The following is a 288,358-nucleotide window of genomic DNA, read 5'->3' as shown; positions in this document are numbered from 1 at the left end:
CACTTGCCCAACATGTACAAGGCCCTGGGTTAAAGCCCCAGCACCAAGGCGGGGGCAGGGAAATAGATATTTTCTATCTTCCATAATCCCTATTGGAGGCTGTGGAACTTTGGAATAGAGATTTATCCTCGGTTGCTTAACCTTTCTTCACTTGGTTGTTTTTGCTTTGTTTTGCTTTGAACTTTAGCTATGAATCTGAAAGAATCCTTAGGTTTGATCCCATGAGCTCATTAATTCCATTTTTGGTTCTCCATTTTATTCAGTTCATCTACTAAATTTTTTAAAAATCATTTTTATCCTATCAAACATGCATATATATGTATACGTATCCATATATACATATATATGAAAGATATATTTATATATTTTGGGGGGTACTGAGAATTGAACTCAGGGGCATTCCACCACTGAGCCATATCCCCAGCCCTTTTTTGTATTTTATTTAGAGACAGGGTCTCACTGAATTGCTTAGCGCCTCGCTTTTGCTGAGGCTGGCTTTGAACTCAAGATCCTTCTGCCTCATCCTTCTATCCCAATGGGATTACAGGCGTGTGCCACCACGCCCTGCTATATTTATATTTTTTTATAGTGGTGTTGGGAATCAAACCATCTACTAAACTTTTAGAAATATAGGTTTAATTTTATCAAATATACATATTTGTAAGATATATCTTTCTTTCTCTCTCTCTCTTTTTTTTTTTTTCTGGTGGCTCTAGGGATCAAACCCAGGGCCTCCCCTATGACAAGCAAGTACTACCTACTGAGCCACATCCTCAGCCCTAACTGACATATATTTTTAAGAGCTAAAAGTCTTGTTGAAAGAAACAGCAGTTATTTTCCCTCCTGGCTGCCTGAGGACCACCATCATGAACACACAGGAACTATTCACACCGGGACATTCAAGACCAACCAACGACTTCAAGGGAAACAAGCAGTCATCAATGCCATTCATCCTGGGAAGGTGATGGTATCTAAGACATAAATTCAGGACACCTACCTGTAATCCCAGGGCCTCAGAAGGCTGAGGCAGAAGGATGGCGAGTTCAAAGCCAGTCCAAAAAAAAAAGAAAAGGCATTCTGGAAAAACTAACCAAAATGCACAAGACCATTCCAGATGTCGTGTTTGTAGTTGGATTCAGAATTCATTTTGGTGGCGGCAATATAACTGACTTGGGCATGATTTAGGATGCCTTGGATTAATTAAAGAAAAATGAATCCAAATGTGAACTTGCAGGACACGAGCTATATGAGAAGAAAAAGACCTCAAGGAACAGTGAAAGGAAGACAAGAATATAATGAGGAAAGTCAGGGGGACTTCAAAGGCCAATGTCAGTGAGGCAGAACGCAGGAGTAAAGATTCCGTGATGACTTTATCTGTGGTGATTGTGTCAATTTTCATGAGAGGCTTGATAAACTGCACATACTTGAAATAGGGAAAGAAAGAAAGAGAGACAGAGATGGGATGGGGGAGGGAGCAGCCTTCCATCTCCTCTCTGCACTGTCTTTCTGCTAGACGCTTAGTGCTGCTTTAGGCACCAAACCATCTGGGGACCATAAAGTGCACTAATCTCTGAGTTTATATAATAGGGCACCCCTATCACATTAGGTTTGCATTAGGCTTGGTAAAATGTTTATTCAAACTTTGTAAAAGAGATTCACGGGGGGGGGGGGGAGAGTCTCCATTTTCAATCTGCTAAATTGTGCATGAGGGAGATATCCTCCACCCTGTCCCCCAGTGGTAGTGGCAGCCCTAACTTCTGTAACCAGCGCCCACCTTCTGCTTTCCCCCGCCTCACACCCACTCACATATGAGCAGATCATTTCCCTGATGGGGGAGAGAGTGCCTCAGCTTGCTTCTCTTCCAGCCTGGACTCCTAAGCCAAGCAAGGCACAGCATGGCGACCAATGAACAACTTGTCTGCTGTTAGCACACCTGTTGTTGCGTGTTCTCTTTTGGCAGTGTGATCATCTTCAAGGACCCCCTTACTGTTGGGGAAAAGGTATTGCCTAATTATCTCACCTCCAGATATTGGATCTCAGAACCTCATGTTTGCCTAATGGACAGATGTAGGGAGCAACATCCCCCAGTCTCATTCCCAGTGTTAATCCACAAACAGCAGAGCGTATGTCCATCAACATATTTGTATAAGTATATTCTACAGGAAATACATCTCTCTTATCTTTTCTGGGGGGAGGGGAAATGCCAGGATTGAACCCAGGGCTTGGTGCATGCTAGGTTACTGTTCTACTCCCCTCTACAGGAAATATATCTAAGAATAAGCAGCAACACTTGCTATTTTTGTTTTTCCTTGCCTCTGAAGAACAATACCTAACACCCCCCATCTCCCCAAAACCCAAAAACCTGTTTTGGTTACCATGAACCACTGCAGATCAACAAAAAGGAAAACCTTATGTGACCACAGGGAGGTTAATCGCTTGCATTTTTTCCATAGTCCAGCATAGTTTGATGATCAAATGACAACATATTTGCAGCTACCCTCAGGAAAGTGCCCACACCACTCCTCACTCCACTCAGAAGCTTGGCAGCAGCCAGAAGGGCTTTCCCCCTTCATAGTTATTGTCTTCTTCTCCTTCCTCTTCTTTTAAAGTGGTGCTGGGATTGGATACAGGGCCTCACACATGCTAGGCTTGCTTTACCATGAACAACACCCCCTGCCCCACATTACTTTTGTAAAAACACCTGCTCTTCAAGCTTGTGCTTTGAGCTGTCCTGCTGCTGTGCTGCTGCTCTCGCACAGCCTCATCAGATCAAACCGTGGCTATGAAAATGAGCTCTGATCATAGGAATAAACATGATCTCATTTGTTTTCACAAATACTCCAAGTGGATATGGGTAGCCCTGCAGTGACTGCAGTTAAGTGAGCTGTCATAAAATAGAGCTACAAATATTCCAGTATGAAAACTGTCATGTTTTAAATGTCTGTTTTTGTAGAGGTGCTTTCTGTGTGAGCTGAGGTTGGGACCACTACTAGGTTCAAGCAAGTCTGGGTAGGTCTGGCATATTGGTGGGAAAGGTCCTTCAGAGGTCTGAGGAGACCATGCAAGAGGGGAAGAAGCCAGCCATGTTGAACTTAATTAAGGAACAAAGACCCAGTAATTGCAGGTTACCCTGTCAAGGGAGAAGAGATATCTCTGAAGAAGGGTCTGAAGAAGAGTTCTGCCAAGGCCTCATGCCTGGGCTGTTAATTCAGAAGACACGGGATGAGGGGCCATGGGGTGATGAAGAAAAGACAAACAGACACACATAGAGAGTAAGAGGTGGGGGCAGGCGGTTCAGCCAACCTGATAGGGGCAGACTGGCACCAGAGTTAGCTCAGCATGTTTATTATATAGGTTTCATCAAAAGGTTATTTGTGGGAAAGTTTCAGCAAAGCAGGCAATCTGAAGGATGCAGGACTGGCGGGACTTTAGAGTCATCTTGTTTCATTCAGAATCCTCTGTCCCTGAGAATTGGTGTCTGAGCTCAAGGCCTTGATTGATAACTCTGGCCTGTGCAGTTTTCTCAGGCCCGTATCACCATAGCAACTGGGCCACCTTGACCTGCAGCTTCGCACAGGCAGCTCCCAGGACAAATGTAGCCATGAGAGAGTAAAAGGCCACCATTGAAATCACCGCTGTCCACAGAGATCCGGAGGTGGGGGAGGAATTTGCCTCAGGACCAGCAGGGTTCTTGGCATACGTGATGGAAAAGAATTTCAGTGTGTGGTAGACAAAGGCATAGACAGAGGGTTACTTAGGAAGTGGACACCCACTCAAGGAAGAATGTGAGCTACCTCGAGAGTGAGAAGCCCCTCCTGTGTTGAGGCCCTAATATTTAGGGAGGGGCCAAACTGGGAGGTGGAGGCAGAGTGGGGTCGCAGAGTCTCACACCCGTTCTTCCTGCACTTGTGCATTCCCCTCATTTTACAGGGATGTGGGCCAACAGCATGTTGCTCAGGAGTTGCAATGGTTCATGGTTGTTTCCTGCATTTTAATGGTTAGTGGGCACTTCCTTTGAGACTCAGTATCTTTCCCTTTATTCCCAAATTCTTATCTCAACCTGGAATCCCAAGAATAGAACTCAGTCTTTGGGAAATAAATCTCAAATACAAGGTGGGATTGAACCAAACCCTATATTATTTCCTTCTGCATCCTAATAGACCCAGGGAGGCCTATTGGAGATGACAGTTAAGTCATGGATTTTAATGTAAATAATGGCACAGTGACTGTTGGCTCTTCTGAATGTGTCAAAGCCAGCACCCCAAATCCATCTACCAAAGAGGCAGTTTTGTTTCCTCGATGGAAACACAATTTTGCTTTAGCTAACCACATGTCCCTGTCATCACTAGAGGATAGAGAAAACAAACTGATGACTCTGGTGGAGACTCCTTCCCCTCTTGCACTGGTGGTAGGTCAAGCAATCCCTAAGCAGCAGAGATTACTGCAACTGTTGGTTCAGTTTATCTCACTTCTATAGATTTAGCCTGTAAGAAGACACAAGCTCAAATAGATTTAGAGAGTTTGTTATAGTGAGATTGGAATTTGGGGATAAAGGGAGAGATACTGAGGCTCAAAGTAAGGGCCCATGAAACCCTGAAATGCAGAAAGCACCCATGAAACAAATCACTGTTCCCAAGCGCCCCATGCCTTCAGCCCATGACCTTGACCCATGCAATGTACACAAGCACAAGGAAAACCAGTGTGAAATTATATAGCTCCACCTGTCGTCCAGTCCCGGTAACTGTCCCCCTGTAAATATTAATACCCCACACCTACAGGTTGTCTCTCGCTCTGAGACAACATTCTCCCTTGAATGTGTATCTACTTTCCAAAACAAACCTCCATCTATGCCTGTGACCAGCAGATGCTGGGATTCTTTTACATCATACATGCCAAGAACCCCACTGGTCTGAGTCAGGTTCCCCCTTCTCTCTTGGAACTTGACTAGACCCTTTTTAGGAGATGGTCCTCCCCAGTGAAGCAGCACCACAGGTAGCATGAGCTTCACTTTGACATAGGTTCCCCCTCACCTCCAAGTCCCATGGGCCAGGTGGAGCCTGGTAGATGCCAGGTGGGTGTACTGGGTATACAGTGGATCTGTCACAGCCAAGGAACCCTGAACCTAGGAAGCCCCTAGCCTTATAAGGGTACTGCTAGCAAATGTTTATCCTCCCAGGTCTTATTAGCTTGGAATGTGAATAAATCCTCCCCAGGAAAAGAAGAGTAGTGTCTCTAGCTTTAATGCCGCAGAGTATCTTTAGGGAGGGTCATCTCCACATCTCTCTGCAGGAAATCACTCTTTATCTTTCCAACGCTCTCTGTTATGCAAGCATCTTTGAACAGAACTCTCAATGCCTTTTGCTCAGGAAAATCACAAGAAAAGTAAAATTCATGGAGAATTATCTGAACAATTACAACATCTTATTATAAATTCTGAAAATGTCAACTTTGATTCACAGCCCAGTAATAAAGATTAGCTTTCTTAAAGACTAACTTTAATATCATGAAAATGTCACTGTAGATCATCATGTCATGCGAAATACAAAAATCCATGAGTAACGTACAAGAATGATGAAGTTTAGTTGACATCTTTCTGGGAATGTTAACTCTGTACTGAGATGTCTTGAGAAGGGCATTGTTGACATTTTGGGCTGGATGAGTGTCATGGGAGACTGCCCTGATGTTGTAGGGTGGTTAGCGGCATCCCTGGCCATCCACTGGATGCCAGTACCACTACCCTCAGTGTGACAAAAATATCTCCAGACATCACCAACAGTGTCCTGGGGGACAAGATCACCTCCCATTGAGAACCTCTGCCCTATGAGATGCTATTCTCATGTAATCATATTTAAAAATAAGTTCTCAAATATTTAAAAACTCAGGGGAAAATCAATGGAATTTGTATAAGATCCTGAAAGGTAAAGAAGATCTAATTCCATGGAGGGTGGTGCTATGTGCATAATTAGAAATCTCAATATTTTAAATATAAAATGTTCCCAAACTGACCTATAAACTCAACACAATGGAAATCATTTCATTAGAAGTTGTGGTATGCATGTGGAAACTGTCAAACTGATCCTCAAACTTTGACTACAATGCAAAAGGCCTCAAATGGTCAAGTCTTTCTTAAAGAAAAAGATCAATAATGGTGGGTGGGAGGGGTTAGTGTTAGGGTTAGAGTTAGGGTTAGGGAGGGGGGCAAGAATGGAGGAAGGAAGGACTGTTTAGAGGGGAAAAAGGGGTGGGAGGGGGGGGAAGGGAAAAAAAATAGAATGAATCAAACAACATTACCCTATGTAAATTTATGATTACACAAATGGTACGCCTTTACTCCATGTACAGAGAAACAACATGTATCCCATTTGTTTACAATAAAAAAAAGAAAAAGATCAGAGCTAGTGACATAAAATGATCAAGACTTAATACTATGGTACTTGAGTCAGTGTGATATTCACACAGATTGACAAACAGTAGAACACAAGATAGAAGGCAGAAACAGACCCTCACCCATAAGGTCACTTGATTTAGGCATAGATGGCAGTACAGAGGGAAAAGAATGGATATGAGGAGGATTCTGAAAAGTGAGACTTAAGGTGGAATAATATATTTACAATATGTGAATTTAAAAGGGCCAATAACAAGCATGCATAAAGAATCCTGTAAATGAAAGAACTGTTGGGCTGAGGGTGTAGCTCAGTGGTGGAGCACTTGCCTGGCATGAGGCCCTGTGTTCCATCCCCAGCATTGCCAAAAACCAAAAACAAGCACAAAACAAAACAAATTCGTAGAGCAAAAACATGGTAAGAAACAGGATATTTACACATTGCCTTATTATGTATTTATTAACTACAAAGAGAAAACAATAGTGCTTCACGGCACCCTCATCAAGTGATCAAAGTTACTCTCCCCGCTGGTAAGAGAGATCCCGTCGTGTTGCTCTGATTTCGTGCGCTGAGATAATGCGAAGTACATTATCTGATTTTAATTTTGAGGGTTTTCTTGAGTCAAATTGAGGGTACGTTACAAAATAACTAGCCAGTACTCTTCCAAAGTATTAAGTCCATGAAAGACAAAGATGACAAAACTGTCTCAGGTTTGTGCAAACCAAAGAGACATACCTGTAAATAGAACATAATCCTGAATTGAATCCTGGTCCAGAAGATACTAGTGAGACCAATGATATTTTAATAAGATCTAAAGATGAGTGCCAATGATAATCTTTTTTTTTTCTACTTATTTTTTTGAGGAGGGTACTGTTGACGCATCCAGGGGCTATATATATGTGTGTGTGTGTATATATATATTATCTTTACCCCTGAACTATATCCCAGACCTTTTTTTTTTTTTTTCTTTTCTTTTTTTTTTTTTTCATCTTATTTTAAGACAAGTCCTCACTAAGTTGCTTAGGTCCTCGCTAAGTTTGCTGAAGCTGACCTCAAACTTGTGATTCTCCTTTCTCAGCCCCCTGAGTTGCTGGGATTACAGGTGTGTGCCACTGTACCTGGCTGATAATTTCTTGATTTCGATAATTAGATGACAATTATGTAAGATATCAAGACAGATGAAGGAAATATGGGATTATTTTGAATTCTTTTTTTCCAATGTCTGAGATTACTTTAAAAGGAAAAGGTGAAGGAAAAATGAAATCTTTGTGAAGTGCCTGTTCAAGTATTTTGCAGGAAACTGGCAAAACTGGATGTCTTTTCCAAGATATACAAATAGCCAAAATGACACATGAAAAAATGTCCAGCTTGGTTAGTCACTAGGGAAATGCCAATTAAAGACCTGGTGAAAAACCATTACTCACACCAGAAAGTCTAAAATGAAAAAGACTAGTGATATCAAATGTCAGATTGGAGGGGCTCCACTCACTGCTGGAGGACTATAAATTGATGCAACCAAACTGGAAAACAGTTTGGTAGCATCCATTGAAGTTGAACAAATGTATAGTCTATGACTCAGCAATGTATATAAAGTTCCTCAAAAGAGTTTTTGTGGCACTGGGGATTGAACACAGGTGCACTGTACTACAGAGCTAGGTCCCCAGCTCTTTTAAATTTTTTTTTTTTTTTTTTAATTTCGAGACAGGTTTTTGCTTAATTGCCAAGACTGGCCTCAAACTTGCCATCTTCCTGCCTTGTCCTCTCAAGTTGCTGGAATTACAGGCATGTCCTCAAATAATATTTTCAACAACTTTATAGCAATGTTATTTGTCATAGCCAATAATTATAAACGATTTGTATGTCCATTAAACCAGGCACAGTGGCATGTACGTGGAGTCCCAGCTACTCAGGAGGCTGAAACAGCAGGACCACTTGAGGCCAGGAGGCAAGACAAGTAAAAAATGAATTCCTAGCTGTATTATTTGTTCCAATAACTGGAAACAATTTATATGTCCACCAGTAATGGAATGAATATATAAATTATGGGATAAGCACACAATAGAAAGTTCTACAGCAAAAGAAATATCAAACTGCAAGTGCACACGACAATATGGATGTCTTTCCCAAACCAAATCTCGGGTAATGGACACTAGGCATAAAACAGTACCTGTTATATAATTCTACTTGTGGAAAATTCAAAAGCAGGTAAAATTCAACTCTGTTTTCAAAGTCAAGATAATGGTTACCTTGGGAGCAAATAGAGAGTTTCTGGGGCTCTGTAACATTCTATTACTTGATCTACGCCCTGATTACGTGGGTACGGTCCCTTCATGCGAATTCATTGAGCTGTGCAAATTCATTGAGCTGTGCACGCTCCCCTACGTGTGTGATGTTTCCATGAAGAGTTCACACGAAAACAAGCCATCCCTTGATAGAAATCAGCACATTTCCTTAATGCGTAATACACACAGCTAGCTCAAACTGACAAGTGGATCCAGCTCTTAGGTCGAAGAATGCTATGATTGGTTCTGAAGGAAAAAATTATTTTCAGAACAAACAATTGATCTTACTGAACCATTTGGATAACTTTCTCAGCTGCAGCCTAACTGCATAGTGAAAGAACATCACAAGAATCAAATCATGAAATGGTGACTAAATATACTTTAGAGAATGTTGTGCTAGTACATGTTGTGGAAGAAAATTCTATCACTAAAATGTTAGGTAAAATGATTGGCTCTTAAAATGTAGTTTCTTTCTTTAAAATAATTGATCACTTGCCGGGCATGGTGGCGCATGCTTGTTATCCACTACTCAGGAGGCTGAGACGGGAGGATCACAAGTTCAAGGCCAGCCTCAGCAGCTTAGGCTCTACACAACTTAGCAAGACTCTTTCAAAATAAAAAAACAGGCCTGGGAATGTGGCACAGTGGTAGAGTACCCCTGAGTTCGATCCCTACTGCATTAACAAAATAAAAAAAGAAATGAAGAAAAGATTATAGACCTTGGAGAAGCATAAATCATAGATAGAATCTGGCAACATTATTAAAGACAAAACAATATTGCTTCAATGTAATTGGTACATTACAATCTGTGTTCAGTCCCCATACCCCACCCCCCGCTGCCAATTGCTTGATTTTAACAATAAAATTTTAAATATAAGGCCGAGTAATGAAGAGTTGTACTGAGCCTGTCATAGTGCACATTATCCTTAAGGGCATGTCTAGTATTGCAGCTTCACCACCGTTTGATCGCCTCTGGGCCTTGAGCTTCTTCAGGTCTTTGGAGGTGAACAAGAAAACGCTCTACCTCCTAACAGATGGGGGTTGCACTGGTGTGTACATTTATTAAAACTCACTGAACTGTACACTTAAAGTTTGTGACTGAATGTATATAAATTATGCCCCAATTTTTAAAAAAAAATGCTAAAATGATGAATAGCTTTTTGTTGCCTGGAGCTGAAGTCATTGAGGGACTCCCCATCATGTGGTCAGTAAGTCCTGGTGGAATTTTCGGGAAGGGTGTCAGATGGGAGCAGGATCCCTGAGGCACGACGTGTTTCTCCTGGGTTCATACATCAGCAGACTGAAGGAGTCAGACACAGAAGAACAGGAGGGAGCTGGACGTGAGCTGGATGGGCTGGGGAACCGTGATTCTAGTTAATGAAGCTGTGTGGCGGGGTGATAGGTATTTCCAAATCGCGTAACAAAAGCGCCGGCATGGACTCACCTCTGGCTACCTCCGAGTCCCAGCCTCCGGGCTCCCCCCGACCCGCGCCCCCACCCTCTTCTCCCAAGTTCACGGTTTAGTTGGGAGAAGTGTTTCCAGTACAGGGGCGAGGTTGCCATCTAGTGGTAAGGGAGGTTACCACGGGGATGAAAGCAGCAGGGGAGAACGAATTTACTAAGAGAGCCTTTTTACAGAACCCAGGTCTCTTGGCAGAAAGTAACTCTCCAACGGTGAATTTCCAGGCTTGGGTTAGTGACCCATTGAAGGACTTGAAAGGAGCTTTTTGAAAAGATGCTTTGAAACTGGAGAGAACTGAGGGAATTCCCTCAAAGTCAATTTCCTCGTGCATTGTGCAATTTGGAAAAGTCGTCTTTCATGTGGGTGGATGAAGCCCCGGGGTGAACAGCTTGGATAATGGAAAACAGATTGTATTTCAGCCTCCCTCCCCTTCCTCTGTCAGGAAATCTTATACAGTGGACAACCTGCACAACCATGTGCTTGCTGCATCAGTACCTTCTGCGGGCACCTCAATTGCCTGCAGCAAACCTCAAGTACCTGGTGTGAGTCAATAGATGCCCCCAGGAAAAGGAAGCAGAGACCGTGGTAACTGGAACAAGAGTCTGGGTTCCTGGCAGCACCACCTCCTGCTCCGTGCCTTAGAAAACACCCTCTCTCTGGTTCAGAAAGCTCATCATTTGTGAAGTCTTCCTTGCTCCATAGTCTGGAGCTTCCTGGTCACTTTGAGAGCACCTTTCTTAGACTTTTTCATGTGATGTTATAATTTCTACACGGATTCAGTTAGCTTCCCCTCTCCCAAGTCAGCTTTGGGTTTGTGGAATTTCTGTACTGTTTGTTTTCTATTTCAACAATATTTGCTTTTCTCCTCATTCTTTCCATCATACTTTCTTTATTTTACTCTATTTTTCTTTTTCAAACGACTTTAGCTGAACTCTGATACATTTTAAGCAACTTTTTCTGTACCAAGGATGAACCTGTGGGCACTTTACCACTGAGATACAGCCCCAGTTTTTATTTATTTATTTAGTTATTTTTGTGCCAGGGATTGAACCCAGGGGCTCTTAACTACTGAGCCCTTTTTAATTTTTTATTTTGGGACAGGGTCTTGCTAAGTTACTTAGGGTCTCACTAAGTTGCTGAGGCTGGCTTTGAACTTGTGATCCTCCTGCCTCAGCCTCTGGAGTTGCTGGGATTGTAGGTGTGAACCACTGTGTCCAGCATTAGGTCATTTTTGTGTGCCTTTTTTTTTTTTTTTTTTTTTTTTTTTTTTTTGGTGCTGGGGATGGAACCCAGGGTCTCACACATGCTAAGCATGTGCTCTGCTACTCAGTTAAGCTGTTTTTATTGCAGCAAAATACATATATAACATAAAATTTACTGTTTTAACAATTTTTGTTTGTTTCTGTGGTACTAGAGATTGAACCCAGAGCTTAGTGCATACTAGGCAAGTGCTGTGCCATTGAGCTACATCCCCAGCTCTATTTTAGCTGTTTAAAGTATACAATTCAATGGGCATTAATTAAATTCACAATGTTGTGTAATTATCATTGCTATGTTCAAAATTTTTCATCACCCCAAACAGAAAATCTATATTCTTCAAGCAGTAAATTCTCATTCCTATCTCTCATTCCTATCACACCCTGCTACTCTATCTACTTTCTGTCTCTATAAATTTGCCTATTATGGATATTTCATATAACTAGAATCATACAATATTTGTCATTTTGTGTTTGGCATACATTCCACCTAGCACATTTTTAAGGTTCATTCATGTTGTAATGTGTTAAAATTTCATTCCTTTTTATGGTTGCATAATATTCCATTGTATGTATATACCACTTTTTGTTCATAGACTCTTAGATTATTTCCACCTTTGGGTCATCATGAATTATAATATTTCCACGAACATTGGCAACTAAGCATGTACTTGAATCTCTGTCTTTAATTTTTGGAGGTACATATAATTACTTTACTTTTTTTTTTTTTTCTTTCTTGAGACAGTGTCTTTATAAGTTACTGAGGTTGGCCATGAACTTGAGATCCTCCTGCCTCAGCCTCCCAAGTCGCTGGAATTGTGGGTCACGGCACCTAATTACTTCTTTACATCACTGCTATTTCCTGTAGACCATGGATCCTTGGAACTTACCTTATTCATTTTTATATCCACAGGCCAAATGCATAGTAGGACCATTAATTTGGTGAATAAATGAGGAATGACACTATCTTACATTTATGAATTACTTTGCAGCTTATAAATCATTGATTGTATACAAGGTCATCAAGATCTTGATTTGATCTTCAAGATGATCAGTGAGGTACTTGGGAAAGTCTGATATTTCCATTTTGTAGAGGAAGCTGGTGAAGGAAAAGAAACCCATGTCAAAGCTGGGACTCAACTCCAAATCTTTCATTTTCTAGTTCAATTCTAATTTTTTCCCCCTCTCTTGCTATTTTTCCTGTTATTTCTGACAAATACGTGGTGGAAATAACCATTCTTACTGAAGACTGACTACAGGAATGCACTAAAGTCTTTCTGTGAAATAGCTGGAGGAGTTTGAGTGGGTGTCTTGATTGGTCATCATTGCTTAGTTTAAAAAAAAATGTTTTTGAGACAGAGTCTTGCTGTTTCCCAGGCTGACCTTGAACTCCTGGGCCTACACAATCCTTCTGCCTCAGCCTTCTGGGGATCCAGGGCTACAGGTGAACTCCATGGTGGCACCTTGCTCAAAATGACCTTTGAACATGACAGATATGCTCACATCCCTGTTCTGTGTGAACCCGCCCCTGGTGTTGCAGTACTCCCAGGATAAAGAACAAAACTGTAACAGGTATTCCCACCCTGAGCCCAGCTCTTGAGTTCTGAGTTCAACCTGTATTGGGACTAGGCAATTAGCTTCCACGAGCAGGTCAGCTGGGACTGAGTAAGAACTAGCTCCTTGACCACCGAAGTGGGAGAGGACAGAGCTGCAGTGACCTGAGGAGTGCCAGCCATTTCTAAGGTGGGCAGCCAGTATTTGATTTGATACCATGGGAAAAGATGGCCCCAGTGTGGCCAGACCTTTTAACTTTCTTGAGAAGCAGCATTCGGGAGAGTTTACATGAAGCCTATATTTTTAACCTTGGTGATGATTTCAAATTTAAAAATGAGTTAGACCAACAATGGTGTGAATCAGAGAAAACGAAATAGGCTGGATGCTACCTACAGAAGACAGGGACCTCAGCTCTCTCCCCGGCCTGTTTTTCCTGGCTCAGCCCAGGTTCTGCTTAACTCTGGCCATGCCAGTCTAGTGCTGCAGTTCTCAGCCCTGGCTGCACAGAGCACCACGGGGGAGCTGGAGGCAAAACCAAAACAGAACAAAGACGTCTAAGCCCCAGCTCTAGGTCCTTGTTACATCTCTCTGGGTGATTTTCATGTGCAGCCAGAGAGTGTAAAATTGCCAAATGGACTTCTTGCCTCCAGCTTTGCCCTCCTCTGTCAGTTTTCTACTCTGCAGCACTAGGAATCTTTTAAAACCCTACATCTGATCAAGTCTGCCCTGCTCAGACTTGATTCCCATGGCGAATCCCTAGTGTTAGGATACATTGCTTTGCATACTTGAAAGGTCCCTCATGCTCTGACCCCTGCTGAGCCCTCCTCCAGCTTCTGGCTAAGCATTCCCAAGCAAAGCTGGAATATGGGCTGGGCTATTGCTCAGTGGTAGAGCACTTGCTAGCATGAGTGAGACCCAGGGTTCCTCCCCAGTACTGCAGAAGAAAAAAGAAAGCATAGCTGATACTCTCTAATGGGCAAAGCTGAATATAACCTGGTGCCTGGCTGACGACTCTCAGGAAGAAAAGAAAAGGTGAGAGGGCACCCACTGAGGGTGGGAATGACATTTGTATTGAACTGTCTCCTCCAGTAGCAGCCTTCATTGGGAACTCTCACCATCTAGGGGATCTTTGCAGATGGGGAATGGGGGGTGGGGTCCTTGCTTGTGTTTTGTCATAGAAGCAAGGTTCTCCTAGGGTCACACAGCAGGAGCTTGACACTGGGGAATGTGATTGATGAGTTCTGTCTTCCCACAGAGGAGTCCCATGGTGAGAGAGGATTCTGGAAGCCAAATAGCTGCAGAACTTTCCAAACCAAACATCTGCTATGAGATGCAGAACATGCTGAGTTATGCCTAACCCAACTATAGACACAAGGCCCTGTGGTTCTCATAAGAGCATTTCTCTAGCCAGATTTTCCACCATTAAAACTACTTTTAATTTCAGTTTCCTTGACTAGCAGGCCCCTGTTAAAACATCTATTCAGAAGGGATCACAAAGGTCGCTTGAGCTAAGTTTCTTAGCTTGCCTGCTGCCTGGTAGGAAGCCAAGCCTTCAGGGCAAGCACTGTAGGGATGCTGACTGATTTAGAGGCTGGGCATTGCCTACGACAAGCAAACAGGACGAGGGACCAGGCCAGGGCATCGTGAGGCCCGAGGAACCTGGTGTTGAGGGAAGGGTCACGGGAATGAGATATCCCACAGAAGAGCAGGATATGAACCCAGGAGGTACTTAAAGACACCCAGGCTATGGCACAATTTTCTCTAGGACTCAGGGTCACTGTCACATCCCTTATCTTGGTCCCTCCCCTAATGTCTTAGGACTCCATAGAAAAAATATTGCCATAGATAGTTTATAGTTCTTAAGCCCTCCATTCTGTAGCACCATTGGTAGTTAGGAATGTTGGGCAGAAGGCTGGATTCACTCACAGTGAAGGGTGGTCAAACCCCACGCAGTGACTTTTCAGTCTATGACAGATCATATATGTGGTGGTGGTCCCAGGAGATTATAACAGAGCAAAAAAATTCCTATCACCTAGTGACATGGTAGCCCCTGTGGAATGTCTCAGTGCAAAACATTTTTGTGATGATGCTGGTGTAAACAAACCTATGTACATACAGTACTATACTTTTTTTTTTTTTTTTTGCAGTGCTGGGGATTGAACCCAGGGCCTTGTCACTCTACCGACTGAGCTACATCCCCAGCCCCAGTACTACATTTTTAATCATGATTTCTTTATTTGGTCATGTTGGGGATGGAACTCAGGGCCTAATGCATGCTAGACAAGTGCTTTACTACTGAGCTACATGCACCTCCAGTCCTTTCGTTTTTTTAGAATGTACACTTTTATGTATACCTGTGTTTATGTAGGTAAATTAAACTCCCCAGAAAATAAAAAGCTGTGCTATGCCAGCAGCAGCCCACCAATCTCATTTACTACGTCTCTTGATGGCAGGGTTTCCTCTTGTGCTTGATTTAATCTCATATTGTAAGGCTTGCCATGACCCCCAAGCATACAAAATCCACGGCTAATGATGCCAGTAAGAGTCCAGGTTGAGTAATTGACCTGGAAATATAATTAAAAGTCGAAAATCTGATAGTTGTTGCTCGCCAGTCAAGCATTCACCAAGGCTATGATCTTGAAGAACAAGAACAAGATGCTGGAAACTGTTGAAGGATCTGCTTCATTGAGGCAACAAGACTGACAGAAATTCTAGAAGAGCCTGTATTGGACATGGAGAAACGACTAATGACCTGGATTGCAGACCAGGTTCCGAAGTATATCACTTTCAGGACCGTGATGTGATGATCCTGCTCAAAGCAAAAATGTTTGTGATATTGAAAGAAGAGGCTGGATCCGACTGGGATGTTGAATTTCCTGCTAGCTCTGGGTGGTTTAGACAATCCAAGAATCGTTATTCATTGCATCATGTGAGAGTGAGTGACGGGTCTGATGGCAGATGTGAGGGCAGGCAAAGAATTTTGGGAAACTCTAGATAAGCTGCTAGTGGAGGAAATGACTGGCCAGAGCAAATCTTCAGTAGGGGATAAAACCTCCCTGTTCTGGAAACGACCCCTAAAAGAACTTTCACTCAGACGAGGCCAAATTAGTGCCAGGTTTCAAGGCTTTTAAGGATAGGATGAAAGTCTTGCTTGGAGGCAGCGTCGCAGGCTTCAAATTGAAACCCTCTGTGATCTGGCACAGCGAGAACCCCAGGCCTTCAAGCACACACCGCCAGTGTTGGATAGGGGCAATGAAAAGTCATGGACGGCCCAGCTCCTTCCAAGATACCCTCCTGAATTGCTGTGCTGGTGGAAGAAAGAAGTACTGGAGAAAATGTGCACGATTGATAAGATTGCTGTTCTTGAAAAAATAAAAAGTGCATGTTACCTCTTGGGTGCTGGACGTTCTCTCTCTTTCTCTCTGGTCATTAACTGTGGGGGCAGCTGTGCTGGGTGGCAGCCCTATGAGGAATGTACTGAGGGAGGTGTCCGGCCCATGGGTACAAGGAATTGAGCCCACCCGTGACCACATGGGGCAGTTTGGAAGCAGGTTCTAGTCAAGTCTTCAGCTAAGTCTGCATCCCGGTCAACAGCTCGACTCCAGCCCTATGACAGACCTGAGTCAGAGCCACCTTTTTAAGTGACTCCTGGGTTCCTGAGGTACAGTGACTGTGAGACAATAGTTGTTTGTTATTTTAAATTATTGAATTTTGGAAGAATCCATTACACAAATGTAGATCACTAATACAGCTATAGATTCCCGCTGCTCATACCCAAAGGTCTAAGCAACTTTTCAATAATAAACATTTCTCAATTTGTTTTCTGCCTCTGACCAATTTCCAGAATCCTGGTTTTTAACAGCTTTTTATCTAGTTGAATACTTGTATTTTGCCAAGAAGATCCATCAACTTCTCTACTCATCCATAACCAGAAATCCCTGAGGTTTGGTTTGCGGTACTAGGGATCAAACCCAGGACCCAGGGCCTTGCACATGCTAGCCAATACTCTACCGCTGAATTACATCCCCAGCACTTTTTATTTTGAGAAAAGATCTTGCTACATTTCCCAGGCTGCCCTGGACCTTGCAATCCTCCTGCCTCAGACACTGAGGTAACTGAGGTAACAGGCCTGTAGTGGCCTGTCTGATTTTTAAGCCATGTATAAACTCAGTTCAGAATAACTTCATGCCAGTCTCCTTGAGTTCATGTAAGTTTTTTTTTTTTTTTTTTCGAAGAAAGCTGTGTGTTTTTGTGGACTTTTTTGTCATTGTTGTTTTTTATTTTTATTTATTGATTTTGAAGTCCTGAGGATTGAACCCAGGGCCTTGTGTATGCTAGGCGAGTGCTCTACCCCTGAGTTACATCCTCCCTAGGCCAAGGCTGTGTTTTTGATTACACTGCCTATGATACAGTCCCTGCCTTTCTGGTCCATACCTTCTGCTCCCCAGATGGCAACATGAACTTCCCCTAGTGTTTGCGGGGAAAGACGTTTTGTACATAGCTTTGTATGTATAAAACCTCTGCCTGGGAAACCCAAAAGTATAAGAATTCACCTTAACTACTTTGTGAAATTCGTGCCACATAGCAGGGCTCCTAAAAAGGAAGCAACTTGAAATGTGTGTTTAATGTGTGAACTCTGAGGAAACACACTGAGTGGCTTGGGTAGAAGGCCTGGGGTAGATGGGCTAAGCCTACGTGACTTCAGGGCTCTTGAAGAAAAACGAACTTTCCAGGCAGAGACATGGAGTTAAAGAGGAAACCGTTGCAACAGAAAGATGCAACAAACAGTGATTCAGAAAAGGACAGGACGTCAGGTATTCCTGGCTCAAGTCGGGTCCCTGGACTCAGAATAAGTCTGGCCAATGCCTCATAAACTGAGGCCTTTGTTGTCCTTATTTATGATACAGGGATGATGATCAAACTGCTTGTGTCAATGAGCTAGGACTGACAATTAAAGAGTGGATGCCAGGGAGGGCTTTGGGAATGTGGGATGAAAGGTACCAGCTGAGAACAAGGGACTGATGGGAGAGTCCCAAGTAGCAGCCTCAGTAGAGGACGGACAGGGCAAAGAGGGCAAAGAAGCAAGCTGTTCAAGATGGGCGGATGCTCTTGCCAGGTGTAGTGGCACATGCCTGTAATCCCAGTTGCTTGGGAGGCCGAGGCAAGGCCAGTCTTAGCAACTTAGGAGACCCTGTCTCAAAATTTAAGAATTTGGGAGGAGCTTAGTGATAGAGGGTCTCTGGGTTCAGTCCCCAGTACCAACACCAAAAAGAGAGAAAAAAAAAAAAAAAAAAAGAAAGAAAGAAAGAAAAGACAGGATGACTATTCTTAAGTAAGCACATTTGCACATTCATATCCAGGGGCTTAAATTTGACATTGTCTATTTTGTAGCCTCCACCCGCCTCCATCCTCAGGAGCTAACCACCTAAATAATGGACCCCGCCCCCCGCCTCCTCCCTATCTCAGATGCTGCTTCTTTGTCTCCCAGCACTTACCTTATTTGTTTAGATGTTTATTATCTGTTTTGTCTTAGCCAGAGTGGAATCCCAAGGGAGCACAGGTTTAATTATATTCTTACCCACACAATGCTTGGTTTGTAGGAGGCATGTGATAAGTAGTTAAATGAATGACTTGGGGAAGAAAAGAAAAACTTAAGCAATCTCTAACTCAGGCATCTTTTTAAAGATTTTTTTGATTATCAACTGGATAACTCCATGTAAATGTCTCATATGTACTTGACTCCATGTAACCAAAATGCAAATCTTTGTTCCAGTCTCCTCCTCTAGCCAAAGAATCAGGAACCATTTTCCACCCTGATCTCTTCTCACCTGGATTCTGTAGCACTTTTAACTGTTCCACCACCCCTGTTCTGTTCTCTCAGGTCCGTTCTCCAGAGCACCTTCTAAACAAAAGTGTGATCATGTCACACCGTTTGGTGGCCCCCATTGTCCTTAGAAAAAGACCAAATGACTTATCACAGAAAAGAAGGTCTTCCCTGGTGTGGCTTTTACCCATCTCTCCAGGCCTTCTGCACATCTCAGCTCTGGTCACTCTGAGCTGCTTGCCATTCCTCAGTCTCAGGCTCTCTTCTCATCTTGCTTTTTTGAGCAAACTCCTTCTTTCCTAGTCTAGCTCATTAATGAAGACTGTTTTGGTCAGCGTTGTATTTCCCAGGTCTTTTAACTTTAAAAGACAGAAACCCAATACAAACTAGCTTGTTAGAAGGGGATGGGTTAACTTGCATAAGAAAAGACTAGGTGGAGCCAGCCTCAGGAATAGCTGGATCCAGGCCCTCAGAGGATGTGGTCAACACCCCCTCTCCACATACACACACACACACACACACACACACATACATGCAACACACTGTGGCTTCTTGTTATGAGGGGGTCTCATTCTCTCTTTTCAGGGAAAACCACAGTCACAGAGAGCTCGAGGCTTACATGTAGTGTGGTTGCCCCAAAGGATTGGGAGTCTTTTCTCTCCAGCCTCAAATTATAAAAATTATGGGAAAACTACTATTTTGACCTGACTGGAGATGCGTACCTATCACGTGTCCCGTGATTGGAGGGATAGAGTTGGTTGGTCAGGCTTTGGACCATGTTTCTTGACTTAGAAAAGGAGAATGGGTTCTTCATTTGTCAGAGAGCAGTTCTTGAATAAAAGAGGGGGTGCCATCTTCAGGAAAAGAGGGTAGACCACAGAAGTCTACGGCAACCATCTTCATACTCCTCCATCCCATTTGTGTTCTCATAGGCACAGAAGGGGACAAAACAAATTTTTGGAGGCAGACATAGATTTCATTTTCTTGGGAAAAAAAAAAATCAGATAGTAACCATGTGACCTTGGGAAAGTTTGAAACCTCTCTGTGCCTCTGCTTTTTCATTTGTACAATCCTTTAGGATTATCGTGAGAAGTAAAATCACAGGCAGAGAATCAGGCACACAGTAGGTGCTGCTATTAACAACGCTTTAAATGCTTAATCAACTTTGCCTTCTCTCCTTCTCAGCCACCAGCCACTTGAGGCAGGGCCTTGCTTTAGGCACAATTAAACTTGGTTATTGGGACTAATGATGTAGCTCAGTGGTAAATTGCTTGCCTAGCATATGTGAAGCCCTGGGTTTGATCCCTAGCACAGCAAAAAAATAAAAATAAGTGAATTTCTATAATAGCAGGCCACAAATATATCGTAGATTGACTTCTATTCCCTAAAACAAGGATACATGCTATAACGACACGCAGATAAGGCAAGTTTTGAGGATGAAGGAGGTGCTCATTTTAATCGTCCCCAGGCGCTTGACTTTACAGCAAGAGTCCATTGTATGAGAAAGTCTTCCCTTTTAAGCTGTCAAAATTCTCTTCACATCTGTTACTTGGTTTCACTACATCACCCTGGAGGAAGGACCTTGTGTTATGTTTCATAAAAATTGACTAGGGATCTGTAAGAAGCAAGGTTAACAAAAAATGGGCAGCAGGGGGCGCTGCAGACACGCCCCAGAATTTCCAAGAAAAGAACCCAGCTGTGGTTCTGAACCTAGAGGGGCAGCAGGTCCAGCTTCCTACCTGTGGATGCTGGTCCCAGGTGCTAGTTATTGATTGGCCTCAGTCTGAAGCATGGTCATCTCACAGGGCACCTCACCACAAATGAGACTTTCATGCAAGTGCTCCCCCATGCCCAGGACCAGGTGGACAACACAAGAAGTTCAGTGGGAGCCTAGCCTGTCTCTCGACTCTGCCTGGGACCCAGGAATTGAAGTGTTGATGTCAGGTAAAACCTGTGGGCACAGGTTTGGCAATAGGTGCAGCAATGGTCGCCCTGTGGCCAGCAGGCTGGTGAACTGGATCCCTAGTCAATTCTGTTCATGAATTTTTCAAGTCTGCTCATCACATCCTGATGCTGGCATTGGGAAGGACTAGAGTGTGATGTGAGGTCTCAGTCACATTCCCTCACAGAAGTCCCATGTCCTCTCTTGCTAGGCTTCCCTCTGCCTTGGCTGCCAGGAATATGTGCTTGAATCCTAAGGACTCTCTAAATCCTGTGGCAGGTATCTTTGGTCCTCTTAGCATTCTTCCTGCCTTCTGGAAACAGTACACTCTCTTCCTTTGGAGAAGGTTCGTTCTCCATTTTGTGAGATTCTGGTGGGGCTGCCAAACAATGTTCTCACCCTGGAGTCCACACTGACCTCAGCCCGGGACCTAACCCGCCACTCGAGCAGGGACGAGCAAGGGCCTGTAGGAAGGCGAAGAGCTTCTGAAAGCAGAAGTCCAGGAATGTGTTCAGAACGCGGGCTCAGCTGTCTTCCAAAGACTGGAGAGATGTCACCCGCCAGTCACTGCCGTCATTGGGAACTCATGGGTCAGAAATGCAGACTAAAGATTATTCCTGCCCCATCATCTGGTGAAGGACACAATTATGGAAAGTAACATTTCTTCTACACAGAATCTCCCTTTCTTCTACTCAAGACAGGTAGTCCGGCCTTTGCATTCCTTCATTAGGTGGCATCTGTGCTGTGGAGTAGAAAACAAAAGCTTCAGACACCCTACCTTCCTTCCTGCCTTTTTTTGTAAAAAGCGACACTCCCCACAGTCCTAAACTCCTGGGAGGAGAAGGGAGAAGGGTGCTGACTTTAGAGAAGAAGCAGAAGCAATGCAGAGGTGGAGGAGCAACTCCAAAAGGGGACAGAAATCTGGGGTCTGTGAACAGCAGGGAGCCTGGGCCCACGTAACCATGTGGGTGTCGATGTAGTTGGAGCTAGCACATAACAGATTGCTGGAACAGAATGTTAAATTTTCAGGAAAATTGCAAACCGGTTGACTGCTTTGGGCTTCTCGAAAGCTGCTCTGGTGGGAATGTTTACACCATGGAAATTGGCACATGCTACTAGTTAGGGTTCTATCCCCTGCACCAATGTTGCTGAACATTTGCCAGCATACCACAGAACATGAGTGACAGGTCACCCAATCTTATCATTCAGAGAAATGGCAGCTTTTCTGGGCAGAATGAGTGACAGGAATGGGAGAAAGGACCAGAAAGTGTGGAAGGCTAAAAGTGTTCCCTATTAGAAAGCAAAGAGGAAGTTCTTTATTGAAATACATGAACATGGAAATAGAGCACACCTCCCCCCAATCCGTTCTTTTTCTTTCTTACCTCATAATCATGCTCATACTGGAGATTTTAGAAAAGAATAGGAGGTGGCAGTAGGATGGCTGGGGCGTCAGACAGTTGGTTCACACCCCAACCCGCCTCTCAGGCTATGTGATGGGGTGTGCCCTGGAGGGGGGCCAGAGTGAGAAAATGCGCATGTGTGTTTGGAGTAGGAGTCAGGCCACTCTGAGGAGCACTTGTTTTCTTTTTTAGTTGTAGACGGACACAATACCTTTATTTTATTTTTCATTTTATGTGGTGCTGAGACTCGAACCTGGTGCCTCACGCGTGGGCAGCAAGCGCTCTACCACTGAGCCAGGATTCCAGCCCTCCCTTAAGGATCTTGATCGATCCCAAAGAGCGCTACCCTTGTCTTTTTTCAGAGCCACAAGCCTGGTCCACAGCATGTGGGTAGGACTTAGGCAGTATCCTGCCAACTCACGAGGATCACAGATCCAGCCGTCCAAAAAGCTGTTGTCTCCACCCTCCAGGCATATCTGAAAACAGAATGCCAGCCTGGAGCTCCTGCCCTTTCCATGGGTCCTTTGGGTCTTCTTTTGAAAAAATGGGTAGATCCATGGCTTTTCTGGATCTCACTTTTCTCATCCATGGAAGAGCAATGACAACACTGAATCATGACCTTTTGTGGATACATATTAAAAGGCCCAGAACTATTAGAAATTTGTTACTGAAAGTTCTTGGAGTTTCCCATTTGGTTCCAATTAGGATCAGGATTGATGGAGCTGCTTGCCTTAGACTGGAAAAAAAAAAAAAAAAAAAATGCCACTATTAGCCTTTTATTTGTTACAAAAACTCAAAGGAAAAGTCCTTGTCCCAGGTCCTAATGGGGCTATATTACCACTATCTTCCTATTCAGCAGTTTACTCTCAGGATGAATAACCTGATAATTTTCTGTTGTTTTTTTTTTTTTCTACAGAATGTCAAGGACCAAGAGTAAACTCTCCTCATTAATGTGTATGAGAGCAGGTGCCAACTTAACCATCTCTTGGTTTACTGGAGTCTCTCTTGATTGTTTTGTTGGAGTGTTGTGTGTGTGTGTGTGTGTGTGTAGGGTGTGCGTGGTCTGTTTAGCATAAGACTCTAGGAACATAGCATAGTCGCACTTGGTGTGTGAGATCCCCCAGGGAAAGAAGACACCAAGAGAATAAAGAGGAAAAAAACTGAAAATAGAAAACACACACACACACACACACACACACACACACACACACACACACACACACTCCCCATGTATATGATCGGAGTTAGTCCTTTTCTCAATTTTCTGCTCTCGTGTTCTGTCTTACTGTAGCAGGGTTTATCCCCTCTCCAGCTCATTTCTCTATGTCTCTCTTCTTTGTGACCTCATTAACTCAACCTCATTAACACTTCCAAACCCAGAAGTCCTGTTCTAGGCACCATCCCCCGCACCCCTCAAGTGCTGTTTCTCTTTCTGAATTCCCCAATCTGTTCTCAAGTTCTACTTCAGGTCAGCTGCCCGAGCCAAAAATAAAAAATTTAAAAAATCTAAGGATCATTCCTTATTTTTAAAATCAGCTTTATTGAGATTTAATGTACATATGGAAAACATGCTCATTTTAAGTGTTCGGTTTTATTTTGACAACTGTGTATAGTTACATGACTATATACCATAGCCATCAAGATAGAGAGCGTTTCTTCCATTCTAAAAAGTTTCCTCATGCCCTTTTGTGATCAAGTTCTTGCCTCTACTCACAATCTGGAAATCACTGATCTATTTTCTTTCCCTATAATTTTGCCTTTTCGAGAATGCCATATAAATAGAATCAGACAATAGGTAGTCTTTTAGGTCTGGCGTCTTTTCTTAGAATATTGCTTTTGAGATTTATCTTTGTCCTTGCACATATCAGTAGCTCATTCATTTAAAAAAAAATTGTTTTTAGTTGTAAACGGACCCCATACCTTTATTTCTATGTAGTGCTAAAGATAGAACCCAGTGCCTCACAGGTGAGAGGCAAGCGCTCCACCACTGAGCTACAACCCCACCCCTAATTCATTTTTATTGCTGAGAAATATTGCATTATATGACATATCATAATTGTTTGTCCATTCAGCAGTTGATGGACATTGACAGGTCATCTTCAGTTTGTGGCTATTGTGAATTAAATGCTATGAATATTCATATGCAGGTCTTTGTATGGGTATGACTTCACTTCTCTTGGGAGTAGACTTTCATTTCATTTCTAGGAGGAGAATCACTGTGCTGCATAGCAGGGATAGTTTACTGTTTTCCAAAGGGGCAATTATTGCTACTGGAGCCACATGCTTGGGTCCAGAACAGTGGTAAGGAGACTGGACCTGGAGGAATTTAAACACAGGCAAGGCTTTTGGGGGCTTCTGCTCTGGCAAGAAGAGAGACCCAGCTCCAGTAGAGAGTGCATGAGCCTGGCTCTCCAAACAAAATAAGGGACCAGTTTTTATTCATGTGTAGGGGTTGCAGGACTGTGTTAGAGTCTAGAAATTTTCTTTGATTTGGGGCACATTTTTAAAAGGTATTTTCTTTTTCCGAGCAAACACTTTGACCTTGAGGCATGGGCAGTCAGCTTGGAGCCCGGGAACTGTACTTGTCTGCTCTTGGTGCTGCCTCCTGCGAAGACGGTCCTGGTGAAGAGAACGAGTCACTGCAAATCCTGAGAAGGCAAGATAACAAGGTGAAGGCCCGGGGGCTTTGCCTTCGGCCCTCTGTGCTGATTCCCCAGAAGTTTTACCCTCTTATCTAGCTTATCCTTGGAGACACTCTGATGAAGGCATACTGGATTTCATGATGCACCTGGGTTTTGAAATCAGTAGGACTCTTTGAGAGTGAAGGGTAGAGAAGAACACATACCATACTTTTAATGGCCGACAGGCTGTGGGTTGGTTAAGGTCCCAAAGGCCTATATGTCCTTCCTCATGGCAGGGGTGGGGTGCTGACTGTCCCAGTATGAGAATCCCGCTGCTCCATATCATCGACAATGCTTTGCATTGTTAGTTTCAAAACTGTTAGCTGTTCTGGTGGACGTGTAGTGTTAAGGGTTAGATGTGAGGTGTCCTCCAAAAGCCCGTGCAAGAAAGTTTAGAGGTGAAATGATTGGGTTATGAGAGCCTTAAGCTAATCAGCACATTAATCCACTCGAATGGATTAACTGGGTGGTAACTGTGGACAGGTAGGGTGTGACTAGAGGAGGTGGGTCACTGGGGCCATGCTTTTGGGTTGATATTTTGTCTCTGGTAAGTGTAGGACTTCCTCCTCCTCCTTCTTCCTCCTCCTCCTCCTCCTCCTCCTCCTTCTTCTTCTTCCTCTTCTTCCTCATCCTCTTCTCTCCTCTCCTCTCCCTTTCCCCTCCCCCCTTGTCCTTCCTCCCCCTCCCTTTTCTCGTCCCCCACCACGCCTCCTCCTTCTCCTCCTCTTCCTCCTCCTCCTCCTTCTCCTCCTCCTGCTCCTCTCTCTCCCTCTGCTTCCTTGTTGGCATGTCCTGAGCTGCTTTCCTCCTTCACACCTTTCCTCCATGATGTTCTGCCTCACCTCCTGCCCAGAGCAATGGAGTCAGCCATGTATGAACTGATACCACTGAAACTGTGAGCCCCCAAATAAACTTTTCCTTCTCTAAGTGTTCTTGTCAGGACTTCTGGTCACACCAGCAAAAAAGCTGACTAAGACACGTAGTATTACCCGATTGCCCTTTTATTTCCCGGGTGACTAATGTTGGGCATATTTTCATGTGCTTATCTGACCTATGGAGATGTTCAGTAAATTGTTCACATTTCTTGCCCATTTAAAATTGTGTGATTTCTCTTTGTATTATTGATTTCTAGAAGTTCTTTATACATTCTGCACAAGAGTACCTTATCAGATGCATATTTTATCTATGGAAATAACCTGATACCGAGAGTCATACACAAGGATTTCCACATAAATATTTACAACAATGAAGCTGAAAACAAGTTCCAATCCAATAAAGGGAAAATCATTCATTTTTGTGATTCACAGGGATATTTTACAGTTGTTTAATGATATTAAAAATACAAAGACATGGAAATCTACTCTTGATAATAACTTTAAGCTGAAAATAAAAATATGTAAAATATTAATGAAGCATTTAAAAGGCCTCAAAGTATATGCTAAAATAATGAGTGATACCATCTAAGTGGTAAGATTATGGCTGATGTTTACATTATCTACATTTTAAAGATTTATACAGGAAGTATATTTTCGTTTAAAAGCAGGTGGGGGTGGAGGTCATTAAAAAATAAATGGTTATAATCAGAAAAATGAGAAATTACACTCCATTTATGTATGATCTATCAAAATGTATAAATGCATTCTACAGTCATGTACAACTAATTAGAACAAATTTTTTAAAAAATTTTAAATAAATAAATGGTTGTAAAGCAGAGTTTGGTTCTTCTCTTGCAAGTTCACCTGGACTGTGGTATGATTTCTAATGCCACTAATGATAGAGTGAGCTGGTTAATTACATAACAGGCCACCCCAAAGCTCTGAGCTGCAATTCCTGCTCTGCCCCTGAACTCCAGGCAGGTTTTCTGCAATGGGATTCCACTGCAAGCTTGCCATGTAGCTTTCTGGCAAACTGCTTCCCAGGTATGTACTCTTAAAATATGCAAAAGTTCTTGATCTCATGTTCAATGACTTGGGAAGATCATCTTTAGAAGTCAGGCATGCTTTTAGTACTCAGAAGAGAGGCACTCCATCTTTCTGCTGGTAGAAAACAATGAGACCAAGGAAAACAGACACAGAAGGCTGGAGGGAAAAAAGTGGGGTCAGTTAAAGAGAAAAACCTCAGTGTGAAGCAAATAGTGGGGCTAAGAAGTGGGAAGATGGAAGTGCAAAGAGGAAATGGAAGAAAGAATAGGAAGTCTAATCAAGCAGGTCAGACACTGGAAAAGTAGAGGGTGTAGATACATTTTGCACCTGTAAAGTCTTATCCTGTGAATAATCTGTGTCTCTTTACTCATTTTCATTTCTAATTCCAAAGTAATTTCTGTTGCCTGCTAATGACAAGTAAGAAAGCAAAGTTATCACTGGGCTTATTGAGAGAAAGGAACTTAAGACACTGAAGATGCCCCGATAGAGATTACGCTCATAAGAAAGCAATTTCCTAAAGCAAAGTCTAGGGTTAGTGATTCAGCTCATATCAGAGGTATTTTTGAACCTGATCAGCTGCTTTAACTAAGACAGGCACATTATATATATATTTGCCAATGAGGACCCATGAAACCAAGAAATAATATTCAGATTATTATTAAAGATCTGTTGTTGTTGTTTTTTTTTCCAAGTTTGGCTGCCCATCAAAATCTAACCAAGATTTGTTCTTTGAAACTTGATATGATGGAAATGCAGAAGGCCAAGAATAACCAACAATCTTGAAGAACAAAGTGTGAGGACTTTCTCTACTAATATATTTAGATGTATCATAAATAATTTTGGCCTGAGGGTAGATAAATTGACCAATGGAATAAAATAGAAACTGTAGAGAGAGATCCATGTGTATATAGATATTTTATTTATCACAAAGGAGGCAGTAAAATATGATCTTTTCAATAAACGGTTCTGGAACAATTGGATAATTAGGGAGAGGGGAAAAACTTGACCCTTCTTCACACCGTACATAAAAATTCATTTTAGGTGTGTTGTAGACTTAAATGTGGAAGGCAAAACAATAAAGCTTCTAGAAGACAATACCAGAGAAGAGCTTCGTGTCTTCAAGATAGGGAAAGACTGCTTAATAAGTACTAATCATAAAAGAAAAGATCAGGGCTGGGGCTGTAGCTCAGCGGTACAGCACTGGCCACTGGGTTCGATCCTCAGCACCACAGAAAAATAAATTAATAAAGATATTTTACAACTAAAAAATATTAAAAAAAATAAAAGATCAATGCACTCAAGTGCATTGAAACTTAAAACTTCATTAAAGATAAGGAAAGACTTCTTAAATATGACACATAAAAAAACTAATTATGTAAAACGATTGGGCTGGGGCTGTAGCTCAGTGGTAAAGTGCTTGCCTAGCATGTGTGAGGTCCCCCTAGCTGGGTTTGATTCTCAGCACCACATATAAATAAATAAATAAAAATAAAGGTAAGCAACAACTAAAAAAATTAAAGACCGACCTATCTGAAATTAATTTACCATTTAAATTTAACATTAAATTAAAAACTTCTACCATTGAAAGATACAGAATATGGAGAAGATGTTTGCAAATTCTACAGCCTACACAGAGCTCAAGGGAATACATAAAGAAATGCTACAAACCAATAAGACAATATAGTTAACCAGAAGGAAAATGGGCAAAAGATTAGAACTTTCTGGGGAAAAAAGGATATCCTATAGACAGTAAATGTATGAATGATATTTAATACTTAATGTCAGGATGCTAATAATGGGGAAAATGACTATAAAAACCATAGCCAGATACCATTAGATATCCAACAGAGTAACCAAAATGAAAAGATGAATACTGTCAAATGCTGGTAAGGATGTGGAAAACTGGAATTTTTTTTTTTTTTTTTTTTTTGTACTAGGGATTTAACACAGAGGCGGTCTACCACTAAGCCACATCCCCAGTCCTTGTTTAAATTTTGAGACAGGGTCTCACTAAGTTGCTCAGGGGCTTGCTAATTTGCTGAGGCTAACCTTGAACTTGCAATCCTCCTGCCTCAGCCTCTGAGTTGCTAGGATTACAAGCATGTGTCACCATGTCCAGCTGGAAAAATTTGATGGTATTTTTATAGTTGAAGTTACAGATAGTTTATGATCCAACATACTGTTCATAGGAAATGTATGCAACAGAAATATGTGCACATGTTTTCTAAGAGACATATACAACAGGAATGTTAACAGTAGCTCTACCTGGAGTTACCTCAAACTGAAAACTCTGCTAAAGTATCAGTAGAAGAATGATAAACAAAGAGTATTACATTCATAAAATAAAATACTATTCAGCAAAGTAAAAGCATAACAACAGCTACACATGATAATTCCAGTGAATCTTAACATACTATTGAGTAGAAGAGGGAAGATACTTAAGCACAAATATTGTATAATTCCATTCACAAAATTTAAATATAGGCAAAAAATATTTGTAGTGTTTAGGCTTCGATGTTTACGAGGTATTATGGTTTAGATAAAAGGTTTTCCCCAAAAGTTCCTGTGTTAATGCAGGAGGTGAAAAGATTAGATCGTGAGAGCTGTAACCTAGTTAGTCCGGCCTAGTCCACCCTAACTGGGTGGTAACTGCAGGCAGGTAGGGCATGTCTGGAGGAGGTGGGTCACTGGGGGCGTGCCTGGGAAGGGTTCATTTTCTCTAGTTCCTTCACCTCTCTGTCTCTGCTTCCTTGCTCACATTAGCCAAGCTTTGCTTCTCTGCAAAGCACTTCCACCATGATGTTCTGCCTCAACTTGGGCCAGAGTAACAGAGTCTGCCAACCATGGATGGAACCTCTGAAACTGTGTCCCCAAGTAAACTTTTCCTCCATTAAGATTTTCTTGTCATGTACTTTGGTCACAGAGATGAAAAGATGACTAACACAGGAGGCAGAACTCTAAAGAAAACCAAGGAATTAATAATCACACAAGTTAAAGTAATAATTGCCTTTGGAAAGAAAAGGAGTGGTAATTCAAAGAATCACTTTTCAGATTTCTGAAGTATTGGTTATTTTGTAATTTTTTTTTTTTTTTTTTGTACCAGGGATTGAACCCAGGGGTACTTAATTGCTGAGCCACACACCCAACACGTTTTTATTTGAGACAGGATCTCAGTAAGCTGTTTAGGACCTCCCTAAATTGCTGAGGCTGGCTTTTAGTTTGCAATCCTCCTTCCTCAGCCTCTGAGCTGCTGGGATTACACATGTGTACCCCTGTGCCCAGTGTGACTTTGTGTTTCTTCACTCAGATGTTACATTGTGAAATGTCATCAAGCTATTTCATACCTTTACTATTTTTGTATTAGACTAGCCCAAGAAGAAATAGAAAAAATTAGATAAACCAATAACCAGAGAAGACCCTAAAATGGTAGCCAAAAATCTTGTTCCTCAAAAGGAAAAGTTCTGATTCTATGATTAGGTATCATCAAACTTTCAAAGATAGCAAATATTTATTTCCTTATGCAACAGTTCCTGTGCTAGTATAATTCTTAGACCAGAACTAAATGATGAAAGCAAAAGAAATTTAAAACACATGCTAGGCTCATTATAAAAAGACATCAGCATTCTAAATAAATTAGCAAATTAAACCTAGAGTAAGTCTCATTAATGGAATAATATTGTGACCAATATTATCTCAGGAACAAAAGAATGTTTCTACACCACAATACCTAGAATGTAATCCACTAGACAAGCAAAATGAAGAAGAATGATATGAACATCAACTTGGTAGTTGCCACAAAAGCATTTTATGTGTCTATCCAAAAAATGGAATATTATACAGCCACAAAAAGGAATGATGTAGCTAGGTGTGGTGGCACACACCTATAATTCCAGTGATTCAGGAGGCTGAGACAGGAGGATCACAAGTTCAAAGCCAGCCTCAGCAACTAAGCAAGGCCCTGAGAAACTTAGACCCTGTTTCAAAATGAAAAATAAAAAAGGGCTGAGGATATGGCTCAACAGTAAAGTACCTCTGAGTTCAATCCCCAGTCTCAAAAACAAAAAAAAAGGAATGATGTACATGTATGACATGTATAAACATTGAAAGTATTATACTAAGCAAAAAAAAAAAAGACACAGAGTATGATTCCACATTGCTATAAAATGTCCATAAATGTCCAGAATAAATAGATCTGTGGATAGTTTTTCCATAGCAGCAAGACCAAAAACACCTCAAATGCATGAGGCTCATTCTAGGAATACATGTACAGTTCAGTATTAGGACTTTCATCACTATGCCACTATGCTAAATAGATCAAGAGAGAAAAACAATGTGATCAGTTTAACAGATGCTAAAATGCTACTCAATGAAACCAAGCATCCATTCCTGACTTCTCACACAAATCAAAATCAAAACAAATTCAGAAATTCTTAGTATTTTGGGAAAAACTAGATGTTTTTTAAAATATTTTTAGTTGTAGATGGACACAGTCCCTTTATTTTATTGACTTATTTTTCTGTGGTGCTGAGGATGGAACCCAGTGCCTCACATGTGCTAGGCAAGCGCTCCACCACTGGGCCACACCCCCAGCCCCAGAGTTTGTTTTCTGCTATTACAAAAAGCCTGGATCATACTTTAATTCCTATTAAAGTAAGGAAGAAGATATTATACTTTAATAATGTTCTAGAAATTCTAACCAATACAATTAAGTAAGAAAATAAATTAATAGGTAAAATTATCTTTCAAAGTAAGGAAAATTTATTAATTACACATTATTTCAAAGAATAACAAGAAACCTGAAGAGAATAGGCCAAGAAAAAAAAATGTCAGGAAATTGGAGGAAACGGCAAAAACAGATATAATATTTTGTAGCTCTTCTCAGAAATTGAGTATATTTCTTCTCTCTTTTATTTTATTTTTATTATTATTATTATTTTTCAGATGTGGTCTCACTGATGCCCAGGTGGACCGTATCCTCATGACCCTCCTGCCTCAGTCTCCGGAGGAGCTGGGATTACAGGTGTGTGTCCTGGCTGGAGTTAGTTCCTTTACACTTTAAGTCTGTGTTCAGCCATGTGACTTTCTTTAGAACAATGGGCTTTAGCAAACATGTCACAAGCAGAGGATTGAAAAGTGTTTGCACATTGTGACTTGCCTCCTTTTATCACTTCTGAGAACTTGGAGCCACTACCTTAAGAATGAGCCTAGGTTAACCTGCTGCCTGGTGACAGAGCTGTGGCCAGGTCCACCCTGTTTTTCCAGCTGACACAGAACCAACCGCCTGACGTATCAGGGAGTTTGTCCTCCTCTGCTAAGGCCAGGTGAAGCATCAGTTTTCAGCCGAAGTAAACTGAGTAGGCCCAGCAGCATTGCCAGTTGACCCACAGACTTGAGAACCCACATGTCTATTGTTTTATCCTGTAGGGGTAGTTTGTTATACAGCAAAAGCTAGCCGAAATGATAAGAGAAATAGTAAAGTGGTCAGTCAGTTACTTTTTACACAATTAGTGCACAAGATAGATAGGTAGAAAATATAATGAAAGTAAAGATCTTATTTAAATAGCAATCCTACCACCAATTTATCTGAAAATAAACTTAACCAGAAAGAGGCAGGGAAGTATATAATATAAAGTTTCTTAAGGGGTATTAATTCTTGTCAAATTTAATCTATAAATTCAATGTGATCCCAATAAAATTTACAAATTTTCTTTTAACATTTTACAAGATAATTTTGTATTCATCTGTAGAAACAAACAAGAAACACAGACAAGAAGAAAATTCGAACAGAAAGATTCTTGGGGAGGGGAGACAGAGTACTTATCTAAATGCATTTTGAAGTTAAAAGAATTTAAAATTGTTTTTTTTTTTTTTTTTTTTTTAGCCTTCTGCAGTGTACACACCTGTAGTCCCAGCTACTCTGGAGGCTGAGGCAGGGAGATCACTTGAGTCCAGGAGTTTGAGACAAGCTTGGGTAACAAGTGAGACCCTCTCTCTAAAAAAGAGAAAAATTAGATAAATCAATGAAATGAAGTAGAGAATTCAGAAGGAGATTTAAATACACAAGAGAAGTTAGTAGAGGACAAGGGTGACATTTCCAGTTCATATGAAGAAAAATGGATGATTCAAAAGTAGTGGCGAGGGGCTGGGGTTGTGGCTCAGAGGCAGAGCGCTTGCCTAGCAGGGTGAGGCTCGGGTTCGATTCCCAGCACCACATAAAAATAAATAAAATAAAGGTCCATCAACAACTAAAAAAATTACTTAAAAATAGTGGTGAGACAATAGCCAGGTTATTTGGGGAAAGAAAAAATCAAGCTGTATCAGTCTACTTTTTTCATCAAAGTAAATTCCAGAAGGAATGTTAAAGTGAATCTACAAAAGGACTAACAATAAGAAAGTCAAACAAAGCGGGGCTTGGTGGTGCACACCTGTAATCCCAGTGGTTCGGGAGGCTGAGGCAGGAGGAGCATGAGTTCAAAGCCAGCCTCAGCAACTTAGCGAGGTCTTAAGCAACTCAGTGAGACCCTGTCTCTGAATTAAATACAGAAACAGCTGGGGATGTGGCTCAGTGGCTGAGCACCCCTGGGTTCAATCCCCAGTACCAAAGAAAGAAAAAAGTCAAATGCGAAAGGCCACATATTCTATGATTCCATTTATATGAAATGTCCTGGGAATCCACAAAAATAGAAAGGACGTCGGTGGGTTCCAGACACAGCTGGAGCAGGGAAATGGGGAGTGACAACTTTATGGGGATGTGATTTCTGTTCGGGTGATGAAAAGGTTAAGATAGCAGTGACAATTACATAGCTGTAAATACACTAAAAGTCAGAGACGTATACTTCATAAGGGTAAGTTTTATGACATGAATTATATTTCAATAACACTCTTATTTAAAAAAAAAAAAAAAATGGAGAGTCAGAAGCTAGAGAATCCAAAGGAAGCTTGGACCAGAGTCAAGTCGTGAGGATGGGCCTGAGTAAGAAGAGAAAGGGCACCAGGAGGTGAGCACTCATGGCCCTAATTATCCACTCTGTCTCTCCCCAGGATCTACAGACTGTGATTTCCTGGACAATAATTTTAAACTTAATGAATGATTTTTGAGTTAAAAAAAAAAAAAAAAAACTATAGTGTAATCTCAGTCACTTAGGAGGCTGAGGCAGGAGGATTGAGGCCAGTCTCGGCAAGGTAGCGAGACCCTGTCTCAAAATTAAAATACAAAAAAAGGACTGGAGATGTAGCTCAGTGGTAGAATGCACCTGGGTTCAATCCCCAGTACTGCCAAAAGAAAAAAGAAAAAAAAAAAAATACCAGAAGAAAAAAAGGATGAATTCATTTTTAATCTAGCAGAAGGGAACCAGAGGGAGGGAAAGGGGTGGAGAGGGGAAGTCCTAGGGAATTAAATTGACCAAATTATGTTATGTGCATGTATAAATATGTCACAATGAATCTCACTATTATGGCTAATTATAATGCACCAATAAAAATTAATTAAAAAAGACATTGCTAAGCACGATCCCAAACCCAGAAGCAATAGAAAATGTTTGATTAATTTGCATAGGTATTAGCAACTTTTAGTATAAAAAATAGTCCATACATGTGATAATAGTATTATAGTTATGTTTTTAAAAGTATTTTTTAGGTTGTTGATGGACCTTAAATTGAGAATCAAACCCAGAGCCTCACACATTCTAGGCAAGTGCTTTACCACTGAGCCACAACCCCAGCCCCATATAGTTATTTATTTTTTTTAATTGCTTTTAGAGATACATACTAAAATACTTGTAGATCATATGTCTGGGAATCTGCTTCGGATAATTTGTGGTGGGGTGGGGAATGGAGCTTGCTAATGGGAACATGAGGTTCTCTCTACTTTTTATATATTTTATTATATATTTTAATATATTTTATATGTTTGATTTTTCCATAATAAAAAAGTGTAAGATAAATAGGAAGAAGAAAAATCTATGTACAGAATAAAAAGATAAATATATTGGGAACGAATGGTAATGATGGTAATCAAGGGTGTCATTCCAGGGCTGGGGATGTCGCTCGGTGGTATAGCACTTGCCTCGCGTGCACAAAGCCCTGGGTTTTATGCCCAAAATGGTTAAAAAATAAAGTGTTGCGGGGTGGGAAGGGAGAATGCGATTTCCTCAATTTATAAAATGTTCATGCAAATCACTAAGAAAAAGATAACTTAAAAGGAAAGGGTGGGTGAATATATCTACTGGTGGAATGATGAAAAAGAAATGAAGTAGTCAGTAAACTTATGAAAAAGTGACCCTGAGGTCTCTGAGTAGTCAGAATCCCAGAAACGGAGAGGAGGACGGTGGTCGCTAGGAGGGGGCAGGCAGAGAATAAGCAGTTAATGTCTCATGGGTACAGAGTTTGTTTGGGATGATGAACAGGGTACTGGAGGTGACGGTGGTGATGATCGCACAATAATATGCACTTAATGCTACTGGACTGTGCACGGCGGCACAGTGCTGCACACCTGTAATCCCAGCTACCCAGAGAGGCTGGGGCAGGAGGATCATGAGTTCAAGTTCAGCCTCTGAGACCCTGTCTCAAATAAAAACTAAAAAGGACTGGGGACATAGCTCAGTGGTAGAGATCCTCGGTTCAATCCCCAATATGGGGGAAAAAAGTTAAATGATCAATTTTATGTGCATTTTGTCGTAATTAAAAGAATAATATATATATATATATATATACACACACATATACCCTTTGATCCAACAACTCTATTACCAAGCATTTAAGTTAGACAAGAAAAAATATTGCAAGTATGTTCATTCCAATTGTCTCCAACAAAAAAAAATTGTCTCCAAAAAAAACCTCAAGCAATTTAAATGCCCAATGATAGTGAATTAGTTGAGCGTGGTGGTGCATGCCTATAATCCCAGCGGCTTGGGAGGCTGAGGCAGGAGGATAACAAGTTCAAAGCCAGCCTCAGCAACTTAGCAAGGCCCTAAGCAACTTAGCAAGATACTGTCTCAAAATAAAAAATAAAAATGGGTTGGGGGTGTGGCTCAGTGGTTAAGCACCCCTACGTTCAATCTCTGGTAACAAAAAAAAAAAAATAAGATAGTGAATTAATTAAATACATCATGGGAAAAACATACAACATACACTCTGCGGATATTTTGAAAACGGGATTGAGCTCTGAGATATATTACTATGTAATTGAGGCAACAGACTGCCACAGTGTTTACTACATGACCCGTGTGTATAAATTTGAAGAGTATGTGTTGTGTGATAAATTACTATTTTATGTAACTAGCACATCCTTCTCTGGGGTGATTCATAAGTTGTTAATGGTGGAAGGAGAAGTAGAGATGGTTATAGTAATATTTCATTTTATACCTTTTGGTAGTGTGTGGACATTTTTTTCTTCATTTGAATATATTTGTCCTTAATTGTTTTAAGTTTAAAAGAAATGTGACATTTTGTATTCAGAGGCTGTAAGCCTGGGCAGATGGTTTACAAGATGTATTTCCATTTGGATGTTCCACTCTACCACCCTTTTAATTTATTTATTTATTTTTCTTTTTTAATTATTAACAGAAATTTATTTTTTTAATTTTTATTTTTACAGACTATTTTGATTCATTGTACACAAATGGGGTACAACTTTTCATTTCTATGGTTGTACATGATGTAGATTCACACCATTCATGTAATCATATATATACATAGGGTAATACTGTCTGTCTCAGTCCACTATCTTTCATACCCCACCCCCTCACACCCCATTTTCCTTTATACCATCCAAAGTTCCTCCATTCTTCTCTCCCCACGCCTGCCACCATCCCCCATGTATCATCATCCACTTATCAGAGAAAACATTCGGCCTTCAGTTTTTTGGGCTTGGCTTATTTTACTTAGCAAGATATTCTTCAGCTCCATCCATTTACCAGCAAATGCCATAATTTTATTCTTCTTTATGGCTGAGTAATATTCCATTGCATATATATAGTACAGTTTCTTTATCCATTCATCAATTGAAGGGCATGTCTGTTGGTTCCACAATCTAGCTATTGTGAATTAAGCAGCTATGAACATTGATGTGGCTGCATCTCTGTAGTATGCTGATTTTAAGTCCTTTGGGTATAGGCCGAGGAGTGGGATAGCTGGGTCAAATGGCATCCCACCCTTTTTAATAGGTCAAATTTCAAAATAATATTGTTGCACATTCTCTCGCCTGTCTCACCCTTTCCTCTGTCCACTTCTCTCCTTCCACTCCCGGCAGGAGCTCCCTTCCCCATCTAAACTTGGCTCCTGAGGCTGTTAAACTCTGCCTTGTGACGTCTTGGAAATGGCCGCTTTCCTTCTGGTGCTACTGAATTCATGAAGGTCACTGTCCTCTACATTTTGGTAGTGCTCCTCGGACCAGGTATGCATCCAGGATGCAGTGACAGTTCAGTGCGTATTCGAAAAATAAATTCTTCTTGGCCACGATGAACTCGCTTGCTTTGAAAGGTTCAGCGCTGCAGTTTCGGGTCCTTTCTACTCGGCATCTTGAACTCTTGTTTCTTCTCGCTCAGAGCTCCCCAGTTCACAGGAGTCGCGAGTGGCAAATCTTACTAGGTGGGTGTCCTCTAATTTTTTTCCTAAGTATATTTTTAGTTGTAGATGAACACAATGACTTCTATTTATTTATTTATTTATTTATTTATTTATTTACATGCGGTGCTGAGAATTGAACCCAGTACCTCACACAGCCAGTCAAGCGCTCTGCCACTGAGCCACCATCCCCTGATTCTTGACATTTTTTCGAGTCAAAAATGACGGGTTTCCGTGTCTTTAGTCCTTTAGTTCTCTTCTGGGGTGAGCAAAGTCGAGCAGAAGAGCCCCAGACCCTGGAGTCAGGAGACTGACACTTGGCCCCACCAACTCACTGAGGACTGCAGCCCCAGGGTGGCCTGGAGGGCGTGAGGATGAACTCTGGACCCCACCCCGTCCCACTGCTGCTGCCTCCTCTTTGTTCAGCTTCCTCTCCTCTGTGACCCTCTGCTGTGGTTTGGATCTGCAATGTCCTCCAAGGAGCCCTGGCTTTTCACCAGGGGACACAAGGTCTCCCCAGGAGAATTTCTTCTTTACTTAGTTGCTTCTGACCAATCGAGAGGAAGTAGGAGCGTCTTATCTCCACACTCAAGATCTGCTCTGTTACGTTGTTTTATCTGTTTATTTATTTATTTATTAAAAGATCCCAGGTCCCAAGCTAGCCTGCGACCCGAGACCCGGCGGGGCAGATGCCACGGTTTTTGACCTTTATTTATTTATTTTGGGGCGGTGCTGGGCAAGAGCTCACCAAAGAGCCACCACCCCACCCTCTGCGTTGTTTTTGAAGACACTTCCACCCCGTTTTCTTTTTCCTCCCTCATTTCCAAAAATAGCAAATAACTTTGTTTGCCCAGATTTTTCACCTGAGTTTGTTTTTCACTTTTGAGAGAAATCGACACGGGTGCTGAGTGCTGAGTGCTGTCTCAGCACCAAAGAAACACTGGTATTCAACCCAGGACAGAGTCAAAGGTTCTCCTTTCCTGCGCGGCCCTTGCAATTCTGTCTTCATCCTCAGCCTGGGAAGAATGGAGGTGGTGTGTGGTGTGAGGATGATACACGGGAAGAGCTCGGAGGTGCCCGGATTTCTGCCTTGAGTGTACTCGTGAAATTGAATGTGAACTTGGATTTGTCTTATCACAGAGTCAGGCTTACCCACAATGATTGTGGCTGCTGCAGCAAAGACACCAGAGACGGCCTAATTTATAAATGATCGAAATGTATTGTCCACAGTTAGGAACCAAGATCAAGGCACTCACAAACTCAAGGTCTCTGATTCATAGGGCGCCTTCCTGCCACATTCTCAAACAGGCATCCGGGGTCTCTTTTACAAGGGTGCCAATCATGTTCACTCCAATCGCTTGGGGACCTGATCACTTCCTAAAGACCCCACCTCTTAACACTATCACATGTGAGTGCTGTGGGGTCGGGGGATGCAGACGTTCAGATGGTAGCAACTGGGGAACAAACGTTTCCACTGTAATCAGATGTCTTTTAGGTAACACATGTGTCACCCGGTGTCCCCAGGTCACATTAGCCAGGGGATTCAAACGAGGTTATAGGATGTGCAGTAACTTCTGGCAGGCCAGCTTCAAGCACTCTTCCCTCAGAAGTCAGAGCTCCATTTAATGCACCCCTAGTGTAATCACAAGATTCTCAAGTTTAAAGCAGCGAACTCATGTTTCCGTGTTGCACTGGGTCCTGCAAAAATTTTCAAAAATTGTTTATTTTTATTTGTTCTTTTTTGTTACACCTGACAGTAAGGTACAATCTGACATATTTAGACAGACAAGGAGTACATCTTATTCTAATTTGGATCCCATTCTTCTGGTTGGACCTCATGAGGAGATTCACTGTGAAGTATTCATATATGTACATAGGAAAGTTATGTCAGATTCATTGCACTGTCTTTCCTGTGTCCATCTCTCCCCCCTTTCCCTTCATTCCCCCTTGTCCAATCTACTGAATTTCTGTTCTTCCCCTTACCCCCTTGTTGTGTATTAGCATTCACATATCAGAGAGAACATTCAACCTTTGTTTAGGGGGATTGGATTTTTTCACTTTGCATAATAATCTCCAGATCCATCCATTTACCAACTAATGTCACAAAGTCACTCTTTTTTATGGCTGAGTAATATTCCATTGTGTATCTATACACATTTTCTTTTTCCATTTATCTGTTGTAGGGCACCTAAGTTGGTTTCCATAGGTTAGCTATTGTAAATGGAGCTTCTATAAACATTGATGTGACTGCATTACTGTAGTATGCTGATTTTAAGTCTTTTGGGTTCATACTGAAGAGTGGGATAATTGGGTCAAATGGTGATTCTATTCCAAGTTTTCTGAGGAATCTTCATACTGCTTTTCAGAGTGGTTGCATCAATTTGCAGTCCCACCAGCAATGTATGAGTGAACACTTTTTCCCACGTCCTCACCAACATTTATTACTTGTATTCTTGATTGTTGATCTTCTGACTGGAATGAGATGAAATCTCAGTGTAGTTCAAGGCCAACCTCCTTCTAAATGGAGAAAAACTGAAAACATTCCCTCTAAAAACTGGAACAAGACAAGGATGCCCTCTTTCACCACTTCTATTCAACATAGTCCTTGAAACTCTAACCAGAGCAATTAGACAAAAGAAAGAAAGGGATAGGAATAGGAAAAGAGGAACTCAAACTATCCCTAGTTGCCGACCACATGATCCTGTATTTAGAAGGGCCCTGCAAATTTCGTTCCCCTTTGCTACTGCCCTTGTTAATCCATCCCCACCATGCCCAGGAGCCTTCTCTCCCAGCCCCAGAGGGAGGTTCCCCAGAAGCTGTGTGCCTGCTTCATTTCCTTTCCTGAACCAACTCCAACACTGTGGTCAGGATGTCTGGTGGCCCCGGGGAAGCTGAGGAAGGGAGCTGTGCTCCCCGGAAGCCCCAGGGCAGATGCCACGCTGCCTGTTGTCACAGAAGTGTCCTCGGGCCCATCCTACCTCCTACCTCCAGGCCCATCTGCTTGTGCCCGGGCATCTCACCATGTTGAGCATAAAACATCTGCATGTGGCCCCTTTCTCCTCTTGTGGACCCTGGAAGTGAGCCTACCCCCTCTGACTCCCCCTCCTCCGCTCACGCTTCTCCAGAGCCTCCCTTCTCCACTCCAGACACCTTCTCCACCTTCTTCCATTTCCCTTTGAAGCCTTTACTGCCCAAGGATGGGCACCTGGAAAATAAGAATTGCTTTCACCAACTCCGTTTCCCAGATCTCCAGCCCCAGAGTGTATGAATGGAGGCAACGGAGGTGGGGGCCTCTCCAGTCAAAGGAAGACGGGAAACTGCGGGAAAACCAATGAAAGAGAACACAAAAAGAAAAAGGAAGGGAGACAGACCTCAGTGGATCAGCGACACTTTATCCAGTCGAGGAAGGGCACATTTTCAGGGGGGAAATGGCAATGGCTACCACCAGGGTCTGAGTCTTCCAGGGTTTAGCAGGGCCAGGTCGAGGGGGGAGCCGATCCTGGAGGGGGGGATTGGGGCAGATAAGGGAGACTGGGACCAACGGATGCTGAGCTCCTTCTTCCCTGAGGGCTTTGTTAAATCTCCATTTCCTTCACTGTGTACCATGCGCTCTGGGAGAGTTCACTAATCACGATTAAGTATGTTGAAAGTACAGGGAAGGAGCCATTTAACTTAACATAACCCAGTGTTTCCCAAAGTAAATTGGGCATTCCATCCTCTCCCCCATCCAACCCCTGGGCTCGTGCCCGCACAGGCGTGTGCACATCAACAGGGTGCAGAGGACCTTCCTGGGTGATGCTCGCCTAGAATACAATAAATAAAATGGATAAACAGATTCTGGACATAGTTGAATATTTCTTTGAGGACTTTGAGGGTACTGGTGTTTATCTTTTGACCTCTGGGCGAATTGAAACTAATCCTTAAAAATATTGTAAAGACATTGATTTAGCCTTATGCAGAACGAGGCACAGAGTAAATACTCTAGACTGATTGAATTACTGAATTTGCAGAAACTTCGGAGGCCTCTGTTTTGTATGCTTTGAGGGACTGGATTAGGTGGCCTCTGAGCTCACTTAATGCACATCTAGGGTCTTTTTTTTGCCAGGCACTGAGCAGGCACTGAGATAGGAGAAATGGACTCCTCCCCCAACAATTCACAATTCAGTAGGAAATAGGCAATTAACAAATAAGTTGGATACTATGTGATATTGTTACAAGAGGTACATACTAAGTGTGATGGAAGTAAAGAGGAGGGAGAAATGAGGAGTTGGGTCTTTAAAAACTGGGTAGGAGTTCTTTGGGATGAGAAGATACAGACAGAGCCCACAGAGGACTAAAGCACTAAAATTTTCCCATCTAAGGACTAAGTTCTTTGACTCTAAATGTTGTGGCAAATTGCATAATGCAAAGTTGTATTTCATAACCCAGAGTCCCATATGTTAGATCTCCTTTACAGTGGTTTCCATGTAAGGCAATATTCTGGACTTTTCTTAAGAGAATTAAGGGTTACTTGATAGTAGTAATGAACCCCACTTCCCTTCAACACAGACGCCAGGAAGTCCAGCCACAGTGGCTGAGCCGTTCTTGTCCTGCTCATGGTTTCTCGGCTGCTTCCTTCTGTTCTTAGAGTACAAGGTCTGGTCAGCTCAGGAGGGTCTCTCCAGATCCTCCTGTCTCAGGCCTGTGCGTGTGTGTGTGTGTGTGTGTGCGCGCGCTGTGTGTGTTGCTTTCCTTCTCTGTCCCCAAGGCAAACTCCCACCTTTACCCAGTGGTGGTGCATCTGTTATTCAGTACCAAGTCAACTCCAGGAAGATGAAGGTACAGGGTGGTTCTCCTGGGCAAAGTGTTGGTAAACTTTGTATTTCTGTTACTCATGTAAGGAATATGAAAATGCAGGAAACTGCCTCCATCCCAGAACGCACACGTAGGGATGGCCTGCCACCACTGTTATTTATTGGTTCAGAATGTTTCCTTCCAATGAGATCCCAGGATAAATTCTGATTATTGCTTTGTTTTATAAATGGTGCTAAAGTACTAAAACATGGTGCTTAATACTAAACTCAAACACGATGCTTAATAAAGCAACTGGTGATACCCTAATATATGTGCTATTTGAGGTCAAGGCCTGGTGTTCCCCAAGAGAAGTGACTCACTAGGAAGCTAAAGCTTTGGCAAGAACAATTTTAAAATAAACTCTTCCGCATGAACTGTCACCTAAAACAGAATAGGGCTTTAAAGGGATGGACAAAAAAAAAAAAAAAAAGGCTAATTTTAGATCCCTGAGAATTTTTTTGAAAAATGTGGGACAGTTACTCAGGCTTGAGAGGGAGCCCTGGGGTAAGGGTGCAGGAAAAAGATAAGCAGAGCAAAGCCACTAAATAGGTGGGAGAGACAAATTGAGGATACATTTTGAAATGTGCTTGAATTATATCTCTGCTAATCATGCTAAAAGTTAATTCCTCAATTTTTATTTGGTTAAATGTCTCCCACATCCAAATTACACTATGTACAGTCCATACAGTGAAGTACTATATAGCTATAAAAAAGAATGAGAAACGTATCAAGTGATCCTTAGAGTATATGATTAGTGAAAACGAAACCAGGTAGGGAAAAAAAAAGTGTCTAAGAAGGAAACATTAAATGGAAATATTGCTACTAATGGTTTTATAATCATAGATTAAGTCACTTTTTTTTTTTTTTTTTTTTTTACTGCAGTACTGGGTTGAACCCCAGGGGACTTGATGTATGCTAGGCAAGCACTCTACCACTAAACTACATCTCCAACGCCACAAATTTTTGTTTTTTTAAGTCACATTTTTGTGGTCAGATGTGGTAGTGCACACCTGTAACCCCTGGTACTTGGGAGGCTGAAGCAGGAGGATCACAAATCTAAGGCCAGCCTGGGCAACTTAGTGAGATCCTGTCTCAAAATAAGAATATAAAAAGGGATGGGTGTGTGGTTCAGTAGCAGACTTGGGAAAGATTTTTAAGATAATCCACCCTCTTCTCTCTTCTGATGCTTGAACCACCTCTTCGCTATCCCTAGAGTTTGTTGCCCATATTCTGCAAGATTACCTTCAGCCCATTCCATTATTGACAGCTTTGCCTGTAAGCAGTTTCTTTCTTACACTAAGTAGAAATTTGTTTCCCTGGATCTGTTTCTACCCAGAGATTACAGCCCTAACTAACCTTTCCTACACCACAGTCCCTCAAGTATTTGAAAACAGGCATTCACCTGTCCTTCTCACCCTTGTTCCAGCCCAAACAGCTCAGAACCTGTTCCCGGTCATCTGGCTGCTCGGCTCCAATCTCAGATCAGTTTCACTTTAAGTTACTGTTCTGGAGTCAAGTGAGCTGGGTGTGGCCTGACAGTTGTAGAGAAAGCAGGACTACCACTTCCCTTGTATTGGTTACCGGATTTCTGGTCACACGATCAGGATGATGGGAGGGAGACTATGCACGCACACTTGCAAGAGCCAATGTTCAATTTTCGAGAATTTCTGGCCTCGGTGTAGATCGGTGATAGGGCGCTTGCTTTGCCTGTGTAAGGCCCTGGTTGCAACTCCAGCACCATCAAAACAAAACAAAACAAACCTCTGAGCCAGTTATTAAATGCAGCCTTAATCGAAAGTCAGACTTCAAAAATGTATAATTAGATATATTAAAAATGAAGGTAATAAATACTTAAAACTCCTCCTTTCCTAATCCACTGCGTTTTATTATCTCTTGAAGTTATCCACACCTGTGGTATCTGTGGGATGGAAAGACCACATGCTACACTGTTGCACATCTCTTCAAATTGCTTTCAGTGACATGGAGGTGGTAGCTTCAAATTGGCTATGATGGGAGTATTTACACTACAGAAATTGGCAAGTGCTATAAATCAAGCCCCAAGCCCCAATCCCCAACCCAGAGTCAGTTACTGAACTTTCAGCCCCACTCCACTGCATACAGTCTGAAAAAATTTGGGGTTTGGGGGGGCAACCACATTATACATCTGACACAAATTGGTCTCAGGCTCTAAGCTACTGCTAAAACGAGTGTGATCTATTCTTACTGATGTATTTAGTTCCTTAAAATCTCACTTTTAAGTTTCATCCTTTTAAATTCAACTCCCTGATTTTCATTCTGTTTTCCAGGTGTTCCTGACACCTCCAACTTGAGGTTACCTATAAATTCGATGAGCACACCTGTATATTTGTTCTTACAGCATTTACAAGGGGCAGATGAAAGACAGAACCCTGTGACTCACCATTATATATTGCTTATAATGGACTGTGCATATAATGCACTGGTTACTAATTCATCCAGGTTGCCAGAATCTGGTTCCTATTTCCCCATCTTGTCTAAAAGAACATCATGAAAAGCTTCAGTAAATGTTTAAACCGATGACAAAATGGTCTAGATGTATGTCCGTTCTCTGCTCTTGGGCTGGTAATGCTGTCAAAAGGAAGAGGAGAGGGCTGGGGTTGTGGCTCAGTGGTGGAGCGCTCGCCTAGCATGTATTAGGCACTGGGTTTGATCCTCAGCACCACATTAAAAAAATAAAATAAAGGTATTGTGTTCATCTACAACTAAAAATACACTTTTTAAAAAAAGAAAGTTAAAAAAAGAGGAGAAAAATCAGCCCTGGTTTGTTCTTAGTGAACCCACCTGGATCCTACCTTACTTCACTTGGTGCCTGAAAATATTCCCTACGTCACCACCCTACAATCTCGCCCCTGAGGTTACAGACAATTATCTACGAAATTTCAGACTTTGCCTTCTTTCTCTTTCTGAAAATCCAAATATTTCATGCCACCAAACTTCTGGTATCCCTTCTAGTCTCAATAATGCTCCAAACATCAATGGTGATTGTTTGGTGACTCCAAAACAATGTTTTCCTAAGACCTTATTCCTTAAAGCTGGGGATTTGATCTCACTTGGAACAGCTGTGAACTCTTGCACATTCTATTACTCCATCTTGGGTTTCCTTTTTTTTTCCAACCAAATTTCATTCCCTTTCTCTATTTCTCCTTGCCCTACTCATTTCACACGGAGGAGAAATGTTTTTGTCCTGAATGTCAGAAGCCAGAGAGAATTGAAGAGCTCTGTTTTCTCTATGTCCACCATTTTCAGTGGCCCCAAACAGCTAATAGCCTTTATTTGATGTTATTCCTCAAACTAGTACAGAACACCCAAATGACGCCCACAACACAATCAGGCAGCCTCAGAATAACTTGAATGTATTTAATGCTTTAGCCTTCTGATACTTACAGCTCTGTCCCATGAAGATTCTGCCAAAGGTTATGGCAACTTGATGGCAGGACAGATTTTTAAAAAAATATATTTTTAGTTGTAGATGAACACAATACTTTTATTTTACTTGTTTGTATATGGTGCTAAGGATGGAACTCTCAAATGTACAAGGCAAGCGCTCCACCACTGAGCTACAGCCCCAGCCCAAGGACAGATATTTTAATAAGAGATTCCTGACTTCCCAGGAGCTGCGATTCTACATACTTGTGTGAATTTGTGTCAAGTTCTTTACCTACTAAAGTGGAGCCTGGTATAGAATAGCCTTTAAATTTTCAATCAACTTAAAGAAGTTTTAATTAATTTTGAGAAATTTTCATCTGAGAAACTGTACGATACTTCTGAGATCACACAATCGCAACCAAGGAGATGCACAAAAAAATCGAAGGACTCAGTATATTTAGGAGGTTTTCTCTTTAATTTTACTAACCTGATCTTCAAACAAAACAACTTCTCGTTACACGGCATTCTTTTAGATGGGACTGTCTAAGTCGCCTTTATGCACGGTTCAGAAAAATGCTAACAATGTTTATCAGTTTTAACCCTGAGGCCTCCAACTAGGAGATAGGAGAACTACCTTTTCCACTTTGTTCTGCCATAACCAGCTGTGCAGTATTGGACGGATCCCTTTGCCTCCTTTGTTCACATTCAAATATTGTTCCTTCCAAGAAAACAGAGCAGTTTAATACCCAGCTATCCTGTCTATGGGTTCTTTGCTATATCCATCTACTGTCTGTAGTACGTGTGTGAATGCACAAGTCTTGTTGGAGGGGTGGGGAAGAAGGGGGCATTGGTAAGGGGAAGAGGAGGAGGGTCTAGATCAGGAGAGGCTGAGAGAAACGAGAAGGCAGCCCACACCATTCCCCCTAGGTTTCTCAAGGGAGGTAGTTTTAAAACAAAACAATGTCAACCTATGAAAACAAGATAATAATAAAGGAGAAAGTAAAGGTTGTTAGCCAAATCCATCTCATAATCATTCTTCCTGTCCCCACAAAGCTATCTGAGCTGAGATCTTATTAGTGGGCCTCCATTTCCAGTAAACATCACTCAGAACAAAAACGGGAAGCTCCCACATGTAGCCACTGGAAAGAGTCCCAGATGCAGGAAGAGGGCTGAGTGACACCATGAGAAAGCCACGCAGTGGGAAGGTTTGCAGAGCAGAACAGCTCACCTAAGAATTCCCACTTGGGGTTTGTATCCGGTATTTAGCAGGCCCGTGTTTCTTAGAAAATATATTTCTTGATAAATGTCTGCACGTTTAATCCAAATGTAGAAATGTGTATACCTCTTGGACATTGTTCAAATGCTAAGGAAAATGTTATTTGTGAATTTCTCTCTGTGTGTAAACATTTAATCAAAACACAAGAAAAAATACAGACAAATACTGTTGCCCCTGTGTATGTGTAAAACTTTTGCTTTAAAAAATAACTTCACTGTTTTAGTACAAAAAAAGATACATGATTATTGCAGATTATCAAAACAAAGCTGAAAAGTACAGAGAAAACTATGAAAATAACCTGAAGTCTCATGACCCAGAAATAAATAATGATGGAACTTTGGTACGAACTCTGGACATTTTCTTACGTGTGGGTTTAATTTTATACAAGCACCTTGTTCTTTATTTGTTGCATTATATTTATTCTTCTTCCTCCATAATTCCACTCATCACTTCGAATGTTATCAAGTTAAGACATATAACGTACCGTTTACAGACGCCGGAGTTTTTCATTTTATTTTGCTGGTTCCATACATGAAGTCAATCCCATATGGATGGAAATATAGGTTGTTGAGAAAGAAATTTTAGGCTTCAAAAGAAATGTTATGTAAAGAATATCAAGTTATGTAAAGTAACTGATTTGCACAAGCATCTGGTTTAGTTGTTCTGATGTAAAAGCTCAAAATAGTGTATGCAAGGAGAGAGGTTTTATACACATGTAAGATGTATCTTCCTGATTATACCAAGCCATTAAATAAAATTAAATGTTTTAAAACTCAAGAATGAATCACAAAGTAAAACTCAATAGATTTGACAACAGAGAAGTGTAAAAATATCATGTAGAAAATTTAAAATCATGAAACAATTTATAAAATAGTTATAGCTGATGGGATAAAGGGTTAGCATATTAATACATAAAGAACTCATAAACAGGGCTGGGGAGATAGCTCAGTCAGTAGAGTGCTTGCCTTGCAAGCACAAGGCCCAGGGTTCGATCCCCAGCACCCCAAAAACAAAACAACAAAAACTCACAAACTAAAAATGATAGTAACTCACAATTTAAAAAGGCAAGTATTTATAAATAATTCAAATGGTTTAAAAATGTAATATAGCTCAATATCATTATTAATCAAAACAGAAATTCAAAAATAGTTTTTTTAACCAATAGTATGAAAGGTTTTAATGTTGAGCTAATATATATCAAATAGTAATAATACTGACTTACCTCAGTACTTAGAAAAAAATAAGTGCCTAATGAATATTACATCTTATTCTTACTCAGTAGTGATAACATATTTCTGTTGAAAGTATAAACTTTGCATTGCTAAAAATATTTATAAAATTATTCTTCCTTCCTTCCTTCCTTCCTTCCTTCCTTCCTTCCTTCCTTCCTTCCTTCCTTCCTTCCTTCCTTTCTTTCTTTCTTTCTTTCTTTCTTTCTTTCTTTCTTTCTTTCTTTCTTTCTCTCTTTCTCTCTTTCTCTCTTTCTCTCTTTCTCTCTTTCTGAGATAGGGTCTCACTATGCTTCCCAGGTTGGACTCAAACTCCTGAGCTCAAGTGATCCTCCTGCCTCAGACTCCTGAGTAGCTAGGACTAGAAATAGGCACATGCACTAGTGCCAGGCAAAATATTTATAATCTTGACCAAGTAATTCTATTTCTAGACCCCTAAACTAACCCAAAATAATAATCTCAAAAGCAGACAAAGTCTTTATACCTAAAGAAGCAAATCACACATTATTTATAACAAAAATTGTAACTGGCCTAAAAGTTATAGGATAAAAAGGTGTAATTTTTTTCCTCACTCCTTTCAAGATCCCTGGCAAATATTCCTATTTAAAAAAAAAAAAGGGCAGGTTAATAAGAGGAAAGCAATTTACTTAACCAAAGTTTTACATGACATACAGTCTTCAGAAATGAAGTCCCAAAGACCTAGGGAAAATTGTATTTTTATGCTTAGGTTCAAAGAAGAGTGAACAGTCCTGCAGAAATCTGATTGGACAAAAGGGTATGATCTAATGGTAATAGACTGGGAGTGAACCTGGCCAGGCCTGTTTGCCCGTATTTTTCTTAGCCTCTCTGTGTCACGTTCCTTCCTCCAGGCATAGGACATGACACCTGTCACATGGATGTCCTCAAGGGAGAAGGAGGAAAAATCACAGTAACATTTCTACATTTATGGCTTTCTTTGGAAGGAGAGGAAGTCTAGTTTCTATGATCTGCCTTGGGGAAGAAGAATTCTAGTTTCTATGACTTCCTGTTGGGGAGAGAGGGAGTAGGACACAAAATTAGAGAGAACTTCTTGTTTCTGAGGCCTTTCCAATCTCCTTCTGCTCTAAGTACTTGGCTTGCCCGCTGGGTGTGCTGTCCTGTGCCAGTAGTCGCAGCCACTCTGGAGAATGAGTTGGGAGGATCGCTCGAGCCCAGGAGTTTGAGCCTAGCCTGGGTAATGAAGCAAGACCCTGCCTCAAAAAACAGCAGACAACAAAGTACTTAGCATGCCACAGTGCCATATTTTGAGGAATCATGCTCTGACAATGTCTAACCATAAAGGATTGATTAAGCAAGTTTTGATGTAGTTATAAGGCAGAATACTCCGGAGACATTTAAAATTTTATTTGTGAAGAATTTTTAATAACATAGTTAAGATATATAATATAAGGGCTGAAAGTATAGCTCAGTGGCAGGGTACTTGCCTAGCATGTGCAGGGTCCCAGAACTAGAGGGGTGGGATATATAATAAATAAATATACATATACATATATATGCATTATATTTATATATTTATTACATCACTATGTAATAAATATGTATATATTTATTATATCTATATATGTATATATTGATATAATATATCTATAATAGATATAATTTATAATTATATATAGATATATAATATATAATATATATAATATATAATTATATATAGATATATAAAATAAAATTATATATAATTATAATTATATATAGATATAATAAAGACTTCTCCATTTCCCATAAATTGTCAAACTGCTTCAGTTAAGTTTAATTTTTAAAAATTCATTCAAATATTAGTTGAGCAGCTAAGGAGCAACAAAAGTGCTTAAAACATGGTTAAAGAGATGAGGGGCTGGGGTTGTGGCAAATCTCAGAGCATTTACCTAGCACGTGTGAGACAATGGGTTTGATTCTAAGCACTGCATATAAATAAATAAAATAAAGGTATTGTGTCCATCTGCAACTAAAAAAAATACTAAAAAAAAAAAACCAGAGATGAGGCACAGGCGCAGTAATGGAAGGCAGTATGTAAGGTTCACTTGTCAGGCAGTCAAAATAAAGTACCTTAGGAAATCAGGGGAGATTGCTCCCAGCCTGGAGTGGGGCGTGGGTGGCAAATCAGGAAAGAGACTTGAGATTAAAGCAGCTGGATTGTTGATGGTACTCAGTGTGGACAGTACTCATCTCTTCTTTTCCTCTCTCTCCATCTTTGGGCTTCACTTACCTGTAGTGCCCAGGGCTGTTCAATGTGCGTTTTCTATACTCGTTTACATTTTTGCTTTAATGTCTTCTACAGCTAGATCTTTTTGGTGTTTTAGGATTCTTGACCTTTTGGTATTGGTATTGATGATCTCAAGTCTTTTCCATCCTGGTTTGATTTTTGATTTTTTGGCTGGAGTAGCTTATGTAAATTTATTTACAGGAGTTTTTCCTTCAGTTTTTTCTTCATCGAAATACTCCTCCTCTTCCTTTCTCTTCCTCCTCATCTTCAGCAGCAACGAGGTTTCTTTTCTTCCATGGAAACTAGCTGTCACTTCCAAAGGAAGATGGCTTTCCAGGTATACTCAAGAGCTGTAGGTCTTCCTCCTCATTATCTTCTGACCCTGCTAAGTGCTGTCCACTAACACACACAGGCTCAGAATCACACTTCAACCTTAAGACCACAGGCTGTGTCATTTCAAAGCCCCTCAGGGAAACCGGTTGGCTATACAGATGTTTAAAAAGTTGCCAGTGTTACTTTAGTTGGACTACCTTCGTTATTTATTGCCTCTCTTTCAACAATGTGCAATTCGTTTTTTTTTTTTTTTTTTTTTTTGGCATAAACCAAAATAACCATTCTTAAAGATAACTGGTGCTCATTTTCATCATTATCTACCTTAAGGTGATAATCTTTGTCAGTCTTTTACTCACTGAAAAGATATTTTTGGGGTCTCAGGGGTTCATGTTCAGTCCATCGAATCTTCCCTGGGGTGATGACATGTACTTAGGTGAGAGAAAAAATAGATGGAAATAAATGACTTCTGCCCCATAGAACAGATGCCCAAGACAGAATCACACCAGGGGTAAATTTAATTTTTAATTTACCTTTGAGGGGAAATTCTTTTATTCACTTGTTTCTGAACCCACTATTCTAGACAATGCATCTTAACATCAATACATTTTATTATTTACATTTGTCACATTTCAAATAACTTTGAGGCAGCAAATATCATTATTACTCAGTAATTGACTTTCTAAAACTTTTTATTGTGGCTAAAATACATATAACATAAAATTCACCATTTTAACCCTTTTTAAGTGTCTAGTTCAGTAGCACTGAGTTCATTCACACTGTGAATCACCACTACTGATCTCTTTCATCTTCTCCAACTCCTGTTAAACCATAACTTCTGGGGCTGGGGAGATAGCTCAGTTGGTACAGTGCTTGCCTTATAAGCACAAGGCACTGGGTTCGATCCCAGCACCCAAAAAAAAAAAAAAAAAAAAAAAATTAACTCCTCCTCCCCGCTCCCCCTTAGCCTCTGGTACCCACCATTCTACCTCCTGCTCTGTGTTAATTTTTGTTGAGTTTAACATTCTAAATTAAGCTCTATATAGTTTGTGTCCTTGGCTGATTTGAAAGAACCAAAGTAAAAAAGTTAGAATGTTTTAAAAATTGAGGTGACATTCACTCATGTACATTAAAATGCAGAGAGATTCATTTAAACTACAGAAATTTTTATTTATCTTTACGTGACTATGTGTGTGAGAGAACTTTGTCAGCATTACTGTGTAGTCACGAGACTCATGTACCACTTTATTTTGAAATCATATTGTCCAAGTAAAATGGAGAATACAAAACTACACGTAGTGAGCCCATTACATAAAAAGAATACCAGCTGGACATGGTGGTGCATGTCTGTGATCTCAGAAACTCAGAAGGCTGAGATTGGAGGATCACAAGTTTAAGGCCAGACTCAGCAGTTTAGTGAGACCTTTAACAACTTAGACCCTGCATCTCAAAATAAAAAAATAAAAAGGACCAGGGATAGCTCTGGTCCCTGGATTCCATTGCTGGTACCAAAAAAAAGAAAAAAAATTGTGTAGAGTTGGACTGTCAAGAAGAAAACAAAATAAAATGCCTTGTTGTACCTAGAGTGGTGCAATATTTGAAATTAGATTTTAAAAAATAATGCTATCATGTTGGAGAACAGACGATGATGATGATAATGATCTTGAGTCAGGAGTTTGCTCTGTTGTCCAGACTGACCTTGAACTCTTGGGCTCAATTGATCTTTTCCTCAGCCTCCCCAGTAACTGGGAGCAACAGATTATTTTTTGTTGTAAAGGAATGGTAGAGAATAGGCATTAAAGTGATGGGTTAATAAATCACAGAGAAAGGGTTGATAGTATCTTATATTTCAGCATTTCTAGAAAATCCTTCATTACGAAAACTTTTCCCCAGCCTAACCAATTTGAATCTTGAAAGCATCTTTTTTTCTTCCCTGGAAACAAACACAGATATCATTGAGTACTTCTGCAGAAAGACTGACCCATAAAATGACCACTATATTTCTATATATTAGGTACATGTTCCTTTGTTAGTTTGCTCGGGAACAAAAGCAAATGTTCGTAGTTTGCTTTTATCAATTCATAATTCTCCACTTAAGTCACAGTATGTTCTCATTGATTACACACAGGGTAAAAATAGAAAACTTCGAGATGGTATCTTTGTCAGTAGCTCAGAGGAGTTTCTGAACAAGAAAGTTTTATATGGGGGGTGGGGGGTGGATACAAGACTTGGGTTTGAAATGTTTAGATGGCAGGAAAAGACAGCAGAATCCATTTCTCCCTGGCCTGGAGTTATTTGAAATGAAACCCAAGTCCTAAAAATTCTGAATACCTGCTCTCAGCCCCTTGCAAACGAGCCAAATTTCCCAGGGCCTGGCAGCTAGAATGCTGGCAGAGGTGGGGGACCTGACAGACCCTGGCAAACACCTCCTCACTAGGCAGCTATTCTCACGTCCTCCCACTCAAGTGCTGATAATGACTGGGATCAAGTCAACAAAGGCATCTCGGACACCTCCTTTGTGCCAGGCATAGTGTTCACTGAGGTCACATAGAAGTGGTAGAGGTGTAAGATACACACTGGGAAGCCAGCTAGGCGTGTGTGGAGGGACCTGCTCTGCGTTCCCCTAAACCCTTTGTCCTAAAGCCCCGCTGGCTACACCATAGCGCTGTGCAGGGCAAGGAACAACAGAGTGGAACAGACTCAGTCCAGTCTCATGTCTCCCCCAGTGCCTGGGTCTGCAGAGAGGCAGAAGCCCAGAGGGACTCTCCTAGCCTAGAGTCCTCTTTGGCACTAGACCCAGGGGCCAAATGAGGGACGTGCAGAAGTCAGTTCCCACTGAGGCAGGCAGCAGGTCAGTACTTTCTCCTTTACTTTTTTTTTTGTTTTTGTCTTTGAATAAAAGTTGATTATGCATACATAACAATTGACTATATAGAAAGAAAAAAATAACACATCAAGTTCCATATATCCTTACCAGTTTCATCAAATTTTTTTTTGATGATTACTTAACTGATTTTAATAATATGACATAAAGCCCCTCAACTTGATATAACAGTTATGCAAAATACATAGATGAATACTGTCTTTTTCAAAAATATAAAATAAATAAACAAGACATGTTAAACTAATGAAAAATTGAAAAAGAGAAAGTCTTCCTTTCCATGTCATTTGAAGAAGGGAAATTATCATTTTAAGCAATATTCAAGTTTATTAAACAAATTTTTAAAAGTATTATAAGATGTTTAACTTTCATCAGCTTCAAGATTTATGTTGTGGACCAATTTTGCATATAACTGAACTTTCAAATCTGCTAACACCCACTGAATTGATTCCACTCCGGATTCTAAGGCATCAATTTCTTCTTGCAAATTTTTCTTTGCTTCCTCTAACATTTCCTGTTTCCTCTTGAGAATGGCTAACAAAAACATCCCCAATTTGATAAGGTATCATTAAGTAGTCATCATCTGCAAGCATGATGTCATCACAGGCATCTTCTAAACTTTGGAGTTGTTTCTTTCTTATTTTTATTTCTTCCTTTAGTTCTGTGATTCTACTTGTATTCCAGGCAAATTTGTTTGTCTTTTGCTGATCTTCAGAAGTAACGTTGACAGCTTCTGCAGCTGCCTTCTATGTGGTGGCCGCCATCTTGGGCCATACCAGTTTCATCAAATCTTAAAAAGCCGTTTCAGATTTTGAAAAAGGAATAAAGTGATATTACTGAGACCACATACTATTCTCACCCAAACCTGTTCGTTTCCTACTTTCTCTCCCTGTGAATAACTGTAATTCTTCTTCCTTCCTTCCTTCCTTCCTTCCTTCCTTTCTTCCTTTCTTTCTTTTTTTTGTACTAGGGATTGAATACAGGAGCATTTTACCACTGAATTACATCCCAGTCCTTTTTATTATTTTTAATTTTGAGATAGAGTCTCACTAAAGTTGCCAAGGGCCTTGCGAAATTGCTTAGGCCAGCCTTGAACTTGCAGTCCTCCTGCCTCAGCCTCCAGAGTTGCTGGCATCACAAGCATATATCGCCACACTCAGAGAGTAACCGTAATTCTGAATGTGGTGTTTATTATTATTCACAAATATGTTATTATGCTATTGCTACACATTTAAGTATCCACAAAAATATTGTTTGGTTTTGATGTTTTTGAAATGTATATATTAATGTCATAAAAATCATACTGTATATTTCTTGCTTCATTTTTCCCCCCACTTACTAGGTTTGGTTTTGTTTTCCCTGAAACAACAGACATTTATTTTCTCACAGTTCTGGAAGCTGGAAGTCCAAGGTTAAGATGCCAGTAGAGCAAGTTCCTTCTGAGATCTCTCTGCCTGGATTGCAGGAGGCCCCGTTTTTCTTCCTCCTTATGTGGTCATTCCTGTGTTAGTAGTACGTTTTGTATTTAACAATAACTGATCCATGTAACCGTAGTTCATGAATAATCAAATAGTTTATCTTCAATCTGTAAACAATAGGTTGCTTCTAATTGTTTCTGTCTGTTATTTAAAGCAACGCTTTAAAAAATTTCCCCACATATCTCACAGTACCCGGGCACAGGAATTTCTCTAGGATTTAGTTTTAGGATTTAGTTTCATCTAACAATTGCATTGCTGAGTTACAGGGTTTGTGCACCTTTAACAGAAATATCAAACTTAACACAGTTGCGATATACACTTTTGGCCACAGGGAATTGGGAGTTCTAGTTGCTTCACACCTTGGTCAACACTCAGTGATTTCTGATGCTTTAGCAATGATAGAATGCATTGTGTGGTTCAGGGTTGCATTTTGCTGATGATGAATAAAATCAATCATCTTTTAATGTGTACCCAGACCATTTATGTATGTGTTTATTCCTAGGAAACATTTGATCTCTTTTCTTTTTTTGTATTTTTCTACTGTGCTTTTTCTTATTGATTTGTAGAAATTCTTTACATATTCTTTTTTTTTTTTTTTTTTTTTTTTTTTTGCGGTGCTGGGGATTGAACCCAGGGCCTTGTGCTTGTGAGGCAAGCACTCTACCAACGGAGCTATATCCCCAGCCCTTCTTTACATATTCTATCTAGATGGTGAACTTTCTTGTTACTTGAGTTACAGATATTTTAATTGAGCTAGCAGTTTGTTTTTTGACTTACTTTATGTCTTTGTTTGTTTGTTTATTTATTTGGGTTTTTTTTCGGTGCTGGGAATTGAACCCAGGGTCTCATGTGTGCTAAGCAAGTGCTCTACCACTGAACTACACCTTTAGCCCAATCATGTCTTTTTCTGAACAAAATTATTAATTTTAATATAGTCTTGAGTTTATCAGATATTTTTCCTTTAAGCATTGTGCTTTTCTGTGTTTCATTTACATAATCCTTCCTCATCCAAAAGTCATTAACACTACGTATTATATTTATTCTTTTTTCTTCTAAATATTTAAAACATTTGCCTTTCACATTTAGGTTCATTCTGCATTGATTTTTTTTTTTTTTTTTTTTTTTTTTTTTTTTTTTTTTGCGATGCTGGGGATTGAACCCAGGGCCTTGTGCTTGCAAGGCAAGCACTCTACCAACTGAGCTATCTCCCCAGCCCCTGCATTGATTTTTATGATTGGCATAAGGCATAAGGTCCATCTTCATTTTTTCCATTTAGATAGCCAAATGTCCTAGTACCATATACTGTTTTCACCATAGACCAACCTAACACATCAGATTTCCATTTGTCCATGGTCAGTTTCTCTATTCTGTTGATGGTCTATTTGTCTACCTCTGGGCCCACACCACATTCCTCTTGATAACTATAACTTTATTGTTAGACAATGTCTCAAGTTTACTATGGTCCAGTCACCATTCATTTTAGCATTTATCTTCTTTGTGATTTTTACTGCTGCCTATTATTATTAATAGTTGCATTATACTGTGCTTGCCCTTTGTTAGCTTCTGCTCTGGCTCTAGTGTGGGAGACACAGTGCAGCAAAAAGTTCTCACAATGACACATAGTTAAGGCTAGAATGTAAAAAGCAATAACCTGAATCTCTCCCCTGCCCAACTTTTCCATTGGTAAGGCAGCTATTAACTTCCTTTCAAGGATAGCACACCAGGTGCTTTCTGATAAAACAAGGCAAGGATTGTCAACTCTTTATGATCTTGGTTGGTGGTGGGAAAGTTCTCAGATGTAGCTGCTTTGATAGCTATTTGATGTTCAAGACAGTAGGGCCAGCACCACTAGCCAACAGGGTCAGTGGGGAACATGGGAAAGCCTAGGTTTGATTATAAGCTCTATGTGTAGGAAATAAAAGTTGAACAGTCCTGCAATAAGGTATACAGAAATTAAATTGGATACTTTTATCACAAAACATCCATTGTAAATGAAAATATTTACTTCTTTATTCATGTCATTGTTTGGTTATATTTTAGGTTGTGTAATAAACTCTGACAAAAATGACCACAAAGGAAAGAAAAAGAAAATGTATGTTTAATTAAAAATAAAAATAAAAATTAGGTAGGTGCATGCCTGAATCCCAACTACAATCTGGAGGCTGAAGCAGGAGGATCTCAAACTTGAGACCAGTCTGGCAACTTAGTGAGACCCTGACTCAAAATAAGAAGGGGAATGATGGGGGATGTAGCTGTATCTCAGTGGTAGAGCATCCCTGGGTTCAATCCCTAACACTGAAAAAAAAAAAAAACTTAATTTTAATTTCTCAAGGAAATTTATAATGAATATATAACTGTATGTCCATATTTACCATGCCACAGAGCATTGGTAAAACCACTGGCCATGTAAAAAGCAGAAGACAAGCCTGCTGCAGAAGCAGAACCATCCCATTTAATAGGTGGAGGTTATATACTATGTAAGAAGAGGGACCCTGGAGACATTCACTATGTGCAGAAGGTGAGTTTTCCATACCACTTGGTGAGATGTGAGTTCTAATTGAGATCAAATGACTGCTTTCAATTAAATTTTCTCATTGTGTGTGTGTGTGTGTGTGTGTGTGTGTGTAGAGAGAGAGAGAGATCTAGAAGAATACACACCTAGAGTGCTCCTCACACTGGGCGCAGTGGTGTACACCTGTGATCCTCAGGAGGCTGAGGCAGGAGGATCAGAAATTCAAGACCAGCAGGGACAACTTAGTGAGACCCTCTCTCAAAATAAAAAGGGCTGCGGTTGTGGCTTGGTGGTAGAGTGCTTCTCTTGCATATTCAGGGCCTTGAGTTCAAGACCCAGGCAAAAACAAACAAACAAACAAAATACCCCAGGTGCAGTGGCTCCCAGTAACTAGAAAGGCTGAGGCAGCAGGATTGTGAGTTCAAAGCCAGCCTCAGCAACTTAGCGAGCCCCTGTCTCTAAATAAAATATAAAAAATGGCTGGGGATGTTGCTCAGTGGTTGAGCACCCCTAGTGAACCCCCACAAAAAAAAAAAAAAAAAAAACAGAGTTCCTAGGTGAGAGACATTATCATACTTCTGTATGTTCATTTTGCTTGTCTGTATTTATGACTCGTTTCTTATACTTCTGTAATAGTAAACAACAGAAAAAAATTCACTTTGAAGGGGCAATGGCTGAATTTATAATATTAAATAAATTAAGAGTTCATTAAACAGATAAATGTGACACTACCATGCTCTTTGGCTCCTAACTTTGCAGTTCCTGCCCACTTTGACTGTGAGCTCCTCCATGGATCATGCTTCAGCTGGTGGAATGTTACCAGGCATGAGACAGCAGGACCTTGAAAAGCACCTGTTTCCGCTTGCTGACTTGTGCATCTCTGCCTCACGTGAGAACCTGCCCCAATGAGCCCACTAGGCAGATATGGGAGATACGGGAGAAAAGCAGAGACTATCCCAGTTTGACATCATCTAGCCATCCCCCAGATTGTGAGAGAGCCCCCCCCAAAAGATCAATAGTTGATAGCCAATGCGTGAGCGAGTCCAGTCAAGATCATAATGAATAGCTCAATTACAGGTGCATGCTTGTTGTTCCCAGCTACACAATGGGAAGGCTGAAACAGGAGGATCTCAAGTTTAAGGCCCAGCCTGGGCGACTCAGAGATACCCTTTCTCAAAACTAAAAAAGAAAGAAAAGAAGAAAAGGAATTAATTGCTCACTTGCCATAGACTTGTGAGCAATAAAAATGAGTCTTCGGGTACTTTTTTAAAAAATAATTTTATTAGTTGTTGATAAACCTTTATTTATTTATTGGTATGTGGTGCTGAGAATCGAACCCAGTGCCTCACACATGCTAGGCAAGCGCTCCACCACTGGGCCACAACCCCAGCCCCCCATTTTTTTTTTTTTTTTTTTTTTTTGGTGATGCTAGGGATTGGACCCAGGGCCCTGTGCTAAGCAAACACTCACCCGACTGAGCCCCAGGTACTTTTTAATCTGTATTATTGGGTGAAACAAAAAAGAATAAATATGCCAGGGGGTGAGAAGGAATGAGAGGAGAAAATCAGTACATAAAAAAGGATAGGGGAGTTTCCATAACGTTGCCACAGCATCCACAGACACCCCGTCACAGGATATCCTGCACAGTTCTCTAAGGAGTACTTTGTAAAGTAGACCGAATCTCTTCTACAACACAATTTTGGAACTTTTTCTTTTCCCCCCCTGCATATCCTATTGAGGTATACATGTAGTGTGCAGTTCATGCATTTAAAGTGTACAATTCAGCAGTTTTTAGTGTCTTTCTGCAGTTGTGCAACCATCACCCCAATCAATTTCGGATTCCCATTAGCCCTAAAAGGAATCCCGTACCCATTAGCATCATTTCCCACTTCCTCCCTCCCCCCGCATCTCAATGTTAGGCAGGAGAAGCTTGACACTGATTCTGTTATAATTTCAGTTGTTTTGGGAACTAATGGGTATACATTTTGATGAAAGTATTACTTAATTTCTTTAAAATCAGTGTTAGTCATTAAGTTAAAATCTATTTAATAAATAATGTAATGATATATTTATCTGAGCTACAGTAAATCTTTATCTTATTTCATCCAGTTTAATGTTTAGTATTTTCTATCTCTTATTAGAAGCAAAAAAATATATTCCAGCTGCAATTAGCTTTTAGCAGTTTTTATATTTAGCAGTTTATATATTTCTCTTTTATCAAATACACAAGGGAAGTTTGAACATGATATCTAAAAAATTAATGGGGCTGTTTCTAATTTTCACATGATTCTTATTTAAGGATTCTGAAAAAATAAATAATGGTATTGGATCCATGCCTCATATATTTAACAAAAGTCTCCAATGCCTTTTATCATACTTCTTGATCGACAGATGACATACTTGTAACTTTGGTGACACAGTGCATTATTTCGAAATAGGTAATAAAAAGGTGGCATATCTTTTCATCTTGTTTTATAACATAAATGGAAAAGCCAATTACATCAAAGCTATATTGTTTTAATCTTGTTTTTAATAACATTGTCAGATGCTCTCTATAATTTATGCTTCTTGATAGTTTATAATCTCCCCCATCTTTTTTAAATGTGGTATTAGGGATCAAATCTAGGGATGTGCTCTACCACTGACACACAGCCCCAGCCCCTTTTTACTTTTTTATTTTGAGACAGTCTCCCAAGTTTGGCCTCAAACTTGCCATTTTCCTGCCTTAGCCTCCTAAGCAGCTGGGACTATAAGCACGTCCACAGTGCCTGGCTTTATAATTTTCTTGAAACAATTATGAACACATATTTATATTTGAAAATGAAGTGTAACATTTTTGCAAAAAGTAAGTCTGATTTTCTGGTTGGTTTGACAAAGAGGACTGACTTTACTAACTAGATTATATGACAGACATTTTCATAAATTAGATGAGTAAAATCTGCATCTCCACAACTTTGACAAATACATATAAATCACATTATAACAATACCATTTTGCCAAGAAATATTGTGTTAGCAAAGGTGCTTTGAAGTTAATATTATTTATATTTTCTCAATCCCATCTGAGAATATTGGATTAAAAGAGATGTCCTGGGACTGAAAAAGAAAATAATAGTGGTCGTTTGCTAAATCTTGGTAATACCTTTTTGATATATTTCTCAGAAACTAAGCAATTGAATGGTTCCAGTGACTGGGTAGTGAATTTCTGCAAGCAGTGGTTTTCTTTTCCTTTTGATAAGATTTCAAAAAGATCAATCAAATGAAACTTGATGTATTATTAAAAATAATTTTCGAGACTAGAATCTTTGATTTTTTTTTTTTTTTTTTTTGCTTATATCTCAAGGGTACAAAGAAATAAGTAATTCTGTTAAAGTAAACTTCTTCAAGTTCCACTCACTTACATATTAAATATGTTTTCCTGGTCCTTATATCTATAAAAAAATGTTTAAAGAGGCGCAGAATTGATGGAATTAACTAAATTCTTAAAGCCTCATGCATCTCATGAAGAAATGCATTTCAAAAATATTTTTACTTTTCATCAATTTTTCAAACTTGTATTACATCATGTTGTTCTAATAAACTGTGTAAAACTAATAATTATCATGATGAGTCATTCCAGAAGAAAACTTTTAAAGAGATTTCAACTCACAAGAAATTAAGACCTCAAATTTACATGTATTTCATATTTTATTACAGAGAAATATAATTAATGATATAATTTCAAGCATAAAATTATCTCTCCTTGGAACAAAACCTTGGAGGAAGTAAAAATATGTGTTCCAGAAGAAAAAGGAACAATGTGAAATGTCTAGATGTTGAAGAAAAATTTAAATATTTTTGAAGGGATCATGGTGAATATCTATATTGCGTCAAATATGTGGTATTTAGTTTACACTGCATACATTTGAAAGAATGGCACAATTTTATTTTATAGTAATAAATGATAATATTTATAAGATGTAGGAAGTGATGAAATTAATGCACTAAATCTTATATTTTGAAATTACTTAGACTTATGATGAATATTTCTATATGTCAACTTTAAAATGTATGAGAGAATACAGGGATTACAAAATTAATTTAGTGAGGCTAGCAAAAAACTTTTGAAGACAACTGTAATAATTCACAAGTAATGTGTGGTATTTCATGGTTGCTTTCAGCAGAGGCCCAGCTGAAAGTCTAGATCTCTGCTGTGTTCTAATTTTTGCCCTCTTATTATAGAAGTTCACTAGCAAAAAACAAACAAAAAATCACCCAAAAAAAACCTATTTAAAATAGTTTACTACTTTTTAATCCTGTAGAGAGGCAGTCGCTGCTGAAGTTTGTGATGAACTGGATTTAAAGCTGCATTCATTAGTTTAAGGGTTATGATAATAAGTGGTATTTTAAGACTCCTCATGGAGTGATGGCTGAGGACAGGTACTGGCCTTCCAAAATACCCACCAGGGTGGACAGAGTCACTGGAAGAAGCCTCAGTTTGGGCAAGAGGGCAAGACATGGTATCCAATCATTAGGCAATTTCCAGGGATGTTTTGGGAAATGGTGGGCAAAGGGGGTTTAGGCGAAATGGCTGGGCCATCCTAAGAAGTATGAAAGGCCTGGGATTTGGGAATTAGGGTATGGTACACTCAGGAAAAGAGAGGAGCAGGAGGTCATTTGTTAGACTTATCTATAAGCCTCTACCACTAGTGAAGTGTAAGAATGACGTGACCAGGTTCCAGTTTTCTTTGCTAGGCTGGTTAATGTTTGTCATCAATTGTAGTACTGAGGATTAAACCCAGGGGTGCACTACTACTAAGTTATATCCCTGACCCCCCTTCTTTTAAAATTCCGAGATAAGGTCTCACTAAGTTGTGAAGAATGGCGTGGAACTTGTGAACCTCCTGTCTCAGCCTCCACAGTTTCTGGGATTGAAGGTGTGCACCACTGTACCTGGCTGTCAAGACATAATTATTAACGGCGGCACTTTTCACTCCTAAAGTGTATCAATTGGACTGTAAATTGTATGTAGTTTACATATTGTAAAAGTTTATTCTCAATTTTTGTACTTACCTAGTTGTACCCCAGTATCAAACAGTTTACGGACTGACACTAGTCTGTAGACCAACATTTTGAAGCAGCACAGCTCTAAGAGTCAGAATAAGATTCTAGCAGGATATCCTAACTCTGGTGTTTAATGATCATTTGCTCAGGCAAACAGTCTTAAAATACCGAAGCCAGAGTCCCGGATTTGGTTCCTGTGTGGATTGGGTGTAGCTTCCTGGTGTTCCCTAGACACATGCAACCTTATGGTCAAAATACATTCTGTGACAACAGGGGCATCCAACTAAGAGATACAGACTAATGGGAAAAAGATTTCAAGAATACATGCCTCACTAAGAATGGGACAGGAACACTTATACAGTTCTCCCTGACCATTTCAGTAACTACAATTTATATTTTGTCAGTATATCTTAGTTCAAAATTTTATGTGCTCAATCTAGTCAATACAGCAAATTTTCAATATGAAAAGGCTGAATCCAAACTCAAGAAGGCAATTGATTGGATGTCCCTTAGTCCCTTCCAACAACCCACTAAAATTCCTTAAATGACTCAGAGAAAGGTTAAGACTAATAACAACAGTGCTCATTGAGGATGAGTAATAGTGACAGGAAGAAAATATGACTACCCCTTAAGTTGCAGAAAGCTGTTCTTTCAAATAAGATTTAATGAAGGCAATTTCTGAAGAAAAAAAAAAGCATAAACTTTATGTATGCAATGAACAATTAAAGAAAAGGGGACTGGGATGTAGCCCAGTGGTACAGTACTTGGCCTAGTTTGCACAAAGTCCTGGGTTCAATCCCCAGCAGCACCACAAAAACCAACCAACCAAACAACAAACAAAAACAAGGAAAAGACAAGGGAACCCTGAAACAATTAATAGGAGAAATCAACTGAGAGGAAAAGGGGGAGCTGGCCATAAGGTAAGTAGAACAAGAAAACTAGGAAAGGAACATCTGTAAGGAAACGCATGGTAGAATTTAAATTTGCATTAGAAGCAGTGAAAAATTCAGTGGTCCTGAGAGCAAATTTTCAAGGCACTCTCATGAAGTTGAGAAGGGGTTGTTGGTGGTAAAGTTTAATGGTAGTGTGCTTAGCATGTGTGAGGCCTTGTTTGGGTTCAGGACACAATTTTGACTTATAATAGGTGTTTAATAAAACAACTGAAGATAACAGGAAAGTGTTCAATCTCACTAAATTAACCCATTTTGTCTCATTGTCCTAGTTGTAAAACACCTGTAAAAACTAAATTGAGCGACAAATATACCACCTATGGTAACTTGGAAATAATATTTGAATATTTATTATGTTCACAAAATTGAAAACTTGGAATGTAATGGGTTAAACCAAAATGAGCACCATTTCTATCTATCAAACTGGAATGAATTTCTTTTTAAACCACATGGATTCAATGTTGGTCAGGTTATGGGGATACTTAGCATTTAATGCCTCCTTTTAAGACCAAAGACTCCTTGAGGGGAAGGAGTTATCTATTTTGTTAATTTCATAAGCTTCCTAGTGTCTAATGCATGGTAGGTGTGTAATACATATTTGCTATCTAAATCAGTGAGCAGAGAACAAATCAGTATAATTTTTCTAGAGGGTACTTTGTCTCTCTAGTTATAAAAATATTCATACATTTTGACCTGATTATTCCATTTATAAAAACAATCAAAGAAGCACCCCAAAGGATGTTCATTCTAATCACATGTAAAACATTCAAATTTTAGAATAAATAAACTATTGGACAGTTAAGGACTGAGTACTAAGCAGTCATTAAAATAATGTATTTTTCCATAATTTTTTTTAATTTGTGCTTTTTAATTATACATGACAGTAGGATGTATTTTGTTTGTTTGGTTTTTAGTTGTTGATGAACCTTTATTTATCTATATGCAGTGCTGAGAATCAAACCCAGTGCCTCACACATGCTAGGCAAGCACTCTACCACTGAACCACAACCCCAGACCTGTATTTTGATGTATCATCCATATGTAGAGTTTAACATTCTAATTAGGATCCCATCCTTGTAGCTGTACACGATGTGGAGTTTCACTGGTTGTGTAATCATATACAAACATAGGAAATTTTGCCTGATTTGTTGTCTTTTCTATTCCCATCACCCCTCCCTTCCCTTCATTCCCCTTTGTCTAATCCAATAAACTTCTATTTTTTCCCTCTCCCCACTCACTGTGTTAGCATCTGCATATCAGAGAGAACATTTGGCCTTTGGATTTTGGGGATTGGCTTATTTCACTTAGTATGACAGTCTGCAGTTCCATCTATTTACCAGTAAATGTCATAATTTCATTCTTCTTTATGGCTAAGTAATATTCCATCATGTATATATACCTCATTTTTTATCGGTTTAAGGGCACCTAGGTTGGTTTCATAGCTTAGCTACTGTGAATTGAGCTGCTATAAACATTGATGTGGTCACATCACTATAGTATGCTGATTTTAAGTTCTTTGGGTATATGCTGGGGAGTGCAATAACTAACTGGGTCAAATGGTGGTTCCCTTCATAAGTTTTCTTAGGAATCTCCATACTGCTTTCCCAAGAGGTTGCACTAATTTGTAGTTCCAACAGCAATGTATGAATGTACCTCTTCCGCACATCCTTGCCAACATTTAGTGTTACTTTTATACTTGATAATTGCCATTCTGACTGGAATGAGATGAAATCTCAGTGTAGTTTTAATTTGCGTTTCTCTATTTGCTAGAGATGTTGAAAATTTTTAAATATATTTGTTGATCGATTGTATTTCTTCTGTGAAGTGTCTGTTCAGTACCTTTGCCCATTTATTAATTATTTGGTTTTTTAAATAAAATAATGTTTTTTAGAGAATATACAATAATATGGGAAACTTAACAGAATAAAATATAGAAAATACACAATTTAATCAATTTTAAAAATAACTTTTTACTTATTTTTATGTGGTGCTGAGGATCAAACCCAGTGCCTCACATGTGCTAGGTGAGCACTCTACCACTGAGCTACAACCCCAGTCCTCAAATATTATTTTATATATGAAAAAATGCTAAAAGGAAATTGATCAGAATGTCACCTGCAGTTGTCTCTGGTGGAATTACTGTTGATATTCTCCTTTATATTCTTTTGATGAAGATAAAAAAATGTTTAATGATCTTTTGCCTATATTTTATTTTCTCCCACATTTTTTACTGGTGCCTTATAATTCTTTTATAGTTAGCTTTATTAGTGCCTTATATAATGGTTGTTACAAGTTTCCTTCAGTCAAACAGTGGTTTTCACACTTGAATGTCTAGTTTGTGGGAAAAGATTGCTGCTTCTGCCTCTTATTTAGTTCTGACTCAATAATTTACATCTCTAACAAGTTCTGCTGGGTTAGAAGATAGCAACAGAGAATGGCTACAGGTATAGTGAAAATTATGTGGTTTTGAGATTAGTCTGGTTCTGATCCTGCCTCTGCCCTTGAAGGCTGTGTGGAACAACCATTGACAAATTTTATCATTGCTCAGACTCTGTCTACACACTGATAAGATACAAGTAACACACATCTCATAGGTGTATTGCTAAAGTTAAATCATATGGTTAAATATCCAACACAGTGCCTGACTTAGTTAAGGTCCTTAAACAATGCGGGTCCCCTTCTCTTTGATTTCCTCTAAAGATGGGAGTATACCTTTTCCATGACTGAGTTTATGGTCACTGTTTAGTCACACTACAGAGCAAATCATTTTCTCCAAACCTAACAAGACATACACATCCATTTGCTATGAATAAAATCTTCATTGTTCATCTATAAAAACTGGGGATAGGGGCTGGGGCTGTAGCTCAGTGGCAGAGCACTTGCCTAGCACATGTGAGGCACTGTGTTTGATCCTCAGCACCACGTAAAAATAAAACAAATAAAATAAAGGCATGCTGTCCATCTACAACTACGAAAACAAACAAAACTGGGGAGAGCATGGTGGCACCTACCTATAATCCCAGTGATTCGGAAGCTGAGGTAGGAGGATCACAAGTTCAAGGCTAGCCTCAGTAATTTAGTCAGACCCTAAGCAACTTAGTGAGACTCTGTCTCAAAATAAAAAATAAAAAGGTCTGGGATATGGATCAGTGATAAAGAGCCTCTGGGTTCAATCTCCAGGAATACCTACCCTTCCTTTCAAAAAAAAAAAAAAAAAAAAAAAAAAAAAAGAATTGGTAATAATGGGCCTGGCCTGGTAGCACATGCCTATAATCTCAGCTACTAGGGAGGCAGAGGCAGGAGGATCACAAATTTGAGGCCAGCCTTGGCAATTTGGTAGGACCCTTGCTCAAAATAAGTAAAACCGTTTGGGGATGTAGCTTAGTGGTATAAGCACCCCTGAGTTTAATCTCTAGTCCTGAAAACAAAACAAAACAAAACAAAACCTGGGGTTAACAGTATATAAGTATCAAAGCAGATTCTTAAGTAGTATAACAGTACTTCAATACAGCTTTACTATGGGTAGATAACAGTATCCATTTTGTTAGGGTGCAGCCATGAGGGTTAAATAAGATAAAATGTTAAGTAACTGAGGTATGGAAGATACATAGTAAATGTCAGTTTCCTTTCCTGTTCCCTTAAATTGGTAGTTTATCTGCGGTATCTCCTAAACCTATTTCAAAAGTTCACCTGATATAGAAGACTTCAAATCAATCTTTCTACATGAGATTGCTCACTTCTATGTCACAGATAATCTGAAGTCAATTAGTTTATTTAAATATTGATAAGAGCACATTCTATATAAATGATTGTAATAGATGTTCAAGGACATAGTAAAAGACTGTTCCCTGACTTTGAGGTACTTAAGATTGAATAAAAATGTAAGGCAGGGTAGGACAAACTATACAGAAAGGAAGTGTAGAAGTTTCGAGATTATAGTGGCTGATGTGATTAGTTTATACTCAGGATATAGAGAATTACTCAGAGTTGTAAGAGAACTCTAGTTTTAGAGCTGAGAAAATAGATGGTGAGGTCTAAGTGGTCACAGATACTCAGTAACAAAGGTTTCCTGTCTCCTGGTTCTATGCCACTTGTAGATAGATTTCTAACTATACTAATGTCTTTTAATCAGTTTTTATGTTTGCTCTTTCTAGGTAGAGAGTTCAGAGTAGCCAGTTAAGAACTGTGCTCATGAAACCAAAACGTGTGGGTTTGAATCCTGGCTTTGCCAGTTGCTATCAGGGTGACTTTGAGCAAGGTCATTTTTTCCGTGTTTCATTTTTAAAATGGGTTTGATAATAGTACTCTATTTCATAGGTTTGTTATGAGGATTAAATAACCTAATATATGTAAAGCAAGGAAAACGGTGGATTTGTCATTTTAATTGTTATTAGAATCCTGGAGAGAATGAAAGGCAAGGAATCTAGTCTTTTTTTTTTTTTTTTTTTAACCTCCTCACTCAGATTCTGATCAAAGCATCCAAAGCTTCCTTAATCCTATTGGAAGTTTTTGGAGCTCTGAAGTGAGATTTGAGATCTGTGTAAACCTGACCTTGCTCTGATACTAGGAAAGTTGAGAAAAGTAAAAAACTTACATAGCAACAGGACCGAACAAATAAAGGACCTAACAGAGTTTCTTTTAAAAAAGTGAGTCAAGACTAATAGATGCTGAAAAAGATGGGGGTCAATGAGCTTTCCCATCTATTTTAAGATCTGTTCCAAACTTACTTTGACAAAAATTTAGCCTTTTAAGGAAGGTGCCGAGAACATGCCTCCGTGGGCTTGAGAGAATGTTTTAGCAGGTGCTGCATTTCACCCTGGAGGTGGCTGCATGAATTTGTGAACTGAGGTGGCAACGCTGACTCTCTCCGGAAGAAAAGATGCTATCTCTACACAGAGCTTAATTACAAGGGCACTACCTGAAACAAGAAGCCGCAGCAGCAGCCGCGGCCGCCACCACAAGCCCAGCCCAGCTCAGTATTCAGATCAGGGGAAGCAAGAACCCTTTTCCCCCCTGCGGGGCACCCTTCTCTGTTCTCAAATGCCAGCTGAAAAAATTCTGGGACGACTAACAAGCCCAGAGGGCTGTCGCAGCATTAGAGGGAACAGGTGGAGGTGAGAAATAACCTATATTCAGAGATCAGAAAAATGATGGGACTTTTTTTTTTTCGAGGCGGGGCGGGAGGCAGGGATTCGGTGTCCTCTAAGTGGAAGTCCAGGGACAGAAGGGTCCCAGGCGCCTTCCAAATCTTCCGCGTTCGACGGGCGAATCGCGCCGTGCACCCCCGCCGTGGGCACGCAGGCGCTATCAGGGCAAAATAAGCATCAGTGCAAGAATTGTGCAGTGAAAACGGGAAACCAGAAGGTCTGCCTGGGGTTCCCGTGCGGAATTGGGTCGGCGAGGATCAGGCACACCCGCAGCCTCGGCAAAGGTGCAAGAGTCGAGGGTCACTGGGAGTCGCTCAGCCCCACAAACTTTGAGGTCGAGGCAACGGGCGCTCTTCCCTAGGATCTGCCCTGAACCCAGCGCTCAGGGGTCGGTCGGTTTGAATCTCGCAGGCAGATTCCGCAGGAGACGCTGTCTGACCCCGCGTTCTCACGGCGCCTCGCCCGGAGCCGACCGCCGAGCGGGCTGCATCACCTGGGAGCCACAGTAGCTTCCGAACCCGGGGTGGGGGCGAGCACCGGCTTTATTTCTCTTAGGGCTGGCGTTCCAATGTGGCCTGAACCCACGGCCAGCACGCCGCTCCCATCGCCCTCTCTCCTCCACCTTCTGCTCAGGTGACGTCTGGAAGCCCCGTAGAGGCAGCTTGGGGCTAAGCGGTTAAGCCGCGTCCTTCAGGTGTCAGCCTCGATCTGTGCGGAAACCACAACCCCCAGAGTCCCTTGTGCCAGGAGGCCAGGCCGCAAATAAGATGGCTCCAGAAGAGAGGAACATGCAGCAGGGGGGAAACCTAGCCCCTGGCAGTTTCTTTACCGGATGTGTTTAAATAACCGAATCCCCACTTATGCACCACCCCACTAACCATCTTCGAGGCCGCGGAGGCCACGGTCGACGCCACGCCCGCTACTCCAGGCGCATCCTGGGAGTTGTAGTCCAGCTGCCCGGCTGCGCTGAGCTAACTTTCCCAGGGTGCCCCGCGGCAGGGTGATAGCAACGTTCTTTTTCTAGACTCTCTCTGCACTGAGACCCCCTTCCCCGGTTCCCTTCTCGCTATCGACTCCTTCTTGTCAGTCGCGACAGAACGGCGGTCGTAGAAGCGGTCCCGGCGCCGGGCCGCGCCGCCTCGAGAGGCACTTCCGGCGGCGGTTCACTTCCTGGTTGGGTGGATGGAGCCGGGCGGGAGCGCGCGCGGGGGAGGGGCGGCGGGTCAGTCTCCGCCAGGCGCTCCGGGAATCAGCTGGCGGGCGGGCGGGCGCCGAACGCGGCCGGGGCTCTGGCTGCAGCGCCGCCTCCTCTCAGCGTCGCAGGCCGGCAGGGCGGCAGTGACAATGTTGCGGGGCTGGTAGCTGGGCGCCGGCCGCCGAGCCGTCTCAAGTGGGTGCCGCGGGGATGCTGCCTCGCGGGGCGGCTGCCTCTCAGGGCGGCGGGGGGATCGGGGAGGAGGGGGAGGCAGTGCCGGGCAGGGTCGGCGCTGCCCACGGCGGCCCGAATCCCTTCTTTCTCCGAGGACAGGGATCTGGAGATCTAGGACTGGGGGATGCGTTTTCAGCCCTAGGGTTTTTCTCCCCAGGAAAATGCATGAAGCCAGGATGATGGCTTTTGCTACCCCTAGGACTCAGCAGTTGAATTTTTAAGTGTGTTACTGATTCATCTTTTCTCCCTCTTCCTCTGTCATCACAGGTTTAAACTTACGCGAATCGCTCTCAGGAGGAGGAGGAGGAGACCCGCCGCGCGATTGACACGCATATTCCTATAGGCATCCTCCTTCAGCCCCCACCCCCACGGCCGGATTCGGGTGGCTCCTCTCGGAGCTGAAATCCGAGAAGAAATCCTTAGATCTCTTTAAAAAAAATCTAGAAACCATCGGTATTTTGCTTTGCTGCTTCCTATTTGCAAGATGAAGAAGTTTTTCGACTCCCGGCGAGAGCAGGGCGGCTCTGGCCTTGGCTCCGGCTCCAGTGGAGGAGGGGGCAGCACCTCGGGCCTGGGCAGTGGCTACATCGGAAGGGTCTTTGGCATCGGTCGACAGCAGGTCACAGTGGACGAGGTGTTGGCCGAAGGTAAGGTGGAACTCAGTGCTCCGTAAATTAAAATCTTGTGCTGATGTGGCAAGACTCTGGTTTCTAGTTGTTGAATGTATGAATGGGTTTTGACCAATTGACCCTCCCCTTCCCCCTTCACTTTCCCTGTGAGTCATTGTCCTTGAGAGATCTAAAACTGTGATTGGAGAGTGACAGGGCTTAAAGGGGTAGGGGTTGCCGAAATTGTTTACCTCACTGGCTTTTTATTTGAGAAAAAAGCGTTAAGAAGCCACCATGGTTCCCTCACTAAATCATGCAGATCAGAAGAGAAAACGTATGTAAATAAGTGTAAAGCTTTACATTACATGCGGGGTGGTGGGCTTGGGATCCTCTGAAACTTGAAATATTGATGTCAAGGCTGAAGGGTGGAGATGGGGGGAAATCTATAAGAAGAGACAGGGGTTTCTCCAACCCAACTTTCCCACTTCCGTAAGCAGACATGGAAAGGAAGAGAGTATTTTTGGGTAATAGAAATGTGTTTTTCCAAGAGCCAAGGCTCTTGGTAAATTTGACTAGGTTTGTTTCCTGACCCAACCATAATCAGATATAGCTAGGATATAGCTAAGATAACAGAAATTATGTGAAATGAATGTGACTATTTTGAATTCAGCCTTGGAGGCCCTTCTCCCTCCTGTTTTTATTAAGAATAACTTTAGAGTGGCCCTGATTTTGTTTTTCCTCTATTGAAGAGGATTTTTTTGGATCTGTGGAAATGCCTTGTGTGTGTTTTCATTTGTATATCTCTCTCTATGTGTGTGTGTGTATATATATATCTTTATCTCCCAGGCTTTCTGGAAATCTTTGCGTGTCTCTTTTGGTAACCTTAACCTCGACCTTCATAATTATGCCAGACTCATAGTTTTCACAGCTCATTGCCTGCTTAGTGTGCTTTTATTTTTAATAAAAGCAACAATTTCCTTGGCATGAAGCAATTCAAACTAATTGGATGGGGCCAACCTGCTGTAGGTTGTGTTATAGACTGTGAGGCATTGGGAAAGGGGGAGGCCTCTGTTACTGCAACATGGTGGCAGGGAACAGCTTAATAGCTAGGGAAGAGAGAAAGCTAAGAGGCCTTTTTAAAAAGGAGCCTTTTACAAGCTAAGGTTGAAACAAGGATCTCTACCTGGACCTGGGAAATGCCTGTCATGGTACCATACAGGCTGGTGGGTAGGTTGGGAAAAGGAAGAAGCTGTGTTTTGGCTCTCAGCTCATGTAAGCACTGGATTCAACAGGGCCTGTTTTCTGGGGATAGGGTTGAAACCCGTACTTGAAAATACTATTTAAAAAAAGAAAAAGATACCTGACAACTAATGTCCTTGTGAAATTATTGCTCGTTTTTATTCTCAGTACTGCTTTAACTGGACTTAATCCGGGGCCTGAGTCACTGTCCCTCTGGATCCTTCCTTGTGGGCTTTGGTGCAGGATGGGAGATGCTTCTGTGCCCGCTGCCAGATCTGTACCCTTGAGTCTGATCTGTCTCTTTCATCCCTGTGCCAAAGCCCTTGACTGCAGTGGGGTGGAGAAATGAAGGAGTGTGTGTGAGGGAGACATCAGGAGGAGTGAGAGAGTTCTTTCCTCTCTGCTGACCTTATAGCCCAGGAGCATTTTGTTTAGCTTGGTTGTTGCCTCATCATGGATGGTGTTGCCCTAAGTGATGCCTATTCTCCAAGTCTGTGAAGAGGGATGGGGAAGGAAAAAAAGGCGAATTGGTCTTCATTATCTAGGCTGCCCTTCTCTTCCCTGGAATTCATCCCTGAGAGCTGCGCATCATACCTTATGATGTTTTTAAGTGAAACTTAAGGCTTGCAGCTCTGCATTCATTCGTTTATTCACTCAACAAACAATTATAGAATGTCTCTAATGTGCCAGGCACTGTGCTAGGCTCTGGAGACATGCTATTAAACTAGATGTAAGAGTTTACAAACTGCTGTAAGAGATGGAAAATGGCCGGATATAATAGAGTGATTAGTGCTATCATGGAGGTATGCTTAGGATGTAGTGACTACCAACTTATTTTTTGGGACAACCCAATTTTTAGGGAGCAAGAACTTTTTCCTTGAGGAAGCAACTGAAGAATGAGTAGTCATTGACCAGTGTAGGGGCAGCATGGGCAAAGACTCAGTAGGAGAGAGTATCATGTAAAATTGGGTCTGGCAGTGTTGTTCTGTATGTTCTTTGGCTATAATTGAGTTTGAATTTGTGACCTTAGAAATATGTAGATATGTGGGAGTCAGTATACAAAGTGTTTATGTAGCACCCACCAAGGCCACAGGCACTACTGAGTTCTGAATGGGATGAGAGAGGTCTAACATGTGATACCTGCCTTTAAGGAGCTGCCAGTGAATTTGGGAAAATAAGACATACATTCATGTGTACAGTAGTGCAGTTTTTAGCACCAGCTGTCCAGTCAGACAGATCTAGGTTCCAGTTCTGGATCTGTTCTTTACTAGCTGTGGAACTTGGACAAAACATTCTAAACTTGTCTTGAATCTCTGTTTTCCTATGGCAGTGTTCTTAAAGCATGGAGCCTTTATCAGGAACAGGGTCATCACCTGGAAGCTTGTTAGAATTACAGATTCATAGGCCTTACTCCAGAGACTCTGGGTGTGGGACTTTAACAAGTTCCTGGGGAGATTCTGATGCAAGTTAAAGTTTGGGGACCACTGTTCTGTGGATGGTCTTGAAAATTAAATATATATATAAATATATACATATATAGCATGCATGTGCCTACACACACACATGCGCACACATATATATAGTGTTTGACATTTTTCGGATGGTCAGTAAATGGTAATCACTGTTTGCCATCAATAATATATATTTAATTAAAGGGAGTATATAGCAATGTGAAGGCTAGTTTGGCTATAGCAATCGGAAGCAGTGCTTTTCCCCCATTGTGGATGGGCTGATCCATATAGTCTTTGCAGAGGTCTCACTAGCTCATTAAAAAATCAACAGATAAGTGTTGGGTAGCCACATTCCTTTCTTGATAGGTGCTCACCTATCTAGCAGACCCAGTCAGAGTTGTCTGAGGACAATGAGAATTGTGTACCATATGTCCAGGGCAATGAACAGGCAGTTTAGGGAGTTTTGTGGCGGGGAGGGCTTCAAACAGACTTGATTACCACCGCATCCCATTGATTATTTCTTTTCTCCTAACACTGGTATTCGTCTGTGCTTCATAGAGAAGAATTACAAGAACACCAAGAAACATGCTAGGTAAGAGGAGAATGCTGGGTTGCTCTCTCTCTATCGACTGCACTAACCTTGCTCTTCTGATTCACTGACTGTTTCAGAGGGGACACGGCTGTGTATAGGGGGAAGTGAAGGCTTTAAGTCTTTAGTTAGAGGGATATGGCTATCTCTAGCTGGGGTGCTGGTGTGGATACTTTCTAACTTTCTTAATGCAGATGCCATTATGAGATGCTAAATCATGTCTAAGTTCGTGGGCATGTGATATCAAGGGAAGATTTGGTTTAAGCTTCCAGAATGAGCTCAATGGGAAAATTAGAGCAATGCTTAAAGGAGGACTGAGAAACAGTGCTTTTATCATACTTCCTTAGCTGTGTGAGGCCTTAGTATCTAAACTTTAACAAGTAATGCCTGCTGTGTCCAGTACAGCATCCCAGAGCTGTATCAGTTCTGAATAAGGTAGCCAGCTGGCTCCTTAGAAAAGCTTTTTTCACCTGAGCCAAAGGAAACTAAGTCCAGTGCTAGTGATAACTAAGATGCCCTATCAGAAAACTAGTAATTTCTCCTATCTACAGAATAAGGTAATGGGGCTTAAAAATGTGTGAAACACCAAGAAAAAAAAAATCCACATACAGCATGTAATTCAAACACCTTGGTAGTATTGAAATGATGCATGGATGTACACATCTAGTAAACATTTATTTGTGTTTCTTTGTGGCAGGCACTGTGTTAGATTTCAGAGACAAAAAATAGGTTGGATGGGGTGTGGACTAATAGACCAATAAATAGTAAATAACCCTAACACAACACTTAGCAGGGGTCTTGGTATGTGGTAGACACTAAGAGATGTTGAGAGACGATGATAAAAAGAAGGGGCTTAGGGATGAGGGCCCCTAGATGATGGAAGTTTTGAACAAGAATGGAAATTATCCACAGATGTTCCAGCTCAGGATTACCCAAGGACTTCCAGCCAGGGGCAGTGCATGTGCAGAGGTGTAGAGTGGGGAAACAGAATCAGCTTTGGGAACACTGACTTAGTTTAATGTTAACATTTGTATTGGTGTAAATTTTTCCCTCCGAAGGAAAGAAGGACATAAAGTGGTAGAATGAAATTGTTTTGCATTTACTTTCAAATGTACATTTGAGTGTGTTTACTACTCACTTTCTTCAGTGGCCCTGGACCTTTTGAAGAACTATCAGATTGCTACAAATATGTGCTATTCCTCTACTATGCCTCAGTTTCTCTACTGTGCTAATTGTGGGGAAAGAGAGCAGCTATTGTCTGGGGAAGAGGTATTCTAGAAGTGTCCTAAGAGGCAAAAAGCTGAAGGAGAAGGAGGCAGGTGTGGAGGTGGTGGTGGTGTGGGTAGGGGGTGATAAAATGACCATGGAAAGGAGTGAGCAGGGTGATGATCAGTATGTTGGACCAGACAGAAGGTCTGTTGATGAGACAGGAAGAAATAAGTTTGTGGAGAATCTTGAGAACCAGGCACAGATTAGTTATAAGCACCTGAGGCCTTCTCTTGACGCAAGTATCAGTTTGATCCCTCCCACTTCAGATGTCTTTGCCTGCTGGGAAGTCTGGTTTTTTAGAGGCAACTGCAGATTTTCAGGGGGTGGTTTGTGAATGGTGTCGTCTTCCTGGCTTCGGGTATGATGACGATTATAGCTTAACTAAATATAGCCAAATCCAGAATTCAGAAATCAAGTCCAGAATAAGCAGTTGCCACGGTCAAAGCCTTTTTGTTGGTCTTTCTAACAAAGTCATGTTCATTTAATGAGAGATATGAAGAGAGAACACATGGATTTTGAGTGGGACAGTGTGGGGAAGGCATATACTTGTACGTCATTAGATAAAATGGCATAAAGAGTACTTGAGAATGGCTAGATACATATTAATAAAATACTCCCCAAATACTGTGCATCAGAACCATCATTTTAACTTGCAGTAATTGAAAGTTAACCCTTCAGAAAGGGAACTGATACCACCATCTACCTTCATCTTGCACTTTTGGAGGGATGCCTTCAGAACCTACTTAAGAGGTAACCATGACATTGTATCTGACAGAGACAAAGAAATTATAGTAATAGAACTGGCATTATATATATTGAAGTAGCATCTAGCTTGTGAGGTAGCAAAGAGTCACCTGCAGTCTATGTTTTTGGATCCATATTTTGGTGTGTTGGAAGAGCAGTGCATTATGAATTGGAATATCAAGGTTTGTCATCTTCTTACTGCATTATACAGTAAATATTGCTGAAAAGCACTGACTCTGTGCTGGCATCATGCAGAGATGAATAAGACATGGCTCTGCTTTGAGGAACTCACAGTCATGGAACTTGAGATATGTGAGGAAAAAGTTTTAAGTGCTGCAGTGGAGGATGTAAAAGGCCCAGGGCATCTGACTAAGGGGAGCAGTTAATTTTGGGGAGGAGGTATAGTCAGGGAAAGCTAAACAAAGGTGGCATTGAGGACATCCTCAAATGTGAGAAGATTCTAGGCAGAGAGGAGAACGTGGCTAAAGATACAAAAGCAGGAAAGTGCACTGTTTGCTGACAGCTATATGCTTTGAGATAGAGATAATAATCTATCAGTGGCCCAGGACTGTGATGTCCAATAAAGTAGCTGCAAGCCACATCTGGCTATTTAAAGTTCAATAATCTAAAATTAAATAAAATAACAATTTAATTCTTCAGACACAGTGGCCATACAGTTACTTAATGGTCACATGTGGCTGGTGCTTACTGTTTTGGCCAAGACAGATAAGATTATTTTGTCATCAGAAAAGTTCTCTTGGGTCACTTGGGTTTAGGGCAGAAGTCTCTAAATTTCAAAATTAGGGTAGCACTGTTAAAAATCATGCTGTCCCTTCATACATGTAGACTTGTTATAAGTTTATATTCGTGTCCTACTATCTTTAGGCACACTGTATCCTTAGGATGAAGTTCATCATGAATGATAGCGGATGCAAATCTGCATTTTAAGTGATCTTACCAAGGTTTTGGTGAACTTCTCGTTTTGTCTTTTTTGTCTGTGATCGTTTCTACGTTGTAATGATGAATAGTATACCAGGAATAGAAATGACAGCTCTGCCACTCTCTTGTTCATTTATACTTGTATTATCTTTAATCCAAGATTTCTTTACAGGAATCTTTTTAAGCCTCTTGTTTGTTTTATGAGGGTTAATTCGTTTAAAACAATGTTACTAGAAAATCCACTTAACCAAGCCCATGTGAACTTCAGTATCTGTCAGTGGGCTAAAAGGCTGTCAGCACAACCCTCTGATAAGAGATGCGATAGATTCAAAGGGAGCACTTGTGTTGGGCCATATGCTATATATTAATAAAGATAAAATCTTGTTTTTTCCAACTTTTTTATTGTGATAAAATACATGTAAGAAAATCTACCATCATAACCCCTTTTAAGCATATAGTTTAGTGATATTAAATATATTCACAATGTTCAACTGTTATCATTATCCATCTCCATAACTTTTCATTTTGTAAAATGGAAATTCTGTACCCATTAAACAACAACTCCACTTTACGCACTCCTTCTCGTCTCTGGCAACCACTGTCTACTTTCTGATTCTGATTTTGACTACTTTATTTTATTTAATTAATTAATTTATTTATTTATTTTACCTCACATTAGTGGAATCATAAGTGTATTTTTGTGACTGGCTTATTTCACTTAGCATAATGTCCTCAAAGTTTGTCCATGCTATAGTACATGTCAGAATTTTTTTCCTTTTTAAGCTTCAATATCTATTGTGTGTATGCGTGTGGATGTACCCCACTTTTTGCTTATCCATTCATTTGTTGATAGACACTGGGTTGCTCCCACCTTTATGAATAACTTGGTGAACATAGGTTTGCAAATATTTCTTGAAGACCCTGCTTTCAACATTTTTGAAGTAGAATAGCTGGAGCATTAATTTTTTGAGGAACTACCATATTGTTTTGCAGTTTTATCAATTTTAAATGTCCACCACAGTGCACAAGGGTTCCAGTTACTCCCCGTTCTCACCCACACGTATTACTTTCTGTTTGTGATAGTAGCAATCCTAAAGAGTGTGAGGTAGTATCTAATTGTAGTTTTGATTTGTATTTTGCTAATGATTTGTGATGTTGAACATGTTACACGTGTTTATTAGCCATTGATATATCTTCTTTGGAATAATGTTTATGTCCTTTATCCATTTTTCAATCAGGTTTATTTTTTTGTTGAGTTTTAGGAGTTCTCCATATATTCTGGGTATTAGTTTCTTTTCAGATATATGATTGGCAAATATTTTCTTCCATTCTGAGGGTTGTCTTTTTACCCTGAAAATCTTTTTCATAAGACGAAGTTAAAAATAAATAGAAACCTCACATTTCTTCTCTGTACTGCAGTGAATTGTTTTGGATACCTTGTTTGGAGAGCACTCAACTAGAGCAGTGGTTCTTACCCACTCTTTGTTCCTCAAACAAAAAAACCAAAAAACCAAAACACAAAAAAAACTGAAAGCACTTTCTTTCACTTTACTAGAGGAGACTAGAACATATGCAAATAGACTGAGCAAGGTATAAAGCAAGGTTCCTAGAAGGAGGAGTTCCACAGAAAAGACCCAAACAAACTATGTTCACAAATCTTTTATAATATTTTGGTCCTCATTGGTTTCCTTCCACTCACCCCCTCCAGAGTTTAAAGATTATGTCACACACCCCAGCACTGTAATACTGTTTTGTGGAATTCACTTGTTTCTTATGTGTTGGTCATATCATTCAACTAGGAATGCAGGAGCCAAGTCTTCCATTACTCCTCTCTTTGCCATAGCATCTCAGACTTAGTTGAGAACATACAAAATATTTAGTAAGTCTTGCTGGCTCTTATACATAATATTATACCTATATCCTTTCATTTTGTGATCACAACATCCCTAAAGAAATAGGAAGGACAGTTGTTTTTGTACACATGAGGAGGCAGTGGCTGACAAAGGTTAAATGACTTCCCAAAGCCATATGAGAACAGTAGGTGAAAGAACTTGAACTCAAGGCCCTTGGCTGCAAGTGCAGAGTCTTCCTAAAAACCTTTCCTTGTACAAACATCTTTTCTCATGAAACTTTTTTGGTTGGGAATACTGGGGATCAAATCCAGGGCCTTGTACGTTTTAGACAAGGACTCTACCACCAAACTACACCCTTGACCCCTCTCATAACACTCTTGCCCTTTAATGACACTTCCCAGCTGACTGTGGCACACACTTGTAATCCCAGGTAGACAGGAGGTTGAGGCAGGTGAGGCAGGAGGGAGGTCGAGGTTGGAGGATCACAAGTTCAAGGCCAGCCTGAACAACTTGGTGAAACCTTGTCAGAATATTATATTTCACTGCATAATTGTTACAGATTTTATTCCATTTTTCCCCATAAGATTGGTTGTGATCATCATGCAAGGTTTTTTGTTTGTTTGTTTGTTTGTTTTTAAAGAATTGTGATGGTATTGCTTAAAAATCTTTTATTGCTAAACGAACTTTGGTGCAAGATGAGGTTGCACAGAATATTTGTGAGTATACATTAAAATTGAATAGTCCAAATCAATGTACATCAATGTACATTGTTTCTTTGTGACAGTTTAGCAAACATTTTTCTAGTCTGAAAAAAATGTTAACACATTAGTTGTTACTTATTTGTGTATCATAGATGAAATATTACACTTGAGAAAATTACTACAGTGTTGTGAGGTATGGACTTAAAAAATTTAATCTTCTGTGTCTGAAGTTTCTGCACTGTTGTCATTGGTTTCCTTATATGGTCCTCAGCACCTCTCATGTGAGATGTATTTACCGTTAGCATGGCAGCGCTCTAAACCATGCAGGTCAACTTTTGGAAAATGTACTGACTTTGTACCTGTGTTGAGAATTCTAGGCCATCACCCTTCTCAAATGAATCTACCTACGAGCTTTTCAAGGCAGGAAATGCTTCCACAAACCTTTTGGGATTGTCCATTGTCTTAGTCCATTTGTACTGCTATAACAAAATACTATAAACTCGGTAGTTTATAAAGAACAGAAAATTTAATTTCTATACTTTTGGGGTCTGGGAAGTCCAATGTCAGAGTGCCAGCATGGTTGGATTCTGGTGAGGGCCCTTTTTTAGGTTGTAGATTGCCCTACTTCTTGATGTGTCCTCACTAGGAGGAAGGGGCAAGGCAACTTTTTGTGACCTCTTTTCTTAGGGCATTAATTTCATTTAGGAAGGCTCCTCCCTTAAGACCTAATTACCTCCCAAAGGCCCCACCTTCTGATATAATCACTTTGTGGTGATTAGAATTCAACGTATAATTTGGGGGAATGCAGATATTCAAACCATAGCATTCAGATGTGGGAGTATGGGGGTGGGGATGTAGGGTACTTACTTGCCTGGCATGCACAAGACCCTGCCTTCAATCTCCAGTGCCACAGAACAACAACAACAAAAGCAACCCATGTGGGAATACGGGGAGAATTTTTTAAAATTCTAAATCCACGTTCAGTATTACAACTGTCCTCAACCAGGGCCTACTAAGACTCGCCATGCTACCTATTTTGGTTTACTGGTTTATTTCTATGAGTCACTATTTTACGCAGAAAATTACCTAAATTATCATTGGTTATGATGGATTAAGAAAGATTGTTGGTTTATTGATTTTGGGAAAATGAATTTAAAAAGAAAGTGATTTGCCTAAAGTCACACAGCACATTAGGTCCTTCTGAGTCACCTCAACTCCCCTCTTTCCCTACAGTGGTCAACACGTGTTGTGACACCTTGGCACGATTGACACTTTGGGCTGAATAATTATTTGTTTTGGGGACCTGTCATGTGCACTATAGAATCTTTACAGTATCCTTTACTCTTCTTACTAGATGACAAATTATACACACCTACCCTGCTGGGACAATGAAAAATGTCTCCAGATATTTCCAAATGTCACCTGGGGAGCAAAATCACCTTTTTTGGGAACATATATGTTCAGATTTTTAGTCTTCTTGTAGTGAAGTTGAAGTAAATACTGCAATATTTTTGGTCTTTTTTGAGGAACAAAATTGCCTACATAAATAAATCAGGTGCTCTGTGTTATATCCAAACCAAAAAAGCCTTTTCATCATACATGAATTTGAATCATTTGGGAATAATGAATATTAATGCATAAAATAATACTGACTGCAGTATTTCATGCCCCCTGTTATTATTAGTGTATTATCTTTATTATGATTACTTAATCTAGTATGTATACTTTACAAACAATCTCAGTTCTTCTGTTAAGTTACAGATAATTGTTACAAAAGGAGAGTCCTTTGGAGTGAGATTTCCATCTTGGTAGAGGGCGAGTTCCAGAATTGAAACAAAGTTGAAAATTAAAAACTTAAAGTTTCATTTGAGATCTGGTTGAATCAGCTTAAGCTGGTCACTTTTCTTCTTGGGCTCCGAGTTAACCTTGGCAGACAGTGGATGGCAGCACCAGTTGAAGCTTTGTTATTTATGATTTCTGAAAAGCTGAGAAATTATTGAACCAAAGAACTTTGGCATCCCTTGTTATTATAGTAGAAGGCAAAGCATAGCCTCAATGCCAAATTAACATTTGTAATTTTAATGATCTTAAGTAACAATGCCTTTCAGCTGAGACGGACTGGGAGAAAGCAGCCTAATGCCATGTAATTTGTTTGGTGCTTGTTTTCAAGGACATTTATAGCTATTGTACTGGGACCTTTAGGGTGAAGGATAGATTATTGTCCTTTTGGTACTGAGCATGAATTTGAGAAGAAAATGGTGACTTTATTACCTGCAGAGATAGGATGAAGAAGCGGGACCCAGGCATTGTTGGTTGTGCCCAGACTGGGTCCTGAGCAGCATTTGCAGAGGTGGCAGGACTCTTGCTTATACCTTGACTCATCATTTTCCCTGGTTAGTGAATCTGCTCAGTTCAAGGAAGTACTTATTCTTCTTTGTTAGACTTGTTTAGTTTTCCCCGGGGGTAGCTTGATCCTGTTCCTCAGTACTTTGTAGTCTTCTCTTTTTATAATTCTGGAAGAGAGAGTGTGTGTGTGTGTGTGTAAAGGTGGTGTTGCAGGACCTTCCATTGGAAGAAATAATTCTGTTGGGCCTTTGGAAAAATCCTGGTTTGACCAGAAGGTATAACGCAGTAGTGATTGGGAAAAACTTGATATCCAGCACTCTTTCCTCCCCCACCCACCTGAACTAGAGGAATTGCTGACATTCTCTCTTAGAAGACTTTTGAGGTTAGCACTGTGTGTGGTGGTTTAAAAGCATGGGCATCTGGAGGTAGGCAGCCCTTGACTTGAAATCTGGACCTGTAGGGAACCCTGTGATGTTGGGCAACTTACTAAGATCCACTCTTCTCATTTATAAAATGCAAAAACATGGGTTGTAGTAAGAATTAGATAAAATGATGTATGCAAAAAACTTAGCAGAGTGCCAGGCATGTAGTTGGTTAGCGGTCTGTGAATGGTAATTCTTAATATTTGAGTGCATGAATTTTGTTTTGTTGAGAAGTGTTTGTTTTGCTCTGTGTTTTGCTCTGTTTCTTGTAAGTCAGACTTGGTTCTGTAGTTTCTGTTAAGACTCTTTAGGAGGGAGTATGGGTGGGGTTGACTAGATCGAAGTGTTAGGCCTGTGTAGCTGGGACTAAAACAACGTTCTTGAGATGGTTTGTTAACTTTGACCTGGTGGAGCAAGAGTTTGGAAGAAGCTGGGTGTATGATAGGAAATTTTTCCTAACCAGTCAAATGGCTGTTGCCGTGATGGGCTGCTTCACCTAGGTCTGTGTCCTCCTCATCTCTCTTGTATGGGGGTAGCTTTTCCAATGCTTTACTCATGTTGTTCTCTGCACTGGGAGACCTTCCCCTTCCCCAGCCACCTACCTTACATACTTATAGTAGTCACCACAATTGCTTCTGGATCCAGTCACTCTCGCTGCCAGAGTTAACTATTTTGAGCCCATAATCTCAAAATTTTATTTTTCTATTTATCTATTTCATTTGTATCTATTTTCCCGTGTCAGATAATCCATTCTTTGGGGACAGGGTATAGACCTTAGGTTTATTTGTATCCAATTCAGGACTCTTAAATTGAACAATGGGTACTAGAGAATAAATTAGCTGAATAAGTATTACAATAAATCAATACTAGTTCAAACTCACTGGGCCAGCAGAAGAGATCAGACAGATTCTAGATATACAGACCTCCTCTTCCCTAATCCAATAATATAACAGATCTATGTTCGAGAAGGTCACATAGCTTACTTATTACAGTAATAAGAACTATTGAATCTTTTTACTAGGACTTCAGTAAAGTTTGAGAAATAACAAATTCAAAGTAAAGTAGGCCATCTTCCAGAAAGTCATATAAATCCCTTTATTGATTGAATTAAATTATGGGTACCCAGTATTATCAATCTCTAGAGTACCTGTATAAGAGATAAGTATATTAACTATAAAAAAGAACTCAAACTACTTAAATGCTATACTGTAAATAGAGAATAGATGAAGTATCAAAAACTTATATATTACTAAAATTTATTGTTATGTCAGCCATACATTCATTTTCTGGTTTATGATGGTTCTTGGCCTGCAGCAAATTAGGACAGTGATTCTCAGTCTATATTTGAGGTATGGAGATGGGACAAACAGGAAGGGTATAGTAATTTGAAAATATATGCATTGGCCCAAGATCCTGCTGGGGAAGGGAGGGAACGGTGAAGAGGATGGGGATTGATAGTGTCCCTTCTTAAAAGGCACTTCATAGATGCAAGGGGTTGGATTATAGAGAGAGCGTAACAGTTTGATATTTATCAAAGAGCAACTCAGGAAATGAGAGACATGGTACCTAAAATTGATCACAGTATGCAGCTTTGAGAGCATATGTAGGCACTTGTTTCTCCCTATTCTTGATAGTCTGAGAGAGGAGTGGGAAAAGGAATCAGCAACAAATCCTGCTGGTAGTTTATCCTGTGAGCTTTGTGACTTTGTTGAAAGGTCAGCTCTAGGTGGTTGTCTGACCAGTGATGAGAATTCACTTGAAAAAAGGTTTAATTTTTGGTAATATTGACTTTCACAGAAAATAAAGTATTTCTTTCTTTTAAAATCATAGTTCAGAAAAAATAACACAAAATGGTTCTTTAAATGGCTCTCTACTCAATTATAGGGCTCTCTATAGCAATTATAGGGTGATTTTTAAGGTGATGGAAAGAAATGGTATCCAAGTCTCTGTTGAAGTCCTTCTTCTAAGTTAGCTCATAGAATACAAACGAACGACTGTGTGAGGTCAGGGAAGTAGATTGTCTGGTCTCATTCTCAGTGTCAGACGGGTGTCCTTTCCTCTTTGAGCTTGTCTTTTCTTAAATGAGACCACTGGATGATGCCAAGTGTTTCTTGCGAGTCAGACTTGGTTTTTAAGTTCTACAGTTTCTGTTGAGACTGTTTAGGGGGGACAGTAGGTGGGATTGATTAGATTGAAGTGTTAGGCCTGTGTAGCTGGGACTAAAACAATGGTCTTGAGATGGTTTGTTAACTTTGACCTGGCTATGTATGAGCCATACTGGCAGTTGTCATTATTAGTGGAGGTGTGAGATTCCTTTCTTTTCCACTCACCTTTTCATATTTTCCCCTTAAACTTAGAAAAATTGTTAATCATTGAATGTTGGAGGTGAGAGAAAGCTAGGATGGATCTTGGACTTCTGACTTATGAGGCTGGGTAGATATGGTATCAATAAAAAGAAGAAAACAGTGAGGGAGAGAATGACTTGGTTGGGACTTTTTTGCATGAAATGCCAATAAAACACCAAGTGTGGGTATGATTCAGGACTAGCTTATATTTTAGAGAAAAACTTGGGCAGGCATTGTTATACTGTTCACTATTTTGGATAGGATTTTTTCTGAAATATGTAATTTATTTCCTGTCTTCTATCATATGTCACACAGGAAGCATTGTGTAAGTGGAAAGTACTCCTGTTCTGAACCTGTCTAGTGACTATCACACCCTGTCCTCTGGGAAAATTGCATTCCACCTTTGTTCACCAGGTTCCTTGTGTGTGAAACAAGGACTAGATAATAGTAAAGTTAGTTTCCAACTCTAACATTTCTTGGTTCTTCCATTTCTCAGATGCATTGTTATTAGAATATTACTGTTTTGTCATAGATATAGTAGGATGTTTGCTTGATATGAGCAAGATAGCTTTTTCCTGAATGCAACCGCCCTGGGTTGCAGTCCTTTTTTGAAATTGATTGTGCTTTCTAGTGTTTTCTGGTTCTTTTTTAATGAGACTGTCAACTCTCAACTTCTTGCCTCTCTCCATATTCTTCCTGAATTAGCATCTCTTTTTTAGCTTGCTGTCCTTGATTTGCTGTGGACTTGAACACTAGACTATGAAACTTATTAGAAATGTGGGTAATAAGAAAGATTTCTTGAGAGTCTCAGAGAATGAGGGTCTTGTTTGTTATTAAAGTACACAGGCAGATGTGTATGTACTTTGTATCTCTTTTGGCACACAAACCAGTTTTTTTTTTTTTTTTTTTATGTCTCATGTTCTAAGAAGGTTGAGTTCAGGAGATAATGGGCTGTCATTCAATATTTATTATTAATAAAGTGCGTTTATAAGCATTTGTCTGAAAAGTTGATTATCAGTGCTTGAGGGCTTAACGCCTACCTACTTCCGTTTCCCTCTGCTCACTGTGCCTTGCCTTCCAGCCTGCCCTCCTCAGTCTCTTCCCCATACGTGGGATGCGAGGCAGTGCTCTAAGCACTGTGAAAATATTGTTTCAGTTATTCATGTCCATTTGTTGAAACGACAGAGAGACTTCCAGGGTTATACTTCGCTGTTCAGTGCTGGATATGTTTATATCTCTAGAGGGTCCAGCTGGAGACTCGTGAATGGGTTCTTGGTGTTTGGGACTGGAAGACTTGAAACTGTGAGATGAGTGCTAGTTCCGTACATGATCTTTGACTGATGTAGAAGAAAGCAGTCAAGAAGTCTTAATATTTTTTTATTTTTGGAATACAAATTAATCCAAATTGATATTAGAATGATTAAAAGATAAAGCCAGACAAAAAGGATATATGACTCATAATCCCTCAAATTAGCAATGTTAATATATTGGTATGTACCCTTCAAGACTTCAGTATTTTTATAAAAATAAGAATGTGCTCTACATCTTCTTCTGTAATCTGCTCCATCACTTAACAGTGTATCCTGACTCTCTGTGGGTTAAAGGTTTGCATCATCAGTTTTGGCTGGTTGTTTGGAGGTGTTGCAATTTACTTCCCCAATCTCCTTTTACTAGACCTTCAGATTATTGTATAGCTATTACAAATCAAGTATTCTGTTACTCTTTTGAAATAAATTTCTGCATGTGAAATGACTGGGTCAAAATAGATGCATAAATTTTAGCTTTTGATATAAACTAATTTCCTGAAAAATTAAAAGTATATATACTTGCATTTCTCTTTCTTCTTATCTCACTGTCATTTATGCTTCTTCTGTGCTAAATTTTTGCTTATGTTCTTTTGTTCATATTCCTGTTAGAGCATTCATCTCTTAATAATTATAGGAGTTCTATGCATATTTAAGATATTAACCATTTGTTATATGCAGTACAATTTCTTTTTTCTATTTGGCCATTTACCTTTTGTTCCTGGTTAGGTTTTTGTGGATACTTTCAATTTTGTGCAAACACATCAGTCTTTTCTTTAATTATCTTTGTCAGCAGTCACAGTTGGAAAGGCCTGAGGAGAGAGGCAGAGCCTAATCACAGAGCCATGGGTCTGGAGTTTATCTTTGAGCAATCTGAGAGCCATTCAGAGTTTTCAGAGGGAGTAGCATGGTGAGAAAATCAGTTTTGATAGGTTTGTGGAGGGTAACCTGAGAAAGTGTAGAGGCAGAGGAGCATTTTGGGGCTATTGCCATGATCTCGTTGACAGGTGGTGAGGGCCTGAGCGGCAGAGTGAAAATAGGATCAGAGAGGATTGTACCTGAGAAATATTTTGGAGGTCCAAGCACAGGACTTTGTGCTTGCTTATTGGATTTATAGTGAAAGAAAGCTGCAGAATGAGAGCAATTCCAGATTTCTAGTTTGAGTGCCTAGCTAAACAACATGGAAGTGACTCTGACCGAACTGTGTTATGTAGGAAGAGAAGGAAGGTGAAAAGAGGCTTAAAATGATGAGTTTATTGTTGGCCAGGATGAGTACATAGTGTATTTGGTTGTGTTTTGGTTATTCATTGCTATGTAACAAACAACTCTAGAACCTCGTAGCCTAAATCAACTCTAGTTTATTATTTCTTGGGATTCTCTGGGTTGACTAAGGGCTCAGCTGGACTTCTGCTAGGACTTTTGCTCATCTTATTTGAGGTCTGTCAACATTGTGTTTAACCTCTCCCCTCTGCTATGTATCTGAATTCCAAGCATGAACCAAAATATTTCTAACACCCATGCTTTACCCTTAACAGAAATATGTCAGAGAAATATAGGAAACACTGAGTTTATACACAGAGCGCTGGTGTTTTTCACATCCTGGGGGATGCACCACTGTGAGAGTTGGGTAAAAGGTATGCCTTTTAAAAATTTTATTCTATTAAAGTGAGCTAAGAACTTTGGGGAGCTTGGACAAATTATTTTTAGGCAAGAGTACCTAGGGAAGTTGAGTGTCATGGAATTGATTTGTTTGAAGCTGTCCATATATGGATCATTTGAAAATCACTAATCAAGAGTCAGAATGGAGTATGGAGTTGAAGTTGAGTAACATTTAAAGGATAGCTTAGTAAGAAGAGCCCCAAAAGGAGACAGAGGAACAGTATCCAGAGGGATGTGAGGCTTACAGTGTCTCACACACATGGTACTGTTAAGTTAGAGTAAAGGCAGAGCCAGGTGTCCCAAAGAAGCCAAGAAAAAAGTAGGATAAAGTCTGGGAAATGTTCTCTGGATCGGATAATGGTATGGTCTTGTCCTTTACAAAAGCAATTTTAGAAAAATGACATAAATGGAATAATAAATACTGAGAGTTGATGAACGGGAGCACTAAGTCTACACTTTTTCTGAAAGAAGTTTGAATAAGGAAAGAAAGAGAGGTATCATATGGTAGCTGAGATTGGGAGATGCTTGAGCAGATCAGTGGATGATGGGAAGGCATCAGGAAAGGGGAGAGGGGAGAGAGAGGAGATTTTGGTGAGTCATACAAGAATGAGAGCAGTCCTGATGGAGCAGGGCTGCAGAGGAGACAGGAAGACATGGCGTCTTCTTCATCTTTACAATTACAAGTACTTTTTCATGTATTTAGCCAGAAACATCCCTCTTGAGCTCCACTTGGGACCTTCTCTATTCTCAGGACAAAAGCCTTTTACTTCACCCAGTATATCAGAAAGTCCTGTTGGCTTAACATTCACAGTACATCCCCAAATCCAACACCACCACTGCTGTCTTCCTGGGCTTTGGATTATGGTAGCTGTTTTTTCACCTCTGCTGGAGCCTCCTTTGTCTACCCCTCAACACAGTAGCCAGAGCTATTGTTTAAAATTCAGATCATTTTGGGCTGGGGATGTAGCTCAGTTGGCAGAGCTGTTTGCTTAACATACCCAAGCCTTGGATTCAGTCCCCAGTATCACAAAAACAAAAACACAACAAACAAACTAATGAAACTATAAAATGTAGGTCATTTCAAGTTACTACTCTTCTCAGAACCGTCCACTGACTCCCCATGTCACTCAAAATAAAGCTACAGATCCTGATGTGGCTTCAAGGTGCTGTGCTTGGCCCCTGCTTACCGCTCTGTGCTCTTTATTATTTTCCACTTTGGTTATTGTATTCTATCCACACTGACTTCTTGGAGGTTCTTTAAAACAAGGCAGGTTTGTGCCTCCGCCTCAGATCTTTTGTATTTGCTCTTCTCTCTGCTTGAGGAATGTTGTTTCTCTGGTTAGCCCCAGTGCTTGCTCTCCCTTACCTGTTTTGCTTTAAAGTCACCTTCTCGAGAGTCCTTTCTCACCCATTCTATTAAACACTGCAGTCCCTTCCTTCCGCTAATCCTCTGTATTCTTTGCTTCTGCTATGCTGTATGATTTATTTCTTTGTTTATTGTTTTGCCTCTTTGGAATGAAAACTTCATGAGCTTGCTTGTTTTGTTTATAGGCCTAGAACTATGTCTGTCATGGCATTGGCATGCAATAAATATTTGGGGGTTAAATGGGCAAATGAGTGAATGGGATCAAGACCAAACTTTGGAAAAGAAAAGGAAATTTTTTCCCTCTGAAACAGGAAGAGATAAATGAATCTTGATAGCTATAGATACATAGTGGGGAGGCTGGTGGAGGGTTGGGGGAGATGCCCTCAGTTTCTGTGAAATAAGGAGCCAAGGTTGCGTGCTGATAGAGGATGGTGAGTGTGGGACTGAGGAGACTCCTGAGGGCTTGGGCTAGTCATTGAGGGGAAGTAGCTACTGAAGAGAAGTAACTCTCCAAGGTCAAGGAAGGGACCCCGGCCAGGATGAAAATCATGAATTGATGAACACAGTTCTATAAGGCTGTGTAATTTTTCTCTGGTAGAACACCAGAACCTGGGGTTAGGAGCACAGGAAGGTTTAGCATTGACCCAAGGTTGTTAGGTAGGTGTGATGGGAAGCCAGGGGTGCACAGTAACAAGAACAGCATAGAGCTGTTCATGTCTGGATGGTCAACCCTCAGGCAAGAACAGGGAGACAAGAATATCCAAGGAGCAGGTTGATTGGGAGAAAATGGAGGAGTCAGAGCACGAAGGATTAGCTATGTCTGAAGAACAGATCAGGCCGAAATGAAGGCAGGAGACTGGAAGACTGGAGGACTCGAGGGTATGTCAGAAGGTGAAAGACTGGCATGTAAGGTTTATGATGACAAGGTTTAACATGTGGCCAGTGTCAATGGTGGAGAGGACCAAAGATCATTGTAGTGAAGGAATTTAGAGACTGCAGCATAAGAACAAGTCATCCTGTGAATTTGAAACCACCCAGGGTGATGGTAGGAGTTTTGGTGGAGAGGAAGCCAGGATACTCTAGGCTTCAGTGACTGTGTGGAGTGAGTAGGAGGGTGGAGGCACAAAGACAGTATGGAAGCCAGAGTAGCCAGGTGGCAGGAGCTCAAAGGAGCAGCAATTGGTATATGAGGGTGGAAGAGTATTGGTCTAGAACCAACTCAGGAGAGCAAAGAAAATTCTGACCTCCTGCCCTGAGGTACTGAGATGTAGGGAAATAGGATGTCAGAGGGCCAGTGGTGCAGACGGTGTTGGCTGATGCAGGGAGCAGTCCAGAGCAGTTCTGGTGGTTTATCTTTTGACCGGATTATGGAGCTATGTTGTTTTTCTTGATATATATATATGTATTTTTTATGATAATTATTTGATAGCTTTGTGTTTCTTATTAAAATAACAATTTCCCTTTTATTGTATTGTTGAGCATTACATTTATTTGCCTTATAAATGTGTATATGCATGTATTTACATGTATATGTATAAATTTTTTTCACTTTTGGGTACTGAATTTGAGAAGATTTTTGCATGGTCACTGTAGAGGCATCCTTAGTACTTGGTTTTGAATTTGCTTTTTGTGTTTTATTGCTGGAAGTTTCTGCTCATATTTAATTTCACTTGGGTTGGTAGCTTCTTGGTTCTCTTTTGTCATACTGAGCTAATAATCAACTCCTATGGAAGCCTTTATCTAGGGGTGACAGAGTGATGAAGAACAACTTGCCTGAATTTTTGCTCTGAAGCTTCTAGATAAAGGAGGTTTGATTTTATCAGTGTAAAAAGTCCCATCCTTGAGTTAGAAGTGGTATCCTTCCAGTTGTTCATGAACAAATTGTTAGCACAGAACTCTCCATTAGATGCTGCTTCCTCCACACCGCTTGTGTTGCTGTCATTGCTCTCTGTGGAGTAGTGGTTCCAGGATGCCCTGCAGTCACCACAATCCATAGATGTTCAAGTCCCTGATACAAAATGTCATCGTATTTGCATATAACCATCCATGTACTTTAAATCATCTCTAGATGTGATAATACTAATTCAGACACAGTTTTTTTTAAGTATTTTCTGTCTGTGGTGGTAGAATCTGAGGATGTAGAATTCTTGGATAAGGGAGGACCAGCTGACTTAAGAATGTTCCATATCACACCTGCACAGGTAGAGGGGAATTCTGGAAATATCTGTGGACTTCTTTAATGTGTGATTGGTTGTTACTAATGTTTGTACTCTCATACACTCAAGAGTACTTGGCACATACCTCTTTAGTATGTATTACATCTTACCATACAGTTCATTTGTCTCTTTGTCTACTAAACTGTTCCCCACCAATCCTGATCCAGTTTTGACTCCTTTTGGATATGGTTAAATTCCCACTTTTTTTTGTATATGTTCTTAGGAAATAGGTTCTTAAGAAATACGTATTGAATCAGTGCATTAAACTTAGAATTCAAACAGCCCAACTCACACATTTTGCAAAGGAGAAAACTATGTCCTAGGCCACACAGCTAGGTCAAATGGGATGGGAATCCATTTCTCTTCTCAAGTTTTTTGGGTCCTTCTAAAAGATTAATGTCAAAAACAACTAGACCTGAACTGATGGTGTCTCACAAAGTTAGAAATAGTTGAATTCCTTGAGAATTCAGTTCTCTCTCCTAGGATAGGAGCTTCAGCCTTTCATTTCACCTGTTACCCTGTTTAGGGTGGGGTGATGGTGTGGACCTTTGTTGTTCTTTACCTATTGAGATTGGGGAATGAGGTCCTAGGCACAGGGAGAATGTGTTCTACTTGTAAAACTGGTAGGTTTGCTTTTTCCTTAACCTGTACCTTAAAGGCATCCTCCTCTCTTGTGAGTGCTAATGGAGCATGGTGCCATGCTCTGGGAATAGGATGAGGGATTCTGGATAATCTGTGGCCAGCCAGGCAGAGTAAGTAGAAAGCAGAATGTCTGGCGCTCTTGGGGGTAGTTTGGGGAGCTTGGGGTTAGAAGAAAAACATAACCAGGTGGCAGAAGTTCACACAGATAGGTCATTGGTGACTGTTAGGGTTGGCAGAGAACAGTGAGTCATACTGTCAGGTTGACAGGGGATTGAAAAAGAACAAATTCTTAGTAATTGCTGGGAGAGCTCTTTTTCCATTGAGAACAGTGGGTCTCAGTAGGGGGCTATTTTGCCCACAGAGGATGTTGGCAATATCTGGAGACATTTATGGTTGTCACAGCTGGGGGAGGAATGCTAATGGCATGAAATGGGGTTGAGTCCAGAGATACTGCTGAGCATCTTGTGATGCCCCTCACAACAGGCAGTTATCCAGCTCCAAGCCAGCAGCACCCATGTGGCAAAACCCTGTTTTAGACGCTGGGTCTCCCCAGCACCACCTTGGTGGTTAAATCATTTAAGGAATTGTTTTATATGTATACTTTACTTTGAATTCTGTGGGTAAAGACAAAATTGGGTTTATTTCATCTTTTTCTTTTTAAAAAAATGGAAGTAAAATATATGTACCTAATCATTTTTAAGTGAACAGGAGCTGAGCGAGGTGTTGCATGCCTATAATCCTAGGGACTTGAGAGGCTAAGGAAGGAGGATGGCAAGTTTGAAGCCAGCCTTGGGAACTTAGTGAGACCCTCAGCAGCTTAGTCAGACCCTGTCTCAAAATGAAAAGTAAAAAGGGCTGGAGATGTAGTCCAGTTTTAAAGCACCCCTGGGTTCAGTCCCTTGTACCAAAAACAAAAAACAGAACCAATGGCAGCCACAACAAAAAGTTGAACAGTAGTTAGATATAGCAGCTATTTAGGAAGAAATCCTAACATTTATTTTCTTTCTTTCTCTCTGTTTTTCTTTTCTGTTTGGGATATTGGGCATCCAACCCAGGACCTTGCTAGTAATGCACTTTGCCACCGAGCTGCATCTCCAACCCGTTTTATTTTATTTTTTTAAATTTGAGACAGTGTCTTGCTAAGTTGTTTATGCTGGCCTCAAACTCGTGAGCTTCCTGCCTCTGCCTCCTGATCATTGGTATTACAGGTATATGCCACCATGCCTGTTTCTTTAAAAAAAAAAAAAAAAATATATATATATATATATACATATATATAAATGTATAAAATATATTCCATTATGTTCTTTAAAAAAATTGTTTTTATTGCGGTTAAAATGTGTATGTGTGTTATAACATGAAATTTACCATTTTAGTATTTTACCTTTGATACAGACTGGTCAATCAACAAATATATTTTGAGCCTCAACTAATGAGGGTACTGTTGAAAACTACACAAGCAAACAGGTATGAGTCCTGCTGTCCTGGGACTTATAGTCTAGTGGAAAAGGCAAACATTATTGAACTCCCACTGATTTGTTTGAGTCCTGGAAGTAAATTTAGCTGAAGGTATAGAAGATATAGTCAGTGCAGTAGGGTTGACTCTTACAATTTCCTGGTTTTCATTTTCTTTGTGTGTGAGTATAGTTCCTTTTATATAAGTTCATAGTTTAGGGGAAAAAAAATTAAGAGTAAGTCAAGGTTTAGAAATGAGGAGGAGGAAGGGCTGGTGCTATGGCATTTGTCCCTGTCCTAGTTGTAGTCCAATAGGAAAATCTCTGATTCATGTTTTTCTAGAAACTCCCAAGGTTAATTGTTATTTGTTTTTTTTTTTTTTTTTGTTTGTTTGTTTCTTTCTTTTTGGTTCTAGGGATTGAACCCAGGGGTACTTTACCACTGAGCTACATCCCCAGCCCCTCACCTTTGTTTTGTTTTGAGATAGAGTTTCACTAAGTTGCTTAGGGCCTCAATAATTTGCTGAGCCTGGCCTTGAACTTGTGATCCTTCTTCTTCAGTCTCTCAAATCACTGGGATTACAGGCGTGAACCACCCCACCACATCCAGGTTAATTCTTAAAACATTCATTGTGATCTGTCTTTATCTTTTGAACCATATAGCTGAGACAATCATATTTCCTCCCAGTTTATTTAAAAGGCAAAATGACATACCCTGCTTCCCTTCCTCTGCATCTCTTGTAGGTCTCCTAGCCCACAAGAGGTAAGATGGTGGGTGCCCAACAGCTCTGAAGTACTTTGGCCCTTGGGGCTTCTCTGTGAAGCCCTGAGGCATGGACAAGGCTGAGGTTGTACCCCATAGAGAACTCACTGTACCAGTGAACATGAAATTTCCTTGGGAAAGTGTGGGTGAAGATTCCCAGAGGGAGATTCATGATGGTGCCTGTGAGGAATGGGTACAGCTGTGCTTCGTTTTTCCTTCTGGTTGGGACCATGCTAGTTTTCTAGGCCTGCAACAGCAAGTGACCACAAACTGCGTGGCTTTCAATGACAGAAATTTCTCCGTAGTTCTGGAAGCCAAACGCCTGAAATCAAGGTATTGACAGGATTGCGCTACGTCGAAAGGCTCTAGGGAATTGTGCCTGTACCACACTCTGGTTACTGCACGAGTTCTTGGCTTGTGGCTGGATCACGCTGATCTCTGCCTCTGCCCTTCATATGCCCTTCTTTTTTCTTTGTCTCTCCCCTTACTATCTGTTTTCAGGGTACTGGTCATTGGGTTGAGGGACTTCCAGGATATAGGGTATCTCATCTTTCGATATCCTTAATTATGTTTACAAAGACTCTTTTTCCTAATAAGTCCCATTTATATGTTTCTGTGGTTAGGACATGAACATGTCTTTTGGGGGACCACCATTCAACCTTCTATAGTGGTGAAGGAGACAGGTTGCTGTAGAGAGTGACATGACTGAATCCCTCATCTGGACCACCTACACTGTTGCCGATACCTTCCAGGAATCTCTTAGCTTGAAATGCAGGCTGCACAGGGAAGTACCAGTGGCCACCTCACACTACTGACCCTGTCCCCATGTGACTCCACTTCTGTTTGCCTTCCATGAGCCCTTCCTCTTCCTTCTCTCCATCCATGCCATAAGTTTCAGCCTGTGTTCTTCCCAGTACTTTGCTTTCCTTTGGTATTTTTCTCTCCCCATTATTGGGTAGTATTTGAAACAGAAGTATGTATTTTAGTAATTTTAATGCTTATTCAATAAACTGTTAGTTGCTTATCTTCTAAGCTGACTCAGCTGATGATAGAGCTTAAAAGGAAAACTTTCCTCTACTCAGCATTTCCGACTCCAAATGTGTGGGGTTTTTTCCACACCAAAAAACAATTCTTCAACTCTCCAAACAACTCTGTATCCTACAGTCAAGTCTAATTCTGACACTATCTGTAGTTAGCTTCAGACCCCACAGGCTAATGACTCAGTCCCCAAGATTGCACCCACATCAGATGCCATTTGCAAATACTGTATTTCTAATACTTCTGACCAACTTGGCTATAAATCAGGGTTTCCCACGACGCCTCTGCATGTTTGATAATTTGCTTGAGGGCTTGTAGTGCTCAGGGAAACACCTTATTTTCATTTTCTGGTTTATTATAAAGGACACAAATGAATAAGCATGTGGGGCAAGTTAGGACGGAGGGCTCAGTGCTTCTGTGCCCTCCGTGTGCACGCCACCTCCCAGCACCTTCATGTGTTAAACAGCCTGGTAGCCCTTAGAACTCAGCCTATTAGGGTTTTAATGGAGATTTAATTGTACAGGCACCATGGTAATTAGTTCAATTCCAGCCCCTCCCTCCTCCTTGGAGGTTGAGGGTAGGGATAAGCATTTCAACCCTCTCGTCGCACCATTGATATTCCCATCCTGAAGCTATTTAAGGATTCCTGCCACCAGCCATTTCATTAACCCACAAAAGAACAGTGGGTATTTGAAGGGTTGTAGAAGCTCTTGTACCTGGAACCAGCGACTAAAACAAGTATTTCAACAAATATGCTCCTTTCACTCCAATCACTCAGGAAATTAGAAAGTATTTGAGAAGTTCTTGTCAGGAACCGGGGACAGAAACCGAATGTATATTTTTTTATTATGTCACAGTGCCATGGCTTTCCTTACTCCCAGGTTCTTCATCATCACTTACTTCATTTGGACTGTGATTCTGGGAAGTGTTGGGATTGCACAAAACCCGTACCTTCAGATGCTTGTTTCTCATCGGCCTTGACAAGAGTACCTCTCTTAGAGTAGGGCAATGAACTGGGGTTGGGGGTGACAGGCTACTTCTGCTGGATTTTCCGGGTCTCTCATAGATCTAAAGCTCAAGCCATCACACATGGTTAAATTACTTTTTCAAAATGCTAATGTCCTCTGAGGGACATTAGTACTTCTGAAGGTCCACGGCATTGATCAAAACATTGCCAGTGTGGAAAGTTAACATCATAGTAGAGTGGAGAACACAGAGCCTTTGAAGTCCTTGACTGGCTTTGAAATCATCATTGAGTTGCTTTTTATAAACTGAATCTTATCTTCCACCTTGGTGTAAATGTTCTAGTTCTTAATGTTTCCAAGGAAAAATTAGCTGTTCAGATAACATTGAGGCTTACTGGGTAAAAGTTGTACAGCACATAATTCAGGGTTGAATGGTAAAGGGCCAAGGGCCGTTAAAGGAAACAATAGAAAGGACCTTTATCAATAAAATATCAAACAAAATGAAAACACTCTTCTCTAGATAATGATTCAAAAATACATTTGTGGTCTTTCTGGTGAAGGTCCCAGAGTTCGATAGCATTTAATAGAGTCACATCCTTGTGCAGCCACTACCACCACTGATCTTCAGAACTTTTTCATTTTCCGTAAGTAAAACTCTGTATTCATTGAACAATAATTCTCCACACACCTGTCCTCCCAGCCTCTGGCCACCACCATCCTACTTTCTATCTTTATGAATTTGACTACTCTATGTACCTCATGTAAATGGGATATTACAGTATTTCTTTTTCACTTCACATATAGTCTTCAAGGTTCATTCACATTGTAGCTTGTGTCAAAATGTCCATCCTTTTTAATGCTGAATAAGTTTTTTGTTGTATCATTTTGCTTATCCAGTCAGCTGTTGATGGATGTTCATTGCTTCTACCTCTTGGCTCTTGTGAATAATACTGCTTTGAAAATGAACTTATGAATAATCTGTTGAATTCCTGCTTTCACTTCTTTTGGATATATAACCAGAAGTGATTGTATGGTAATACTATGTTCACTATTTGGGGGGATTGCTATACCAATTTTCATAGCAGCTACATCATTTTATATTCCCATCAATAGTGCACAAAAGTTCCAGTTACTCCACATCCTCACCAATATTTAATATTTTCTTTTTTTGTTAATAGCTGTCCATTTGTGTGGAAAGTGTTATCTTAATTGTTGTTATTGTTGTTTAGATTTGCATTTCTGTAATGATAAGTGATGTTGAACATCTTTTCCTATGCTTATTATTAGCCACTCATATCTTTTCTTTGGAGAGATATCTTTTCACGTCCTTTCCCCATTTTTCAAATAGGACTCCTGGTTTCTGTTGTTGGTTATTATTATTATTATTTTGGTTTTTATTGAGTTCTAGAAGTTCTTTGTATGTTGTGGATATAAATACCTTATCAGATGTGTGATTTACAAAATTTTCTCAGTGGATTGCCATTTCACTCTTCTGATAGTGTCCTTTGATGCCCAAAAGTTTTAAATTTTGCTGCGGTCCCATTTATCTATTTTTCTGTGCCTTTGGTATCAAATTCAAGAATCATAGCCAAATTCAATGTCATGAGGCTTTTCCTGTATGTATTTTTCTAACGGTTTTATAGTTGTAGCTTTCGGGGGATTATAGGCATGTGCTACCATGCCTGGCTGAACTTAATCCCCACCTTATTTTCATCTTCTGGTACTTCTTTGAGTTCTTGAGGAATTTCAGTTTGACTTCACTAATGTGGTTTTATAGTCCTCCATTTATTGCTCCTTTTCTCCATTAGTATTTAAATCAGTATTTTAAGTTTTAATTTCTATTAAAAATCTTTCTAAGTCAGAAACCCCTTTTTAAATAACTGTTTAATTAAATATCATAGATATATTGACTTCTTGAATCATATTCTGCACATTATTTTGTAGAGTTTTGTAACCATCACCATAATCTCATGGGAGATGAATTACAGAGATAATTGTGAATGTCTGACTTCTTCATATTCAAGTCAGGAAACAAGGGGAAATTTTAGATTACCTGAGTTTGCATTGAGGTTGCCTTATCCCTTTTTTCCTGCTCTGTTGGTGTGGCTTGCATTCACTGCCAAAACACATTGCTTCTTCATAGAAAACCTGCTGGGCCTTCTTTGGTCCTGTGCCATCTTGGGTATATGTGGTAGAAATTCCTCAAAATTCTAGGAAGGTGGGATAGCATCCTTTCTGATTTTCAGCTCAAATGCAGATTTTTTCCCCCTATTTTTGTGTTCCCTTAGTTTACTTTAGAAGGAACCGTGGGAAGGAGACACCTGTCTTCTTATTGCCATCTTGCCCAGATGTCATCTAAGATAGTTTCCTTAGCTAACTACGTGGTGAGATTATCATCCTTTATCTTGTTCCTGCTGTAAAGCACACAACCTCTCACAGCAAGCTGTGTGTTGTGATTTAATCTCTAATATGTCCACACCCTTGAGGATTCTAACCACTGGCTTGATTAATTGGACTGGAGGAGAGATAATTTCTCCCATATTACTCTGTTGATTCAGGGAGTAAATCAATAACAACAACAACAACAAAAACAATAACTGAGTTACAAATGGGTTGGTTTAGTATAAGTATAATCTAGAAGACTTTGATGATATATTCCTACCTTTTGATGGCCAAGTCTGATAGATTTTGTACCTTGGTAGCTAGCAGTCATCATTATCTGCATTTGATAAATTATTTTATTCATAAGTGCCATTTTGTGAACTTGTGGGAATGAGAGAGAGCCACCAGATAATCATAGGAAAGAGAGAGAGGAAAGGATAAAAAGTGCCATCAGTAATCAGGGTGGAACCCTTCCTCCCCTGTCCCATACAGCCTTCCATCTTTCTGATTCATTTCCTGATATCCACCTGCTCCAGCCTGCTTGTTAGTCCTTGAATATGCCAGGTGAGTTCCTGCCTGGGCCAATTCTCTGCTTGGGACGGTCTTCTTCCAAACAACCCCATGGTATGCTTTCTCTCCTCCTCCCTGATTTTGCTCATTGTCACCCTCCCAGGGAGTCCTTCTCTAACCATCAGTTTAAAATTATTCATCCTTTGCCCCCACATACATACTCCTTATTGCCCTTCTTGTTTTATCTTTTTCTGTAGCACTTATCATAATCTAACCTATATTTAAATTTATGTGTGTACTTTTTGGGCTGTCTCCCTACTTGCTGCAAGCTCCACCAGGGCAGGGTCTTTTGTCAGTTTTGTTTACTACCTTATCCCCAGCACCTAGAATAGCACCTGGCCTGTAGTAGTTACTCAGTAAGCATTTGTTGAATGTTTAGTGATCAGGGGCTTCCAGTGTCATTGAATAGCATCAGGAACATGAATAATGTATGTCTATTCTAGGTCACTGAGTCTTAAAATATTTTCAAGTGACCTTCATATTTTTAGGATTCATTCATTCATTCATTCATTCATTCATTCAAGAATTTTCCACTGTGTATCCTCAGTGTAAAATTCTCAGTGGTACTGAGGTTCCAGGCACTAAGTCCTTCCAAATTATCTTTGTGACTTCAGAACTAACAAACTGTTGTTGTGTCTTAAGAAGACAAAAGTGAATAATACACACCTGTGTTCAACTAGATCATGATAAAACGGTGAAGGCATGAATCCATAAGAAGTGATTGGGTACTATAAGAGAGGGATTGCAGAGAATGGTCAAACCAGTTGCTTTGGAAGGTGGAAGTCAGGAAACAGCTTTTTATAAATATGGCATTTGAGTTAAGCCTTGAAAAGATGGTTTTCTGAGTGAACAAGCAAGCCGTAGGCTTAAGCCGTAGGCATAAGAACAACACCAATAAAGACACAACAGCTGGAGGTGCAGTGCCTGCTCCTGGGGTGCTGTGTCATCTTGTGAGGCTAGAGTCCTGAGAGTTCATGGGATCGTGGTGAGCGGTGGGCTGGAACATGTCAGTGGTTGCCAGGAATTCAGCATGCTGGGGTGTGGGGAAAGGTAGGAGAGGAGGAGGAGTGTGATGACAGAGAAGTATGAAGGTATTTGTGGTGCTAGAACAGTTCTATAACATTTTTTTTCCATGCTGGGGATTGAACCCAGGGTCTCACACATGCTAGGCAAGTACTCTTAACCCTGATCTTCAACCCAAGCCCAGTTCTGTGTCTTGATTGTGGTATTGGTTGCAGGAATCTATACATGTGTACTTTTGCATGGAATTGTACGTACACATATACACAAGTGCTTGTGAAACTGGTGAAATACGAGCCTGTTTGCTCTGTGGGTTGTGCCAGTGCCGGTTCTCTAGTACTGTAGCTGTGTAAGATGTTACCATTGAGGCGAACTGGAGCTACATGTGTCCTCTCTACTGGTTTTACAAAGTCCTTGTGAATCTATAATGAATTAAAAACAGTAAGTTAGAGGGAAAAAGCACAAGAAGGAAAACTTCATAATGGAGAAACTGGAGCAGGGAGAATGGTTAGTTTTCACTTATTTAAAATATCTTATTGTGAGATACTGTTTTCTGATAAGCATACTTGGGAAGTTACAAAACATGGTTTCAACCCTTGAGTTTCTTATAGAGGAGATAGAATTTTTTAAAACTTTATATATTATATATATATATATATATATATATATATATAAATTTTTTAATTGTAGGTGGACACAATACCTTTATTTTTATGTGGTACTGAGGATCGAACCCAGGGCCTCACACATGTGAGGTGAACACACTACCACTGAGCCACAACCCCAGCCCATTCTATGTGCCAGTTTTACCTAGTAAAATAGGTACAAAGCTGTCTAAGAGCAAGGAAAAGAGGGGACTACCTGGTGGGGCTGGGGAGACTTCTTAAGGATACCATAACTGAGCTGACTCTTAGGGAAGAGTGGGTATTGGTGTGCCACATACACTGGGTGCTATAAAAGTCCAGGTGAAAGATAAAGTTGAAATTAGTGGTAGTGGGAATCTTAAGAGTAGGGAAAGGATTCAAGGCCATTTTGGGGTAGGATTATTGCAAGTTGTTGAAGTACTATTTGGACAGAGTGAAAAGACTGAATGACTAAGATTTTGAACTTGACTGACTGAATGTGTGTTGGCTCTATCAGCCAAAATTTAGAATAAAGAGAGAAGGGTTCAGCTAGAATACATTCAGCTTGAGGTATCTGAAGGCGGCCATGTGGAGAGTTGGGTGTGCAGGTAGTGTGGAGCTTGGGAGAAGCAGAGCCTGAGCTGACATGTTGGAATTCAGGCTGCCTCCATCCTGGAGCCCCGCCACCTCTGCAGTCACCCGCAGTGTGTTTTTTAAGTCTTCCTTCTCGGCATGGAGTGAAATCCCACTCCTGGTTCAGTTCCCATGCCCTCATTGTCTGTTTCACAGTAAGGATGCTGATTGAAACCAATTTTGTCCACTGTTACTGTTATGGAATGAGAAGAGGAGAGGGTGAGTCAGCAATCTGTATTTGAGGTGAAGAACATTTGAAGAGTAGAAGAACTGCAAAAATAGTGAGGCCAGGTGATGCTGTGTTGTACAGCCATAGCAGAGCTGACCCGCCAGAATGAGCCAGGACCAGGAGAAGAAATAGGCCATGATCTTAACTGTGGAAGTTCGTGACAACTCAAAGGGTAAACATTCACTCCAAGGGCACCCGGCACTCCATCTCATGTGTGGTGCTGACAGTGGGTGGTGCCCTGGTGCCCTGCCAGACTATTAATTTTTAATATTTGATTCTTTGGTGAGGTCGCTGGGCATTGAAATGCATCAAAGGCAGCTTTTGTTTTTATGAAGTTGGTCAAAATAACACTGGAGAGTCAGGTTACTGTAACCTTGAGCTCTGGTTGTTCTGAAGGGATGAGATCAGACTCTCTTAACTTTACCCATTTCAGAAGGATCTTTGCCTTTTGCAGGGCATGTTATTTGGAACTAGGAATGGGTATGCTTCCTGTTGGATTCTGTGCCCTTTATTATTGGAAAATTCCATGTTTTCTGGCCCCAAATAGAAAATAGTCTTAGTGAATGGGGTTCCCAATTCTGTCCATGGTCTGGACGATGTTGTCTGTTGCCTGAAAACCAACTGGCACTCCTGAGAAGTCAGAGAATTTATACATAACACACTAAATCACGCACTTTTGATCCTATGTAGAGTCCACAAAGGAGTTGATGCTGGTGATGATTTTGGTTTGGGTTCTTCCTAATTCTTTGATTTCCTCATCCTTTTAATTTTATACCTAAATGTTTTTCTTTTCTAATCTCCACCCCCCCACCCCAAGCTGGGAATTGAACCCAGGGCCTTGGGCTTGTGACGTAAGCACTTTACCAACTGAGCCATATCCCTGGCCCCCATTTATTTTTTTATCCTTCTGTTTTTCTGCACACAGTGTGATAGCCGAAGATGGATAGTGTCTGTGTAGTAAGAATCTATATGTGATGAGAGCTTTCTTAAGTGACGTACTTGCAAATTTTGCTGCCTTCTGGATTGATGGCTGGCTTGGCAGGAAGGAAGAAGACAGGAAAGGGATACTATGTTGTGGATCCATTTTATCAGTGGGATACTTTGTGAGCACCCCAATTCTAACAGAGTGATCATAATTCATTATTGTTTTTTGTCTTTTGGTGCTGGAGATTGAACCCAGAGCCTTGTGGAGGGTAAAGCATGATTCTACTGAGTTAATATCCCCCAGGCTGTCTACCTATAAATATACTTCAGCAAATTGTCAAGATTTCATATTGTCATAAGCTTTAAAAAAATCTTTGTTTTATCCAGTTCGGCATTGTTTGAAAATTTTTACAATACCCTAAATTGATTTTACAATCAGAAAAACTATAAATGTTTCTACTGGAAAAAGTAAATATTTAAAAATCAAGAAAAGTTTCATATGTGTAAAGTGCCTCTATAGATTTGTAAGCTTTTTTTGATTTCCATACTGGTGATTCATTACTTTTTTTTTCTTTTTTTTTGGTAACAGGGATTGAATGGGGGTGGGGGGTGGGGGGGTGCTTAACCACTAAGCCACATTTCCAGCCCATTTTTTGTATTTTATTTAGAGACACATTCTCACTAAGTTGTTTAGGCCTTCACTAAGTCACTAAGGCTGGCTTTGAATTTGCAATCCTCCTGTCTCAGGCTCCCACACTGCTGGGATTATAGGTGTGCACCACTGTGTCTGGCAGGTGATTTATTTTAATGGATTTTCTTGATATTTATCCATCAAACATCATTCATCTTTACCTTTCTGAATGAACTTGGTTTTGCCATGCATGGTCTATTCTTTTAATATAGTGCTAGATTCAATTTGCTGGTATTGTATTGAGTATCTGTGCATCTTTATTTGTTTATTTTAATAATCGGCAGTTTTCTTTTTTCCTTTTTTTAATGCTGGAGTTTCGATATTATGGTTGTTTTTATTTATTTGCCGAAATACATGAGAAAGCCTTTCATATTTTTCTGTTTTTTAAAAAATTTGAAATAATCAGTATCACCTTGTTTTGGAGCTTAGTGTATGCAAGGCACTGTGGTTAGAAGTCAGCTCTGCCCAGCTGCAGCATCCTGGCTTATCCATTTCCTCGTCAAAGCCCACCTCACGGAGGAAGGCCAGCCGTGGAACCCTGAGTCTCTGTGGTCACAAAGGTCTCAGGGGTGGTCTTCCACTCATCGTGTCTTTTTCTTTTTTTAAATTCCCCTTTTTGTTTTGCAATAATTTCAGAACAGTTCAAAAATAATATTAAAATTTAATATAATAAATGTGTAGGATTTTATATGTCAAGTAAAATTTTTTGAAAAAGAAATACAAAAAATTCCCATCTACTCTTCACCTGAATTTACCAATGTTTAGTTATTTTGCTACATTTGCTTTATCACCGATTTATAGTCACATATTTCTTTCAGAACCATTTGAAAGTAAGTTATATAATATTCCTTTATTTCTGAATACTTCAGTGTATTTTCTAAAAAGAATACAGTTGTTAAAATAAGGAAATTAACTTTGATCTAGAACTGTTTGCTAGTCTAATTATTCTAATTTTACCACTTGTCTCATTAAGATGCCCTTTATTTCAAAAGAAAAACATTTTCCCCCAGTCTAGATCTAATCCAGGATCAAACATTCTATTTAGTTGTCATGTCTCTTAAATCTCCTTTAATCTGGAACAGCTCCTTAATCTTGCTTTGTCTTTCGTGACCTTGACATTTTTATAGAGTACAGACCATTTTTGTTTTTTTGATACAATGTCCCTTAATTTGAGTGAGTCTGTTTCCTTAGGATATATATCTTTGGCTGGAATACCAGTGAGGTATTCTCAGTGCATCTTATGAGAGGCCTAAGATGTCTCTTTGTCCCGTCCCTTGTGACTAACTTAATCACTTAGTTAAGTGGGTCCTGCTCAGCTTCTCCACTGTAAAGTTAACTATTTTTTACTTTGTAGTAAATGATTGTTTTGTTCGGTGATATTTCAGACCGTATAAATACCCTGTTACTCTTCAAACTTTCACTCAGGCCATAAACTAGGATGCTCAAAGTGAATATAGAACTGGGCGCAGTGGCACACGCCTGTAATCCTATCATCTCAGGAGGCTGAGACAGGAGGGTCGCAATTTCAAAGCCAACCTCGGCAACAGTGAGGTGCTAAGCAACTCAGTGAGACCCTGTCTCTAAATACAATACCAGTAGGCCTGAGGATGTGGCTCAGTGGTTGAGTGCTCCTAAATTCAATCCCTGGTTACCCCACCCCCCCAAAAAAAAGTGAATATAGACTATACCCCTTGGAGCTTAAAGTGAAGTCAAGAGAAAGTGAATCATTCTATTAGATCAGATATATATACATACATATTTGTATTTTTTTAACTTAATCACTGCCTATATGATTAGGGTTTTGTTTTTTGCATATGTTATTTTAATTTTAGCCATAATCTTGACTCTAGTGATTGGCTGTAACCTATAACCTTTAGGCTCCTGATTTGGTCACCCAGAGCCCAAGATGGATTCAGCCAGTTTATTTGGATCATGAGAACCCATTGGGTCTTAGCTTGGTTCTGTCTTTGCCCCTTTGAGGCCTTGTCTTTTCCTCTAAGATGCGGTCATAAGAGTTGGAGTAAGCTGCCTCTGTGTTGAACCACTTGCACGCAAGCATTGCTTCTGGCCATCAGGCCCATCATACCAGCTTTCTGCTGAGCCTAGTTGCATATCTTGTATGTGCCAAAGCTGCTGTTGTATGAGTCACAGAAGCTAGCTTTTAATAGGTTAAGAGTCCAGAACTACAGAATGTGGAATAATATGAAGAAATCTAAAAAGTACCAAATGGCATATAATTAGTTGCCAGTTTTTATAATTAGATGCTATAAAACTTAAAGAAGAATAATCAAGAAAATTTTTGAGGGGAAATGAGACTTGAATGTTAGGTTGGAAGGGATGTCATGAGAAAAGACAGGTGACTGCAGGTTCCACATGAGGATAGGAGTCTAACATGAGGATCAGGAAGTGAGGTTGAGTGGTGGTACTTACCCTTTGGACCGCTTCTGTTGTCAGGAAAATAGATAAACCTCATGCTAGCTGTCCCTGTTTAATTTTCAGGCATCCATAACAGACATGTCTCTGCTTCTAGTCCCAGGTCACAGGGTCTTCCAGCTTTGCAGTTGAACTAGTGGTTGGATGGCTTTTTGAAAGAAAGAAAGTAGATCTCTTTAGGTCAGTACTTATAGAGGGAAGCTGTTTGCTGTCTCCTGTTCTGCCACCTCCTTATTTAACAAGTCACCCAACCCAGTTTTAGAGCACAGTTTCTCAGTATTTTTGAGTTGCTAACCTACTAATAGGGTTCTTTGGGAAAAACTGATGACTTATGTTCAGGAGACATCAGTGAGGTGAGGCACTGTAGTAAGTGAATATGGTAATGACCCACATCTTTAGTATTCTTACTGTTGTCAGTGGGCACTTGAAACATGGCTTTTCCACTGTGGTTCCACTTTTGTTAAGTAAAAAGTACTGAACTCTGAATAATTTATTTTGAAATATATTCATATAAATAAACACATGAACAAATTCAAGGATATCCCTGCAATAACATGTCTCACCCTCAAGATTGATATATTTTCTTGATTACCAGAAAATGGTGTGTTATGCTTAGAAGTTAAGGAGAGACCCTGGGCCCTTCCTCAGTCTTTCATTCTTTTTCTTTTTTGGAATGAGTTCTTATACTTTAGAAGACACCATCCTAATAGTAGCCCAAAATGATAAGAGCCACTGAGGTAAAAGGCATGTTGGAGGTGACAGAGGAGTTAAAAGCATTACAGTCTGGAGCTACTTAATGGGTGAGGGAAGTGAAATTACATTCTCTAGTAATTTTCTGAGAGTATCGCAGTATTGATTACAAAACAGAATTAATACTTGTAATCATTTCTCCAGTTAGCAGTAAGGTAGAATGTAGAATATTAAGATGTAAATAATAGGCTTATCTTGAAAACTACTGAAACTAATTTACATTAATTATAAATATTTAGAAACATAGAAGTATAAAAATGAACTCATATCTTGTCATCTGTAGATTTAACTACTTTTACCATATTAGAATTTAGCCCTCCAGTCTTTTTTATGTATGCATATAAATATGTAACATTTACATATCATATAAAATACACATTATGTATTATATAATATTTATGTTATGTTTTTATTAGTGCATTATAATTATACATATTAGTGGGACTCATTGTGACATATGCATATAACATAATTTGCTCCAGTTCTTTCCTCAGTACTTACCCTTTCTCTCCCCTCTCTTTTCCTGTTCCCTTTTCTACTTTTCTGGTCTTCCTCCTAATTATTTATATATATATTTTTTTCCATCAGTACATATAATACCTATTCATACCAAATTTTGTGGTTTTTTTTTTCTTTTAAAAATTTTTTTCTGGAAATTCTTTTGTGATAAAAATACATAATTAAAAATACTCTCTTAACCATTTTAAAGTATATCACACTAACTATATTCACATTGTGAGGCTTGATTGTTTAACTCAGCAATGTATTGTGAACATTTCCCCATATCATTGAGTATAGATTAGATGTTCATTTTTAAGTCTACATGGATATACCAGAATCTAATTAGTCAGTTTTCTGTTGTTAGATATTTAGGTTTCCAACTTTGACTATTAACTCTGCATAAAGCATCTTTATGTATTTATTCTAAAGTTTTTTTTTGTAGTTGTAGATGGACAGAATGCTTTTATTTTATTTGTTTGTTTTTATGTGGTGCTAAGGATCAAACCCAGTGCCTCATACATGCTAGGCAAAGGCTCTGCCACTAAGCTACAGCCCCAGCCCCTGCATAAAGCATCTTTAAATGTACATACTTTTACTTTTATCAGGATAAAGGCGCAGAAGAATTTTTGGATCCATGGATGTATGTTGTCCCTACTTGTACCACCATATTTCAGTGCCCATTACCAAGTATTTCAGGCAATGTTTGAAGTTATAATTCTTTTAAATTAATGTTTATGTAGTTTATTGTTTAATTAAAACATACAGAGTAAGAAAAACTAAAGTCAGTGAGAAAATGCACATTAGGGAATTTTTTATAGAGTATTCTGTATTCAGCATGGTAGAGGAGGTGGGTTTTTCTCCAGTACAGTGGTTTTGTTTATTTTTTTTGGAGTGCTGGGGATCAAATTGACTGTGGCACAGCACATGCTAGTCTAGTGCTCTGCCACCGAGCTACACTTCCAGTCCTTGTGGAATAGTGTTTTTAAAAGTTGAAATTTAAATGCCTTTTTAGGAAAGACATGTATCCTCTAGTGTATCTCAATTTCCACAACTCCAAGTTGTTTTATTATTTACATATTCAGTTTTAATCATTTTATTTTGCCTACATGATACTGAATTTGTAATCCCTAACTTAAAATGTTAGTGAGTCTGGAGTTTGTTCTGGGGTGATAGAAGGAATTGACATGAAATTTTCCCCCCAAATGATTACTTAATAGTTTTGACAGTTTTTATTGGATAATTCCTACATGTATTAACTTCATACGTGTTCTTGAGATCTTTGCATTTTTCTCTGTTTCTATAACAATAACATTTTTCATTTTATATTTAAACGATATATTTTAAGTTTTTAAGTCTCATGGGACTAGCTTCCTCCATATGCCCTCATTCTTCCCCTACCCTGGCCCATCTTGACTTTTTCAATATTCTGGTGCATCTTCATTTTTCTTAGATGGCATTTGGAAAAATTCCATCCCATTGAAATTTTTTTAAAAATATATTTTTAGTTGTCAATGAATCTTTATTTTATTTATTTATATGTGGTGCTGAGGATCAAACCCAGTTCTTCACACAGGCTAGGCAAGTGCTCTACCACTGAACCACAGTCCCAGCCCCCCTCCTTTTTTTTTTTTTTTTTTTTTTTTTGCGGTGCTGGGGATTGAACCCAGGGCCTTATGCTTGCATACCATCCCATTGAAATTTTATGACTTCTTTTGTTTTCTTTTTCATTCAGTTCAAAATACTTTCTGATCATATCCTGGCCTTTTTGTTTTTCTCCAAAGAGTCTCACCGTGTTGCCCAGGCTGGTCTTGAATTCTTGGGCTCTAGTGATCCCTCTGCTTCAACCTCCTTAGTATTTATGACTTAGACACATATGTCACCAGGCCTGGCCCTAATTTCCCTTTTTATTTTATCTTTGACCCTGGGTTATTTAGAAATATTTTATTTAGCTTTCAAATATTTGAGCATTTCTCCAGAGTTCTATTGTTAATTTCTAATTTCATTCCATAAATAATATGCTTTGTAGAATTTAAATCTTTTAAAATTCTTTGAGAATTGTTTTATGGCATGGTATATCTTGATCTTCTGTGGGCATTTGAAAAGAATTATGTATTTTTCTATTTTTATTTATTTAATTTTTACAGACTGCATTTTGATTCATTGTACACAAATGGGGGTACATCATTTCATTTCTGTGGTTGTGCACAATGTAGATTCATACTATTCATGTAATCATGCATTTACATAGGGTAATGATGTCTGTCTCATTCCACCATTTTTCATACCCCCTCCCTCTCATTTTCTTCTATGTAATATAAAATGCCTCCATTCTTCTCTCATGTCCCACCCCTCCACCCCCCATTCTATTTCATCATCCACTTACCTACCAGGGAAAACATTCGGCCTTTGGTTTTTTGGGTTTGGCTTACTTGACATAGCAGGATGTTCTCCAGTTCCATCCATTTCTTTGCAAATGCCATATTATTCTTCTTTATGGCTGAGTAGTATTCCGTATTGTGTATATATACCGCAGTTTTTTTATCCACTCATCTGTTGAAGGGCATCTAGGTTGGTTCCACAATCAGTCAATAAACGGGCCAAGGAACTGGACAGACACTTTATAGAAGATATACAGGCAATTAATAAATATATGAAAAAGTGTTCAACATCTCCAGTAATTAGAGAAATGCAAATTAAAACAAAGATTTCATCTTACTCCAGTTAGAATGGCTATTATCAAGAACACAAAAATAGATGTTGGCATGGATGTGGGGAAAAAGGCACACTCATACATTGCTGGTGGAGTTGTAAATTGGTGCAGCCACTCTGGAAAGCAGTGTGGAGAATCCTCAGAAAACTTGGAATGGACCAACCTTTTGACCCAGCTATCCCACCCCTCGGTTTATACCCAAAGGACTTAAAATCAGCATACTACAGAGATACGGCCACATCAATGTTTATAGCAGCTCAGTTCACAAAAGCTAGATTGTGGAACCAACCTAGATGCCCTTCAACAGATGAATGGATAAAGAAACTGTATTTTTCCTTCTGTCTTTTTTTTCTGGCTTTTTAAAAAAAATTTTTTACAGACTGCATTTTGATTCATTGTACACAAATGGGGTACATCATTTCGTTTCATACGATGTAGATTCATACCATTATTCGTGTAATCATACATTTACATGGGGTAATGATGTCTGCCTCATTCCACCATTTTTCATACTCCCTCTCCCTCTCATTTCCTTCTACATAATATAAAGTTCCTCCATTCTTCTCTCACGCCCCACCTGCTCCTCAACTCCCATTATGTATCATTCTGCACTTTTCAGGGAAAATATTCGACCTTTGTTTTTTTGGGATTGGTTTATTTCACTTAGCATAATATTCTCCAATACCATCCATTTATTTGCAAATGCCATAAGATTATTATTCTTTATAACTGAATAATATTCCATTGTGTATGTATACCACAGAAGAAACTATTTTTCAATTAGTGAGGTATCTGCAAATGTCAATTTGCATCAAGTTTGTTTATAGTATTGGTTGAGGTCTTCTATTTCTTATTGATTTTCTGTTCTATCAGTTTTAGAGACAGGCATTGAAATCTCCAACTATTATTGGAGATTTACCTGCCTCTTCTTGTAGTTCTACTTGGTTTTGCTTCATGTATTTTGAAACTTTGTTATTATGTTTGTAGACATTTAGGATTGTTATATCCTCTTGATGCAATGACTCCTTTATTATTATGAAATGTCCTTGTAATAGTCTTTCCAGTATATAGTTGGATCTTTTTCATTCAGTCAGATAATCTCTACATTGGAGTTGAGGTATTTAGTATATATTCATTTTTTTCTCTCTGGTTGCTTTTATGCATCATTACATTTCTGAGATTCATTCACATTGGTTGTATCAGAGTGAAGGCAGTTTATTCTTTCTTATTGCTGGAGAGTATCCCATTATTTAGATACTCCAAAATTTTTTACCCATTAATCCTTTGAAGGGCATTTGAATTTTTCCTGTTTTGGCTATTGATATTCTTCTGCATGTCTTTATGTGGACTTTATTTTCATTTTTTAGGAGTGGAATTGCTGGCTCATATGGTAAGACTATGTTTAGCTTTGGAAAAATAGCTTTTTATAAAGTTGTGTCATTTTACATCCCTGCCAGTAGTGTATGAAAAGTTTTGTTGTTCTGTACTCCTGACACACTCTTGGATTGTCAGCCTTTTTAATTTTGGAAAGCTATATATTTTTGTGTGTTGATTTTATAACTACCTTTATTAAATCTTATTAGTTCTTTTTAGCTGATTGTCTTGGGTTTTCCAAGTAGATAGTTATATCATTTATAAGTAATGGAAGATATGGTCTGAATATTTTCAGTATTTCTCTTATTTTGTTTTCTGACTGAATTTCATTAACTTAAACTTCCTGAATAGGTTTAATATATTTGGGAAAAATTAACCAAAATAATTAAAATTAAAATATGTTGGGGGCTGGGGATATAGCTCAGTTGGCAGAGTGCTCGCCTCGCAAGCACAAGGCCCTGGTTCAATCCCCAGCACCACCAAAAAAAAAAAAAAAAAAATGTTGGAGCTGGAGTTGTGTCTCAGTGGAGCACTTGCCTAGCATGCATGAGGCACTGGGTCCGATCCTCAGCACCACATAAAAATAAATAAATAAAAGAAAGGTATTGTGTCCATCTACAACTAAAAAATTTCATAAAAAATATGTTGACATTCTTTGAAAGGGTCAGCTGAAAAACAAAACAAAACAGAACAAAACCATTTTTTAGTGATGTGCTGTAAATGAGATATTACTGTTAATAAGTGGCTAAACGTTCATTATGAATAATAGTGTGCTAGTCTATTTATTCATGATTTTCATTGTAAACACAGTGAACATTCTGTTTTTCATATATAACACTTCATAAATCCAGTGATCCAACTATCTAGATAGGCTACATAGGCTAGGCTATCCACAATTAAGTATAAACTTCTTTTAAACTTCTTTTCTTTTAAAAGAAACTTCTTCTTTCTTTTAAATAATTTTAAAAAAAATTATTTATTCTTTTTTTATATATACATGGCAATAGAGTGTATTTTGACATATAAACATGCATGGACTATGACTTTTTCTAATTAGGATCCCAGGGGCTGGGATTGTGACTCAGTGGTAGAGCACTTGCCTCACATGTGTGAGGCACTAGGTTCTATCCTCGGCACCACGTAAAACATAAATAAATAAAGTTATTAAGAAAAAATATTCCACTCTTGTGGTTGTACATGATGTGGAGTTTCACTGGTCATGTATTCATGTATGAACAGAGCAAAGTCACGTCTGATTCATTCTGCTGTCTTTCCTGTTCCTGTCCCTCCTCCCCTTTGTCTAATGCTCTGAACTTCTGTTCTTCCCTCCCTGTCCCACCCTCATTGTCTGTTAGCATCCACATAAATATAAACTTCTGAGGGTAGGAAAATTCCTCCTAGTCTGTCTCCACAAAATGCCTGCAGTCCTTAAAAACACTTGAATGCACCTCTTTATTATAAAAATTCTATGGTGGATTCTTTCAAAAGGCACATGTTCAGTTTTTATAAATAGTAACTGTCTGCCTGACACAGACATTGTCAACATTTCTGATTTAACAGGTATAAATTTATATGATCCTGGGATGTATGCATGATTAGTGCCTAGAGCAGGGTTTTCTACCCCTAACACTACAGACATTTCAGGCTAGATAATTCTTTGTTGTGGGGGACTGTCCTGTCCTTGTAAGACGTTGGCATCCTTGGCCTGTATTCACTTCATGCCTCTTGTCTCCCCAGTTGTTGACCACCAGAAATGTCTTCAGGCATTGCCAGATGTCCTCCAGGGGCAAAACTTGAGAAGCAGTGATAGGCTAGATCTTGAAGTGGGTTTAGTCACTGCCCACTAAGAAACACTGGCAAGTCAGGAGATCAGTTCATTGGCTGAGTGCTATACTGTTGTAGACTTTTTTGAAAATTGTGTTCTAGATTGGAGAAACTAAGAATGCAGAGAGGTAGTCTTTCTTTTGTTGGAATTTGTGGATTTCTTAGGTCTCTTGGTTCCTCTGCCTCACTTCCCTGTCTTCTCTCATTGACTCCTCTGTGAAACAGAAGAACCAGGAGAGGGTAACTGGGAGTTATTAATAAACGTGTTAGGAAAATTGTCACCAGGTTCCTTGGTGACATTTTGCCCCAGTTTTCTGACTTAAGTTCCCTTACATGGTCTGTGGTCTTTGGGGTTTAAAATATAAAATCAACTGTAACTCCCTTAGCTCCAAAAAGAAGTGATTTATAAGTCATTTATAGAAACTTCTTCCTGAAACACAGTCTTATTTCTCCTGGCTTGGATCACTTGGTTGTAGGAATAATACTTAAATACCTTGGGACCCATGGTAAATCTCTAAGGTGGAATCAAAGTGGTGTTGTGAGTGACCAGTAGACCTTCCCAGTTGTGACAGATTTCCTGTTGTTTCAGCTGGTAATATAGAGTACTAACTGGGCTTCATTTTTTTGCTTTGCTGCATTTGAATTTCGGCCTTTATCCATTTTAGTCCTTCAGTTTGTATATCCCTCAAAGTTAGTGATATTAATGGTAACTCCTTAACTATAGATGTTACAGCTATAATTTAAGTACATGTGTCATTTAATCTAGACATACAAATGGTTTTGCCTTTTTAAGTCTTACCAATCCTTCAGAAGCCGTCTGAAATCTGTTCCCCAAAAGCTGTTTTCCCTACCAGTTTCCACTGATATTCATCTTTCCATAGCAGCATTACATGTAGGCTCATAGAGTTTTCTGTTTGTTTCATGTACTCTCTCTAACACATTGTGTTTGAGGGAGGTGGGAATGGAGATTGTAGGGAACACCATATTTTTAAGCTGCCTTAAATTACTTTGTTTTATCTCTTTTCATCTTTTTTGTCAACTTTAAAATTAGCAGGATAGATATAATGATTTCCATCTTACAACTATGAAATGGAGCTTTAGGAAAGTTGGAACTTTTCCAGTTGGTAGGTGGTTAAGCCAAGGATAGGACCCATTAGGTAGTGGGGTTCCTAACTAGAGAAATTGCGCAAACCTAAAAACGATTCTTGAGTTGCCCCAGTATCTGCAGTGTGCCAGTTGAGTATTGAGACATCTAAGCCTGCTATATTAAGTAGACTGTGTACAAGGTTAGCGGGGATGACGTGTGCTGAATCATTCCTGCTCTGGCGCTGTCCTCCAGGAAGGACAGGCACTGCAGAGTGGCCATCTCAGGGTGAGGGTGCAGACTGATCATGTATTTGATTCTCTACATAGCCTTCTTGGAATGTGTGCTCTCTCCTGTTCTTAAGCACCATTGTTGCCCAAAGCCCCCAGTGTCCTCTGCTTTAATCCTTAGCTGCTCTGCTGCTACTGATGGAGCTATGTGATAATACCAGCTAAAACTGGGTATTTCCGGAGCAGGTCCCAGTCCATCTCTTTACCTTTGTGGTATGTGCTGAAGTCACCAGGAAATTATTGTGCATGACAACTGCAGAGAATGATGTGGTGTACTCAGCTGGCACGAGAGGATGGAGCTATGTTTTTAGCTCAGGTCATAAAAGAGGAGGTGAAGCTCCCAGCTTGTCTTCATGTCTGCCTCCTATTGCCGCTTGGCCACACATTGAACAGAGCCTCGCAGAATTCTTTTGACCCATTCCCTGGCCTTGCCAGAGCTAGCTTCTGTAGGTTAGGTTAGAAGAACCAGTTGGACCATGGTTTCTTTTTATCATTTTGCTTGGCTAAAGAGATTTTTATCTCTTTATGGAAATTTCCTTGAAAAAAACTGCTGCAAACTTCCCTGTGCTTGTACTAATTAACTCAGGTGCTCTTTTCTGTACCTGAATGCTTGTGGCAGATTTGCTTCAGGATTGCTGTTTACTTCTGGGACTCTTAACCTCTCAAAACTCCTTTCCAGGGTTGTATTGATTTTGTTCGAAGACCTGAGGTCTCCTTTCCTGCTGATCTCCCTAGGTCTTGACTTCATGTCAGTGTTTAACCACTACCCAGTTTCAGAGTCCAATGATTGCGTTCTCACCTTTGTCCAGTATACACTCTGCTACTTGTCTGGATTCTCCTTGGTTCATTTCGTGACTGTCCCGTCTCCACTGATATTAATGTGTTGTCTGGTCTGAGGAGTATTTGACTCCTGTCCAATCACACAAATCTCTGCTCTGAATCTGACCAAGGAATTTAGTGAACACCCTGCTTTCTCATTTGCACTGTGCTCTTTAACCTCAGCTGATACTAGTAATGGCTTTGTGATCAGGCTATGAAACAAGCCTGACTTCTTGCAAAGTTTATGACCATGTCGTTTATATGTCTCTCTGGACTGAGTTCACCTTTTCTATGGGTATCATTTTGTGTGTGTGCAGTGGTGGAGATTGAACCCAGGGCCTCGCACATCTAGGGAAGTGCTCTACCACTGAGCTACACCCTCAGCCTTCTACCATTTCTAAAAAGTGTCTAAAACACAGCAGAAGTTCTTTTGGAAATCAGAGGCTGACTTTTGATTCTTTCATTTATTCTGTTGGAGGATCCAAATTGAGCTCTTTATAAAACATTCTCCCACATAATATACAGAGATAGTTCTAACCATAGTAAACCTTGATCCTCATATCAGCTGTGACATTTGATAAAAATAAATAATGCAGAAGAACTCAATAAACCAGTTGGTTTAATGCAAATATCCTTAAAACCTGAATGAAAAAAAAAAAAAAAAAGAATATGTGGCTGTGGTAGACCATATAAAACAAATGTTAAGGACTAAGGAGTAACAAAGTCATACCGTTATCTCAGCACCCAGGACTGGTTTCAGGTATACACAGATGTCATAGGCACTCAGGATGAGGCCTCCTTTGACCATTGAGTGAATGGGATTTCTGGATGCTTGCACTACCTGAAGCCATTGATTGCTGTTTTCTTGTTTATTTTTTATTTTTTTGTTTTTGTTTTACAGTATAACATACAGAAAGTCATTGGTTAAGAAGAAAATGAGTTTAGTCTTCCTTTTTTTTTTTTAAGATGTTGATAGACCTTTATTGTATTCATTTATTTATATGTGGTGCTGAGAATTGAACCCAGTGCCTCACACATGCTAGGCAAGCATTCTACTACTGAGCCATAATCCCAGCCCCTAGTCCTCCTTCTTTTTTGTTTGCGGTACTGGGGATTGGACTCAGGGCCTTGTGCTTGTGAGGCAAGCACTCTACCAGCTAAGCTATCTCCCCAGCCCAGTCCTCCTTCTTAATATAGGAGATCGGGAACCAGATGCCCATGACAAATGCTGAAAATGGAGTATGTCATGTATCAGCAATTCTGTAACCCGAGTTTTTCTGGAGGTGCAGGTGATGTCAGATACCTGCGTGATGGTTGTTATGTAGGAAGAGTGGGTGGAGGGAGACGGGATGCACATTCGATGAGTGCTTCTGTGTTTGCATGTGGGCAAGGTGTTTTATGATGTTTCTCACATACTCTTCATCACTCCCTGTGAAGTAGGTGGTGGTTGCTCATGTTATAAGTGAGCCCCAGTCACATTACTACTATGTATTTGAACTAGGATTTGAATCCTGTTCTAATGCTGAAGCCACACTTTTTAGAGATGAGGCAGATTTGGTTTAAGAAATGAAGGCTGCTGATTTTAGCAGAAATGAGATACGGAAGAAGGACCCAGCCCCCCTGTTCTGTTACATAAAGTTGGCTGTGTTTGGAAGCATGCACTTTGACTTTCACTGCCTGCTCCCTATTAGGATCACCTATGGAGTTTTTTTTCTAAACCAAATCCACCACTCAAAGGATTCTGAATCTCGGTGGTTTCTAGACTGGGATATCTATCTTTTTAAAAACTTCAGAGTGACTTTGATATGCTGTTAGAGTAAAAAAAAACTGTCTACATGTAAAGGACAATGGAATGAATGCGAGCTCTGAAGTGACCCTAGAGATAAGATTTCCAAACATTTTGTGATATGGGAGAGAAAACTGAGGCCCAGAGAGCTCAGTCAGGAGCCAGGTGCTCCTTCATTTCAGTACTTATCCAGGATTGAATATTTATTATTTTAGGTGATTCAGAAAATGAAAAGAAAAACTACTTTCTAACTTCCTTTGAAGAGTTTTTAGCCTAAGGTCACATAGTTGGTTACAGTCACAATTGGAACCTAGGTTTCCCAACTTCTTTTGTGTTTTTAAGCCTTTTGAATATTATCATTGCCAGGCGCTCTTTGAGATCCCCCAAGCTGTGTAAGCGGTTCCTGTTAACACTGCAGTAAGTCTCCTCCAAAGCCCATGCTTCCCTGAGCCAGAACGCTCCTGCCTGCCTTTCTGCCTCATTACCAGCCTGGTATTCAACCACCCACTTTGCCTTAGGTTCACAGGCTCACAACTCGGCAGTTGACTGCTTTGTTCTCAGTTCATTTTTAAGCATCTCACCTGGAAAAGGCCTGAAAAGCTGCACAATGATTATTTTAGAAATGCAATGCTTGGACAGAACCTGCCCCACTGATGGTCACCCTGGGCTCTTTGCTGTGCTTTCTAACGAGTTCATAATCCTCTAGTCCATCCCACAGTGTTTTTGCAGACTGCACTGCATATTTTTCCAACTCCTCAGAGCAGTGATATACAGAGGGCAGGAGTACATTTTACCAATTGGGCAGAGGATGGTGTGAGTAGGGAAGAGTTGGTTTTTGCCCAGCACTGTGCTAGGCCCCTTTTCATTTATACATATATGTGTATATATATTTTCCTATCTCTCTCTCTGTTTTTCTCCATAGTGCTTCTCAATAGCCTTGGCAGAGAAAGTTTCCACATCTGCAAAATATGGATAATAACTGAGTAACTTTTTCAGGGTTACATAAGCAAGTAAGTTTTGTGGCTAGAAATCAAACCCTGGAACCTTCTGACCTAAAGATCTTCCTCTTTTCTTTGTACCACATGCCACATCATATATAAAGCTCATCCAAGCATACTTTTTGGATAGTGACTCTTAAATTTGGTTTCTCTTACTTTCAGTGGATTTTAGGGCCTAAGATCCAATTGGCCTTACTAATCCAGGCCTTCTGAAGAAAGTATCATTGGATGTTGTAGTCTGAGAATTTCACGGAGGGCAGGCACAAGCCATTAGGCCAGTCCACTAGAACCAAGGGCTAACACAGCCTCTGTCCCAGGCCAGCATAAGAACTTGGGAAACCCAGGGTGACCAAAGTACAAATGTTAAGCCCAGGTCCTGGGAGGCTAAGGAGTAGCATAGAGGCCTGGACCTCTTGCTCAGTATCGCCATTGTGTAGTAAGACAGCTGATGATCACGAATCTCTCCTTTTAATAGAATAGTCTCTTCTTTTAATCCTAAATTATAGCTTTAATTTGTATGTGCTTTTTTGGGTGACATTTATGGGGGGCTCAGTTTTTGAATCTATAGAATGATAATTCATATTTATTTTAAGGAGGAAATGAGACCATGTATATGGTGTTTGCCTTTTGTAAACTGTAGACTATCTGTACAGATACCAGGAATGATACCTAGGGTTCTGTAAACACTAACAGATTGGTAAGAATGGTGACTTTGGTGTTGGGTGATTTTTAGGGTATGATTAACTCCAGGAGAATTAAGACCAGAGTGGGAAACCTGCACTGGGAATGGCCTGGAAAACATTAAAGTTCTTGGTTGTAAATGAGTCTCTTGAGTGCCTGGGGTTGGAGGTCACTGACAGGAGCAGCTTCCATGTGGCACCCTCGTGCAGTCCTAGCTCAGTAATGTGTGGCCAAGAGCCTCACGTGATACCTAAATGTGATGTGGTATCCCTTAGACATTCAGTCACGTGATATAACACACGAAGCCTGTAATGAACCAGTGCACCAGGGGATTGACTTGAGTCTCTGACAGGTTGGGATACCAAGACACCAACAGAAGTTACCAGTAAAGTCTTGACTACTCAAAACTGAAGGAAAAACAACCTTCCAATTTTTATTTCTCTTACACTCTCTCACCCGGTTTCTTTCCTTTTTTCAAAACATGGTATTACTGTGTTCCCAAGAGCGAATTATAATTAAAGTAACCACAGTGTAAAGCTCATCAACCCAGAGTCTCGGAATGAAGTGTGGGGAAGCTGGTTAGAGAAGAGGTATTATGTAATGACCTAATTATGAGGCCTGCCATCTGCTTAGGAGTCAAGCCTGCCTGGTTAGGATCCCCTGATTGTGCTTTTCCAGGAGGAGGCTAGATCGTTAAGGGAGCAGGGGTGTGTGTGTGTGTGTGTGTGTGTGTGTGTGTGTGTGTGTGTGTTAGGTAAACTGCACTAGAAACATGATGCCTTTCTTGAAGATTGGTGGATTGGGGGCAAGGAAGATGATCCAGCTTTTGAGGGCTCCAGAGCAGATGTTCCCCATTAGCATGAACAGCAGTGGTGGAAGGTTAATTATTCTGTAGAAGACACTCTGGTGTTAGGAGGTGTGTTCAGGTGAAGATGGCTGTCAGAATATGACTTAGATCCCACATCTACCTAGAGAACCAACGAAGACATTTTTCTCTGCTCAAGAGAAAGAGCAAAAAAAAAAAAAAAAAAAAAAAAAGTTGTATGTGTTTTCTGTGGCTGGGAGGCTGAGGCAGGAGGATCATAAGTTCAAGGCCAACCTCAGAAACTTAGCAAGACCCTAAGCAACTTAGTAAGACATTGATTTACAATAAAAAAATAATAATAATAAAATAAAAAGGGCTGGGTGTGTAGTATAGCTCAGTGGTAAAGCTCCTCTGGGTTCAATCCCCAGCACTCCTGCCCCACTCCAAAGTAGGTGTTTTGTACTACAGATGAAAATTATTTTTTTGGAAAAATAGCTACAATCTTGGGGGGTGGGGAGGAACTAAATTAACTTAGAATTGAAATTCAGGCTCTGTGCTCAGAGTGCCTGATGAGTTACCTCCAGTGAGACTCAGGATCAAGAATCAGAAGAGAAACCCTCCTATGTGAGGACTGTGGCAGCTGAAGGGAGTGTCTACTGACTGCTGCTGGGTCCTGCGCCCAGGCTGAAAGGGGTCTTTGGACTGTTAGCCAGATGGCTAAGACCAGGATACTAACCACTGCTGGTGCTGCTTGGACAGTGGACACAGAGTGGCTTTTAAGGAAATTCTCCCAACTTTCTGAATACTCTTTAAGAGAATCTTGAAGGGGTCTGGGAATATAATTCAGTGGTAGAGTGTCTGCCTTGCATGTTTGAGGCCCTGGGTTCGATCTCTAGTACAAAAAAAAAAAAGAAAGAAAGAAAAGAAAATCTCTTTGCCATTGTGTTTCAAAAATGTGCCGATGTCAGGGAAATCAGAGAGCGATTGGAGCAGTAGAGAGTGCCCATCCCTAAGGAAGGAGTGCTTGGCCAACTCCTTCCCCTACTGCTCAGCTATCAGAGAACTGCTTGGAATTATTTCCTTCTGTTGCTCACTCCCACCCTCAGTATGAAAGCAGTGTTGTCTTTTAAAGAACTGATATTCAAATTCCTGTATAGAATTTAGAAACACATGTTGCATGTTCCATATTCCTGAAGAATCACCGAAATATGGCAGATACCTAGCTCCAAAGGTCAGAGATTTTTCTCTTTAATCCAGTGTCACAACTTTTTAATTTTACCAATAAGGAAACTACAGCCCAGAAGAGTGTGGTGCCTTGCTTAAGGTCATAACTTGTCATTGTGGACCAGGACATTTGTGGAGTTCTCCTGACTCCAGGACCATTGGCCTTTATTTTGCCCCCTGGTATCTCTCACGTGGAGATTTGTTTGAAATGTTGCCCAGAGTGCTGTGCAGTGACAGTCACACACAACTCTGGTGGGTGTGTGACGACATAGTCGGATGGAACCGTGGAGGGTGATGTGGGACTCTCTGGTTTCTCAGCTTCCAGCAGCAGAATCTTCCTTGTCCCAGAGAAGTTTCAAGATGTTAAATATCAGCATTTTGTGTGTATTTGCAATGACTCTGGAACAGAAGATTTTATTTCCACAGCTGAGTCTGCCTCTTCTCTTCCCTTTGACCCCTACTTCTTGTGGAGCCCTTTTGTGAAACAACCTTACTCTCACCTCCCTCTTTCTCCTGATTCCTAACATTCAGACTAACTTGAGCAGAGATATGGCAAAGAGGAGTCTTCTCTGTGCTATTTCGAATGGCCTTTAAAATGTGGATATGGTACTTTCCCCCAGTACCAAGTCTTTTCAGGAGAATAGGAGTTGGCAGTCATTACCGTCCTCCCCGAGACAAGAAGACATCAAGGCCAGACTTCCTCAGCACTTCTCCTGCCCCTGACTATTGGTGGGGTTTGTTTGATTTAGTCACACACATACTATCAGTCTGTCCATCCCTCCTTCCTTCCTTTTGCGCGTGCGCTCGCGCGCGCTCTCTCTCTCTCTCTCTCTCTCTCTCTCTCTCTCTCTCTCTCAGGTTTCTAATATTAAGAGATACTCTGATTCTATTCTAAGTATTCTCAGTATACTGTAGTTTTTACTTTTTATTTCAGAGACCTAAAATATCTCCTAACCCTGGTGTAGCAGTGCTCCAAACTGGCAGGTGATGTGTGTTATCTGGGAGGCTTTATAAAAAAATTGAGTCCCAGGTCGCCACTCAGCGACCCTTTATCAGCATTTAGCAATTTACCAAGTACTTTATCAGCAGTGTAATATGTACTTTGTGTGTTGGACACTTAATAAGTGCCTTATGAATTTATCTTGTAACTCTTGAGAGGACAAAAGTTTTAGTCGGCTTTTTCATTGCTGAGACCAAAAGACCTGACAAGAAAAATTAGAAGGAAAAGTTTATTTGGCTCATGGTTTTAAAGGTCTCGGTCCAGAGACAGACAACTCCATACCTCTGGGCCAGAGGTGAAGCAGAATATCATGGTGGAAGTGTGTGGAGAAGGAAAGCAGCTTGAGACATGGAAATCCGGAAACAGAGGGGGGGGCGGTCACTGGGGTCAGAATATGAATACCAAAGGCATGCCTCCAGTGGCCTACTTCCTTCAGCCACACCCTACCTGCTTACAATTACTATCCAGTTAATCCGTATCAGTGGATTAAATTGAGACTCAACCCAGTCATTTTACCTCTGCAAAATTCTTGCCTTTCTAACACATGAACTTTCAGGGTACACCACACACCTAAACCATAACAGTAGTGTCATAAAGTGAATCTTTTTTTTTTGCAATAATATAAAAATGAATAATGAAAATATTTTCTAACTATGTTCATATAAAAACATGTTGACAATGACTGGCCCACCTGCAGAATGCCAAATGAGATCTGCTAAATTGCAGAGAAATGTTTTAACCCAGAGCTTTTAAAAAAAATAAATACATAAATTGTACAGTTTTAGTAAATGGGTTGAAAATTGACAAGAATGAAACACTTAATTTGGTTTAAAAATATATTTTTACTTGCTTTTAAGCTCAGCATCTTTTAAAAACTTGATTATTAAAACACAACCCTAAAACATGCATTTGACTGTTCTTGGGTAAGAGGTAACCATTTATTTTTCACATAGAGTAAATAGGGGGAAAAATACATACTCTGCTTGGAAAATATAGTGTGTTAATGCTTAAAACCTTCAGAGTCCATCTAATTCAATCTTATATTTTATAGATGGGGACTGAGACTCCATGAGGAGAACTGAGTGGTATTAGCCAAGATTCTTGGTGGACACATGGCAGGTACCTACCTAATTAGCTGAAATAAGAAGAGAAATTTTGAAAAAGATAAGAGGGGAGTGTCTCATGGAGTCGAGGGGCGAGAGTGCTGTTGGCCCTTGCAGTATGGCTGACATTAGGAAGAAAGAGGCTTTCAGGAACTGGCTCTTTCTCTGGCACCTCTGTTGTTGTCTGCTCCTGCTTTGGGCTTCTGTTTTGCTGCAGATGGACTTTCTCTGTTCTCCAGTTCATGAGGTCAGTTTGCTTGTTGTACAGCCCCCACTTTCTCTTGCACAAGATTGAAGTTGCCTGCACAGATTTATACCACATTCACTTTCCTGGGAGAGAAAATCTGAAAGTCAGCTTTGGTCAGGTGTCTGTGATGGTGTTATTTGGTACAAACATGACTAGTTGGGGAGAGGGCATGTCCAGAGAACTTTGAGTCATTGAATTAGGCAGCCCCCCTCAAAGGTTTCTGTTCTAAGAGAACACCGAGAAATTGTAGTATTCCAGGAGAAAAATGAGGAGGATCAGAAACAAGGTAGAGGTAGTGAATATGGGCAAAAGTAAGTGAACTTGAAAGAGAAAAATCAAGATTTGGGAAAAATCAAGATTATTTAGTTAGATGCTGGGGAGAGGGAGATTTTGAAAATAGGACATAGGGTAAATGGCAGTCAGATTTACAGTCATAAGAAACACAGGAGATGAAGCAGGGAAGGTTTTATGAAGGAGATAGCTGGGGCTAAGTTTTGGGTTCCTGTGAAAATTACAAATACAGCCAGGTATGATGGCAGATGCCTACAATCCCAGTGACTCAGGAGGCTGAGACAGGAGGATCACAAGTTCAAGGCCAGCCTCAGCAACTTAGTGAGACTGTGTCAATAAAAATAAAAAGAACTGGAGATGTAACTCAGTGGTGTGCCCCCAGTACCAAAAAAAAAAAAAAATCTCAAGTGGAAGTATCCATCAGGTCCATGGATGGGGTGAGAGTGCTCAAGTCATTCTAGGTCTGGACCTCTGGAGAGAGTCGTTGGTATCATGAGTGTAGTGCTTGTGGTTAAGGGTTGAGATCACCCAGGACCCACAGAGCAGTTACAGAGTGAACAGAGATGGCGGAGGACTGAACCCTGGTGACACACTAGCATTTAAGGAACAGAAGAAATGAGGAGCTCTGAAGGAGATGAAGAAGTGGACAGAGATGTAGGGGAAAAACAGAACATGTTCTGTCCTTCCCTTTGGACTCCAAAGGAAGGGTATTTGGACTTGGAAGAATGTCACCAGTGAAAAGTGTTACACAGCTGTCATGTGAGAGGGCACTTGGAAAAGTGTCTCCTGGATTGAGCCACAAAGAGGTATTGTACCTTGGAGAGGGCAGAAGCCCCATTTTTTCCCCTGAGAACTGGGAAGTAGACTATGGAAAAGGAAGGGAGAGAGAAAATGAGTATTTTAAATGTCTGGTCATGAAGAGAGGTAGCCAGCTGGATCAAGAAAGGGACAAAAAGATTTTCTTTATTTCTAAGATTGGAGAGACTTTGTAGCATGTTTAAATACTGGTGGAATAGAGGAGCAATTGAAAATCCAGGGGCGGCGGGGAGGCAATTTCTAGAGTGAAGCCCCTAAAGGGGGAATAATAGGCTCTAGAGACAGGGCAAGGGAAGGAAGCAAGGACAGATTTTGGGAACTCAGAAGAGGGAGGGGTGTGACATTTGAGGCATGCTGGGTGCATTCAGAACTTTTTAGGACTTGAAAACACTTGGTAGTTTGGGGTAGTAGAAGAAAATGTGTGGAAACCCCTTTTGGTGTTGGGATTTCTTAAAATTATGCTTTTGACCTTGAAAATGATTTTAGGTACAAAATGGGTGGCTGTGCTGTATCGATCAGTGGTGTGGGGACAAGGTGTTGTACCTGGGAATAGGATCTCTTTGCATTTGAACTCTAGTGTGAGCCAGTTGGTGATGTGCTCAGCGTTGGACTCTCGGGTTTCCTTGGGATTGAATCACTAATTGCAATGAAGCAGGCTTCCCACTACAGTCAGCATCTCTTAATACTCGGCATTCTGAGAAAAGCCTCAAGGCATCTTTCTGTTCAAAATTTCACAGGAAACACTTTCCACACTCCCATCATCTGTTCTTACTAATGTGACCCTATTGGGATATGTGAATGATATGATTTTGTCTAATGCTAACCATTTTTTCACTTCATTGAAAACCCTTGACTTTGAACAATTAATTACTGCTTAAAAGCTGAGAGGTGAGGTGCCTGTGTTCCCTTTTATTGCCCTGCGGGAGGAGAGTAGGGAACGCAGTAAGTTCTACATCCTACTCCTCTCCACCTGTGGCCTTCCCCACCAACTTGGATCAGGTTGTTCTGGGAGCCTCAATTTTTTAAGTGCCTTTGTGAAAGTGAAAGGGATACGAATGGCGAATTTAAGAACATCATTCTCAATCTGTCCCTGACCTAGAATGCCGGCCCCCATTGAAATGTGCTCCCCCTTGGTCCAGGGCCCTCTGCCTCCTGTGGAAACAAACATGGGGATGATAAGGAGAGGGCTTGCCAATACCTGGACTCCTTTTTGACACAGTGTAGACTGACTGCGTCCAGCCTCCTGCTGTTAGGGTAAACACAAGGGTCAAGAGAAGAAGGGTCAGGGCCAGGAAGGAAGAAATTGTAACTCAGGCTTCACAGTTGAGATCCCTCCCACGGTCAGTGGGAAATGATCTCCACTGTGCTGGAAGGTAAGGATGATGTGCTGAAAGCCAATGCACAGGTAGGTTCTTGGCAGTCTCGCACATTGCCACTCAGCTCTCCCTGCCCTGGGGGGATAGGGGTTTAACCTAATAGGAGCACGATAGGAGGAGTGTTAAAACATCTCTTCTCCCTCAGTCGGGGAGTGAATTGTGCCACGTACCCTAGATCCTTAGGTCTGCACACTGGCCCACTCTAATTACATGGGGCCAGAAGTCAGACCTGGAAACTTCAGTGAATTCCTTGTTTTGCTGTACCTCATTCTCTTTACTGATAAAATGGAAATTGAGTCTCTAGTGGAAGTTGGGTAACACAATGAGAAAAATCACAGTAGGATATCTAGTGCTGAGGATTCTTCAGAAGCATGTTTGGTGGGTGGGCTTTAGGAAATGAGCCTGGTAAGCACAGGCCAAGGGCATTGGGCACACTCAGCTTTGGGGCAGAAGGCTGGAGTTCTGCTTATAGGACCTGTGGTTGGTCCCCTTTGGCAAGATGGGTATAATAATACCCGCCTCACAGGGCTGTCATGAGGATGCAATTAGATAATACATGTGAAAGTGCTTGGCACGGAGCTGAATCTCTACATTGCTATTTTTGGATGTGTCCTAAACAGATGTGCCGTAAAGTAGCTGAAAGATGTGAAGGTCTGATGAGGAGTAGGCCATGCAGCATTATGTTGTCTGTTTCTTCCAACTTATATTTGGATTATATTTTTGTTATTACCAGAGCAGTTTTTCAGACTGCTGTCTAGAGTGGTGATGTTTTGTGGTCAGTGATTTGATTTTGTAAAAATGAGGCTGTAGAGCCCCCCCCACCTTTTTTTTCTTTCTTTTTCAGGTACGTGCAGATATATAACCAAATGGACCTAGGTCCTGATAAACCTCCCTTAAATAGGGCTAATTCAGCTAATTATTATAATTTACTTTCGTTCACTTGCTTTTTGAATGTTTATGTATACATCATATGTTTATACCTCAATTAAAACTTGAGTATAATTGTTAACATGTAAATAATTTAGAACAGTATTCTGTTAAAATACTAATACTCCCCTTGTGGTTGGGGAGGGAGTGCCACTCAATGTATGCCTTCTGAATGGAAAGGATTTTTTCTCTTTTAATCCAAGAAGGTCACTTGACAGAGAAGTTGGGCTAGCCAGGGTGAGGAGGGCTTTGTGGGAGTTATGGTCTGGCAGAACCTGGGAGAGAGTGTGAGGCTCTCTTCTTTTGTTCCTGCTTAGCACTGCCAGCAGACTAGACAGGCATTGGGCCTCCTCACCGCCCTGACCATGGTGAAAACATTTTCCAGGAAATTAGCCAGTTGAGATTACAGGAAGCCTAGAAACTAAGGCAAAACCCCATGATGAACAAAGTACATAAATTTAAAATAAATACAGGGTCAGTAACATGGCTGTGACCAGCCATATCAGAACCTTAGACAAAAGAAAAAATAAATACTAATCCTGTCTTTATTTGAAATATATAATGGATTTTTTTTTTTTTTTGCCCTAATTTGGATTTTAGAAAACATTGCAGTAAAATATTATTTATCTTGACTGTTGTGGGTTTGGCAGTCCTCTGAACGGGACTTGAGGTTCATTTAGGCAAGTGCCTCACTTTCCTTACCCTAGTCCTGGCCTTAGTTTTACACGAAAGACAGAGGAAGGTCCCCCTGGAGTAGTTAGCTCATGGGTAGGTGTTGCTGTGTTCCTAATCCTTTTTGGAGACTTATAACACACCTCCCCAGGATAGGAGGCAGGGTATTCTTTAAAAACATCCCCCACCCAATTTTTTTCAGTTTAAAAAAAACCATATACCTTCATTATAGAAAAATTTTAAAATAGAGAAAAGGATAAGGAAAAAATTAACATCTATAAGCCCATTATCTTCAGGTAAATCAGTCTTAGAAATTTTTTTGTGTACTTTGTCATGACATTTTACTGTATTTTCTTCTAGTCTTTTTGCTATACATATGTATTTTGACATAGCTGTGCTTTTAATAAACTTAGAGCTTTGCATTTTGTTTTTAATGTATTGTGAACATGTTAATTTATTTAAAATATTAAATATTTTACTGGTGTGCAATGTGCTTTTGTATAGACACACTTTAATTTTTTAAACCAAATTTCTTCTTATTGGATACGTAAGTAGTTTGTATTTTTCATGCTCATAGATTTGTATGTTGAACTTTTTGGCATATTTTATGAATATTTCAGATTATTTCCTTAAGATAGATTTCCAGAAGTGGAATTTTGGGGTCAAAAAATCTATCTGGGCTTTTGGTACATACTGCTCACTGCTTCCCAGGCACCAGCCAGCTGACTTTCCTACCAGAAGGCCTGACTGCCTACCTCAGACTGCTTGCTGATGATTCCTTTCCCTCTCCTCAACTTGATTTGACCTGTAACCTTGACAGTGGTACCAGATGCTCTAGTAGAATTGTTTTCCTCTTTCTTCCAGGTCCAATGGGATCCTCCAGTCTTCAGATCTACTTCTCTTCCTTGTTTGGCATAAACTTTTCCAAACCCTGTGGCATCTTGGTTTCTCCTGGTGCTTGTCTTGGTTCCTGAATCCTAATTAAGCTTCAGATATTTTTTTTCTTTATTTCTGACCATTCTGCACTGACATTGTGGCCTCCTTCTTCCACCTTTTTTTTGGTCCAGGGATTGAACTGAACCACATCCCTAGCCCTTTTTTGTATTTTATTTAGAGATAGGGTCTCACTGAGTTGCTTGTGCCTTGCTGTTACTGAGATCTTCTGCCTCAGCCTCCTGAGCCAGTGGGTTTGCAGGAGTACACCACCCTACCCAGCCCTTCTTTAACCTTTTGTTGAGGCCCCCAAGACCCTGGCTATTGGCAGGCCCACATCCCTCCCTAACCCACATTCTATCTCTGTTGTATCTAATTGATGAGTGTCTGCTCATTTGGTTTCTCAGTTGTTAATGCTGGGTCTCTGCTTCAGTGAAGTTTGGCTTTGTTACATTTTGTTTGGGGCCTGAGTCAAGTCTGATCTTAGCTGTGCCCCTGACGGGTTGGGAGTGGACCATCCCTGGAACTTTACTGCATCACTTGAGCTCCCACTAAGAGCCAGAAATCCACTCCATATTACTGTTTTTCTTCCTTCTTCCTTTGGAGACATTCACTAAGTTTCTCTCACCCCACCCCCTTAGGAGTGTCTTGACCTCTCAGAGCTTCTGTGGAACAGGGTGGAGGAACCACGTGGAAGTCGATGCCTGGGCAGACTTCCCTACTGTGCAGACAGTGGGTTCACACAGGGCAAAAACTAGGTGAGCCATTGCCTCAAGTGCAGAATTGAAGGAAACCCCTGAATTCAGTAGTCAGGAGAAAGAATATTTGGTGTTTAAAAATAAAAATTAATGCAAAAGCTCTGATGATTAAAATATGAGAATTTAAAATAATGACAGAATCAGTAACAGTGCTGTGCCCAGCCATCCTCCAGCCCAAATTAAAGGAAAAATCGGTAATGTTGAATTTTTCTTTGTGTTCAAGATAAGGACCTCACTCCCCTCATCTTAGTCCTGACCCTGGTTTTACACCAAAAGCAGTTTTTCTCTGACGTAATTTAGCTCATCAGTTTGGGGCTGGTGTGTGCTCCTGGTCCTTCTTGAAGTCTTACCCTCTTGACAGGCCTCCCTTTATCCACGACTGAGCTTGCATTTCATCTGATATCCTCCCATTGGAAGGCTAAATTCTCGTCTCTATGGTTGCTTTCTGATAATCCTAGGTAAAAGCCATCTTCCCAACATCCCCAGATGAGTGCTCTGAGTGTTGGCATTCTTTTTTCCCCAAAATACTTATTTTTAACTGAGACATAATTGTATATAATTATGGGATACCGTGTAACATTTTGATATATGTATACAATGATGATCATCAGATCAGGGATTTGGGATATCTGTCACTTGAACACTTACCCTTTCTTTGTGTTGGAAATATTCAAAATTGTTTCTACCTATATTTTGAAATATGAGTGGTAGGGATCTTGTCTCCCCCACTGTCTAACCCTGATCCATGAGCTCAAGAAATGGTCCCTGTGACTGTTCTTTCCCAAACAGATTTTTGGGAAAAAATTTTTCTTCCTTGACCTTACATTAATGCCAGTTCTATTTTATGTAAATCTAGTCTTAGAATTTCTAATTGATCAAGTATAATTTTTAATGCTCATTTAAGTTCTGGATATTTGTTAAAGGAACCTGTTAAAATTATTGAAACTCTATATTACATCAAAGCTCATAATGGTGCAAGGTATCAGGATCATTGGGTACTAAGAACAGATATTTAATTCAAGTTAGATTAAGTAAAAAGGAATTTATTGAATAAATATAGGGAACCTCCTAGAACTCAGCAGCAGGAAGCTAAGTTTAATTTTGTGGGTTTAGGAAGTTTACCAAGTGTCTCTTCTGTCTACCTGCCTCTCTTCCTTTGGAGCTTCAGTTTCAGACTGCATCTTCTTCTAAGTACCTACTTCATTCTCTTGCCTTTTTTGCAGAACACTCTTTTCGGATTATTTGTGATATCCCATGGCCAACAGTAGTCACCAACTTGGTCTGCATAGTTGTGTAGAACTATCTGATTATAATTCCTGATTCATTACTTTAGATTCTCAAGGAAGAATATGAGCTAATTCTCAAGGAAGAATGTGAGCTAGTTCTCCTCTCCTGATTCAGCATGGAGTGAAGTGTATGGTAAACTTGACCACTGTGTTTCTTACAATAAATTGAAATAAAATGTTCTTTTGAAAAAAACTGGTATACAACAGGTGGGATATAATTAGGGTAAGATAGATCAAGGTGAGTATGGAGGGGGTAGGTGTTCTCTTGGGTGAAAGTTCACAGAGCAATCCTGGTTTGATTAGAGCTATAAATTTACTGGTTGTAGGGGAGGGGGCATACATTACAACCGAGACTATAAACAGAAAGCACTGAGGTATCAAAGGACACTTTCCAGGCGCTTTCAGGAGTTCAGCATGAGTTTCCAGAGTGTGATCCACTTTGTATTTCACATTAAGGTTGTAATTTAATCTTATAAGTCGTCAAAAGCTAGAGGAAAATTTTAAGTAGAGAAACCACATAATTTGCTATTAATTTATCAAACATCTGTTAATTATCATGTGCTAAGCTCTAAGGATTCCAAGAGAAGTAAAAAGTTGTTCTTGCATTTTTGTTTTCTTTGGTGACTCATTTTTCTGGTGCCCTACCCAGAGAATAATCTAGCATATTGTCCTTATGGGTTTGTTTACAGCATTCAAAGATCTTAAACTGGTGTGGAAATAACAAGTATCATTTCAACCAATGTGGCAAAAATGGTTCCCTGTTTGCCTTGGTATATCCACTGGAGACATGAACATATCCCAGATAATCACAGTACATTTTGAGAAATGCAGCCAAATACAGGTACAGGCCAAATGTGCAGTGATAATATGAAAACCAGGGTGACTTTGGAGAAGAGGTATCATTTTAACAGTCTTAAACTCCTTTTATCAAGAAGAAAATAAGGACAAGATATTCCAGATAGAGGGAGTAGCACATGAAACCTGCTGGGAGGAAAGTTCTGATTGGAGTTCTGAAAACTCAGTGGTGGGGGAGGAAGGGCAGAGGGGAGGAGAGGGTATTGGGAGACAGGGCTGGGTGAGGAGGGAGAAATATTCAAATTTTAAAGCCTCTGGAATTGTCATATATCATTGGTGGGAGTATAAAATGGTATAGCCACTATGGAAAAAGATCTGGCAGTTTCTTATAAAATTAAGAAAGTGGCCAGCACTTCTACTCTCAGGTATTTATATAAGAAATATGAAGAAATAAAAATGTAATAGAAAAAGTCTCATTAAAGTATGTGTAGAGCTTTCTTATAATAGCCCCCAATTTGAAATAACCCAAGTGACCATAGATGTAAGAGAAAGAATGAAAGGGTTTATTGAAATAATGGAATATTAATCAGCAACAAAAATTAATAAACTCTGGACACACTCAACAATATAAGCCATTGTGATGAGTAAAATAGCCTTACATTAAAAAAAGCAAGTTCTAAATTAGGCAGAACTAATAATAGATGAAAAAATCAAAATAGTGTTTGCCTCTGGTGGGATGTGAGGATTGTCTTGAAAGGGGCCTAGGGAATTTTCTGTGAGATGGAAAGTGTTTATAACTTGATGGGGGTTTGAGTTACATATGTGTATATGAATTTATCAAAATCCATCCAATAATATACTGAAGATCTGTACCTTTCACTGTAAATAAATTTAATTTACCTCCTACCCCCAAAATGAACCATGAACCCTATATTAATCATGGTTCTCTAGAGAAACAGAATTAATAGAATATATATTTATAAGAAAGGGATTTATTAGATTGACTTACAGGATCACAGAACCTGTAAAGTAAGTGGCCATTTGCAGCAAGCTGGAGAGCCAGAAATCAAGAGTAGCTCAGGCCAAGAAACTGAAAGGTTCAGAACTAGAGACCAGTGATGCAGCACCTATCCAAGGCCAAAACCTGAGAGCACCCCTGGAGGACTGCTGGTCAAGCCAGAGTCTAAAGACCAAAGAACACAAAGTTTGATATCCAGCCACAATAGCAGCAGAAAACACATCTGCCAGGGCAGGAAAAGTGAGAGCACCAAGCGAATGAGTGTACCCCATCTTCCACGATTTCATTGCATTTGGTTCCCTAGCCTGTTGGATGATATTTAGGGCAGGTCTTTCCCACTCAGTTACTTCTCACTGACCCACACACCAATATTCTGCATTAATACTCCCACAGACACACTGAACCATTCCTCAAACCGGTATAGTCGATACCCGAGAGCTGAGGCTGTAGCTCAGTGGTAGAGTGTGTGCCCAGCTTGTACAAAGCCTTGGGTTCAATCCCCAGCATCAAAGAGGAAGAAAAAGCTGACATACCAAATTAACCATCACAAACCCTGAACACTAAAATATGTATGTTTAAGTATTTAGAGTGAAATGCACTGAGGTCCCCACTGACTTGGAAATTCAACAAAAATGAGATGAGTTGATAAAAAGTTGATAAATTGACAAATGATAAATAGATGACTAAACAAGTATAACACAATGTTAACAGTTGTAGACTGTAGGTAGTGGGCATATGGATATTTGCAGTACTATCTTTTTAACTTTACTGTGTGTTTGAAAAATTTTATAAGATGGGTAAAAAATACAAAGGATCTTATATACTGCTTATATATTCCTTATATATTAAGGAATTTAGACTTTGACTTGGGGGGACTTGTAAATACTTTTAAAAGGAATTATTAGATAGGTGTTTTTGAAGAGAAAGGTGTGAAGCACAGAAACTTATGACTCAGTTCTTTTGTAAGAAAGAGGAGGGTAGGAGCTAAGGAAGGAACATCAGGGATGGAGTGGAAAGAATGGATTCTGTGTTTGGGGTAAAATGGTCAAGACTTGGTGAAATCCACTTGAGTGATGAGTAAGCTAGGATGGAAGGAGATTGTGAGCTGGACCTAGTCCTGGGGGAAAGACCGTATCCTAGGGACTGATGAATGAGGGTGACAGGTAGCATGGTCATGTTACTACCTCAGAGGAAAGGCTTTAATATGAAGTTAAATTGGGATGCTCTGGAATTAACCATTGGGAGCTGAGAAAATGTCAGTTTGCTTTGTGAGATGAGAGCTTATTTCCTCCCACAGCTAGGAGAGCTGGGGCAGGATAGGATGACCTGGATAAATTTTTTGTATCTGGGGCCCAGTTCTGATGAAACCCAAGGAGTTGAAGACTTTATATCATGCACCTTTGATGCCAGTACGTGCTCATAATGAGATCAGCACACAAAAAACTGCCCTTCCTGGAACAGAATGCAGTGCTCCACCTAACCTGATCTTAGTACAGAGGTGATAAATGTGGAAAATTAAGTGAGCTTTGAAGCATGAAGTCAGCCTGGAATGCTCTGGAATTAACTGTTGGAAGTTGAGAGAATATCAGTCAGAATTTTCTCTTTGCTGAACCCCCTTTTCTGCTTTGGAGACTGCACCAGTAACACATAGGGAAATTGTGGTGGAAATGATCGGATCCAGAGCTTGGGAGCCTGCAGCATGGGGGCTGGTCATGTGGGCACTGAAGCAGTCCCTTGACAGACCTCAGCCACTCTGCTGGCATAGTACTTACTAGATAGAAGAGTGCAGTGAGTGTCTCAGGAGGTGAGCATAGTTTCTGCCTGAGAGGCTCCCCACTCCTTCAGGTGATGCATTGGTGTGGGATTGAATGTGGGGCTGTGTGATTGCTTTTCCTTCTCAACTGAAGAGAGTTTTCATTTCTAGCTCAAGTGTTGTTTTTGAGAGAAGAAATCGTGGGGGATAAGTGTTTGTTATTGACAGCCCAGAGAGCTGCACTATGAGCATATTGCCTGAGGATGAGGGGTTCAGGTGAATCCTCCTCATGCGGCTCTCAGATGTGCCAGGCGGGGCTGCACAGGGGTTTCCCTGTGGGTGTAGACTACTTTGTTACTGAGATAGTGTTCTGTCAGTGTATGGCCCCTTTAGCTCATACTGGAGTCTAACTTTCTGCAAGGATAGGACCATGTAGAGTTTTTTGTTGTTATCATTTTTACTTTGTTGTTTTGTTTTGGCATCCTTTATAGTACTAGGCAAACAAATTGTGTAACAAAACACATGGGTCCCTGCCATGTAGCAGGCACTGTGGTGGTGGGTGATAGAGAAGCCACGGTGGATTAGTCATCGTCCCTGCCCTCGTACAGTTTAAAGTGTACACAGAAAGAAAGCATTAATCCAGGAATTACCACATAAGTATTTAATTATACTCAAAATATGTCCTGAAGGAAAAGTAAAGAATGTGCGAAACAGGGACTCAACCAGATTGGAAGGGATTGGGGGCCAGGGGCAATCTGAATGTTTAGCCACGGAAGTAGCATTTGACCTGAAACCTAGAGGATGCTTTAGGAGTTGGTCAGGCCAAGAGTGGGGTGAAAAAGGCAAAGAGAGAAGGGCAGGCAGAGATTCCTTAGGCAGGTTGGACATGAGCAACTCTGAGAAGCAAGAAGGCCCCATGGGTGGAACAGTCCGCAGAGGAAAGCTTGGTGGGGTGGGAAGGGGGCTGGAGAGGGTGCATCCCCTCAGGCCTCATGGCCACAGGCAGATGGGGAGTGTTATTTCGGTGGATGTGGGGGTGAGAAGCCACTGAGGAGTTTCATACAGCTGAGAGGTACTCAGTTTCTGTCTTCAAAAGATCCGTATGACTACAGTATCAGAACGGAAGATGGCTCAGTTTGACCTGGGGAAGCTGCTCTATGGATTTTGGTGAACAAAGAACATGACCCCACCAGGGTCTCACTGTTTCTTTCTACATTTGCCACATAGCTAACTCCAGGGCCACAGTGCAGTTGAAGATGTAGCCAGGAAGCTCAGGGAAAGGCCCCCTTTAGGCCCCGTGTTCTCCGGTTCTGTGTGCAGCAATTCACAAGCCTCTGATATGTTGAACCAACCTGATTTCTTAAAACTCCTCCCTTTTGTTCTGGGCAAGCAGGTACTTTTCCTAAGGGAGATAAAATTGACAGTTGGGCAAGGACTCTTGCCAAACCCCCTGAGCTGGAGATGTTCCTCAGGGGCTGCAGTCCTGAGAGAAGAAGAACCAGCCGCCAGCGCTGTGTCCAGCCTGGACTGTGGCCTTGATTGGGTTCTGTTGATGATTCTGTACCACTGCCAGCACTCGCCAAGTTCTGATTTTGTGCCCACAGCCCTGCTGGAGAGAGGGAGCTGAGTGCCTCAAGTCACCCCCATCTGGGTGTTCTTTCTGCCTGGGTACAGGGCTGCTTTGACATGTTCCCCAGAAGGAGCTGGCACATGGCAATTTTTAATTCGAGGCAAGTGATGTTAAAAAAACAAATCCCCAAGCCCCCACTGAAGTCATTGCTGACACATGCTTCAGATTGACCTTTTCTCTCCTGTAAAAGCTTTGCTGTGCTCCTTGCCATCTGTTCTAGAGTTCTGCAAATTGTTGTTTCTTCTGAAACTTTTGCCAAAGTTGCTGTCAATGTGAATAAATCCTGGATAGGTATGTCAACTTTTGGTCATCAACAAATGCTATACACAGGGCACCCAAGTTCTCACTGTAGAGAGGACTTTGTCACTAGATGGCAGTACTAGGGAGGCCACTTAGGCTTTTCTCTGTGCCTCAGTCTCCCTGTTGGTCTGGTAGAGTTTGTAATACAGGCGCTGAAAAAGATTGAGGTAGGCTATCTAGTTTGGATCTGGCCTGAAGATAGGTTTTCCTTAAGCCAAACATAGTTTAGGAGATGTTTAAAAAGTCTGTTGTTTGGATTTAAAAATCAGGAATGTCACCTAAAAATTCATCTTCTCTTGGAACCCACATGACTTGGCATCCCTCTTGGCTCATGTGCCTCCATGGCAACAATTAGCTAGCCTTGAGTGGCTGCCCCAGGAGTGGGGGCATGCACTTCCTGGTTTGCCACAGTCTCCACCCCTCCCTGGGATCTCCTTGGCAGTAAATGTGTCATTGGCCCCTCTTTGTACATTTTGTGTATACTTTGGGCTGTCTTCCTTCTATCTGGACTGTTAGACATCTGGGTTTGTGGCTTGATCTCAAGAAGCTATTCCAGATTTAGAACTTTGTGAGGCACAGGCAGATACAAAGGGGCAAGAGGGGAACACCTTTATCCTTCACTGCCTCCTTGGTGCTAGGTGTTTTTGCCTGCCCTTTAATCCTACCACCTGCTATGAGGGAGAGCTCAGCTGCCTGTGGCAGGCGGAGAGATGGCCTCAGGGAGATGGTAGTGTGCTGAGTTGGGATTTGAGGCTAACCTTTTGGGCTTCAAAGAAATACTGCATTTTGCACGTAGTGCATGTAGTGGTGGAGCACCCTCCCCAGAAGCCACCTGGATGCATTTATGCCCATAGTGGGCCATGAATGAGGACTATGTTTGACTTGCAGTGGTGTGGTTTTTCATCTTCATAAAATACTTTTACACAGAACCACTGATATTTGGGGGGTACTTTTCTCTCCTGTAAAACAGTTGTTCCCCTCTTGTCCTAGCATCTTTTCCCCAATCACTTTTAACAGACAAAAGCAGAGCTGCTTTGTTTGAAACTGAGAAGGAAGCTGTGTCCAGAGCCTGACCCGTAAGCTGAGCCGGTTTTTCTTCATGCAGCTGCTGTGGAGTCACCTATGATCCTGGCTTGGAGGAATCCATTGAAACACTGCTGATTTAGTCTCCATTTCTGCAGATGAGAAAATAGAAGCCATAGAGACCTAGTAACTTGTCCAGGATGGCCTTTCACTGTACATCTCCTGGGTAAATTCCACTCTAGATGGGTTCTCTGTCTGACCCTTTAGAAAAGCTTTAGAAGACTGTTGTGGGTTCATTTTCTATTCCTCAGATAATTCAAAGAAAGCATTAAGTAGGCAGCATCCATTGAGCTTAACCTTATTTTCAAAGATAAACAGTTTGTGGGCCAGGAAAGTAGAAAACTGAGTAGGAAATGGCCCTGGATGAGGGTACCCTCTGGCTCCATTGGCTTGTGTCTTTGGGTCTCAGACAGGCGGATGTCATTCCTGAAGGTGTAGATAGGACTTATATTAGGAAGTGAACTTTCCTTTTACCTGCAGGAAATATGCAGGTGGCAGTTTTTAGTGCCTACAATCTAGGCCTGATTTTAAAATATCCAGCAAAACCTCTTTGGCAGCAAATCCAGAAACCCTGTCTCAGCACCAAGACCGGCTTCTTTGTCTCGTGTTCCTGGTCTAATCATTCTCATTGTCTGCCCAGCTGTTTCCCATCACTGCTTGGATAATCATTTTGGTGGTTTCCTTCTCTGTCTGCTCACCTTACCTCCCCCAGCCTTCACTTTTTTTTTTTTGCTAAGTGGAAGTCACTGGTGTCCTGCTTCATTCAGAACTGGGCCCGGGCCTGGTACCGTCCAGCATGATTCAGTATTTGAATCAGAGCCAAGAGAGGTACTGCTCACTACTTCCAAAGCCCCTTTGCTGATGTTGGCTTATCATGACGAAGCTTCTGAGGCAGTTTTATTTATATTTGTCTTTACAGAATTTCAGCTGAAGATTTTGATCTCTTATTGATGTTGTAAATAAGAGATTTTAGAGGTTATATAATCACACACACACACACACACACACACACACACACACACACACACACACACACACACACACACACACACACCGCTCAGGTAGTCAGATGGAGGTTGTAGTACATGGCCTGCGTTCTTCACAGGTCTTACAAAGACTGAAGCACGGCTGTGCAGTTCAGTCCCGGCCTGTGTAGGTGTGAGTTGTATTTTAAATTCTCGCCACCTTTTTCTCCCAGTGGAGGTCAAAACGCTTATTTGAAAGGTAGAGTTATATCAGTAATTTCATTGGTGACTTCACAGTGCTGTGCTTATTAAAGCCTTTTATCAGGAAAGTGGTGGGAGGCAGCTGATCTTAGGAGTTTAAATCATGAAGGATCTCTAGGGAAAGCAAATTAAAATCACAGCCAAATAATATTAGTACACACTAAGGTGAATGGCCAAAATGAAAAGACTCATAATACCAAGAGTTGGTGAAGCTATGGAACAATCACGTGGCTCTTGGAAATGTGAAAAGGTACAGCCACTGTGGAGCACTATTATGTAGTTTCTTGTAAAACCAAATGTACGCTCGCTGAATGACCCAACAGTTCTGTCCCTGAGAGTTTACCTAAGACAAATGATTATCTATGTCCATAAAAAAGACTTTTGTGCACATGTTAAATTCATAATAGCCAAAAACTAGAAACAATTCAAATGTCCTTCAGTGGGTGAATAGATAAATCAAACATGGAATATCTATACAACACAATGGCACCAAAAAAAAAAAAAAAAAAAAAAAAAAAAAGAAAGAAAAGTCCCCAAACTGCTGATTACATGTAACAATAATGAGGATGAATTTCAGACATGTGCTGAAAGAAAGTAGCCAAATACAAAAGTGTGCCCTCTGATTATATTTATTCTAGGGCAAATAAAACCATGAAGATGGAAAGTAGGTGTGAAGTTATTAGTGATGATGTGGGAGAAGAGGAGAGATTATCTGCAAGAGGGGCATGAAGAACTGTTGGCAGTGATGGATTGCTTGTGATAGTTATGAGGGTATGAAGTTGTGAAAAATTGTACACTTAGAACAGATGCATTTTGTTGTATGTAAAGTTGGCTTAAAAAGAAAAGATGAACAATCTAGTCCAAAGTATACTACCAACTAGCTCTGTGTATTCTTGTGTAAAGAACTTAATCTCTCCACATTTTGTTCCTGTTAGGAAAATGGGGACAATAGGTCACTTACCTGCCTCATTAAGTTATTGTGAAAATATAAGTGAAATAATTTATTTTGAAATGCCTTAAAATAGTCATATGCAAATAGTGAGTGGTGGTGATATTCCTCTTCAGTCAAGAAAGGCAAGAACTGTAATAACCAGTATATGAGCCAATATGTATATTCTGGAGTTTATTTGCAAGGTATCTTTTAACTTTGTGGAACTCGAGCTGTGTTCTCTTTCTTTGTCCGTAAAATGAAGGGTTAGACTAGATCAGAGGTAGAATTCTGGAGGCTCAGAAATCCTAAAGCCTTTCAGATGTGTGGTTTGTTTATTTACTTTTTGTTTTGTTTTTGTTGGTTTTAGCCTCTGCAGTGTTGGCCTGTCCAGCATTTATTTAAAATCTGACTTGTTGCCAGTGTTTAAATCTGGAGGTTTCACATAAAATTTTGGGTTTCCAACTTTTACATAGAAATTAATGTTGCTGACAAAACAGTCCACATTCCTACATGATAACAGCTATTTGGGGTTGCATAGTAGCTGTCCCTTGGTATGGGTCATGCTCATTGGTTTTCCATAGTCTCCACTACACTATGTTGCCTTTTCTGTTCTGTGTAGTAATAATTAAGAAAGTTAAGTCATTATTGAGTACCCATGGTTTGTTAGGCACTGTTCTAGGGTGTGATGATCCAGAGGGGAACCAAACAGACAAAATGTCTAAACTCATGGTGAATAGTAAACATCCTTCTACATTTCCATAAAAAATTAAGGAGAGAAAGTTAGACCCAGACTGCTGTGTATTTTGGGGAAAATGGGAGAAAGCAAGTTTCTTCATGTAAATAAAAAAAATTCCTACATATTCAATAGGCAGAGTGTCTGTGTCAAAATCATTCTGGTTGCTTCACTTGTGGATCAGATCCTTTCCCCTCTGTGATTCAATAAATGCATGGATGAGGTTATCATAGTGTTTCACAAAATGCCAAAAGCAGAGAGATTGGCACAGGCCAGTTAGATATCCTTACCTCTGCTTAAACCATCCTCTGTGCTGCTTTGGATTTTTCTGTTTAATCAAGATTTTGGGATGCAGCTGGGTCTGAAATAAGCACCTCTATTCAGTCTTCTCTTTTGGAAGCCTCCTCTGTAATAGCCTGGAATCCTGTCCAGACTGAGAGTCAGTCTGGTGGATATGGACCTGTGCTCAAGAAGTAGCTTTTGTGGTGCTGTCTCCCCTCTACCTTCTAATTGAATAGTTTGTACCTCTGTTTGGTCAACTACAGGTGATAGTGACTGATGTCTTTAGAATGACAAATCTCACTAAGCTTTTGATTTTGATCTCATGGTTTAAATCCTCATCTACAAACAAACCCTTTTATAGGCATAAATGCTTAATGATGTGGTTGCATCTATGTGAGGAATAGTAATTCATTACTTTGCTTTTAGATTTATCATGGTAACAGGCTTCAAGAATATGGGCTGGCTTTTCTCAACCAATTGTGCTTGCTGGATTATGTGGTAGGTGACCCATTTCATCTCTCCTGGTTGGAAAGGTCATCTTGCTACCTGCACTGCTCCCATCTGCTATAGCACTGCCCCCCTCTGGTGGCAGCTATCTCAAATTGCAGCAGCATCTGCCTTCTAAAAGCAGGTCCTTTAGTGGTTCCAGACATCACACATTGAAATGCCTTTAAAATATGTCATATACAGATCCTGGGGGTGGGGGGGCCACGGAATATTCCATAAGCTCTTCAGACAAGAAAGGCAAGAACTGTGATAACCAGTGTATGAGCTAATATGTATGTTTTGGAGTTCATTTGCAAGTTCTCTTTTAACTTCGTGGAAGATGTTCTGTTGTCACTTCCTCTCCTTAGCCCTCAATAAAATGAAGGTTAACTATGTTCAATAAAGAAATATTCATTCCAAGCTTTTATTCTGAAGCACTGTCAAATGTCTCCTTAAAAGGATATTACATGGTTTTTCTCTACCAAATATGAACTAGAATGTTTTTTGGACAGTTAGGTGAATGATACTGCTCTAGGTTCTGCTCATAACTTGCATTTGGACTCCTAAGCTTCACTCCTAAGCTCCACCAATATAGCAAAATTCTTGAACTTAATGTCATCCAAGAGTGCTACTAGTGTAGGGTGTATAGTGTATAGGCATTTTAAAGCATCCTAAGTATCTGTAAAATGAATACCCACTTGGACCATGTGCAAAATAATTATGAATATAAGTAGAAATTTTATAATTTAACTACCACTTTCCTCAGTTCTAATATGCATCAGGGTCTGGGCACAGTGGGACACACCTGTAATCCTAGCTACTTGGGAGGCTGAGGCAGTAGGATCATAAATTTGAGACCAGCTTGGGCAACTTAGCAAGACCCTGTCTTAAAATAAAAAAGGGCTGGGAATGCAGTGATAGAGCACCTGCAAAGTACATATGAGATCCTGGGTCCAATCCCCAATATCACTGAGGGCGGGGGGCATAGATATCATGTTTTAATAACTTTGGGGAGAGGAAAAGAAGATAAATACTGCTGCATTAAAAGTACATATTTAAGCCATGGCCCCCTTCTCCCTGCCGGGAGAAGTCTGTATTATTAGCTTTAAATAAAACCTGCTTAATATGCAAAAAAAAAAAAAAAAAAGGTACATATTTATTACAAGATAAATTCTGATACCCTAAAAATTAAAATATAATTATGCATCTTATCAAAATATAAAGTATGCATCTTAGAATTTAGGAATTTTGTGTGTGGAGGGGAGAAGTAAGACCTTATTTTTCCATGTTAATTAGTTTTATAAAAAGTAAATACTCAAAATTCTAGAATTGATAATGTTTAAGAAGAAGATGGAAAATAGTAGTGAGATACAAGGATACATGGTGGTTAAAATTAAAGGCTGAATGATAACATTTATTGTTTATCTGAATGTTAAAGAAGGTAGTGGCAGCAACTATACAGTCTGCTAAATTGCTATCATAATGCACATTTAGAACATTTAATTTCATTAAAGATATTCCTTTACAGAATTATATGTGTTTTTTATGAAAATATGAAACAGTGCTTTTGATTAAGATGTTTTTGGTTGCAAGGAAAAAAATCCTACTCAAGTTAACTTGAATATAAAGATAAAATAGGACATGCTGTAGGCATTGATACATAGGTACTTAAGGACCATTGAACCTCAGGGGCATTAGAATGGTACCTGTGACTTATTTCTTTATAATAGCTGTTTTTTGATCTACTTCAAATTTGCGGGTGATTGCTAACCCCAACACTCAGCTCCACTGAGCTGCATCCTTGATAAATCATAACCTCAGCCCACTTCCCATGCTGATAACTTTTCTCTGTGTTCATAGTACCCAATTAATGACTGGCTCTGTGCAAAGAATAACCTAGTGATTTTTTTTTGCTGCCAAGAGTCAATGGACAGCATAGTCAATATAAATAATGAAGGTATGCAAGCAGGCCAATGGATGGAGTGTTCAATATAACTGCTGCTCATTCCAAAGCCTTTCTCTTTGATAATCTTGCCACACCTTGTTTAGATAATCCTTTTAAAGGGCACAGAACACCTCATAATGCTTTGGGAGTAAGGTTGAGGTTAGGAGTTCTAAGAATTTGTGGAACTTTACGCTTTAAGAAATTTAGAGCATTTGGGAATTACTGTTAGAGTTATATAAATTTCTATTAACGAACTGGGAACTGTCTTTTAGAGAAAGGTTAGTGCAGATGTTAAAACGTCTTCCTAATAATTGAGTCCTAATGTCTGCTGTGTAGAACAGCATTCTTATACCTGTATCTTGGATCTTCTCAATAACCCATAAATTAGGGAGGCTAAGAGGAATCCTCAAGGTCTACTATTAAATTTGAATTGAGGGATGGAGTGAGGAAGGGTGAGGAGAAAATGAAATTCTTGAAATAGATTGACAGCTTTGTTTTTGTGTGTGTGTAGTATTGGGGATTGAATTCAGGGGTACTCTACCACTGAGCTATGTCCCCAGCTCTTTTTTAATTTCTAATTTTGAGACAGGGCCTCACCAAGTTACTGAGGCTGATCTCAAACTTGTGATCCTCTAGCTGTAGCCTCTGAGTTGCTGGGATCACAGGCATGTGCCACCATGCTTGCTTGGGTCACTTGACAACTCTTTTTAATAGCACTTTATTGAAATAACTTCCTAGTCTTTCTGATGAGAGAAAGAGTACTGGACTTATGTGTGAAATAAATCTGGATTTGAATTGAATCTCTTTGAGCCTTTGTTTTCTTCAGCTAGTAATCATTTTTGTTTGTTTTAGTACTGGGGATTGAACCCAGGGGCACTCAACCACTGAGCCACATCCCTAGCCCTATTTTGTATTTTATCTAGAGATAGGGTGATTCTCCTGCCTCAGCCTCCTGAGCTGCTGGGATTAGCGGCATATGCCACTGTGCCTGGCTAGTAATTGTTTTAATAGGAAAAATAACACCTAGCCTCAGGATTGTGGTAAGCATTAAAAGAGTATCAGAAAGCCTGGGACAGTGGTTAGAATGTAGTTGGGTCTTTTTTCTTCGTCAGTTCATTCATCTGTTATTTGTAGGCTCTTTGAAAGATAGTTATTGTTCTTCCTTCATCATTGGATACGTGTTTAGGAGCATTTCTTGCTCCTGAGTCCCAGAGGTAATATGTCTGAGTTCCAAGCATCTCATACACTTCTAGGCCAGGCTGACCTTAAGAGCTGACTGATAGTGGCATCAGTACCATTGACAGTAATAGCACCAGCCTCCAGCCAAGTAGTCATCTGAATGACTCTGAGTATGACTCAAAAGAGCTTGTGTGTGTGTTTCTCTCGCAGGTGGATTTGCTATCGTGTTTCTGGTGAGGACAAGCAATGGGATGAAATGTGCCTTGAAACGCATGTTTGTCAACAATGAGCATGATCTCCAGGTGTGCAAGAGGGAGATCCAGATAATGGTAAGGCTGCCCCTTGGATCTGGGACTGCTTGCTTAAAATGGGGGTAGAGACTGTGTCCTCTTATAAGAAAGCCATGGGGGCTTGTTCCCTTCTCTGAGATGGCAGTGTCCTCTGGACAAGGTGGGAGTGAAGAGCCAGGGGATATAGAACCCTCTTCCTGCCTTGGTCACTCTCAGCTGGAATTTGAGGAGGAAGGAAAACATTAGAGAACTTAACAATTTTTAGATCAGTTTGGGGCCCTGGGAAAAATTTTTTTAATAATCTTGGTTCCTGGAAATCAACTGTTGCATATGACCTGGAAACCCTGACTTTCCAATGAACCCCCTCTTCTAGTCTTGTCCTTTATCAGTCTTCAACCTCCCTGGGCTCCTCAGCATTCCATGAACATATCCTTATATAACTTTACACATATAGTTATTTCTACATGCTTGTAAGGAAGAAATCTCAAGAACAGGCCAAATTGGTCTATGGTGATAGAAACAAGAAAGTGATTATCTGGGTTATGAAATTGACCAGAAAGGAGCATGTGGAAATTTTCTGAGCCATGCAAATCTATTGTTTGGGAGTAGTCACTCAGGGGTATACAAATATTAGAACTCAATTGAATACATTAAGATCTGTGTGTTTTATCATGTTAATAATACCTCAGTTTTTAAAAGGCTTACTAACTTTTCAAGATTCAGATTAATTTTATGTTTAAAGAAAAAGTCTCTATGTACTAGAAATACATAGGGAAATGTTTCTGGATGAAATAGTGTGATGTCTTGAAAACAATCAATTGATTTGGAAGAGAAACAAGATTGATTGGTCGTGAGTTGATGATCAAAGCAGTGATGACTGTGCAGGAGTGGGTTAGAGTAGTGTCTCTCTTTTACCTTGGCTTGACATTGTGCTTAATAAAAAAAACTTTAAAAAATGGAGTCTATTTTTCCTTTGTTTTCTGCTGTATTTTTGTTTATGCCAGTTATATTGCTTAACCTGTTATGTTTTAAGTCATTCTGCCATCAGAATGTAAGTTATTTAAAATCAGAAACTTTGTACTGATTTTAAATCACACTACTTGACATAGAATACATGACTTAATAAATTTTGTAAGAAGTGAATATATGAATAATGGTAATAGCAGATGCATGGGTTCGCCAGAATCTTAATTAATCTTTCGGTCCTGAATCTTAATGCTTTTGTAAAGAGCAGAAAGAGATGAAAAAACTGGATGGGGCTGTTGGTGTATGCATTCCACCAGGCCTTGCTTGCCTTTGTCCACCCCTTGTGGGGTTACCCACCCAGTGTCTGCTTAGAGTAATCAGTTGTACTGTGGTTGGGCTACTTACAGAACTCAGGATTTTAGAGAGCTGGGAATTACTTTGGATTCCAGAAAGCTGAAACTATTTGGAAAGGTACTGTCACTATTGCAAAACAAGCCAGCCACCCACTGAGGCTCGAGACCACATGGATCTGTCTGCAAGGCACCAAGGCACCAGTGTCCTAGTCCCTGGGCACGCTGCTCCAAATTACCCTTCCAAATTTTCATTGCTCCTCCCACTCCTTGTTCCATGCTTGCTCAGTGCTCACACGCTTTGTTTCTTTGCTCTGCTCTTCTGCTGAGAGTCTTCTGCTCTTCTCATTCGTTTCTTTCCTTACTTTACTTGTGTTAGAAAGCAATCCCATTCCTTCACATTCTCCCATCATTTAGAAACATGTTTGAGGGCTTGCTTTGTGCTGGCTGGGCATTGTAGAGGAGAAACTAAGAAGCACAGCCCCATGAGGACTCACAAATTAATGAACCTGACCTGATTAGGAGTTAATATGCATGGGTTCAGGTTCAGGCCCAGTCATGTATTAACTGTGAAAGTTGTTTTTAATTCAGGTTTGTATTTTTCAAAAGCTTACATAGTCAAATAGTTGAACTGAGATTATTTAAAAAAAAAAAGAAAAGAAAGAAAAAAATCAAACAGTCCTTACAGGCTCCGCATAGGCCATTTCAGGGTTCCAGAGGTAACCATAATAGTTGATTATTTTGGTATGTTTAAGAACGACATGTTACTATTTCTTTTCCCTCCATCATATTTCCTATGGAAAGTAAAGATTTAGCTCTTTCATCCCCTACATAGCCCTCTCCCAAATTATTTTCATGACCCATTCTTTCAAACTATCAGTAAATTTTGGCAGTATGCTTTTTACGTTAGTATTAGTTTTTACAGTATTATGTAAGAAAATTGTTCCTGCTTAATCTCCTAGTAGATTATGATATGATTACTATTACCTTTCCCATTTAACTTTTTTCACCAGAATTCTTATTTTTCCTCTTTTGATCTCAGTTTTCTCTGTGTTTTTAACAGTGTAACCCTAAAACCTTCCTAAGTTATGTGAATCAGTTTTTAAATACATAGATAGACCTAGTATTCTATCTGCTTGTATCGTCTTGTGGACGTCTCTCCCAGTCTTCTGACCTGATGGAATCAGGCCGACTTTCTCATCTTGAAGTTTCCTAGGTGTTCCCTCGCCTTTTCTTTTCCTCTTTGCCTTACTTCCTTCCACATGTTGGTGGAGCTCCTCCTCCAGTAGCTTCTTGATAAAGAATTGTGCTTTTGGTGTCAAGTCTAAGAAATCATTGCCTACCTCTCAATGCTGAAGATTTCTCCTATATTTTTTCTAAAAAATTTTGTAGTTTACATTTTACATTTAAGTCCATGATCTATTTTGAGTTCACTTTTATATAAGGTGTGAAATTTTGATTGAGGGTTTTTTGTTTTTGTTTTTATTTTTATTTTTGCTTATAGATGTCTGATTGCTCTAGCACCATTTGTTGAAAAGGACATCTTTCCTCTCGGTTATTTTTATTAAAAATCAGTTGGACTTAGTTTTTAATGTCCATTTTTAGACCCTTCTCTTCTGTTCCACTTGAGTTATGTGTTTTTGTCTCTGTACCAATACCACACAACCTTGATTACTGTAGCTGTATGGGTAAGTCTTGAAATCATACTGAATTCTTCTACCCCCCCCCCAATATCATTTTACCTATTCTAGTTCATTTTTACCTTTGTATACATTTTAGAATAATCTGATTAAGACTGTAGCTATAAAAGAGTATGGCTGGACTTTTGATAGGAATTACATTAAACCTGTATTTCATTTTGGGAAAAACTGACATCTTTACTATGTTTAGTCTTCCAGTAAATGAACACAATATGTCTTTCTATTTATATCTTTGGTTTCTTCTTTTTAGGGGGGGTACTGTGTATTAAACTCAGGGGCACTTGGCCATTGAGTCACATCCCCAGCCCTATTTTGTATTTTATTTACAGACAGGGTCTCACCAAGTTGTTTAGTGCCTCACCATTGCTGAGGCTGGCTTTAAACTCCAGATCCTCCTGCCTCAGCCTCCTGAGCCACTGGGATTATAGATATGCACCTCTGCTCCCAGCTATATCTTTGATTTCTTTCATTATCATTTTGTAGTTTTCAGTACACAAGTCTTGATTGGGGGTATAGTGGCAGACGTCTTGCCTAGTATGCTTGACGTCCTGGATTGAATTCCCGGTAGAAAGAAAGAAAGAGAGAGAGAGAGAGAGAGAACAAGTCTAACACACGTTTTTAGAATCATACCAAGTTGTTTAGTTTTGGTGATTATAAATTATTGGTTTTTTTTTTTTTATGGTGCAGGAGATTAAACCAGGGCCTCACTCATTCATGCATACTGCATTGCACCTCTGCTAAGCTCCACCCCAGCCCCATGTGTTTAGTGCCAATATGTAACAATTAATTTTTGCCTGTTTATCTTGAATCTTGTCACTTTTCTATACTTGCTTGCTGGATCTGTCATTTTGTGGATTCCTCAGCATTTTCTGCAAATGGTTGCATATCATTCTTTTTGGTTTGTATCCCTCATATTTTCTTTTCTAGCCTTATTTGCGTCTAGAACTTGATGTACTGTGTTGAATAGGAATGATAGGTGAACATCCTTTAACTGTTCCCAATCTTAGAAGGAACACATTCGGTCTTTCACTATTAAGTGTAAGGTTGGCTTTATTATTTTGTACATTTAAAAGACTCAGTTTGGGGACATTTCCCCTGTATTCCTATTTTTCTGAGAGTTGTGATCATGAACAAATATTGAGCTTTTTCAAATGTTTTTTCCTCATCAGTTGAAGTCATCATGTACATATATTTTTTATCTTTAGCATGTTAAAGAAAGGCAGATTGATTGACTTTTCAAATAATGAACCAGCATTGCATCCCTGTAATAATCCATTTGGTCATGGGTCTATATTTTTATCAGTTGTTAAATTCTCTTTGCTTATATTAGGGTAGGAATATTTGTATCAATATTCATGAGAGAAAATGGTTTGTATTTTTTAAAGACTCCCCCCCCCCCTTAGTTTGGGTTTTGGTGTAATAATGTCTGCATGCCATAAATTGGGTCATGTACCCTCCTCCTCTGTGTCCTGGAAGAGATTATGTAGAATTGGTGTTGATTCTTCTTTAAGCATCTGGTAGAATTCTCTAGTGAAACCATTTGGACCTGTAGATTTCTATACTGGAAGTTTCAAATGAAAAGTTTAGTTTCCTTAATTGTTATAAGACTGTTCGGATTCTTTATTTTGTATTGAACGAATTGTTATATTTTCTGTGTTTAAGGAATTGGTCCATTCATTTAAGTGGTTAAATTCGTGCTAATATAGCTTTTTGTTTTGTTGTGTTTTAGTTTTCTAACAGTTTTAATTTGAAGCCCTGTGATTTTAACCCCTTAGGCTCAGACTTCTCACAGATCAAAGCCACATCTCTAGCCCACATCTTTCTCAGAGATTGTAAGAATTGTGAAGGGAATTGAAAGGTGTAATATGTTTCCTAATATTCTAAGTCTTGTGTTTTAGTAATCAAAGAAGCAGATTAAGGGCATATAGCACCCAAATGCAAAGAGAACCATCAGTGGTTTCACTAGAGTGGTTTCACATTTTATTTTGATAAAAGCTGTCTACCATTTACTAGCATCTTGGTTGTGTCCTTTGATACACCTAGATGTGTGCTCTGATAGAACCAAAGGGATTCTGACTTCTGATGGACTGTTGGAAGTGCAACTTCTGATCTGTTTGCCTGAAGGAAAAGATTGAATTATCTTCAAACTTAAAGGGGTAAGAACAGTGATAGGAAAGATCTAAAGCTCAAGATGTGTTTAGCACTGTTCTATGTTTACATCTCCTGCCCAGATGGATTACACCCTCACTGGGTTTCATAATAAGGACTCTGAGCTGCCACTGGTGATGTTGAAGACTTTCTTGTAACAGAGAAGCGATCAGATGATTCAGAGCAGGCCCATGTTTTCATGTTCCCAGAAGACAGGAAGGTAGATTTTGTATAGTCAGGAGCTCAGGATTGATATGAGACAAGAATCTGGAGCTGATTGTTTTAAAAGGTGCTTTGATGCTATCTTCAGTGTAAGAAAGTTGGTGTATGTGTATGTTTACATGATACATATTGTTTGAATTTTCTTGGGGGGAAAAAAAACACTGGAAGGATGAGGGTAGGGAGAATGAGAGTAGCTCCCTATCAGGGATGGAGATAGGAGTAGGTACTGGGAGAGAAAGTCTAACACTCTGTACTGTTTGAATGTTAATGTAGTCCCATTGATCAAAACCGGATTTTAATCTGTATTGTAGTCACTTGGTTGAGTAAGCAGGGATCCAAAGAGCTTTCAGGTTCAGTAAGTACAGCCATGTCACATCAACATTGTGTCTTTTGTTGGGGAGGTTTTGAGTTAGGGAGCTCAGGGAGATACAGTCAATCCCATTTCTGTAACTTTTGGCCAGTTGTTGATAGGAACACTCACCAGAGTTCTGTGAGAAGATGGAACATCTAGACTGGCCACTAATACAGTTAGGTATAATTGCTACTGGTCATGGAGATTTCTGATCAATGGATTAATACTGATCTGTAGGAAACTTTCTAAGAAAAAAAGCATAGTAGCGTACCATTAATTTTATGTTATTCTACATGTAATGAATTATTTGGTTAAAGAAATAAAAGATGTACTCTTCAGTTACGTACCTAATATAAGGTTGGAAGATGACACCTACCTTGGAGCACTGGACTGATTCTACAAGTTGGAGCACTGGACTGATTCTAATGAGATGAAATAACAGGGTGAGGTCATCTACTTAGATTTTTATTTTAATCAACTTTACAAGTATAGTTCAGGGGAGGCAGAGTTTAAAAACAGCATGAGTGGAAAACAACTTAGGTATTAAGTGGTCACTTAACTCGATTTGAATGTATAGTGTGATGTGACTGCCAAAAGAAAAAAAGAATGTGATTTTAGCTATGCTAATAGAATTATAGGAGGTAATAGTGCTGGTTTACTCTGCATGACTCAGACCAGGTCTGGAGTATTTCATTTATTTCTGGGAGCCATTCTTATAAAAGAAAAAATAGCAAAGAACATAAAGGTTGGAGTAGCCAAAATGATCTTAAAAATCATGTCAGAGAAAATGGGAATGTTTAACATAGAGGTGAGGTGACAGAGAGTCTAAGTAATACTATTTCACCTGTTTAGGAAGTAAAAAAATAGACTAGACTTAGTAATTTTGCTCTAGAGAGTACCGATTTGTAAAAGCAGGAGAGAGAGATTCTGCTAGATATGAGGAAGTCTTGTTCAGTGGTGAGGACTGTGTGGATGGGAGGCCTAAGGAAGTGACCTTATTCCAAGAAAACTGCTCATCAGAGTACATTTTGAGGATTCAGATATGAGCTGCCTGGTTGCTCTAGATTAGTGCTACCAAAAGAATTTTTTTTCTTTTCTTTTCTTTTGTTTATCTCCCCTGGGTGTTTACCATTTTAAAAATCTATTTCCTCTCAGTTTGTCAAGTTATTTTTGTGTGTATATAAATTGAGATAAGCTGGGTGCAGTGGTGTATTACGCCTGTAATCCTGACAACTCCAGAAGCTGAGACAAGAAGATAACAAGTTTGAGTCCAGCCTCAACAAGTTTTAGTTCAGTCTCAAAATAAAAAGGACCAGAGTTGTAGCTCAGTGGTAAAGGGCCACTGGATTCAATTCCCAGAACCAAAAAATAAATGAGAGATAAAACTCAAATTCTATAAAAATTCACCCTTTTAGAGCATGTGGTTCAATGATCATTAGTATATTCATAAGACTATGCAACCTTCAGAACTGTCTAATTGCAGAACAATTTCGTTTATCACCCCAAAAGGAACCCCCCCTTACCTATTAGTAGTGACTTGTCTTATTCCCTCTTCTAGCCCTTGGTGACTACTAATCCACTTTCTGTTCCATTTTGTGGGTATTTCATATACATGGTCTCATTCAGTATGTGACCTTTTATGTCAGACTTCTCTTCCTTAGCATAATGTTTTCAAGGTTCATCCATGTTGTAACATGTGTCAATACTTCATTCCTTTTTATAGTTGCATGGTATTCCACTGTATAAACGTACCATGTTTTATTTATCTGGTCATCAGTTGATGGACATTTAAGTTGTTTTCATTTTTTGGCTCTTATGTATAATGCTGCTGTGGACATTTGTATATGAATTTGTGTGTGAAAATGTTTTCACTTCTGTTGAGTGTATACATAGGAGTGAAATTGCCGGGTCATATCATAACTACTTTTTGAGGGACTTCCAGATTGTTTTGGAGCTGTACCATTTTATACTTCCACCAGTAATTTCTAAGGGTTACAATCTTCACATACTGACCAACATTTTTTTTTACTCTTTGTTTTTTTCATTATGGCCTTCCTCCTAGTTGGCGTGAATGATACCTCATTGTAGTTTTGATTTAAATTTATAGCGATTGATGACTTTAAGCATTTTTCATGTGTTTGCCATTTTTACGTATGTTGTTTGGAAAGGTGTCTATTTAGAATCTTTGCCAATTTTTATGTGGTGTTATTTGTCTTTGTTGTTAAGTTGTAATGATTCTTTATATACTCTGGATGCTAAATCCTTGTCAGATGTGTGATTTAAATATTCTATGTTTTGTTTTTTTAAATATATTTTTAATTTATTCTAATAAGTTATATATGACAGTAGAATGCATTTTGATACATCATACATAAATGGAATATAACTTCTCATTCTTCTGGTTGTACATGATGTAGAGTAACACAGGTCATGTAGTCATATATGCACATAGGGTAATAATGTCCAATTCATTCTACTACCATTCCTACCTCCATGCCCCCTCCCCTCCCTTACTCTTCTCTCTTTACTCCCCGCTATCTAGTCCAAAATACCTCTGTTCTTCCCTCCACCTTATTGTGAATTAGCAGCTACATATCAGAGAAAACATTCAGCCTTTGGTACTTTGAGATTGGCTTATTTGGCTTAGCATAATATTCTCCAGTTCATCCATTTACCAGCAAATGTCATAATTTCATTCTTCTTTAAGAATGCCCAATGAGTGTGTGTGTGTGTGTGTGTGTGTGTGTGTGTGTGTGTATCACATTTTCTTCTGCTGATGGGCACCTAGGTGGTTCCATAGTTCGGCTGTTGTGAATTGAGCTGCTGTAAACATTGATGTAACTGTGTCACTGTAGTATGCTGATTTTAAGTCCTTTGGGTATAAACCTAAGAGTGGGTAACTGGGTCAAATGGTGGTTCCATTCCTAGTTTTCTGAGGAATCTCCATACTGCTTTCCAGAGTGATTGCACCAATTTGCAGTCCCACCAGCAATGTATGAGTGTATCTTTTCCCCCACATCCTCGTAAACGTTTATTGTTGCTTCTATTCTTGATAATTGCCATTCTGATTGGAGTGAGATGGAATCTCAGTGTAGTTTTGATTTGCAGTTTTCTAATTGCTAGAGATGTTGAACCTTTTTTTCATATATTTGTTGATCAATTGCATTTCTTCTTCTGTAAAGTATCTGTTCAATTCCTTTGTCTACTTATTGATTGGGTTATTTGTGTTTTGGGTGTTAAGTTTTTTGAGTTCATTATATATCCTGGAGATTAATGCTCTATTTGTGGTGTGTGTGGTAAATATTTTTTCCCATTCTGTAAGCTCTCTCTTTACCTTATTGATTGTTTCCTTTGCTGTGAAGAAACTTTTTAGTTTGATTCCATCCCATTTATTGATTTTTTTATTTTACTTCTCACAATTTAGGAGTCTTGATAAGGAAGTTGGTTCCTAAGATAACATGGTAGAAATTTGGGCCTACTTTTTCTTCTGTTAGGCACAGGGTCTATGTTCTAATGCCTAAGTCCTTGATCTACTTCCAGTTGATTTTTTGCAGGGTGAGAGATAGGGGTTTAATTTTATTTTGCTGCTATGGATTTCCAGTTTCCCCAGACCACTTGTTGAAGAGACTCTCTTTTCTCCATTGAATGTTTTTGGCACCTTTGTTTAGTATGAGATAACTGTATTTATGTGGGTTTGTCTCTGTGTCTTCTATTCTGTACCATTGGTCTATGTATCTGTTTTGGTGCCAACAGCATGCTGTTTTTGTTACTGTTGCTCTGTTAGTATAGTTTTAAGTTCTGGTATTGTGATGCCTCCTACTTTGCTTTTCTTGCTAAGAATTGCTTTGGCTATTCTGGGACCCATGTTTTTCCAAATGAATTTCATGATTGCTTTTTCTATTTCAATGAAGAATGTCATTGGGATTTTTGTTGGGAACAGCAAATAAATTACTGCTTTGAACTCCATAACCTCAGACATCTTGACTGCCACACCTGGGAACCTTTCCATGTGAAGGTGTAGAAAGACATGCCCATTTGTAGGTGACCACTATTAATGGGGCCAATTCCATGCCTGGCTGGAATTTATGAGTTCAGTAGCTTTGAATTTAGATGCTTGCTAGCCTTTGGTAAAAGAGATACCAGTATGCCTAGGCAGCCTTGAGGTGCCAGCTGCGCGGAGGAGGAAGAATTAGTACGCAAGTGATAAGTCCCCAGCCAGGCCATCTTCCCCACAGCTTCTCTCTTCTTGTTTACCTTGAAGAACCCCTCTTCACCATAAATTCCTTTGGTGTGTTTCACCATAAATAAAGCATTCGGGGGCTTTTTCCTCTGTTAGAATCAGACCCATCAGGTCTCTTTCCATCTGTCCAGCCCCCACTTCAAAAATATCTTATGTGTTTTTTGCTTTATTTTTTAATATTACTTTTCTAGATTTTATTTCCACCCAGCCCACACCTCCGAGGGTTACTTATTCCCTCCCCATGTGGCCATGGCGAGAGATTTTAATAGGAATTGCGTTAAATCTGTATAGTGCTTTGGGTAGGATGGTCATTTTGACAATGTTAATTCTGCCTATCCAAGAGCATGGGAGAACCTCCCAGCTTCTAAGGTTTTCAGTGTCTGTCTTTACTGTTCTGTCGTTTTCATTGTAGAGGTCTTTCACCTCTTTTGTTAGATGGATTCCCAAATATTTTATTTAATTTTTTTGAGGCTATTGTGCATTCTAAGTTTTGTCCTTGACTTTCTTAGACTAGTTTGAAACACAAAAGTTTTTAATTTTGATGAAATGCAGTTTGTCTGCCTTTTTCTTATGATTTGGGTGTCATATGTAAGACCCTATTGCCTAACTTTACCACAAGGAATTGCAGACAGTTTCTGTGAGGAATTTTTAGCCCCTCAATCTTTTTTGAGTTAATTTTTGCATATGGTATGAGTAGAGATCCAGATTCATTCTTTTGCATGTGAATATCCACTTGTTGAAGCATCACTTTTTGAGAAGACCATTATTTGCCCAGTGAGTTGTCTTGGCACATGTGTCAAAAATCAGTCGTATAAAAATGCGTGGTTGCTACTCAGAGGATCTTGTACCTGAATATAAATCAATGAACTGTTTTCTTCACAGGTAAAAACTCACTAGGGGGAAAAATCACCTTAGTGAATTGATTAATTTATGTCCTGGAGCTAGCTGTTTTTCTCCTTGTGGACTGGTAATGGTTTACAACCAAGCAAATGTTTGTGTACCACACTTGGAGTAGCCCTGCTATAGGTCTTGCCATATGAAGTACCACTGATCAGGAACACAGGTATAAACCTATTAGAAACTTATAACTTTAGGTCTTATCCAGGGTCACTAGATTAGAATCTGCTTTTTATCAGGATCTCCTGGTGATTTATAGCTATATTAAGCTTTATGTTATCTTTCTGTTGATGTGAAAAAAATACCTGAGAAATCAAATTAAAGGAGGAAAAACTTATTTTATCTCATGGTTTCAGAAGTTTTGTTCCATAATCACTTGACTCCATTGTTTTTGAGCCTGTGGTAAGGCATAACATCAAGTCAGGGAAGGTATGGTTGAGAAGAGCTGTTCACTTCATGGCCACCAGGAAGCAGGGAGAATGGCAGGGGCAGGAAAAGAGAGGTGGGACAGCAAGATATACCCTTCCAGGAAAGGTTCCCAGTGACCTACTTCTTCCAATAGACCCCACCTTCTAAAGTTTCCACCACCTCCCAGTAGCACCACCAGCCAAGGACCAAGTCTTCAACCCATGAGCCTCTGGGTACAGATCCAAACTCTAACAGAATCTGAGCAGCAGTGCTTGAGAATCAAACTCTAGATGACTTTAAAGATATTTTCAGTAAGTACAGGATTAACTTGTGATTAAGATGTGGGAAAGGGAGAATAAATGTGTGTGTTTTTTGGGTTTTTGTTTTTTTTAATCTAGGATTTTTTTATGTAGCAGAAGCTCAACTGGACCTCCAGTATAACTCCAAAATCAGCCCAAATATCAGTGTTTATTTTACTACTGTATTGGAATTGATAGTTTTTGTTTGCCTTTGAATAACTCCTTTTGAAGAGCATTATAAAGGAAATTTAGGGTCATGGAGGGAAAGCAGGGAGGGAATAGAAAAGCAGAAGATGACTTTTAAAAAAACATATTTTTAGTTATAGTGGACACAATATCTTTATTTTATTCTTTTTAATGTGGTGCTGAGAATCAAACCCAGTGCCTCACATATGCTAGGCAAGCACTCTACCACTGAACCACAACCCCAACCCAGAAGATGATTTTTAATAACAACCTTGGGAGAGGTAAACTAATTCCAGGCCTTAGAACTCCATCTTTAGAACTTAGAACTTCATCTTTAAATTAAGAACCTAAAATTCAATTGATAGTGTCAATGGAATCATACTGTGATTCCAGAAGTAGCAGCAGTAATGCCAAGTCATCTGTTTTAGTCAGTGTTTTCATTGCTGTAACCAGAAGACCTGATAAAAACAACATAGAGGAGGAAAAGTTTATTTTGGCTCATGGTTTCAGAGTTTCAGTCCATGGTCAGCTCAGTCCATAGCTCTGGGCCCCAAGTGAGGCAGAACATCATGGTGGAAGGGCATGTAGGAGGAAAGCAGCTCTGGACATAGCAATCAGGAAAAGGAGAGAGAAAAAAAGAGGGGGGAGGGGTGCACATACAACTCGAAAATATGCAAGTGCTCTGCTCATCAGAGACAAAATATAAATCCAAAAGGCATTCCCATTACCTCCTTCTTTCAACTGCATGCTGCGTATCTACAAATACTGTACTGACGTTAATCTGTATCAGTAGATTAATCCACTCATTAGAATTTCCTCTCATGATCTCATCATTTTACCTTGGAAAATTCTTTCATTGTCTCACACATGAGCTTTTGGGTTTACCTCATATCTAAACCATAATATCAAATCAGAAAACATTGAATGTTTGAATGGAAGATCAAAGCAGGTAAAGGCACTTTTTTGTAAACTTTCTATCTGCAAATGCAAGCTCTATTGGCATCAAGGATTTGTAGACATCAGCCTGAAATTCAGGAAGGGATTTCCTGAGCAAATATATGAGTATATAAATTAGTTATATACAGTGCTCATTTTTACATTTTGTGGAAGGTAGCATGTTATTGATACGCTATTTAGGTTGCTATCTTTGTTTTCTTTAATATCAAGGTTTTCATAGATATATTTAGAAATTGAGTCTATAGTTTTCTTATAAGGACTTCAGATTCTTAACTAGGTATTTCGTTGCAGGAATTTTAAGGCTAGGGATAGAATACTGTTCTAAGCTACAAGCATCATTAGTTAGGATCCCAGATAAATTTAACATTCGTGGTAATTTGTAGAATCTGGGTTAAAGCTTGGTTTTCAAATGGAAGCTTTTACATGTGTTTATGAAAAAGGTTTACTCAGCACTTGAAGCAGTTAAATTAGTAAGATAAGCAGCTAGATTAATAAAATAACTTCAAACCACTTAAAATTGATTTAATAAAGCAAATCTAATAAGTTTGTCAGCACTTTATTAATATTATTTACTTTAATTATTTAAAATAAAGCTTAATTGACAACACATTCTTTAAACTTATCACTGGTTAAATCTATAGTTTAACTGAACCTTCCTCAATTCCCTGAAAATTACGTTTGACTTATATGTATCAAATAGACCTTTATCCCAGAACTCCAAATAATAATAGTAGTCAAGGACAGCAAAGCATCTTCCCCACATCCTGCCTTTCCATGAGTAAGCAGATGGTGGCCGAAATGCTCCCATGGTGCCATCTCAAACCTCACGTCCATTTCAGTTCCGTAAGCCCAGGGCTGGTCTTCCACTGAAGCCAGTGGAATGCTGGGGCATCTTCTGACCTTTTGCTCTTAACTGAACAAAAGCTTCTGCCAGTGTACCTTAAATGTGAATCAGTCTCATTTTGTGGTAAGAATTTCTACATTTCATAGCCCCTCAAACAAATCTTCTCCCTCAGAGTTCCACACTTGTGGGATTTTACTCCAAAATCTGAGGTGTTGATGCATCATCAGGTTGTTAAAGGTAAATACCATTGTTTCTCTCCAAAAAGAGGCTGTTTTCTGCTTGGATATATCTTAGGATCTCTGTAGAAGACAAAGTGAACAGCAGTTTGGACTTGAACCATGAGCAAACATTTGGGCAAACTGCAAGGTGCCATCTGCAGATGTTAATTATCTTAATTATCTAATGGTTTTTTAACCTGCTCTTGACTTGTCTGAGTTTATTTGTGCTACTATAATAAAGTACCTGAGACTAGGCAATTTAAAAAGAACAGAAATTTATTTTCTCACAGTTCTGAAAGCTGAGAAGCCCAAGATGAAGTCACCTGCAGGGCCTGGCGTCTCTTTCTAAGATGGCATCTTGAATGCTGCTTTTTCTGGAGGGGACAGATACTTTGTCCTCACCTGGTGGAAGGCAAAAGGTTTAGCCAGTTCTCTCTTAACTCTTTCAAATAAAACCACTAATCCCATTCATTAGAACTCTGCTTTTATGACTACTTACCTCCTAAAAGCTCCTCCTCTTAATTTTGTTACATTGGGGATTTGTGTTTCAATGTGGGTTTTGGAGATTCAAATGATAGCATGACTTTACCAAAAAAAATTTTACTCATTTTTCTAGTTGCTTTATTAATCCTTTTGGGATTAGATGAACCCAAAGACAGTGTTGCCTATTTTCTTTTTAAAATAGTTAAGATATAGTGAAGATGTTAGTCTTTCATTTTTCCTTGTGGATATATGAAAGATGTTGTTGGTCTTTTTTTTTTTTTTTTTTTTTTTTTTTGGTTTGCAAGAGCTTTTCTCCAGTTCTTCCTACTTCTCAGACTGTGTAAATTGGGGGAAAGTTCTAGAAAGGGTCATTGATGAGGCAAAAAAGCAGAGGGATGATTTTATAAAAACTTGAATTCTGGAGCTTGCTTTCAGCCTCATTATATGTTCCAAAGCATATGCTCTAAGCCCTTTGTCTCATCAGACCTCTTTCTCACCCTGTACAGTTGAAGACGGCCTGCCAAACACAAAACCCCAGATCTGAACTCACTTGAATTCCCTTTTCTTTCATCCTTAACCCTGTGTTCACCTCCTTACTGCCTTTCTGCTTACCTGGTTGGGGCGGGGGTATAAAGATCACTCTGAGATCAGTCCCTTTAACAGTGCTCCCTACCCTATTACATACAGAACTTTGTTCTATCAATCATCCTCATTTTTTTCTATATCTTAAAGTTCTCTGGCCTCTTTTACTCTCCAGTGCTCACTTTCCTCCCATCCTTAAATCTCCTTCTCTCGCTGCTCCTTTCTTGAGCACGGTGTTCTGAAACGATAACCTGTAGTCCCAGGTGCTACTTGCTCAATTCCCACTCTTTGCGAGTCCAGGTCCGTTACTACCTCCATTCCATCCCTCCTCTGAACCTGTTGTCACAAGACGTCTCCAGAGTTTTCCTGTGGTCACTTTCCTACCTCTGTCTACCTTTTTGGAAGGTCTGGCCATTTCTGAGTCACTGGCCATTCAGACTGTCAACTCAGAGGGAAGTTCTGCTGAGTTTTGGTGCTCAGAGTACAAGGACACTTGCTTGATACTGTCAGATTTCCCCTTGTTTTGATATGTAATTTCAGATTACAAGACTTTAAAAAGCTAAATCTCTGTTAGGGTGGTAGTGATTTCTGTTCTTATAGTCCAAACTGTCGAGTTCGTATGGAGGCTTTCATATAACTACATATTTTCCTTTCCCTTCCCCTAAGCTTTTAAAATCAAAAGTGAAACAATTTATTAAAACTAGTTTTTTTTTTTTAACCTTATATTTGCCTAAGAATCATATTACACAACTTGCTCATTTTCTTTCCCCAACATAGTTATCTTAATGACCTTGGATTTCAGTTTCAAGGATCTGCCTCTGTGGATGTTAAAATGCCTATACTAAGATTTAGGCAACTTCCAGTGCCTAAGTGGTTCCTGACACACAGGAAGTGCTCAGTAAATATTTGTTGGATGATTGAGTTCCCTAAGCAGCCTGAGATCACATGCAGTTCTAACTGATGCCCTATCTTGTATCCCAGTTGACTAACTTGAAAGGCTTAATTATGAGCAAAATACTTAGATTTGGATGTTATTGTAGTCCCTTCAAAGCAATTATTCTTTTCATATATTTTCTAAAGGGAGAAAAGTAATGTGAACCATTTAAAAGTCAAGTTGAAATCACTTTTGTGCCCACAACCAGGGTAAAAAAAAAAAACTTCCACTTTTTTTTTCCTGTACTGAAAATTTACACATGTAAATAGCTAGTACTGTCTCTGTCCTCTGCAGTTTTTCTGGAGTAAGGAAGTTCTTTGCTTCTGGTTTATACTGAGCATTGGTACAACGAGCAAGTAGGTATTCTGTGTGTATTTGACTCTAGAATTTAGATTCTAGAGAGTGATTTGATTCATTAGGGACATGAATTTCCATTGGCGTCCAGGCTGTGCTGTCAGGACCCCTGGAAACCTGTTCTTGGCTGGGCTTCTTACTCTTCTCTCTCAACACTCTTTTGTCTCTGTGTATTGAAGTTGTCTATGCTAATAATGGAAGTCAGTGGCTAATTCTGTCCCTATTGGTATCTGTAACTGACAATATATTTTTCAACTCTTGTTCACAGAGGGACCTATCAGGGCACAAGAACATCGTGGGTTACATTGACTCTAGTATCAACAGCGTGAGCAGCGGCGATGTGTGGGAGGTTCTCATTCTGATGGACTTCTGTAGAGGTATGTATATGAACCACACTCGGAGCTCCCACTTCCCTAACATTGTGGTTGTCAAGGGCATGGGGATTCTTTCTTTTAATGTGCATTGTACCCTGAAGTATGTTGTTCTAATTTTACAGATAGTAAAACTAAGAGGTTGAAAAGGTACAGAATCTGCTGTTAACTCTTGGTTATGATGGCAAGAGCCGTGGCACAAATAATTGAAAGTGATAAATAATACAGAACCCTGTTTTTGTTAGGTTTGGGAAGGTTTGGTCATGTGTATAAATGAGAACATACGAGAATGAGAAAGAACGTGTCCTTTGTGATTCTTTAAAACCAGTCATGAGGGCACATGGTAAAGGCCCACCTCCAGATGGAATGAAGAAGCAGTGCAGCTTCCCTGCCCCACACTCGTGTGTTCTCTCCCCCACTCACACCACCATCCTTGTGATATGTGGTAGAAGAAACCTTTCTGTCCAGTGGAAATAACCTTCTTCTCACTCGAGAGCTATAAATCCTAGGAAGGCTACATTCACATTATATTGCTATTAACTGTGGAATTTAAATAGTTGGAAGCTTGAAGTTTCCAACATTTATTTTGAGAAATTCAGACTGATGCATGAATATTCAGAGTTGTCTGTGAACCATACAATTACACCTAGCGCCTACAAGCTTGGATCATTGTCTTACTGTGCCTTGTTTTGTAACTGCCCTTAGTTCCACTAACATTTTCCTGCCATTAACAGTACTGCCTATAAATTAAATATGTTGCTCATCCCAAAAATGTGATGTTAACCAGTAATTTTGACCTTCATTGTAGTTGTATTAACATGATTTTGTAAAATACTACCAAATCGACAATTTATTTCCTCCCAACCATTCTCTTTTCAATAGCAATATGTTTAGAGACCAGGCAATATGGGAACATTCAGAAATCTGGATAATTCTGTGAGAGAGGTCATCAGTCTTTTGGTCCTGGAGATGAAATGTTGACGTAGTATTTGCACAAGCCAGGCAGTTAAGTGGTGAAGCCAGAGAGACCAACCTTTTCCTAAAGTACAAACTCTAACGCTGTTTTCCTCCTGCTACCTGGGTCTGTTGTGCCATCTGTTTCTTACTGAAAGAGGGCAAGTTGAGGTTGTGGCCTCATCTCCTACACAACGGGCACAGTATGACCAGAGAATTATCATAGGACAATATTGTCAGTTCTTTTACTAATCTTGAAGACATAATGAGGGCAGCTCACGTCTGAGATGTTTTGTAAAATAAAGAAAGTGATTTTGATGTATTAGAAGAGGCACTGGATTATAAGAAAACAAATCACAAACCAAGAGTCCAGACACCTGGGATTTAGTCTTGCTCGACTAGGTGATCAGGTCAGTAACTTTAGTTCAGGTTGCTTCTCTTTGGACAGCCATTCATTCTTCTGGTCTGCATGACCAATCTGATTGTGATTATAACCTCTTCTTTGCACCCCTCTCAGGAGGCCAGGTGGTAAACCTGATGAACCAGCGCCTGCAAACAGGCTTTACAGAGAATGAAGTGCTGCAGATATTCTGTGATACCTGTGAAGCTGTTGCCCGCCTGCATCAGTGCAAAACACCTATTATCCATCGTGACCTAAAGGTAACAGACCACACTGTTAATTGTGTTCTTGACAAGTATTTTTTTTATCTGGAATAGACACTTAAGGGGTATAAAAGAAGTTTAAGGCATGGTCCCTAATTCTACATGTATGTTCTGCTTGGAAAGAGAAAATACAAAGGAAAAAGTACAGTACAGGTCTCAATTTTATGAGTAGGTCCAGAAATTCTTTATAATTATCAAGTGCCTGAACCTGTGGTGTTACTTTTCTTGCTATACTCACAAATTCATTTTTCCAGGGTCATGAAAAGTAACATATTAATTAAAATGGTTTGTTAATAATGACACTTGGTTTCAAAAGCCTATTTCATATTTTGCAAAACCCATCATTTTTAAATGTAGTCCTACTGATTACCATCACCTTGTACTGTGGCTTTCAAATTATAGTCACTTAATAATGTTTGTTGAATGGAATTGGCACCCAATTAGGATTCAGCTTAGCATTTATTGAACACCAGCTGTGTGCCATGTATCCTATTATACTGTCTCTTTAGAGGGAGACATTTTTTATTACATTTTAGAGTTGAGGAAACTAAGTAACAGAGATGCTATGTGATTTGCTTAAGATCATGTAATTAGGAAGGAGCAATACCAGAATTTGAATCCAACTCTTCTGATTCTAAATTACAATTTCTTTTCATTATATTTGTGTTTCAAGAAACGTGCATCATGGCTAATAACTTGCATCAGTGTCCCCTCCTGTGTTAAATGCAGACTGCTAGGTCCCACCCTGAATTGGGCTAGAACTTTGATGGTAATGCCAAGGAATACCCGGAATTCTTGTTTTTTTTTTTTTTTTTTTTTTTTTTTTTTTTGGGGTGCTGGGGATCGAACCCAGGGCCTTGTGCTTACAAGGCAAGCACTCTACCGACTGAGCTATCTCCCCAGCCCCAGGAATTCATGTCTTAATAAGCAACCCAGATAGTTTTTGTATATTCCATAGTTTGAGGATCATTGTAGCATACTTTGATTTCCTTTCTTTCTTTCTTTCTTTCTTTCTTTCTTTCTTTCTTTCTTTCTTTCTTTCTTTCTTTCTTTCTTTCTTTCTTTCTTTCAACAATTAGGCGTAATTCACATGCCATAAAATTCACCTTTTAAAATACACAAATTATCATTTTTTACTATCGTTATAAGACTGTACAAACTGTTATCATTAGCTAATCCTAGAGCATTGCATTGTTACCATAAGAAACCCTATATCCAGTAATAATCACTCCTCATTCTCCTCCCTTGCCTCAGCCCCTGCCCACCACTAATCTACTTTCCGTCTCTCTATATTTTTGTCTTCTAGGCATTTCATACGTGGAATCATATAATATGTCACTACTTATATCTGATTTCTTTCACTTAGCTTGTTTTCAAGGGTCACCTATTTTGCACTATGTATTAGTAGTTCATTTTCATAGCCACATAACGTTCATTGTATGCATCTAACACATTTTGTTTATATGTTCATTCATTAGTGGACATTTGAGTTTCCATTTTTTGACTCGTAAAAAATGCTGCCATGGACATTTGTATGCCAGTTTTTATGTGAACCTTTGTTTTGAATTCTCTTAGGTTTTTATCTTGAGGTAGAATTACTGGGTCATATGGTAACTCTGTGTTTTACCCTGTTGAGGAGCCCTCACATTGTTTTCCAAAGTGGCTACACTATTTTGCATTCATCAGCAATATATAATATTTCCAATTTGTCCCCACTCTTACCAACACTTGTTACTGTCATTTTTTATTTTAGCCATCCTGGTAGCTCTGAAGGTAGTATATATGGGCATTCCTGAATGAAGGCACGTAGTTTACAGGAAGATAGGCATAGACCTCCCAAAACCTTAGCTTTCTCCCGTGTACCTCTGCCCACAGTCAGTCTCACCCAACCCTAAAGAAAAAAAGGAGACTGCATCTTGGTGAATATATGAGCCTACTATAAGTCTGTAATATTGTGGGGGTGGTACAGCTATAACATAGTTCCTACCCACTAGATGTTTCAAGTATTATTGGTGAGAATATACAAATGAACTATTTAGACTTGAAATAGAAAGTGGTAAAATGCAAAATCTATAGAAGAAAGTGATAAATAGAGGAGCATATGTGGTCAGATAGCGGGAACAGGAGTAGTGATTGTAGTTTCCTGGAAAATTCGGATTTTGAAGGATTGGTGGGATGTGAGTGATCAGAAAAAAGAAGAAGAACATTTCAGGCAGAGAGTAGAGTCAGAGGACTGCACACAGAAGGCAACAAGAAGGTGTGTGAAGATTTGGAGTTAGGTAAGGTCTGGTATGAGGCTAGTTGCAAACCAGGTTAGACTGACTGCAGGCCACTGCCTTAAATATGCGTTGACTTCTGAAAGCCCCACCAGAAGACTTATAGAGCTATTAAGCTCAGCAAAGTAGCAGGTTTCAAAATTAGGATACAACAATCAATGGCTTTCCCATACACCAACAATGAACCTGCTGGAAAGGAAATCAGGAAAACAATCCCATTCGCAGTAGCCTCCAAAAAAGTAAAATACCTAGGAATCTAACCAAGGAGGTGAAAGACCTCTATGATGAAAACTACAAAACAGTGAAGAAAGAAATTGAAGAAGACACTAGAAGATGGGAAGACCTCCCATGTTCATTAAGAGGCAGAATTAATATTGTTAAAATGGCATATTACCAAAAGCAACATACAGATTCAGCATAATCCTCAGCAGAATCCAAGAACTAGAAAAACCAGGTCTAAAATTCATTTGGAAGAATTAAAGACCCAGAATAGCCAAAACAATTCTAAGGCAAGAAACATAAATCAAAACTACACTAAGATTTTTTCTCACGCTAGTCAGTATACTGGTCATCAAGAATATATACAATAAGTAATTAATGCTGGAGAGGATGTAGAGAAAAAGAAACACTTCAACACTGTTGGCGGGATTGTAAATTAGTTTAATCACTGTGCAAATCAGTTCCTCAAAAGACTATAAACATGGAACCGCCATATGACCCAGCTATACCACACCTTGGTATTTATCCTAAAGAATTAAAGTCATCATATTATAGTGATACATGCTTACTAATGTTTATAGTAGCACAATAGCCAAACTATGGAACCAGCTTAGGTGTCTGTCAGTGAATGAATAGATAAAGAAAATGTTATATATATATATGCACAATGGAGTTTATTTAGTTACAAAGAAGGAAATTAGGTCATTTGTAGGAAAGCGAATGAAACTTGAGAACAAGAAATAAGCCAAACGTGGAGAGTCAGGGGTCCGTGTTGGAAGCTAGAGAAGAAAAAGGAAAATAAAGATGGTGGGCAGGGAAATATCTCATGAAAATGAAAGAGAGACCAATAGAGGTAGAGGAAAGGGACCAGGGGAAGGAAAGGGAAAGGGGAATGAGATTGACCAAATTAAATTGCTATATTGTATACATGTATGAAGATGTAACAATGAATTTCACCATTATGTTATAATTATAATGCATGAATAAAAATTCAGAAAAAATAAATTATATATTTATACTTTTTCCCTAGAAACCTTTAACAGTGAGTGAAATTCTTGGTTAAATCCTGTTAGCATGTGTGTTAATCAACTTTACATTGCTATAATAAATATGTGAGATAATCAATTTTTAGAGAGAAAAGGTTTATTTTGACTCATTGTTTTAGAGGTTCCAGTCCATGATCAATTAATCCTATTGCTTTGGGGCACATGGTAAGGTAACACATTATAGCAGAAGGGTTGGGGATTTAACTCAAATGGCAGGGCACTTGACTAGCACATGCAAGGCCCTGGGTTTGATCCTTGACCGTGGGAGGAAAAAAAAGTGTGTTGCAGAGCAAAATCTCTCACCTCATGACTAGGGAACAAAAAAGAGAAAGTGGAAGGGACTGGGTCGCCTAATCCCCTTTCATGGCACACCCCCAAAGACTTAGAGACCAGCTCCCAGCTCACTAGGTCTCAGCTCCCAAGAGTACCAACCTGGGGACCAATCCTTTAACACTAGGGCCTTTGAAGGGCTATTCCAGATCCAAAAACATGTATTTCTAAATAAGAAGTGATATCAAAATTTAAGGACCTGACTTCTATCCCTGCTTTTCATTTTGGAGAAGAGTTTGTGAAGGACATGAAAATAGGGGACAAGTGTGACTGGCAGGCACTGTTCCTATGACCCTTGTGATCTGGGGCCTCTTTTTGGCCTGTACTCCTATCAAATGGGGTAAGATTTCATATTTTTAAAATATTTTTATTTTTAATTGGCCCATAATAATTGAACATATTTATGGAATACAGTAAGATATTTTAGTACATGATACAATGTCAGATTTCCTATTTGTGCTGATTCTTTAATACTGTGTGACTGATACCAACAGATTTATAAATGCTATGAGAGATTAATATAGGCAACTTTGTCTGTGTTGCCAGAAACATTTTTCTGGCCCTGTCTTATTTACCCTGTGACTTTTGCCTCCTTTGTGATCTCTCTTTCCTGGATCTCTGAGACACTATGTTCTCCTAGCCCCTCCTTCCTAGGTTCCTTACCTGATTCCTCAAATCACTTAACCTCTCTGGGCCTCGGTTTCCTCATCTATAAAGTAGAGATGCCAGTGTCTGCTCTGTTAGGGTGGATTGAATGAGAGTATGTGTCAGTCTCTGGGCATATCCTGGAATAGTAAATACCTTACAGGACACAGGTACAAACAAGGGAGGAGGCAGAGGGCAATAGGGGAACCACTTAGAGTATATTGCTGTGTTTTTTTAAACCAAGTTCTTCTTTTATCTTACCTTTTTAAACACTTACTGGATTAAAGTCTAAATGATAATCATTCCATGCAGGGTTGATGTATTTTCAGGAGAACAATGCCTTGTAGCATGCTGCTTTTAGGTGGTGGTCAGTACCACCCAGTGATGGGACCCTGGGGTGCAAACCTCAGTGTCCTGCCTGGGGATGCAGAATAAATCAGTGGAAGCTAAGACAGCAGGGTGCCAGATTCTTCCTTCACTGGAATTAGAGGACAAGACCGTAACAGGAGTGAGAGGTTGCCAGACTCTGTTCCCCAGGCTTTGCCCTGGAATCTCAGAGGAATAGCACAGCACCAGAAACATGGTATTAGACTTTGTGGTGGTTGTTCATTTGTTGTTTTGTTTTTTAGTACCAGGGATTTAACCCAGGGGCTCTTAACCACTGAGCCACATCCCCAGCCTGTCTTTTATTTTTTATTTAGAGACAGAGTCTCACTAAGTTGCTTAGTGCCTCACTGAGTTGCTGAGGCTGGCTTTGAACTTGCACTCCTCCTGTCTCAGCCTCCTGAGCTGCTGGGATTGTGGTTATATTTTAATCAGTATTGAAGATGTCAGGGGTACTGCAGGTTTGCCTGCCACAGTTCAGGAGACTAACTGTTCCCTGTTCTCCCTGCCTTGGAGACAGGGAGCAAAGGTAAGGATAGGAGGCCTTAACAGTGCCTGTTGCAGAGTCCCATTTGTTCTTGTGTTTAGCTGTTGATACCATCTAGATATTTTGTTGACTTCTATTAGTGTGTGCCTGGTGGGCAGTCATGTTTGTCTTTTGCATCTCCAGCTTCCAAAGGTCTGAGTGAAAAGTTGCCTGTACCTCCTGTTTCCCTGGCTAGTGTCATATCACAGAGCCTTGGTCACTCTGAGTTCCATGACTAGAACTCTGAGTTCCTTGCTAGAACCAGCCACTGCAGTCCTGGTGGTAACCAGCACTCAGTTCTTTATTCTTCGGTTGGCCAAAGAGAGAGCTGGTTGCTGCTCTGTGGGCAGGATTTCCATCAGGGGAGCAGGTGCCACTATGAGTACAAGCTAATGGGACACAGGAAAGGGCACAGATTAGACCTTATGTGGACCCTGGTGAGCCACAGCCACTCCAAATGTGGGTCTACTCGTTCATATGCAGAACAGAGGCAAAACCATGCGTACACTCCTCCTTTCCAGTTACATATAGGACATAAGCTGAAAGCAGTCCCTATCCTTAAGCAGCTTATGTTCTAAAAATAATCTTAACGGAAGTACTGTTCTGTAGAATAGCTCTCGTCAAACACATTGTAACCCTTTCATTATTCCCCCCATTTTAAATTTTCATTTATCTGAGGAAATATGAAGATCATTACTGCAGATCATAGATGTGGGGAGGTCATCTAAATCACTCCTTGCCTTTTACCATTGAAGACACCTTGCTACAGAAAGTCTGTGACCGTCCTGCTCAACTAATTAAGGGATCACACCAGAAAAAAGTCCAGGTTCTTCATTCCCATTTCTGGCTTTTTGTTTGTTTTGTTGTCTTCTGCTGTGCAAGTTGCCCATGCACTTACAAAAGGGGAAGAAAGGTTAAAACTTAACGAGGGCATTCAGGTTGAAGTCACAGATGTCTCCTTTTTTTTGTCATAAGAGAGATTTGGATCTCATGAAGTAAATAGGATAAAGATACTCATCCCATTTTTAGAAGAACAGGTTTGAAGGCCAGTTCTCCAAGTTTTCCAGTCGTAGTAAATTCTCTGCAGTGCCTCCATGCTGTACCTGTTTGGAAGAACATAATGAAGAAGTCAGTAGAAAGTGGCTTTCTAGACCTTTTAGTGAAAGCTATGAGCAGAGTTTGACAGTGACAGTTTTAATGGCCCATAGATGGGGAGTAAGGTTTAGCAGGTTTGAATTCTCAAAGAACTGAAATATATGAAGATTATCAACAATGGTAACAAGTCTTTGGCTTACAAAGTCTTTTTTTTTTTTTTTTTTTGGTTACTAATTCTCTTTAATTTTTATTTGTTTTGCGGTACTGGGGATTGAACCCAGGGCCTTGTGCTTGTGAGGTGAGCACTCTACCAACTGAGCTAGATCCCCAGTCTGAAATATTTTTTTTTCTTTTTTTTATTGTAAACAAATGGGATACATGTTGTTTCTCCATTTGTACATGGAGTCAAGGCATACCATTTGTATAATCATAAATCTACATAGGGTAATGTTGTTTGATTCATTCTGTTATTTTTTTCCCCTTCCCCCCCACCCCTCCCACCCCTCTTTTCCCTCTATACAGTCCTTCCTTCTTCCATTCTTACCACCCTCCTTAACCCTAACCCTAAACTTAACCCTAACCCTAACGCTAACCCTTCCCACCCCCCATTATATATCCTCATCTACTTATCAGCAAGATCATTTGTCCTTTAGTTTTTTGAGATTGGCTTATCTCACTTAGCATGATATTCTCCAGTTTCATCCATTTGCCTGCAAATGCCATAATTTTATCATTCTTTATGGTGGAGTAATATTGCATTGTATATATATGCCACAGTTTCTTTATCCTGGCTTACAAAGTCTTAAGGGCTTTGCCAAAATGACATTACTGTGCATTTCTCTGAAGTGTTTGGCAGATAGTACATGAACATCACTTGGAGGTCTACCTCACCACTGACCCTATGCCCAGCCTTACTCACCTCACTCCTGGACCATTTGCACCTGCTCTCATTTGAACCCAAGAGTGCTCTACCACTGAGCTACATCCCTAGTGCTCCCCACCTTTTAAATTTTTTGTTTGTTTGTTTTGAGACAGCATCTCACTAAGTTGCTTAGGGCCTCACTAAATTGCTGAGGCTGGCCTTGAACTTGGAATCCTCCTGCCTCAGCTTCCCAAGCCACTGCACCCAGCTTACTTTCTCTTACTTTGACTAAATTGATTTCCTAAAGTGGCTGTATGTACTGCTGACCTCTTAAAAATACTGAATACCTCCTAAGTGACCCTCCTTACTTTCCTTTGTTTACTTCTCTGGTTCTTCTCTCCTTTTCAGTTTTCTCTTTTACCAATCTTAACTTTCTATGCTCCTTCCTTAAATGATGCATATTGGTATGGTGGGAGAGAGTATGGGCCCAGCAATCAGACAGCCTGAGCTGTACCAGCCTTGTAATCTCAGGCAAGCTGGGTCACTTCTCTAGCCTCCCTTTTCTTACCTGTTAAGGTGGACAATAAGACTTTGTAAGAATTGCATGAGTACTATAGGTAAAAGTGCATAGGGGCACTGCCAGATGTGGTGGCACATACCTGTAATCTCAGTGATTCAGAAGGTTGAAGCAGGGGAATCACAGGTTTGAGGCCAGCCTCAAGAATTTAGCAAGATCCTGTCTCAAAATGAAAAATAAAAAGGGCTAGGGATGTAGCTCAGTGGTAAAGTTGCCCTGGGTTTAATTTCCAGTACCCCCACCAGATGTGCATGGGGCATTGTCTGGCTCATAGTACATCCTGTTAGCTGCTGAGATCATCATCATCATTATTATCATCACTCCTGCCCCTCTACTCTGTTCCTGTAATTAGTTTTTCTTACCTGAGTACTTTACTTCTTCTAAGGCCCCACATTACCTTATCTTCCTAGCCTTGACAGCACTGGCCTATAATAGACCAGTCCCATGTTTTCAGTTTTGTTTTTATTTCCTTTATTTCCTTTTTTCTTTTCAGTACCAAGGTTAAATACAATGGTAGTCCAGTGTCACTGACCTGTCTCCATGCCCCCGGTACCTCAAGCACACATCCGTCTTAGGATCTTGGTGCTGACTGTTCTCTGCTCGGAATGTTCTTCCATCAGATGATTCATGGCTGCTCCTTCCATATTCAGGTCTCTGCTCCCTCATCAGAGAGACCATCTCTAACTGCTATTTAAAGTAACATACTTCTTCACTTTACGTTTATTTAGCCTGCTAGAATTTTTAAATAACATTTACCACCACCAGACAATTATAATTAATTTCTTATCCCCAGATGGACTTTAAACTCCATAAGAGGTTGGGCTTTGTTTTGTTCACAGCCTTTTCCCTAGAACTTAGAAAAGTACTTGGCATGCAGTAGAAATTCAAATACTTTTTTTTATAAGTGAATGGTAGTGATGTCTTATATTTGTGGGAGGTTTACAGTTTGCTTTCACATACACTTACTTGCTTTGTAACAGCAAATATTATCAGCTTCACATTGCAGATGAAAACATGCTAAAAAAGGCCTAAAGATTTGATCAAGGTCAACCTCAAAAATAGTCCTTGAGGTGTTTTTCCCCCCAATCCCAGTGTTGCTACCACTTACCATGCTCTCTGTGGAGTATTCTAGTGTGATAGTGCTTGGCCTTGGAGGTTCTTACAGGACCACAAGTCAAAGGACACACTGAGAGTGGGTGGAGAATGCACCAATTGCTAAGGTGGCCACTGCCAAGAGATTTCACCTTCATAATCTCATTTGATCCTCCCCACAAATGTGAAAAACAGCCATAGCAGGGATTACAGTCCTTATCAGGACAACAGTCTGCCTCCTTTTTATTCTGCCTTTGTCTTCTTAGTCCTCCTACCTCCCCCAACAGCAGTTTTGGTCCCTCCAGGTGCCTTCTTTGTGATTTTCCATGAATTAATTTTCTAGTTTTCTAGATGTACAGCCCAGCATTAAAAGCATAGAAGCTGACTCAGAAAGGGAGTATACACACAGAGTGGGAGAAGCTTGGTTTCACATGAGCTGTAAGGTTCATAAGGCCCAAGGGGAAGATTGTTGCTGAATGATGCTGAGTAAGTGATGTTATCAGCAACATTTAAGTGTCCATGGTGTATGGACAGTACTGGACGAGGCACTGTGGAGGATTTATAGGTATAGTACAATGCCCTGGCTTTAAAGGTTTTGTGCTCTATTTGGGAGAGTAAGCATAAATATGTTAGAAATTAAATACCAGTCCGCAAAAGAATTCTAAATGATTATTGAGTTTACATTACAGACCAAAGTTGGCAAACTTCTACAGAGGCCAGAAAGTAAATATTTCAGACTTATCCGTTATACAGTCTCTGTTGCAAGTGTTAAACTCTGCTGTCAGACAAAACCAGTCATAGACTACAGAATAAGTAACCAATGGGCATAGCTTGCTTTGTCCCAAAGGCCTTTCTGACACCTCCTGTCTACTTTAAGTTCTGTAGATTTTTTAGGGAGATTATGGAAGGTTTTTCTGAGAAGTCATGACTTGAGCAAGGTCTTTAGAAATGTCTGGAATTTGAATGATGAAGAGAAAGCAATTAAATAAAAGAACAAAATAGGTAATATAAGGAATCCTTGGGAGACTTTGAGTGAGTCTGGTTAGTATTTAGACACTTGGCTCCACATTGACTAGATTCTATGGTGGGAGCATTTCTGGACACAAAGAATTAAGAAAACCCTGCTCTTAAGCCCCATCCAATGTACTGGGCAGGTCATCACAACCCCTACCATAGTTGGAGAGTCAAGTTAGGACCTTGAGTAATTGCTCTTCTTCTGACCTGCTGCCTGCCCTGAAAGAAAGGTAATTGTCCATGTCACAGTTCGTTTGCTTAGAGTCACTTCCCAGCTCCACCACCTATTTGCTGCATGATATTTAGAAGTGACTTAATCACTCTGAGTCTCATTTTCTCCATCTACAAGATGGGGATAATAATGTCATTATGAGGATTTAGTGGAATAATCCATGTGCCAAATACAGTAGTACTGGCAATTGTAAAAGCTCATTAAATGATTAGTATTATTTTATAACTTCTAAATTAAATTGAAAACATTATTGTTTTGTTGGAACTATTTTAGGTTCCTAAAATAAGTACATGCTCAGGGTAGCCTGTTTCTTTTTGTGTAAATAGAATAAATAGATGAGCTTTATAAAAAGCTGTAGACAGCAGAAATATTTGTCTGCCTCCATCTTAATTCAAGGGAACAAGTATGTCCCAGTTATTCTTAATTTATAGTTATGTGAGTAAGAATTCATTATCATAAGAACATATCTGCAGAGCATTGTTCACTGCTTCTGTGGCTAATGCCAAGATCAAAATTTTAGAATCAAGCAACTCTAGATTAGTAACTCTAGGTTAGTAATGTTCCCAGATGCACCAGCCTTGTCTTTCCAGTCCTCTCTGGCAAAATAGTATACCTTAAACCCAGGGGTCTCAAAGACTTCCTGCAGATAAAGTTCTAAGGATGTAAGTTAACAACAAAAAACTGCACATAACAGTAATTCCATGAGTGAAGTTCAGTAGGAATAAGAAACAATAAATTGCAGAATCAGTTTGCAACAAAGACTTCAAATAATTGAAATTAACAGATAGAGACTAAAACATGTACTTAATTTAATGTTTACAAGAATTAAAAGAAAATTGAGGTAAAAGTATAAGATTACCATAATTGCCTAGGTATTTTAAAAGAACTAGTAGTAGTGGTAGGGACTGGGTTTTTCATGACTCCTACTTCTAACAGACCAGGGTGCTCACAGCACTAGTGCACACATGTGTGCATGCACACATGCATACACACGTTACGTGTAATTCTGATTTTTTACTTAATTCCATTTGACAAACATTTTCTATACCAAGCACTATGGTAGGTACTGGGTAGAGAACACTACAAATATGATTAAGAGATGATACTTGCCTTTAAGGAGCTTATAGTCTACTCTTGCCTTTGTTTTCCAAAGGTGATCAGTCTTTTGGAAGGCTGAAGACAAAAGACAATGGAGACTACAGTCTTATTGGCCTAACAAGATTTTTTGGCTGCCATTTTACTGCCCACGCATAGCCAGGTCTGTCCTCCAGCATACCAGTCAGCTCAGTTTCCCTACACCAGGAATTAATCTTGAGAACACAGTGCCCTCTATTTTGGAATTGTTTTCACAGAAAGAGGGCTTTGATACCAGAGATTTCTCTAGGTTTTGGTCCTTATAAGCTCCCTGCTACTTAGAACTCCTTACTACCCAAATATTTCATTTACAGAAAAACAAAACAAATAAACAAAAAAACAGGAGGGTAATATTTTAACAGGAAACTGCCCATTTACCACCAGATATTTTATTGCTTTGAGAAGTAATGATAATATAAAAAATATTAAAGCTGAAAATCCTAACCTAGTAAAAACATTGATTGATTGATTTTTTAAAACATTGTTAAATGTACTAAAAGATCCAAGTGAAGTAATTGACATCGTAGGAGAATGAAGTACTGTAGGAAAATGGGGAAGGACTGACACTTGTCTGAATGGGGGAAAATTCAAAAACGAAGTAATTTTTGAATCTGGGTTTGCAAGACAACTGATAATTCGGCAATTGGATAGGGAAGTGGAGAATCATGGAGAACATTCTAGAATAAAAGAAGAATAAGAACTCAAAAGTATGCGATCTCTTCAGATCTGAGAAATGTGACTGGAAATCTGGAAAAATGGAACTCTGGCTTCCCTCCTTGTGGAGTTCCCTCTTCATCCTTTCTGTCCTCATTCCACCCTGTTCCTGTGTCTGTCCTTTTGTTCCACTTGGGATGGCCCCTGTTGAGATTCTCAGTGGGGAATAACTTACCTGTGCACACTCACAGGGTTGCCAGAAATAAAATATTTTATTTATGGGACTATAAAACCATATTTTCACATGCATTACTAAACAATGTCTTGAAATGGGTACTTCGGTGCTTGTTTTTCAGGTTGAAAATATCCTCTTGCATGACCGAGGCCACTATGTCCTGTGTGACTTTGGCAGTGCCACCAACAAATTTCAGAATCCACAAGCTGAGGGAGTTAATGCAGTAGAAGATGAGATTAAGAAGTAAGCTTTTCCTTCTTTCTTGGACGTTTGTCCTTTATCAAATGAGTAACTTTACTTGCAGCTTGTGAATGTGATGGTCAGAATGGGAAGAAAATGGTACCAGTCAGTTATCCTTCATCTCAGAGTATCCTGTTCACAGTTGGGTGGTTTGATTTTAAGTGAAGGATGAGAAGGGTTCACAGTCATGGATCAGCAGAGTGAAATGAAGGAATCTCATACCACTTTTCAATGGTCTTATGATCATTTTATACAGGTATTTTTATTTATGACATCACACGCCCATAAAAAGGTAAGTGATGTCATGAAAGTACTGTGATGTTTCCAGGTGTTATCACAGCTAATATGACATTGTTAGACAGATGTGCTTTTTTACTGAACCCTGCTTCCTTCCTGCTTATGAGGAGCTCATCCACAGCCCAGTGGAATTAATGATGGTGGGGCTAGTGAAGTCTCTGCAGACACTGAATCACTGACTTCCCTGAGAAATAGCTTTAGATTTGTGGGTACAGTTACAGCCTGACTCATTTCCCCTCCTGTCTAAAGTGTTGGGTTTTTCACAGGCAACAGCACTCCTTGTTGCCATTAATAAATCAGTGGTCTAGCATGCATGCCTAGATCAGAACCTCACTCCCCTTTCATACATCACCCCAGGCAACCAGGCCTGAGACAAGACAACTTCTGGTCCAAGGCCCTGATGGACACCTAAGCCAGTCCCATCTGGGATCTAGAGATTGGAGCAGCACAAATCACATACATGGTAACACCACAACATTCACTGTGAGGGTATGCTTATGTTACTCTTAAACCAGAGATAAGAACACTGTTCAGCCTTGTTCCAGGAACAAAGATCAAGGACCCTTGACCCTATCCACCCCACCCCCGACTGGGGCCCACTTTCTGCTGGTCTCCCGAATATCCCAGTCAGTGCTGCATATGTTGAATCATATTTAAAGGGTTTTCTATTTTTAAAAAACAAATAAACAAAATACAGTATCAGACAACAGTATCAGATTTATAGGAGATTATTTTGTCATTTGAGCATGCAAGAGAAGTTACTTTTAGGACTTACCTAGTACATTTGTTTCTGGGGCCCCCTTATGTTCTTAGATTAGAAGGTCTGCTGTTCAGGCCATAGTGTGATGATAATATTATACCGAGGACAGCCTTTCATTTTATCTGCACCAATATTTCATAATCTCTTCTGCAGATTGCTCCCAGGGAATTGGGTTCTCTTAATGTAAAAAAAAAATTCTGCTGCTCCTGGTTTATAATTTTAGCATTGATATATTTAACAAAAAACGAATCTCTTGATTGTAGATACACAACGCTGTCCTATCGAGCACCAGAAATGGTCAACTTGTACAGTGGCAAAATCATCACTACGAAGGCAGACATTTGGGTAGGTGTCAACTAACCTATCCACACCCCAGATATCAGTGGTCATTGACTGTAAACTCCCAAGTTTAATGCAGACAGTGCTATAGCACGGTAGCACATGTACCATACCATCGTCTACTTCTCCCTCGGGGCTGTTCTTGATGTGAGGGGACCAGCCACTGCTTCTTGGAACATGAAAAGAAAATGACTTTAAAGCGCTTTGAAAATTATTCAGGTGGTTTTCACTTTCTAGTTTTTAAGAGCAAAATAGGTAAAATACTTGTTCTTTACTGGAGCAGAATTTGGTAATATTGTTAGAAGTAATGTAATTTGGCTGCTAAATAGTCGCATTGAGTTCTAAATTCAATTTTCTAATAGATTAATAATATATAGTTTTTATAGGTGCTAGTAAATACAGATGGTGCCAGTAATCTTTGGTTAGATCCACTTGCAATTATGGTAAATAAACTACTAATAGCAGTCTGCTTTCTTTATTTCTTTTAGGCCCTTGGATGTTTGTTGTATAAATTATGCTACTTCACTTTGCCATTTGGGGAAAGTCAGGTGGCAATTTGTGATGGAAGCTTCACAATTCCTGATAACTCTCGATATTCTCAAGACATGCACTGCCTTATTAGTAAGTATTCCAAGTTTCTGGTTTCACATTTTTACCTCTAATCACTAGAATAAATTGGAGGATAAAGAGATTGGCTTCTAGGACTGAAGAATTGGATGTAAAGATTTTTTTTAATCAACTAATAATAACTGGGAATGCATGGATAGTTTCACAGTGTCTCATTAGAGTGGTGGGTCTTTTTGCTAGAAATCTAAGCTCTATATCACACCTGAGCCAGCCACAAGCAGAAATCCTAATTGTACTTTGAGCAGTACACTACTGCTATGTCCTGTTGCAGTCTGTATAAAAGCTTTGGTTCCAAAGGAATCCAGCTGACTCATATCAAATGATAAGAAATTCATCTTTGCAAAACTGGAAGCAACTCAAATGAAAATGATTGCAGTGCATTGGCTGGAATGAATACATAATTAAGACTATATAACTCCATGGAACTACGTTTTTTCTTTCATTTTAGGTTAATCACTGGATTTTTATAACAAGCATCTAAACTCAATGCTTTGTTTAAAATAGTCTTAAGATTCCCTACTTTTTTGTATCATCATAGCAAGCATATGTACTAACATCCATTAACCAGATGGTAGAATAAATATCTTTGCATAAGACCCTGTGCTAAAATGCTAAAGAATTAGAGATTTTTATCATCTTTCCACATTGGTCCAGGCATTTAGCATCTGAGTTTTAACCGTTAAGAACCATAAATCCTGAGCAACTCAAACTGGGTCTTGGGTAGGGTACACTGGAAAAAACAGAATCAGCAACAAAGGTGGAGCATCTGACATGTGTTGAGAGCCTGCTTGTACCTTTTCTAATTCTTATAACCCTGTATATTTAAAATATAATTATCCCCAATATGCACATGAGGAAACTGAAACCACAAAAGCATAGGTGACTTGTTCATGTTCACATGGTTACAGCGTTTAAGTGACTCTACATTTCATTGTGCCAATTTAATTAATCAGCCTCTTTCATTTATTAATGGGGAGGTGTTTAAAGGAATGAAATGTGGCATTTAATGATGGCTGGATTGTTTTCAGATGTAAAGCATTATATCTAAACTAGAATTGCAGCTATGTAAATAAGATCAGAAGGAAATATGAGAAAATAAACCAAATTTGATACTATCGGTAGCATTTTTTTCTTTTTAATATTTGTTCATTAGATTCATTTTTTAAAAAAAATTTTATTCTACCTGACAGACAGTAGAATGTATTAAATTCATTTTGGAAAAAACAATTCTTTAAGAATGTTTATAGCACTGACATCTTTCCTGAACTCTTATTTCAGTCTGCAGACTATTTGAAGATTCCATTATGACCCTGCAATCACAGGATTAAAATTCAATTTGTTCAAAGGGAGATCAGTAGACTAGAGAAAAGGAACAAGGGGATGACAGAAGGGAGGGAAAAGGGAAATGGAAGGGAATGACATTGACCAAATTATATTGTTAAATTGTGTGCACATATGAATCTGTAACAGTGAATACCACCATTGTGTATAATTTGACTGCACCTACAATGGAAGAAAATAAAAATCTCATGTGGAAAAAATAAAGTTGGATTTATTATCCTTGTTCCACCCCTTATTTTGTTCCCCTGGCATTGAACCCAGGGCCACTTAATCACTGAGCCACATCCCCAGCCCTTTGTATGTTTTATTTAGAGACAGGGTCTCACTGAGTTGCTTAGTGCCTTGCTTTTGCTGAAGCTGGCTTTGAACTCATAATCCTTCTGTCTCAGTCTCCTGAGCCACTGTGATTACAGGAATATGCCATTGCACCTGGCTCCTCCCTTTCTTTTTACCCCCAGTACAAGAGTCCCCCCCTTTTTTTTTCCAGTTTCTCTTGTTGGTATTGCCATTCAAACCTGGATGGGTGAACTTTAAGATATTCTTTGGATCTGGCTAGCAATCAAAAGAGAAGAATCTCATTTCCTATGCTGCATTGGTGTTGGTGTTTTTTTTTGGTTTTTTTTTTTGTTTTTTTTTTTTTTTGAGTTGCTGCTCTTTTCATTGATTCTCTTACTCTCATTTCTGTCACCACAGTGTATACAGACCTGTCAGCTCCAACCTGTTCTGGTATATTGGCTACCAGCTTCTCTCCTCATTCTTTACCCTTGCCACCCTCTCATGCCTTATTCAGTAAATTTGAGTTGCTTGCCAATGGTCCCATAGGGGGGCCCAAGTGCTTAGCATGGCATTTAAGATCTTCATGTTCTGATTTGTCCCACCCACAAAGCCATCTCTTTACCCCATCTTTTGGCTCCTGTTCCCATGTAGCAGAGCATCATCCTCTTGCCTTTCTCCAGGTTTGCCTTTGTTCACACTGTTCTTTCACCTGGACTGTCTTTTTTTCTCTGCTGTCCCCCAACTGTTCTGTTCTGCCTCTTCTGCTCGACCTTCCAAGGCGTGACCTCACTGATTTTTTTTCAGAACTTAGCATTCAAACCATTCATTATTACTTAAGCAGGAAGTGCCCTGCACTCATGTTGGTATATTTACTTGTGTGTCTGTGTCTTCTCAAAGACTTTTCCTGAGGGCTTTCACAGTTTCAGAGAGGGGCAGAAACTTAAAGGACCTGGAAATAGAAAGGTGATCTATTGATCACAAAGTAGATCTATATATATGTTACTTTATAATTTCTCTTAAATTGGAAACCACTTATTATCACCAGCAAAAGACTAGTTAGTGAATTCATGATGTTTGGGTTTGGGTTATAAGTATCAAGAATAATCTTTGTTTAACAAGAGGCTGTGAACCAAGCAAGCCAGAAACTCAACCACATAATCTGCTGGGTATTACAGACATGAAGGTGGTGACTTTCAGATTCAGAGCTTGCACCCTTCTTGTGCATGGCACAGAATGTGAACTTCGGGTAGCTTGTTATAATTCCAGGAGTTTATTTTCTTGTGGATAGTCAGTATTTTAGGAAAGTTAGTTTCCCTTTCTAGGAAAAATTATTCTATTTGACTTTTATGAGATATAAAAATTAAAAATATCAAAACTTTGGTAGTAGAAAAGTTATGCTCCCTAGCTAATGTAATAACTGTTAGGATATTATTAATGAGTTCACATGTGTTTGTCACAGGGTATATGTTGGAACCAGACCCTGACAAAAGACCGGACATTTACCAGGTTTCCTACTTCTCATTCAAACTTCTCAAGAAAGAATGCCCAATTCCAAATGTACAGGTATGTGAAAGGTACTTGTTAACAGCAGTAAACATTATCATGTTGTCATTTGAGTTCTGGGGTGTTAATCAGTCTCTTCAGTGAATGTACATGCCCCTTGCTTTATCTATTAGGAAGCATTCAAACAAAGCCAACCATGAATCAGTATAAAGGGAATCCAGTTTTCCCATTGAATTTAATTATAAAACTGAGGCAGTTACTCTCAACAACAGGAGAAACAAAAAATTCCCTAGGGATTGAATTGAATGCTTGGGTGAAGAGTGGCCATCTTGCTGTCTTGTGACTTGCACAGCTGCCTTCCTGGGGGAGCCCTGGACTTGTCCCACCAGCCCATCTCCACTGCTCTCCCTCCTTACAGTAGTACTTTCTTGATTCACCTCCACATTGACCATGTGTAATTCATACTTGGACCACACACATCAGACCATGTGAATGTTTTCTACACCACGTATTCTTAAAGTCTACACTCCTGGTTTCCAGTGTAAAATGCTTTGCAAACACCCTTTTTACAATTTCGGCTTTTTTGTTGTTACTGTTTGCTTTTGCCGTGATGGGGTGAAACCCAGAGCCTCACGCGTCCTCGGCAGGGGCCCTACCGCTGAACTACATCTCCATTCCCAATTTTGGCATATTTTTCATGACATAATCTAATCCCTTGAACATTTTACTAATGGATGCTATAATAAATACTTTTTTTTTTTTTTTTTTTTTGGTGCCAGGAATTGAACCCAGGGATGCTTAACCACTGAGCCACATCCCCAGCCCTTTTTTATTTTTTATTGTGAGACAGGGTCTCGCTAAGTTGCCTAGGGCCTTGCTCGGTTGCTGAGGCTGGCTTTGAACTTGTGCTTCAGCCTCAGCCTCAACCACTGGGATGGATAGGGTGTGTGCTACTGCACCTGGCAATAAATAGATTCTAATCTGAAATTTTTATGAAGCTTTCTCCAGTAATAAATGTTTTGATGCCAGTGTTAAGGATTGAGGGGACTGATAAATAATACTCCTCTTTTCACTGCCACATTTGGCATCAGCTGTGAGACTGATTCAGATGGCACTGGGAATATTGGCTTTGTTGATAAAAAGGTCGGGTTGGAAGACATAACTTGTCCTGTCAGACTCCCTATTTTAAATCCACCTGACTGAGATGGAAATGCCTGATTCCTAAGGATCAGCCTTTTCCAGAAAGAAAGGAAGGTAAGGATGAACCAGATGAGCCCACTTCTTCCTGCCAGTCTTATCAAATGTGCTGCTCCTCTTTCTTGGGAGAGGAATGCTTGAAGCATAGAGGAGAGGCTAGAAGTTTTCTAGGGGAAATTCCTCCCTCGTGGAAACACGAGGAAATGAGAGGACCCTCCTAGAAAGCCAGTGTTAGAGCTCACGTTCTGTTTGTCATTTTTCCAAGATGGAAACAGGGAATGTGGTACATTAACTTTATGTGACCATGTTTTCTTTTGCAGTCCCACTCTCCCCTTTTTCAAGTAAATAATGTGAAATATAATTGAAAGCATTAAGATTGTAACTAGTTATAAAAAGTAACCTTCATCAGACTCATTTCTTTTGGCACTTGCTCAGGAGTAGCAAGCACTTGCTTTGTGATTCAACACTCCCTCAAAGAGCAGTGCTGGATGGTGCAGAATCCAAGCCAGGGGAATAGTGCTCTGCTTGTGGAGTGAGTAGCGCCTCCCATTTTGGGAAGGGGCACTCACTCAGCAACCAGTCATACGGGGTGACTGCGGTTTTCTCTCAACATTCTGACTGGAAGGTGGAGTACACCCTACTTGGCACCTAAGTCAACTCTGATTTCTCTCAGATATCACATCACTTCTAAGCTATACAATAGCGGGAACCAAGATCAAGCCTCAGTGAGCCTTGCCTGGTGTAGAAGGGGAAAGCAGTCCAGGAGTGTGTGCTTGCACTCACCTCTTCTCAGGCACCTCCTTTCATGGTGTCTTGAGTCTGGTATGCATTTTATTAACTTCCCTCTAGCAGGGAGAAAAGTACCTGAAACCCACACCTAAACACCCCCAAAAGTAATGCTTTGTCATCAGGTTGGTTTTTCTTCTACAGAGAAATCTGTGACGCCTTTTTATTTCCCTTTCATTCTTTAGAATTCTCCTATTCCTGCAAAACTTCCTGAACCGGTGAAAGCCAGTGAGGCAGCTGCAAAAAAGACCCAGCCAAAGGCCAGGTAAGAAGTGCCTTCATGAGCATCCTGCTGGGGCACCACAGCAGAGATTGCCTGTGTTTCTTGATTCTCATTTTACCATGACCAGAGACAGTCCTGTCTCCCCTAGGCAGAAACTATTCTTCAGGAATGCCAGGAGCCATATAATAAAATAGTGTGATATACATTTGAAAGAGAATCAAAGACCCTACAGCTGTTCTTTTGCATGGGAATAGGTACAGGGATATTCAGAGATGAGGCAAGGGCAGACTTTAAGTGTTGCTGGCCAGGAGTGTCCTAACATGCATCCTGGCCTGCGGTTAGCCATGTTCACCACCCTAGTTGTCTGCCTTCCTTTTCTTTTTACTTTTGTGGCTCTAGCCACATTAGGAAAGTGCAGACTAATCACATTCTACGCCACCTTCAGTCTTCCGAGAAGCAAATGCCAAGAGACCGTTATACACACAAAGATGCAAAGACGCAGAGACAGGGTTAGGAAAACACCCCAGGGAGAGAAAACAGGAAAGGGGCCAGAAAGGCTGGGAGGACCGTCAGAAGTTACAAGTCCGACCCAGAGAGAGAAAGGAGAAAGGAGAGTGTAACCCAGACCTCCACACAATTTAAGGAAAGCTCACCAAAGATATCGAGGAGGAGCCTTCACACCAGAGTCATCCAGCAGAGGGGTCTCCTTCCAGATTAGAGATGGAATGTTAGGGCTGGGCACAGTCTATGGGAAGCGTGGCCTTGGGGTAAACCCGGAGCACAGCAGCTGGCATTGGTCTTTTACACCCCTGTAGCCAAAAGTCTGCCAGACACTGCTTTATGGTTATCACATCTTCCAGATGACAAATTCTGGGGGTGGCCAGGGACATGTTTATGCTCCTCCTTTTTCTGCCCCTCCTCCTGGGACAAGGAAATATTTAGTAGCAAACAGTGTCAATAAAGGACCCTAGATGGTAATATGTGGATTTTAATAGAATAGAAAAGTAACTTGTGTTTTTAAAATGTCTTGAATATTTACAGAATGCCTACTGTGTGGGTAGAATTATTCCAGGTGCGGTTCTAAAGTAATGAGACTTTGTTTTTTAACAAACTTAGCAAACTTGCCTAACAAACAAGTAAACCTTGTTACTTTGTAATTTGTCAATTTCCGACAGTAATTATTGCCATGCTCACCTCTTTGGGATTTGTTTTGGGAGCTGATTTGATCAACTCAATCTTCTAGGTTTATTATAATCATGTACAAAACCAAACATGACATGTACAAAGGCAGAGCAAGATCCCTTTCTGTATGCCTTCAAAGCACACACAGAGATGGCCGTGCAGCTGACATTTGGGGCCCTCTGCAGTTTATAAAGCAATTTCATATTTATTGATCCACATGCATGTTTCTCCATTTTACACATAAATGACCTAAGGCTGAAAGAGCCTAAATGACATGTCAAACATCACACAAGTTAGTGGGGAGCTAGAACTCAAATGTAGTTTTGTTGACTCTAAATCCCATGTGTTTCTACAATATTCCCCTCAGGAAGCCAATGTGAAGAGTTTTGCATTTGGATTTCCACTGAAGTCTGTTTACCTCCCTTACCCTGGACTTTTTCTCTTACACCTTTCTCCTATCCTCCAAAATCTGTTGCATTTTCCCTCCCACCTCCTTTACCCAGGTTATAGCCACCCCAGATGGGATAGCTTATATGTTATCAGTTCTCTGCCCAGCACAAGAGCATCTAACAGGATGTCAACAAGGAACAGGAGGGCCATACCTTAGAGTTACATCATGCGGAAGTACAGAGGGCCAGCTCCTTTGCTTCCTGCTTTGCATTTCATGGAGGTTGTGCCAGACATGTTTTGGAAATATTCATGAAGCTTGTTTATTTTGGCCTTAGCCTCATTTATACTCCCTAAGTGCAATTTTCAAAGGTCAGTGGACTCTGATCTGAGTTAGGTCATAGTTTACTGTTTGAACTATTGTAAATGAATGATGGCCTTTAACCCTATCACAAGGAATAAGTGTGCCAGGTGGCAGTCTTCCCTCTGTAAGTTGGATTAGATTTGGTGGCTACAGAAAGTCTGAAATGACAGTGTCTTATTTTAGATAGGTGTTAATTTTTTTCTCATAAATAAACAGGATTTGGAGGTGAGTAGGCCAGGTCTGTTATGACAGTTCTCCTCCACAAGGTCTTCAGGGACCCAGATTTCTTCATGCTCATCACTCTACCATCCCTACAGGTGTGGCCAGTGACCTCATAGATCAGTATGGCAGCCTCTCCCCATTCAAAGCAGCAGGATCAAGGAATGGCCAAAGAAGAAGAGAGACAAAGGACATGCACCAGTTATTTCTTAAGGTTTCTAGAAACTGCCAAACAGCAACCCATTTACATTCCTTGTAAGGCTAGAACTTAGACACATGGCCATACTTGGTTGCAAAAGAGGCTAGAATGTGTGATTATTTTACTCTGAATAACACTGTGGCAAGCTAAAATTTTTATTTCTCTGAAAAGGAGTACATGCTTTGCAAGGTTGCACATGCCTATAATCACAGAAATTTGGGAGGCTAAAGCAGGAGAATCACAAGTTCAAGGCTAACCTGGGCAACTTAGTGAAACCCTTTCTCAAAATAAAAAGGGCTAGGGATGTCGCTCAGCGGTAGAACAACCCTAGGTTCAATTCCTAGTACTGCAGAAACAAAGGATGGGGGATGGTGTTTCTGTTACACTTCCAGATTTATCTCAAATTATTTACTTATTCCTTCTGGTCAGACTCACTCATTTGCTTTTCGTTGTAGAGATCTTTTTGCGGTTTTGTTTTTGTTGCTGTTGTTTTTGTTTTTCTTTCGGTGCTGGGGATCAAATCTAGGGCCTCATGCATGTTAGACAAGTATTGTACCACTCAGCTATATCCCCAGTCCCCCCAGCCCTTTTATTTTGAGCCAGGGTCTCAAGGAATTGCCTAGGCTGGCCATGAATTTAGGATCTTTCTGCCTCAGACTCCTAAGTTGCTGGAACTATAGGTGTATATGACCACACCCAGCTAGAGAGACCATTTTGACAGCTGTCTCTTTTTTTTTTTTTTCCTAATTTTTTATTTTTAGTTGTAGATGGACACAGTACCTTTATTTTATTTATTTATGTGGAGGTGAGGATCAAACCCAGTGCCTCACACATGCAAGGCAAGTGCTCTACTACTGAGCTACAACCCCAGCCCTACAACTGTCTTCAACCAAATTATAGTTTTCTGAATCTCTGAAAAACACCTGCCTCAAACCCCTTTTTGCATCATTACCCACAGTGTATTCTGGGAAATCCTAGGAGGTATTGAGTAAAAGGGTCTCAGTTGTAGTGAATAAGCTTGAGAAACATTGCATTCCATACAAATTCACCATGCATATTCACACATGAAAAGATCTGCTGGAAAGAAATCTGCTCAATATAGTTTAGTCATTGTATTAAAAGAATTTTTGCCCACCAAGCATTTTTTCAAGACATTAATAACATTGTAACATCCTATGGACCATCCTTTGGGAATTGTTTAGTAGATCTGAAAGGTTTGGATAAGGGTTAAGGGGAAAGAAAGCATTATGTACTCTACCCTCCCATCTCCCATTGTGCCACATTTGACATGAATCTTCTTCCCCCCACTTTTCTTTTTCTAGACTGACAGATCCCATTCCCACCACAGAAACTTCAATTGCACCCCGCCAGAGGCCTAAAGCTGGGCAGACTCAGCCAAATCCAGGAATCCTTCCCATCCAGCCAGCTCTTACACCTCGGAAGAGGGCCACAGTTCAGCCCCCACCTCAGGCTGCAGGTTAGTAACAAATTGGGTTGAAACCAAGTACACCTCTTTGTTACAGAAGTATCGGAAAACCTGGTTTTGCTTCAGGAATGGAATCCAGAGGCACATAAAGATTAATGAGGTGAGCTGCTTTTGAAATTGTATAGCCAATGGCTGCAAAGAGGGAGACTGCTTATTATATTCTAAGATGGATCTCTAAGACTACTAAAGGCTGTCATCTCTGTATTTTCTCATCTTGGTCCTGACTTTGTGGTTTGATCTGTTCTTCCCATACCTACTTCTATTCCATACACTTCCTTGCCTTTAATAAAAATAAAGGCCCAAGTAGCTACAGGCTGCATCCACCCCACAGAAGTAGATTGATAACTCGCAGCCCATATTTAATAAAAATAAGGCTCACCTCTTTTTGACCCTCACAGAAAAATATTGTTTTCTTAATGCTTTGTCTCTTGAAGTATCTATCACCCCTCTGTATTTTGGTATTCTATTTCTAATGAGATGAATGAACTCTGTTTCATAAAGACAATTGATCCAGCAGGCCCGGAGTTGCATGCCTGTAATCTCAAAGACTTGGGAGGCTAAGGCAGGAGGATCCCAGTTCAAAGCTCAGCCTCAGCAACTTAGCGAGACCCTGTCTCAAAAAATAAAAAGGGCTGGGGATGTGGCTCAGTGGTTAAGCACCCCTGGGTTCAATCCTGAGTACCAAAAAAACACATTTGATCCAAAATATCAAGTAACTGAGTACAACTGTCATTTTCTCTACCAGCAAGCAGCTTTTGGTGAATTCTCACAACCAGGCACCCAGGTGGGGGTTGTGTAAACTACAGGTAAAACTTTGAAGAATTCTTTTGACATGCAGCAAGCCAGTTGATGCAAATATTGTTTGTATGCACAGTAGCAGCAAAGGTCAGTTGACTGTGGATACTCGGGCTGCTAACTAAAAGAGTGTTGGCTAACTGGGATGATGGCTAAAGGAAGGCTTTCTGAAGGAGGCAAGTATTGCATCTTGTTATTGAGCCCTGTTTTAAAATCTAAAGCACAGTTTGGCAAAAAGATGGAAAGATATTCCAGGTGAAACAGAGCATGTGGACAGACAGTGTGAAGCACATGATCTTAGAATAATCTGCCTACTTACCACCCCCCTTCTATTGCTTTGACAAGTCAGAAAGTGTTTGTTTGTTTTGTTTTGTTTTGTTTTGTTTTGTTTTGTCTAGAAGGGTTTTGAGCTCTAATATAGAGTTTATTTTTATTGCAGGACCCAGCAATCAACCTGGGCTTTTGACCAGTGTTCCCCAATCAAAAGCTCAAGCCCCACCCAGCCAGCCTTTGCCTCAGTCTCAGCCCAAGCAGCCACAGGCTGCGCCCACCCCACAGCAGCCGCCTTCCACCCCAGCCCAGGCTCTGGCAGCTTCCCAGACGCAGGCCACACCACAGCACCAGCAGCAGCTCTTCCTCAAGCAGCAGCCGCAGCCGCAGCCGCAGCCGCAGCAGCCTCAGCAGCAGCCTCAGCAGCAGCCTCAGCAACCAGCAGGCACATTTTACCAGCAGCAGCAGGCCCAGGCTCAGCAGGTAAGGTGGTCCAGGGTGAGTCATGACTGTGAAAAGGCCCAGTAGGTATAGATGTCTTCCTTGGGAAGTGCTAGGGTGACAGAGAGCCATTACCTATTACATCACTGTTTCTTGTAGATACTAAGGCATTGAGAAGTAGATTGATAACTCACAGCCCATTCACTATTCTTCTCCAGCCATGGGGAATTCATCATGTGCTCGAGAAACTCAGTGAAGGTGCTGTTTTCAAGGACATACTGGAGGAAAAAATAACTATTATTTCTTATTATCATCAGATATTCAGTAGTGCCAGATGTGGTCATGCATACCTGTAATCCTAGCAACTAGGAGGCTGAGGCAGGAGGATCACAAATTTGAGGTCAGCCTCAGCAATTTAGCAAGACCCTAATAGAAAAAAGTCTGGGAATGCAGCTTAGCTCACACTTGCCTAGCATGTGTGAGGCCCTTTCTTCAATCCCCAGTACTGAAAAAAAAAAAAAATCCAGTAATGTTTAACTGTTTCTGATGTCTCACGATTTAAGTTGGCTTGTTTAAGGCAAGGCTCCCAACAAGGTCCACATATTTTATTTAGTTGGTATATTTTTTCCTTTATCTTTTCATATAATTTTTCATTTTTTGCTATGAACGTATTTTATAGTGATTGATAAATCTTTTAAGTTCCCTTTTATTTTTATATTCCTTCTCCCTTTTTTTCTTCCCTTTTCCTTTTTTTTTTTTTTTTTAATTTTTTAAGAAACTGGGTTAGTTGCTCTGTGGAATGTTGAACATTCTGAATTTGGCTTGATTGCTCCATGGTGGTGTCATTTGGTATATTCCTCTGTCCTGTTTGTAAGCTGATAGTTTCTCTAGGCCTGCTCAACATTTTGTTTGGTCTTGGTTCTTCCTGTTGCATCACATCAGGACACCTGTTGTCTTCTCCTTTAGTGTTATCAAGACCATTCAGTGTGTTTAGGTATTGTCTATCTGTCTCATCCATTTTATTAATGTTCTTCGTTAGCTTACCCGCCATTGCCAATCATTTCTTAAGTCCATTAATTCACTAGCAATAACAAAATGATATACTAGCATTCCCATTTCATTTAGGGTCTGAAGTTTTTCAGTGAAGAACTTCTTTTCATCAACTATTTAGTTGCCCTGAGGTACTGTTTATTAAGAAAAGGCAAGAAAAATACTTGATTCTTTTCCTTTGCTTGCCAGTTTTCAGAATAATGAATTTGTTCACTCCATCATCCAAAGGTGACTTTTAAGTTCTTGTTTTATAACATGTTTGATATCTTTCAATATGTTGCATTTTTAAAAAAATTATTTATTTTCTTGCTCAAATTGTTAGTTATTTGGCCAGGGGAAGTACTTTCAAATTGGTTTCTAGGTTCTTTAGATGTGACTCTGGTAGTCTTTAAAGAGTCCCTTGCCATTGAGGATAACAGACTATTCCAAGATCATTCTGTCCTCGACTTAGAATTATCTATTTCTCTAAGGAGCTCTTTGTTTTTTAATGGAAATGATATTTAGAAACCACCATTTGGTGCTAGAGATACTCACTTATTAATGGATTGGTGGTTATTTCTAGGCCTTTTTTCAGTGGACAGTTAGAAAATGTGTTGTTTTATTAGAAAATATACATTATGAATTCATATTTATATTACCAGTTCAAATTTATAGTTATAGGATTTTTCTTTAACTTTTTGGATTTTTTTTATTAAAATCTTTTTTATTTTTACAGACTATATTTTGATTCATTGTACACAAATGGGGTCCAACTTTTCATTTCTATGGTTGTACACAGTATAGATTCACACCATTCATGTAATCATAAATATACATAGGGTAATACTGTCTGTTTCATTCTACTGTCTTTCCATCCCCCACCCTCTCCCACCCCATTTTCCTCTACACCATCCAAAGTCCCTTCATTCTTCTCTTCCCCCCGCCACCCCTCCTTGTTATATATCATCATACATTTATCAGAGAAAACATTAGGCCTTTGGTTTTTTGGGCTTGGCCTATTTCACTTAGGATGATATTTTCCAACTTCATCCATTTACCAACAAATACCATAATTTTATTCTTCTTTATGGCTGAATAATATTCCATTGTGTATATAGACCACATTTTCTTTATCCATTCATCAATTGAAGGGCATCTAGTTTGGTTCCACAATCTGGCTATTTACTATGAACATTGATGTGGCTGCATCACTGTAGTATGCTGATTTTAAGTCCTTTGGGTATAAACCGAGGCGTGGGATAGCTGGGTCAAATGGTGGGACCATTACAAGTTTTCTGAGGATTCTCCACACTGCTTTCCTGAGTGGCTGCACCAATTTGCAACTCCACCAGAAATGTATGAGTGTGCGTCTTTCCCCACATCCACGCCAATACTTATTATTGCTTGTGTTCTTGGTAATAGCCATTGTAATTGGAGTTAGATGAAATCTTAGGGTGGTTTTAATTTGCATTTCTCTAATTACTAGGAATGATGAGCACTTTTTTGTATATTTGTTGATCACCTGTATATCTTCTTCTGTGAACTTTTTGGATTGTGTGTGTGTGTGTGTGTGTGTGTGTGTGTGTGTGTGTGTGTGTGTTTTACTGATCTGGAAATCTTGATTTCTGACAGCATTAACATAATTAATTGGTTTATAGTTTCAGGATAATAATATCAATCTGATTACTAAAAATCAATGTAAGATTTCTTTGCCCATTTTACTCTTAGAATGTTTCACACTTTGTTTCCAAGGAGTGGTTTTAGTCAGTTTTATCATCACTGTGACAAAAGCCTGACAAGAACAACATAGAGGAGAAAAAGTCATTTGAAGCTCACAGTTTTAGAGGTATCAATCCATTAGATGGCTGACTCCATGACTGTGGGCCCAAGGCAGGACAGAACATCATGGTGGAAAGGTGTGGAAGAGGAAAGCAGCTTAGGACATGGCCACCAGGAAACAGAGTTCTGCTTACCAGGGATAAAATATAAACCCCAAAGGCACACCCCAGTGTCCTACTTCCTCCAGCCACACCCTGCACACCCTACCTGCCTGCAGTTACCTCTTCATATGGGTTTCTTTGTATTATTTTGGTTTTCATTCTTAGTTATTACTTTTTAAAATTGTTTTCTTTAGTACTAGGAATTGAACCCAGGAGTACTCTTCCACTGAGCTACATCCCAAGCCTTTATTTATTTTTTATTTTGAGACAAGGCCTTGCTGAATTGCCAAAGATGGCCTTGAACTTGGAATTTTCCTGCCTCAACCTTCTGAGTTGCTGGGATTATAGGAATGTGCCACTGTGCCTGGCTAGTTATTGTTATTCAATTTTGTTTTAATTTTGTTTTATGAATTATACACCATTTATATAGTTTCAAAGTTAAATCTCAAAATTCTGTTCCCTCTAATCCATCTATACAGGTATCTTTCATTGCTCTTTACAACTTGAGAGTATCCATTTGATATTCTTTAGGATATAACACAGTTTAATCAGTTTCCTGTGAAAGACATTTGGGATGTTTCCATCATTTTGCTATTATAAATTGGCAACTATATTTTGACATCTGCTTTGTTGGTGACACTTTAACTTTACCCCAATAGACAAATAGTATCCTTCCAATTAACTCTTTAACTAGGTAACTGTATTTAGTGTCCCAAGGCAAGATCTTGTTCATCAGCAGGCCCTTATTTTGAGCTCTGTTTATGTGCCTAGCACGTAGTCCCTAGCAGTGGTAATTGGAGAGATGTATAAGAAGTGTCATAAAAGCTGGGCCTGCTGGTGAGTCTGTAGTCTCAGCTACCTAGGAGGCTGCCCATGGAGTTTGGGACCAGCCCAGGAGTTTGAGACAAGCCTGGGCAAGGTAGGGTGACCCCATCTAAAAAAAAAAAAAAAAAAAAAAAAAAAAAGTGACAGAGTATTTTGAATATTTAAAGATGGCAGAGTTTCCTAAAGTAGAGCAATTGGGAAATGATTTCAGAAAGGCTTGATTTGAGTTTTAATAGCTGGGTTAGCATTTAGGATATTCTTTTCAGTGTCATCATTGTGTCATCCTGTTCATGCAAGGAAGCATTTTAATCTTGACTACTTCAAAATCCTTTATGAGAAGGATTACTTCTGTCATCAGGAGATCATTTATTTGTTTGACACTTCAGTTTGTGGAATCACATTGATGTTTAGGTAGCTTCCTTCAGCCTGGCCTAGAAACCCAGTAGGAATCCAGTCTAGAACAGTGGGTATGGTCTGGCAGTGTGAGGTACTGCCATGTTTATTTTAATGCCCTGGAATTCCTGTCATGAGTTTTCAGGCCTAGCTAACAAAACTTCCATCTATTCTTGCCTTTGGCTTCAGCACCTGTGTTTGTGAATGTGCTTCTGTGACAGGACCTTATGTACCTCCTCATTTCTTGCTGCTTTCTCCTACTTAGTTTCAGGCGGTACATTCAGGAACCCAGCAACCAGCCATTGCCCAGTTTCCCGTGGTGTCCCAGGGAGGCTCTCAACAGCAGCTGATGCAGAACTTCTACCAGCAGCAACAGCAGCAGCAACAGCAGCAGCAACAGCAGCAGCAACAGCAGCAGCAGCAGCAGCAGCAGCAACAGCAACAGCTGGCCACAGCTCTGCATCAGCAACAGCTGATGACTCAGCAGGCAGCTTTGCAGCAGAAGAGCCTGGCAGCAGCAGGACCACAGCCCCAGGCCCAACCTGCTGCAGCCCCCCAGCCAGCCTCTGCCCAGGAGCCTGCAGTAAGAACCAACCTGGGCTCAGGGTGCAAAGGCAGAGGAGGAGTGAGCCTTGAGGGCTAGGGAGAAGGCAGGAAGAGGTGGCAGCAGTTGCGAGGGGGGCCAAGTTGCTTTCCCATCCTCGTGGTTAAAATAGTCGATCTTTTCTTGATATATCCAAGGACAGCATCAAGTATTCTGTAGAAGATAGAGGTTTTAAAACAAATTACCGTAGGTTACTGATGGAAGCACACATTTTAATTTATCACTCTGACTTTAATCTGGCAGAAAAAGCTGTTTATTGTTTCTGTTAGTGCTGTGATTGACCCAGGATTAGAGCTAATCCCTTTCCCTTCTTGAAGAGGCAGGTTGATCCATTGTGCCCTTCCCAGACTCTGGGGGTTTATATGGACTTCCACCTCCACCCTGAGTCCTGACAGTGTTGTGTTTATGCTTTGTCTTGAATGACACAGTTAGTGACATCATTTGAGTTTACAGTGTAGCACCCTTAAAGGATCTGCTTGTCTGTGACCATTTACTGTAGCATAATCCCCTGGGTACCAGAGCATCTGCGTATCCACTCATTAGAGCCATCCTGTCAATTTACAGTTTGAACAATATAGCATCAGAACCTTCTCCTGATTGACATCTACAATTTCAGTACATTAGAGCATTCTTGCTTTGCCTTTTAGTAAGCGACCTTTATTCTATACTCAAAGTTTTCTCAGTGATAGCAATAGAAAAGATTATAGTGATAGAAAAAGGTATTTTTGATACTGATAGAATGTCACAGCTACTCTCTTATTCCCAGGGAAGTTCAACTAGCAGATGAATAAGGGAAAAGTAAGAATCCATCTTTCTGAGAATTGATTTGTAATACAGTTTTGTCACTATCTTAAACAAGAAAACTTCTATGTCTTCCAAAGGAAGCAGTGTCATAAATAGATTGTCTTCTCTAGGTCTCAGCCAAGTTTATATTCACTGTTTACACCTTTGTTTCTGAAATGAAACAACTCAGTCTTCCTGTAGTGTGGGGTAGATGGTTACCCTCTATATTTTTAACAAGAGATAAAATTCTTCTTGTTAGTGGAAACAGTTTTTTAAAAATAATTATTACATGATTTAATTAAAAAGGATCTTAATTATCCATCTCAGTCCCCTGATTTTATGGATTTGAAATCTTAAGGCCTAGACTAGAAAGTGATTGCCCAAGACATGAAGAATCACAGTAACAGAGCTGGGGCAATAACCAGAGAATCATAATCCATGTTTTAGGATAATAGCAACAAATGCTCATTCAAGGTAATGAATGATCAAGTACTACTAATGTCACTTTTCATGAGGTTCCCCTCAGCTTTCCTTGGATAGCATCTGTTATATTGGGAATTAATTATAAACCTTCTCCATGCTCCCTGGATGGGAAAACACTTGGGGCACTGTGCTCAGGAATAGTTAGTCTAGGAAGTACTGGGTTAACTTCTTCAACCAGGAGCCATAGAGCTGCCTAGGTTTGACCCATCCCTGCCTTACTGACTCATGGCAGGGCTTATTTGGAGAAGCATATGAGTGAATGTAAAGAACACCCTGCAGCCATCTGGAAGCAATAATCAGCAAAGGGAAAATGATGATATGCCCTAAATGTTCATTGCAGTCTTATTAATAGTAGCCCAAAGAATGGAAGCAACCTAAACCATTCAGGAACCCAACTGTACAGCCATTAAAAATCATATAACAGTATGAGAGTCTGTACAGCGGTGTGAAAATAATGCTCATGAGGTAATGTTGAAAGAGTCGTAAAATTGGAAAAAGTGTATACTTGAAAAAGAGACTTCAGCCATGTGCCTTGGCACATGTCTTCAAATACCAGCTTCTCGGGAGGCTGAAGCAGGACAAGCACAAGTTGGAGGCCAGCCTCTGCAGCTTAATGAGACCCTGTCTTAAAATAATAAGGGCTCAGGATATAGCTTGATGGTACAGCTCCCCTGGATTCAATCCATAGTACTGGGGAAAGAAAGAGGGAGGGAGTGAGGGAGGAGGAAGGGGACAGGGAAAGGGAAAGGGGAAAGAAAAAGAAGGGAAGGAAAGGCAAGGAGACAAACTGACATTTAAGGTACAACAAAGATAAGGAAAGTTGTGTTCAAGTGTGGAAATGGAACACTATCTATGTTCTTAGATTTCTTGGTATGCTTATACTTCTGTAATTACACATTTTGTTTTTTGAAAAGTCTTCTGCAAGTTAGATATCAGAGTCTGCCTTTCCCCCTTTTTGCAGACTAACTCTCCTTCACTCTTTCTAGTGCTGTCTTTGCATGAGTAGGCATCGTGGTGCAGAGAGTCCTGAGCAGTCTGCTTCCAATTCACCTTGTGCCCTGACTGAGCACTTAGCCTCAGTGGGCCATGGTCTCTTCTCCTCTAAAGTGAGAGTGCTGGAATCTGTTTTCTGAGACCCTTTTCAACTCACTTTTTTTGGTTCAGAGTGGACATAAAACTGCCTGGCTGGATAAGATTGTTGTGAAGAACAGCTAAATAGGTGGGACAAAAGTATTTCAGATTTTGGAATATTTTCGAATATAATGGATATCTTAGGGATGGGACCCAAGACTGAACATGAAATTCATTTATGTTTCATATGCACTTATACACATAGCCTGAGGTACCGTATTTTTAGTGTACCTGTGTTTTGACTAAGACCTGTCACATGAAGTCAGTTGAGGAATTTTTCATATGTGTCATCATGTTGTGCTCAAAAGTTTCAGATTTTGGAGAATTTGGAGCTTTTCATCTTCAGATTAGAGATGTTTGACCTGTAGTGAATTGCCATAATCAAGTAAGGTGTCCTTACAATAGGGGCTTCCATTCCAAAGTGGCTGCACCTGGAGAACAGGAAAGAGGAGAGGGAAATGTTCTCCAAGTAATATGGAGTCTTCGTCAAAAAAGGGACTGAACAGTGAAGTACTCTTTTCAGAGTAGTGAATGTCTTATGAAATAGGCCAGCCCAGGTCTGTCCTCAGTGCCCTCTGGCCTCTATCACAGCTGGCATTCAGCTGGCTGGTACAGGAACGACTGTGGACCCCAAGGGAAGTGGTGGAGCTGCAGCTCTGGTTTTCAAGAGCACTCTGCTGAAACTGATCTCTTCTTCTTGTCTCAGTTCAGTTGATACTAGAAACCTATGGTTGTATCATTCAGCCTGTTGGTGAGGTGGTTGGTACACTGGCACTTGTACATAGTCTGCCTCACTCAATGTTCCAAGTCCTGAGGGTGACAAGAGGACAGTCAGTATCCAATGCTATAAGCATTCTGAACCAAGTAGCTGAATACTCTGGTTTCCCTGAGCCCTGAGGGTCTCCTCTGGAGACATAGAACATAGGAGCCGAGCTACAGCAAGGAGAGGCAGCTTTAATTTGAGAGGAGGGACTTGAGGGAAGGGATACTTAAATTTGTGGGGCATTAAATATCCTAAGTCATTGATCTCCAGATTTACAGAATTAAGGAAAGGGATTAGGTGAGTTTCTTCATATTGTTTAGTTCATTTTCCTTGTTCTTTGGTAGCAGTTTGACCCTCCTAAAAATGACCCACATCTCAAGAGTCCTTATGATGTTAGCTGAGTCATCATCAAGAAGGAATTTTTCTACCTTATTATATTTTCTGCAGGTTCTTCTATGCCATTTCTAAACTAAAGATTGGAGCAATTGACTCCCACAAAATCAATGCTGTGCATTTTATCAGAGGTTACCACAGAAACAGGATCTTGTAGATTTATCCCATCAATGAAATGAAGAGCCTTAATAACAGTAAAAGCACTACCATGTTTCAGTCACAGTAGAATTCCATCTGACTCACTCCTATCTGGTAGCCTCATCTATGGCAGAGTCAGGGACTGCTTAACAGAAATCATTCAACATAAATGTATTTTAGCTGGAAGTATGGCTTATTTGACTTCTAACTGTGGTAGAAGGTAGGATCGATTGCCTGTCCTTTGGAAGCATTCCAAACAAGTTGCTATGTGACCCCAGAAGCAGAGAGGAGGTCCTTGAAGATCCATTCTAGACCTTTAGAACTAGGAATAGCTTCTGTGATCTTAAGCTCTGGACAGAATTAGATTTGGTTACCTTATGTATTATTGCTGGGCAATAAGTTGAATTTATGTATAAATTCAAATATTATATTGAAATCAGTCTTAAAAGTTGCAGCTAGGGTTGTGGCTCAGTGGTAGAGCACTTGCCTGGCATGTGTGAGGCACTGGGTTCTATCCTCAGCACCACATAGAAATGAATAAATTAAATAAAGATATTATGTCCATCTACAACTAAAAAAAATATTTTTTAAAAAAAGTTGCAGCTCAGATTTTTGAAGCTTTTTTTTTTTCCTTTCTGAGCGTTACTGATAAACTTAACCATTTGAGTTCTATTAGCTCTTTTGTGGCATTTTTTTCTCATTATGCTTATCTATTTGTTTCCCTTTTCCTTTTCCTCTTCCTTAAAAAAAAAAAAAAAAGAAAGAAAATTAATGAAACACTTTGATCTCTCTCTAGCAGCTTCAAGCCCCAGTAAGACAACAGCCAAAGGTTCAAACAACCCCACCTCCTACCATCCAGGGGCAGAAACTTGGATCTCTCACTCCTCCATCATCCCCCAAAACCCAACGAGCTGGGCACAGGCGCATTCTCAGTGATGTCACACACAGTGCGGTGTTTGGAGTCCCTGCCAGCAAATCCACCCAGCTGCTCCAGGCAGCTGCAGCTGAGGCCAGTCTCAATAAATCCAAGTATGTGGCACTTCCCCATTGTTCTTCTCACCTTGTGAGCAGGGTCTGCCCTGGGTGTTATGTGTGATGCTTTTTCCCATAAGTATATGGTTGTGTAGATGTATATATAGTCGTGTGTGTCTTTGTTTAATAAGAAAGGGAATTTATTTGTAATGCATGTACTGTACTGATCATAAGAAACAATTCCCTGGGACTGGGGTTGTGGCTTAGTGGTAGAATGTTTGCCTAGCACATGGGAGGCACTAGATTCAATCCTCAGCACCACATAAAAATAAATAAAATAAAATAAAGGTATCATGTCCATCTACAACTTAAAAAAAAAAAAAAAAAGGAGGAAAAAAAGAAACACTTTCCTCCATGACACTGTTTCCATACTCTCATCTGTTACATGCTGTGCAGAGTGTTTTCTCAATTCTCAATCTGACCAGTTCTCTGCATGCTGAAAATCTTCCATTGGTCCTCATTGCCCATGAGATGACATCTGAACTCACTGGTTACCCCAGAAATGCCTGCTGTGTACATGGATGGACTTGCCACTCTCCACCTCCACAAGCCCTTAGCTCATCCCAAGCACTCTCCTGGATGGCTGCTGTTCTCCTTCCCTAGGAAATGCTCATTTTTTCATCAAGATTGATGTCAGGGGTTGCCTTTTCTTTGAACTTTCCTCTGACATATTTCGTCTGGGCCTCTGTTGAGCATGTATCACATTGTTTTATCATTAATTATTTGTGTGTCTGACTGATCTGCCTGCTAGTTCTCCAAGATGAGGATCATGTCTTAGTAAACCTTTGTAAACTAGTGACTGACTCTGTGCCTCGTGTGAAGTAGACTTTGATGAGTGTTTGTCAAGTAAATACAGTTTCAGACCCTCATCTTTCTTGGAACTATGCACTCTAAAGTTAATAATCTTTAAATGAAATCAAGAGAGACTTTAAAAGAAAACTAGGTAATGATACCTAACACACAAAATAGTAGTAACTGTCTTCATTTCTCTTTAATTGTGATGGTGATTATTAATGCCGTGCCTGGAAGACGAAGGCAGCCTACAAAGGCCTCAGTCTCAGACTCTCCAAGAGTTGGTTGTGGTAGATGTTAGGATACACAAGCCTAACAACATGTTCCTCTGGGATCCTCAATTGAAAGACCTTGCAGACAAGACTGAAAAATCAAGCAAGACATAAAAGAAGTAGTAGGAGAGGAAGTCATAAAGGAGAAGAGACATTCATTTCACTGAGTGGAAAGAGTATGGAAACTTTGTAGAAAGCCCCTTTCAGAAAACACGGGAAAATGATTGATTGCCTCTGAAAACAATTTTATCCCAAAACAAAGAAAAGTAGTTTGACCCTTTTTTGTTTGTTTATATGTCTTTTTATTTCTCGGGGATGGGAACCTACCTAGGTCTGCAACCACCACTCCATCAGGATCTCCTCGGACCTCCCAACAAAATGTCTGTAATCCTTCAGAAAGTTCTACGTGGAATCCCTTCGATGATGACAATTTCTCCAAACTTACAGCTGAAGAACTGCTTAACAAGGACTTTGCCAAGCTGGGGGAAGGTGAGAAAGCCATGCCTCTATTTGTGATTCTTGCCTGTAAATTCTCTGTGCTGAGAAATAAGCAAGAGTTGAAATGAATCGTAACTCTAGAGGAATGAGCTTGTGAAAATGTTGGCTTGGGCCTGTCCCTCAAAGGCTTGTTTTCCCGGTGTGCATGTAAGTCAAATTCTGTTTTTACCAGAGCATAGAAATATTTTCAGGGAATTCTGACCTGTGGTGGGTGGGAACAAGGACAGTGTGAGCATTAGGGAAGAAACTTAGGGAAAATTCAGTGGCATAGATCAGGATAAGGGTGTCAGACAGGTTCACTCATTGGGAGCTACGATGGTCCCGTCCTTGTAGGTGATTTTATTGTCCCAGAAAGTAGTGACTGCTTGCCCATAAACCTATGCCTTCCCATGGACACTGAAGCTCTCAGCGTATTCAGTGTTCTACATTAACATTGACTGACCACAGAGAGATTTCATTTTTTAAAAAGATACAATTCTGCCCAGAAAACTAATAGTATAATTTGGAAGGTAGGTTGGACATACACAGACAACTTTGGAACAATGTTCCAAAGGTACACCTGGGCAAGTTTTCTAATATGCATTTGGAAAAGGGGATCTTCAGTGTATACAAGAGCACAGGTAAAGGGATAATCAGAACCAAGAGGATATGTCCTGTTGCCCAAACACTTTAGCTGTAACTATTATTTCAACAATCTTTTTCTAATCCATACAATTTTCCTGCCTTTTTAAACAGAAGATAGGACATAGGGTTTAACTTTCTTTGACAATTCACTTTCATTGTTATCTGTGCCAATTATTGTTCTGAACTATAAACATAACTACCTTAATGGACTATTGATGCTGTAATATTTTTTGTGCCTAACCAAACCCAAGTTTTTTTTTTTTTAACTCTCCTATTTTTAATGATTTTCTGTTTCCTTGCTGTTCACATAACACTACTTGTCCTTCATAGCATCTCACTACTGCCATCTCTACCACTTCTCGTTTCCTAAAATCTCATTTTCTCAACATAGATCCTTATAGCAGAGTTGTAAGTATATTCCAGTGAAGCCTGGAGGCAGTCTGCTCTGAGGAATGTGATGGAGCTTTAGGGCTTTAGCTCTGTACTCTCTTTTCTTTATTCTTTTTCTTTCTTTCTTTCTTTTTTTTTTTAAACTTAATTGTGGCCAGGCATGGTGTTGCCCACCTGTAATCCCAGCAACTCAAGAGGCTGAGTCAGGAGGATCACACGTTCCAGGCCACCCTAGGCAACTTAATGAAACCCTGTCTCAAAATTTTGTAAAAAATTAAAAATTGAAAAACTAAAACTTAATTGTGGCAAAGTACACAAAACATAATATTTGTCATCATAACCATGTGCAGTTCAGTAGTTTTAAGTTCATTCACACTCTTGCAAAACCGATCTGCCATTTCTTTTGATTCTTTAGTTTCCTTCCTTTTCTCAGTTATTGCAGTGTCTAAACAAAGGACCTGTGAATAGCCAAGGTGTTGCAATATTACAATAAGAGGAGTCTGGTGGCTGGGTTATAGCTCAGTGGTAGAGCACTTGCCTAGCATGTGTGAGGCACTGGGTTCGATTCTCGGCACCACATGTAAATAAATAAAGATCCATCGACAACTAAAAAAATATAAAAAAAAAAAAAAAAAAAAAAAGAGGAGTCTGGAAGGCAGTCAGAGGGTGTCCTTCACCTCCACCACTTGTAGATGCATCACAGGACTCTGCTAGAATGAACCTAATGGTATTTTGTACCTCCAGGCAAATATCCTGAAAAGCTTGGTGGCTCAGCAGAGAGTTTGATCCCAGGTTTCCAGTCAACCCAAGGCGACGCTTTTGCTGCTTCCTCATTTTCTGCTGGAACTGGTGAGTGTTGCACTTGCCCGAGACAGGAGGCTCACTGTTGTTACCTATTCTCCACAGATAGCTGTGTATGCCACTGAACCCCTGCTCCTGGCAGTAACTCATGTGTTCCTTCATTCAAAATCTGTCTAATAGAAAAGGGATAGAGAAAAAGCTAGGAATACCTTGATTTTAAGTGGCATAATGACCTGGCATATATTGCCAGACTTACTGTCTCTAGTTCAGGACATATATTAAACAATATTTCTAAATTTAAGGATCAGAACTTTGGTAATCTTGTGTCATTGCTTAGGTTGTTTGGGGATGAATTGAAGAATCCTGAGAATTAGATGTTCCGTCTGAACCTGAGACTCTACTAAGCTTTGTATATTTGTGCTTTGGGGAAGAAGGAGGTATTTTTTAATAAGATTTTTTTTTTTAAATTATAGTAGCAATAATAAAAGACTTGTTTTCCTCTTTATTAATAAAATTATGCATATTATATAAGTTAGCCACTTATAGAGGAAAATGTTTAAAATCCTCCATGATCTTACCACTAAGAGGAAGTACAGAGATACCATTTTGATGTCCGTTAAGCATTAAATTTTTTAGGGTCCAACTATCTTTGTGAATGAATCTAATGTAGAATCTAAAAGTAGATCTCTCTGCCAGGCACAGTGAATGAATCTAATGTGAATGAATCTAAAAGTAGATCTCTCTGCCAGGCACAGTGGCACATGCCTGTAATCCTAGTGGCTCAGGACGCTGAGGCAGAATATCAAGTTCAAAGCAACCTCTGCAAAAGTGAGGCAGTAAGCAACTCAGTGAGACCCTGTCTCTAAATAAAATACGAAATAGGACTGGGGATGTGGCTCAGTGGTCAAGTGCACCTGAGTTCAATCCCTGGTACCCCCCTACCTCCAAAAAAAAAAAAAAAGTAGATCTTTCTCACCAAAATACATGTGACCACATCTTGTACAGTTTTATGCCCAGATAAGACTGTTGTACATCTTTACAGTCATATTTTAAAACCTGACTTTTTCACTTGATCAGTCCTGGCACATTTCCCCCTCATCATGAAAGAAGCTCCTAAAATGTCATTTAAAAAAATATCTGTGTTGAATTCCTTTGTGACTAGATCCTGATGTCATGTAATTAATTACCTCTTTTTTTAAACATTATTTTGATTTCAGTGGTTTACTATTTTAAATGCTTTAGTAATGGGCATGAGCTTGTGATTGATTATATTCTTTGTAGGTTAAGCATTTGATATGCTTAATTTTTCTGACCTCATAAATTTATTTCTGGTTAGAACATCATGGTTTTCTGGACTTGCTTAAGTTGAAGTTTTACTATCTTCTTAACCAAGGGTCACTTAGGGTGTGTTTTAACTACATGGTAACCAGTATGGTCTATGCAGTTTACTGTTGTTTACTACTGGTTGACTATGGCCCACTTTTATCATTTTGTAAATGGCCTATGGGAATTTGTAGTTTTCCTTGTCAATAAATATTAATGTGTAGCATTTTAATGGAAGAATAGTAACATTTATGAAGCAACCCTTTTCTGAATACTTAGATTGTTACCAATTTTTCATCATATAAATACATTCTTGAAACTAAATTTTTGTTTATATCTTGTATAAGTTCTTAAATAATTTCTAAGAGATTATATGTTAATTACAAGATAATGTATTTTAGGGCTTTTGATGCATATTTCCAAATTGCCCTCCAAAAAAGCTATACAAATTTTCTTTTGATCAACATTGAATGAGAGTAACTTTACCCCCTATTGCCCCACCCTGCCCAGCCCAGCCCAGCCCAGCCCAGCCCAGAGACAGACAAAGGACATTGTTTTCTGGACATTTTTATTTGTTTAGGAATTAAATTGTTTGTGTCCTTTACTTTTTTGATGTTCTGGGCTCATTATTTCCTTTCTTAATTTATAGGAGCTCTTCTTCTGTAAACGTTTTCCCATTTTGTCAAGTGTACTCTGTATAGTGATCTTGTGTAGCTGATTTGACCACCCTTTGAAGTTGGTATGTTAGCCCCACATTGTTTTGATTGAGGAAACTGAGGCAAAGAATCTTTTCTAGGGTTACCTGTTAGCAAGTGACAGAGTTGGGACATGGACCCTCTGGCTCCAGAGTCTCCTCTCTCAGGTTTTATGCCTCTTAGTAAGGCAAATTTAGTAATTATCTTTTCTTATTAAATCATCTGAGTTTTAAGATTTTAAAATTAGAACAGAACATTACATGTCAATCTTCTATAGTACTTTCTCTGTACACCAATTTTTAATTGTATAGATTGTATTTTTCTTGGTAACTAAAAGTTTGCTATTTTATTACCTTTTAAAGACAACTTCTAGATTTATAAAAACCTACCTTTTTTTTTTTCCTGCATGTCGCACTGGGGATTGAACTACCGGGCCTCCTGCATGCTAGGGGCAAGTGCTCTATCACTGAGCTACATCCCCAGCTCTCTCTACTTTATTTTGAGACTGGGTTTCCCTAAGTTTCCCATGCCAGCCTTGAACTTTAAACAAAACTTAAGGATAAGAAAGGTGTGTATGGTGACACCCTCTATCATCTCAGCTACTTGGGAGACTGAGGCAGGAGAAATGCAAATTCAAGACCAGTCTAGGCAAATTAGTGAAACCCAGTCTGAAAACCACAGACCTCAGGGAGTGTCCTCATACCAGAGTCAGAGGCAGTGGAGAAAGAGAGCAGAGCCAGATGCCCGTAGATACCTCTGGTAATGCCCACACATGTCCACACTTTGAATCCTCTGTAAGCCCATTTCACAGACAGCACACCAAGGCTCAGAAAGGTGAAGAGAAATGCCACACATCTGATGCCCCTGGCCAAAGAGGTTAGTAGAGAGGGAACTGAGCCTCAAGACTTCCAAATTCAACCTAGTGTCATGCAGACTGAGGAGGAGGGATTCAGGGAACATTGAGAAATACAGGGATGTCAAGAGAGATAGACTGAGACCTAAAACAAGACAGAGAGATGAGTGGGGCAGGGTAGAGGAAGAACAGAGCAGAGGGCTAGGGATGTGGTCCTACGTGCAGGACTGTGATGATGGTGTTGGACACAGAGGTGTGGGTCACACAGGCACCAAGTTACAAAAAGAACTGTGTGTACAAATGGGTATGTGTTGCTCAGCTTTTCATTTCTATAACAAAATATCTGAACTAATCAACTAATAGAGGAAAAGTGGGTTTTTAAAATTTTTTTTAATTGTAAATGAACACAATACCTTTACTTTATTTGTTTATTTTTATGTAGTGCCAAGGATCAAACCTAGTGCCTCACACATGCTAGGTGAGCGCTCCACCACTGAGCCACAACCCCAGGCCTGGAAAAGTTTTATTTTGGCTTAAAATGTTGGAGGTTTCAATTCATGGTTACTTGGCCCCATTACTTCGGGTCCTGCAGTGAGGGCAACACATTGTGGTGGGTATCATGTGGCAGAGCAGAGCTGTTTACCTCGTGACCAGGACACCAAAGAAAAGAAGAGTAAGAAACCAGGGTCCCACAGTCCCTTTTGAGGGCACAACCCAATGACCTAGAATTTCCGAATAGGCCCCACCTCGAAGTTTTCACCATCTTCGAGTAGTGCCAAACCAAGGACCAAACCTGGACCAAACCAGGGACCAAACCTATCCCCAGGATAGGGTCCTGTGGGGGGACATTTCAGATCCAAACTAAACTGGTAAAAACAGAGTAGTCTAGGGAAGAGTCCTGAACATTTTCAGTGATGCTGACTGCAGTTGTGTAAGGCGTCTCCACTGGGAGGAGCTGGGTGCAGGCTTTTCAGGACTCTGCAGCACACTTCTTTGATTCTGAAATTATTTCAAATAAAAAAATTTTTAAACATTCTTGTGGGCTGGGGATATAACTCAGTTGGTGGAGTGCTTACCTTGCAAGCACAAGGCCCCTGGGTTCAATCCCCAGCACCGCAAAAAAGAAAAAGAAAAAAAATTCTTTATCAAAAGCAAAATGAAATTATGACTAATAAACAAGCCAAATACTGAAGTGTAATTTAAAAAATGATAAAGTAGAAACCAAGAAACTTTGAATTCTGCTCTGCTTGTGGAATTCACAAGCAGAATTATCTTCTAATTTGGGGGCTTCATTTTCTTTTCTGGAAAATAAGAAAATTGTGCTAGAAAATTCTAAGATCTCTTCAACCTCTGGTATTCTTTAGGGCATATGTATTTCTCAAAATCTGTAATTTGCCAAATATAGAATGAATGCCAGTAGTATGGTAGGTATGGTCCAGAGGTCAGGGCTTATCTAACTATAGTAGGCAGGGACTCTATTTCTGCCTCTTCTCATGTGTCTGCCTAGCACTTTATTAGATATTATGGCAATACAATAAGATTTAGTCCCCAGAGTTCCTCTAGGAGGTGATAGTTACATAGGAAGCAATTATACACATATGCTATTATCTATATACCAAAATGTATGATATGGACAGTAATACCATAGGAATTCTGAAAGATCCCTATAGGCCTACAGTATTCAAGGAAGAAGTAGAAGCTCAGGCGTTTGTCCTGATTTGAGCAGTCACCACATCTCATAAACATAAAGAAGTATATTGTATATCTCAATAGATGTTTTGCTGTTCACCCTAGATTATTTGAATTTACTCTGTGGTACACACCTATAATCCCAGCTAATAGGAAGGCTGAGGCATGAGGATCATAAGTTCAAAGCCAACTTCTACAATTTAGCAAGACCTTGTCTCAAAATAAAGAATAAAAGGGGTAGATTGCACCTGGGTTCAATTCCTAGCACCATTAAAAGAAAAAAAAATTTTTTTTTAGACTTACTCTATACTTTGAGCTGGTGGGTCAATGGATGGTTAATTCATCTAGACTTACTTGCTATTTTCTGCTTTCTTTTTTTCTCTCCTGACCCTCTTTTCCCTCCAACCAACACCAGCTGAGAAAAGGAAGGGTGGACAAACTGTGGATTCTGGTGTCCCACTTCTAAGCGTTTCTGATCCTTTCATTCCTCTTCAGGTACCTGATGCACCAGGTGGGTGAATAGAACTGATCTAAGTAGCTTTATTCTTGTCCTAGGACCTCTGCAGAATTGTTTTAAACACCCTATGGAAAGGGTCTGAATTCCAAGCCCTAATAGAATGATATTGTATATTTTTACTATGTCTTAGCAAGAGGGACAGACTTATCTTGGAAGGTAGCAGCCATTAGCAAAGACAGTTGAATCAGTTCGGGTTATACCAAACTGGATCCCATCAGTCTTCTGTTTTTTATTCTTGGTGGTGTTTATGGTAATTTGGGGGGCCTGTGTGTCAGAAAGAATGTGATTATAATGATGTGGTAGTGGTGTGGTGTAAAGCATGTGATAAAGAAACAAAATATAAATAGTGGTTATAGTGTGATGATGGGATTGTGGATGACTTCTTGTCCAGTTTCTATTTTCTGTAATGTGCTTTTACTTTGTATTATAAAAATACATAACGAGAGTTGATAGGGAACATGAGTCAGGAGACTTAGGTTCCCTTCCCGATTGTATCACTACCTGAAAACCTTCTGGGCCAAACCCTTTGTCAGTGAAGTAAGTTGAACTGCAGGAATTTAGATAGTCTTTTCAAGTTACTGATTTTTAAGTAACCTGTCTAACAAATAAGAACAGGTTAGTGTGTTCTCATTGAAACCACTTTTGCAACAATAATTGAATGTTTTCCGTTTGGAGTTTATCAATGCGAGATTCCCTTCCTGCTACCCACCCTGCTTTTTTTTTTTTTTTTTTTTTTTTTTTTGGTGGGAAGGACCCTGGGGGGTTGAGGTGGGTGGTTGTGATGAACAGAAGTCTGCCTTTAGGAAAAAATAAATAAATCCAACCCCTCGGAAGCAACTGGCAGTCATTTTGCTTCATTTTTCCTTTTTGCTATTCCTATGACTTCACAGTCTTAACCTTGAATCTACTTACAAAGACAGATTGCAGCATTGGTACAAAGACAGCTCTTGTTTGTTTAGGCAATTTTTGACCCTTCCAAGGGAAGCAAACACTTGCCTTGATTAGGCAGTTTTGTGACTTTATTGCTTGCTGCACCTGGATATAGCTCAAAAATATCTAAATCACCAAAGAATGATTCAGTCAGTGTTGGTTAAGGAAAAGGGAAGAAAGGAATCAAATGTAGGCCCTTTTCTTTCTTGCTCATTTCCATATGTCTGGCCATACCTGGACAATTTTGTGCAGAAGGTTAGAAAGATGTGAACCATAGAGTCAAGTGGGGCCCCTGGGCCTCTCTTCTCCCAGCTTTACCAGCACTGGGATCAGACAAGGAAAAGGTGTTACAGAGGCATTGTCCCTTTGATACACTTTCAGTTTCTTGATTTGCTGTTGCCCAGATAGCCCATGGGCTACAGGAACTGGAAAGATGGTCTCTTTGCCCACGGTAGAAGAAAAGGATCCTGAGGCAAGTAGCTGTCTTCTGCAGCTGTCACAAGTGTCCTCCCGGTTGGTATTGGGGAACCAGGGGCACATGCCTAGGACTCAGGAGATTGCCTCCAGGTTGTAGAGATGAGTCTGTGGATGCCAGAGCTAGCTGACTGCCATTCTGCCCTCCTTATTGTTTTCATTCCTGTTTCCTGATCCTCTGTACTTTTCTCATTCTGGAGGATTCCTGCAAAAGTACTAGTGGTATACACATTTTAATACACAGTGACTTTAATACACTCTTGGACTGCACTTGGATTTTAATGGAAAATTATGAAAAGCTGGGCATGACTGGGCACAATGGCCTGTAATCCCAGCAACTCTTTAGAGGCTGAGGCAGGAGGCTCACAAGTTGGAGACCAGCCTTGACAATTTAGCAAGACCCTGTCTCAAAATTAAAATAAATAAAGGGGTTGGGGATATACTACAGTGGTAGAGTGCACCTGGATTCAATCCCAATACCACCAGAAAAAAAAAAAAAATTGCTGGGCACTGTGGCATAGGCCTATAATCCCAGCTGCTTGAGGGGCTGAGGCAGGAAGATTGCAATTTCAAGGCCTATGTAGGCAATTTAGTGAGTCCCAATCTCAAAAAAAGAAAAAAGAAAAAAAACTATTCCAAGTGTCCTCTTTGTTTTCCAGTCTGTCAGATGAGACTCATCTGCTGAAAACTTCAAACTTGTAGCTTCTTTGTTCTCCGGTGAATTCTTATGTCACTGAGTATAAAATCCAGACTTCATACTGTGACCTACCAAGCCCTTGGCTCTCCCCTAATCTCAGCTCATAGCAGTCTTCCCCTCGGTCTTGTTTTTCCTTCAACAGGATAACCTTGTTCCCACCTCAGGGCCTTTGTGCTTGCTTGCTGGTACCCTGCCTGGGAAGCTTTATTCCTGAGTGTCATTTGACCTTTGATGGTCCAATGAGAACTCTCAGTCAGGCCTCTTGACTTTTTTCTTTATAGCACATACCAGTACATTGTCTGGTTTTACTTTGTTTATCGTTGGTCTTTCCTCATCAGAACGTTGGTGTCCTCAGATGGGTGGATCTTGTGCGTTTTATTCACCAGTGCATCACCAGTACCAAGAACCCTGCCTGGCAGGGTTGACACACTGAGTATTTGCAGATCAGATGATGAATGAAATGGAACCTGAAGCTGGAAGCCTTTGGTGGCCCTTTACCCTCCATGTCTGTCCCCGTCACCCAGACAACCAGACTACTGGCTCCATAACCTTCCATCAGTGTCTGTGCCAACTCCCAGCTAGACCTCCCACCACTTTTTGAAGGTGAACAAAGGAAGACAGCCTCCAATGTCAGGAAGCTGCCAAACCCTGGGCTGGTGAAGGAAGTGTCTAGGCTCAGCAGATCCTTCAGCCCCATCCTTCCTTGGTTCCCTCCAGAATTGGGCTAAGTATACCACCGTGCCTTTGATTATGTATTTAATTTAATATTTAGCCACTAGCACACTCAGTCATAGCTCCTTCATTATGACTCTTACACATCTTCCTTTAGCATCTTGAATTCAGAGATAAGTGTCTCTTTGGAACCTGGGCAGAATGCAAATTTGTTTTCCCATCAAAAAATTTTTTTAATTAAACAAATGAAATCAGTTTGTCATACCTCCAGCCCACTTTGACACTAGTCGTGTTTTCTTGTTTGTTTGTTTTGCAAACACACTCATCTTCCACACTCAGCTGTCTTCCATTGTTCTGGAAATCATGCCTTTCAAGGGTCTTTGCTTTTAAAATTTTTTTTATTTAATTTCCTTTGATTTTCACAGATACTCCTGAGTGGTAGGTAGTAGACGTGTCAAGCAACATACTTTGTGGTTGAGGAAGTGAGGCCATGAGGCCTTGGTGCTGTCCTCACCCTGCAGGCTCTACCTGCCTTTCCACTGCCCTTGTTCCCCAAGCCGTGGGCATTTCTTCATCCTTGGGACAATTCACAGATCAATAAGTCTTCGACTAGAAAGATGAACTTAAGGTTCAGAGAAATTTAAAAATGGATTTGGACCTGGACTCTGACCTCTTAGTAGCTAGCTGATTTTGGTCAAATCACTTAAACTGAATTCTTATTCTTAAGATTGTTGATATTAAAACCTACCTTTAATGGAATACAGATGAGGTTCAAATGAAATCATGTATTTGAAATTACTATGTACATTTAAAATTACCGTAAAGTTCTGGGTCCTTAATCCCAATAGGGCAGTCCTAATTATAAAGTAATTTTTCTCTTATTAAAATTAAACTTGCTCTTATAACCTTTTACACAGCTGAGAGCCATTAAAATAGATTTCTTGGATTGTCACACTGTGGATAAAACATAATTGTGTGTTGGTTTGTTTTAAAGACTTTTTATTTTCAAATTGCAATAAAATGAATTTTTTAGAATGCCTGGAGTATTAAAATCATAGCCATGAGAATTTATGTGTTCCCAGAGCTGTCAAGTAGAGTATGGCTAGTGAAACTCAAATTATTTCATTGATGCTTATATGCTGCCTATTCATTTGTTTACCTTCTACATATTATTAGGGAACAGATAAGCCATAGATAGTATAAAGTTTTAAAGTACAATAGAAAAGATTTTTCTCTGAAAATTGAACAAAAAATAATTTTAATCAACTATTTTTTAATTTTTACTTGAAAAATAAAATATTTCCTAATTATTTTAAATTTACATAAAATGTATCATTTTAATCATTTTTAAGTATATAATTCATTGGCATCAGTACATCGTTTTGAATCTATCATTACCGTACATTCATCTTGCAAAACTGAAGCTCCTCATCCACTAAACAATAACTCTTCATTTCTCCCTCTTCCCAGCCTCTGGAAACCACCGTTCTCCTGTCATTATGAATTTGACCACTCTAGGTACCTCATCTGAGGAGAATCATGTAGTATTTGTCCTTTGGTGACTGGCTAATTTCTCATAGCATAATGAGAGTTAATCCATGTTACATATGTCAGGATTTCTTCCCTTTTAAGTCTGAGTAATATTCTGTTGTATATAAATACCACATTTTGTTTATCCGTTTTACTCTTGGACCCTCAGGTTGCTTCCATCTTTTGACTGTTGTGAATAATGCTACTGTGAACATGGTGCACAAATATCACTTTCTGACCCTGCTTTCAGTTCTTTAGGATAGATACCCAGAAATAGAATTGCTGCAATATGGTAATTCTATTTTTAATTTTTTTGAGGAACTACCATACTGCTCATTCCCACCAGCAATACACAAGGGTTTGAAAAAATTTTGTATAACAACTTTTTAATACTGATCTCTTTAGGAAGTGCTGCTTCCTAGAATTAGAGACTTAAAAAAAGGAACCTCTTGGTTTTATGGCACTCCATCATGTCTTGAAAGGTTAGGCAAGAGAAGCTGTTTTCTTAATGGTTAAAATGAGCATTTCTTTCATAGCTACTTGCCAGCTATCTTCCTTATTTCCAACTGCTATCTTATAATATTGAAAATATTGAAAAGTCCAAGTTCAATAATAATGTGCCTTTACCCTAGAAAATTTGTATTCTAAAGAATTAATTCTCTAAAATTATTTGAAATGAGGGCATGGTGTTTGACTTTTGCTTCTAACTTGAAGATGTCACTGATGGTTTAGTGTCTGACAGGAACTATATAGAGCAACTAGATTTCTTAAAATATTTTTATTTTTAATTGACATAGTAATCGTGTGTATCTATGGAGCACAGTATGTCATTTCAATATATGTACATAATTTGCGATGATTAAATTGAGGTAATTGGGTCACCACATAGAGTGGCTCAATTTTAAAAACAGTGTTTCTCATCACAAGACTTCAGGGCTTATATACCCCATATTGAATGACATAAATTTCCAGAGCCAGAGCTATAGCAGCCACATTATCATTTTTGATGGGCACACATTGAGCTCTTCACGTTTGTTAGTTTAGCCTATTCTGCTCCTCATTCCCAATTAGACTCAGAATGGTCCATGGGCAAGCCCTGGGTCTTATTAGCCTGTATAAATAGGTATCTAATCCTCCCTTTTTATATTTTAAAAGAAGAAAAGTTCGCAACTCACAGTATATCCCAGGCTCATGTCACAAGTTATTTTAATTATCTAACCTTAGACTGGTTTGTGAAAGATTATTTTCTTGTCTTGTAGTTGATACTTGTGACTGTCTTGAGAGGGGAGGGATAAGAGAAGAATCTGAAATGAATTCATGCCAAACTTCAACCTTAGCAACTACCTCCTCCTGTTTTTTCTCCCCCTTCCCCATTGCCACTTGAGTTACGTTTAGGAAGCGAGGGAGAGGTGTTCAGGAGAGAAGACCCACTTTCTCTCACCTTTCCCTTAGCTGAAAATACTACCAATCCACTCCTTTAAAAGTGGCTAGGGAGGTAGCTCAGTAGTAGAGAGCTTTACTAGCATGCACAAGGCCATAGGTTTGATCTCCAGCACAGCAAAAAGAAAGGACGTTTGCTTCCATTATCCATCCTATCGGTATACCTCTGTGTCCATTTTTCTCTCAGGTTTAGGCCTTTAGCCATTGAGCAGCTCTCAAAGCTCTTATTCTGACTCGTAATCTGGGATCCCTAGAGACTTGAGAAAGAACCAGGTGTACTAATAGGGATGTAATAAGGAATCACTACAGTTTGTGAGCAGACTGTTCATTAAAGAAGAAATGTAAATTGCCAGTAAATTTTTTTAAAGTTTATCATCATGAGGAATCCAAGTACCAACTCTAAACAGTAAGGGGATGTGACTTCCACTATCATATTGGTAAAGATGGGAAAACACAACCTCATACCTGATAAAGATGTAGGAAAGTGGACACCTCAGGTCCTGCTAGTAGGAACATCAGCTCATACAACTTCTTGTGAGGATTGTTTGGCAGTTTTTAATGAAAGTCTTCAGGGTTTTATTTTCTCTTTTAGCAATTCTGTTTCTCAAAAATTAGTCTAGGGCTGGGGATGTGGCTCAGTTGGTAGAGTGCCTGCCTCGAAAGCACAAGGCCCTGGATTCAATCCTCAGCACCGCAAAAAAAAAAAAAAAATTAGTCTAAGAGGATTGGGGCTGTAGCTCAGTGGCAGAGCACTTACCTAGCATGTGTGAAGCACTGGGTTCAATCATTAGCACCTCATAAAAATAAACAAATAAAATAAAGGCATGCTGTCCATACACAACTACAAAAATTTTTTTTAATTAGTCTAAGAAACATAGGTATGCTTAAATATTTGTTGAATAAATAAATTCATAGGAAAAGACTGGAAGGATGTTCATTAAGTTAATAGTTGATATCTCTGAAAGTTGTAATTATAGGTACATTTACATTTATACTTTGGCTTATCTGTTTTCCCCAAATTTTCTACAATTAATATATACTACTTTTATAATCTTAAGGAAGAACATAGAAATTTGTTCTTTTTTGTGATGAGGCATGAGCTTAGATCTTTCCCTGCCTTCCCTGTTCTCCTCCTGGCTGGGCCTTCTGGGCAGTACACATGTTAAACATGTTGAGTCGGCTCTGCACTTTCCTTGGGGCCAGTCACCTTACCTCCTGCTTGTGTCTTCCCACCAAAATAATTCTCAGACTTTCGCAGGCCTCCTGTTGGTGTCCTCCTCCGAGCACCCTTCCTAGAGTCCGGACCAGTCCCGATCCCCATTTTCATCTTGAGAGTTCATGTCTTGAGCAGCTCGTTCCTGTTCCCAATTTTCCCTTCATGCATGATTGGCTTTTAGTGGTAGGTAGAGTTCTCAAATTTATCTTCATTTTTATCAATAAAGAGATTCAGAGAGAGTAAAAGACTTGCCCAAAGTGCCGCACAAACCTACAGCAGAACCCAGGTCTCCTGCCTCTTCCTCTCTGTCAGCCCAGGCTGCCTCCTTCCCATATCTAACTGAATAGAAGTTCTGCGTGTTCTGTCCTCATACCAGGCATTTGAGGAAGATCTGCAATGTTACACATGTTACTCATGTCCCCTGCCATACTCAGACATCTGTGGTGACCCCCTTATCCCACTTAAAGAGAAGTTAGTACCCTTTTATATGGCACTTTATTTACATACATATGTGCAGATTAATTCTGATGAATACAACTATTTAATTCTAACAAGACTTTAAATTAGTTCTTATCCTCTGTGTTTATAGGTGAGAACCTGAAGCTTAGAATAATTAGGTAACTTAAGTTTCATGTTACTTATTTATTTCTCAGAATTTTGTAGACCTCAGCTTAAGTTCCCAAAATGTACAGTATCACAATAAAAAAATAAAATAATTAAAATAAAACCATCCCCAAATTCATGGTATCCTCTCACCTCTACAAGCATACCTCCATTCTCCCCATAAACACACACACACACACACACACACACACACACACACACACACACACACACACATTTAGAGTCTGGAGCTGGTTCTAAAATATGAAAGTCAGACGAGGAATGACCAAAACTATACCATTTTCTCTATTCAGAATTGTCTGCTGCTTTCCCATATACTGGAATATGTTGGGGCCACAGGCTTATCATTCTAACACAAAAATAGAACGATTCTTTTTTTTTTCCTTAATATTTTTGTAGTTATAGATGGACCGAATGCCTTTGTTTATTTTTATAAAGTGCTAAGTATCGAACCCAGTGCCTCATGCATGCTAGTCAAGTGCTCTGCCACTGAGCTACAGCCCCAGCCCCCAAGACAGAATAATTCTTGTAAAACATTACTTATGAGAATTAAATCATTTCTAAAATGCAGTTTATGAATAATTTCCACTTCATTGGTCTGTCACCTTGAATGATTGAGAATAGGAATCTGAATTTGTATGCATTTCTGGTATGAACTGCCCCAGAAGATGACTTTTGCTTTTGTATCCAGAGAAGCCATTTCCCATGGTTCATACAAAATTTAAGAAGGTTTTTGTTTATTAGATAATAATAAGGCATGATGTTGACATGGGACTTGATTGAGGTTTTGGATCTTGAACACTTCTAGCAGTTTCCTAAGTTAATTACTCTCTCCTTGCTATTCTTCCCCATACCCCATTTTGATACTTGCCCTTGAATGTAAGAGAAAGGACAGTTCATAATACAAGGATTTAAGGGCTAGCTGTTGATGCAGATGGGAGGCCACCAGGCTCCATGACTGATAGGCTGTCAGCATCCTATAGCCTTTCTTGGGCCTCACATCACATCTGTTTCAGGTGTTTCATATACACTCAACACAAATGACCAGTAATAGCTTTAACTGTGACCTCATGTAAGAGTCTTTACATTTTAAAGGAATCAAAGTCCCTTAGTTAAACCAAAATAATGAATCTCTTAATAGAGTAGAATATCCCAGACTTTGTATCTCTTTCTTTCTTGATATAAGATCTTGGCTAAGTTATTTCACCTTTTTAGAATTAATTTCTTAATCCATAAATGGGAAGGCTAAATTGGATAAAATCCGAGGTTTCTTCCAACACTAACCTGATAACTATACCATTGTGGCTGGATGCGGAGACCCATCCTCCTGTGCTGATGCGAACAGCCAAACCCTCCAAGCAACATGAGGGGGGACCTTTGAAGGCCTCTCTGGACTCCTTAGTCCTTGCCTGTGACTTAGGGCAAGTTACACATTCTGAGTCTTTGATACCCCCAATCTGTCTCATCACACAACACACACAACACACATGTGCATACACATGCATATATACACACATACCTTTTTACCTTCTCTCATGCTTTTTGGTAATGGCTAGTAAAAGAATTAGCTTCTTGTCAAAGTACCTGACTTTTTCCAGCTGGTCTTCTACTCTCCCCACCTCTCCAACGATTGCAAAGGCACAGATGTGGCAGGGAGTATGAACTGAGTCTTAATTAGACCTTCCCGGCCTTCAGTCACAGCGTAAGGGCTGCAAAAGCAGTGAGTGCAGACTGCTCCAGGTGGTTGTGAATGTGGCAGGGAGGGAGAGAGGAAGCATAGAGGAGATGGTATTTGACCAACACAGAAAGATGTGAGCTCTCTGTTTTATAGACAAGGAGACAGGGTGAGGCTTAAGGAACTGCTCTAGTCTTCCTTTTCCAGCGAGACTAGAATTCAAACTCTGAAAGAATTCTTGCCCAAGGTTTGTACCAACTAATTTTGGCCTTTACTTTTTTTATCCATGACCTCACAGGATTTCAAATACTTTAGTGCCAAGTGAAGGAAGCAAAATACATTTTTTTAAATGACATTTTTTGCAAAAAAAATAAGATGCAAACTAGTGATCAGAATAATGAAGAGTTAGACTTTAGGAAAACCATCTTATTTTACCAGTAAGTAAAAGTAACCAACTTTATTTTTACTTCGATTTTAAAAATTCATGTGGAGGTCAAAATTAATGCTGATATAGTTATACCATATACTTGAATAGACTCTCCCAGTATTTCAGTCCCCTCACTTTGAGACGTTCCCTTTTTTCTTCATTCTTTTCTTCAGTATAAATCAGGTATAAATGAGAAATGTGTAGCATATTGTCATGTAATTCAAAGACATTTATATTCCATATGATCCAAGGATGATAAATTAGCTTCACATAAATAAAAATCTCTTGTTTGCTTCAGTGTGTTAATTGTATCAAAGCAACTTATCTTGCTAAGACTCTAGAATCTATTCTTTCATTGATCTATGTAGTTGTGGATCACCTAAATTATGGAACTCTTAAAATATTTATCACTTAGCTCAGTTCCCAACAGCCTAGAAGACTACAAATTCATTAAAATGTTATATGCACATATTTGAACTTTAAGTCACTTGTTTTTTTCAAACAAACACTTGAATTTTGGTTTAACTGGCAAGTGATAGAATTTGTGACTTCAGTCTCCTTGCAACAGAGACACAAGCTCTTAATTCCCTTCTTCCTGTGAGATTCTGTGATTCATTATTTTGTTTCAAGTTAATGTTCAGCCTTTAGTTGGTTAAAGGTAAGTAGCAGATTGTTGTTGGATCAGGGCTAAAGGAATTATTTTGGGAGGAATTGTAATGTATATACAGTGTCCTACATTAAATTACCACGTGTGACAAATCTGGTAGCTTCTTGTTTGTTTGTTTTTAGATCTGGTGGCTTCTAATGTCTTTTTATTTCTTAGCCAGCAGACATCAACAGTAATCTGTCTGCAGGCCTAAGTCAACTGTGATATTTAACCGTAGAATAATTAAGAAGCATGTTACAGATATACAGTTGGCAGACAGTAAATGATTGTTTAAGTTACCTTAGGCAAGATTGAATTGATTATAAACTGTTTCTAATTGCAAGTTTTAAAAAACAGATTGAAAACTAGATCCAGGAAAGGAAAAAAATACACAAAGTTTTGTATGCAAATGTTTATGTCAGCCTTATTTTTCATAGCTGAAAACTGGAAACAATCAAGAGTCTATTAAGTGGTAAATTGATCAATAAAATGTGGTCCAGCCATGTAGTAAAACACTACTCCTCAGTAAAACAGAACAAACTACTGATACAGGCAACAACATGGTGACTCTCAAAATCATTTTGCTAAATGAAGGAAATCAGACACAAAAGATTACACACTGTATGGCTCCATTTAAAGTAGAAATCCTGTTCTGGGCTTGGTGACACACATCTGTAATCCCAGTGACTTGGAAGCTGAGGCAAAAGGGTCGTAAGTTTGAGGCCAGCCTCAGCAATTTAGTAAGACCCTGTCTCAAAAGTGGGTGGGGGATGTTGCTCAGTAGTAGAATTATTGCCTAGCGTGTTCAATTTCCAGTACTGAAAAGAAGAAAAAGGAAAAAAAAAGGAAATTCTTGAGAAGGCAAAACTGTAGGGACAGATTCATTGTTGCCATGGTCTAGGGTGAGAGAACGATATTTACTATGAAGAAACACTATGAATTTTTTTAAATGTTGGGAATGTTCTGTATCATTATTTCAATGGTAATTATATAAATGTGTAATTTGTCAAAACTCACCAAACTGTACACTTAAAATTGGTGACATCTACTAAATGTGAGTTGTGTCTCAAAACAAACAGAAAAACAAACCTAAAGTACATCTTATAAAGTTACCACTTCTCTTGGGGAAATAATCTTTTGTATACTTTGAATTTGGAGAACCTGTTTTTAACAAGATACTTATAGTATTCATTTTTATGGTGAATCTGTACCAAAAATTGACCCCCTAAAATGTGTTTGCATAGATAACAGTGAGTCAGTAATGCTGGGCACAGTGGTGCACATCTGTAATCCCAGTGCCTTGGGAGGCTGAGGCAGGAAAATTGCAAGTTTGAGGCCATCCTCAGCAATTTAACAAGACGCCTACTCAAAATAAAAAGTAAAAAAGAAAGAAAACAGTGAATGAGTCACTTGCTTTAATATCTCATTGCTTTTGTGCTTTTTTCTTTACCTCTCTGCCCAACCTAGAAAAACTAATTGAGGGACTCAAATCTCCTGACACGTCTCTTCTGCTCCCTGAACTCTTGCCTATGGCAGATCCTTTTGGTAGCACTTCCGATGCTGTAATTGGTAAAGTCATCATGTGTTTCTTCAATGTCATGCATGATATGTTTGTGTCTGTTGAATGAAGTGCCTGGTTAACAGATCCTAGAATGAATTTCATATGAATGAAAAGAAACGTGAAAAATTCAGTTATAAAATCTTCACGAAAAAATTGGTTTCTAACTGGACCTTACTTTACTGAACTTCATGGAATATAGCAAGCACATTTTCTTTAGAAGGCCCATGCACGTACCAGAAAATGGTTTTCCAGTGGTTAAGCTTCCTGAATAGAATCTAGGGTAAGACTCGATTTGCTTACTCACCTTCTTGTGCTCCGAAAGCAAGGCAGGCAAAACCTACAAAATGTCCAAGGCCTCTGTTCTTTAGGAGAGCCAGTCACTAGAGACATGGTAATGCCTCTGAGCAAAAAGTCCTAGAACTCACAAATGCCATGGCCCTACAAAAAAAAACGGGCCTCCAGTTGAGAAACACGGCATGGTGCAAAATGCCTCCAACCTACACCATGGGATGGAGAGGAGATGGATTTGAAGCTTTTGCATTAGATTAGAGGATATTTACTTTAAGTTTGTTATTTAAGAAAAGCAAAATTTCCAGAAGAAACTAAGATGCCTTTCAGCCAATCTCTTCTGACATCGAAGAGATCGCATGCTTGAAAGAGACTTGTATTCCAGACTCAGTAAAACTCAGATACTCAAAGCAGCAGAAATGAAGTCACTTTTTGTGCTTTCCTTCTTGTCTGGGGCTGGTATTTTAGCAACCTGTACGAGAAAGCCTTCACAGAATTTCCTGAAGAACCTTCTGAATTCCTTTCCTTACCCTGTCCTTTCCTTTCTTAATGCCCTGTTACAAAAGAAAAAGCTGATGTTGCCGTTGAGAGTCTTATACCAGGACTGGAACCCCCAGTTGCCCAGCGCCTCCCATCTCAGACGGAGTCTGTGACCTCAAACCGCACAGGTCAGTCAGGGGTCTCAGTAGCTGCAAGGACTGTTCATTGTGGTTTTCCACCTGTGGCAGATGATCATCAACTTATTTTTTAGCCCGGTAGTTTCCTCCTAGAGTGGATATTTCAGTTGTTCTTATAATCCTAGTGTCTAGATGTTGGGTATATTTTTCCTTGCTGAAGAACTGAGTACTTTTTTGGAGTCATATTCTTTTCAGAGTGGTCCCTAGACTTGCCCTGATTACAGAATTTCTTGATTCAAGATTCTTTTCACTGGTGGTAGATTCCTCCACCTCTTTAACTGTAAAACTCTGCAGAGCAGTCATGCTCTGCCTCCTCCAGGCTGCCCAGCAGTCTTTCCCACCTGAGAACATCAGTGTGTATCTGCAGAGCACCTCTCCTGTGGGTTGACATTTTTTCCCCAGAAAAGTGCTTTAATTATCTAGGGGTGGTTTGCTGTTAAACTGTAGGCAAAACCTGAATCTTCCTTGGATTCAACATTGCTTTCACCTTAATTTCAACAGTCAGTCTTAGAATTTCTTAGCTACTCAGAAAAACAGATTTGATAGCATTCATTTTTACTGAGTCCATAATTCCCTTGATAAAAGTGTCTGATTACCTGACTCAGAAAATCAGCAGTTAGAGATCTAGGAAATGTGAGAATAAACTCATCCAGGTGAAAAAATTTACCCCAGAAGATAAAGTAGTTCCTTTTCCTCACTTAGATATTTTCTCCTAGAAAACTCTCCCAGAAAACAATCACTGTTCAGGTGCTTGAACTCTGAATTTTCTCTTCCTTCCATTCTTTAACCAAAAGCAATTACGTGTTCAGAGGAGTAATTTAAATTTAGAAAACACTAACAAGACACATTTAGAATGGTAGTCTGATAGAGTTCTAGAAGGTTTGTTTAATCTCATCACATTCTTCTAATAAAAAGCTAGATCAACCCTCCTAGTCAATTTCAGTACCTCACTATGTGGTAAGTCTCTTCCTGTGATTGTTAGGGAAAATTTAAGCAAAACTAATTGCAAAGTCCTTTTTCCCAAATGGTATTTCCTAAGAACTGAGTTGTTAAAATTGTACTGGCATCCAAATTAGAGACTTGTTTAACCAGTAACCTCTGAGCTACAAAGTCTCCTATACTTACAAGTTAATGTTAAGAGGAATCTAGAAATACATGTCGATGTGGATAGAAATCCAGATGACTTAACGTGTTTCTCTTAGTTTTCCTTCTCCCACCTTGCCTTGAATGTATAACTTGTAAATACAACAACTTAAAGGCTAAACTCTAATCTCATGATATTGTTGTATGTGCCATTTAATGCTGTCACTGACCTGGAATGCTGTTAACTGGACTCAGATTCTCTCACTGGGGAAGATTCCCTGCTTGACTGCTCTCTGCTTTCTAACCCTACTGCTGACCTTCTGGAAGAGTTTGCCCCCATAGCAATCTCTGCTCCAGCCCATAAAGGTAAATTCTTCTTCTTCTTAGGACCACATGTATCCCTGGAGAAGAGATGAACAGCTCCTGAGAGTTTCCCTTTTCAAAAGTCTTTGCTATAAAGTGTTTAAACCTCCTTACATGGAAAACTTGAGTTTGTACTCTTAGTCACTATTATGATACTTCTCAGAATCATTTAATAAGCCTTAGACAACAGATTGGCAAGGGTGTAACTTTCTGGCAAGAACTGGGTGCAGGTGACATTTTATGTTGCCTTTGAGCATTGTATACCGTAACAGTCAGCCAAGGAGAGGGCCTGAGCCAGCCGTCCACTCACTCACTGTAGTTGTTAATGTGATATTTGTTGGCCTTGGAAAGTAGAGTTGTTCACCAAACCTGATTCAGGGTTTTGAACAATTATGACTACAGTAAAGAAACAGGTGTTCCTCAAAAGTCAGTCCTCAAAGATTGAACTTGTGAAAAGTTCCAAATTTTGTCCATTTTAAAATCATGATTGATTACTTGATTTCTCTTCCTTGTCTGGCATTTTCACTTCTTAGTTTTGGATTGATATTGGTTTGAAATTCTGCTGGGCAGAGGTAGCTTGACTTGAGTGCTATTCAGCTAGAAGTTTGTGACAGTGATAGGTACAATGTCTGGCTTCCTCTGAGTAGGCATACTAAACTTATCTCTGTGCTTGGGTAGTGCAAGTGATTTTCTTGAAGGAGAAAACGCTTAGGAAAGGAACAGCTTAAGCCAGAAGAGGGAAATTCAAGAAGGAAGTCTCCCAGAGATGACTAAAAGTAATTAGCTCATGGTTTACAGTGGTAATAGCTGAGCTTTTATTTTTACCTCTGATAGCATTAAAATTATTGTGTTATAGCAAATGTAAAGGGAAGTTATCTATTTAAAAAGTCATGTGGCAAGAGTGTGCCCACAGCAGTATCCAATTACAGAGAAGCATCACTTGCAACATAGGTGCTCAGCTAGCATTTGTTGGTATTGCTACTTTGATTAGGTTGAAGAATTTTTTTTTTTTTTTTTTTTTTTTTTTTTTTTAGTTTTTGGTGCTAGGGATTGAACCCAGGGCCTTGTATGTGGGAGGCAAGTACTCTACCAACTGAGCTATATTCCAGCTGAAGAAAACATTTACCAAACTTCTGCTGACGGTCTCAGTGCAGGAGATTTTATGCCCTACAGTTCCCTGAGGCATCTAAGTCATTGAAAGTCTTTTCCCATTCACAGAACAATGAGTCCTTCTAGAAGTATTTTTACTTGCCTTGTGTATAGTGATGACTTGTCTCTTGCTGTTGATTTTGGGTCTCTTGGGGCTGGGGATTGAACCTAGGGCCTTGCACCTTTTAAGCATGTGCTGTTCCACTGAGCTGTACCCTTAGCCCCTTCAGTCATTACTACTTAAAGAACTACTAGTTCTCTCTCTCCAACATCCCTAGTTTTGAGTTTTTTAAACATGTTAACCAGGCCTCTTTTCTCTCAATAAAGAACTGACTCATTCCTGTGCCTTTCTGAATTAGTGACATTGAAGAGATACTTCACAATAATTACAGTTAATGGTCCTATAAATAATAGAGAAAATTCTTCCAATAACCCTTCTCCCTAATCATTTATGAAAGTCTTAACATGGCCAATTCTAAAGCATTTTCCATATCTCTACATTTTCTAGTTTTTTTACTTTTATTTCAACTCAGAAAAATAAGTACTTTCACCTTTAAGAACTCCAGTGATTATATGCGTAGTTGGGAACTTTGTGCCTCTTTTCCATTCTCTCATTTGCTAATCTCTGCCTCTGTTGTTTCTACTTGTGTGCTTGCCTTCTGTATTAAGCTGCAGAAGATAGTAATCTCATCTCAGGTTTTGATGTCCCTGAGGGCTCGGAAAAGGTGGCAGAAGATGAGTTTGACCCTATTCCTGTATTGATAACCAAAAATCCACAAGGTAAGAAAGAGGTTGGGGAACAAGGAAGAGCTTGACATCTGCTTTCATGAAAATAATAATGTACCTAATCTGCAAGTGGGGAGAAAGAGTCAACATTTAATGCAGGACATTGGGGGCAATGACAATCATTGTAGGCTGGACCAGTAGAGGTAGATAGAAATGGAGATACTGATGGTGGTTTCTTAAAAGCTTGACCATGGTGTTTATATAGAAGTATTCAGTAGTTTGACTAACAACTGGGTTTTACAAAATATCAAGCCAAAAATAAAGTGATCTTCAGTCAGTGGAAATTTGAAGGTATATATCAAAAGTTCTTAACAGTTTTTATCATGATTAGAACAATCTGTAATAAATATTCTTCCCAAAGAGATTTACAGTCATGCTTTTATATTAGCCACATCTTTTGGACATCCTTAGAGCATGCTTTTTCCTCTTCGATGGAGTGAAATCACTTGAACATGCCATGAAACACTGAATTGCCATAGCTCCATTTATTTATTTTTTAAAAGCATGTTCTTATTACAGTGTCTGAATAACTAATTTCTCCCCAAATCAAAAACTGATTTTTACTTTATCAAGGAGATGGCTTGATGTTAACAGGAAGCTAGTGCAAAGCCAGAAATTCTCAGGCAATATACTGTTTTGAGAAGAGCGTCATCTTTACAGGGTGTCCACCTATGCTATGGTGTGTACAGAGTGCCTAAAATTTTGGTGGGAGGTTGTGGATAGCTAATTTTTATGTTAAAAATCAACATAATAAGAGTTTGCAAAATGTACAATATTGCCTCTCTAGGTTTCTGTGTTGTTCTTTTTCTCCTTTGCTTTCTCTGCACATCTGAACCTTAACCCTCTGTGTTTTGTACTGAATTCCTATCTCTCCACTTCCAGGTGGGCACTCTAGAAACAGCAGTGGGAGCTCTGAGTCCAGTCTTCCCAACCTAGCCAGGTCTTTGCTGCTGGTGGATCAGCTCATAGACCTGTAGCGGTGACCCAGTAGCAGATGCAGTTCTGTAACCTTCATACCGTAATACACATTTTCATTACGGAGTTATGAGAAAAATGATTTTTTAAAAAAATCTGCAAATAAAGGGCCCTCCAGCCCTTTTCTTCTACCCCTTACCTTCTCCTATAGAAATGATAAGGAAAGAAAATTACTTTGGCCCTCCAGATATATTCCTTGGCCAGTTCCTCCCTGTTAGTTTGCTGTGTTTTCTCATTAACCTTCTTCAATAGCATTATCTTAAATCAAGCGCTAGATGCCATGAGCTTCACCTCTGCTGGAATTGACTCCACTAAAAGCTTAACTGTAACTGAACATAGTGAACTGACACCTTTGTCTCATTCTTGCTAGGAATGGCCTCCCAAATCAATCCTCCCAGCCCCAGTCTCCTTGGCCAGATGCTGATGAATGTGTTTTCCTGTTTTTGCTTTTTATCCTGATGCATTGTCATGAGGACCCGGCTTCTTCAGCTGGTTTTAACTCTAGGCAGTAGCCTGGAGATGGGTGTGTGGTTTAAGAGAGGGTAAAACTCACTGATAGTATATATTTGAGAAGAGAAATTGAACCCAGCTCTGGCCTACCAACTTTGACCTTGTTTAATCATAGACTTAGCCAAGGGATTTTACACCCCATGCAACCCGCCCAGCATTCGTCCAGCTTTCTGGCTTCCACTGAGTCGTGATTTCTCAGATCTGGAGACGTGACTGCAAGTACTTGAGATCCTTGGATAAAATGTGTACGTCATATAAATCCCAAGTATTGCCATTCCTTTTCATGTTACCTGGCCCAAGCCAGAACCTCAGAATTAGACCAAAACAAGACAGTGGTGGTAATATGATACCTTTTATTAGAAGACTTTTCACTAGGGGGTGGATAGGGGAGGGGAAGGAATTGTAGCAGAAACAGATGTATTTTTCTTGTGATTTTTATTTTGAATCAAATATTGTAAATTGTGTATAAATGAAGACACTGAATAGTTCTGTTTCCACTTGGCGTTTCAAGTCCGATATCAGGTGTCTGTACAGGGTTTTGATCTCTTTCCCTTGTATAACCACACAGCAATTCTACAGTGTAACATATGGAATTATTTTGAGTAGATTGTGTGTCTTGCTGTAAGCTTCCAGCAGGTCCTGTCTCTATAGAATAAGCATGTTGTTTATTTTCAGATAATCAGAAATAAGTGTGCTGACAAGCTGGGCACAGTTTGGCTACTTACATTTCTCTCCGATGTTTAAATTGAAGGCTGCAGCCAATGGAATATGTTCAGGTGGTTTTCCTTGGCTTCCTAGATTTAAAAACCAAACAAAGCATAATTCTTCACTAACCTTAGACTATTGTTAATAAAATAAATAAAGGCCCCTGCACTAACACGACAACATGCCTCATGGTCACCCTCTGTATATGTACTTACTCACTAAAGTGTATTTTATTTCCTTACATGGAAAGCACTTTTATAAAATCACCCTTTTGAAAAGAAGGGGCACAGAGAACTCCTTTGTTCTCTTTCTTGAGTGCCATTGTCCACGATCAAAAGGGACAAACTTAGTTGATCAGATTTGTACAAATAAAGTTCCAAGTCCATTTGCTTGTCCTGTAGCTAGTACTTTTGTTTCTTCTTCCTCACATTTGCACTTTAAGGGTGGGGGAGGGCTGGGGGAGTTTACCAGCAACAAGAGCCTGCAGACACTGCACGCTGGAGGGCCAGCTTTGACCCCAGCAGTGGAAGAGCAGCCTGGAAAGGCTTCAGAGGACAGATCCGAACCTTTCCTTCTTCCTCTGACTTCAGATACTTCCATGCCAGCTGAAACTAGATGAGCTAAATAAAGGCTTCTGCTAGGAGAACAGATCATTTCCAAAGTTGAGAGAGGCACAGCTTCCTGCTGAGGACAGGAGAAAAAAAAAAAAAAGGCCATGAAGAACTCTCTGATTGGGTAGCAGAGGAAATAGAACATAGTTTACCCCTTTATGGACAGGAAACCTGCTGCAGATCAGAATTGTATCCTCTTTCCTGGACATAGAAAGAATGTATAAACTAATGAAGGAAATGTTTATTTTTAAATAAGGATAATGTTTTAGTTCTATGTTTTCATATTTGATTTTTTTCATATATATGTGTTAGAAATATAATGAAATATCTAGTTTCTTAATTTACTTGAAACCATGAAGAGTGCAGTTTAGAAATTAGGTGTCTCTAAGTTGTTCCTTTTGTGCATTACCCATAATTACATTGAGAAATATTAACTAGCCATTTGGCTCAATAAAGCTTAATGGAGACAGTTAATGAAAATGAACAGACTAGAAGCCAGAGATGATGGTAGATGCCTGAAGAAGATAATGACAAGAAACTATCTTGGGCTTATTCTTTAAGAGTACAGCCTCAAAGGGGAGAACAGCTTTTCTTTTGAGGAATGCACGTGACTAATTTGATAAACAGGGACTTCCTTAGTTTATAGCATCATCTCAGCTAAAAATGTTTATTCGAGATGAGCATAATGTTCTAGTAATTGGTAGACTTCTGGAACAATAGACTGAGCTATAAGAAGAACCTTAGAGACCGTCTGCTAGTCTGTTCACTTCACTTACAGGGGCCTGAGCCAGATTAAGGAAAGGGGGTGGAGAGAAGAAGCCTGGGCAGGCCAGGCCCCGTGGGATCTCATTCCAACCCTTGCCAGGCATTGGCTGAGTGATTTTCGGCAGGTTCTTCACCTCTCAGAGCTGCTGTCAGTTACTTATACAATGACGGTGTGTCTGGATAGATGATCTTTAAGATTCTAGAAGCATAGGGTCCTAAGTATGTATGGTTAGGCTTTGATGGACTGTGAAGAATTTATATAATCTTGATGTTCTTCAGTTATTGTCTGTATTCCCAGTATTATTATAGTAGCATTTATATGTTAGAGAATTATAATGGGCTTTTTTTAACCTGTTTACTCTTTCTTTGTTATCTGAATAGAAGCCTAAAATATCACAGAGTTTTGGATATAGATTTTTCTTTTTTAATATTACACACTTGCACATGCACCCACATGCACACCCCTACCTATTCCAATAAAACAGTATCGAAAGATTTCTATTCTTTTAAAATGTGTGATCAGGGATCTGCCATTAAAATATGCACAAATACTACATGCATGTGTTTATATGCATTTGCTTTTATTCCAGCTGTGTAAGAGTAATAACTACCCCAGAAAACTCATAAATTGGTTTTTTTCCCTTTACAGCATTCAAATAATGAGATCACCAAATCCAATTCCCAATGTTTATAAAAACACAGTCCTCAGAGGAGATAAAGTTTAATGGAGATAAAGCTTTAAATATGATTATAATCATTACAGTTAATGATTTCTTCAGTAGACACATTTGACATCTAATTGAATGATGTTTCCTTCAAAGGTGTCTGAGTTCACTTGGGAAGTTAATACTTATCCTAATAATGTTGCCATCATTCAAGTTCTTTTAAAAACTCCTCTCCTTAGAAATAACATTAAGGAAAGTAAGAAGATATAAGCAAATCATTTGTATTATCAAATTATACACTTGCAGCATGTGAAAGTATATTCTATTTATTTTTTCCACTGCTGCTGCTTCTAAGTAACATTTAGCTATTTCCAAAAAGCAAAATCACCCCAGTAAAATGAAGAATGGTTACTTCTGAAGGGAGTAAAAAGAAGAATCCACAGAAAATTCCTGGAAAGAGAAAATGAATATGATCAGTCTTAATTCCCTTAATACTCTGAATAAGGGAACTTCTATTATAACCCCAATCTTTAGTTTGATTTAGAAAATTGAAAGATATGAGTTTTTAAATATCTCTGAAAGAAGCCATCACTTTGTTCAGTGTCATTTGATATTGGAGTTGGCTCTTCTTTTTTAGGATTATTTCATTAAAAGTACAACTTGGGTTGCTAATAATTGGAACAAAACAAACCCAAGAAGGTACCTGTTTTTCTCAAGATGCAAAATTTTTGTTTTGCTTTTAATACCCATTTCCTACTCTCCTGATAGACAGTTGGTGATTGTGATTCAAATCAACATAACCTTCCCCCAGGTCAGCAATGATTCTGGCTTCAGCTGCGGGAGTGAGAGGACCTTTGGGCTGAGAGCCCAGAGATGTGGAAAGATCTGCATTCGGCTGAACAAATGAATGCTGTAGACCCCTTAGGCCAAAATAATCTCCCGTGATGAGATTTTCCTATGACCTCCAGGAGTCCTTAACTTTCTCAGTCTGTTTTCAGGGTCCTGTAGCAACCAACTTTAAGTTCAGGGACAAAAATTATGGCACTGCTCAAATATACTGAATTAAGCAAATCATAGACTGCCTGGTAGAATAGAAAACCATCATAGATGTTTAGAATGGAACCTTTGGTGGAATACTCAGATATTGTAAATCAGTTTTGTGTTCCTCTTTAGAGACTAATTTTACTAATACAAAATTAGCCTTTTCTTTTCCACACTGGTAATGTTCCTAAAGTTGGATGTGCTTGGGTTTCTTCAATTGGAATGAATCCCAGATGGCCTCCATTTCAAAAAATTTGTACCAAGATCCTATTTCACTTTTCCTGTGTTTCCTTCTACTAAGATGAGGGAGTAATGCTAACCTATGCAACAAAGTTACCAAATGATGGTAGTTGCTATAATGGAAGATACTTTCTTGGTTCCCATTTTGATGCAGTGTCCTGAATTTACTCTTTTCCTGTGAATAGTCTACTCTGCTCTATTGCACACCCCTTTGTCACATAGATGTATGTTTACCATAGGTCTTTAACTGTCCTCCCCAAGAAGATAAAGCAAACAGATGTACATGAAGCTATCTTATGCAGTAAAAATGTGAAATTTGAACATTGCTTCGCAAGTATTGTATAAATAACAAGTCTGTAAACAAATTTCTTATGTAAACTTACAGGGGAATAAAGACTTTTATCTGTTCAAATGAGAGCATGATGTTCAGAGATGTAAATAACTTAAAATAGCTGCTGTTTTCCTGAGCTGTAAACCCACTTTCGCAGAATGGATTTAAACACACTGTTGAGTAACAATAAGTACCAGAAAAGAAAAGATGGACATGTGTGAGAGACATACCGAGGACATTTTTATGAGTCATGGCCACTGTGGAAAATAAAACCCCTTGTGGTCAAGTAGAAGAACCAAGCCCTTGTGATATGACCAGACCTGGGGTTGTAAAATAGAGTCCAGATTTACAGCTGCCCTCCTTTAATTTAATCTGTAACATACCAAGGCCAAAGTAATTAAACGTTTTAAGTTAGTGAGAACAATTGTTTGCCCAGTGAGAAACTGTTCTCATTTAATTGCCTCAGGCTTGAGAAGTGCAGCATCTAGGGCTAGTGTTGGCCTTGTCCAGGCGTGTGTTTTGCCGCAGCTACCCAGCATATGGTAGAACCAAATGTTTACGTTTATTATCAAAGCCCAAAGGTCATGGGAATTACCAGTGTGGTGTTCATCCCCTTAATTCCTTGATTTGGGTCCAAGATTGAATTTCAACTGATGCCACATATCTGAGGTCTTATGAAGGAATATTTTGCTTTCTGTTTACTAACACCAAGAGAAGTCTTTTCAATACTCTTATTTTCCATTTCTGGCAAAAATTATGTCTTTAGTATTCCCCAAACTGGTACTTCTGTTTATGGCATGGAGAAAAGTCAAATTCTATTTCACTGCATGAAGGAATAACCAGCCTGAAATTTAACTCTTCAGATTTTGATTTTTTTAAATTTATTTTTTATTTTTTGGGTTTTTTTGTACCTGGGATTGAACCCAGTGGCTCTTAGGCACATCCCACCCCTTTTTATTTTTTTTATTTTGAGACAGGTCTCACTAAGTTTCTGAGGCTGGCTTTGAACTTGTGATCCTCCTCCCTTAGGCCCCTGAGTTACTGGGATTTTACAAAAATGTGCCACCATGCCTGGCTCAGATTTTGATTCTTTTGAAAGCACTCTGATGACCTTCACTACTCAGACACATAAAATATCCAGAGTCAGCACATCTCAAATCATGTGGCACTTTTGGTTGCTTTGGTAGTTAGTAGGGGCTAATAAGGACAATTGCCAAATCATCAGGCACTTCTGGGGACTCAGGGACTCCTTTGTTACTCCCTGAAGCATAAGAGGTCTTACTGAAATCTATATAACTTGGAGCCTTAAAGTAGTCCAATATGGAGTTACCTCTAGAGAAAGTGTGGAAACACATGCTTTAGCTGGCATACATCAAAACAAAAGAGAGAAGTGTGTTTTAATTTCTTGCTTAATTTGACTGGCTAAACCAAATAAAAAGTGGCATGGCTCAGTTTTCAAGAATTATAACAAAATGCTACCTTAGGCTCCATGGTAAGTAAGACCTTTGTACAGACCTGGAGGCCAGGCCCTGGGCTTAAGCCCCTAGGAACAGGGTAGCTTTACTGAACTCTGTAGTCATAGGGTATCCGCTGTGGTGCCATTGGTTACCAAAGGAACTGGGCCAAGGCAAGAAGTTAAATTAGTGTAAATTCTTCATTGCTAGTGGGCAGACTGCTTCAAACAGGTTTTCTTGCTGGTTCAGAACCATTTTCATACAGAAGGACTGTTCACTCTGAAAACACATTTTCCCTGTAAGGGCACATTAGCAAATTCCAAAAAAGATTTTGGAAATGAGTTCAATGTGTCCCTTCTGTTTACAGTGATTAGAATCTCTCCTCATAACCAGCCTGTTTCTTGTGCTACCATCACCAAAATTCCCTAAGGGAATGTAAATATCTGGGCTTCCCTTTATTCTCTGGCATTTCTTTGGCCTAGAGAGTTGCAAAGTGGGATTACTCTCTGCCCCTGTCACATTGGAGCTTACTCTAAAAAGAATGGAAAGATTGACAGACTAAGCCTTCTCAGGAAAAATCATTAAATATACTTTTCTAGTTTTATAAGGAAGATTGATGCTCAAAGAGAGATAGGAAATTGCTCCCTTCCTTGTTTCAAAGGAGACTAATTTCCCCTTCACACTTGATATTATAGTGTTTTAGTGACTGAACTTTTGTAAGTTGTTGGAATTTTAAGTATGATTTATCCCATTACTCACCATTGAAGGTTATAGAGTATGCTCTGAGTTGGAAGGTTTTTTGTTCTTTTTTTGTACCAGGGATTGAACCCAGAGGCACTTAATCACTGAGCCATATCCCCAGTTCTTTTTATTTTTTTTGTTTTGAGATAGGGTCTCACATTGTTGCTTAGGGTCTTGCTAAGTGAGATACTCCTGCCTCAGCCTCCCAAGCCTCTGGTATTACAGGCATGCACCGTCATACCCAGTCCAAAACCCACTTTTTAACAAATAGTTTTGATTCAGCTTAAATTTCAAAAAAACACCAACTTCAGTCAAAGAAGTATACCTTTCCCTACCCTTCCTTCTTTTGCAGTACAGGGGATTGAATTCAGGGGCATCTACCATTGAGCTACATCCCTACCTCTTATGTATTTAGATGGGATCTTGCTAAGTTGCTTGGGCTGACCTTGAATTTGTGATCCTCCTGCCTCAACCTCCCAAGTAGTTGGGATTAATCGTTTCCATTTTGATTATTTATTTGTATGATGCCCGAGTTAGTCATTGGCTTCACTAAATTCCACGCCCTCTTTTTTTATTCCCTAAAAGATATTTTGCTTTCCTGCAGAACCAACGTAACAATATCAGCTTTCAGAATACTTTTAGAGGATGAAAAATTGTGCCTTAACTTTGGCAAATGGAAACTTCCAGCTATTGCTGTGCAAGGAAGTGGCTTAAGGGTTTTAGGGGCCTCTTGTACCTCTATAAGGCTTTTTATTTTGGAAAAAATGAATTTCCCCTCAGAAATTGTTGCTTGGGTGTTAAACTGAGACAAATCTAACATCAATACACTTGCCTGAGAATTAGGACTCTGTCTTTCTCACGTATCTTGGAAGGGAAAAGGTGTCCCATTTACCTCCTAACAGCTGACTGATGCCTTCATACCACCATGTAACTGCACATCTTCGAATTATAATGCAAGAAAAAATTTATTCTCTTCAAAAATCATATTCTTCAAAGACTGTTCCGAAAGTCAGTTGGCACCAGCACAGAATTTGACTTAAAATTAAAATTTGTAATTGACTGAATACATTCAAACCAATAGAAAGGAAAATAAAAGTGAATGAAAAAATATTTTTTTGTTCCTGAAAACAATATTTAAGGTCAGAACTGTTTAAAAAGGAAGCACTGCTAAAAAGTTATAGGATTCAGAGAAACATAGTATTTTTGTACAGTATCTAATAAAATGTTCAATCCTCTCCCTACATTCTCTTTAATTGTAATGTCTCTCTAAGTGACTGGTTTCCCAATAAACTAATTTTGATGCCTCTTCTGCTGTGTTCTGTGTGCTTAATTCAAGCAGAAACTTGAGAAGGGGATAATTTTTAGCAGAACTTTCTGCAAGCTAATGGTTTTCATAGAAGGGGAGAGAACCCATGTGGGAGGGGATAATTGGATTTCATCTGTACAGAGGTCCTGAGTCGTCTCTGACTCCAGATCATCGTACCTAACAATCTTATCCTGGTGGGTTGGAAAACTCCAATGGAATCTCTTTATTGAGCCCATGATGAAATGATAACCTTTACCCCCCTCCCTGCCCCCAACCGTCCTTTCTGTGGATTCTTCTTGCTTAGTTACATATGCCTTTTTCCTGCCCTCTTGCTAACATGTGCCCAATGACATACTTCTAACCTGCTAATATTTCTTGGAAGGTAAGCACTCTTGCATTCTGATAATTGTCTATTTGATTTTTAAAAGCCAGTGCACCCTGAGGCACCTCTACCTAGATAGGCATAGACTAGCCTATAGCAGTTTCCTAAGACTCCATAATGACCCATGCATTTTACTCCTTCTGCTTAAAGAACTTAGTGATGGATTCATTTAAGCAGAGGAGGTCTTTGCTAACTCAGAAGACTGAAAACAAAACTCCAGAGCAACTCCAGCTGAAGGTGATTTTATGTAGTATGATTTTAATTCTATATACTCTGCTTAGAAAGTACCTTCAGTTTTTTGATTTGGGCACCCGGTGCTCTTTGAGTAGTGAAGGTGATGTAAATCACCATGTAAACTTGCATTTATTGAGCAGTCATGCTCTGCTGGTTTTCTGAGGGTCCGTCCCTCAGCATGTGGCGCAGATGACCACATGCCAGATACTGACTTGAGTTCGTCCCCAGACAGTGTTTCTACATAATCCAAAACTTTCATGGCATATGTGGAGATGAGTGACTGGGTTTGTTTTCATTCCATGATGAGCCAGTGCCAGGTAGAGCAGGTGTCCGTGCCTGGCCCCATGAGTAGGAGCATTGTGTAGTTACGCTGAATGTCTGTGTGCCTAACATCTTCATTTCCTTTCCTGCACATTGTGCCTATCATGTTCCAAAATGTGAGATAGTGATTGGTTGTGTTCCAGTTTGTATGCAGTTTCCTTGCCTGACTTATTTTTCTGTTTTTCCTTTTCCATTTTCAACATCTATTATTTGTTCCCATAATGTTTCTGCCGCGGGTTGACTATTAAATGTTCCAAAAACAGTTGAACTGACCTACACATTAATTCTGCATCTTATGCTTTTCTAGGTCTGCAGAGAGAGCCCAATCCCTGTCCTGTAATTACCGTAGAGCACTTTAAAGAATCAGCGGGCATTGAAGGCCTTCCCCTGTATTCAGACCCCTGCAGAGTACCTGGGACAAAGACTCAGAACAACTTAGAATCTGACTACTTGGCCAGAGATGGCCCTTCAAGCAACAGCTCTTTCCACAGCAGTGAAGAGGAAGGGACTGACCTAGAGGGAGACATGCTAGACTGCAGTGGGTCTCGACCTCTCCTTATGGAGTCGGAAGAGGAGGATGACAGCTGCAAGCCTTCCCAGGGGAAGCCGGGAGGAACCCTTGCCTTTGCTCCACCTGAAGTCTCTACTGGGCAAGCAAAAGCAGTGCAAATTGGAAGAAAGAACCAGTTCCAAATCCTCACGCAGCCAGCCACCGACGGTCTTGGTGAGCCAGACGTCTTTGCCATAGCCCCCTTCAGGAACTCAAGAGTTCCAGCTGATGACATGGACATTTTCTCCAAAGCGCCATTTGTCTCCAAGGGCAATGTAGCTCCTTCCCAGCCAGAGGAAGTGGACGTGTTCTTGAGAGCTCCTTTTACCAAGAAGAAAAGTGTAGAGGAGTTAACAGTTATCCAGAGCTCCTCCCAGGAACCACCTGCACAGACTAGTCTCCTCAGTCAGACAGGTGATGTCCCTCTGCTCTCAGGCCTTGAAAGAGCAGTGTACACCTCTGTCCAAACTCAGTATTCCATGACTGGTTTTGTGCAACAGTCTAACCACCCCTCCCATTCTGTACAAGTAATAGACCATCTTGACAGCATCTCTCCTAGGGGAACCTCAGTGGAATCTGGGGGTCAGCCCAATGACAGAAACAAAGAACTTCCACCCCAGAAAGAAGCTGTCTCAGGCCCTGTGGCTGGCAAACCATTCCGCCCCCAATCTTTATCCAAATATTCCCGTCACTATAGCCCAGAAGATGAGCCAAGCCCAGAAGCCCAGCCAATTGCTGCGTACAAAATTGTTTCACAAACTAACAAGCAGTCAATAGCTGGCTCTGTTTCCATCACATCCATTTCCTCCAGGACTACGGAACTACCAGCTGCTGATCCTTTTGCTTTAGCACCCTTTCCTTCAAAAGCAGGCAAGCAAAAACCTTAGGAGTAGTACCGGAGCCTTGGCCTCTGCCTTTACCCCATCCCACCAATACCACCACACCACTTCCAGCTGAGCCTTTTCAAGAAGAAATAACATCAATTATTATCTTTCAATGCCCTGCATCAGAGCAGAGTCTCCTCAAGTCAACAAACTCAGTTGCAGTGATACTTGGTTGAAGACCCTCTAAGTTATGCTTTATTTTGTTTATATTGATTTCTGGACTTTCACACACTTCAATTTCCTTCCTAGAGCCCTACCACCTTCACCCACAACTCTGCTTCTCCCTTTACCCCACAAAACTGTTTTAATCCAGGAATATTTCACCCCAACCCCAGGGGCATATTATTACTAGTTTTAATTCCTATAACTCCTAAGTAATGTCCATTGAAGAGTCACGGTTAATCACTCCGGGACTTAATACTCTTGGAAAAGGAGAGATTTCTAGAAAGGAGCAATATAAAAATCCTACATGTCAAGAGGAAGTATAATCTTGCAGCTACTAATCATTCCTGTAGAACCAGAAGCTCTTGAAGAATTCTGTGGATCTGTTTCTGAGTCTGTGTGCAAGCCAGGCTGGCCCTCGTGCATGTCCGTGGGTGTGTGATGTGCATCAGATCCTCTCCTATGTAGAAATGCACACAGATGGGAAAACCGTGCTCATTCTAATCATGTGAGCAGGGCCTTCCCCACAGCCACACTTTGTAAATTGGTATGGATGCACAGATGGGCGTGTGTATGTGTGTGTGAGTGTGTGTGTATGTGTGCACGCATGCGCAAGCACCGGAAACATTTTTCCTTTAGGTAAATCCTGTCCCACCATGCCTACCTCCACAATCAGATCACGCTTCCCGGCATTTTCCTGCTGACCTAACCAACTTGAACCCTGTTTTTATTTTGTTTTCTTCTCAAGGCAAAATTGAATTCATTGGAAGATGTAGGAAACTCCTGCTGGAACTGAGGTTCAGAGTGGATTTTTTTTTCCTCCAGAATTTTCTCTTTGCTTTTAACAAATTCCCTTTACCTGGTTTTGAAAAATTATTTTTTTAATATATGTTTTTGCCTCACAACAATATAAGAGTGCCTTGTTACAGTTCCAACCAGCTGGGTAGCTTAAACTCAGATCTGTCATTGTGGAATTCATTAATCTTGAGCCTAGGCTACAAAGTTGGTTTGCTTGGTTTTTGTTTTTTCCCAAATCCTTATCTCTGCTGCCTCTTGAGGAAATATGAACCTTGGACATGTAAATTTGGGAGAATGAAAAAGAGCTGAATCAGCTAGCCATGAAAAACTACAAATTCTCTATCCTCTTTAGATGTTAAAGTAGGGCAGACAGGTGACTAGCTTGTGTTTTTGAAAGTGTCTTTTACTTCTGGAAAGATCTGACTCATTCCTAGCTTTTTTCATACCATTTATTTTTAGTGCCTTAAAACCTGACTCAATGGGAAGATATTCTGCTGCGGAAGTTCAATTTAATGGAAAGAGTCTCTGTATCAGATCTCAGCCTGAGAGCTTCCTGCACCTTCTAGTAAATGTTAGTGATTTCTTCACTAGCTGGAAAAACTTGGAGAGTTTAGTGATTTACAATTTATTGGAAGTTCATTGAGGAATCAAGCCTAAATGCCAAGTTCTACTGCAGTTGATTAGGTGTGCTATTCTGGAAAGTTCAGCAGAGTGGAAGTGTAGCTCAGTGGTAGAACATGTGCTTAGCATGCCAAAACACTGAGTTTGATCCACATCATGAAAAAAATAAAATTTAGGATCTAGACAGTAGAATAAGAACAACTACTTTAAAACACGTAGTCTCCTCCATCTATTTCAAATGTCAAGGTTAAAAGAGAAATAATTGGCACTATGTCAAGGCTACCAGCAGTGAATTTTCAACTGAGATCTTAACTGTGGCCAGAAACCTGTCTTTCACTTTAACAGATGATAAGTGTTCAGTCTTAAGAATTTGCTTCTCCCAATTATTAATTCTGATTTTTTTTCCTGTGTAATAATGTATGCAAAATTGTCTTTCCATTGAACGGCTTTGGCTAATGCATATGGAACTTTGCACCACAAACTTTTCCTATGGTAGTTATCAAGTGAAGCCCTCAAAGGCATGAGCACAGAGGATAGGAATATTCAGAGAAAGTTCTTGCCTGAAATGACAGATTTGCCTGGCATGGTGGTGTGTGCCTCGAGTCCCAGCTACTAGGGAGGTTGAGGAAAGAGGACTGTTTGAGCCCAGGAGTTCAAAGCCAGCCTGGGCAACACATAGAGATGTATCTCTATTAAAAAAGAAAGAATGGAAAAGAAGAGGGGGAAAAAAAACACTCTTTAAAGTTGGAGGTCATTCTAACTCATTCTTCCAAATATTCAGGATTACCTCAGCCCTGCAAATGTTTTTCCTTTAATTGATCACTTTCTCCTAATCAAGTGGCCATTTTAAATCTCAAGGTACAAATCAGAATAAAATCATGGTGATTTTATTATGTAATTGAATCATTTGTGAAGGATGAATTTGCAACCCTTTTTTCATGTTTGCCAGAGACTCACTTGGGTGAAAGCGACATACCTTCTTTGAATAGGAAAGTGAATATAACCACATGCAAATTATTTTTTTTCTTACTCATTGATGCATGAAGAAATTTTGACTTGTGGATTACATTAATTACAAGCTAATAATGGATGAATTCCAAATACTGTGGTAGGGTTTTATTCACTTTTCACCAGTTACTTTTGGATGATGTAGAATAAATGCATCAAAAATTAAGTGGCCTTGCCAGAGGCCATCCTATATCTGGACATCTGGAAAATACCTTTTAAGGGAAATCAGGAGTGTTCAGTGTGTTCTGAATTAGTAGCAAATGCATGTTTCCAATAACTAGACTGCAGCAATTTAATATTAGAGAGGAAAAAGAAAATATATAGTCAACAAGTACTGCACTTTCTTGTTTTAGTTGTGTTGTATGTTGTTTGCTTTACACATTTAATATAGGAATTGTTGACCTTTCATTTCAGTGAAAAGCAGCAAACCAGGACATTTTTAGACAATGCATAGGCCACAACACGCACTGATGAACTCTTAAAGAATACCTGTTAATTGATTATCAGGCACCATTGAATTACTGAAGTTATACTTCACCAATTTCTTGGGCTTGCATATAGCCCACTCGCTCCAAATCTCTGGTTAGATTGGAAAATGAAATGAACAGAATTTGGTGCTGAAGCAGATGCTCAGCAGGATCTAAAGAAATGTAGGTCATATACCCTATTTTGGTTTGGGCTCACTTATTATTGAGTTGAAAATCTCATGTGTAGGTTAGTATGTATGTGTTTACTGGTCTGTGTTGTATCTGAGTTTCTTCTGGCAACCAAGATCTCTTAACTTTCAAGAAGGATACTAATGCTTTGCTGGCCAGTTATTTAGTACATTTTAGAACATATGCACATCCGTGTTTCCAACTGCTTGGTGGACATTTTGCTGATGCATAAAGAAAGTGCATTTAAATAAGTATAATCACCAGAGGAATGTGATGATAGGAATTTTTTTTGCATAAAGAAAAAACATATCAAATTATATAATATATATGCATTATATCAAATAGGAAATTTTATTATAGGAAATTAAAGAAGGATGAGACCCAGTGTTCTCCTAAACAGGAAACAAACAACTTAAAATGGAGTAATTTGGGTCTCTGCTATGTTCTTTGGAATAGAAATTGGAGAACACATCCTGGTCAACTCTGAAGTGGTTGCTGGTCTCACTGCTGTTTTATCTGAAAAATCTGGAAGCCAAGTTATTTTGATGAGAAAGTTAGAGTCACAGAAGACTGCAGGAGGCAGGAGCCCCTTATTAATATCCACAACCACCTTGAGTTCTGGTCTTCAGTCCTTGCCTGAAAGAGTGAACATTGAAGATTTTAAATGTCATTGTATTATTTGAATCCTTAGTTTTTCCATTATCCCTGTTAACTAATCCGTGTTGTTTTTTAAAACATCAGAACACTTAAAAACTTGTTAATGAAAACTTCACTAACAGAAGAATTTCAGAATACTTAAAAATAAAAAAGTATCTGGTTGGAAATTGTTTTTGTTCTGTCCCTGGAAGTCTTCCTGGCTCCACCTGTCTTGTTCTTGCTCCCACTTCATCTCCTCAGTCAACAGTCCCCTGATTTGACCATATGAATATATTAGTGGAAGATGGGAGGTGTGGTTGAATGACCATGTTAACTTTTTGTTGCTTCCCTCCTTACTACTATAAATGGTTTCTTACATTTCAGCCCAACCTGTGAGATTGTCAGCAAAAACAATGAAATGACTGACCTTCTCCATTTCTCTTAGACTAGAAGGAGAGTTGGCAGAATCCCAGCCTTACTCTGTAGAGACATGACCCTGATCTCCACCTGCATCTTTTGCGGCCCAGAATGCTTCAGAATGCAGGGGCAAGTTTATGTGTGAAAGGATTCCAAAACAGCTGGCAGAAGTGGTTAAACGTTAGCTATATGTGACTTAGTTCAGTAGTCCCATAATCCAGCAATCTCTGTGTATGACATAGTTTTGAGTTCATAGTAAGGATGTTCTTACAATCACATCAGGGTTACCTGCCTTGCATCATACTAGAACCATAGATACATGTTTAAAAATCTGAAACCAGACATGGTGGCACACATTTACAATACCATCTATTCAGGAAGCTGAGGCAGGAAGATCACAAGTTCTAGGGCAGCCTGTGTAACTTTGTTAAACCCTGTCTCAAAAACTAAAAAGGGCTGGGGATGTAGCTTATTGTTGGAGCGCTTGCCTAGCATGCATGAAGCCTTGGGTTCAGTCTTCAGTACTGGGGGGAAAAATCTGATTCCTTTGGCAAGGAATTGCAGAAATGGTTTTTACTAATATCAATTAAAGTAAGATGTAGCAAGGGCCTGGGTTCAATCCCCAGCATGGACCACAAAAAAAAAAAAAGCGAAATAGATTAGACTTTGGAAGTGAAGGGAGACAGTGCAGTCTTTTCACTAAGAAAGGGAAAGTCATTTGTATTCTCTAAGTCTACCAAAGATTCCTGGTAGAGGAGTGTGAATGGAGTGTGGGTCTGTGTCTGTCTACATACACTTACATCCTTATGCTTTCTTCCATGGCGTTAATTATAGCCCTTAAAGACATCCAAAGAATATCGAGAAGTGATTGTCAGTATCTGGTACAAGTAAATTCAGTTAGTTCCCTTTGGCACAAACTCTCAAAGTTAGAACTAAAGTTGTTTTCAGTAGAAGTGGGGAAAATGGGCCATTCATTGCCTTAGCCTCCTTCCCAAGTAAGCATCATCTTATCTCCAAGGTAAGATCCAGTAGGGCTTATCCTAAGGACTTATGAGTAGTGACAGTAGTGACCAGACCTGCAAGACATTCCTTTGAATGAGGGAACATTAAATGTCAGTTTCTAGGGAATAGAAAGCATTTAATAAAAGTCAAGGACCATGTTTGTTCCCTGGAGAAAAGCTGAACTCCCTCCACTGACAGTATTTGGAGTTGACAATAAAAAAGTCTGCCCCTCTGTAAGGAGTATTGAGGTCATCAAGCCTCAGAAAGTAACAATGTGCAAACAGTCTCAAGGGCTGTGAACAAGGAAAAGGAAGGGAAAAGACCACAATATCAATCTTAACAGTTCTCGCAATACCTCTTACTTGCAGACTATTGGGTTTATGTTGTTGCACTCTTGGTGTGATCTATCTCATGTATCTGATAGTTTTTATGAATCATTGAGTTGGAAACTCCTATACACTTTATTAAAATGAACCTAATGAAATGACTTAAACTTTGTGTTTTTTCTTAAGTGAGATCTTCCTATGATTGGAGGGATCCACAGGCATCTTTCATTAGTACAAAGCCTGGTGATACACTTTTTTTCTTTGTCATTCTGGGGACTGAATCCAGGATCTTGTGCATACTAAGCAAGCACTCTATCACTGAGCTACATCCCCAGCCCTAGCAATAAATTTTTAGTATTCCTGAAAAGACCAGCATTAAAATGGAAGTCTTAGAGAAATCTAGGAATTTTTAAAATCCATAGTGTGATGGAGAACCTGTCTGCCTATTTCCCCTCTAGTTTGAGAAAATAACGCAGTGATAACTGATTGGACTTCAATGAGCTTGAGCTTATCATGATTCAGGAAGAGCTGGTAACATTGTGTTCACAAGGATGGTCTCTAGCTATACTGAAGACTGAACAGAAATGGAAAGAGAACACTAGGGAGATTGTCGCAGGGCACATGGACCAAGAAGGGTTGAAGCAAAACCCTCTGAACACAGTTGAATGCTCAAGGAGCTAGTCTCAGGGGAGAAGGGGAAACAATCTAGAGAGGGAGCAGACGAAGGTGAAGGAATAAGATGATGAAAAGTACATGGATCCCAAGCATATCTACCACCCCATTCATGGTTTCTAAATGCCCATGTTCAAACAGGAGGAGACGGGTCTCCAAGGAGAAATGACTTGATTCAGGGCTGGAGCAGGAAATATTTGAGATGAACCAGGAACATGGCATAACTAGTGCCAGAAAGCAAAAGAAATGCGTATAAAAGAAAAGTAAAATGAAAGTCATAGGAATGCAAGAGCCAGCCTGAAAGAACCCCCAAGGTCAAAGAACAATTGGAGCAATAAAATAAAGGCCCTGATAAGAGATTATAACATAAGATATGAAGTCAGTGTCTGTGAGCCCCCACTGATAGGAAAATGATTATTGACTAAATGGAAAAAAACAGACAAATCTAACACAAAATTTCAACTAATTTATGTACATTCCCCTCTAGAGAACTGCAATTTAATTTTACATACCTTGCATGTGGGCCATGCTTCCCAAGAGGAACATATGGTCAGGAATTGGGGAGTAACTTCACAGTGGAAAACCATGACAAACACCACCTCCGCCAGATGATCAAGGGTAACGCTGCCAGTGACAAATTATGCCGATTATGTACCTGTGATGAGAAGGGCTCTCAGCTCTGTAGACATCCTCCCCAAAACGCATTACCATTCTAACCAAGAGAACATCTGACACACCCCCATTGAGGGATATTCTACAAAGTAGAGTACCTGACCAGCACCCCTCAAAACTGTCAGATCATCAAAACTAAGGAAAGTCTTACCTGTGGCAGTGGTGCATGCACACCTGTAATCCCCCTACTTGGGAGGCCGAGGTAAGAGGATCACAAGTTTGAGGCCAGTCTTCCCAATTTAACTAGATTTGGTCTCAAAATTAGAAGACTGGGGATGTGGCTCTGTTGGTAGAGCACCCAGTACCAAAAAGAAACAAAGAAACAAAAAAAAAAAAAGGGCAGGGGGGTAGTCGGGAAGAAAAAAGAATATGAGGAGAAAGCAGTGAAATCTGAATAAACAAATTTAGTTAATGTTTTTTCCTTAACCATAATAAAATTATTGCTGGTTTAAACTAGGGAGCTGTACAGTTTGCAGAGCAATTCGGAGAAATACTGAAGTAGGAATTTTACTTTTAAGATATTTATTCCAGGTTATTTAAAAATGAGGAACGTACTGGATCTGTGGCTCAGTGGTAGAGTGCATACATGCTCAAGACCCTGGGTTCAATCCCCGGTACCATTAAAAAACAAAACATGTTAGCACAAAAAGACCAGGCAGGACACAGACTTCAGGAGTCATCTCAGCTGTTTATTCAGAGGGATGCAGGGATGAAATGGCACCCATAGAACTAGGTTTCCTGGTGGAAAATGAGCCCACTGACAAAAAAAGGGACCGAATTTATATAGGTTATTTTGAGGGGTGGTCTAGTGAACATATCAGTTTCCTTGGGCACTCAGGAATTTGACCTTTTTTTCAGTCGGGTCAGTGGGCAGTGTCTGGAGGGGCTTTACCTTGGAGGAGATCAACACCTCCCAGAGACTGTTTCCTTCACGGTGATAAAACACCTCCTCTGCCTGCAGTCAGCACCTGCAAAACGCTGGTCCTGGGGAAGGCTGTCCGTGCGCGTGGCCTTCCTTTTCACTCCCCTTTCCTCTCATTATCTTGGGAATTTCTCATTCTCCTTATCTACTAAAACAAACCCAAGAGGAATGAGGTTTGGGGTTTTTCAGTTTTTGCTTTTTTCCCCTCCTTCATCTCTCTTAACCAACGAAACAAAGGCAGTGTAGAAAAAGCTGTATGTAATCAGAGGGATCGTCACAGCATCTTTGTTGTCATCTGTCTAATCTGCTTCTTGAGACCTTCACCAGCCTCTGGGTGAAATAGTGGTGTTGCCATACAGGGATTCTCTGGCCCCGCCTCCCCACCTTCCTGTGGAAACTCCAAAGACTGACATCTCTCCACCCGCTCCTCGGATCACTTGGACTTTGGGACAGATTCTGCTGTTGCCATTTGCTTACTTCTTCTTCAACCCTGCTGCCAAATCAGCCCCAGAAATCTGAAGCCCCCAGAACGTACCTTTCTGCCCCCACAAGAGGCTGCTGAGGGTCTGACTGGCCTCAGCGCTTTGCTGGGATGCTCTTGCAAGCCCCTCTCCCTTGCTACAAAGAGACATGACCTGGGGCTCAGGGCTCACAACAGTCAGCTCCTGTATTTTGGGTGTCACCTTTGTTTCAAGGCCCCTCCCCTGGCCTCAGGCAGAGTCCCAGGAGCTGGTCTAGAAGACATTCCAGCATCAGAGCTCACTGACTTTAGGTCAAACTTTGGAATATAGACTCTTTCCTCAGGCCAGGAAGTCTTTCCCAGAAGGGTTCTCAGGTAAATATTTATGTGCTGGATCTGCCTCATGAGTATGGCAGAAATGCTCAAACCAGTCTCTCACTAGCAAGAATGCAGACTGACTTGCAGAACTGACAGAGTATCACTTGTAGACATGTCAGGTATGGAACTCAAGGTTTTTCTGGAGGAGAAGGCAACAGCATCATTCTAGCTACTTATGTGACAAACTTAATCCAAAGCACTTTAAATGCAGGTTCTCTAATCCACCCAACAATTTTCAGTAGGTATTGTTAGGCACTTTATAGATTAGGAAGTTAGGGCGTAGCGAGGGCGTAGTTCAGTGGTAGAGCATATGCTTTGTGTTCCTGAGGCCCAGGGATCAAGCCCCAGAGCCAAAAAGGAGGAGAAGGAGGAAGAGAAAATGGCTTATTCATTGAGCAAGTATTTATGAAAAATTTACTGCATGCCAAGTACTATTCTAGGCATGTAAGAGGCATCAGTTACCAATATAAGCAAAGATCCCTACCATTGTTGAAAGGGGAAACTTAGGGCAAGTAATTTGCATAATAATGAAACAAAATATATATGTTAGAGAGCAACTGGTTTTATGGTATTTCAGAGAGGTTTCAATTCAGCCAAAATACCTTGAGCATCTTTTAAATAAATGCCAGGCATTCAGAATAAAATTAAGGAGGTAAATGTGCCATGCCTGAGTGATCCTTACAGTCTAGCAATAGTGGCAGAAATAAGAATTAATGCCCATACTGACGGCCATGTCAGAACATCTTAAACCTTTATTTTTCTTTAGACACTCAGCAAAAAAAAATTTATTTTATGTGACACCTACCCCAGACCCACCTCTCACCCCAAAATAGTTTCTCACTTCTCCCACCCACCCCATGTCCTCTGCATCACCCTTGGGTAGCATTTCCTTCCCCTGGTGACTTTTTGATTGACCTTGCTTCTCCAGCAGCTCTCTTGGACCAGGAATTGTTTCGTTTGATTTTATATCCCTGTACCAAGGATTCTGACCATCTCTGACTATGAGGAAGTCTGATTAAAGAGTGCCATAAGCAAGTGTGAGGCTTTCCTTTCTCATGGAACAAGAGTCTGGAAGAGGATGGTTGCCCACATTGCTGGCTCATTAACTCGTGTGTCATGGTTGAAGTGTGGCTGCCATCACTCCAGCATTCCCACCACCGTGCAAGCAGGGACAGGGGCAGCCATTAGGGCAGGGAAGCAAAGTCTCTGGCATATTTCTACATTCATCTTATTGGAAAGAACAGGGCCACAGGGCCACTGTTATGGTTTGGATGTGAGATGTCCCCAAAGGCTCGTGTTAAGACAATGCAAGAAGGTTAAGAGGGAAAATGATGGGTTGTGAGAACCTTAACCCAATCAGTGAATGAATCCCCTGATGGGGATTAACTGAGTGGTAATGAAGGTGGGTACGGTATGGTCTTTGGGGGCATGACTTTGGGGTATACATTTTGTACCTGGTGAGTGGAGTCTCTCTCTCTGATTCCTGGTCATCATGTGAGCTGTTTCCCTCTGCCACACTCTTCTACCATGATGTTCTGCCTCACCTCAAGCCCTGAGGAATGGAGCTGGCTGTCTATGAACTGAGACCTCTGAAACTGTGAACTCTCAAATAAACTTTCCTCCTCTACAGTTGTTCTGGTCAAGTCTTTTAGTCACAGCAGCAAAAAAAAAAAAAAAAAAAAAAAAAAGCTGACTAAAACAACCACCCTTGGTTGCAAGGGAGGCTGGGAAATAGGTTTGTTAAAATTGGACTCGTTGTTTGAATAAAGTCAGTGTTCACTAGTAGGAAGAAAATGAAAATGGATATTGGAGGGCATTTGCTTCAGTCCTCGGTACAAAGCACATGCCTGCATTAGAAAGCACTCAATAAGTAATTAGGGAGTGATGAAGGGGTATGTGACATTTTGGTCCATGTCATGTGATCTGGGAATCATCTAAGCCAACAATTAAAATGTAGTTGACATCTTTGCAGAGCTAGTATTAGGGCTGGGGGTGTGGTTAGCATGCTCTGGGTTCAATTCCTAGCTCCCCATACACATAGCCATAAATGGTATTAGAGAAAACGTTCGTGGTCTGTTAGTTGACATTGTGAATGAATGTCTATCTACACGCGTGGGGGGTGTGAAGGTGTGTTTAGAGAAAGACAGGGAGCTATACAAGTAGTAGTTTTTCTTTTTCCTTGAACTGCCTTCTAGTGTACTTGGGAAAGAAAGGAAAGCTTATTCTGTTCCTGGATTGTCACCAGCTTCACATGCCACTGGACGCAGTCCTCTCCCGAAAATGCAGTACCTTGCCTTGGCACTGCACCAGATGAGGGGTGAATCACACCATACCATTCTTCCCTTCTTGCCCCTCTCTTTTTGCTTTCCATACAATCATCACACAGATTTGAATGCACATATTCAATCTGACACAGGGTTGAGGTGACTCCATTCATTCATTAATTCAAAAAAATATTTTTTGAAGAGCCGGGGGTGTAGTTCAGTAATAGAGTGCTTACCTGTCATGCACAAGGCTGTGGGGTTGATCCCTAGCACCACTAAATAAATACTTTTTGAGGGCTCAGTGGTAGAGGGTGGCATGCACTCTACCACTGAGTTATATCCCCAGTCCAATTTTTTAAATCCAGTTTTTGAAAGAAAAAATAACTTAAGTTCCCCTTGCTTAATCATTATACAAAAGAAGAAACCTGAAATAACCTGATGTTAACTAATCAGTTATTTTCCTATCGTTGTCTGCTTGTCCCTCATTTACAAGGAAAATAACTTTGGAATGACCACTTTTTGCTTCTTGTTTCTGCTTTCTTCAGCACTTTTCTTTCTCTAAAACCAACCTCCTTTACTTTGCTCAACAGAATCCTCATATTCTTTTATGGAATGAAGTCAAGCGTTGCCCTAGAATCTAAAATAAAGCTAATTAAGATCTTTAAATCATTGTAATTTTGCCTTTGACAGGGGGAACCATGGACACAAAAGCCTGGTGTCAGTGGTTTGAGGAGTGGGAGATGAAAAAGTAGAGTAAGGTGAAGACAACTTCTTTAAGCCACTTGGCTGAAGTGAAGAGAAGGTGGAAGAAGATTTGGGGCAAGGCACAGTTTTTATTTATTTGTTTGTTTATGTATTTCTTCTTTTTTGGAGCTGGGGATTGAACCCAGGGGCACTTTACCACTGAGCTTTATCTCCAGCCATTTTTTACTTTGAAGACAGGATCTCCCTAAGCTGAGGGTCTTGTTTAAGTTGATAAGGCCTCAATAAATTGCTGAGGCTGGCTTTGAACCATAATCCTCCTGCCTCAACCTCCAGAGTCTCTGGGATTCTTAGCATGCTCCATGGGCCCTCCAAAGCATGGTTTTTATTATGAGAAGCAATCCATGGGAGAGGAAGAGGCTGAAGGCAGAGATGAAAACTTGTTTCCTAGTGAAGAGCCAGATTTTATATTTCATTCAGAGTCTAGAAAAAAAAGGAAAGGTAGAAGCCCTGGACTGCCTTGAGGTCTAGAATGAGTCAGCCAAGAGTGGTTGGAAGCAAACCAACAACCCTAAAACATTAAGGCCCCAGAGGAGGCACAGTTCACTCACAGCCCAGGCCCAGGATGGCAGTTGGCCTGGAACACTCCCACTTTAGATGTGTCTCAGGGCCATAGAAACCACCAGGGTTGTCTAGGGCGTTGCCTCCACCTGTTCAACTACAGGTGTGCTGATTCCATTCTAGAAACCAGCACTCTTAACAACCTTCCAGAATAATGGTTCTCGAATTTCAGCCTGCATCAGAAATCAACTGGGGTTCTTGTTAAAACAGATTATTGGGTCCCACCTACAGAAATTCTGACTCAGAGGTCTAAGGTGGGGCCCGGAATTTAATAAGGCCTTCCTATGCTTCCCCCCCCCCCCCCCCCCCCCCCCCCGTCCATGCCTTAGAAAACCGAATACCCCAGGAAGGCCTGGAACAGTATTTTGCTTTCAAAATTAGTCAACACTCATACTTTATCCAGCAAAGACCTGCACCACACTAGCTGGGTCCTCGGTGTGGTGGGGTTGAAGATGACCAAGTGGTGGGTCCACAAACAAGCCTAGCCTAACTGGAGGATTAAAACAGATCATCAGCCCTACCACAAAGGGGCAGTAGAAAGGATGCTACAGGGAGTCTTTGGGGGCCATCACTGTGCTAGGCTCAGGGGGCTAGCGAGGTGCCACGTGAGGGAACTGGCAGGTTTTCCGGGGCATGAGGGAGTAGCATTCTAACAGCAGGGCCAGCACCAGCGAAGCAACCAGCCAGAAGGAAAACGAAAGTACATCTATGCGCATGCGTGAGGAGTACAGCGTGCCTTAGAAGGCGCCGGCGCATGCTTAACAAAACTTTCTTCCCCACACCGCTTGGTTCCGGCCTTTGTTGTAGGTAGGCAACAGGTGCAAAGGACCAGGTTAAAGCCCACTGCGCTCACCCGCGCAAGCGCCGCCTACCGCCTGTAGGGTGCGCTCTTCCCGGTGCCAGCCCAGCTCCCGGCGGGTCTGCGCCTGCGCAGGGTTTCTGCGGCGAGGCCAGGGAGCGGGGCCCGTCCGCGACTGCGCACTCGCGGACTAAGATGATGGCGGCAGCCGCTCGGCGGGGCTGGGGAGTTGCGGCTTCTGCCGCCGGGCTGCACAGGCGGTAGGTGACGGCCCCCGTGCTCCGAGTTGGAGGGCCGCTGGGCTTAGCTGGCGGAGCGGTCACCGCCTCGTCAACCCTCTCTCAAGGGGAGGCGGGTAGCGCATCGATGAGCCCCTGGATCTGCCGGGGTCGCCGCGATCGATCGGGGCGCAGCCGGGAAACCGGTGGCTGTCGGGGAGGCAGCTCTGCGCCGGTGGTTCGGGCAGCCTGCGGAACCTCGGCTCGGTGCCTGGGGGAGACGACAGAGACCGGCTGTAGACACAGGATGGAGGAGCGGGCTTTAAATCCTTGTCCCCCTGGCCCTTCCACCATGTGCATTCACTCCCTTCTCTTAAACACAAAATCAGAATGTCACACGGAGGGAAGAAAATACTGTGTTTCATTTCATCACTTCCCAGCGAGGCCCAGAAAGGTCGCACAGCTTGTCAGTGATGGGACTCCGAGGAGAATGCAGAACTCTGCTTTTGCCTTGTTTCTCCCTCTTCCCTAAGCCCTGCCTTTGAGTTTCCCTTCCCAGAGACATCTGTCACCATCAACTAGATTTATGTAGATGCCAGACCTCACTTTACTTTTGGGGAAAAAGGACTAACAGAGTTTGACCTTCTGAGTATAGACGTTTTATTGTTAATGGTGCTCATGAAGCTTAAATGAATTTCCTAAAAATAATGTTTTACAGAACACTTTTTCATTAGTTACCCCCCTTTCTCCGCCACATGTTTTTGATATCTTTCTTCAATAACTTCGTTCACTCTTGCTTTCTTTTTTTAGACTTCAAGCCTGTTTCAGTCAAAATATATTTCTGATTTATCCACTCCACTGCCTTTTCTCAGAGTTGGACAGAAATACTGTTTTCCTGTCCATTTTCGAATTCCTGCCTATTCATAGGGAGATTTAGACTCATAATAATTCATTTGATGAATTATAACAATAATAATTATGTAATTATGAACTATTTACATAATAACGGTATTAACTACCGTTTATTGAGCACTTATTGCATGGCTTGGGACTGGCGTAAACACTTCACTGGGATGATAAGAGATATACCCAGTTTTTATGAGGTAGCTGGGAATAGTAATCTCATTTTTGGAATGAAGAACAGGGGCTAGTCTCTCTCCTTAATAAGTTTGTAGTTTAGTAAGAAAGGACATATTAGCAAATAATGAGAAAGTGGTGGCAAACCTGGTTGTCAGAGTGTTCTGAGCTACCATGGAGAGTGACAGACAGGCCTTCACAGTTTCCATGATGTCAGTAAAGAAATTTAGGTTAACTGTATTCCACTTAGTTGGTGCTCACTCTTTGTGACAAGCAAATTCTGATTTTGTAAGGGAAAACTGAGGTGCAGCCCCTATTTGTTGCTTCCTGCCTATTTATGTGAAAAATATCCAGAAAGCTGGATGTGGTGCTGAACGCAGGTGATCCCAGTGGCTCAGGAGGCTGAGGTAGAAGGATGGAGAGTTCAAAGCCAGCCTCAGCAATTTAGCAAGGCCCTAAACAACTTGGTGAGACCCTGTCTCAAAATAAAATATAAAAAGGGCTGGGAAAGAGCCCCTGGGTTCAATCCCTGGTAAACAAAACAAAACAAACAAAAATCAGAGAAACATGTTTTTGAATAAGTGATCCTGTGTGTGTTCATGACAGTGACCAACCCCTGTGGTAAAAGTCTTTCAGTGGAACTTATGAAAGGACAGTTGTAATGGATACTTTTAAGTAAATTGGATATTAAAGTAACTGTCATCATGTTCTAAATTTTTTTCATTACTAAAGTGTCCTTTTAATTTCTTTTCCATTAGTGTCTGTTTTCCTTCATCCCTTTGTTTTTAATTTGTAAAAGCCATGACAATAGCCAATTCATGCTTCTCTGTTAGAGTGAAATAAGTTTATCAGAGTGAAATATAGTTACAACATTGAATTAATGCCAGTCAGAAAGTATGTAGAGATTGTTGACTGCTTCAGCAATTTGGAGAATGATACTACACTTTTTTAAAAAATTAGAGCATTATATTTATACAGAGTATCTGGGTTCCTTTTGACATAATTATACGTACACAGAATTTAATTTCAGTCCCCATGACTACTCCCCTTTTCTTCTCTCCTCTCCTCTCCTCTTTTTTTCTCCTCTACTGATATTCCTTTCACACCTTTATTTATTTATTTTGACTGGTTAATAGTATTCTTTCTAGTAAGGCTTTTTGAAGTATTGAAATATAAGTTAAGTACCTCCTTCCAAAATGCTTGGGGCCACATGAAAAAGTGAGAAGGGAATTGAGGGGGAGGGAGGAGGGATGGGAAAATGAAATAAGCTACCCTGTGTACACATGTGTCTATACACAGGGAATCTCACCTTTAGAATATCCACAATTCACTGATTAAAAAGAAACTATAAATAAATATTAATATATTTATATGTAAATATAAATATATAAGTGGAAGAAAGCCAAGAGTGGAGGAAAGGGAAGTGGGAGAGGAAGGAGGGGAGGAAAGGGGAAGTATTGGGAACTGAATTGGAACAAATTCTATTCTATGCTTGTATAATTATATCTATTAATCTCTATATTATGTTTAACTAATATACTACTAATAAAATAAAATTCAGAAAAATTTTTAAAGTGCTTGAGACCAGAAGTTTTCAGGTTTGGGGTTTTGTAATAGTTGCATATACATAATGAACTATCTTGGTAATAGCTCAAGTCTAAACACAAAATTCATTTTATGTTTCATATATAATGACCTGAAACTATAATTTTATACATTTTTAGTGTGCCTGCATTTTGATTGTCACCCATCAGATGAGGTAAAGTGTCATGTTGATGCACAAAATTTTCAGGTTTTGGCTGAGCATGGTAGCACTTGTTCACTTGTTATCATAGCAACTTGGGAGACTGAGGCAGGAGGATCATAAATATGAGGCCAGCCTCAGCAACTTAGCAAGACCATGTCTCAAAATTAAAAAAAAGGGGACTAGGGATATATCTCCATAGGAGAGTGCCCTGGATTCAATCCCTAGTACCAAAAAAAAAAAAAAAAAAAGTTCAGATTGTGGAACATTTCAGATTTTCCAATTAGGAATACTCATCCTGTACTTTTTGTGTGTGCATGTGTGTGTGTTTGATGCTGGGAATTAAACCCAGGGCCTCACCCAGGCTAGGCAAGGGCTCTACCACTGAGCCATAACCCCAGCCCCTCTGCCTATATTTTTAACAGGTGATATAGATTACTTCTAGATAATACAATGATAGGGGACAAAAAAGAGGAGAATTCTTCATTGTGTATACTTTTTTCCTTTATCATTTTTGAGGCACATGATTCTATGACCTAGTTTTAAAATTTTTTTTCAAGAAAAAGTTAAAAGTGTATAGCTTTTTATAGTTTTTTCTTGTTTGTTTTTGTTGTTGGGTTTTGTTGCCGGAAATTGAACCCAGGGGCACTTAACCACTGAGTCACATTCCCCAACTCTTCATATTTTTTATTTTGAGACAGGGTCTCACTAAATTGATAGGGTTTCACTAAATGGCTAAGACTAGCTACAGATTTTTTTGGGGGGCAGGGGATTGAGCTCGGGGGCACCCAATCACTGTGTGACATCCCCAGCACTATTTTGTATTTTGTTTAAAGACAGGATCTCACTGAGTTGCTTAATGCCTTGCTTTTGCTAAGGCTGGCTTTGAACTCTCGATCCTCCTGTCTCAGCCTCTCGAGATGCTGGGATTACCGGCACATGCCACCACACCCGGTTACAGATTTATATCACTAATATGGATACATTTCTGTTTCTTACACCTGGATGTTAACATTATCCTGTGCACTTCTAGTTAGTGAGGCTATGAATTTACATTTGATTTTTGTTGTTTTTGAATTGTTTGTATTACTTGCCCAAGTAGGTAAAATACATTATAGATGGAAAATGAAAAGTTCACTCTCTAATCATTTTTATTGCTACTTGTATTTAAATTGTACATGTCTTTTATTTAAGAGAAGTAGAAACTGACATTAAGAGATTAAATCTCATATCATTTTATAATTTCTTTTTAAATGTAGATTCTGTCACATGATGAATGCATACACCCTTAAGAAACAACCTCTGCATCAATTTGTCCGAAGACCACTCTTCCCACTACCTGCAGCCTTATGTAACACAGGTAAAATTTCACTTTTAGAACAAATCATATTTCAGAAACTAATGGAACTGTTCTAGGATTTTGTGGGTCATAAAAGATAAGAATTTACAAATTTTCTATTCAGAGGCTTATAAAAGATATGGTGTCTTATTTTTCCTATCATAGCACCACACTTTACTGCAAATATTTGAAAGAACCTTATCCTGTAGACCTGTGAAATTTCAGTATCTTGTAAAACACATCTTTTGGAGCATGGATTGCCCAATAAATGACTTCTGAAATGAAAGTATTATAATAAGTTAACAAATTGATTTGTGTTTGAAAGAATCATAGGTAATTTAAGATTTGCTTTCCTTATTTTGATACAAATGCCTCTAAAATCAGTAAATTTTTGGCTTTCATTCAGACCTTACATAGGATGTTGAATGTAGTTTTTCTTTGTCGAAATTAATTGCTATGGGGTTACTTGTTCATCTGCTTTGTTTTGTTTTTGTTCTTTAAGGTGCTGGAGATCCAACCCCAGAGCTTTAACATGCTAAGCGGGCACTCTGCCACTGAACTGTACCCCCTGCTTTATTGCTGTGGTTTTATTTACTGTCTTACTGATACTATACACTTTGACTTTCATTAGTATTGGAAATAGGTATGAAGATAGCATTTTAAAGTAATTCGAGATATGACCATTGTAATGTGGTTAGGGAAGCTTGGGGACCAGAGAGAGAGAGAGAGAGAGAGAGAGAGAGGCGGGGCTAGGGAGAGAGAGAAAGTGTGTGTGTGTGTAAATGTGGATCTATGTGGTTATGAAGCTGTAAGCATATGAATTCAGCCTATTCCCCTTTCCATTCCTATCTTGAACCCTCATATAGCCATATTCTGGAATGTGACTGACTCTGGCTAAGGATATGAATCAGGGTAGGAACTTACCCCTTCTGTAGACTGGAGCAAGAAGAGGAGTGCTTGCCTGTCTCCTTGAATTATCACATAATTTAGACATAAATATTGACCAACTCAACAGATCAAATCACTTTAACCCATTAAGTTCCAATTTTTCAATTTTGCAGATGTTTCAATGAAATTGACACAGGTACATTAAAAGAGGTTGAAAATAATACTCTAGAGCTTATGTAGTTTTATGAATATTATTAGTAATTATTGTAATTATATTCTTATTGTTATAATTATTTCAAAGTTTGTATAGGTGTTCCCCATCAAGGATGATGGAACAAAATGGTTTAACTGGACTTAAGTTTTGTAGGACTGAATTACTTGGTCATCTAGACTTTTCAAATAGGAAACCCACCAATTTTAGTCATTGATGTTGACTTCAAGCACCACTGTATGTTTGGCAGATTATACCTATTTACTTAGGTACCTATTTAATTCCAAGCATAAAAGGAAAAAATATTTTATATCAGTCTCTATACTGTTGTAACTCTCATGTGAGTAATTTTTTAAATACTTAATTAAACCAAGTTTAGATTGTAATTGGAATGATTTTGTTAAATAGCTACTCATATTAGTCTTTTGGAATAGCTTGTCCATTGTCAGAAGATAAAAGTTCTGTTGGAATGTCATAATTTTCATAATTTTTACATGAGATTGTGTGCATATATATATATATATATGCGCTCTCCAATTACTTTTTTCCCAACATTTACAATTTTTACCTTCAAGTATTTCTAAAATTTTCCTTTCTATTGGTGTAATTTTATTCAAGTGGATTAAGTAGGATAAAGCCAGATTAATTCTTCAAATATTGGCAGAGTGCCTAAGGTATGCAGGGATTTTGGTTACCAATAAATTATTAAGACTGCAAGAAATGATTGGTTCAGAACCAGGGTTAACAGAACCTACTGTTCTTTATTTACAGAAAGTGGTAGCAGCCCCTTCTTTAATATTTCATTTGAAAAATCATTCTTTTATCACAGATTTTTAAGAGGAATATCTTGGTTGCTGGTATAAATATTTTTAATGAAGTACTTAAACATTGAGGTTCAATTGTTTTTCATTTTTCTTTTTTTAGGATTTGCCTGGTCACCATGTCAGCAGTTGATGTCTAATTAGGACAATGACTTAAGCAAAATATATGAGAATTTAGTTTGAATTTCTACTCCATGTAGGAAATGGTTCAACATCAGTTAGCTGGAACTGTATGGTGAGGTACAAAAATAACTCTCGCCTGTCAAACTAGAACCTTCTCCCTAATAGTTAAGAAAAGCACTTCTGGGCTTGGTATGTAACTCAGTGGTAGAACACTTGCCTAGCATGTGATACCAACCATATGTGTGCCAAATTTAATCTCTTTCATGTTTAAAATAAAACTGGTGCTCTTTGAAATTTTATTCTCTCTTAAAATATATGGTATGAAGATTATGACAGAGTAGGAAGACTGATCTAAAATGTATTTTCCTATTCTGCTCGGCACTGGTAGACAAGGATTGACAGTATACACAGACTGGTTAAGAGAGTCAGTGCTAGGATATTGTCCAGCCTTGAATCCTGACTCTGTCACATGCTACCTAAGTGGCCTTGAACTTTAGTTTCCTAATTTTTGGAATCGGATAGGACTCTATAACTCAGTGGTAAAGCTCTTGCTTATCATGTGTGAGACTGGGTTCAATCCTCAGCACCAAAAAACAAAAAAAAAAAATGAGAGAGAATAGGAATAGCGTCTCCTTGGGAAGATGTAGGATTAAAGGATGTGATAAATGTAAAGTGCTTAACACCATGCCTAGCTCATGGTTTGTACCTAATGAATTTTTGTTGTCATTATATACTGTTGTCAACCTGTTTCAATATGCTGCTTTAAGGTGGAAAACTTTTTCTTGCTTAGGTTTCTTTAATAAGAAATCATCAGGGTTTGTTTAATAGTTTTAAAACTGTTAAAGCCCCAATGCTATTCTTTTGTCCTGCAAGTTATTATGATAATAAGGTAGGAAATTAAAGATACTGTTCGTTCTCTATTGCTTTAATGAATTTAATCTGAATCTAATCATAGTCCTAGAAAAAGTATATAAGAAATCAACCTGTAAAGATATTTTAAAACATTCCAGAAAGTAATTCACATGTATTTTATTATTTATTATTATGTGTTTGTTATGTTATTTTTTAAATTTTATACTCTAACTGTATCATCGGGCAAGTTATTTAACATCTCAGTCTCATTTTCTTCATTTGTAAAATGGTACTATCAGTACCTTCTTTATCAGATTGTAAAAGGTATCCATATATTTTAAGCATTTAATCCTGTATCTGGCATACAATAAGCAAACAAATATTTGTTATTAAAATGAATTGCTAACTTGATTATCTTTGAAAAAATGGTAGTACTTTGGAAAGAAGAGGATGCAACATTTTACTCTGTTAATATCATAGTGATTGCAATCTGTGATGTGGGGAACTGAGAGTATAGCTCAACAGTAGAGTGCTTGCCCAGCATGAGGTCCTGGGCTCAATCCGCAGCACTGCAAAGATTTTTAAAACAAATAATCGGTGATTAGGACTACGATAGCTATTGGTACCAAATCCCCAAAATAGATATATATGACTCCTGAATTATGTTATGCCTTCCTATTTTAAGTGTAGGATATTGTTGGAATCTGGTGATTAGCACAACTATATAAATAATCAAAGTATTAATATAAAGTCCTGTGTAGTTATCTAATCTTATACTTCTTGTCTTTATAAATTCTTATTTTTTTCATTTGGGAAATAAAGCTTTCTAGGTTGTGATTTTTCTGGCCATTCTTCTGTTTCTCTGAAAATGAGCACTTAATAGTGTATAACTTGTTAACTGAAATTTTTTCTAGAATAATGTTCCCTTCTTCTTTTTCTTTTTTAGTGAGATACATGTTTATTCAAACACAAGATACCCCAAACCCCAACAGCTTAAAGTTTATACCAGGAAAACCAGTTCTTGAGACAAGGACCATGGATTTTCCCACAGCAGCTACAGCATTTCGCTCCCCTCTGGCTAGGTATGTTACCAAGCAACATAAATAACTGACTTCGGGTTTAAGACAGCCTTATGTAGTTACTGCATTTTTACATGCTCTACATTTTTCAATGTAGAGAATACTTTGTTTTCTTTTCAGGTAAGAGATGAAGAAAAGTAAGAGTTGATATTAGAAAACCTTTCTCCTGAAGAGTGATATCTTTGAGAACTGTATAGCATAAATAATTGAAAATTCATATTTTTACTGAAGAAAAAAAAATCCCACCAAATTGATAATTATGGTAAATTTCAATTCCAAATCTTTAAAACTCTGATTTTTTTCCTTTTCTTTTTCTTTCTTTTTAATAATTTTTTTTTTTTTTTTTTTTAGTTGTAGGTGGACACAATATCTACCTTTATTTTTTTCTGTGGTGCTGAGGATCAAACCCAGTGCCTCACACGTGCGAGGCAAGCTCTCTACCACAGAGCCCCCGCCTCAGCCCTTCTTTTTCTTTTATCGATACCAGGAATTGAACCCAGGGTGATTAACCACTGCACCACATTCCCGGCCCTTTTTAAATTTTTTAAATTTTGAGACAAGAGTCTTGCTAAGTTGCTTACGGCCTTGATAAGTTGCTGAGACTGGCTTTGAACCTGTGATCCTCCTGCTTCAGCCTCCAGAGTCACTGGGATTAAAGGCATGCACCTCTGTGCATAAAATTGTGACTTTTAAGGATAATGAAAACTTGCTTATTTTATTTATAAAGGTTGTTGAATTTCTACATGTTTCAAGATGGAGTAGTTCTAAAATGATTGTAAGTATCAGATATGGTATGATTTTTAAAACTAGTCAGTGGAGATTATTTTAAAATTCACTAAAAAGACATGTTTAAATGTGTTGTCAGAGATAATAACATGCAAATGACAAAATTGTTGGAATGATCCTCTTTTGAATTGATAGCTAGACAAATTAATTATAATAAGAAATATTAGAGTCAGTTAACATGAGTTGAAAATATTTTCCTTGGTGCTGGATCTTGAACCCAGGGCCTTTGTGTATACTGAGTACACATCACTGAGTTACAGCCCCACCCCAGGTGTAATTTTTGGTAACCTAATTCCGACACTAATTGCCAAGGATATTTGGAAAGTAAAGCTTTATAGTCATTTTGTATGTTTCACTTAGCCAGTCAGAGATATAGCTCAGAAATAGTTTTTTTAAATTTCTAGTTAATAAATATTTACATTTCTTTTGACTCAAGCATGCTACTTCTCAGAATATACCTTAGAACATGTATCTTTCACATTACCTTTTTTTGATATAAGGCTATTAGAAATATTTTATATCGTGAAACAGTACACACACACACGTGTGTGTGTGTGTATGTGTGTGTACAGATGAAAATTTTGATGGGATAATTTTCACCTTTTTTATTCTTACAATAGGTAATGTATTCTTATATTTCCTTTTATCATTTCTTTTTACTTATTTATTTTGCAATACTGGGGTTGAACCTAAAAGCTCTACCACTGACCTCTATCCCTAGCCCTTTTTTCTTTTTTTCTTTGTTTTTTTCCCCCGAATTTTTTTTTTTTTTTTTTGCAGTGCTGGGGATTGAACCCAGGGTCTTGTGCTTAGGAGGCAAGCACCCTACCAACTAAGCTATCTCCCCAGTCCCCCTGAATTTTTGAGACAAGGTCTTACAAAGTTGCCTAGGCTGCCTTTGAACTTGCAGTTCTCCTGCCTCAGCATCTTGACTCGTTGGGATTACAGATGTACACCACTGTGCCCAGAATATTTAGTTTTATTTACTTATATAAAATAGTAAAATTCTGGTCACTACATAATTGATTTCACACTCACTGCTGAGTTTGAAAAACCCTACCCTAGAGAACATCCATACTTGTACACAAGGGATGTGTAGCCTTGTTTGTAAGGGCAATAAGTTGGAAACAGCCTAAATATTCATCATTAGGAAAAACTAGGTTAACTTTTTCTATAGTCTGTACATATTAAAAAGGATGGGGAAGATCCATATTTATTTTCACAAAAGACCCCTAAGACATAAATTTTATTAAGGGACTAAGGCAAGTTGTAGAACAGTGAGTATGATGGAATAAAGTATATACATATAAATGTTTATTAAAACTAAAATAAAAAACCCACAAAATAACAAATGCATTGACAGAAAGGTTAGGAGAAATGCATACCCAGACTGATAACAGGATTTGGGAGAGGTGGTTGAGGGGCACTTTAACTTTATATATGTTGTTTGAAATATTTACATTAAGAATGAATTCACGGGGCTGGGGAGATAGCTCAGTTGGTAGAGTGCTTGCCTTGTAAGCACAAGGCCCTGGGTTTGATCCCCAGCACCCAAAAAAAAAAAAATACAATAAAAAAATAAAGAATGAATTCACATATTTTGTATTTAAAAAATGTGAAGGGCTAAGGGTATAGCTCGATGGAGGAACACTTGCCTAGCTTGTGAAAGAACCTGGGTTCAACCCCTAGAACCACAAAAAAGAAAATAGCCTGTTTCCTGGTATCACAGAATTTATCTTCAGTCAAGTAAAACTAATCTTGTGTTCTTTGTTTTAGTAGGGAGTGTTTTTGCCGAATGCTAGAATGTAATGATCTGAGGACAGTCCAATTATCGCCCTAGTGGCGCATACAGTGCACGTCCCTTACAGGTGTCCAAATATTTGCTGAATGAGTGTGTAGACTGAATGAATAAACAGTAGTATATCTTACTTCTGGAAGGCTTTAAAGCCATTCTCATTTTTTACGTATATCAGTAGTTCATTCCTCCTTATTGTCATGTAGTACTACATTGTGTGGATAAACAGTAGTCCTTTAAATTCATTCACCAGTTGTTGATGGACATTTTTCAACTTTTTGGGAGGGAAGCTATTATAAATAAAGGTGCAATAAAAATTCACATGCAAGTCTTCGCAGAGCATGTGTTTTCATTTTTCTTAAACACATAGGTATGAAATTGTTGGATTGTAGGATAGAATATGAAACAAAATTGGGCATGAGTTGATAATTATTGAAACTGGTGTGACAGGTGCATGGGATTCTTTTACTTTTCTCTACTTTTGAATATGTTTAACGTTTTTCCTAATTGAACATTTTATTCTCTTTCTCTTTTCTGTATTCACAGGCAATTATTTAGGATTGAAGGAGTGAAAAGTGTCTTCTTTGGACCAGATTTTATTACTGTCACAAAGGTATATATAAAATAAGATTTATGTAGGGTTATATAAAATAAGATTTATTGAGGCTGGGGCTGGTGCTCAGTGGTAGGGCACTTACTTTGCATGTATGAGGCCCCGGGTTTGATCCTCAGCCCCATATAAAAAGATAAATAAAATAAAGGTATTGTATTCATATACAACTAAAATAATATTTTAAAAAAGATTTATGTAGGGTTATATAAAATAAGATTTGAAGTGCTTTTAGTCGTTTCTGAGCTAGTTCTCCACTTCATAATTTCCATTCTTAATGTGTTTTTACACCACCTAGTATTAAAACATTCAAATGAGCTGGGCGCAGTCGGACATGCCTATAATCCCCGTCTTCAGGAGCCTGAGGTAGGAGGATCACAAGTTCAAAGCCAGACTCAGTAACGTATCTAGGCCCTAAGGAAATTAGTGAGATCCTATCTCAAACATAAAAATTAAAAAAGAGCTAGGGATGTGGCTTGGTGGGTAAGCACTCCTGGGTTCAATTCCTAATATCAAAAAAAAAAAAATTCAAATATGTTTACATCTTACATTTCTCAAGTTAATTATTTGAAAGAATTTTCAAATTGAAGTTAAGTGTAGTCTAGATCTGATTATAATACAGATGCCCAAATTTTCAAGAGAAAACTTGAGCCTCAGCAGGTTAAATGCAGTGTCCAAGATTATATAGCTGCCCTATAGCAGGACTCAGCCTTGGCAAAATAGAATTTAGGCTTCCAGGTATTATTTTTACTAATTCTTACCTTAAATTGGTAAAGTAGAAAGAGAAGCAAATAAATAAGATATTAAAAAATTAAAAAATCATTCATACTAGTTACACAAGAACATATTTTATAAAAACAAACAAATTGTGCTTGCATATGTTGGTCCCTGGATATAAATGCCACTTTGAAAGGGGATATATATTCATTCATTCTGTTGATATATGAATCAAATTACATATATATGGGCATATATACACATTCTACCATCCTGCAGTAATACTTTAGAGCTTCACAGAGCAGTGGACTATGTAATTGTAACACTTAATTAACCTCTGAATGTCACAAAATTAAGCCAAATTTGCTACCCATTTTTAGCCTATGCTAGGAAGGGCTATTTCATTATTAAGTCTGCTATATTAATATAAAATATTTAAATTTGAACAATGTGTCCTTTTAAATTTGGTAATTGATGGATACATACTGAACTTAATCTATATACTGAATTTAATCACTTACCTGATATTATGTCAAATCAAAAGTATTTTCTAAATCCCCCTTAAGCACCCAGGGACACTTTACACTGAGCCACATACCCAGCCTATTTTTATTTTTTATTTTGAGACAGTTCTCACTAAGTTGCTAAGGCTGGTCTTAAACTCCTTCTGTCTCAGCCTCCCAAGTTGCTGGGATTACAGAGTTGCACCACCGCACCTGGCTGTATTCTGAGTTCTTGATGTGCCTTGAATGTGAACATACTGAGTCCACTGTTCTCTTGTAGCTATTTATATATTAGGAAAAATATGATTTTCCTTGTGGGGACAATCCTAGTAGTTATGCATTTTCTTGCAAATATTCAATTGTAAAATGTACACCTATTGTTTAAAGTATTCATTGTTCTAAATTCCCAGAAAGCCCTTTCTTGACCATCTTCAAGTGACATTCCAGGGGCTTCATGCACATTAGGCAAACACTCTGCCATTGAGCTGCACTCCCAGGCCCTGATCTCTTTTCTTCTGGTAACCTTTCTCATCATTGACTGCACATTTACTTGATATCTGCAGTGATCACCCATTTTCCTGTCGTATTTGTAATTAATAACTCATAAATTCTTTATGTATCATTCGCCATTATTTCTAAATGTGCATTTTCAGCTTAAATGCTGCCTTTTTTCTTATTCAGACTTCAGAATTTTTTTTTTTTTTTTTTTTGCAGTGCTGGGGATTGAACCCAGGGCCTTGTGCATGTGAGGCAGGCACTCTACCAACTGAGCTATATCCCTAACCCCTATTTTTATTTTTATTACCGATATTTCTCTACTGAGTACAGCCTATTATTCACTGAAGATCTGTGGGAATATTCTGTTCCATCTTCAAAATAATTCATTAAAATATTACCAAGAACTAGTTTATTTTCCCAACCACTAGACATCTCACTAGTTTAATTCTTATATCCATAGCAGTGTCCATTTATTTTACCCTTTGTTTAGGCTCTAAATTGGTTCTTAAACCACAACAAATATAGCCCTTTTTATCCTTTTTTATCCCATATTGATAATTTTTTTGTAGGGGGTTTTGGGGTGACCAGGGATTGAACTCAGGGACACTCAACCAGTGAGCCACATCCCCAGCCCTTTTTTATATTTTATTTAGAGACTCTTTTATTTAGAGTCTCACTGAGTTATTTAGTGCCTTTGACTTAATTTTTAATAGTATTGAAGCATAGATTATAGCTAATAACATCCTAAGAGTCTAGACTCTATTTCATAGATTTTCTTCCTAAAGAACTTTCTTTTAGGGCTGGGGATATAGCTTAGTTGGTAGAGTGCTTGCCTTGCAAGCACAAGGCCCTGGGTTCAGTCCTCAGTACTGGAAAAAAAAAAAAAAAAGAAATTTCTTTAAAAAAAAAAAAACTAGAACAGGCCTAGATATTTGTAATCCCAGAACTCAGGAGATTGAGGCAGGAGGGTTGCAAGTTTGAGGATAGCCTGAGCAACAATGAGACCCTGTCGCAAAATGAAAAGACTGGGAGATCTCACAGGTAGAGCACTCCTGGGTTGAAAAAAAATAATTAGAACAAAACATGGTGACTTTCTTGTTCTAGTTGTTAGTACTATTAGGTATTTACTAATCCTTTCTTTTTATTTATGAAAATAACTAGTTGACCAAGTGTACTGGTCAAGCAATATAGATTTTCTGAAGACTCCCAGTGTGGTTGATGGTCCATAAGAGAAGCCATGGTTCTGCAGTTACATCATTGAACTTGTGTAATACTCTTTAAGAACTATTTAAGTTGAAATGCTTGAATAGTTATATGATGTTCTGTATATTTGATTGAGCAGATATATCCTAATTTTCTTTTTAAAGACAGAATTCATTCAATGTTTAAATTCTTTTCATGTCATGAAAAGAATGTCTTTTAATCATTATCCCTTCTGTAATATAAGCACACTTAAAATTTTTGGTTAATGAAAGATTGAGTATCTTAAAATTGTGTCTTCTGAAAGTCACTTAAGTGAGATTTTAAAGAGCTAGAACTGACATGTATTCTCCAGAAATAGGTGATTTTACACATTTTAAGATATAAATAGGAAAAGATTCTTGAGAGATACAAGGTAGTGTTCTGTATTTGTCTTTGCCCTTGGCTGGAAATGCAGCATTTTGCCTTTACATGTTTATAGGAAAATGAAGAATTAGATTGGAATTTACTAAAACCAGATATTTATGCAACAATTATGGACTTCTTTGCTTCTGGCTTACCCCTAGTTACTGAGGAAACATCTTCAGGAGAAGCAGGTAACAATACTCATGTTGAGTAATTAATATTTATCTTTTTTTAGACTTTTTGTTCACATTGATTGATTCAGAAGTGATAAGAATACAGATTTTTATCATTTAATTTCTTTAGCTCTGGAGACAATACTACAGGGGACAAAACTTCATAGGTTATATCCATCATTTTTGAAAATTTGTGTATGAATTGAATGTATTATACAAAACTAAAATTTTCAATTGTAAAAATTTTATACACATATAAAATAGTTTAATGCTCACTAATTTATCCTCCACTCAGGTTTAACAAATGTGAACTTTGTGTGTGTGTTGTGTGTGTGTGTGTGTGTGTGTGTGTGTGTGTGTGTGTGTGTGTGAGAGAGAGAGAGAGAGAGAGAGAGAGAGAGAGAGAGAGGGATGCCAGGGATCAGTTATTAACTTTTTGCCATCGTTGTTTGAGATCCATTTTAAAATAAAGTATTTATAAAGATACAGCTAATGCCCTTGGACTCCTTTTTCCTTTCTCCTTCCAGATATGTGTGTAAAATTGGTTTGTTTTTATACTTTTACAACACATGTAAGTCTGCAGGGAATATGTAATATTGGTTTTTGATCTTAAACTATAAGTAACTCATGTTTTACTACAACTCGCCTGTTTCATGGAGTACAGTAAATAATATAATAATAATATAAATGGATTCATTTAAAAAATATTATTCTAGTTTATTCATTTTAAGTGCTGGATAGTATTCCATTATGTGAATAAACTATAGTTAGTTTGTTCCTTATGTTCAAATGTATCATTTGTACTAATTTCTGTTGTAGGCATCCTCATACAAGTCTCTGGAGAGTTTTTTTAGAGTATATTCCAAGAAGTGGAATTGCTGTTATTATAAATGCTAATTTACGTGCACATTAATAGTAATAAGTACTTCTGTCTTTTTTTTTTTTGGTGGTGGCAGTGGTGGTGCTGGGGATCAAACCCAGTGCCTCTTACATGCTAGACAAGTGATCTACCACTAAACTACACCCCTAGCTCTATATATTTTTTTAAAAATCAATATGTTAAATATAAAATGTTTTCTTTTTAAAATTATATTTCCTTTATTAATACTGAGCCTGCAGGTTTTCATATGTTTATTGGGCGTTTAGTTTCCTTGTCAGTAGGTTTCTTGTTCTTTGTCAGTTTTTAAAAATTTGAGTCATGTCTTTTTTTTTTTTTTTTTCCTGGTACTGGGGATTGAACCCAGATATACTTTACCATTTAGCTATATCCCCACCCATTTTATTTTGTTTTATTTTATTATTTTGAGTCAGTGTCTCACTAAGTTGCTTAGTACCTTACTAGGCTGTTGAGCCTGGCTTCAAGCTGTGATCCTCCTGCCTCAGCCTCTTAAGCCACTGGGATTACAGGCATGTACCACCATGCCCATCTGAGTCACATCTTTTTGATACTGATTTAAGCAAACTTTTAAAAAATTTGGGGGGGTATTAATCCTTTTTTAAGTGTATTCATAACACATAACTTCTTCCTAACCATAGCTGGGTTGTAGCTCAGTGGTAGAGCACATTCTTAACGTATATGAGGTGCCAGATTTATTCCCCAGTACTGAAAAAAAGAAGACATCATAAACAAAGTGAAAAAGACTAGTTGCCATGGTTTTGGTCTTGTTTTAAGTGCTGGGGATTGAACCCAGGGCCTCAGGCATGCATGCACTTTAGCACTGAGCTGCACTCTGAGCCCCTGGGTATGTTAGTGATGAATACATATACAAAGTTGATATCAATTTGAGAGTGATTTGACTACATCTACCAAAATTAAAGTATAAACCTAGGTCTGGGAGTTTCGCTCAGTGGTAGAACAAGTATAGAACAATACATGTAGTATGATCTCATCTCTGTAAAGTTACATATATGAGTGTAAATGTGTCCTAGAAGAATATACATTATACTAGACAGTGGTTGTGAAATGGATGATGGGGAATGAAACTAAGGTTTGCTGATGGAAAAGATTTTTAACTATTATGTTTTATTTTTTTTTATTTTTATTGTAAACAAATGGGATACATGTTGTTTCTGTTTGTACATGGAGTAACAGCATTATGTTTTATTTCTTTATAAATAAAAAAGATTCAGGGCTGGGGAGATAGCTTGCCTTGCAAGCACAAGGCCCTGGGTTCAATCCCCAGCACTGCAAAAATAAATACACAAATAAATAAAATTAAAAAAATTCAAAGTTAATGTTATTTATTTTTTAATATTTTGTTTTAGTTGTAGGTGGACACAATAGCTTTATTTTACTTTTATGTGGTGCTGAGGATCGAACCCAGGGCCTCACGCATGCTAGGCAAGTGCTCTAACTAAGCCATAACCCCAGCCCAGAGTTAATGTTATTTAGTATTAATTGTTATTTTTGGAGTTGCCAGGAATCTAATGTTTGTTATAGTATAATATGAATTCTCTGAATTTTTGGTTTTCCCACAGGTAAATAAATTTCCCCCCAAAAGGTGAAAAACTCATAGAAAGACATTGATAAAGATTAGTATATAACTCTACAAAATAAAGCAAAAACAAAATTGAAACAAAATGAAAAACCCAGGTTTTTGCTCAGATATGTAGAATGTCAGAAATTTCTGAAAGGCTTATATCTATATTTAGATATATTATTTCCACATTTTTGAAAATCACTAAATTGAGAAGCTGAAGATGTAACTTAACTTGTAAAATAGATGGGCTTTTTTGTCTCAAAATTGATAATCTCTTTTCTCTGCTTTCCATCTACTTTCAAGAATGATAAGTTTTCAAATTTATTGACCCAAAAAATCAAGCCCTAACCTAATTAGTAGATCAAGGTATTTCAGTGTACTTTACACTAAATGTTGAGTTGATCAGTATCCTTAATTTTTCTTTAGAAAACCAAATGAATGATTCTCTTTCTTTTTGCCCAAAATCAACTATGTCACATTACCAAGTTATATGTTTTATGCTTTATGTTTTTAATGATCCATAAATTTAAAATCATGCTGTTTTAATACTTGTACCTGCAAGAATTACTAAATTTCTACTGTTGGTTTTTTAAAAACTCTTAATTGTTTCCAGGTTCTGAAGAAGATGATGAAGTTGTGGCAATGATTAAGGAATTGTTAGACACTAGAATACGGTATGTGCTCTTCTCTCCACCTGAACTCAAATGCTGCAGAGGCCATTTTTATTTTAGCAATGTACTTTTAGATGATAGTGGAGTTCAAAAATAAGTGTAAGTTCCAGGTGCTCTGGCACACATCTGTAATCCCAAGTAACTTGGGATGTTGAGGCAGGAGGATTACAGGTTTAAAGTGAGTGTCAACAATTTAGTGAGGCCCTAAGCAACTTAGCAAGACTTTGTCTCAAAGTAAAAATAAAAAAGGACCGGGGATGTGGTTCAGTTGTTGAGTGCCCCTGGGTTCAATCCCCATACCAAAAAAAAAAAGGACAAATTATTGTAAACCACCGTAGGCAATCATAACAACTGAATTTAAAGCCCAAACTAAGTTAAATTCTTTGTATTCACTCAAAAATTTAAAACAATCTATTTAAACATAGTGAATGAAGAAATTTCTTTTACAGTCACCACTGAAGTTTGATACTGCCAAATTATCAAATTTCTTAAAGTACTTAATGGTATTTGGGAGGAATGTGAAAAGAGAAGAAGTACCTGTATTTTAGGCCATTGCCCATAAAGACTAAATTTAAATGAGTAGAGAACAGCAGGCAGCCTTCTACTTTTGCTCATAAAAGACCAGTAGTTCAAAAAAATTTTTTAAATTTATTTGAAGATATTAGAAAGTTGCCAAAGCAACCAGGATTTGAAATGCCAAGATCCTATTGATAAGGGAAACTCGCTACAGGGCATTTGCTGGTTCTTTTATAGAGCTGGGCAGAGGACAGTTGCTAAGAATCAGAGAAGCTTTTGAGTTTCCAGAAAATCTCTTTAAATTGAAAGACAAAAATTAAAATTCTAAGTTACCAGTGAAGTGTTGATTTGAAGGGCCGAGATCCCAGAGAAGAAGGACATTATAGAAAATAATGCTGAATAGTTAATAACAATGTATTGTATTTTTGAAAATCACAGAGTTGATTTTTTTAAAAAATTAAAAAAAACTTTTTAGTTGTAGATGAACACAATGCCTTTATTTTATTTATTTATTTATTTATTTATTATTATTATTATTTTTTTTTGCGGTGCTGGGGTTTGAACTCAGGGCCTTGTGCTTGCAAGGCAAGCACTCTACCAACTGAGCTATCTCCCCAGCCCTTATTTATTTATTTTTATGTGGTGCTGAGAATCAAACCCTGTGCCTCACACATACTAGGTAAGCATTCAGCCACTGAGCTACAAATCTATCCCTTAAGAGTACATTTTAAGTATTCTCACCATAAACATGATGTGAGGTGTGTGTTAATTAGCTTGAGTTAGCCATTTTGCAGCATATACATATTTCAAAACATCATATTATAAACTATAATCATATGTATACTTTAATAACTAAAAATAACTAATTTAAAATAGTGAAGTAAGTAAGCCTAACACTCAGGTGCTCCCTAAAAGACACCTGCTCATTCTTCGCTATATGGGGAAGAGGCCAAGATGTCAAATAAAAATTGGAAAGCAGAGTTTCCAATTGGAAAAGCAATTGGAAAGCAGAGTTTGGGCAGTTTTATATTGCTGAGGTAGGGACAAAGACTCTTATTTAGGATCTGGGCTTCAGGAAACATCTGGACTCTCAGTTGGGCTTTTGTGTGTGTGTGTGTGTGTGTGTGTGTGTGTGTGTGTGTGTGTGTGTTACCAGGGATTAAACCCACAGCCTAAAGTATACTGGGCAAGTACCCTACCACTGAGCTACATCCCCAGCCCTTGGTTAGGTTTCTTGGAAAACAAGAACCGTGAAATGGGGCAAACCGTGCTTACAGAACTGTGGTCCAGTATTGTTAGCTTAATTCCAATAGACTGAGATATTGTCAGAAGATAGAATTAATCCTTTCTGATGTAATATAATCCTGAGTTGCTAGTATCCATTAGTCAGTCAAAAATTACTAGATATACCTCAAAACTGGACCAAGGAGAAATAAAACAGATCCACAGATAATCTAGATATTAGAGTTATCATAACTGGCCCTTAAGATAACTGTGATTAAAATAGTCAAGAAAATAGATGAAAAGATGATGAATTTAATTAGAGAAATGAAATGAAATTAGGAATTTTGGAGCTAAAAATATAAGAACTGAACTTAAGAACTCATGAGATTTATTTTAACATCTAATTGGATGCAGCTGAAGAGTAGATTAGTGTACTGGAATATGGATCCATATAAAATATCCAGATTGAAGTGCACAAAGAGAGGAGAATTGGAAATTCAGGGAAAAAAGCATGGGAAACAGTACATTGCAGAAAAGGTCTTTAAGTGTTCTCTGGTGTTTTAAATATATCTAGAATTAAAATACATAACCTAAATATAAAAGGTGGTGGATGTAAAGGAAGCATTCTAAGGTTTTGGCATTATTTGAGAAGTGGTAAAAGTACTAATTTATAATAGAACCTAAGTAACCAGGTAGGTGTCTTGTAGGGTAAGCAGTGACTAGTAGAAGGCCATCTAACAAACAGCTGTATAGATGAGAGAAATAAAATAATTTAAAAATTGACTGATCCAAAAGAATGCAGATAGGAAATAAATGAAAAATTGGTAATATAAATCTGAATATCTTGGTAGTTACATTTAATTAAATGTGCATAGGTTGATTAACAAAATATAAGGTCATCAGGCTGGATGTTAAAAAAAATCATCTATGTACTGCTTGTGAGAGATATATATAACTGAACCAGCCAAGAACAGCTTAGAGGAGGGTACAGGAGGTAACCCGAGTATCCAAGGCATCAGTTTTAATCATTTTGTGGTTCTTGACTGAGTAGGAGCCAACAAGATAAAGTATGATAAGGCCTAGTAAAGGTGCTCAGGATTTGGTTATTACCCCCCCACTTCCCGTACTGGGGTTTGAACTAAAGGCTTTTCTCAGGCTAGGCAAATGCTCTATCACTGAGCTACACCCCCAGATCTTAGAAATTAAATTAAATTTTATTTTATTTTGGTGCTGGGGATTGAACCCAGAGGCACTTCACCATTGAACCACATCCTTGGCCCTTTTTTATTTTGACACAAGTTCCCGCTGAGTTGCTTAGGGTCTCACTAAGTTGTTGAAGCTACCCTTTTCCCTTTTCTCCTGATCCCCTTCCTCTACTCTACTAGTCTCCTTTCTATTTTCTTCAGGCCCAACCCACCCACCTGTTTTTTTCTTTGTTTTACTCTAGCTTCCACGTGAGAGGAAACGTAGGACTCTTAACTTTTGAAGTTTGACTTATTTCTCTTAACATGATGCTCTCAAGTTACTTCCATTTTCCTGCAAATGGCATGATTTCATCCTTCTTTATAGCTGAATTAACTTCATTAAACTCCATTAAGAGAGAGAGAGGATAAAAGTAAAAAGATGTATAAATCTATAGCATTCAAAGAATGAATAAGAGAAAACCAAACAGATATCAGACAAAATGTGCCTTGCAGCTCAAAACATTACTAGAGATAAGGAGAGAGCTTTAATTTCTACCAGGAATACATATACTAACCTAAAGCTTATGTATACCTTATAACATGGACTCAAAAATAAATGAAGACTATTTGACAAAACCAAAAGGAGACATATCTTACAATCATGGTAGGAGACTAACACTTCTCTCTGGGTAAAAAATAGAACAAACACAAAAAATAATCAGCAAAGATATGAAAGTTTCAAACACATGATTAACAAACTTGCAGAAATTGTTGACATGTATAGAATGCTGCATTCAACAGAAATAAAATATTTATTCTTTTTAAGTGTTCATGGTACATGTACTAAAACAGACTACATGCTGGATCATGAAGCAACCCTTAACAGATTTCAAGGATTGAAATCATTGAAAATATTGGGATTTTTTTGTGGATCTTTTTTTTTATACTGGGGATTGAACCCAATGCCTTTTGTGTGCTAAGTATATGCTGTACCATTGAGCTACATCCCAACCTGAGAATATTGTTTATTGACTACATTGGCATTAAATTAGACATCAGTTACTAAAACATAATGACAGCCTCCACATATTTGGACACTATAAACAATACTTTTCAAGAAGACATGTGAATTGTACTGAGGTTGCTCCTCAGTGGTAGAACAAAAGAAAATAGATACAGAAAATCAAAATAAAAAATAGATCAATGGGACTGCAGTAAAATTATGACTTTTTCTTCGTCAAAAATGCCATTTACAGTGAAAAGGCAAAATATAGAGAAGATAAAGTATGTTTATGACAGGATATGTAAAGAACTACAAATTGGCAAGAAAAAGACAGTCAGAAATTAGAGTAGGCACCTTATAAAAAACAATAACCAAATGGCTACTAAACATGAAAAATGTGTTCAGCCTTCTTAGTCATTATGAATATTCAAACTTCAACCACAATGAAAAATCACTACAAATCCACTAGAATGGTTAAAATGATTGACAACACTAGTGGTTGGTGAGGATGTGAAGCAACAGGAATTCTTAACTACTGCTGATGGGAATGTAAGTTTATAGAACTTTGAAATAGTATCTGGCAGTGGCTACTAAATACTTATACTCTGGATCCAGCAATTTTGCTTTTGGGTATGTTCCAAAAAAATCTTAAAAGAATCTTTAAAAGAAGATTTAAAAGAATCTTCATAGGTACACTATTTATAAAAGCCAAAAATTGTTATTAACCCAAATGTTCATCAACATTAGAATGGAAAATATATTCAAGCATAGTAACTTAATGGAATACCATGCAGTAATGAAACTGAATGAACTGTTACTACACTCAACATGAATGAATCTCACAAAGAGCAAAAGAAGCCAGATACAAAAGAGTAAAATCTTATATGATTTAAAAATAGAATTTATAGGACTAGGGATGTGGCCCAGTGGTAGAGCATTTACCTAGCATGCGTGAGAACCTGGGTTCAATCTCCACCTCTGCCAAAAAAAAAAAAAAAAAAGTTCTAAATTATAAAGTTGAATAACAGGTAAAGCTAATCAGTGGCAACAGCAATTAGAATAGTGGTTAAATTTGGTTGGGGGGGCAATTAGAAGTAAAGGGGAACTTCCTAGGATGCCAGTGTCTTGTTTCTTGGTCTGGGTAGTAGTTACAAATTGTGTTTATTTTGTGAAAATTTGTTGAATTATACCTACATGATTTGTGTATTTTCTGTATTAATGTTATATTTCAATGAAAAGTTTGCCTAAAAAAAAAAAAAGATTTCCTCTTCCTTTGTCAAAAGAAGTGAATGAGTGTATATTAGGTTATCACAATACTTACTAGGAAATTTCATGTTTTAAATGCTTAAAAAATTATTACTAAGCAGCAAAATTAGGTATAATGAGTAAATATTCATATGAATGAATTTTGACATTTTATTTGCAAGTTTAAAAAATTAAAACTACAAATAAGACATAGCCATAATTTTTGTTATTATAAAACTTACTCTAACTTTGTGAATTTTACCAATGTAAATATCTAAGCTCTAAACTGTATTAACTTTTTCCAGTAAAAACTTCTGTTCTTTAAAATGTATCACAAATACATCTGTGATCACAGGCCAACTGTGCAGGAAGATGGAGGAGATGTGATCTATAAAGGCTTTGAAGATGGCATCGTACAGCTGAAACTCCAAGGTTCTTGTACTAGCTGCCCCAGTTCAATCATTACTCTGAAAAATGGGATTCAGAACATGCTGCAGTTTTATATTCCAGAAGTAGAAGGTGTAGAACAGGTATCGCAAGAATTTGGATTTAGTTTTAAGATACATGTGAAAAGAAATCCATGACTTGATTTTTTTCTCCAAGGGCAAATATCTTTGTAAATTTTTTACTTGAAAATTATTTATTTTTTTATTGTTAGAGTATTTGGGTTCATTTTGGCAAAATCATCCATGTGTGGCATTTGATTTCAATCCTAATTCCCCATTCCCTTCCACCCTATTCTACTGATCTTCCCTGTATCTTTATGATATCCAATCCCCACCCTTGTCTTCTTTCCCTTATTTTGCTCTAGTTTCCACATACAAGAGAAAGCATTCAACTCTTGATTTTCTGGTCTGGCTTATTTCACTTAGCATGATTTTTCTCCATTTCCATCCATTTACCAACAGATGCCATTATTTCATTCTTCCTTATAGCTAAGTAAAACTCCTTTGTGCATACATAGCACATTTTATTGATCTGTTCATCTATTGATGGGCATCTGAATCGATTCCATAATTTGGTGATTGTGAATTGTGCCGCTGTAGACATTGAAGTGGCTATATTGCTATAGTTTGCTGATTTTTAGTTCTGCTTTATAAATATCAAGGAGAGAGATGGTTGGGTCATATGGATTCAGAACCTATGGAACATAGGTTCCATTCCTAGTTTTATTAGGAATTTCCACACTGGTTCTACTAATGGCAGTCCCACCAAAAATGTATGAGTGTACTTTTCCCCCACATCCTCACCCACATTTATTATTTTTTCGCATTTATTATTTTTTGTGTTCTTAATTGCCATTCTGTCTGGAGTGATGAAATCTTAGTGTAGTTTTGATGTGCATTTCTCTGATTGCAGGAGATGATGAACAGTTTTTCACTTACTTGTTGACTATTTGTCTTTCTTCTTTTGAGAAATGTCTGATTTGTTTTTTTGCCTATTTATTGATTAGGTTATCTGTTTTATTGATGTTGTGTTTCGAGTTCTTTATATTTTGGATAGTGTCCCCTGTCAGAGGAGTAGCTGGCCAAGATTTTCTCCCATTCTGTATATTCTGTGTTCTCAATCACTTCCTTTACTGTGCAAAAGCTTTTACTTTGATGGCATCCCACTTATTGATTCTTGGTTTTATTTCTTGATCTTTAGGAGTCCTGTTGAGGAAGACAGTGCCTGCACCCCTGTGTACCATTGACCCTATGTTTTCTTCTAGCAGTTGCAAGGTTTCTGGTCTAATTCCTGAGGCTTTGATGCATTTTGATTTGACTTTTGTGCAAAGTCATTTTTCTACATGTGCATATACAGTTTCCCCAGTACCAGTTGTTAAAAAGACTGTCTTTTTTCCATCATATATTTTTGGCACCTTTATCAAGTATCAGATGGCTACATGTATGTGGGTTTGTCTCTGTATCTTCTATTCTGTGCCACTGGTCCTCACTTTTTGTTTTGTTTTTGATACCGTGCTGTTTTTGTTACTATAGCTCTGTGGTATGATTTGAGGTCAGGTGTTGTCCTACATCACTTTTCTTGTTCAGAGTTGTTTTAGCTAATCTAGGTCTCTTTTTCTTCCAAATGAATTTAAGGACTGTTTTTTCTAGTTCTGTGAAGAATGCCATTGGTATTTTGATGGGAATTACGGTTAATTTGCATATTGCTTTTGGTATTACAGCCATTTTGATGGTATTAATCTACCTATCCAAGAACTTGGGAGGTCTTTCCATCTTCTAAGATCTTTTTCAATTTATTTCTTCAGTGTTCTGTAATTTCATTGTAGAGATCTTTCTCCACCTTGGTAAGATTAATTCCCCAGTATTAAATTTTTTTTTTCAGGTTATTGTGAAAGGGATGGTTTTCCTGATTTCTTTCTCAACAGAATTGTTGGAATATAGGAAAGCTATTGATTTTTGAGTGTTGATCTTGTATCCTTCTACTTGTTGGAATAATTTATCAGCACTAGAAGTCTGCTGGTGGAGTTTTTTGGGTCTTCTAAATAATAGGATCATGTCATCAGCAAACAGATAGTTTGACTTCTTTTCCTATTTGTATCCCTTTACCTTCCTTCTCTAGCCTGATTGCTCTGGTTAGAGTTTCAAGAGCTATATTGAAAGAGAAGTAGGGAGAATGGGCTTCGTTGTCTTGTTTCTGGTTTGCTACTATTTTATTAAGGATTTTATACTGGTATGTACTTTTCTTTCCTTGATTCGTCTTTGGTTTTGGTGGCAGGGTTTTACTAGGTTCATAGAATGTATTTGAAGTGTAATTTAGTTTCATGGAGTAATTTGAGAAGGACTGGTGTTAGTTCTTTAAAGTTGTGGTAGAACTCAACTTGGAATCCATCTGGTTGTAGGTTTTTCTTTGTTGGAAGACTTTTAATTGCTATTTCAATTTCATTACTTGATATTGGATAGTTTAGGTTTTCTGTATCTTCCTGGTTCAATTAGAGCACGTCATATGTATCTAGAAATTTGTCATTATCATCTAGATTTTCCAATTTATTGGAGTATACGTTTTCAAAATAGTTTCTAATTATTCTCTGGATTTCAGAAGCATCTATGGTGGTATCTCCTTTTTTATCTCTAATTTTATTTATTTGGGTGTTCTCTCTGTCTCTTTTTTGGGGTGTGGGGTTTGACTAAGGATTTATCAGTGTAATTTATCTTTTTGAAGAACGAACTGTTGCACTGATGCTATGTATGTGTTTATCTCAATTTCATTAATGTCACTTTTTTTTTTTACTTTTTTGTAGTTGCTTTAATAATTAGTAATAAAGGCAATGCTATTTTGTGTGCTGTTTTTTCAGAGATTATGAGATCACTTACTTAGCAGCAGAGAGTGAGGGACCTCACACAGCAGCCATATGTATTTAAGCAGAGGCCAGTGTGGACCAGCCACACCTCATTTATGAGTATTGGAAACAGTGAGTGGAACAAGTTAAAAAAAATAAGAGGAGGAACCTCATATAACAAGGAAAATAGTTGTTCCATAGTCCAGAGCAGGGTAATCCTTATAAGGCTTCATACAGTGTATATAAAATAGAGGAGGAGGGCTGGGCAGATAGCTCAGTCGGTAGAGTGCTTGCCTTGCAAGCACAAGGCCCTGGGTTCGATCCCCAGCACCCAAAATAAATAAATAAATAAAATAAAATAAAATAAAGGAGGAGATTTGAATCACCTGGCCACACATAGAAGAAATGAGAAGTGACTAAGGTTTGGCATTTTAACCGTTAGAGTATTAATACTGTGTCTATGATTTCTGAGGTTCCTTTCTAATGTCACTTCTGATCTTAATTATTTACTGTCTTCTTTTGAATTTGGAATTAGTTTGTTCTTCCTTTTCTAGGATTTTGAGGTGGATCATAAGCTTATTTGTTTGAGATCTCTTTTTTTTTTTAACGTAGGCACTTAATGCTATAAATTTTCGTCTTAGAACTGCTTTCATACTGTCCAGAGATTTTGTTTTGTATCTATTTGTATTGTATTCTAATTTGTTTCTAAGAACTTCTTGATTTCTTCTCATTTCTTCTGTGAGCCATTTTTCATTTGAGAGAGTATCTTTCAGTCTTCATATATTTATGTTATTTCTATTTTTTTTTTTTTTTGTTGATTTCTAGTTTTATTCCATTATTATCTGATAGAATGCCTGGGATTATATCAGTATTTTTTTTGGTGGGGGAGGTGCTGGGGATTGAACCCAGGGCCTTGTGCAGGGAGGCAAGCACTCTACCAGCTGAACTATATCGCCAGCTCCTCAATCTTTTTGTATTTGCTGAGACTTACATTGTGACCTAAAATATGGTCTATTTTGGAAAAGATTCCATGAGCTGCTGAAAATAAGCTAAATTCAGCTATTTGGGGATTAAATGTTCTATAGGTGTCTTATTAGGTTCATTTGATTTATAGTATTATTTAAGATGGCAATTTCTATATTGATTTTATGTTTGAATAACCTATCAAATGGTGATAAGGGTATGTTGAAAAATCACTTAGTATTATTGTATTGGAATTTATCTGGGATTTAATGCCAGCAAGTATCTTTCTGTTGTACTGTAGTTCCCATTACCAGGTGTAGTGACCTTCTTTGTCTCTTCTGATGAATTTTTGCTTGAAATCTTCTATTTTTTTTGGGGGGGGGGGGGTGCTGGGGATCGAACCCAGGGCCTTGTGCTTACAAGGCAAACACTCTACCGACTGAGCTATCTCCCCAGCCCCTGAAATCTTCTTTGTTAGATGTAAGAATAGCTACTCCTGCTTGATTTGGGACTCATCTTGCTTGTAATATGTTGTTTTTCATCATTTTATCTTCAGCCTGCAGGTGTCTTTGCCTGTGAGGTGAGTTTCTTGGCAGACAGCATATTGTTGGATGTTGTTTTTTTGATCAATTCTGCTAATCTTGGTCTTTTAATTGGGGAGTTGAGACCATACTGTCAATGTTATTATGGATATTTGTTTGTAGTTTCCTGCCATTTTAATTTGTTTGCTTTATTTAATTCAGTCTTGATTTTCATTTAGTTGGTAGTGATCTTCATCTTAAAATTCCTTATTTTTGAAGTAACTCCAGAGCCTACTATGTGCCAGGCACTTTCACAAATATTAACTCATTTACTCCTCTAAAGTACATTAAATCATTTCCATTTTGTACATAAGGAAATTGAGAGTCAGAGATCATACTGCTGCTCTGACTGTAGAAATATTTGAAAAGAGAATTTAAACAATTATGCCATTGTCTTTAGTGGAAGGAGCTCTGTTATGTCATTTATCTACTTTAAGTTCTCTCCCTCACTTCCTCTCTTTCTCTCTTTTGTTTAATTTTTTTTTTTTTTTTTTTTTTTTTTTTTTTTTGGTACTAGAGATTGAACCCAGGATCTAGTACCAGGCAAGGGCTGTACCACTGAGCGACAGCCCCAGCCCTAGTTTTTATTCTTAATAATGCAGGCAAGTAAATCATCAAGGAATCATACTTTGTTGTATGGTAAAAGAGAGTACTAAGTAGGTTTATAGAGCTTTATCTGCAACATGGTGTTGGCATTTTTTTTTCTGCCGCAACATACGTAAGAAATACAGCACAACATCTTCTCAGCAGTCATGGTGACTTTCATTGCAGCAGTTCTCAGCCAAGAGGTCTGGGCTTTATGGAAAGAGATTATGAAGGAGAAAATGACATTTTGAAATTTGAGAAAACTTATCGGATAATTCTGTACTCTTGGGGAGAGGGGGTTTCCTCCCAGCTCCATTGAAAATCACTTATCTTTGAATAGTAATAAAATGTATCCTTTTGGTCCAATATATGCCATCTTCTCTTTGAAGACCTTATCACTCCTCGGTTTGAAATTAAAACTCTTCTTTGGTCCAAAACTTCTTTCTGTGTGTCTGTTTACATATAAGTTATCTGAGAGATTAGAAGTCGTATCTAGGTCTTCATATTTCTCTGCAACAATTAGCCTGTGTCTTACAAACACCCTTTCCATAGTTGGTATTAAAAAGTACTTGGGAATATTATTCCAAACTTAGGGATAATTCTGCCTAAAGTAGAAGTTGATTTACAAAATTCTTTGGAGTGGGTGTTGTGATTGTATTTAAAATATTAATTCCTTGCAGGTAAAATATCCATTTTTATTCAACCCTAAGGACAAAGTATGAGATAATTCTTTTACCATTTCTTGCCAGTTATCTCAGATCAGAACCAAATGCATTTACTTTTTAATAGCCATTTCCTTTTTTTTTGAGGTGGAATTCTCACAGTGTTGCCCAGGCTGGTCTTGAACTCCTGGGCTCACGCACACAGTCCTTCTGCCTCAGCCTCCCAAGTAGCTGAGCCCACACCTAGCTCCTCTGGGGGTTTTTTTGTTTGTTTGTTCACATGTTTTTTTTAAAACTTATGTTTATTCCATTTCCCCTGTATGCCTTTATTTTTAAAATTGTATTTCTTGACACTTAAGTGGATTGGCCAGAAAAAAAAGGAACATTTTTATTCGTTTGTCCAGGGTGGAGTAATGAATTTACATTTGGATTATAAACTTGAATTGGCATTTAATTGTAGTAGGTGTGGTGGTAATAAAAAACATTTCATGGATTTATAGAGTTCTTTTCCTCACCAAAGGAGTTGGTCTTTCTTATCTGAGTAATACATTAGCTCAACTAACCCTAAACCTAACCTTTTCATTTATTTTTCTTAAAGTATTCATTAATATTTTTCTTCACTGAAAAATCTTCATTTTTAAAAAAGTTTAAAATGATTTTTTATTTGAATAAGACCAAAATAATTAGTAGTATGGCTTTTTGTTTTTGTTTTTTTCCTTACTTTTTTTTTTTTTTTTTTTTTTGGGTGCTGGGAATCGAACCCAGGGCCTTGTGCTTGTGAGGCAAGCACTCTACCAACTGAGCTATATCTCCAGCCCTTCTTTCTTTTTTTTAGGGATTCATTTTTCTTTTTCCTTTTTGAGGTACTGGACTTGAACCCAGGGATCCTCTACCATTGAGCTATACCCATAGCCTTTTTTATTTTTTGTATTTTAACACAGGTCTTGCAAAGTTGCTGAGACTTACCTCAAACTTGTGATCTTCTTGCCTCAGCCTCCTGAGTAACTGGAATTATAGGCCTGTGCCATTGCACCTGGCCTCTAATAATTATTTTTACAGTAATACTTTGATTTAGCTCCACAGAATATAAGTAAGTAAGAAAGATGCTTTTGGGGAAAGAAAAAGACAAAGAGCTATTTATTTTGGTCTTTTTCCTTTTCAGGGCCAAGGATTCAGGGCCTGTGCCTGCTAGGCAAGCACTCTGCCACTGAATTAAATCCCCAACCCTGTTTATCTCAGAGCTATATGACTAGAGAATACCAGTTAATCATTTGTAGCCTTAGCACAGCTGAGACTCTGTAACTGAAAACCTTTTTTGAAACATGGAAAAGAGATCAGTGCTTTAATTAATTTGTACATATTTAATTTGCTTTTACTTTGTCAGACTAACAGGTTATGATTTAAACTTCGTTTTGGGGGGCTATTGATAGATTTCTTCTTATTGGAGTTCCATGCATTGTTATAGCCTATTTTCAGACAGGTAAGTAATATTAAAATTAGGAAAACAGAAATTTCTAAACCTTTTCTTTATTCTTAAATTCTTTCTCTCTCCTTTTGGTTTCAGGTAATGGATGATGAAGCAGATGAAAAAGAAGCAAACTCACCATAAAATAATCTTACTTTTCTTTGGGCACAACAATTGGACTTATTGATAATACATACAAAGCTGTTGTTTTGATATGCTAAGGAACTTGAGGATTAATTAAAAAATGTCCTTTCCTCAGAGAATGATATATAAATGTTGCATGTTTGCTTTACCTCACATGAATTATTTATAACATCCTGAGTCATCTTCTGTACACGTGGATTTTGTCCAGGGATATTTTTATTTTTGTTCCTCATTTCTCATGGTGCCTTCTTTGCTCAGTATATGAAGCAGTTTAGAATACATTTTTTCCCATCTGATTTACTTAGTTTTTATGCAGAAGTAAATAAGGAGAATGCTTTTTAAAATAGTCTAAAGTGGATTAACTTGGTGAGATGTCTAAAACTATTTAATAGTTCTGGTTTTAAAATGTTATCTGGCTAGTAGCCACCACTGTAGTAACATATAATTTCTCGATGAAAGACCAAAAAAGATGTTTCTAAATTACAAAAAAAAAAGGGGGGGGGTGGGAGAATCACTTTGGAAGCTAGGGATATAGCTCAGTGTTAGAGGACTTGTCTGGCATGTTTGAAGCACTGGATCTGATGCCCAGCCACTACAAGATAAACAAACAAAAAACTAAAAATTCAAGGACTATGTTCCAGAATCTGGACACACTTTCAACACTTCACTAAGACAGAGCTGAATTGAGAGAAACTGTTTCAGCATGCTTGGCTTTACCTTATAAAGCAGAATCTCAGGAAAAAGGGAGAGAGACTGCTTTGGTCTTTCTTCCATTATCTTCTCCTGACCCAGAAAGCCATACATTTTTTTAAAATGAAAAGCTGTATTAGTTAACAGTAATTTTTGTACAATGTCAGAAACTTGGAGTTGTTTCTCTAACATTGGGGTTACTACTTTTTAAATAGTCAAAATAACTTATTAGTCTTCTCTCCTTTTTCTATGGTAATTCAAATATAGAAGTTCACCGAAAATACCAGGGGTTGGGGGGAGGGTGGGAATGGGGGGTTGGGGGAGACCAGAAAATAGCAAATAATACATTGCGTTTACAGAGATTAGGATAAAGATAGAAACAGGAAGAACACTAACAGTTGTGAATGTTGGGAATTGAAGTTTTTATTTTTGTCCTTTGATTCACAGGATCAGATGGTAAGGTTGGAGAATTCATTTCCTGGGCTATTTAGGCAGGACACTCCCTTGGTACTACTTTGTAAGCTAGGTACCATAGCATGACTTTTACTTAAAGCTACAAGAAATTGATATTTTGGGGGAAAAGTAATTAAGAAATCTTGGATATGGCCTGGAATAAGTGACTAAGTGGGTAGAGGATTTGATTATGAGAAGACAGGAAATCTTGAAACAGTATATTGGAAACATTTCCTTACACTAGTTAGCAGCCATGAAAAACAAGGAGGAAATGTAAAGAAAGAACATTGTAGGCATAAGGAGCAATGCAGTCAGAATCAAAGGTATGAAATGTATTTGGAACTAGAAGAAGCTAAGTATGGCTTAAGTGTGAAGTAGATGTGCTTAGCTGGAAATGATGCAGAAGTAGCAGTGGGCAATAGGGAGAGTGCTGCAGAAAGTCCTGGTTGCCTGCCCAGCATACACCCCCAGGACTTGCTAAGAGAGGCCCTCTTCGTTACCAGTTCATAGCAACATGCCCAGGAGATAGGTTACAGTTAATCTAACACAATCATTTTAACCCTATTTCTCTTTGCCAGTCTTTCTCTAGTGGTGAACATATGACCCAGCCCTGACCAGTGAGCCATAAGAAAGTCTATTGTAGAATTCTAGAAAATTTTCCTAATTTCCTTCCCTGATGGAGTTAATCTTTAGAAAGAAAAATTTTACTTCCATTCCCAAAGCAATGGCAGTCAACTTGTAATCATAACAAGGAAAAAAACCAGTCCACTGAGAATGTCAAGGAGGAAAAAAAAAAAAAAAGGCCTGGATCCTTGAGGCTATTGTTGATCTTTGAGCTAGGCAAGGAACCACCCACTTTCAGAGTTTTATCATGTGAGATAATGTTTAACTGATTGCATCCTAACAGAGTTGGTCAATTGTGGAGGACTTATTCAATCAGCAGTTGATTTATAAGATATAGTTTAATCAGGTAATAGTTTTTTTGCTGGGGGCGGTACCGGGGATTGAACTCAGGGGCGCTCAATCACTGAGCCACATCCCCATCCCTATTTTGTATTTTACTTAGAGACAGGATCTCACTGAGTTGCCTAGCGCCTTACTTTTGCTGAGGCTGGCTTTGAACTCACGATCCTCCTGCCTCAGCTTCCAGAGCCTCTGGGATTACAGGCATCTGCTACCATACCTGGCAATAGTTTTTATTTTTGAATGTTTAAATTATACTTAGTCCCCCATATGATTCCAAAGAAAGAAAATAATAATTCATTATTAGTCGTATTTAAAACAAAGATAGAAATTAAAACCTCCCATACAGATAAAATATTTTTACATGAAATATTGAAAACACTTTATAATCTAGGACATTTCAATAGCTATTTAGAACTAAGATTATTGGTCAAGAGTAACTGAGGACCAGGCACGATAGTTCATGCCTTAATGGTGTGGGCCCACATACCCCTCCTGAGTATTCTTACCTCACGGAAGGCAGATATGCTTTACATGCCCTCATAGGTGCTTTCTAGCAGGCAAGAACCTTTTTCATCTCTTATTTAATCTAGAACCATAGTAGGCATAGCAGTAGTATGTGCATGTATGTACATTTTTTATGCAGAAATAGGAAACTGGCTACTCTCCAGTCCAAAGGCAATCTCCATCCCTTTGGGGAAACTGGCTTTAGACTCCCTTTCCCTACATCAAGTTGCCTGCTTACATCATGTCCACCTGATGTAGCAGACATCTTTTGTACATTCTTTGTGTTCCTTCCTTCTTTTAGCAACACTTTGCCCTTTGTTTTGAAACTGAGCAGTCCAATCATAGTGATCTGCCTTCTTTGCCCGTGGAAGTGGCGCACACTGTTACTATCCTGAAGCAACTTTTGTATCTTTTGAAAGAAACATTAGAAAATAGCACTTTTTCTGTCTTTAAATTTCTAATGATCTTTCAGCTCTAGACAGCTTTCTGAATGATCTACCCCTTAAACAGGCTCTAATCACATCCTAGAGGACAAAAATAGTAGGTTAAAGATAGGACCAGTTAATCTCATGGTTTTCAACTTGTTAACTTTCTCGGCAGTAGAATGGGTTTCTTCCTAGCAGAGCTAGAGAACTTTGCTACAGCTCCTGCCTACTTGGAAACTCTGGAGCTACCTAAATGGGAGTGTTAGGGAGAGAGTCCTACTTCCAGTTGGAGTCAGTAGCTTTTGTCCTCAGAAGATAAGAGGGGCAGTCAAGCCATATTCACCTGATGTAGTGGACATCTTTACTTTTAAATATATTTTTAGATGTTGGTAGGCCTGTATTTTATTCATTTATTTTTATGTGGTGCTGAGGATTGAACCCAGTGCCTCATACTCCCTAGGCAAGTGCTCTACTACTGAGTCACAACCCCAGCCTTTGGACATCTTTTTATATTCTTGGTGTTCCTTCTTCATTCTTTTAACACACTGTCTCCTTTGCTTTGGAAAAAACTGAACTGTCCAGTCTGTGGTCTGACTTCTTTGTCATGGAGTGGCACACTCTGGACTGATCAGAATCTTTGTCTAGAATATAAAAAACAAGGATAGAGATAGCTTCTCTCTTTCCCCCTTGGGACTGCGTAAGCTATACAGATGTGATTCCAGAGCTGCTTGACAACATTGAATCCTTACAACTTTGTGTTTCTAGGAATGGATAGGCCCAAAGCTGTTTATACCCTGTCCTTTCCAATTACATTAGATAATAAATACCTTCATCCAGCTTGAGTGGGTTTCTATTAATTGTCATTGAAAGCTCTGCACATTAGAAATTTAAAACAAATAGATAAATTCAACTTTGGGGAAGCCAATAAGATTAGCATTGGTTCTTTGTTTATTTGTTTGTTTTGGGTACAGGGATTGAACCCAGGGGCACTCGACCACTGAGCCACATCCTCAGCCCTGTTTTGTATGTTATTTACAGACAGGGTGTCACTGAGTTGCTTAGCATCTTGCTTTTGCTGAGGCTGTCTTTGAACTTGCAGTCCTCCTGCCTCAGCCTCCCAAATTGCTGGGATTACAGACATGTGCCACAGCGCCTGGCTAGCATTGGTTCTTAAGAGAAAACCAGTGGAGGGGTGTGTAAAATATGGAGATCATGTACACACATGAGGAATTGTCTCACAGTTGGGGAGGCTAGCAAATCCAAAATCTGTAGGGTGGGCTGTCAGGCTAAAGATCCAAAGAAGAGCAGTTGTACTTCAAATCTGAAGACCATCAGCTGGCAAATGCTTTCTTGGTACTGGAGTTTGAGCTCAGGGGCACTCAAACACTGAGCTACATCCCCAGTCCTTTTTTACTATTTTATTTAGAGACAGGGTCTCACTGAGTTGCTTACAGTCTCTTTACATTACTGAGGCTGGCTTTGAACTTGTGATCCTCCTGCCTCAGCCTCCTGAGTTGCTGGGATTACAGGCATGCACCACTGTGCCTGGCAGTCTTTTGTTCTTTTAGAACCTTCTACTGACTAGATTTCGCTCACAGTATTAAGAGTCATCTGCCTTAAAGCATGCCAATGTAGGTGTTCCTCCCATCTAGAGATACCCTCATGGAAACATCCAGAATAATTGAACATTTGGTCACCGTGGCTCACCCAGGCTGGCACACACAATTAACCATTACAAGTCCACCCCTTGTAACTCAATACCCATATGCATCTCCTTAAGCCATAATCTCCATATAGAGATGATACTAAGATTATACTTCCACCTAACATAATTATCCTGTACAACTCATTGAGTGATATTTACTCTTCCTTCATTTCCTATTACCTAAATACTATTATGTAAAGTTAAAACTTCAGTACTAAAATCAAGTCAATGTCTTATGTTACATGTAAGAGATGAGGGAAAAACATTTGATTATGTATATGAATATATACACACATATAGGTACACAAACATTACAAAATGAGGAAGAAATATGACAATTAGTCTCACTTCTGTACATGGCCACATGGTTGCAGCTGGTATTTCGTTACAACCACCTTCTTCCCTACACATTCTGCATTGCCTTTGCCTTCAGCAAGTATCTCAGCTGCTTGAGATTCTTTACCTGGTGAGGCAACCCAATTTTCATTCTTGAAGAGTCTAGACTATTAGCAGTCCTGCCTGGAAGAAGTTGTAATTTTCCTTAATCATGGAGAATGGTAACATAAAGAGGAGCCCTAAGGTTCTCCCGTCAGACAAACTCTTCCTTATCTCTGTTGTGGAGTGGTGTCCAATTTCCCCCTGGTAGTCAGGGACTGTCACTCCGTCAATACCATAACTCCCTCCTTGGTTTAGTGTTTTATGTTTTTTGAGGGTTTTTTGTTGTTGTTGTATTTTATTATTTATTATTTATTTATTATTTTTTTGGCCTATTGCTCCATCTTTCTTCTCCCCACCTCCTCTTTTGGTAGTGCTGGGTGGGCAGTTGAACTTAGGACCTTGCACATGCTAGGCAAATACTCTACCATTGAGCCACATCCTAACCCTAATCTTTTTCTCTTTCAAGCAAAGCACACAACCAAACATCACTCTCAAAGTTATTCTCACTGGGAGGATTTCTCTTCACCAACTGTCCTTCAGGATCTCCCAGAAGGGTCTGTCTGGCTGCAGCCCACTTTGGATTGATGCCTGCATTTCATGCAGAAAATCTATATGCCAGTCTTCTCCGAGTCTTCTCTTCCTCTCCACTGGTCACAGTGTACTCCCCACACAGGAGGTTCAGGCTGAGAAGGAAGGCAGCAAGTGTAGCATGAGGGAGTGAGGGATATGAGCTTTTGGTTCACTTCTGTAAGGTGTTACCACTTACTTGTGCCTTGAAGGTGTGCTTGGTGTGTGCCCCTTTCATTTGATGATGAAGTGCTGCTGTGCACACCATACTTTATGGTTTGTTAGGTCAGGTAACACCTGGATCATTGTGGGAAACTCAAGCTGCATGGTAGGGTGACCCATCATTAAACCCAGTGACCCATCATTAAACCCAGTATTAGGTGAAAAGCTATTTCTCAAAAGGAGAGTTGTTGCCACAGAGGATGGCAGGGCTTTACAATCCCAATGCCCTGTACTGTGATTAACCTATAAAGGCCTGCCAAAGGTTCCAAACAGCCTCCCTCTCTTGTCACTGATCCTTCAAGCATCATTGGATCTTCAGTATCATATATGGCTCAATTGGCAGAGCAGGTTACTTAGCATGGATTTATTGTAAAGACTTCTTTTTTTCCTCTTTTTTTTTTTTTTTTTAAAACTCAGAGCCTTAAAAGCAGCTTTCCAGGTTAACTGGTAAATGACCTGGAGTAGCCCAAACAAATGGGGTATATATTTCCTCCAAAATCCCAAAAGGCGCAGTAAGAATTGTGTCTCTTAGTTGTAGGAGTGTCCAGATAGAACGACTTACCTGTTTTAGTCAGCTTTTCACTGTTGTGACCAAAAGACCCAACAAGAACAATTAGAGGAGGAAAAGTTTATTCGGGGTTCATGGTTTCTGAGGTCTCAGTCCATACACAGCTGACTCCATTGCTCTGGTCCCTAGGTGAGCAGAACATCATGGTGAAAGGGTGTGGGAGGAGGAAAGCAGCTCAGAACATGGCAATCAAGCAGACAGAGGGCTGCACTCACCAGGGACAAAATATAAACCCCAAAGCCATGCCCCCAGTGCGGCCCACTTCTTCTAGCCACACTCTACCTGTATATAGTTACCACCCAGTTAATCCATTTCAGTGAACTAATCTACGGTTTTGGTTATACCTCTCATAATGTAATCATTTTGCCTCTGAAAATTCTTGCATTGTCTCATATGTAGGCTTTGGGGAGATTCATTATATCTATGTTTCTCACTTTTTTTTTTTTTTTTTTTTTTTTTGGTGGTGCTGGGGATTGAACCCAGGGCCTTGTGCTTGCAAGGCAAGCACTCTACCAACTGAGCTATACCCCCAGCCCGATTCATTATATCTAAACCTTAACATTTTCTCTCATCTCAGAAGGGCTATCTTGACATGCCCTCTACCACTGGGCCCCTAGAAATGCCACTGAAGTAGAAGACCTATGAATTTTTTTTCAGGTTTATTTCCTATTCTTTAACATGCAAATATCTTACCAATAAGCATGGAGGAGTTGATGGGACCTTATTCACTAGGTCCCATCAGCATATTGTCATTAAAATAATGGAACAATGTGATATCTTGTGGAAGAGAGACAATCAAGATTCCTACAAACTAAGTTGTGACATAAGGCTGGAGATTTGGTATACTCCCGAGGGAGGACAGTGCATCCCCCTTAGGTAAGGGGAGACTACTCGACATTCACATGCAGGTACTACATGATGACGTTTTGGTCAATGATGGACTACATTTATGATGGATGTCCTATAAGGTTATAATGAAGCTGAAAAATTTCTATCACCTAGTGACATCATAACATTATAATGTATACCCATTGCTCAGTGTGTCACGACATTTCTGTTATAAACAAACATTGTACTGTCAGTTGTATAAAAGTATATAGCATGTATAATTATGTACATTATATAAAACATATCTTTGGCAGTGCTGGCGATTGAATTCCAGACCTTGTACATACTAAGTAAATGCTCTACCACTGAGCTGTACACCCCAATTTTTTTTTTTTAGTGAGAGTTTGAACCTGGTATCTTGCATATATTAAGCATGCATTCTACCACTGAGTCACACCCCCAGCCAAGTATATAATATTTGATTATGATAAAAAGTGACTATGTTATTTGTTGTTTATATATTTGCTATACTATGTGTTTTCTCATTATTTTATAATGTACTCCTTATAGTTATATGAAAAAGTTTCCATGAATGGACCATGTTGAATTAGTGATCTATACCATCTAAGTTTACATAATGATACTCTATATGTGCACGATGACAGTTTCACTAATAATACATTTCTCAGAACATAATCCCTATCATTAAGTGACCCACATGATAGTATTTGTATATATATATATGAATACAAATATATATGAATATATATATATCTTCATATATATATATGTATGAAGAGAAAGAGATAGAGATTTTGATTAATTTATTTTAAGGGATTTGTTCATGCAGCTATGAAGGAAGGCTGGCAAGTCCAAAATCTGCAGTGTGGGTCATCCGTGGAAACCCAGGGAAGAGTCACTGTTGCAGGCTGTAGTTCAAACGCAGAGGTTATTCGCTGACAATGTTTTGTTTTTTTTTTGCTTGAGAGGGGTCAGTCTGGTCCTATTCAGGCCTTCAACTGATTGTATAAAGCCCATCCACATTATGGAGGGTAGTATGCTTTACTTAAAACATACCAATTTAAAGGCAAGCTCATCAAAAATATTCTTATAGAAATGTCTAGAATGATATTTCGACAAATATCTGGGCAGAGTGGCTCAGCCATTATGACTCATAAAATTTGCAATTACATTGGGTAAAGCTTATTTCATCAATATTTTCTAATTCCTTCTTCCATAGCTTGACCCTGTTATGGTTTGGAATGTGAGGTGTCCCCCAAAAACTCACATGTGAGACAATGCAGGAAGGTTCAGAGGAGAAGTGATTGGGTTGTAAGAGTCTTAACCCAATTTGTGAATTAATCCCTGATGGGATTAATTGAAGTGGTAGGGTGTGGCTGGAATAGATTGGAATTGGGTTGTGGCTATGGGGTATATATTTTGCATCTGGAGAGTGGAGACTCTCTCTGCTTCCTGATACCAGGTGCTTCCCTCTGACACACTCTTCCTCCATGATGTTATGCCTCACCCTGAGGAATGGAGCCGACCTTCTATGGACTAAGATCTCTGAAACCGTGAGCCCTCAAATAAACTTTTCTTCCTTTAAAATTGTGCCAGTCAGATCATTTACTCACAGCAGCAAAAAAGCTAACTAAAACACCCCCCATCGCCATACTCAATTCCGCGTGGCCTTATATTGCCCATTTCTTGCCCAAGATAGTTTGTTCAACTCTACTGATTTCGGAATTGTATTTACTTTATCTTATCCCCATTACAACCCCCATTTCCCAGGGACCTTTTCATAATTGTTATCCAAATAAAAAGTAACCCTATAAATAGTCTCTATTATTTATTAAACTATTTACAGTGTTAATAGTTATGTTGAATCAATGTAGTCTTTAAATGCACATGGACAGGTAGAGTTAAGGCAATGGGTAGGGAGTGGAGGCAATTTTTGACAAGGGAATTTTCTGGCTGCCTTATAATATCATTTTGTGGGTGACTAACTAGACCTGTTATAGTCAAACCCCAATCATTTAATACCTGGTTCTCCCTTTTGTTTTTTCCTCCCCCATCCCAAGTTTTGTTTTTTATTGAAAATGTTTCAAAAGAGGTTTAGTTAAAAAGACCAAATCCCATGTCATCATCAGAGTCTTCAGATTCTTCTTTCTTTGCTTCTACTTTCTTCTTCTCCTCACCTGGGGCAGCAATGGTGGGGACAGGCCCACCTGCTGGAGCAGGTCCACTAGCCCCCACATTGCAGATGAGACTCCTGATATTGACATTGGTCAGGGCCTTTGCAAACCAGCCAGGCCAAAAAGGTCCAAAATTCACACCAGCTGTTTTAATGATGACATTGTTTTTATCCCTTCCTCTATACAGGATGAGGTTGGGGTAGATGCAGACAAGTGAGGCCATGGTGAAGGTATGCTCCGTGCTGCTGGTCAGATGCAGTGAGGGCCTCACCCAGTACGACTTTAGCTTTCTCAGATGAACCAAGCATTGTGGTGGCAGCTGAGGAAAAACTCTGGTTCCTTTTTAATGCTTCTTTTCAAAAAAGGACAAATGCAAGGATGGAATAGATTGAAATGGTATTCTTGTTTTCAGGAACTTGCAGGAGTTTAGTAGAGTTGGACAACAAGATGCTGGAATAGTGTGGTAGGAGATGACACTGATAAAGCTGGAAGGCGTGAGATCCTGAATAACTGTGCATACGTCCATAGGAGTTTAGGATGCATCTTGCAGTTGAAAGGTACCCATTGGATTGGAAGTAGAGAGAAATTAGATCCCATTTGTATTTTTGAAAGGTTGCTCTTGTCAGAAGGTACACAGGATGAATTGGGGCCACGGTGGAATAACAGGGGTTCACTCATGTGGGTGCCCTTTGTTCTTGTCATTTTTTCCTTCTCATAGACCTTAGGGGCTCAATTTATTTCTTTTTCCTTTGATTCATGCCACTATCTTTTCTGTTCATTGGATACATTTCTGCAAAATTCCCTAAGATTGGGACATATATGTCCTAACTCTTCATGTTTTTATTATATACAAGTGTTTTCATTTTACTAGCTCTTGCTATTTATTGGAATATGAAGACAGAGGGTAACAAAAATCACAAACATGGGGCTGTTTACAAACGTTAAGTTGGGTGGGGTTGTGGCTCAGTGGTGCACTTGCCTCACATGTATGAGGCACTGGGTTCCATCCTCAGCACCACATAAAAATGAATAAACAAAAATAAAGGTATTGTGTCCATCTACAACTAAAAATATTAAAACAAAACAAAACAAAACAAAACAAGCCTGAAGCTATTTCAATTATGGTTCTTTGATTTTTTTTTTTTTTTTTTTTTTTTTTTTTTTTTTTTTTAGAAATGGTAACTGGAAGCCCTGTTGTCCTTCAACTCATCAGGCTTCATGGCAAGGAGGACACTGAGTCATTGGATTTGATGGGACTAAATATGTGAATAGGGAAATGTACCTCCATAAAGAGATGATGAATGATATATCATTACTCTCCTTCTTAAGTTAGTTCAGAACTTTTTGATTAGGAAAGGATTTTCTCCTTTCCATTTCCTCAGATGTTCAAATTAGACCCAGATGTCCCCATTCCTTCATGTATCATTTATTTTTCTCTTCTGGCTGTATTCTCAAAATGCCTAAGGCAGAGCTCCATATAGCTGAGGGTTAGACAAAGTTCTTCTGTATCAGTGTCTTGACTGGTCCATAGTTACAAAGATTTCTTTGTTGTAGTGTTAGTGACGTTGTTTAAGGCTGGGCTGGGAAAATATTGGCCTTTAAAGTTTCTTCCTTTCAACTGGCAAATAAGCATTTTCCAAACTAACTGTAGAGTGGAGATGGAGAGGACAAACTGACAAGTCACTGTGAGGAACTAGCAGGCTAGAAGAAAGCAAGGGGTTCAGTAGATTATAACAGCTGGAGCATGAGAACTTTGGTGTCACTGCTGGCGTTTTCTTCACGGTATCAATAACTTTGCTGCCAGTGAACAAAGATATTGCTTAATCATTGGAACCACACCTTGACTCTTTAGCAATCTCATCCAGGTCTTGTCAGGAACTTTTAGATGAGGGTTCTTAGGCTAAGATGTATGTCTACAGAGACTTTTGTTTCTTGAATTAAGAAATGCATGGCCACTGGGAGTGGTGGGGCATGCTTGCAATCC

The 288,358-nt window shown here is 39.4% G+C and overlaps 3 protein-coding genes, 3 long non-coding RNA genes and 1 pseudogene across 29 annotated transcripts; 2 read left to right on the top strand and 5 right to left on the bottom strand.

The window, feature by feature from the left end:
- Positions 1–53,205: 53,205 nt before the first annotated feature.
- Positions 53,206–233,745, top strand: AAK1 (AP2 associated kinase 1). 21 transcript variants are annotated; one of them, XM_079110819.1, is made up of 22 exons: positions 53,206–53,438; positions 70,294–70,673; positions 143,271–143,389; positions 159,759–159,867; positions 161,333–161,475; positions 173,921–174,042; positions 175,360–175,441; positions 175,924–176,056; positions 179,139–179,242; positions 181,351–181,430; positions 185,062–185,216; positions 186,460–186,773; positions 191,184–191,501; positions 196,010–196,242; positions 197,641–197,798; positions 199,566–199,670; positions 204,598–204,693; positions 216,498–216,599; positions 217,446–217,547; positions 218,895–219,005; positions 220,821–220,931; positions 231,526–233,745. In XM_079110819.1, the coding sequence occupies exons 2-22, from the start codon at positions 70,511–70,513 to the stop codon at positions 232,653–232,655; spliced, it is 3,990 nt and encodes a 1,329-aa protein (XP_078966945.1). In that variant the 5' UTR covers positions 53,206–53,438; positions 70,294–70,510; the 3' UTR covers positions 232,656–233,745. The 21 variants fall into 21 exon arrangements, with proteins under 21 accessions (XP_078966945.1, XP_078966948.1, XP_078966949.1 ...); XM_079110822.1 differs by lacking the exon at positions 53,206–53,438 and adding an exon at positions 67,872–68,564; XM_079110823.1 differs by lacking the exon at positions 53,206–53,438 and adding an exon at positions 68,594–69,770.
- Positions 53,452–54,312, bottom strand: LOC306644198 (prefoldin subunit 4-like; annotated as a pseudogene). Its single transcript has one exon. The product of its transcript is annotated as a prefoldin subunit 4-like (transcript).
- LOC306644202 lies at positions 164,975–185,055 on the bottom strand. The gene is made up of 3 exons (XR_013759195.1): positions 182,042–185,055; positions 169,521–169,597; positions 164,975–168,007 (listed from the first exon to the last, which is right to left on the bottom strand). It is a non-coding gene; the product is annotated as an uncharacterized lncRNA (long non-coding RNA).
- On the bottom strand, positions 212,216–213,524 carry LOC306644207. Its single transcript, XR_013759201.1, has 2 exons — positions 212,466–213,524; positions 212,216–212,435 (listed from the first exon to the last, which is right to left on the bottom strand). It is a non-coding gene; the product is annotated as an uncharacterized lncRNA (long non-coding RNA).
- Positions 233,746–236,199: 2,454 nt separating the features above from the next.
- On the bottom strand, positions 236,200–243,590 carry LOC306644206. Its single transcript, XR_013759200.1, has 2 exons — positions 242,837–243,590; positions 236,200–239,574 (listed from the first exon to the last, which is right to left on the bottom strand). It is a non-coding gene; the product is annotated as an uncharacterized lncRNA (long non-coding RNA).
- Positions 243,591–245,889: 2,299 nt separating this feature from the next.
- Positions 245,890–277,740, top strand: NFU1 (NFU1 iron-sulfur cluster scaffold). 3 transcript variants are annotated; one of them, XM_079110877.1, is made up of 9 exons: positions 245,925–246,028; positions 248,788–248,822; positions 250,067–250,167; positions 253,988–254,123; positions 257,248–257,314; positions 260,711–260,825; positions 263,901–263,961; positions 269,486–269,660; positions 276,769–277,740. In XM_079110877.1, exons 2-9 carry the CDS (start codon positions 248,818–248,820, stop codon positions 276,811–276,813), a joined length of 705 nt encoding a protein of 234 aa, XP_078967003.1. In that variant the 5' UTR covers positions 245,925–246,028; positions 248,788–248,817; the 3' UTR covers positions 276,814–277,740. The 3 variants fall into 3 exon arrangements, with proteins under 3 accessions (XP_078967002.1, XP_078967003.1, XP_078967004.1); XM_079110876.1 differs by lacking the exon at positions 248,788–248,822 and having other exon boundaries at positions 245,890–246,028; XM_079110878.1 differs by lacking the exons at positions 245,925–246,028; positions 248,788–248,822; positions 250,067–250,167 and adding an exon at positions 252,174–252,306.
- Positions 277,741–286,294: 8,554 nt separating this feature from the next.
- Positions 286,295–286,597, bottom strand: LOC306643429 (large ribosomal subunit protein P1-like; the record flags this gene model as incomplete). The annotated part of the gene is made up of 1 exon (XM_079109538.1): positions 286,295–286,597. One exon carries the CDS (start codon positions 286,595–286,597, stop codon positions 286,295–286,297), a length of 303 nt encoding a protein of 100 aa, XP_078965664.1.
- Between the last annotated feature and the right edge of the window lie 1,761 nt (positions 286,598–288,358).

The sequence above is a fragment of the Sciurus vulgaris genome (genome assembly GCF_902686455.1).
Source record: "Sciurus vulgaris genome assembly, chromosome: 14".
In the NCBI taxonomy this organism is placed as follows: Eukaryota; Metazoa; Chordata; class Mammalia; order Rodentia; family Sciuridae; genus Sciurus; species Sciurus vulgaris.
This window is presented reverse-complemented; position numbering and strand designations above follow the sequence as displayed.

What these genes read in the sequence shown, in the direction of transcription:
- AAK1 (XM_079110819.1), top strand. Translation starts at nt 70,511, where the DNA reads ATGAAGAAGTTTTTCGACTCCCGGCGAGAGCAGGGCGGCTCTGGCCTT. An exon ending in GCCCCCACCTCAGGCTGCAG is followed by an intron (nt 185,217 to 186,459) that starts GTTAGTAACAAA and finishes TTTTTATTGCAG; the next exon opens with GACCCAGCAATCAACCTGGG. An exon ending in CTCATTTTCTGCTGGAACTG is followed by an intron (nt 199,671 to 204,597) that starts GTGAGTGTTGCA and finishes AACCAACACCAG; the next exon opens with CTGAGAAAAGGAAGGGTGGA.
- NFU1 (XM_079110876.1), top strand. Translation starts at nt 245,964, where the DNA reads ATGATGGCGGCAGCCGCTCGGCGGGGCTGGGGAGTTGCGGCTTCTGCC. An exon ending in TTTCGCTCCCCTCTGGCTAG is followed by an intron (nt 254,124 to 257,247) that starts GTATGTTACCAA and finishes CTGTATTCACAG; the next exon opens with GCAATTATTTAGGATTGAAG. An exon ending in ATTTTATTACTGTCACAAAG is followed by an intron (nt 257,315 to 260,710) that starts GTATATATAAAA and finishes ACATGTTTATAG; the next exon opens with GAAAATGAAGAATTAGATTG.